At 39.6% G+C, this 288,358-nt stretch overlaps 10 protein-coding genes and 3 long non-coding RNA genes across 24 annotated transcripts; 5 read left to right on the forward strand and 8 right to left on the reverse strand.

Moving 5' to 3' along the window:
- Positions 1 to 2,658: 2,658 nt before the first annotated feature.
- On the reverse strand, positions 2,659 to 48,380 carry mettl22 (methyltransferase 22, Kin17 lysine). 3 transcript variants are annotated; one of them, XM_044330796.1, is made up of 12 exons: positions 47,923 to 48,376; positions 42,876 to 43,017; positions 41,658 to 41,808; positions 37,637 to 37,776; positions 32,596 to 32,636; positions 29,666 to 29,810; positions 28,961 to 29,032; positions 28,098 to 28,151; positions 19,362 to 19,442; positions 18,549 to 18,651; positions 7,810 to 7,978; positions 2,659 to 3,437 (listed from the first exon to the last, which is right to left on the reverse strand). In XM_044330796.1, exons 2-12 carry the CDS (start codon positions 42,979 to 42,981, stop codon positions 3,381 to 3,383), a joined length of 1,119 nt encoding a protein of 372 aa, XP_044186731.1. In that variant the 5' UTR covers positions 42,982 to 43,017; positions 47,923 to 48,376; the 3' UTR covers positions 2,659 to 3,380. The 3 variants fall into 3 exon arrangements, with proteins under 3 accessions (XP_044186731.1, XP_044186730.1, XP_044186732.1); XM_044330795.1 differs by having other exon boundaries at positions 2,659 to 3,440; positions 47,923 to 48,375; XM_044330797.1 differs by lacking the exons at positions 2,659 to 3,437; positions 7,810 to 7,978 and adding an exon at positions 14,438 to 16,678 and having other exon boundaries at positions 47,923 to 48,380.
- A 5-nt stretch (positions 48,381 to 48,385) lies between these two features.
- Positions 48,386 to 51,960, forward strand: LOC122966572 (putative nuclease HARBI1). 3 transcript variants are annotated; one of them, XM_044330798.1, is made up of 4 exons: positions 48,386 to 50,137; positions 51,208 to 51,327; positions 51,428 to 51,543; positions 51,750 to 51,960. In XM_044330798.1, exons 1-4 carry the CDS (start codon positions 49,996 to 49,998, stop codon positions 51,804 to 51,806), a joined length of 435 nt encoding a protein of 144 aa, XP_044186733.1. In that variant the 5' UTR covers positions 48,386 to 49,995; the 3' UTR covers positions 51,807 to 51,960. The 3 variants fall into 3 exon arrangements, 2 of the variants coding, with proteins under 2 accessions (XP_044186733.1, XP_044186734.1); XM_044330799.1 differs by having other exon boundaries at positions 48,386 to 50,090; XR_006398413.1 differs by lacking the exon at positions 48,386 to 50,137 and adding an exon at positions 50,564 to 51,079.
- An 8,123-nt stretch (positions 51,961 to 60,083) lies between these two features.
- Positions 60,084 to 65,699, reverse strand: LOC122967544. Of its 2 annotated transcripts, XR_006398632.1 has the most exons (5): positions 65,462 to 65,699; positions 62,147 to 64,233; positions 61,802 to 61,851; positions 61,484 to 61,600; positions 60,084 to 61,181 (listed from the first exon to the last, which is right to left on the reverse strand). XR_006398632.1 is itself a non-coding variant. In XM_044332240.1 (2 exons), the coding sequence occupies exons 1-2, from the start codon at positions 65,266 to 65,268 to the stop codon at positions 63,721 to 63,723; spliced, it is 675 nt and encodes a 224-aa protein (XP_044188175.1). In that variant the 5' UTR covers positions 65,269 to 65,437; the 3' UTR covers positions 62,633 to 63,720. The 2 variants fall into 2 exon arrangements, 1 of the variants encoding a protein (XP_044188175.1); XM_044332240.1 differs by lacking the exons at positions 60,084 to 61,181; positions 61,484 to 61,600; positions 61,802 to 61,851; positions 65,462 to 65,699 and adding an exon at positions 65,107 to 65,437 and having other exon boundaries at positions 62,633 to 64,233.
- A 131-nt stretch (positions 65,700 to 65,830) lies between these two features.
- Positions 65,831 to 81,060, forward strand: rcn3 (reticulocalbin 3, EF-hand calcium binding domain). 3 transcript variants are annotated; one of them, XM_044332239.1, is made up of 8 exons: positions 65,831 to 65,916; positions 66,863 to 67,086; positions 67,516 to 67,709; positions 68,199 to 68,371; positions 68,851 to 68,911; positions 69,007 to 69,098; positions 70,224 to 70,331; positions 80,120 to 81,060. In XM_044332239.1, the coding sequence occupies exons 2-8, from the start codon at positions 66,869 to 66,871 to the stop codon at positions 80,225 to 80,227; spliced, it is 954 nt and encodes a 317-aa protein (XP_044188174.1). In that variant the 5' UTR covers positions 65,831 to 65,916; positions 66,863 to 66,868; the 3' UTR covers positions 80,228 to 81,060. The 3 variants fall into 3 exon arrangements, with proteins under 3 accessions (XP_044188174.1, XP_044188172.1, XP_044188173.1); XM_044332237.1 differs by lacking the exon at positions 80,120 to 81,060 and adding an exon at positions 71,958 to 72,676; XM_044332238.1 differs by lacking the exon at positions 80,120 to 81,060 and adding an exon at positions 71,958 to 72,676 and having other exon boundaries at positions 65,850 to 65,916; positions 66,860 to 67,086.
- A 2,433-nt stretch (positions 81,061 to 83,493) lies between these two features.
- Positions 83,494 to 100,960, reverse strand: LOC122967193 (nitric oxide synthase interacting protein). Its single transcript, XM_044331717.1, has 10 exons — positions 100,827 to 100,960; positions 100,518 to 100,629; positions 98,745 to 98,850; positions 96,912 to 96,993; positions 96,435 to 96,570; positions 95,632 to 95,792; positions 93,477 to 93,593; positions 86,978 to 87,048; positions 86,766 to 86,874; positions 83,494 to 84,131 (listed from the first exon to the last, which is right to left on the reverse strand). Exons 2-10 carry the CDS (start codon positions 100,585 to 100,587, stop codon positions 84,060 to 84,062), a joined length of 924 nt encoding a protein of 307 aa, XP_044187652.1. The 5' UTR covers positions 100,588 to 100,629; positions 100,827 to 100,960; the 3' UTR covers positions 83,494 to 84,059.
- On the forward strand, positions 84,138 to 103,092 carry LOC122967194. Its single transcript, XR_006398553.1, has 3 exons — positions 84,138 to 85,293; positions 91,414 to 91,417; positions 103,081 to 103,092. It is a non-coding gene; the product is annotated as an uncharacterized LOC122967194 (long non-coding RNA).
- A 14,042-nt stretch (positions 103,093 to 117,134) lies between these two features.
- On the forward strand, positions 117,135 to 144,210 carry bcl2l12 (BCL2 like 12). 4 transcript variants are annotated; one of them, XM_044332151.1, is made up of 9 exons: positions 117,135 to 117,354; positions 120,997 to 121,084; positions 125,805 to 125,985; positions 129,614 to 129,818; positions 134,677 to 134,896; positions 137,984 to 138,088; positions 139,085 to 139,161; positions 139,373 to 139,636; positions 142,523 to 144,210. In XM_044332151.1, the coding sequence occupies exons 1-9, from the start codon at positions 117,346 to 117,348 to the stop codon at positions 142,562 to 142,564; spliced, it is 1,191 nt and encodes a 396-aa protein (XP_044188086.1). In that variant the 5' UTR covers positions 117,135 to 117,345; the 3' UTR covers positions 142,565 to 144,210. The 4 variants fall into 4 exon arrangements, with proteins under 4 accessions (XP_044188086.1, XP_044188087.1, XP_044188085.1 ...); XM_044332152.1 differs by lacking the exon at positions 120,997 to 121,084 and having other exon boundaries at positions 117,137 to 117,354; XM_044332150.1 differs by lacking the exon at positions 117,135 to 117,354 and having other exon boundaries at positions 120,305 to 121,084.
- LOC122967477 lies at positions 118,385 to 120,365 on the reverse strand. Its single transcript, XR_006398609.1, has 3 exons — positions 120,280 to 120,365; positions 120,038 to 120,187; positions 118,385 to 119,881 (listed from the first exon to the last, which is right to left on the reverse strand). It is a non-coding gene; the product is annotated as an uncharacterized LOC122967477 (long non-coding RNA).
- An 8,304-nt stretch (positions 144,211 to 152,514) lies between the features above and the next one.
- On the forward strand, positions 152,515 to 170,976 carry LOC122966684. Its single transcript, XR_006398438.1, has 2 exons — positions 152,515 to 154,884; positions 170,902 to 170,976. It is a non-coding gene; the product is annotated as an uncharacterized LOC122966684 (long non-coding RNA).
- Positions 157,066 to 183,540, reverse strand: LOC122966683 (tetraspanin-9-like). The gene is made up of 9 exons (XM_044330949.1): positions 183,225 to 183,540; positions 180,138 to 180,207; positions 179,618 to 179,809; positions 179,282 to 179,356; positions 178,679 to 178,774; positions 177,767 to 177,880; positions 177,006 to 177,089; positions 175,358 to 176,293; positions 157,066 to 158,439 (listed from the first exon to the last, which is right to left on the reverse strand). Exons 2-8 carry the CDS (start codon positions 180,204 to 180,206, stop codon positions 176,231 to 176,233), a joined length of 693 nt encoding a protein of 230 aa, XP_044186884.1. The 5' UTR covers position 180,207; positions 183,225 to 183,540; the 3' UTR covers positions 157,066 to 158,439; positions 175,358 to 176,230.
- tspan4b (tetraspanin 4b) lies at positions 157,307 to 167,260 on the reverse strand. Its single transcript, XM_044330948.1, has 8 exons — positions 166,944 to 167,260; positions 163,521 to 163,590; positions 163,001 to 163,192; positions 162,665 to 162,739; positions 162,062 to 162,157; positions 161,150 to 161,263; positions 160,389 to 160,472; positions 157,307 to 159,676 (listed from the first exon to the last, which is right to left on the reverse strand). Exons 2-8 carry the CDS (start codon positions 163,587 to 163,589, stop codon positions 159,608 to 159,610), a joined length of 699 nt encoding a protein of 232 aa, XP_044186883.1. The 5' UTR covers position 163,590; positions 166,944 to 167,260; the 3' UTR covers positions 157,307 to 159,607.
- Positions 183,541 to 192,616: 9,076 nt separating the features above from the next.
- si:ch211-195b15.7 (synembryn-A) lies at positions 192,617 to 221,479 on the reverse strand. Its single transcript, XM_044330084.1, has 14 exons — positions 221,337 to 221,479; positions 220,668 to 220,770; positions 219,301 to 219,348; positions 217,043 to 217,060; positions 216,598 to 216,687; positions 215,697 to 216,235; positions 214,606 to 214,741; positions 212,233 to 212,421; positions 207,292 to 207,386; positions 206,926 to 207,076; positions 205,255 to 205,350; positions 194,849 to 194,993; positions 194,126 to 194,408; positions 192,617 to 194,032 (listed from the first exon to the last, which is right to left on the reverse strand). The coding sequence occupies exons 2-14, from the start codon at positions 220,755 to 220,757 to the stop codon at positions 193,873 to 193,875; spliced, it is 2,040 nt and encodes a 679-aa protein (XP_044186019.1). The 5' UTR covers positions 220,758 to 220,770; positions 221,337 to 221,479; the 3' UTR covers positions 192,617 to 193,872.
- Positions 221,480 to 225,212: 3,733 nt separating this feature from the next.
- On the reverse strand, positions 225,213 to 231,349 carry LOC122967422 (fructose-bisphosphate aldolase A-like). 2 transcript variants are annotated; one of them, XM_044332075.1, is made up of 8 exons: positions 231,220 to 231,349; positions 230,170 to 230,286; positions 228,877 to 229,143; positions 228,207 to 228,367; positions 227,764 to 227,847; positions 226,988 to 227,162; positions 226,691 to 226,890; positions 225,213 to 225,802 (listed from the first exon to the last, which is right to left on the reverse strand). In XM_044332075.1, exons 2-8 carry the CDS (start codon positions 230,279 to 230,281, stop codon positions 225,707 to 225,709), a joined length of 1,095 nt encoding a protein of 364 aa, XP_044188010.1. In that variant the 5' UTR covers positions 230,282 to 230,286; positions 231,220 to 231,349; the 3' UTR covers positions 225,213 to 225,706. The 2 variants fall into 2 exon arrangements, with proteins under 2 accessions (XP_044188010.1, XP_044188009.1); XM_044332074.1 differs by lacking the exon at positions 231,220 to 231,349 and adding an exon at positions 230,819 to 230,905.
- Between the last annotated feature and the right edge of the window lie 57,009 nt (positions 231,350 to 288,358).

The raw sequence follows: 288,358 nt of genomic DNA on the forward strand, positions 1-288,358 counted from the left end.
CAAACACTGAACAGAATATTATAGGAAACAAGCACGTCATAGATTTTTAATACAGAAGTATTCCACTGAAAAACATTAATATATAAATATTAATTGATTTACTCATTTTAATGCACTCATTTTAAATTGTACACTGTAAGTTGTATAATGAAGGAAATTTTGAATTAAAATGGTCAGAAGATGGAAACAGCCCTGTGCCACCATATGATTTGATAAATGTTGCTTTCAGACAGTGGACCTAGTAAAATGGTTATACAGTAAAGATGTAAGTTCAAAGCACATATTGCATCAGTGCCTTCAAATCTGTGTAGCTGTTAGCTAAATGAATGAGGTTATTTGTGCCCTATTTACACAGAAAATTGAAAAGTTACATTTCTGGTGTTAATTTTGTAAATAAACTCTGACAGTGTTAACATGATGATTTTTAACTCTGAAATTTAATTACCAACTCCTATAACCTGGCGGTGACCAGGGGTTAAAGTGGGATTTGGCACGTGGGGAAACCCTAAGATCCAGTGTAGCAGTGCAGCTGAGAAAAATGACTTGCCTCAAAATAACTCCCAAATTGATTAGTACTGTAAGTTCTGAATGACTTGTTTTCTTTGTGGACAGGCTGTGTGATCAGCTGACCACCTTCTAAGCACCACCCTTTCTTGCTGTGGCTCTGGGCTGTGCTGCTGCTGCTACTCTGGATTGTGCCGCATTGGATTTAACCAGATAACTTCAACAACACATCATGTACATATCCACTGTTTGATTGAAGAAAAATGAATGACTTATGCAAGCTTTAAATTTTATCATTATCACACATGAATGTTAATAATGTACTTTCCAGTTGGGAAATTCTCATCCCAGTTTGAGGGCACTTTCTGCTCCTCATACTAGCAGGAGGACCAGTGTGGCAGAGCTTAATTCATCCCCCCACCTGCACTGACAGTAAGCGCAGACAGGGCAGGGGAGGAGGGCCCTTGCAGGGGATTCCTGACAGTCATCGCCAACACTGCCAGTTAGGGCGATAGGTGTGCCCCGGCTATCTCCCTGGCCAGTGCTGCTTGAGATGTCAAGCAACCCCTTAGCAGGGGGTTTCAGCTACCATACCGTACCGGTATGAACAGCCAAGTTGCACATAAAAGAGTTTGTGTGATTTATGATATTTGTTGAGCTCTATTTAAAACGTTGTATTTAAAATTACCTACCACTTCAGAAAAAAGCAACTTTGTTTGGGCTCGCTCACCACAAATGTGAGTTTATGGACATCTGCATACCTGCACCTACTACAAGGAAGTGATGAGAACAGAAAAAGGATGAGTCTTTAATGTGGGGGCGGGGCCATGGGGTGACATCACTTTCTGATTTGTTGAGAGTATCTCGTTGGCATCAGCTGGAAGGAACATCAGGTTGCCGCACACGAAATATGATTTCACTTGGCATTATTATGTATGAAAATGCCAGATTTATTTATTTATTAATCGAAAGTGCCGGGAATGCCGGCTCATTTTAACCCCTGATGGTGACACCAGGAGTGTTAATTGGTAATCTCCACCCCTCACCATGGAACAAAGCAGCACAGCCAGACAGACACGCTTCTCTTTGGATGTCCATTTTGTTTTGCCTTAGTTTTGTAAGTAAAAAAGGCATTTTTTGAGTATTAATATATTATGATGCAGATATTCATCTTTACTGTATGTTGCATGGTGTGATTTCACATCATTACCTGCTGTATCTGTTAGCTAAACAGTCAATTTCTGATTTCAGTGTCATGTAAAACTAAGTATTTTGAACTCTAGATTTGGTATTTTAACAGCACAGCATCAGTGGCATGAAAACCACACAGACTTTTTCTGTGTTCATTATTCTAGGTTTCTTCAAAACTACAGTATAGGCATAAGTGTTTTGTTTCCCCCTCGCAACTCCTGTGGTAATTTGTTGTGAGAAAAATGTGATATTTGCTCATGTAGACTATTTTCACATTGTATTAATTTTAATTGCCTATAAATTTAACATTTATAGGCAATTATAAATGTTAACATTTGAAGTTAACAGATTGGCTACATGATTTTTATGTTAATATGAAACATGGCAACTTGTACTGCACATACTTGAAAATGTACTATACTTAACATAAATATAGAATTTGAATATCTGTGTGCCATGACAAATATTGCAACATGTTTTGTAAATATTAATGTGGCACATCCATCCATCCATCCACCCAATTTCCCCCACTTATGCAGGACCGGGTCATAGTGGCAGCAGACTGAGTAGGGAAACCCAGACATTCTTCTCCCCATCAAAGTCCCCCAGCTCCTGCTAGGGGATTCTGAGGCATTCCCAGGCCATAAAGAGATATGTAGTCCCTCTAGCGTGTTCTGGGTCTGCCCTAGGGTCTCCTACCAGTTGGACGTGACTGGAACACCTCCAAAGGGAGGCGTCCAGAAGGCATCCTAACCAGATATCCAAACCAAACCATATAATGGGAATATGGTGTTTGTTTTTTTTTGTTTTTTTAAAGGGTTGTAGAGCAAAGAACAATTTTCTTTCTTTTAGCATAGTTTAGTGTATGTTCATTGTTTATTGTATTAGATATGATTTTGAGACAACTACATATAACATTTACACTTTACAGTGTTAATATGGAGGCAACACCAGTATACTGTATTCCCCTTAAAAATATTATGCTTTATTACATTCAGAAAGAGTACAATGTTGGTTTAAATGCTTTATTTCCACAAGATGTCTAGCCATAGGTCTTTTCATATCACCGTTGCGTATTGCACTGCTGTGTTTACAAATACAAGTTTTTAAGGCTCTGTTCGTCTTTCCCACATAAGCCAATCCGCAGGGGCACTTCAGCATATAACTACATTTTTGCAGAACAAGTGATCTTGCCATTAATCTTAATTGTTCTCCATTAATAGGATGGTTAAAATGAGTGGTATTTGTTGTGAAACTGCATTGCCGACAAGCATTACATTGTACTGCAACACACATAAAACACAGTTTTGTATGTATATGCTAAGTTCCAGTTTGCTTCTTAGCATATGCACAATTGACAAACTTGTTGCGTGGACAGTGCTGGCGGACATGGGCAGATGATGAAATTTATGTTACCGACCCACGCAGTCGCTATGAATTGGCCTTAGTAGGGATAGATATACACCCCCAGCAGATGCAGACATATCGGTGTAAACCATCTAGAGGCAAGGAAAGTAATTGCTTCTGCATTATTAACACTTACAATCAGGCAATGAGTTTTATACTTGGAAGAGCAGTGTGCCTGGATGTGTCTTCTGTTCCAGGACTGATTTGTTTCTTTGGGGAGGATAACTGTCCAAGATGGTGGATACTAGATGAAGAGTCCAGGCCAAGATGAAAACATCTCAGAACTCAGACTGGGCTTGGTCAGATGAGAGTAGAGTAGTAGACACCTTCCACAGCTCCTTGAGAAATGACGTACAGTATATTAATAAAAAACCTTACTGATACCCTAGTGGGCAAATTAATCCTCTGACAATTCCTAATAATTAACATAGACAAGTGCAGTCAGAATAATATTGAACTCATAATATTGAGAAAATGTTAAACATCACCAACAGCACCAAGTAACATCCCAACTACTGGCGGCAGGTTTTTATGTTTCCTTTGTATACTCGGGACCTCTAAATATATTAAACTTCTGAGTTTTTTGAGGATTAGGTGCACCTTTCAGGCCACAAGATTGCATTGCTCACTTACCAGAATGCGTAGACATTTAAATCAATATACAAAACAATTATTAACACTTATTATTAACAGGCACTAAACATAGTCTAACTATCAACCAAACTGTGGCAGTGAGTCTCATTAAACTCTACTGGCAATCAGGAATGAATATGGATGAATCTGGTGAGCCCCGAAGCTTTGAAGCTGTCTCCTCTGTACTCTTCAACGTACGGGCAGCAGTTCAGTATGTACGGGAAGTGTTGCATACATACAGCTTTGGTAAGCCCAGAAGGGAGAACATGTCAGTCAGTCACCACCCAGACAACTTAAAGGAAAATTTCAATCTGATGTATTTCCCATAAATGTGGCCAATTATAGCTCTATGTGTCATGCTAATTTTGCTCTTGCCAGCTCTGTTATAGAGATTTGGGGGATTACAAAAAGACGTCTATTGCACAAAACGACAAACATCGGGGCAAGCTTATTTCCAAATAAACATGATTTTTACGTTTATTACAAATTAATAGTTTGTTTCTGAGTCTGAATGAAACTAAACACAGAAACTAGCCGCCCTTAGCAGCCATTGTGGCTAAATGCATAGGGATCTATATCCAGGGCAGTTTGCTGGCTAACTGAACCACCCACATATTCATTTGTGCACAAAGGTTTATTACATGACTGACTTTCACCATGTTGGACTGTAAGGTAATTAAAAAAAACTAAGTGCAATAACCGATTATCCTGTGGATTATTACGAGGACTATCGTGAGTCATTTCACTTTGGCCAAACATATTTAGCTGAACCAGTGTACACGGAAAGGATAATCAACTGAAATAGAAAAAAGCAAAGAATGGAGGCAGAAAGGCAACAGGACTGTCAGAAAAGACAACATACAGTAATGTATGCTGGTGTTCCTGCAGTCACTGCTCTCCTCCCCTGCCGAGTGAAGAGGAAAACTTTGAAAATGAACTATTTTATTTCATTTACTAGGTTACTCAGCAGCTTGCCCCTATGTTCATTATTTGTATGATAGACGTCTTTTTTGTGGGCATCCCTGAATCTCTATAACGGATCTGGAGAGAGCAATATTAGCATGACACATGAGCAACAATGGCCACATCTGTGGGATTTACATCAGGTTGAAATAAACTGTAATTTTCCTTTAAAGCAAGAAACACTTTGTCACACAGTATTCAAGTGGATTTGTGCCACTTTTAATGTTTCTATTTTGATCACTGTCATTTAGTTTGGTAACAATTTTGGCAACATTTTAGACACTTGCTTTGCAGACATTCAGCAGAAATTCCACTCACTTTTTTCAGAGATTCAGATCTGTTCTTTCAACATGCATTCTGGGATAGTTGGGGAACACAAAGATTGTCAACCAATCACATGGCCTCTAGTAGAATGTATACCAATCAGCTAATAGTGATCCATCTAAACGCTTTTACCTTGGTCACAGTGGACATTAATCAATACAACGTGGGTAGGGAATGATGCTTTGAAATTGCTGCCAGGAGCCAAAGCTGCTGCTGCTGTAGTCTGGTTTGAGACTCTTTTAAGTGAGTTGAACTTTTATGTATTTGTTGTATACATCATTGAAAATTTAAAAAGATGTGTGCATGACTTTTCCAACCAAAAATCGTAGCTAGTTAACTGTTCATCTGTAACAGATTAATTATTAATCTGCTGTGCTATAACGATGGCTAGATTTAAAAATGCTACTGTCAGTGGCATCATTCTGTGTACATAACAGGCCCATACAGTGCGATGGCAAGACGCTATTCAGCAAGTATTAAGCTAAGCTACTGTATGGGATAGGGATATGGGATGATTAATACATAAAATGTTAGGAAATAAGCTCATGTTTGTATAAAGGGAAAATAGCCACTAATAACCACTCGTCCACCCTCTAATAATTCTAAAAGGAATGTCACTGTTGTCTGGAGGTATAATAATCTCATAAATGTAAATATAGGCACTAAATGGCATGAAGAACACAGAGAAGGCTTGGATCAGCCGCTACTCTGCTCTCTACTCAAGATCATCAGTCATCTTGATGCTGCCTGTGGAAGTGTGCCATGCTTGAAACACGTTGCAATCCAGAGTAGCAAGACACAACCATAAACGCTAGCAGACCGTAAGTCTCTCTCTCCCTCCTGTGTGAGTCCAACTTCAGCTCATCCCTCCATGTGCGGTGATTGCCAATGCTATTTCAACAACTTGTGACACCCGCATTAAAAGCCTGCCTTAATGCTGAACATTCTATTTGCAGCCTACCAAGAACTCCAATGGACCACCAAGCCTCATGCCGCCAGCATGACCGACCCCTGCCTCAGCTTCAGGAGGCTGCCTACAGACCACACAGTCACCCTGCTGTCACCCTGAGCTGCACAGTGCCTTAGGAACTATCCAAGTTCTTGTACCAGAATTAATTTTCACCTCTTCAGCTAGTAGCATCCCTAAACTGCCATAGATATTTTAATCATTACATATTTGATTAGTTTAAAGTATCGCATATACTCTCATAATCTAAGTTGGTTCATTCACTGATCACTCTCTTGCTCTCCAACCTTTGATTATTAATAAACAGTCTTTGAGTGTCTTGACTAAACAAACCAACATAAATAAATAAATATAAATATTTCTATTTGACTATTCATCACCATTTATTTTATCTCTGTGTTCATTATGTGTAAATATTGTAAATAAATTATCATATAACTGAGAGAAGTTGTCTTGACTCTTTGTGTGTACATCTTTTAATATTGGTGTTCCTTAAGTTCCCTAGAGCTAGAACTAGAGGAGTTTGGAAATATTTTCACATATTTCCAACCCACGTTCACTGTGAATATTATGTCCACTCGACATTTTGTCGCAGACAAACCATGGAATACTATACTTTATTCAAAGAAGGCCACAAAGAAACTCTTGTGTGGGACAGGCTTTGGCAAGAGCTCACTCACTCACAACCTCTACCGCTGCCATGCAGTAGAGTGAACACAATATTAACAAATAGTAATACACTCAATTACAGTAACACACTAAATCTCAGCGACAGGCTGTCAGGATAAATAAGTTTTGCTTTTCTCATGTAACCAAAGCAGGTAACACACAAAGTTCTTGCACTCCAAAAAATCTTGTGGGCAGGTGCTTTGGATCATAAACTGTGACTGTGAAAGGACTATAGAGTAATAATAAACATGTTTTTTATTACAGGATATTTATCCATCCCATCAAAATATGGGTATGGGAACATTCTTTTTGAAAAATATATATTTATGCACCTTTTTATTATCTGTAAACAGACTATGTATTTTTTCCAAATGGTACTAGGTTTGCTTACACCTTAATTTCAATGGATGCTGGGAGGGGCTATTGACAGCTTCTGATTGGTAATTTTTCCCAGGCTATGTTTTAAATTTATATATGGCACCAGCGCCCTTTTATCTGTATGAACAGTTCCTGATGAAGGTCTGTGGACCAAAACATTGTTAATAAAGTGAGTACAAGTGATATTTTAAAAGCATGTGGTTTTTAGTTCCTCAATACTGATGACTATTCCAGAGCAGAAGTGAGGTCTGCCTATCTCTCCCTCTCCTTCCCCTTAGCATGCCGTACAGTACATACATACATACATACAATATATAGCCCTGTGTATTTTTTGCAGAAGCATATAACCATGCTAAACCATGATCGTAGGGTAGTATCTGTACTACATGGTATTTTGAAAGCATACATAATGATGAAGTTTCCCCCTGAAAAAAGAATAATGTTAAATAAAGTTTCCATGGTTTTTAATAGTTTTAGAAACATGATTGTAAGGCTGCATGTTGTGGTGCTGAAATAAACCATGTTATGATCCATGCACTGTAATGCAAAACTCACCCTCAGCATAGATAGGGAACAAACGAGATTGTGAAAATGGGGGGAGAGAGAGAGAGAGAGAGAGAGAGAAAGAGAGAGTGAGAGAGCAAGAGAGCTGGATTCAGGTTTTAGAATTAAATGAGGTTAGGCTTCAAAATTAGAATACAAGTTAAGGTTAATATAAAGTTAACCAATAAATATTGTCTCCATTAGAATATAATGATGAATGTTTCCCTTACCAGTTGCTCTATGCGTTCATATGGAAGAAACTGTGGGAAGTTAGAAGGGAGCTGCTCTACTTTGAAGCTGCACTGTCCATCCACCACGTCCCGGAGTTGGGCCAGACAATGGCTGAAATGGTCATAAGCCTTGCAGGAAACATCCAGGTGCCGCAGGGTGAAATTCATCCTTGTAAGATATTCAGAGACAGCAGGAAACCTGATTACTGCTTCATCATTGGTTTACTTTTCATTGTATGTCTTCAAGCACAGAAGGTGAGGAACCCTATCGTTTTTGTTTTTGTTTGTGTTTGAGTTTTGAGATATGTTTCTGTCTGTAAAAATGGTTGTGCTGACATTGTAGAAGTTGAAAATAGGAATATGGCTGCATAAACTTGATCTCCAGACAGCCAGTTAAAGCTAACTCCCCACAATTCATAAATAATCTAACAGAAACATGTTTAAAAAACAGTTAAAACCATTAAGTACAACTTAGCAAATTTTAGACATATTAGAAACTGTCTCTCTTTGGACGCAGCCAAGATCTTTATGCATGCTATGATTCGTTCCCATATATCACCTAAAAAAAAGAATCATTGTGCTTTTTGTTACTTCTAATTGAGCCCAATATACCTACATAGGGAGCAGGTCCTCTTCCACGAAGCCCGCCATATTGCACTGCCATATTTCTACAGTAACCCAGAACAGACAAACCAAACACTGGCTCTAGAGAGGGCTTTTCGCATTCTTCACCATAGGTTCTCCTTCATACATGGAAGGGGAGGGTGAAGGGGAGGTGTATTCAGTTGGTTGCAATCTGTAACCTCACCAATAGATGCCACTTAATCCTACACACGGCACCTTTAAAGCTAATTTTCATCTGCAGTCCCTTACAAATAAAACATATAACAGTATACCAACAAATAGTACAAAGCAAAAAACACACAGGACACATACAAAATACAAAGCTACATGTTGGGGGCAGGCTGGAGAAACAGCCATATAACATCTTGAGTCCTTATACAAACAAACTCTAAAAACTCCTCACAACCAAGCTCTCACTACCACCAGACGTCACACGTCTCACGTTTACAAATCCCATGGAGCACTAGCCCAGACACTGGACTGCAACTCACCACCAAGGTCAAGGAGATCACCGGATTGCAACTCACCACCAAGGTCAAGGAAAAAACTTGCCGAAAGAAAATTGTCTTGGAATGACAGCAACTGACTTGACCATAACTATGCAACAGAAGTGGTTCAGAAATGCAATTCTACATCAGGATCAAGAAAATATTCAAGGAGAAAGGGATTAACTGGGACTCTGGACCAAGACTGTACAAGATTGCACAAGACAAGGATACGACCTGAGGAAGTGGATATAAATTGTGGACATACCCAGTAGTACCATGGACACAGACACAATAACGGAGTGGCTTGAACAGGACATGGCCTGTTGAACAAGTGCCCTGGTATGTGGTAGTGTCTGAATCTATTTTAGTTGTCCCCTCACTTTTTCATTTTAGAGCAGATAGTTCGGTGGAAACATGGAATATTTAGATTAACCTTGTATATATATAAGATATTTAGTTTTTTGCCATTTTTACACATATCCATTTTTCTTTGAAATGCACTATAGCAGGTACTAACAGATCTTTAATGGTCTTTCAGACAATGTTTTTACTTTGAATGAAGCTATACTACTTTACACAAAAGACCTCATTGGGAGTATACAATAATCTCTATAGGGCCAAGTGAGGAGTTCTTATGAAGAAGAAGCAATATCTGGCTGGATGAAACTAACTTAAAAAAATCTGGAGCCCTTGGCAGACACATCAACTCATACTGAGATATTTATATGTTGGCTCTTCTTTGGAATTGCTGTTATTACCACCATGGAATCACTAAACAACACACCTGCTCAGGCCACGGCTGTTGAAAACACCTCAATGCCAAAACAGGTTTGGCCACTAAAAAGGAAAAGACTCTTTAGCCAAGAGGTTCTACAGAGACCTGAACTTTCTGATACAGAATACAGTCTAATATTACTTTCTGAAGTTAAGCTGAGTTGCCTGGATAAACACAACAAATTAGACATGCTGGAAATGATGAGAGAGGAAATCAGCTGTTTGAGGAAAACTGTCAGCACAAAGGAAGTTAAAATAATGGAGCTCACAAACACTTACAACAAACTCAATCAATCAATCAATCAATCAATCAATTTTTATTTATATAGCGCCTATCTTGAATCTTGAATCTTCCACAGATTTTTGTGGATAGGTGAAGAGTTCTACTGCCAATTCTCCACTCCAGACACAGTGTTGGATCTGTCAAGAGTGTGTTTGGTTATTAGTAATAATGAATAATTATCAGAGATAATTATGAATTATAAAATCAAGACATTATTAATATTAATTAATAATATGGGGCACCACCTGGAAACCGGGACCAATAACCAAACAATAAGGTAGTCTCGTAAACAATTAATTTACTTAGGAGAGCTAATCTGGGATATCAGCACCACCAACAGTGACGTTTCAAATCCAAGCTCTGACTATAATCAGCCACTTATCACAATAAATATGAAAAATAATGACAAAAAGGCTTCTCTTTAAAGTTATAACAGTATTTATTAACCAATTAACAAACACTATACTACCAACTACCACTATACTACTAACCAAACAACACACATAAAACAGCAGCTCTGTATGGTTAAAACATGTAAGAAAAAGCGTGTGTATGTGTGTGTATGAGTGACAAGATAGTCGACATGATCTGGCCAGCTGACGTCACTCGAGCTTACAATGGCAGATCTGGCAAGGTGACGTTGCATGAGATTCAAGATGCCGTGACTTTGGGAGGAAGTCACGTCACACATGAACCAACTGGTGGAGGTTGCCGCAGTGTTCCGATTAAACAATAGCAAGATGGTGCCGACCAGTGGTTGGTGGCATCTCTGCACTCACCCAATTTGCTTTATCAAACACGCGTTTCTAATGGCAGATAACGAAGGGCAGGGTGGTGCCGTGTCCCACGCTATCTGACCGTCAGATGTGTAGAAAACGTGCGTGATTATGTAGATGTGTGTGTGTGTTTGTGTTTGTAACAAGAGAGGGAAGGAGAAGGAAGAAAAGCCAACTCTCAGTCCTACAATTGAGTGGGGAGAGTAGCTGTTGCTTTATCCACAGAGAGCACGCATATGGATGGTAGTCTGTATGCATGTTGTCTGGTTGCAATTTACTTTTCGCTCCTGGTGGCCCAAACACAGCAGTCTCGAGTGGAACAACACAAACAGTCTAGTGTGGTGAACACAAACTAAACAGGCAGCAACTTCAAATACTTCTCAGTGTAGCAGAAAAAGGGACTCGGCGATCGGTTAAATCATGCAACAAAAATACAAGCACTAAGCTTATAAAACACACAAAATCTAATACAATCTCTGCCCAGACAACCTCTTAAAAATTCCTGAAGTTCTCTCTCCATCTTTCTCTCATAGGCCAAGGCAACCTCTACTTCTACTCTGTTTATTACAGCCTTTATAACGTCGCCTATACGGCCAACTTCTGACAAAACTACGATTTGTGTAGCCTAGTTTATTTGCTCCAAACCAGTTGATGAAAATGCTCCTAATTCACATTTTCTTTTTTTTGTGACATTTCAAAAGTTCACTTAAAATTTGTTTGACATTAGATGGAAACATGGCTAATGAGAATGTTGTAAATGAGATTAAGAAAGAAATTAGTGACTGTATAAAAGATAACAAAAATTGCTTAATAGGTCCAACTATCATATAGGACACGGTTAAAGCAATAATGAAAGGGAGACTAATTTCAAGATGGATGAAGTGGACAAAATCACAAAAAAACAAAGAGAGAACATCTTAAATGACGAATTGGAAAAGAAATTGAGACTCACAAAACAAACATTTTATGAATCGGGCCCAAAAGCAACAAACTAGACATTCCAGAGTAAATTCATAAAATCTTCAAAGATTACTATGAAACCTTATACTCACAGCCTAAGATTATCAATGAAACTCAACAAAGCTGTGGCACCACCATCATAGAAAGAGGTTGTGACATCAGGATAACATCTAATGCACACTACACATTATAGAGTGTATAGAGTGCTAGAGAGGCTGGGTTTTAGGTGCATACAGTCACCCAACCACAATAATAAAGGTCAATGGCCATCTGACATGCAGTTTTAAGCTGTTTAGGGGCACTTGCCAGGGCTGCTGCCCGAGCTCCTCCTTTTTTACAATATTCATAGAGCCTTTGGCTAGCTATCAGACAGAACAAAGAGCTGAAAGGAATCAATATAGCAAAAGAGGAACATATAATAGGATTTTTTGCAGATGATACTATAACCTATCTCCAAAATCCAAACTAAACACTTTGTGTCAACTGTGTTGACAATTCTGGATGACTACTGTCCTATCTGGGTTATAAATTGCACATCACAAAAACTCAGGTACTCTGTGTTAACTACATACAGAGGAAGGCAGAAATATAAATTGAAGTGGGAAGCAAAATCAACTAGAAATGCATTTCCTGCGGAAAATGCGTGTGAATGCTGAAAGCTGAGAGAAATTAAAAAGCTGAAAATATTAAAGACTTGTTCAGGATCCCCACCTGTACAAATAGAATTTGATTACCATGGCATATTGCATTTAAGAGATTTGGCAGTTCATAATTAGTATGGTGGTGTTTTATTAATGACCACAAGGTGGGGCTATTGGTGCCATGATTCAGTATGTCATGCAGATTCTCATGAAAAACTTAAGTAGCCAGTTTGATTTCATTAAAGACAACAGAATTGCAGAAATATCATGTTATAAAGTTACTTTAGCGCCCTCTTCGGGTAGAATTTTATGAAATGTTACACACTTCTGTAATGTCCCCTTGTGTACAACATTCCAAACTTTGGTCGCAATCCAATCAAGTATTGAGGAGTTATTGCCCATTAAGTGCATTAGGCCACACCTTCAAAAGTTTGCTGACTAATTACAGATAAATCATAAGTGATATCCAAAAACAAATGAATAGGTTTTGTTTAGGGTCCTCTAAATGTGGTATGTACCAAGTCTGGTTAAGATTGGATGAAATATGTGCCAACAGAAGCAAAACATGTTTATCAAAAAATCCAAAATGGCGGAAATTTCTTTTAGGAGCAAATGGGTGTGGCCTATAGCAGTCTAATCACCATCATCCAAGGAACATCAATCCATGTTTTTGATAGACTTACTGTTCATGAGTTATTAGCCAAAACTGACCACACGGTGGTGCTATTGGTACCATATTTTAACATGTGGAGCATTTCCACATAGGACACCTGTACGCAAAATATCGACAGTATAGCACTTTCAGTTTTTTAGATATTAGCTTTCAAACATTCCTTTCCATTATAAATTTTAATATTTTAAAAAATTATATAAAATCACTGGAATATGATAGAAAGATAAAAAGTGATAGCATAAATGTCCTTAAAGAGCTGAACATTTTGATATTTGAATGGTTTCTGTTGCAAAGTAGGGAGGAGTTTGAAAGCTTGCAAAAAATGTACGGAAGAATAGTAAGAAGAAGAACAATAAAGATTAACTAATAAACTAATAACTAATAAAAAAACTAACAACAAAACTAGTAAAATATGTGGGAGTGCTAATCACTCAGGTATTGAACAAAATGTATAAAAAAACTACAACAATAAATAATACGATACAAAAAGATATAACAAAATGGACTTTAGGTCAAGAACTGAGAAGGTGAAAAGGATGTACTGCTAAGGTTGCTATATCTCTTCCTACTACCAGTGAGAATCCCAGAATCTCAGTTTACAGCATGGGATAAAAAGATGGTTCATCTGAGCGGGAGCAAGGCCAAGGGTAAAATTTAAGACACTCCAAATTGACAAGGGAAACAGAGGCTTAGCACTGCCAAATCTCAGAGAATAATATTATGCTGCCCAAATGAGATGCATTCTCTATCTTACTCATACTCCTACTGCTTCTATGTGTCCTTCCTCTACCACTCGGCCAGTCCTTACACACGTTTTGGCTGTTAACACATAGTGACTTGATTCCAAAGGAGTTACAGCACTAAAGAAGCAAAAAGTAGAGTTATTTTATGAAAACAAGAAGAAAACATAAAGGATCCTTGCTGGTAATGTAATCCACACATGCTGCTCTCTATGCACCCTGGACTCTAGAGGGCGTGGACCTATACAGTCGCCTCTCTGTCCGCTCTGCTAAATTTCTGCACTTCTGTGAACTTTTTATGAATAATACTGGACATTATTGAACAATGATAACATATGAGTACAAGTCATTCATCAAGACAGGGAAGTGCTCAGCTCACCCTCCTGCCACTCTGCTACCTGGCCAGTCATGGTTTTCAAATGTAAACACCGGAGTAAACACTGAGGAAAAGGTGGAGAGGATTAGCACCAGCCGTGATCCCGACCACATGGACAAGCAAGATCATCTTCATCCATCTCAACATCAAAAGGTAAACAGGGATACCTATATATATGGATCTTCTGGGGATCCTAACCACCTGGATGGCGGCCTTTTCTCCTGGCTGTGGTCGAGAGGACATTCTGGGTGCACAATGCCAGTGCTGAGGGGCTTAAGAGGAGCTTCTATCCTCGGACCACTGGGATCCTGGATGGGATTGCTGCCTAGGACTGTCCTTCGAGGCCATTTAAGCCTAGTTATGTCAAGTTCAAAGCAGTTTTTCATCAGCAAAAAGACCTGGGCTGGTGTTTCATGGAGTGCTTTTTGGACTACTGTTGGTACTCACTGCTGTATTGCCTGTACGCATCTGTCTGGCCAGAGCAATCAACACTGATAGAAAACAGTTGAGCCACCGCACACTCCTAGCGATTGGGCTCAGGACAAAAGCTGGCTCATGGCCAGTTGAAGCTCCTACAGTGAGTTTCCACACAATTTGCTAGGATATTTTGCAATATCTGCTAGAGCGAATCACCGATCCGATGGACCAGTCATCAGCCATCCCGTTTTGGAGAATAGAGGGTCTGTCTTCATGCTGCTCCTGCTCTCTGGAGATGTTCAGCTAAATCCTGGACCAATGACCCCTGGAGCGCTGCAGAACTTTGGTGCTGATTTGCGCCCAAGCCTAGTGGGAGCCTAGTGGGAGCCTTGCCTCTGGGACTCCTCCAGTGCTGGTGTAGGGTTAAGTCCCTGCATGTTTCGAAGGCAGACAGCACAATCTTCAAACAGACCAGCTCTTTCTTCAGCCCCCCAGGAACGCTGGCCAATAATATATAAGTGAAGGTCCCAAACCATCTAAAACAGGGGTTCTCAACCTTTTGTAACTTAAGGCCTACTTCTGATTGTGAAAAAAATTCTGAGGACCACCTTCCCAAATAAATGAAAAAAAAGAAAAAAACATAATCCGAAAGAAATTGGGCTGTAAATATGTGTTATGCCACCTGTCAGCTATAATGAACAAAATAAATATTCTGTTTACCCTCAGCGAGACACTTGGAATGCAACTCTGACATGCAGAGTTGCATTCCGGGTTGCTTTCAGTTTGTTCCTTGCCTTTGATTTTGTGACAGTTACAATGGAAAATCCTCACATAAATAGGTGGTGGTGAAAGGCAACAGAAATTTGATTGCCCATTTTGACTGAGAGGGATATTGACTGGCAGCCACTATCCAGAATGAAGCAAGGTCAACTTGTGTGAGCGCAAGCTTCAGGCTGCGGTCTGCTGATAGTTCCATCAGTTCATTCTCCAACACAGTGGATAGAGACATGTCTTCTGAAGCAGGATCCCCAGAGAAAGCTAGCTATCTAACAGCTAAAGCTAGCTTAAAATTTAAGTGGTCATTAAAATTATGCACTTTAATTTGGTGTTTTTATTTAGATATAAAAATAACTAGCTTTGTAAACTTTAGAAATTATTGGAAAAAATAATTTTAACCATTTGGCAGTACCACTGCCTCTGTTGCCCACTAGATGGTGCTCTGAGGCCCACCTGTGGGCCGTGGCCCACTGGTTGAGAATGACTGATCTAAACAACCTCTTACAAACAGAAAGGATCAGATAAGAACCCCCCATCTCCTGCATGGTCACCAAACCAGACCACTGACCCAAACCACCTTTGATCCTTCAAGCCACAAGAGCCAACAAGATGGGAAGACCAATTCACACCCCAATGTGAACTGATTGTACCATTTGGATAAAAGACCCCCACCATTGGTTATCATAACTCATCTCTAAGAGCCAGTCACACACAGAGATAAACTAGCACCAACTTTAATCCCACGCTGGATTTTGACTGTCAAGACATGAATGACCAACCCAAGAACTGATCACTTGTCAAATCAGCATAATGCACAAGACATGCTGCACAATATGCCGTGCTCCAGTGACATACAGACACTCACAGACCTTTACCAGAACACACACACTCAAATGGCATGGACCCCTGCCGTTTGCAGTCAGATCAAGAAGAACAGAGGACTGTAAAACCCATGGAACTACAAATGTAGTTTTAGATTTTGTCTAAGGACAATTAATATTCTATGTTAGTATGTGTGTGTATATCACAATATGTGTTGTTATGTACTTTAGTTAGACTTTTATTACACTGCCTTTAAGCCAAGAAATGTACCAAAAACATAATTCCATCATCCTTGATAACACTATCATGTTTAGTACCGTTCTGCTTGTTTCACTTTCAGAACACTAAAGATACTATCAAAAAAGGCAAAATTAGGAATCATGCAATTGTTAAATTGTAAATACTTTGATTAAACAAATAACCACATTCAGGAATTGTACCCACCTGTTGGTGGACAAGAGGGGACTGACTGCTCTCTCAGAACTCTGCAACCCCTGGGATTGGCCAGGATGCACCTTCTGGGTGGCAGACTGAAACTTTAAAACCATGTCTTACCTGAGACTCTAAGCTGCTTTAGGCTGCTCTTTGCTGGTTCTTCTTGCTTTTGTATTTGTCTTCTTGTTTTCTGCCATGCCAGTGAAAAGCTTGTATTTTGCTAGTTTGAAGATATTTTTCAGAACTATAGGAGGTGAAACCTCAAAAGTCTAGAGTCATGAGTTGAGGATCAAGCCTAGGACAGCATGAACCAGAAGTTCTCTTCCAATGGGGACTTTTTGAACTCCAGACCAGCCGACTTACTCATCATTACAAGATCCCAATTTCAGCTTCTCACCCCAGCACATTGGACTCCAGGGAGAGAGCAAGTATTCGTACAAAACCTTCATCAACTTGCTTAAACCCTGTTGCTTTCATAATTTCGAACTTCAATTGGCAATTCAGAACTAAGCTGTAGGTAACAGTCATCTCATCCGTTTGTCAGGTCTCTCATACCAACTACACAATAGGTAACTTTGCATTATGCAGTTGAATCATTCACTAGCCGTAGCCTTGTGTACGAGTTTCCCTTTCCCTCTTGTGTTTTGTTTGTAAAATGTTGTAGTGTTTAGTACTTGTGCCTGTAGTATTAGTAATAAATGTGTATGTAATTACATTGGACTTGTTTGTGTTTTCTTGTGCTTGCATCTCAGTCACTTAACCTTAAAAGACCTATACCCTTGCAAAATCATGATTAAGATTAATAACAATCAAAATTCTAATGGACCTCTCTTGTGTGGCCAAGAATGAGGACTATTTCACTATTAGACCTGATGGAAGAGGAGTAGGGGTGCTTTGTTATGTGAGAGACAAATCAAATGTGAACATGTGGTTTACAATGTATTAGATCATAACCTAACCCTATGTGTGGTCCTAAATTAGATTTAGGACCACAGCAACTATGCTGTCCTCCTCGAGTCCAACTCCAGTTCTGATTTTCAGGACTTGTGACTCGACTTGGACTTGAGCACTGATGACGCAGACTCGGACTTGGACTCAAGTATTGACTGCATTTGGACAAGGATGTTGGAGATGAGGACTTGGACTTGTTGACTGATAAAGTTGTTTTTGTTTGTTTGTTTTTGTTAGTTTTTTTTGTAATAGGCCCTAATTTTACATAAGATATTAGCTATATAAATCAGAGATGCACCAATCAATTATCCGCTGATCTAAAACGGCCGGTTTTCAGCTGATCGGCCATTGGTGACTGACAGATCTGTCTCATATATATTTTTGCCAGTCAAATAAGGTTTACATCATGCATAGAGCAGCAGCTGTGGCACAGACATTGTAGCCACACACACACAAAATATGCATGTCGCACACACAGCCACAGCCCTACACACAACATGCATGTCATGCACACAGCGCACAGACAGCCACAGCAACACACACACAATATGCATGTTGTGAGCACAGCGCACAGAGTGCGGGGGGGGGGGGGGGGGGGGGCTCACTCAGCCATCCTTTTGTTAATGGCTGAGTGAGCATTTCATATGAGTAACCTGGAAAAAAAACGCAGATGGAGTTGTCCTTTCACTAAGTGACAGAAGCCCTCTGGCAGCCATAGAAATTCTGACAGGAGCAAAGGAAATGAAATGATGTATATATATAGCAACAAAGAAGTCTGTGTAGGGAAGAGGTCAGGGTAGATGGATGGGTCAACAAAACATTAGACTTTAACACGGAAGATCACTGTTCATTTCCAACTGCAAGCCCACACTTAAAAAAACACTACTACGATTGTCCCCTAACCTTAACCACATGGTTATTATCATGACCATGATGATCTTTCCCTGAATCTACCCAGACATTAACCATAGTGCTGTCACATCACATTGGTCTTCTGCTTACCTTTTCTCTATGGAGATGAAGATTGTGCAGTTGTGAGGAAAGTTACTGCAGAGTCTGTACAGGGTTCGGAAAAGGCCATCTGTCAGATCATCATCGTAGCAAACTGGTGACACAAAAAAAATCTAATTATTCATTCTGCTTTTTTTGTCAATCTCTGGATGTGCATCATGTCATTCTATGTAAAAGGCTTAAAGAGCTGCAATATGCATTTATTTTAATAGGATAAATGCAATCTCTTTCTCCATGTAGAATGTGTGGTTCATAACAATGCAATGATTGTTCAATAATTTAAGTTGTTTTGTCAATAATCTGACTGGTTTTCGTATTGGAGATGCCACTCCTCATGAATATGGAATGTTTGGGAAAATCTGTTGGGAAGAGTGGGTGGTTTGTTCACTCATTCAATAAATAAATGGGATTTAATGCTTTGTTTTAAAATTAATGTGATTTTATTAAATTTTTAAGGACAAAAGGGATATCCCAATCAGTAAGTAGGTATTCAGTGGGTTTACTCGAAATTTCAAGTCAATTTATAAATAGATTGTAACAAAAGAAAGTATTTTAATTAATTTATTAATGGATCCCTCTTGGGGTGTGGCATCACCATAATAAAAAAATCAGAGGTTTCTATGTTTAGCTTGATGACAGAACTGAAAAAAAAAGTCAGAGCATACACTCCTGGTCACAAAACAATCAGTAATATCATAAAAACAAATCATGGTTCATTGCATCTTTTTTGAGAATCCAAGCCAATTTAACTTCTGAATCCTTCATTTCACATTGTCATGGTTCTGTTTCAGCTCAATAACTTACCATCAGCAGCAATGATGAAGCTAGTGTTGTTATACATATCCACTACTTCCTCCTCTGTCCAGTTAAATTCCACATCAGCATCTACAAAGAGTAGACAAATGGACAAACATTTTTTGTGGTCAAAAGTTGGCTGTTCTTGTTGAAGCAGCTCATACCCAAGCTGAAGGAGGCCTTGGAAGAAAGTCTTCCGAATTTTCTTTTTCAGTTCATGTACATTACAATCTTTTGTTTTTAACCAGAAATGAAAAATTTGTAATTTGAAGTTACCTTTTATAAACCGAAACAATGAAAAATATGTTATTTGATTATAATTTCAAATCCAAAGACAAAAAGCAAAAAGTAAGCCTTTTTTTATTCCTTAGTTAAAAATGGCAGATGTTAATGTAATGATTAGAAGCACTTCTTCTTCTGCCATTCGTGGCAACTTGTGTATCAACATCACCATTCTCAATTGGCAGCAAAACATGGACCAATATGTCATTTTTAGAAATAATAGTCTCATTAGGGAGTAGGACATGGCCACAGAAAAATTATGTTGCATCTTTTAGGAAAAAATTTACTCAAAACTTTGCTCCATTTGTTAACATAATATACTGCAGTGTTGCAGGTCTTTTATTACAGCACAGATAAATAGGGGTCAAGTGATGTACATTCTGCTTGACCTGAACCATATGGATGATAACTGTTGTAGTCTTTATGAACAAACATGAACAAACATTCCTGTACATATTTACAAGGTATTTTACAGTGAAATATTGACTTGAATTTAGAATTTGGTTGTGTGCGAAAGTTGGGGTGGCTGTGTCCAGGAGGTAGTTCTTTTTAATTGGAAGATCAGTGGTTCGATTCCTAGCTCCTCCAGTCCACATGTCAGAATGTCCTTGGGCAAGGTATTGAACCCCAAATTGCTCCCGATGGCTGCACCAGCACCCTGCATGGTAGCTTGCCACCACTGGTGTGAGTGTGCGTGAATGTGGCTTGTAGTGAGTCTAAAAGCACTTTGCATGGTCGGAGGACTAGAAAGGCCCTATATAAGTGCAAATCATTAACAATTTACCGTAAAGCTGGTTAACCGTTCAAGTAGCTTGCTGGCTTTTTTTTAGCTGGCTTGTTACTTTGTAACATAAGTTGTAAATTTATAATCTGTGTAATTAATTTTAATAAGCTATGAGTTACAGAAAGCCTTTACTAACTACTTCTAACTTGGTTTTCAACTACTGCTGCTTCACATCAGTGTGATATTGCTTTGCTAGGTATGAAAACCCTTTAACAGGTAAAAAGTCCAAGGACAGACATGGAATAACTGGTACAGGTCTGAATGTTTGACCTCTACAGGGAGGGGATCTGGTGGCTCTGTTATGCTGTGGGGGTCATTTTGCTGGCATGGTTTGGGTCCACTTAGAGGGAAGGGTCAGTGCAAATCAATACAAAGTTGTTCTGAGTCATCACCTTTATCCTATGATGAAACATTTCTGGATGACAATGACAATGCCCTAATTCATAGCCTTGGCATTGATTCTACAAGTCTCTGGAATTCTTCTGGAGGGATCAACACCATTCTTCAAAAAGATATTCCCTCATTTGGTGTTTTGATGATGGTGGTGGAGAGCACTGTCTAACACGTCAGTCCAATACCACTACATTGCTATTCTTGCTACACTGTCAGTCAGTGTCCCCTGACATCCCACATCACATACTACATAGACCTGAGGCCAAACCCCCTTTAGTCATTGCCCTCCAGTGCTCTTTTGCATTTCTTAAATATGCTGGGAGGGAGGGAGCTAACAGAATTTGAGTGTGTAGTTAACCTTTAATGAAGCTACTGCTCCTGTGCCTTGTGCAAGTCAAAGCCCCCTCCTTTAAATTTGACGTATATGTACAAAATTTGGCAGGAAGATGTACCATCTGCAGACTATAAAAACTAGCCTCGTGGAGCCATACCCTACCCTTCCTACAGAGAGTCAACCATTTTGAGTCTACTTTGCAATTTTTTTGCAAAGTGAAGCCATTGACAGGTGTTGTATTTTAACAAATTCCTCCTATAGATTTAACCCCAGCAACTTCAAATTTGTTAGGTTACATCTAAACACCTTTGTGATGCTAAATTGTGAAGCTTTAGCATCACTGATTGACTGCATGGCAGGGTCTCGCAATAAATAAACAAATAAAAATCAAATAGTTATAAGATGTCTTTTGTGTACAATGAATCATAAAGGTGCATTAGGTCAAACACACAATCTGTCACTTCATCAGTGCTTCATTTTCTCATGAAAATTAAAAGTAGTAGTTAGGACCAATATGTCTGGTTTGAGAAATAGAGTAGATGTGGATCTTAAAAGTAATGCTAGCCTATAGTATGGGCTAAGACAAGTTCAGTATCACACTTTGCCAACTTATTCTAATGAGTACACGAAAGTTAAACATGCTGATTGTGGCTGTTTACAGTTTGGAACATTAACATGATCACCTCATTAATGCAGTGAGTGTTCTTCATTCTTCAGCAATTTGAGAACACACACACACACACGTTCTTCATCAGTTAACTGAACTGTTAGACAACAGAGCTTCAATTTGACATATCACCTTGTGCCTAACACTAAATAGGCTGTGCACAAGACCGGAGCTTCCTTTTACAGAGAGCCATTGTGCAGTCTCATATTTAATGGAGCACTGTTTCGAACAGCTGCCTGGAAACAACCCCCTCTGAATCTTCAACACGTCTGGCCATGCGACTCAGACATATTGTAAATGGTTTCATTTTGACAGTCAGGCATGATATCTCGTTGGCTACAACATCATCTGATCAAATTCATCTTTATTCCTATTATTTGAAAGCCCCTCAGAAGCCTCATAGCTGGTCTCTGTGCCCATTTCATTGATTGAGCAACAGTGATAGTAACTGTTCATGTCCTCTTGCCATAAAATCCAACTTCAATGTGCATAAGACCTTACCAGTACCAGAGTGAGAGCCATTTTGCACACATATTTGTCTATTTTGTGAGCATCAGCGAGGACCAGACTTTAATTTACTAATGGGATCAATGTGTGCTTTGATATTTAACAGTAGGCCTTTTGGAACAGCTGTCTGCAGTAAACATCTGCAACAAACCTGGTTATGAGACTCAAGCACAATATAATTTGATTGATCATGATGGACAGTCACCTTGATCTTATAAATACACTGTATGCAGAATTATTAGGCAAGTGAGTATTCTGACCTTATCATGACTTCGATGCACATTTTCCAACTCCAAACCATATAAACTTGAATGCTTATTGGATTTAATCATTTTCAGGTGTGTATTTGTGTAATGAGGGAGGGTGTGGCCTAAAGCAATTAACACCTTACAGTTGCATGCAAAAATTTGGGCACCCCTTGAAAATACCCTAACCTTAACCCTAACCCATTTTGGTAATTTTTTAATTGAAAAGATGTAAATATAGCCCCTCCAGGATATGGAACATAAAACACATATTTTCAGCAAAAATTGATGATTAGATACTTTTTATGTCATAAATTGAACAAAAATAAAACAAATAAAAACATCATTGTGGCATGAGCAAAGGTTTGGGCACCCAAAGTCACAGATTCTTTTTACAAGGTTTCAAACCTTAATCAGCTCATTAGGCCTGAGGTTTGTCAACAACTGTCATTAGGAAATGTCAGCTGGTGCCAGTTTCAGACTCTTCAAACCTTGTGTAAACACTAAGCAACTATGGATTCCTATAAGCAGCTATGTAAGACTCTGAAAATGAAAGTTATAGATGCCCACAATGCAGGGGAAGGCTACCAGAAGATAGAAAAATGTTGTCAGCTTGTAGTTTCCTCAGTGTAAAATGTAATTAAGAGATGGCAGTTTAGGGGAACTGTGGAGGTCAAGATGAGATCTGGAATACCAAGAAAACTCTCAGAGAGAACTGCTCATATGCTGGTCAGAAAGGCTAATTAAAACCCCCATTTGACTGCAAAAACCTGCAAGAAGATTTAGCAGACACAGGAGTGGTGGTGCACCATTCCACTGTGCAGCGATGCTTGCACAAACAAGACCTTTATGGAAGAGTCAGTGGAAGAAAACCTTACCTGTGTCCTCATCATAAAATCAAATGTCAGAAGTATGCAACGGCACATCTACAGAAACCTGATGTATTTTGGAAACAAGTGCTGTGGACTGATGAAGTCAAAATAGAACTCTTTGGCCACAATCAGCAAAGGTATGTTTGGAGAAAAAAAGGAGAAGCATTTCATGAAAAGAACACCTTGCCAACTTTAAGCATGGGGGTAGATCTATCATGCTTTGGGGTTCTGTTGTAGCCAGTAGCATAGGAAATATTGCATGGTTGAAGGGAAGAAAATACAGGGTTTACCATACATTCATTTATTTGTGGTGGCCGGCCACAATATCAACATTGACCGCCACATAGATTTTCTTTTTTTTTTTTTACTATTTAAAATGGGTAAAATCTTATATCATGGTAGACCTGAATACAGCGCATTAATTCACTCCAACAGACCCGTCTGTGAATAGCCGGCAGGGGCAGAAGGACTGTTATTGGCTTTTCCCTGCAGAAAAGACGGCTGGCCAAATTCTTGAGTAGAATCAAACTGGTGTTCATGAATGGTTAGTATCATGAACATCTGCATAATTTTCCGCCAGAAAAAAAATTAGGAGGTGTTAACATATGTAAAGGTGTTATCAATACTTAGGACAAGAGATGCTACAATTATAAACTAAAGTGCCTGCTCCGTGAGTCTGCAGCAGTAGCAGAGTTGCAGCACTGAGTAGCACAGTGAGACATTCTACCACAGACCTCCCTCCTGCTCTCTGCTGTAGTTGTTAACAAGCAGCAGCTCATGTCTCCCCGGGTCTCAGTGCCGGTCCCTCAGTCCCACTCTCTACCTGCTCAGCCTGCTCTCTGCATGGTAGGCGGGTTGCTCCAGTTCTAGTTGAAAGCAGCAGTTGTACTCTGGCTCATCCTTGCATCTGTGTGCAGCCACACACACATACACACACTTTCTCTCTCTCTGTTGACCACACGCTCCCTATGCACTGAGCTATTCCTTAAAGTAGCTATGCTACTTATATAATACACTTTAATTTAGAAAACATATTAAAATACTTTTTTTTTTTTTAAATTCCCGATGCTTAGGCCCGGTGGGGGGTACACTGCGAGGTGGAAATCCTGCGAGAAGTTATCTCTAATAAGTTAGTCTATGTTCTGTGTTTTGACAACACTGTAAAAATACAGCTTGGTTGTCAAGGTTAGTTATACAAAGCTGTGCGGTATTTGCAGTTGAGAACACCCCCTTCCACACCCCCAATAATATTGCAGAACTAGAAGCCTTTTACAAGGAAGAATGGGAGAAAATCTCAAATACAAGAATTGAAAGAATTTTAGCTGGCTCCAAATACCATTTACAAGCTGTGATATCTGCCAGAGGGGGTGTTCTTAAGTACTGACTATGTAGGGTGCCTAAACATTTACACATGCCACAATGATTTTTTATTTATTTATTTTTTGTTCAGTTTATGACATAATTAATGTTTGCTAAAAATATTGTGTTTTATGTTCCATATCCTAGAGAGGCTGTATTTACATATTTTCAATTTAAAAAAATCACCAAAATATGCAACCATTCTCACATCACATCAATGTGTAGCAGCATTTGTCCCCAGTGCAAAACATATTAGTCCCACAATAATGGCTATAAAATTGTGAGATGCCTAATTTTTAAAAATCTTTTCTATTAGCCTGTGTCCACATCACGTGACTGTTAAGTTTCTGCCTGTGAAAAAAAACAAAAACAGATTTACAGATTTTGATTTATTGAACAAGACAGTGTGCAGTATTAAGCGTAAATGATGCCCTGCACCGGAGTTAGCTTGAAGCTAATTTGCATCTGTAGTCCATTATAATCAAAACATACAACAGCACAACAACAAACAGTACAAAGCAAAAAACAAAACAAAACACAAAGAACACACCATACAAAATACAAAGCTACACACAACAGCACATCACATACACCCACAATGTCAATTAAGAATTAATAATGTATACTAGGCTCAGTGGTCATACAGCTGATTCGTCTTTAGTTGATTTTTTAATTTTTTATATTTTTTTTAATTTGGCCTTGAATGCATTGATAGAACTACAGTTCTTCATATAATCAGGTAGGGCATTCCACTGAGTGGTGGCTTTCACACAGAAAGCTGACTGCCCAAATGCAGTACGACGAAATGGTATGGTACAATCTTGTATAGAGGATATTCTGGAGGATCTAATAGAACTTACTGAGTGAGTGTACACAAAGTCACATAGTGGAGGGGGGGCCAAACCATTTAAAATTTTATAAACTAGACACAAATTTGAGAATAATCTAAAATTGTCAAAGCTCAGTAAATTGTATTTCTCCAGTACCCTACAGTGATGGAAATGCATTGGCTTTTTGTCCAGAGTTTTTAGAGTTTGTTTGTATAAGGACTCAAGGGGTTTTGTGGCTGTTTCTCCAGCCTGCCCCCTACATGTGATGCAATAAGACATATGAGAAAGAATCATAGCATGCATAAATATCTTGGCTGCGTCCAAAGAGAGACAGTTTCTAATATGTCTAAAATTTGCTAAATTGTGCTTTATGGTTTTAACCGTTTTTTCAACATGTTTCTTAAAGTTCAAATTTGGATCCAGTGTCACACCAAGATATTTAAAATCAGTAACTATGTCAATTTTTTCACCTTTGATGAGAATATCAGCGTTGAAAAAATTGACATTGTGACAGCTGATATTCCTTTTATTCTCAGTGGAAAATGCAATATTTAAGCAATATTCACTTGAGGGTGTGCTTTACCAACATTGTTGGCACGACAGTAATGTGGTCAGGAACGAGGCGCTTGCACTGAATTCCATAAGCATCACTGAAGTGCCAACAATAAGGTAAAGCACACCCTCGAATGTAATATTGCGTTTATACAACATTTACCAACAAAATAAAAGATACAAACAAAAAAAAAACAAAAACTTTTTGCTTGTGTTATCTCTGTTTCCATAGAACTACATGGGGTATGACTAATACGTGGAAAACAATCACTCAGGTCAGTAGAATCCTATGTAATAAAACCTAGTTAACTACTCCAGCAGGTAGGTCAACCCTTAGTAACAACCTAGCAACAGAGACGATTCAATCAAGTTCGATTCCATCAAGTCTATTAGCTTAGCTAATCAAGCTAATGCTTTCTGGAGATTGCAGCATTTCCCAAACTGAATAAATACCATGTATATAAACACAAAAGTGCTTTGCTAGCTCAATCTCTTTGTGACTAAGATATCCGCTGAAATTTTTTTTTTCCATTGACATATTTAGCTACTATGTCCGCAAACTTCACGGACATTTTTAACCTAACTTAGTAGCGTCGTGTCACTAGCACAGCTGATGGAGGATGCCTGAGTGGAAGCTGAGATATACTCTCAACTGAAGGGAAAATGGCTAAGTTTTGCTGTGTATGGGGGTGCCAGGTAACAATGAAGAGTGAAGAAGGGTTTGGGTTTTGTGTCAGAATCACTCAGAATCTTGTGAACTTAATGGAACACTGATGAGGGAACAGTAGTTTCTAACCTCAAGATTTGTACATTATTAGTGGCAGCAGAAGTAGCTGAGCATAAGGATATATGTCTACACAGTGCTTCAGGAGGAGAGAATCTGTAAATTTTAGAAAGGGAGGGTGAGGAGACACACAGCCTGCAGACTGTATGGCAGTGAATGAGAGCTTGACAATGCTCTCAATATCAATTTAGGTTTAGATCTCAAAAACTATAACTCCGATGGGTTATATGTTTGAAGTTGTTTCATAGGTTGTTGACATAGCCTCCTGAGGGGGCGAAAGTTGGCTGTGATGCAGCTTCTGGAAGCTAACCAATCAGGACAGAGTGGGAGTTTTGAGTTTTGAACTGTGTGAACTCATGCTAAGATATTCCATATAAATATAGACCTGGAAATGTGCAGACTACGGCCCCTTTAAGGAGTATAAATAAAAATAAAATACATAAATATTAAAGCAAAATCAATAGTATTAGTAAATAAAGAGGTCTTCAGCTTACAATAAAGGTCAGTATAGTCTGGCTTTATTAATTTGTAAAGTCTTAAGGATCTTAGGAGGATGTCAGCTTTTACGGTTCTGTTGTCTGCTTTTGCGGTTGTGTTTTGTTATTTGTTGTTGTGTTTTGTTATTTGCTGTTGTGTTTTGTTATTTGTTGTTGTGTTTTGTTATTTGTTGTTGTGTTTTGTTATTTGTTGTTATGTTTTTTGATTTGTTGTTGTGATTTGCACTTCAGGGCCACTGTAGTTTTATTATCAATTCACTTTGGTCATGTCCAAGTTTGAATCAATTCTGGACTAAGGTACTTAAAATTTTTTCATAGAGGTGTCATAGTCATGTCATGTGTCAAGGTCATAGAGCCCAGAACAAAATTTGGCAGTGTTTGGTGTGGCACTCAGTGATTGGAATCTCTCTCAAGCCCAGACTGAAGCTCTGTCCTTCTCATCACTTTTAGGAGGACGTTTCATTCTATGTAATTGTGTCTGTAAACACAACACACATAATATACCGTTCTTGTACTTTATTTTCATTGGAATGTCAAGATATTTATATGATAGCTCTCAGACAACATGTTAGTTTTTGTGTGTCTTTTTGTATGTTGGCCAGTACTCCAGATAGTGACTGCAAAAAATAAGTATGTTACCTGTACAAAGGTCATGCTGGAGCCAATCCAATTTTCTCACTCTCACCTCACCACCTGATGGTCAGAAAACATAGTATTTAGCCAAACTTTTATATGCTTTTCTTGGGTTTTCATTTTACTCTACAGTTTAAGTCAAAATGTAACTTTTTTCCAGCTCATTAACAAATTTGACAAGAAAAAAAATCTAAAAACAAAATGCAGAAATAGGGTACAAGTTACAACAAAATCAAAGTCTGCAAAAGCCATTCAGTATCTCATGGGGCCTCAAATCATAGGGTCAGTTGTTGGGAGTTTTGGTGCAACAGACAAATACAAATGAGAGAAAGAAAGAAGGAAAGAAAGACCTCCAGGCTGACTAAGGAATAGAACAGCAAAAGGGCCTGCGGTGTCAGGAGGAACTGGAAATAATTGAGGGGAAATGAGGGGAAAAAGAAAAAGTAATCTCACAGTGGGTACGTTTACATGCACACTAATATTCCACTATTATTCCGAATATGACAATATTCTGAATTTGATACAAGTCATGCACACAGCATATTCTGTTTGGATATTCCAAATTAGGCCTTATCTGAATGTAACATTTTCCGATTAAGACGTGGGATATGCCGGTATTATTCTAGTTTTAGGAGCATTCTTTGGACATGTATACAGTGCATTTAGAATATGGGTCTCAATTAGGTTTTTTACTGTAGTTTACAACACACAGCTCTCTTGCCTGTTTACCCCTGCACTGGCAAAATGACATATACTGAAGCTGGAAGGCAGACAGAGGAGAGGAATGAGAGAAGAGTGAGCCTTTTTTTCGGAATAAGGGCAAAAAATGGAATATTTTGTGCATGTAAAGGTAGTCAGTGATATCTCACCTGAAGGCTCCATCAAGTGTGTATTTAATGTAACATTTCTCCTGCACATGCTTAGAAGGTCCTCCCCCACATCTGCAACACAAAATTAGATAATTCAGCCATGAAAACAAACAGTAAAATGTCTACTGTTTGCTAAACTTCAAAATAGTTTTGCTCTATCATACCTATCCAAATCCCCCCAAAAGGACATTAAAGCACATTTTTAAGGTACAGTACCTTGAATTTAGAAAAGGGCTACAATTCAGCTTTACAATGTGTGTGTTGTCACTGCTTGAATATCTGAATTAAACTGAGGATTCTGTGAATACAACTGAGACGACTTGAGAATGGAAGTTCATTCTTGACCTTAGTTTAAGTAGGTGTGACAAAATATTCTCAACACCTTTTCTGAGCTTTCAAACTAATTTTACAGTCTTCATTAGTGGTCACCTGATAAAATCTAAGCCAGCTCCATTCCCTGATGAAGACCATGAGATGCAGTTTAAGGTGCAGAAGAAAACAAGTAAATTGACCTTTGCCTTCAGATTACTTGCACATAGTGTTACCAAGATCTAGAATGGCCTTGAATGCTTCAAGTTGATTCAGTTGTATTCACAGAATAGTTCGTTTTTTTTAAATTTCAGACTAATATATTCAAAGAGAAATAATACATACAGTAGCTGATCAGTATACAATTTGATTAGGATCTACTTGATGACATTATACCTGTGCAGTACACTGTTTTGGCTATGGTTGCCATGATGATGCTGGCTAGGCCAGTTCCCGCTCCCAGCTCTAGGACTGTTGCTCCTTTGAACATGAATGGCTTAGAAAGGATGAAGTCAGCCAAGAGGAATGCCCCTCGCCATACCTGAGGTAAGCAAAAAAGAAATTATACTTTTAATGCCTTCTTGACATCAACCATCCCCAACACAAACAATTCATGGCACAGTTCAGAAGTTTTTCCATTGACATAATGTAATTTCCATTCATCATATTATATTTATATTTAACATTTTGAAAAATATATTTATTAAAATGAATTTAAATTAAAATAAAACTCTTACTTCAACTAAATTAGAATGATAAAACAAAATATTTATTTTTTTACTTTTATCTATTGGTCAGGGTTGGACACATATACAATGCATGATATGCATACACATTAGGACTAAGAATCTTGAGGTTATCACATTTTTTGAGAACTGTGCAGCTCAGCTTGTCATGTAAAAAATAAGGCAAGACTTGATAACACACAGTGATTACATAGAAATGTGACCATGATGGATGAGGACGTACCCAGAGTGGTTAACCCAAGGGCGGACAGTCCTGATCATGAAGGACCCCCAGAAGGGCACGATCCCATCCAACTACTGGCCAATAACCTGCCTCTGTACAACATGGAAGCTCCTGTCAGGCATCATAGTGGCTAAGATGAATAACACATGGCCCAATACATGAGCAGGGCCCAGAAAGGAACTGGTAGTAATACCAGGGGTGCTAAGCACCAGCTAATGGTCAATAAAGCAGTCACCCAAGACTGCAAGGCCAGGCAGACCACCCTGCGCATCGCCTGGATTGACCACAAGAAGGCCTATGACTCAATGCCACACACATGGATACTGGAATGCTTGGAAATGTACAACATCAACAGGACACTAAGAGCCTTCATCAAGAGCTCAATGGGCCTGTGGGAAACAACTCTGGAGGCCAACTCAAAGCCAATTGCACAAGTTACCATCAAGTGCGGCATATGCCAAGGTGATGCACTATCTCCGCTGCTGTTCTGCATAGGCCTGAAACCCCCCCCAGCCAGATCATATCAAAGAGTGGCTACGGATACTGGTTCCGAAGTGGAACAACCATCAGTCACCTCCTCTACATGGATGACATCAAGCTTTATGCCAGGAATGAGCGAGACATCAACTCACTGATCCACCTCACCAGGATCTACAGCAACGACATCGGAATGTCATTCAGACTAGATAAGTGTGGTCGGATGGTATCGAAGAGAGGGAAGATGATCAGAATGGAGGGGGTTGAACTACCAGAAGGCAGCATTGCAGATGTTCAGGACAGCTACAAATACCTTGGGATCCCGCAGGCAAATGTGAACCTTGAAGAGGCCGCAAATAAGTCAGCCACAGCCAAATACCTACACAGAGTAAGGCAGGTCCTGAAAAGTGGGCTGAATGGGAAGAAGATACGGGCCATCAATGTGTATGCCCTGCCAGTCATCAGATACCCCGCTGGTATGATAAGCTGGCCAAAGGAGGAGATAGAGGCCACTGATATCAAGACAAGAAAGCTCCTCACAATGCATGGAGCGTTTCACCCCAAGTCCAGCACCCTGAGACTGTACACTAAACGGAACGAGGGAGGCAGAGGACTGGTGAGCATTAGAGCCACTGTCCAGGACGAAACCACCAACATCCAGAAATACATCAGGAAGATGGCCCCCAAAGGTGAGCTGCTAAGTGAATACCTCAGGCAGCAGAAACCCAATGATGCAGAGGAGGAGTAACCATCAGGGAGGGACAAGCCCCTACATGGCATGTACCACCGACAGATAGAAAAAGTGGATGATATCAAGAAATCCTACCAGTGGCTGGAAAAGGCTGAAGGACAGCACAGAAGCACTAATCATGGCAGCACAAGAACAGGCACTCAGTACAAGATCAATAGAGGTGGGGATCTACCACACCAGACAGGACCCCAGGTGCAGGCTGTGCAAAGATGCTCCTGAGACAGTTCAGCACATAATAGCAGGGTGTAAGATGAAGGCAGGAACAGCGTATATGGAACGCCATAACCAAGTGGCTGGCATAGTGTACAGGTTCATCTGCACTGAGTATGGGTTGGAGGTCCCAAGGTCATAAATGGAAGACACCTCCTAAGGTGGTTGAGAATGACCAAGCCAAGATCCTGTGGGACTTCCAAATCCAGACTGACAAACTGGTGATGGCTAACCAACCGGACATTGTGTTGATTGACAAACAACAGAAGAAGGCAGTAGTGATAGATGTAGCAATCCCAAGCGACAGCAACATCAAGAAGAAGGAACACCAGAAGATCAAAAAATACCAAGGGCTGAAAGAAAGAGAGAGAAAAGAAAGGAGCTAGAAAAGATGTGGGGAGTAAAGGCAACAGTGGTGCCAGTGGTAATCGGAGCACTGGGGGCTGTGACCCACAAACTGGGGGAGTGGCTCCAGCAGATTCCGAGTACAACATCTGAGGTCTCTGTCCAGAAGAGCGCAGTTCTAGGAACAGCTAAGATAGTGCGCAGAACCCTCAAACTCCCAGGCCTCTCCCGAGCTTGAGGAAGACACACCTCTACCCCCCATGGGAGGGGAGTGACAGGGAGATTTTTTTATACATACATATATATATATATATATACACATATAAATAAGCGCAACAAAGTAAAATACCAAAGTCATGACTGTGCCTGTGGCCTATTAAAGGTTACTACCATGTATTAGAACATTTTTATAGAACACACTTTAATATTTGACCAAAGGTCATACACTCACTTCACAAAGCTGGGTTTTATGTGGAAAAACCACTACATTCCATGTGATTGAGGAATCAGACAATGGATGGCTAATGGTGAGTGACAGAGAAAAAGGAGGAGTTGAGTGAGAAATTTTACTGACCTGTTTGCCGACATCCTCCAGGGGTGTTGCCATAGTGTGCTCTGTAAAAAAGATTGTATATATAAAGTAAATGCACAGGCTGTGTGTGTACAGTATAGTGCACTATACTTACTCACAGCCATTAATGCCAGCAGCCAGTAATGTTTATAGCAAAGTCACTTTATACATTCAATATCCCATAAGAAATAAATCAAAATGTCAATAAAAATCAATAACATTCCTGACATCAAAATATTGAGTGAAGCTTAGAAAGAATGAAGAACACAGACATCAGTCATTATCAGTCATGCATCCTGACCACTGTCCTCCTTCCTCTGCTGATGAGGATCTACTGCCTGCAGGTACTGCCAGTAGGGAGAGGCTGGTTTGGGATGGGGGGAATTTAGCTGCTGTCTCAGCCAGCAGCTAAATTTACAAGAATGTGCCAACTTCTTTAAAAGAAACTGATGATAGTTTTGGCCAGACATTGCTGGGTTTATTATCGATCATATTTGCAATATTTTTCTTCAGTAATGTGCTGTTTGGATTACATCATCTTTACAACTCTAAACAAATAATTTATTTGTACATGTAAATGTATAGAAATATATTATGCATAGATGTGCCTTATCTGGAGAAAAACATCTCATCTCAGTTTTTATTAAGGAATTCAAACACCACAGTAGAACCATTGAAACTTGCGACTGTCATGCTTTATTTATTTTTCTTTTATTAATTCCCCTTGCTCTTTTAAAGTGAAAGAAACTCCTTAACAATTACATAAGCAATCCAATATAATATTATATATATATATATACTGAGGTATTCACTTAGCAGCTCATCTTTGGGGGCCATCTTCCTGATGTATTCCTGGATCTTGGTTGTTTCATCTTGGACAGTGTCTCTGACACTCACCAGTCCTCGGTGTACATGTTGATGGCCTGTATCTTGTTCTTCCCATTCAGCTGACTTTTCAGGACCTGCCTTACTCTGTGTAGGTATGTGGCTGTGGCTGACTTCCTTGCGGCCTCCTCAAGGTTCCCATCTGCCTGTGGGTGGGATCCCAAGGTATTTGTAGCTGTCCTTCTGGTAGTTCTGATCCTCGTCCCTCTCTTTGATACCATCTGACCACACTTATCTAGTCCGAATGACATTCCGATGTCGTTGCTGTAGATCCTGGTGATGTGGATCAGTGAGTTGATGTCTCGCTCATTCCTGGCATACAGCTTGATGTCATCCACGTAGAGGAGGTGACTGATGGTTGTTCCACTTCGAAACCTGTATCCATAGCCACTCTGAGATGATCTGGCTGAGGGGGTTCAGGCCTATGCAGAACAGCAGCAGGGATAGTGCAACACCTTGGAATGTGCCACACTTGATGGTAACTTGATGGTAACACTTGCTTCCCTGGTATTACTACCAATTTGTTTCTGGGCCTTGCTCATGTATTGGGCCATGTGCCTATCTTAGCCGCTATGATGCCTGACAGGTGCTTCCATGTTGTACAGAGCCAGGTTATTGGCTGGAGTCAGACCGAAGACCAGAGGACTGTAAAATCCATGGATTAGTTTTAGATTTTGTCTAAGGACAATTATTGCTGTATGTTGATATGTGTGTATATCATATGTGTGTTGTTATGTACTTTGGTTAGACTTTTATTCCACTGCCTTTAAGCCAAGACATATACCACTAACATAATCCCATCATCCATGATAACAATATCATGTTTAGTATCATTCTGCTTGTTTCACTGTCAGAATGCTAAAGCTACTATCTGAATTGCAAAATTAGGAATCACGCAATTGTTAAATTTTAAATACTGTGATTAATAAAGCAATTCTATTCAGGAACTATACCCACCTTTCTGTGGACAGGGGGGACTGACTTTGCTCCCCCAGAACTCTGCAACCCTGGGATTGACCAGGAGGCATCTACTGGGTGGGCAGACTGAAACTTTAAAACAGTGTCTTATCTGAAACTCTGTGCTGTTTTTGGGCTGTCTGCTGTTTCACTGTTTTGCTGTTTTAAGCTGCTGTTTTTAGGCGGCTCTTTTGGGCTGCTTGATACTGGTTGCTGGTTCTTCATCATGAGTTGAGGATCAAGCCTAGGAGAGCATGAGAGCATAAGCCAGGAGCTCTCTTCCAGTGGAACCTTTTCAAGTCCGGACCGGCTGACTCACTCATCACTACCAGATTCAGACTTCAGCTCCTCACCCCAGCACAACGGGCTCCATTCTCCACAAGAAGCCACCCCAGGGAGCAAGCAAGTATTCATACAAAACCTCCATCAACTTGCTTAAACCCTGGTGCTTTCATGATTTGTAATTTCAATTGGCAATTCTGAACTAAGCTGTGGTACCGTTGATTTGACTTGCTGCTTCTCAGGTAACAGTCATTTCATCTGTTTATCAGGTTTCTCATACCAACTACCTAATAGATAACTGCATCATGCATTTCAATCATTCACTTGCCATAGCCTTGGGTACCAGTTTCCCTTTCCCTCTTGTATCTTGTCTGTAAAATGTTGTAGTGCTAGTAGCTGTAGTATTAGTAATAAATGTGTATGTATCTAAAGTGAACTTGTTTGTGTTTTCTTGTGCTTGCATCTCAGTCACTTAACCTATACCCTTGCAAAATCATATTTACGATTACTAACAATCATAATTCTAATATACCTCTCTTGTGTGTCCAACAAGGAGGACTATTTCCATATTAATATACATACTCTAATATGAGTTATGTCACTGGACAATAATTTCGTTGTTAGAGTTGTGCACAATAATAATTCAAAATTCCCCCCATAAAATCATAAAGATATTTGAGTGCACAAATTCCTACACTGCCATTGTAATGGTTGCTAGTTCTTGTTCTGGGAGATTGCTGTGGTCTTTCTGTAGCTCTGAGAGTTGACTAACTTCTCTCCATGTCACCTTGATCTTGGCCTCCAGCCTCCTTCTCCATGGGGGCGTAATTGTCTTTGTGGCTTATGGTGTTCATCTTGTAGCCAAGCATCTCTAGGATCACTGTTGCTGTGGTGTATATAAGCTGAATGGTCTCAGTTATGGTCTTAGTAGGGATAGTACGTAGTGCTGCATTCACATCCTCTAGCAGACTTTCAGAGGGTAATTGATTATGGGGGTGCCGGGTGTCCAGCTTAGTCATGATTTTTCAATATCAGGTCAGTCGCCCTGTGTCATAAGGGCTTGTTATTTATATATGTGTGTGTGTGGTGTGTGTGTGTAATGTGTAATATATATATATATATATATATATATATATATATATACATACATATATATATATATACATATATATATATATATATATATATATATATATATATATATATATATATATATATATATATATATATATATATATATATATATGTATATGTATATATGTATATATATATGTATATGTATATATATATATGTATATATATATATATATATATATTTAATTTGGAGAACTTGTTAATTTTCAAAAAGCTAATGAGAATAGTGAGCCAAAGTCATGAAGTTTACAGTTTGCACCTACAGTGCATTGAGACTCTCAATGCCACCATCACAATTAACACCTACAGAATGCTGCCAAATTAAAAGAAAAACCGGTACAGGTCTGAATGCTTGACCCCTACAGTGAGGGGATGTGATGCCTCTGTTATGCTGTTGAGCGCATTTTGCACCTTTATCCTACTATGAAACATTTCTATCCTGATGGGTGTGGTCTCTTCCAGGATAAAAATGCCCCCATCCATAGGGCACATGGGGTCAATGAATGGTTTGTTGAGTATGAAAATGATGTGAATCATATGCTATGGCCATCGTGATCACCAGATCTCAACCCAAATGAACACCCATGGGAGATTTTGGACCGATGTGTTAGATAGCGCTCCCCACCACCATCAAAACACCAAATGAGGGAATACCTTTTGGATGAGTTCCAGAGACTTGAATAACAAAGTGCACCGAAGCTGTTCTGGTGGCACGTGGTGAACCAACACCTTACTAAGATGCTTGATGTTGGTTTTTCCGTTAATTTGTCACCCATCTGTACATGTACTGTATTTGGTTACAAATTTGTGACAGTTTCCTGTACCTTCAGTGTTTCCCCTACCATTGCCTTGGAGGGGTGGCTTGCCCCACCAACGGGACCCACCACCCTTCCTGAAAGAAACAAAACAAAAACTAATGTGACTTATTTTAGCAGGATAGTGGGATCCCGGTAGGCTCATGCATGACAGAATGCACGGAAACCTGATTAATATTTTTTTTACCTAATTTATGTACACTTGTTTCATTTCAGCTCAGTGTAGAGAAATACACCGATATGAACAAATGCCTTACTGCCTGACTATGACAACACTGTCTACACCACGTATCCATGATACGCCACCCCGCAACAACACCAGGGTTTTACATACCATTACAACACTTAAGCGCAGTTCCTCAGTGTTTTTTCACAGTACCTAAGCCAAATGAACAGAAAAAAACTATATTATAATATTATTATATTAAACCTGTCAAGTTCATGCAAACTTAGCTACTGGCTGAGACAATACATGCAGGCAGTGAATCCACCTCAGCAGGACAGGATGAGTGACTGATAGTGACTGATTTCTATGTTTTTCATTCTTTCTAAGCTTCACTGGTTTTGATGTCAGGAATATTATTTATATTTCATTGACATGTTAGATCTGTTTCCACTGAAATATTATTAAGTTTCTATAGCCCTAGTAAACATTACTGTTGCTTCTCTAGAAACAATATTTAGTTTTATTTAAAATATAAAATTACTTCTAATCCTGTTCTGAATTTATTATTTTTACAAAATAATTTAAAAAAAAACATTTTTTTGGTAGGCCTAATGAACAAGAAGAAAGAAAGGTGCTGGCCAAACACCTGGGGTTTTTGGCCAGTGCCCCTCCCTAAATAAAATTCCTAAAGAAACAGTTGAAATGTTTGTCAGTCAAAGAGAGATTTACTTTTGTATAGTATTCATGATAATCAAGATAAGGATGAAAAGAAAAAAAGAAAACATTACAAAATATAGGTTCTTACCAATTCTTATGATGTCTTTGAAGCACTTATCAACTTCATCATCTGTATTCTCTTCTTGTTCCAGTGCAGGGTTGGACTGTTTGAGAATGATGGGACAGACCAAATCTCGACTGATATTCGCCGTAGGGGTTTTCCTCGGTCTGGGGAATCATAAGAATGGTTTTAAATGCTTGGATGACTATGGATGACAGCATATACCATATATAAAACCAAAGCTGTGATTAACAATTTTACTTGGCATAACTGCCATGCAAATGTACCAAACTTTAACATGAACAGTATGCCACACCTTTACATGTCTGTGGTTGCTTAAAGGAACAACACAGTTCTCGAGTTAGTCTTCAGTAACACATGCCATTTTATGGTACATCCATAGATATCGTAGGAATAACTTTGAGTCACTTGGTTATTGTGTGTGAGGTGTGTGTGTTAATATCACCCATGGGCCGAAGAAAACATGGCTGCATAACTGATCATATTAGTAAATAATAACCACAGTCAACATGTTTCATTTCACATTTCAAAAGAGTGGTAACTGGGACACAACTTAACACAGGCTCAACAGATAAAGAACAATATCACACTGAAACTTCACTGTACAACACAACCACAACATAAATAAATGGCAATAAATGACAATAATCATAAATTAGATTACATATATTAACAATTCAGCACAATATTCCACTAGTAAGAAAGTGCTCCCTTTCTTTCAGTGGCAAAAGAACTTTTCCGCTTTCAATGACCCCTCAGAAATGGGAATGAAAAGCTTTCCCTGAACAACGTTTCAGACACTGGGCTCACTATCCATAAACTGGCCTTCAGTGAACATCAAAGGACTTACTCAAAGTCCCTTAAAATTGCTCCGTTACAGTTCTACTCCAACCTAATTAATAACAATCCTGGCAACCCTAAGCATCTTTTTTCCACCATAAATCATCTCCTGAAGCCCCAATCATCCTCCCCAATTGAGGCTTCAGAAGAGCAATGGAAGGCTTCATTGACTTTTTCAGAGCCAAGGTCAACAACATGCACTTCTCTGATCTCTCTGGTCCAGCTCTTCTTCTCTGCCACTGACCCTCTGTCCTGGAGCTCACCATCTCTACTCCATTTCACTGGTGTCAGGCAGGAAATCCTCAGGAAGTTGAACCCTATACTTGTGCCCTGGACTCCATTCCCACAGCTCTGCTCAAATCATACATCCCCATTCTCAGCCCCTGATCACCCAAACTGTCAACCTCTGCCTTCAAACCGGTAGTGTTCCATCTGTCCTCAAGTCGTAGTCATCCTCCTCAAGAAGCCCACCCTTGACCCATAAGTTCTTGCCAGCTACAGGCCTATCTCCAACCTTCCTTTCCTGTCCAAGGTGTTGGAGAAGGTGGTTGCTTCTCAGCTTCAGGACCACCTTAAACACAACAAGCTATTTGAAAAATTTCAGTCAGGTTTTTGTTCAGCAACAGCACTTAGACAGCTTTGCTCAGGGTTATGAATGACCTACTGATGGCAGGTGATGCAGGGTCCCCTTCTCTCCTTGACCTGAGTGCTGCATTTGACAGTGTGGATCACACTCTCTTCTTAGCCTCCACACTACCATTGCGCTGTCAGACTGTGCACTTAAGTGGTTTAAGTCCTTTACGGTAGGACTGCATATGTCTCACTTGGAGGATGCACATCTAGATCGCTCCCTGTCACTGTGGTGTTCCACGAGGATCAGGTCTCAGCCACATCCTGTTTAACTGCCCCAAGCCCTTCTGCAGCCATGTCATGCCTCAGCACCTGTCTTCAGAAGATAAAGGACTGGATGAGCAAAAATTTCCTCTGGTTAACCAGCAGCAAAACTGAAGCTCTCTTTATTGGCACTCCACATCAGGTTCAGTTATGCCCCATACCTCATCTCACCTTTGACGGCCAGGAAATCCCCCTTTCTTCCTCGGTAACTAATCTGGGTATTAGGTTTGATCCTCACCTGACTTTTGATGACCATATAAGACATCTATGCAAAACCTCTTTCTACCATGTCAAAAACATCTCTAAACTCCGTCCCTCTCTTTCCCTGTCAGATGCAGAGAAACTTGTCCATGCCTTTATCTCCTCAAGAATGGACTACTGCAATGTGCTTTTCATAGAAAAGTGCATTTGCATCCAGAAGCTCCGGTACACTCAGAACAGCACTGCCAGGACAAGAGTGCAAAAACACAAACACCAATTCTATTTTCATTGCACTGACTCCCTGTCTCCTTCAGGGTTGACTACAAAGTCCTGCTACTCACATACAAATCCATCCACGGACATGCAGCTCCCTACCTACAGGAACTAATCACACAACAAACCTCAATCTGTGCATAGTCTTTACTCATTTCTGTTGAGGTATTTCACAAGGGCAGATGGATACATGACCAAACACTGAGGGCATCATCATCAAACAGCAGTTGAGACTGATGCTGGCTTTCAACAACTTTCTAAATTTTTCTACATTGTCAATGCAATGGACACCTACTGCAGGAGGCTCTGTGGTAATGACCACATCGCCAGCAGCTGTTGTTGCTAAGGATCCAGGTCTTTGCTTCTTCAGGGAAAAGCTGGCAGAAATCAGGTCAGAAATTCAGTGGACTGGAAATGACGCACTGCTTCCTGGTGTCCAGCAGACTGTCCACAAGGCCCACAAACAAACTCTTTGAGAGTCTCGGACTGTTGATTTTTTATGTCATTGGTGCCTGCCTGAACAACTACTGCAGAGGCAGAGTTCTGTTGCTGAAGCAGCTGCAGAGCGATGGGTGTAATGTCCTTTATGTAGGCACCTGGAAAGCAGAAAGTCCAGCCACCATGCACCACTATGTGCTGAACCATGGAAGTGCTGACAACAAGCACCGAGAGTGGGCCCTGCACCTGAGTGTGCATGTCTGACCACCTGGGGCTGGACCCAGGCGGCAGAAAGTGAGGCGCAGTCTGCGGCAGCGGAGGAGCCATCAACCTGCTTGAGGTGCCTGAGTGTGCACGCCTGACCATCCCAGGGACTGGACCAGGGTAGCAGCAGGCGAGGCGCGGTCCGGCGGCAATGGAGGAGCCACCAACCAGCTTGGGAGCAGAGGCCCGGTCAGGAGATGGATGGTCATCCTGCTGGAGCCTCACTGGAGAACAAAGTCCAACCCCACCATGCAGGGCTTGAAATTTATTACTCAGCTGCAGAGTGTCAGATGTGCACGGCTGGAGGGAGCTGCTGGTCAGCTGCTCCTGACCAGGATCCACAGCTCTGAGTTGCAGGGTGTGAAGCAGGCTTGGGACTTGGGTCTAGCTGCAAGAACGCGCCAGATGTCATCAGTCAGGGCCTGGGCATCTGTTAAAATGATCAGCTGTGCATGACAGCAGCAGAGCATTCGGTGGACAGACTAGCACATCAGGAGGAGCTCATCATGGAGAGATATTTGGCCTGTGCAGCAACAGCGGACAAAAAGTCCAGGATAGCTCATCCTTGCTCTGAAGATCCTGTTTCAGCCTTCTGATGTTGTCTTTTAGCAGTGCGTATGCCAGCTGGTGAAGTCCACACACAGCCATAATAATGCTTCAGAGGCCAGCTAGCAATTACAACCAGGCTAAAAACAAACCATGCTAACGTTTCTTCATTGTTCATCAGTTGGGGACGTTTTTAGCGGAAGCTGAATTTTCTGTAGAGGTCTCCTCCACTCCAAGACAAACAAATCCAGTGATAAAACCCAGTAAAAACACTGAATAACAGTTACACTTTAAAAGTCAGTGTTTCTCTGATGCTGTTCAGGGAGTGGCTGCAAACTGAGTGGCTGCAAGCTGAGCTGCCGCTCACGTTTGCTCAGCTTGTTTCACTGATGACTTAAAATCAAGCTGTCTGATGACTAAAATTATGACTAACTTCATCCAGTTAAAAGATATAGCTAAAAACAACCAAGATCTTAAAAGTGCATCATTAAAACTGGATAAAAAAGTGGCACAAATCCTCGCAGTACAGCCACCAATGTTTAACATTGACTGGTTAAGAGGTTTTCCATACCGATGTGTAATGTTAAGGTCTCCATCTTCATCCCGAACTGGTTCCACATTTCCTTCCACACATTCCTCTTCATCTTTTCTTTGGCCTTTCTCTGGGTCATTGTTGTCATGCCTTTCATCATCTGACAAGATCTTGAATTTCGAGATAAAGACTGAATGGATGAATACAGGAAAGTTAGAAAGTGAGAGAAAATCTATACAAAAAAACATGGAGTGGAAAAGTTACATAAAACATTTGATTTATTCCAGGGCGCCACATACTAATTTTATCATTCCTCATCCATAACATCTTCAATAGGGTGGTTCTCTTTGTCCTTGTTTATGTCAAACTCATCCTTTTGATTTTTGTTGATGCTAATGCTGAAATAATCTATTTCACTGGAATCGTATTGTGAGGATATTAAAATATTATATTATTGTTTTATAAAAAGTTCCTGTCTGAGTGAATTGCTTCTGAGCAATTTTAATCACCATCTGAGAATATTTGTTGCTGAAGTTACTGTTTTACCTGAATGAATATTAATATATTAAAAAGTTAAATGCAGTTGATTGCCAAGAGCATTAGTCAACATCAGTTTTTATATGTGAATTTGCATACATTTACCTTTTTGTGATATATATCGATATTAAAAAATATAGTAATTAATATATATTAATAACAATACCAGAAATCCTGAACAATGTGGATCAGAATCTCAAAAGAAATACGTGGAGTTCCATTGGTGAAATTAAATCATTAAACAGCAGTCTCCATATTCTCATTTAAAGCCACTTGCTCATGTGCACGCTTGATTGGTTTATGGCAGTCCCAGACGGGCTCAAGTCAAATATTGAGAATTCACAACTAGCTATGACCTATATCACCCCAAAATACCAGATGTAGCTACTGAATTTGGCACATTTTATTTTTCACAAGCTTCTTAATCAAAATACTGAAGGTCCTAGTTGAAACTATTAAAATTATTGATATGATACAAATAAAGGTTTAACTGGGAGTATGCAACTCTTGAAATTGATGTATCCATGTGATTGTTTTAATAGAGAAAATGTATCACTCAGTTAAAGTTGTTTCTTCCCTTACAAAACGTCCTCAACCGAATACAGGCTTGCAGAGAGAACACAAACCAGACAACAGGTGCATATTACTGTTCAAGGTCTAAAACTAAAACTACAAATGTAATCGCACATACAAGCACACTGCCATGAGACATATACACACCGGGCTGTCCAACTTGGTTGAGGCGTATCATTAAGTGGTGTGCATTGGGCAGGAGCAAGTGAACATCTGACAACACACTATTATGATGAAAAGTGATCTGGTCCATGGCAGTGGAGCACCCCTGTCATCTGCCTCCCAAAACCTGGGGAGATTGGGCGCACACAGTTTGAGTACAAACAGGTTACCAGTTACAACACAGACTTTCAATTCCAGCAGCTTAAGTTATACAGTCCCTCCAGAAATTCACGATCTTGTAATTGCAATAATTAATGCAAGTTCAACCAATCACTTCAAAATTTGTGCCTTGCAATTTCGCAAAATTCCTGTGATTTCTCCACATTACAGGTGCTACTAGGAAGATTTTGACATCGATATGTCATTGAAAATTTGATGTCCATACCTTGCAATGAGAATGAAAGATAACTGCAACAAATCCAGTGTACAATTTGGAATTAGCGAGGTAACTTCCGGTTTAATCCTGGGTTTTCAGGGTTACAACAGTGGTTCATCTCTTACCAGGGTACATCACCATGGTAACTTAAGCTGCACACCTAACCTGCTCAGGAGCAGGTTACGTTCGTAATACGTGTATAAAAGCATCGGCTACTGACCAATCAATTCTCTTGGAAAATGGTATCAACATTTGTAGAAGATCCCATGGATCTTGGTGCACGGATTGTGAGAGGGTCTCTAAGTAGGCCTGGAGTGTTAAGAGACTGGGATAACCCTTTGGCTTTCCCTGATGATTTTTTATATGAGATATATAGATTCTTGTCGGAGAGAATGACTTATCTGTGTGAGCTTCTTGAGCCGTACGTTGCCAGTGCATCACAATGGAGTCATGCGCTTACAGTCAAGCAGAAAATATGCATTGCCTTGTATTACTTTGTTACAGGTACTTTCATGTATGCTGTTGGTGATACAGCGAACTTGAGTAAAAACATAGTTAGCTTCCATTAAGGGTCAACCCTCATTACTGCAGAGGGCCAGCTCCTCCGCAGGAGTGTACTCCTGTGTAGGAGGGCTCCCTCCTGTCTTCTTTGTTAGGGCATGAGCACAAAAGTGCCAGGTGCCCAACAGTCTATTGTTTTCAAAGGAACCTCTTGTTTTTGTTGAGATTATTGTTAGGGCCCGAGCACCAAGTGGTATGAAGGCCCTATTGTATCTGAAGGTATTATTAGTTTGAATGCTGAAAGCATGCATGGTGTGAGAGTTATTATCTTCGCTCTTTATTTATTTATTTCACCTTTTTTGGCGTCTCATTGCCTCTGTACAATTTTTCGTATTAACTTCAATATTTACATGTACATACTAACATGTTTCAGTGATTTTATATAATTTTTTAGATAAAATGCTTAACATATTAAAACATGATACCAATAGCGTCACCGCTATTGGTACCGGTTTATAACTCATAAACCGTGAAGCCTATCAAAACAATATTTGCATCGTGTGTTCCTTGGATGATGCCGATTAGACTGATATAGGCCACGCCCATTTCTGCCTGTAAAATTTTCCACCATTTTGTATTTTTTGGTAAACACATTTTTTGCTTCTGCTGGTACATATTTCATCAAATAAACTTTTGAGTTTGTTTTTGGGTATCACTTACAGTTTGTCTGTAATTGGTTGTCAGACTTACTCTCTCTACTATTATTATTATTCTAGTATGCCATTGCATATTTGAGGGGCTTAGGATGCTTGAAAACTCACAAAAATTGGCACACACGTCAGAACTGGCAAAAATCGCAAAGTTCTGTAGTGATTGGGCTCCAGCATTGCCAGTGGGCTTCACAGCACCCCTAAACGCAGGGCCATTTTGGAACAAAGTTTCTTTGATGTGCATGAAATTCGGTGGGTTCATTGCGCTCATCATTCTCAATATTATACATATTTTTTACATTTTTTTGCCCCAAAGGATGTCAGCCATTTTGGATTTCCTGCGTCAATTTTCATTTTACAAACACATTTGAAGCCTTTAAGATGTGCGAAAACTCATGAAACTTTGTACCTATGTTCGAATTAGTTAGTATTGCAATTAGTATCATTGGGCTTGGGCGTGGCACATCGGCTCTCTAGCACCTCCTAATTATTTTTAGCATTTTTGAGGTGCTGGGGTGCTCGAAAACTCACAAAACTTTGCACATGCATCAAAAGTGGCGTAACTTGATATCTGATATGGGTGTTGGGCATGGGTGTGGCAAAATGGCTCAAGGGCACGCCCTAGAAAATTTCAAAGTCAAATCTCCCACCTTTAAATTTAACGTATATGTACGAAATTTAGTAAGCAGATGCAACATCTCCAGACTTTAACAAAGGATGCTTGGAGCCATACCCTAAGTCCAACAGGAAGTCGGCCATTTTGAATCTACTTTGCATTTTTTTTGCAAAGTGAAGTTATTGACAGGTGTTGTATTTTAACGAACTCCTCCTAGAGATTTAACCCGAGCAACTTCAAATTTAGTAGGTTACATCTAAACATGTTTGTGATGCTAAATTCTGAAGCTTTTTAGTTTTCATGGAAGGCCATTAATGTGGTGTGCCGGACAATTTTGCCCAAAGCAAAGTTATTGTAACTTGGGTTTACATTGTCCAATCTGCCCCAAATTTCTCATGTTTGATAAGAGCCCAGGCCTGAACACATCTACATGTCAATATTGAGTCATTGTCATAGTGCCACCTACTGACAACAGGAAGTCAGCCTTACATGACAAACATCATCTGACTTACATGAAAAGGACAAGGAAGCTATCTCCTACATGCAATGTCCAATATTCATGAAAATGTATATCCATGTCACGCGCCCTCTGGTAAATATATTGCTGTATCGTGTTGCTCTGCAATAACAGCGGTTTGACTGCGGCAGACTTCGTCTGCGGCACACCCAGACATGCACAAAGGAGCGAGGGCCCAATCATCACTGCCTGCAGCTTTAATTATTGCTATTATTATTATTATTATTATTATTATTATTATTATTATTATTGTTATTGTTATTCCCCCATGCCATTGCATTTTTGAGGGGCTTAGGATGCTTGAAAACTCAAAAATTGGTACACACATCAGAACTTGCGAAAATTGCAAAGTTCTGTAGTAACTGGGCCAGTGGGCTCCATAGCGCCCCCTTAACACAAGATCATTTTGGGACAAAGTTTCTTTGATGTGCATGAAATTCAATGGGTTAATTGTGCTAATCATTCTCAACATAACTTTTCAAATTTTTTCACCCAACAGGAAGTCAGCCATTTTGGATTTCATGCATCAATTTTCATTTTGCAAACATGTTTGAGGTCTTTAGGATGCCTGAAAACTAACAACATTTGGCAAATATGTTTGTACTGACAAATGCTTCAATTAGTATGAAAATTGGGTTTTGGGTGCGGCATTTTGGCTGTTTAGCGCCCCTTAATTACTTTTAGCATTTTTAAGCTGCTAGGAGTGCTCCAAAACTCACGAAACTTTGCACATGCATCAGACATGGCGTAACTTAATATTGGGTATGTCTTGGGTTTGGGTGTGGCAGAATGGCTCAAGGGCACCCCTGAGAAAATTTCGAAGTCAAAGCTCGCATCTTTAATTTTGACGTAGATTTATGAAATTTGGTAGGAAGATGTAGCATCTCCAGACTTAAAAAAGCCTCATGGAGCCACACCATAAGTCCAACAGGAAGTCAGCCATTTTGAATCCACTTTGCATTTTTTCCCAAAGTGCAACCATTTACGGCATTGTACTTAAACAAACTCCTTCTAGAGATTTGACCTGAGCAACTTCAACTTTGGTAGGCTACATCAAAAGGCTTTTTCAATGCTAAATTGTGAAGCTTTGAATTTCATGGCACGATGAAAAGTTATCAAAATCTTTAGTTTTCATTGTTGCCGTTGCAACGCGGCAAACTTCAATGTTTCGCCATGAAACAGAAAGTTGTTGTGACTTGAATGTACATCATCCAACCTACACCAAATTTCTCATACTTCATAGGAGTTCCAGCCGGAACACAGTTACATGTCAATATAGACTCATAGTTGTAACGCCACCTACTGTCAACAGGAAGTCAGCCTTGTATGACAAACATCATCCAATTTACATAGAATTAACATGTTGTGGTCTACATGTGATATCCAGCAACATGACATATAATTAGTTGGTGTTCTCTAGCACCATATAGTGGACGCCGGAAGTGATATTTATCTACATGGTGCAATGTCTGATACTCATAAAAATGCATATGCATGTCAGTCGACCTCCACTAAATATGTTGCTGCATTGACGACCCTCTTGTATAGCACCGCCTACTGGCAACAGGAAATTAAGCCTTATGTAGCAAACATCATCCGATTCACGTGAAATGTACAAGTGATATTTAACTCATTGGTGCAATGTTCAATAAGAGCCCAGTACTGAACTGAGTATGAATGCCCACAACAAAAGACCTTCGAATGCGGCCCGCCCAGACATGCGCAAAGGCCTGATAAGCGTTGCTTACAGCTTTAATTTATATCTTTTTCCCGTTGGCTGCATTACAGGGGGCACTAAAGCCTTGTGCTACTTATAAGATATGAAAGTAAGGCTTCTTACTACTATGTTTTCATATTTATTCTTTGGCCTTGGACTTGCTCCAAAGTCTGTTTGACACCACCAAAATTGCAGCTGAAAGAATTAGGCTAAAACTGTCATATACACCATAAGAACAGATCTAAGTAACACATTAATCTGAAGGCATACGCAACTGTAATTACAGTCTGATCTACTCGTGCCCTAACGATGACGCAGTGGTATTATAAGCCTATATACGCATTAACACAGTCAGCGATTTTTTGCCAGCTGTCCTTCCTGCATTTGGCATCTGCAACTGTGTTGCTTTTAGCCTGGATTATGTGTTTTACTTCTTTGCATTTGTCTAATATTATAGTTTGCTCTTCATCTTCAAAATATGTCGCTCTAGTGCCAGTAGACTCGCCCATGTTTGTGATTCGTCATAAGCAGAAAACACCGCCAATTTTATGTGAACAAACTCGTGGCTAGAATGGGAAAACCTTGGTTGACTTACCTAGTTGATAACCATCGTCGTATGACCGCTTGGCGTGATCACCGGCTTAGTGAAGCCAGATAATGAAAATATATCATGGGTAATGTTATGTTGAACTTGCTTCGTAGTACAAGTCCTGGGTCGGATTCACAGGAGTTCTGCTGAGGGCATTTAAGGCACAAATTAAGCCTTTTCAAACAACACTTACTTCAATAAAAAAACCCTTCTCATTTATAGTTAACTAGGCTCTTCAACCCCTCCTCTCATCATCAAAATAAACCCCATGCCGGCTAACCGGAAAAAAACGGCAAAACAGGAAGTGACCGGGTTTATGGGAAATGTGGTTTTATCATGAGAATTAGGTCCCATCCCATGGCCCACACTCACGGAGTGCATCCCAAGTCTCTTAAATTGCATCCACGTTTCCCTCACTTGCGTCTTTTCTTTGTGTCCTAACTAAAATGATAGTTTCCGCGTCCGCGAGTGTTTTTACCCCCTTAAACTTTATTAACAACATATCATTATACAATACATAGGCTATAAAACACAAAGACGTACAAAAGACATCAACAATTTATGTCCCAGGGGTACGGGCAAATGTCCATGGAAGTCCAACAAGGCCCCTCATTCAGAAGTTCAAATCATAGCACCAGCTTTTCAGTCAAAGATGCTTCAACCGTCTGTGAGTCCGCTAGGGTCCGCGTGACGTAAATTTCATCATCAGAGGGTGTGCGCGTTGCTCTGTGCGGACTTCCGCGTACATGCAATTTGTTGTGTCCGCGCGAACCTGTCCGCACCAGTCCCATGGATGTTCTGTGAGAAATTCCAACTCCACTGTACTGTGAAGAACTATAATAGAATGATAAAAGCCATACCAGTCTCTCTGAGGTCAATGGTTAGAGAAGACATTCTGTACACAAAGACCTCTCCAGGGCGGAGGCAGCTTTGCATTGAAGGAATAGACTTTTGTGACATTAAATGCACTAATAGAGTTATTAGATATTTGCTATTGAATGAATGATATTCCAACCCAGTTAGAAGGAAATATATTTTTAAGGAATTTGGAGCTGAAGAGGTTAAGGAAATAAGAAATAAATACATCTCATTTCCACTCTCTCCTAAAGTAAAAGAGGTTAATTTCAAAATCTTAAATGAAATTTACCCAATGAATGATTTCCTAAGAATGAGGTTTAACTTAGATATGAATAACTGTGTATTTTGTGAAAGGGAAATTGCAAATTTAGAACATTTGTTTTTCTGTGATTCAGTGCAGTCTTTCTGGAGTGATATGCAGAGCTGCCTACAGTCCAAGGAGATAGAGTTGTCACCCCTGACAATGAAGACAATCAAGTTCGGTGTATTTATTGACAACAGGAACCTTGACTTTGTTCTCAATATTCTATTATTATTGGGAAAGTTTTTTTTAATATATAAATGTAGATATTTCAAAACTAAACCTAATTTAAACCATTGGAAGAATGAGTTAAAACTCTTGAGTAAGTCTCTAAAACTTGTTAATGACAAGAAAGCCCTTAAACTTTTTTCATTATTAGAAAGATTTAAGTTGATTTGAAATAGCCCTGCTTTTTGTGTACTGGATTTTTTTACTTTTTAGTTTTTTAGGTTTTTTAAAATTTTTTTCATCTATATCTTTATTTCAGAACTTTGTTCTGTTATTGTTGGTTTCCTATTATTTTGCTCAACCTGAGACAGAAGGACTCTATTGAATATGACATGAAAAAGTGCCTGTTTGATTCAAAATGTCAAAAAAAAGAAAAAAAAAAGAATAAAGATAAAAAATAAAAACAGTCCCATGGATGTATGACCTGTCCGTGCGGTCACAACTCTGTTCCTGTAAACGGCGATCAACTGCGCACGTGTGGAACGCGTCCTCCAAGCAGACCCCAGAAGGTATTATAAACAGAACCGTCCTTAGTGTCCCCAGCTGTCCGTGTGCGAGTCCGCTCGCGAGTAGGGTGGATGCATGGAGAGACGCCAGGGAACCAAGCGAGGAGCGAGGAAACGAGGAAATATGTTTTAGAGAAATGAGACGTCCTTTCTGTGAAGCTTCATGTGAAGCGACGTCCGTTTCTGATGACGGCGGCAGCTGATCACAGCACATATGTGGACTCTGCTGAGCTTGGTTTATGCTCGACGCACTGTCTCCGACGAGAGGACGCGCGCGCAAGGTGCACAATTTTCACTGCCAGAGCAGCTGTTTCCTCTCTGCAGCCTGGTAACTGTTTGACAAACACCTGCACATGAATAAAAACCTGCATTCTGTTTTTATACTGTGTACTATATATTGCTCTTTTTTACTTGTCACTTTATTTTAAACTTAGGACTTTTGTCCATGTTGGGATCTTGTGGGAATGATGACTTTTTTTTTTTCCAATCATCTGATTGGTCAGTGGTCGGAGTGTTGACAGGTTGTGATCCGATCTTCTGAAGTTAACCTGCTATGGAGCAGGTTAGCTATTCAGCACAAGTTACCATGGTGATGAACCACGGTAAGAAGTGAACCAGCGTCGTAGGACTGAAAACCCAGAGTTAAACCTGGGTTACCTCGCTAACCCCAAATCCTACTTCATAGTACAGGCCTCTGATGTTCAAATCACGGAGAGGAAACATTGCTGACCTTGCAAATGCCTGAATATGATTTTATATCACTCATAATTTCATAGACTAGACTATCCATCTGATTAATTCAGTTTATGGTTTATGGAGTTCAATGAAACTGTGGGATCAGAAATATTCTTAACCATATTTTGATGTATTTTCTTCAAAATAAAAACTCCCCACCTAGGTTTCGACACCAGAGGCTTGTACTATGAAGCATGATTTGAGATTAGTGAGGTAACTTCAGGTTTAACCCTGGGTTTTCAGTCCTACAACAGTGGTTCACTTCTTACTGGGGTACATCACCATGCCAACTTATGCTGAACAGCTAACCTGCAGGTTATGTTCAAGATAATAGATCAGCGGCTATAAAAGCACTGCCTACAGACTAATCAGTTCTCTTGGAAAATGGCATCACCATTTGTAGGTGTGGGGATCGGTGGCGGACTGTGAGAGGATCACTTCGAAGGGCAAGAGTGTTCAGGGACCAGCAAGACCCACTGGCTCTCCCTGACAATCTCCTGTATGAGAGATACAGATTCTCATTGGAGGGAATGAGGTATCTGTGTCAGCTGCTTCAACCATATATTGCAAGCACGACACGTCGGAGTCGTGCGCTTACAGTACCACAAACTGTATGCATTGCACTGCAGGTCTTTGCAACCGATATTTTTTTGCATACTGTAGGTGATGCAGAGAACCTCAGCAAAAATACAGTCTGCAATGCTATTCATAAGGTGGAGCTACTGGACGTCGTCGTCATGTTCCCTGGCCACTTGCCCACACAATCCATAAAAGAGATAGCAGGTAAGTTAGAAATTAACCTATTTGACAACTTGATCTATAAATAACATAGACCCCATGACATATACTCTTGTATATTAAATGCAGCCTACTCCTTTCATAGGGTTCCCCAGAGTGATTGGTGCCTTAGACTGCACCCATATACCCATCTCTGCATGTCAGGCTGAGAATGAAGTGGATTATGTAAATCGCAAATCATTCTACAGCCCTAATGTTCAGGTAAATCTTGCAATGGTAATGTGCAATGGCCATTTTAAAAGTGCATATTAATAGCAATATCTTGTCTCAAATTAGAATTTAAGTTCTACGTTTTTATTTTATATCAATATATATTTATATATATTTATATCAGTATTATATTTTGTTATGTTCTTTAAACTGCACTTTGTGATACTGATCCTGGCAATATTCCTTTTTATCTTCAGGGCTGTTCAGTGGAGTGTCGCTGGGTGACAGGGAGTACGCCTGCCAGCCCTTTTTGATGACCCCCTATCCTGACCCTGTTGCAGGCCCACAAAGTCGTTTCAACGTGGCCCTTACCAAGACCAGGGTCAGGATTGAGATGATATTTAGCATACTCAATCTGTCAACCCAACTGGTCAAAGCAGATGGCCGCCCCCCGAGAGCCAGGTTCTGCTTGAGGTTTCTTCCCGTTAAAGGGAAGTTTTTCCTTACCACTGTCACCAAGAGCTTGCTCATGGGGGAATTGTTGGGTCTCTGTAACTGAAAAAGTATGGTCTTTTGTTGTGATTTGGCGCTATATAAATAAAACTGAATTGAATTGAATCGAAAATTGAATACTGAAGGTCCACTTTAACTGCTTATGTGGGCTCAGGGTGGCCCCAGACTGGGCTTTTAGGATTATCTCGACCTGTGTAATGCTACAGAACATAGCTACCATACAGAGTGAGAGGGCCCCTCCTGTCAGCCTACAATCCCCTGATGTGGTAGACCCCATCACCCTTGACTACCCTACTGGCAGGGCTGTGAGAGAGGCCATCACACAGCAATTCTTTACATAAACAGACAAGCAAGCCTCCTTTTCTTTTCATTTAGTCTTTATTCACTCTTATTTAATGAGGCTATCTTTTGCTCTCCCGTTCCTGAAAAAAAAGGGGGAATACATTTTAGTTAGATTGCTTCCTACATACTGGAAGTATACTTTACTGAATTACCTTCTTTTCTTTTCATCTCAATTTCTCAAACTTGAGTTTCACTTTTTTTTATCATGTATCTTTTGTACTCAATATAATGCTTTTTGTACTCAATATCCAGCTCTAGAGTCCTCTTATAGAGAGACCTCACATTGTCTGCTCCAACCTGAAACAAATAAACACATACAGTTGCTTTAACAGTTATACATTGTCCCTTTGCAAGGCTCACTTGAAGAAGGTGCAAATGTCTCATTTGACTACACTGTATAAATTAAGGTTAATTCATTATTCATTATCAATTTATGGGTAAATTGAAAACTGAATAAAAGACTAAAAAGTGTACCGTCAACACTCTCTCTGAGCAGACAGACACTGTCTCGTCATCTAGGGCATGGAAAATAAGACATGTAAATGTAAATGTTAATCTATGATCAGCAACCACAGATGACATTCCAGTGTGTATGACAGGTTGCTTTCACTGTTACCTCTGTATGAGACAGTGTGTAAGTGGGTGGTGGCAGCGACACCAATCAACTGCAGAGAAAGTAAACACAAGTTACTTACTCCCACAATAATTAGTATATTATAATTGTGTTTTATGAGCAACCCAGTAGTCTAACATTGACTAATTGACACATACCCTGTACAAATGTGGCCCGTTGGGAGCAGCTGCCACTTCCACCAGGGTCTGAAGAAACACCTCCCTCCACTCCTTCCATTAATGGGCGACCCTCATTATTAGAAAGGGCCAGCCCCTCAGCAGGAGTGTACTCCTGTGTGGGAGGGCCCCCTCCTGTCTTCCTTATCTCATTCTTTTTCCTGTTGGCTGTGTAGGAATTTGTGCACTCAAATATCTTATGATTTTATGGGGGAATTATGAATTATCATTGTGCACAACTCCAACATGAAATTATTCGTCCAGTGACATAACTCATATTAGATTAGGTATAATAATGGGAAATAGTCCTCCTTGTTGGATACACAAAAGAGCAACACAAAATTTAATTACAGTCATATCTACTCGTGCCTTAATGATGGGGCAGTGATATTATAAGCCTATTAACTTATCCATTCACACAGTCAGCAATTTTTTGCCAACTTTGCTTTCTGCATTTGGCAGCTGCAACTGTATTGCTTTTGGCTTGGATGATGTGTCTATATTCCTGGTATTTTTTCAATATTATAGTTTGCTCTTCATTAGTAAAGTATGCCGCTCTGCTGCTGGTAGACTTGTCCATGTTTATGATTGGTCATATGCTTTTATGTGAACGCTCTCAGGGCTAGATTGTGAAAACCTGAGTTGACTTAACGAATTGATAACCACCGTCATGTGATCGTTTAGTGTGATTGCGTTTGTCAGGGTAAGTGAAGCCAGATAACGAAAAGATATCCTGGGTATGTTGAACTTGCTTTGTAGTATAGGCCTCAGGTGTTAAATCTAAATGAAAACTTACAGTACATTGTGCTACGCCACTGAGCAACGCAGCTTTGAGAACTACCAATATACCCAAACACAGGCTATTTTGAAACAAAAACAACTGTATATTATCTTTGGGTTTTAAAATACCTCTGCTAGATTAACTTGTTAACATTTTTCGTAGATCCATTAACCATCAATAAGCTGAATTAATCAGATGGATAGCCTAGTCCACGGAATAATGAGTGATATAATAATATAATAATAATCAGGCGTTTGCAACGTCAACAACATTTCCTCTCCATGATTGGAACATCTGCTGTCGCCATGAGAAACACCCGACCTTTACAAACAAAGGTAACAAGTTAACAGGAAAACCAGTTGATTTGTAACACCAGCAATTAAACTGCAGTGATGTTGTGATGTATCAGATCAGTCCTATCAGCTGCAGTGTCCAGTCAATTATTGACATCCAAAAACGGGGCGTGTCGGCCGGTAAAAGACTTCTGTGAACTGCTCTCATGTATCCTCGCTCCTCAGAGCAGAAATAAGAGTCCCAGTCCCAATGTCCTCCCTAAATCCTAAACTCTGAACCCTCACTGATTTAACTGATGTCACCTAGTAAGTGCTTGAGTACGAGAGACTGCGAGGGCTTGAAATGGTTTATCAATCAATCAATCAATTTTTATTTATATAGCGCCATGTCACAACAAAAGTCATCTCAAGGCACTTTTCACATAGAGGTCAAGACCGTACTCTTTAATTTACAGAGACCCAACAATTCCCCCATGAGCAAGCACTTGGCGACAGCGGTAAGGAAAAACTTCCCTTTAACGGGTAGAAACCTCAAGCAGACCCCGGCTCTTGGTGGGCGGCCATCTGCTTTGACTGGTTGGGTTGAGAGAGAGAAAGAGAGAGGGAAAGGGGGAGGGGGGACAGAAGAACAACAATCATAACAACAACAATAAATATAAGTATCAATAGCCAGGGAAGGATGCCATCAGGACTGTGAAGGACCGCGAAGGCTCGGCCCAGAACCCAGGGTTCCTGTGAGATGAGAAAGCACAAAAAACTCCAGGGAAGAAGCAAAATTATTGACATGCATTGATGTTACATGAATGCATACAGATGGAGAGGAGGAGGAGAGAGGAGCTCAGTGCATCATGGGAAGTCCCCCAGCAGTTTAGGCCTATAGCAGCATAACTAAGGGCTGATCCAAGGCGAGCCTGGTCGGTCCTAACTATAAGCTTTATCAAAAAGGAAAGTTTTAAGCCTACTCTTAAACATAGAGAGGGTGTCTGCACCCCGGACCGAATCTGGTAGATGGTTCCATAGAAGAGGAGCCTGATAGCTGAAGGCTCTGCCTCCCATTCTACTTTTAAAGACTGTAGGGACCACCAGTGGGCCTGCATTCTGGGAGTGCAGTGTTCTAGTGGGATAATACGGTATTATGAGCTCTTCAAGATATGATGGTGCCTGACCATTAAGGGATTTGTAAGTTAGGAGAAGGATTTTAAATTCTATTCTAGATTTTACAGGACCAATGTAGCGAAGCTAAAATGGGAGAAATGTGGTCTCTTTTTCTAGTTTTAGTCAGAACACGTGCAGCTGCATTCTGGACCAGCTGGAGAGTCTTTAGAGACTTGTTAGGGCAGCCTGATAATAAGGAATTGCAATAATCCAACAAATGTGTGAACTAGTTTTTCTGCATCTTTTAGGGACAGGATGTGCCTGATTTTTGCGATATTACGCAAGTGAAAAAAGGCAGTCCTTGAGATTTGATTTATTAAAGGACATATCCTGATCAAAGATAACTCCCAGATTCCTTACGGTGGTGCTGGAGGCCAGGGTAATGCCATCCAGGGTAGCTATATCATTAGATAATGTGTTTCTAAGGTGTTTAGGGCCAAGCACAATAACTTCAGTTTTATCTGAATTTAGTAGAAGAAAATTGCAGGTCATCCAGGTCTTTATGTCGTTAAGGCATGCTTGGAGTTTGTTTAACTGATTGGGTTCATCTGGCTTCATTGATAAATATAATTGGGTGTCATCTGCATAACAATGAAAATTTATGGAGTGTTTCCTAATAATATTATCTAAAGGAAGCATATACAGGGTGAATAGAATTGGTCCAAGAACAGAACCTTGTGGAACTCCGTGTCTAACCCTTGCCTTCATGGAGGATTCATCATTAACATGTACAAACTGAAATCTGTCTGATAAATAGGACTTAAACCAGCTTAATGCAGTTCCTTTAATGCCAATTAAATGTTCCAGTCTCTGCTAGAGGATTTGATGGTCAATTGTGTCGAATGCGGCACTAAGATCTAACAGGACAAGTATAGAGACAAATCCTTTGTCTGATGCAGTTAGGAGGTCATTTGTGACTTTCACCAGTGCTGTCTCTGCGCTACGATGCGCTCTAAATCCTGACTGAAAATCCTCAAATAAACTATTGTTATATAGAAAGTCACATAACTGATTAGAGACTGCTTTCTCAAGGATCTTAGATAGAAATAGAAGGTTAGATATAGGTCTATAATTGGCTAAAACACCTGAATCAAGAGTAGGCTTCTTAAGAAGAGGTTTAATTACAGCTACTTTAAAAGACTGTGGTACATAGCCTGTTACTAAAGACAGATTGATCATATCTAGCAAAGAAGTGCTCACTAAGGGTAAGGCTTCCTTAAGCAGCCTAGTTGGGATGGGATCTAAGAGACAGGTTGATGGTTTAAATAAGAATGGGACAGCACTTTGCGACATATCACATTACCTGACACCAAAACATGTGTAGGAGAATTTCTTAAGAATTGAAGTTCTCTGAAGAATTAAAACACAGAGTGATGAATCTTTCTCTCTTTACTCTTACATGCCAGCATGGAGAGGGGCTCACAGCCGTTATCCCAAACAACCAAAAGTCTTGGCTTAAATACAGTATGTCTTAGTAAGAATTGGACAGAGAGAGGGTAATAAAGTAATAAAGTAACAATGTCGTAAAATAATAAAGCACGTAGCCTAACCAATGAACACTGCTAAACTCTTAATGACCTAACAAATTTGACACAGTCAATTCCACTACTAGGTGTCTCTAACAAGATTCATTGCACAGACGTCCTTCAGCTGTCTACAAAAGTTAAGGCACATACTTTGACACAATAAATCCCTTACGCATGTTACATATGATTGAGGGTTTGGGACTTATTATTCAATGCTTTATCACCATATCAATATGATTGATTGGAATTTGTCTTAGTTCACTTAAACAAAGATAGAAAAAGACAAAAATAGTAAAACCACTCACTCATAAAGCACATAATACATTACACACAGTATAAAACATATAACTAATATCCAACCAATAAAATAATAATATGCACGACAGTCAAGTAAGGGACCGACTGCCTGATTTGAACATCTTCAAGGCTCTTGCCTTACAGAGTGACTGAAAAATAATCAATTTACTCGTTTTTGTCAAAACAGCATCAACAAAAAACAAAAGAAATGGTTGTCAGGGATCATAAAATACAGTGGTAGGCTGTGACAAAACAATGCTGTGGCTCAGGAGGTAGAGCGTGTCGTCTACTAATCGGAAGATCGGCGGTTCGATTCCCAGCTCCTCCAGTCCACATGCCGATGTGTCCTTGGGCAAGACACTTAACCCCAAATTGCTCCTGATGGCTGTGCCATCAGTGTGTGAATGGTTAGCTTCCTCTGATGGGCAGGTTGGGACCTTGCATGGTAGCCCCTGTACCCATTCAGCGTATGAATGTGTGTGAACGGGTGAATGTGATTCGTAGTGTAAAAAGCACTTTGAGTGGTCGGAAGACTAGAGAGGCGCTATACAAGTACAGTCCATTTACCATACTATTTATTGATTATTTGCATCTGTATTTTTTTGATAATCCTGATAGTGAATTAATTATTCAATATCCAGAATATAATCAGTGGAAAATATGTATTTGGCTAAATGTTTCAGAGAAAATGGAAATTATGTAACTCATATCAAACCGGATGCTCAGGAATTTTCAGCTTCACATGTGACGGAATGGAAATGATGATAAATGATGTAAAATATAACTGGTGGATAAAATTAAAGTCAAGAAGAGTCTGTCTGTCAGCAAGAAACAGTTTAATGGAGGAAATAACATCATGAAAAGGAAAATCCCTCTAATAAATGAAGAAAGTTGTTTATGGTTCTTTTGTTGATCAGACTGACAACATATTTTTAACTATATGATGAATCAGAAAACAAGTAAAGCATAAAACTTGGGAGTGATGCACTTAAATTTAATCTGTAATTTGTCTCCACTTCGGTATGAAACCGCAGTGATGTATCACATCAGCTGCAGCGTCCGATCAATAACTGATATCCAATAAGGGGGCGTAACAGCAAGAAGGCTGCTCTCGTGTTTCCTCGCTCCTCACTCCTCAGAGATCCCTCCTCGCTCCTTGCAGCAGAAATAAGAGACTTGGGACCATGGATGTATTATAAGAGCTGGATACCAGACTTAAAATGGTGCCCATTCAGTCCTATAGAAATTGCTCGCCTGGCGCATACGCCAAAAAAAGTTTCTAGCTTCCAGGTTTGCTTCCACTTAATATGCACAGTAGTGTTTCCCCCTCTGGCCCCGCCCGCGAGTTCCCGCTCAGCCCATAGACTTTACATTGTGATAACGTCACAGATTTTTAAATCACTTTTCTCGGCTTGAGGAAAGTTTTACAAATATAAAACCTCCATGAATCAAAAGTTCATAATAGAAAGAGACATAATTGATAATAATTGTCCTGTCTGTTTTACAATTGTGGTCTATGGGGAGAATCCCTTTTGGGCCGCAGGGGGATTTTATGTTGCAATACCACGAGTGGCCACTGGGAAAAATTGGCTGTAAGGCTGAGCAGCGGCGCCCTACCCAGCTCTTATTATACATCCATGCTAGGGGGACGCCCAAGATGGCACTGGAGTAAGATGCTCTGGTATGCAGCAGACTATCACTTAGTGCAAAACTTGGATTTAATTACCCCCTGGATGTAAAAACGACTGAAAAAAGCTGCCTGATGAAGAAGTGATTTCAGTGACAACTCTTTAATGGTCCAATCACTAACGACAGAGAACAATGTGTTTAGTGACTGTGTAAATGAAATGGATGCCTATAAGAGAAGATGGAATTTGAAGATATCTGGTGTACCAGAACAAGAAGGCGAAAATGTCAAGATGACCATGATTGATCTACTGTCGAGAATCTCACCAGGGATTCCCTCCAAAACTCTGTGGATGTGGCACATCGAATTGGGCCCAAGAGGGATAAGAGCAGCAGAAGTGATACCAATACACAACCTCGACGCGTTATTGTACAGTTTCTATCACACACACACACACTGTGATTGTGTTTGGGCAGATGCTAAACACTCAGAAGTTCTAAAGCAAAAAAAAAAAAATCAAGATTACAGAGGACTTAACACAACAGGTAAGAGATGCAAGAGTTAAGCCACATAAAGAAGGGAAGCTGGCTGGCTACAGTGGTCCATTCATTATCATCCTTGGAAGGAGGATCACTGCACAAGATGTCACCACAGCACCAGGTGGTTCTGCAGCTGCCTTACCGTTTGCTAAAGTTTCTAGTTGATATACTAAATTCTCTCCACTGATGTTTCTTGATGATCTCTAACATTGTAAAAGAATTAAATGATATTTTGAATATATCATCTTCTAATGATGAAGATAAAATAAAACTGCATTCTTTACAAGAGGAGTTGAATATGCTTTATATTGAAAAAGCAAAAGGGGCATTTATCAGATCAAGGTCTAAATGGTTGGAATTTGGGGAAAAAAATTCATCGTACTTTTATAGTTTGGAAAAAAGACATGGGGAAACTAAAGATTTCTTCATTATATATCAATAACACTCTTAACACTGATGAGACAACAATTGCAGCTTTTATTTCTAATTTTTACCAAAAATTATATAGGGCAGAACAGGGTAAATAGCGCCAGTGGGTAAAATGAGCCACCCCCTTTATCTAGGTAACCATAAGCAAAAGTAATCGTGTGACCACAAATTAAGAAAGAATAGTTCACATTACTCAATCCATCTTGGACTCGAGCACATGGAGAGAGGTCAGCAAAACAGAGCAAAAAAAAAAGATTTTTGTCATGCCAAGTAAATTCATCATGTCACTAAAGTTATCAGTCTTCTATCTTAATTAAAAAAGATAAGTTTTGGACATTATTTTGGACATTTTGCTGAAGTGCTACCGTGGGAGGATTGGGAGGAGAGGAGAAAGTTGTGGCCCCAGATTGAAGAAGCCAGGAGGGCTGGAAAACTGGCCTTTTTTCGTGGCCCTCATGGATACATTGGAGGGCGAAGAATTGGAGTTGGCAGATTAAATAATAGGTTGATGGATGTGAGTGGAAAAATCATTAATAGGACGATCAAGCCCTGTATAAGTTACGGTTCATCCATTAACAAGTGGGCTGAGTAAACAATTGCTACGCTTCAAGTTCATTTTTGTTCTAGTTTAATGATAATGTTAAAGTGTCGTTTGGTTCATTAAATGCTAAGGGTATGGAAGACATCGTAAAGAGAAAAGCACTTTTTTTATTTTGTAAAGGGCAAAAATCTCATCGTTTGCTTTTACAAGGGACTCATTCTTCTGATGTGGATACAACCTTTTTGACTAATCAATGGGGAAACCGGAGTCACAGCTCTAACAACGATGATGAGTTAAACAAAACACTAATGGAAAGTATAACCAATGTGATTTCAGATCTTAAATTGAAGCTGTGAGGCAGTCAGCCACACCCAGCAGTGAGTGTAATGCAGGTGGGCTTCAATGTGAAATTGAAAAAAAGAGAATAAGTGTGTGTGGAATGTAGGTGTATGTAAGTGATAGAGAGGTGGTGTGTCAGTCTTTCACCCCAGCCCCGACCGAGTGTGTTGTGAGACTTGCTGAGCTCCAGCAGGCCGCAGTGTTTGCTCAGTTTGGTGATGAATGTCAGATAACTGAACAACAGCCAGTCTGCTCCTTTCTCATACTGCTCCTCCTAGATCTTACAGAGTTTTCATGTTACAAAGATGCTCCTTTTTCCTCATATTTCAAACAAAAATAGCAATCATTTTCATTTATCCTACATAACAACAAAAATAGATAATGTTTAACTCTTGACTCACATCTTTGTAGTTGTCAGGGTTGATTGCTCTCTCCAGCAGCAAATCGTCCACACGATGGGCAAACTTCTTCTCCAGAAATAGATCAGAGACCTGAGTCCCAAGATGCCGCAGGCTGGCCTGGGAGAGGGGGCAGATGGGAAAATTATAAACAAAGCCACCAGAGCCTCTGTGATCACCTGGGGGAGAGGAGCAAGGACAGAGATAGAGAGGGCGACAGGTGGAGGAGAGTGGAGGCAGTGCAGGTTATAATCTGCATTTGTGGATCCACCTGAATTGTGTTGTGCTGCAGTTACAGTGCAACCAAATTTTTAAATTTTGGAATCAAAAAGTGATTTGATTTGATCAAACACAGCTCATGTTGCTGTGATAACAGGCATAATTACAAAGTTTTTGGAAAATTAAATGTCAGATTCTACAACCTTGACATGGATGGAGTTGAGGCAGTCAAACAGCACCAATACGAGGGAGTCCAGCATCTCGAGTGAAGACACCTCAAACAATGTTATTTTGGCTTTCTTCAGACTCAGGTGGAGCAGCTGAGGAATAAACAGACAATAATGTCAAACAGTAAATAATAGCAGAGATCATTCTGAGCAATTTCTTAATTGCTACAAACTCATGCTAATAGAAAATCCTATGTGGCATTATTGAAGCTTGAGTATTGTGGATGTGTACTTTAAGGACTGTGTTCACTAGGAAGTGCATGTTGGTTCGGCTGCTGACGGGAGCTTTCTTACCCCCTCTCTTTGGGGTGAGGTCTCAGGTACGCTGAGCTGATATTTTTTCTCTACAAATAAACACACACACACACACACACACACACACACACACACACACACACACACACACACAGAGTATGATACACAATATTTAAATTTGTAGTAATGTAATGTTTAAATTAATTGCTGTTAAAGGAAATTGCAAAATGAACAATGTAATGAACATTTTTAAGAATAATGAGTGTTCTACAAGTTTTGTAGAGCATAGTTCATCTTGTCAGATGCTGAGGAAACACAATTGCATTCAACTGAGGATATTCTGAAAATACATGAAAATAGATATTTTTAAAAAAGGTTACGAACTGTTGGATAACTTTAATCTTGCTTGTGTTCCTGTTGAGATGTGAGAGTTGAGATGTCATGCAACTAGGATGGGGACTGACAGGGGAGAGGCCACAGCAGCCATATGGCCATATTTTTCCGCTATGCATGAGGCCATCGGTGCGAGGCCATCTATCGATTCTCCCATTGTCATGGACTCAGCGGAAACTTTGGCAAGTGTGGATGCTGTGGCCTCTGGCAGTGGCTCAACATCCACTGAGGCTGCCCAGAGCCAGGAGACGGTGGAGGATGAGGAGGCTGCTGAATCTGGCTCAAACAGCCATTAAGGATGTTGAGCCATCCACCTCTGCCAGTGTCCCTCCCTGCAAAAAAAGACAGTGCTCCCAGGTCCTGCAGTTTTTAGAGGAGGAGGCAGCAAAGGAGGTAGAGTGCTTGAACCGAAATCACCAGACTGTGCAAGAAAATACAAAGAGGTTCTTAGACTTTTTTGAAGAGCTAGTGAGAAAAAAAGCTTGATGACTTACAATGGTTTATGTTCACCTTTCTTCTTGTGATTAAAATCAAGCATGTTGCAAACAAATCAAGCATGCAGCCTTTTATGGAATTCAAGTCCAGACAAAAAAAAAAAAACATGTTTAATACCTAAATTCACATCAGGGGTGATCATGGTCATATTGAAACTGAACATCAACACAATGACAACTTCAGATTTTTCAGTCTAATCTCAAATAGTTCTGCCCATAAAAAAACCTATACCCTGCCTACAATAATGCAACATGACTCAAATCAACACTGAACATAAAACTGCTTATCACATGAGACGATGTGATAGCCTATTTTAACATCCCATACAATTTGTAATAAAGCCCTTTGAGATTGTAACAGTAAAACCCTTTGAGATTGTAACAGTAAGTAAGGGCTCTAAATAAACTTGAGCATGGTTCAATGGGAAATTACATTAATGAAAAAAAAAGATCAGAGTTATGCATGTGGTCAATGCTAAGAAGTTCTTTTCTGTCAAAAAGATGAAACATAACATCCAAAGGAAAATAACTGGCTATAAATTAACAAAATCTTATAAATAATCATGTTCATTCAACTCCACAGGATTATGGTCAGGAGCTGAGAGTTAGTTTACCAGTCTATCATGTCCACTTTGTTTGCCCCTCACTGGACGGGGTGGAGGCACATCAATCTCCTAAACCTCTTCAGTGGGATCGAGGATGTCTCCTGCAGTGAGACAGATGTTGTGGAGGACACAGCAAGCAGTGATGACCACAGGAGCGAAAGCTTGGTCCACCTCCAGAGCCTTAAATAGCAGGCACTTCCATTGCACCTTCAACATGCCAAAAGCCCGCTCTGTTATGTTGCTTTGCCATTGTGTTGATTGAAGCGGCTCTGTACCCTCCCCTGCACTGGCTCCCTATACGGGGGGATAATGGCAATAGGCTGGTCAGTGCAAGGGTAGCCACCATCCCCCACAATGAAATACCCTGGAGGAGGGTACACAGCCTTGTTGTATAGTCCACTGTTCTTCAGGACACGGGTGTCATGCACAGACTCAGGATATCCCACAAAGGTACCGGCCCTTCCTATCATACTGCCTGCAATTGAATGGATGGGAAGAGCTTATCGTTGATGTAATCCCGGCCACTTGGTCTGGAAGGGGTCTTCACATGTATGTGGCACCCGTCAATGGCACCCACACACTTCAGAAAGACAGGGCTGTTGGCTAAGTGCTGGAAACACTGCCCAGTCTCTTCCAGCTCTGAAGCAGCAGGCTGTACAATCACCTCATGCTGGAGAGCAGCAATCTTCCCAACCCCCTTGTGGACCAGCCTGCAGACAGTGACTCTAGGAACTTGAAAGGCCCAGGACACCACACTGTATGATAAACCGTATGCGAGCCAGTACACAGTTATCAATACAGTTATGTGGTGTCCCCAGGCCTGTCTCCTCTCAGGTGGTAGATACCGTATCAAGGCCTCCAAGGAGTCACGACTGAGACGGTAATCATTCAGGAGGTCTTGTTCTCTGTCAAAGTATATTTTGAGCACGGCAACACTGCTGTTGAGGCATTTGTAAATGGCTGCCGGTGAGTTTTCAGTCTACAGAAAGAAAAAAACATTTAAATGTACATGGGTTATACCCTCGAGCCAGCAAACTTTGCATAATAAAATTTAAAATACTGAGACCTTCGTAAAAGTATGTGTCCATATGTGCATTACCTTCCTACCTGTAGTTGGTTATCTGTAATACAAACCAAATAAGCTCCCTCTTTTACAACTAGGCTACATTAAAAGAAGCAGTCATAAATACCTCATGCTGGAGCAGGGTGGCATGACGCAATTTTGCCTTCCACAGTGGGAACGTCAGCATATCTCTCTCTCTCTCTCTATTGTCGCCACAAATATCAGTTGTTGATATGACGGAAAAGGGAGGTATACCTGTATTTTATATATTGTCAGGTCCTTGATTCATTAATTGCTTATGGGCTGGATATTGACTGTAGGTGTTTTGCGTTTAGAGGAGTGAGAAATACATATGATTAATCATGTCAGAGAGGAAAAACAAAAAAAATCCCAAAACAAACAAACAAAAAACATATTTATTTATTTATACTTTGTATAGATAGATATAGATAGAAAGACATGAGTGTTTGTATATATCACCCAATCACATATATTATATATTTTATTCTTTGTTTATTTGTATAATACTTTTCATACAACTATTTGTCTGTATTTGAATGTATGACATCCGTACATTCTTGTCACATTATGCCACTTTGTGATTTGAATTAAAAGTAAATATATGTTTTGATGAACACTGTTATGCTCTTTTGACAGTGATCATAAAATACAGAGGTAGGCTGTAACAAAACAATGGACAGATGATGCAGCTGTGCTATACGTCATATTTAATTAACGTCGCTTTAAAATGACGGCACCGAAGCAAGGATGTCTCATTTTATTAAATACCTGTTGCCTCGACTCGTCTCTCGTGTTTCTTCCTCGGCCCTTCCGCTCGCATCTCAGGTGGGAGGGACTAAGACGCGAGACGAGGAGGGAGCGAGGAAAGGAATAGAGGATGTACAAACAGAAATGAGGAGAGGGGACAGTCAGAATCCACCACCTTATCATCTATTAAGTCTAATAAATTATGAATTAATGGAAAATAGACGACGCTGAATAAAATTCCACGGAGTTAACTTATTGACACTTTTCCCCACTCTGACTCAGGCTCTTTTAAAGATAAATGTTCTCAGTCCGCATACACACGCATGAATATCTCCACGTCTATTGCATTCAAATTGGGACGCTGCCTTTTATTTACCTGTTACCATGGTGAATCGTAGTATCGGGGCTCCATTAATGATGGCTTTTGAACTGACTCTGATCAGCTGTTCTGACTGAAACCCAAAAGTTTCCCATGTGAGAGTTCATCAGCTCAGAGTTCAGACTTAGAGCTTGTTAAACCTGCTTTCTTGAATAGACCTCATGGATGTATTAGGAAAGCTCTTATAATACATCAATGATAGACCCCCGACTTTCGGTAATAAGTGAAGCGCGATTGCATGACAACGTGGCGGTTATCAGCCAATAAGAATGTATCAGAAAGACTTTTACGACTAAGTCCTACATGTTATTGGTTAGAGTCGCCTTTAGGGCGATAGCGATTGGTTAGCTGAACAACAGAGCCCGCCTCCATGACAGTGTTATTTAAAGGTACAGAGTGCCAACGCGGCCGCAAACTACATAGAGAGGTGTTGCGAGAAGCTGCTGAAAGTGGTGAGTTCTTTTTTTTTTGCATTTGAAGAACTCTGGGTTACAGAATTTCTTGAAGCCTTTGTGGCTTCGCTTTTACACAGTGCACAGAGATCGGTTGATGCACTTACAACATCCTGGAGCAACATGAGAAATTCTGAAAGTGTATGTAATGATGGGGTTCATGTTGTTGGGCGAGGGGAAAATGAGACACGACATGCTTTTCTTATGCCTGTAGCAGCCTACTATTTGTGTCATTTTATGAATTGCTATCAATTTAAATTCAAATGAGAGAAATTCTCCGTGGATTTTAGCTCAGCTTTAGCTCCATGAAGACACACCCTTTTCAGTAATAATGGGCTTTATGTTGACTTGTTTCTGTAGATAAAAAAAATGTATTCTGCACACCACAGTCACCGTCAGTGGAATGATGTCTGACTGTAAGTCCAGGTACTCATCAGGGATGTGTTCTTACTGCTGTACTACTCTGCTATTATATGAATTATCTATTAAAGAGAACCGTTAGTTGGTCTTCTACAGCCAACTAACAGTGCTGAACAAAGGCTCTCCAGGACTGGTGCAAAACATTTGAAGAAATTAATTTTTCAAGAAATTAACTTGCATCAAGAACAGTTCATCTCCTCAGCAGACTCTGAAGCTTTAGACTCTTCCAAGAATTTCATTCTGTAAAATAAACAGAGCAGTATTTTAGTTTGTGTTTAATATGTTTATGTCTTAATGTTTTTTCTCACTTGTTTTTGTGTTATATGTTCTCATTCTGGTTTTATGTTTTGGTGAGCAAAAGAAAATTTTCTTTTCTATTCTATTTTACCAAACAGTTTATATTTTATGTCTCTCTGTGTTTCTGTGCCATCACACCATGCTCCCCTTTCTTCTCTCCATTTTTGTCTTTGCCCCACCCCAACCCCTCCTCTCTGATTTTTTTTGTCTCCACCCTGCCCCTCAACAGTCAATTATGATGCTGCTGAAGTCACTAGCATCCCTCTGTGTTCTGGCTGCTGTTGCCTTTGCTGTCCCTGCTCAGGAGAAGCGCATCCATCACCACGCTGATCTGAGTGACCATGCCCACGATGATGCTCACGGCTTCCAGTATGACCATGAAGCCTTCCTGGGCAAGGAGGAGGCCAAAACCTTTGACCAGCTGACCCCTGAGGAGAGCAAAGACAGATTGGCGTAGGTTCTACTGACCTTCAGCATACTTTTTTTGAGATAGCTGCCTGTAAAACCTCTGGAGTAATGGAAAAATCAGAAGTCCTCAGCACAGCAGTATAATTCAGTTGGGTCTTGATCAAAAGCAGGGAAATGCCAAAGAATCAAAATGCTGCACAGCCAAAAAAACTCAGCAATAGACCAGTCTATAACCTCTTTATTTATGTAAACATTTGGCTGGCTTGTCAGTTACAAGAACAAATCACAGTTGTGATATGAATGACTCAAATCATACTCCATATCTTCCACATACTAAATAACAAAATAATCAATGATGCCTGGTGTGGTCAGGGATACAACAGCAAGTGAAGCACTGCTTTTCAGTCTGGGGTTCTGGCGTTCTTAACCGTATCCATAACCCTGACCCCCCCACCCCCACCCCTCCACCCACAGGAAGATTGTGGATCGCATTGACACCAACAAGGATGGATACATCAGCCATGCAGAGCTACATTATTGGATCAAACACCGGCAGAGGAGGTACATCGAGGAGAATGTGAACAAACACTGGAAGGATTATGACAAGAACCAAGATGGAAAGATAGGCTGGGAGGAGTACAAAAACACCACCTACGGCTTCTATCTTGGTAATTCTGTGTGTGTAAAAGATGTACCACCATTCTAACATGTTTAACTCTTTATTCTCTTTTTTTACTCCTTTGCCTCCTCTTTAGTTCTTTATTTCCTCCCTCCTCCCTTCCTCCTTTCCTTTTCTATCTCCTGCTTTTCTTTGCGACTTGAGCACTGATTTTAGTGCTGAGAATGAGTTGTGAGAGTGAGTTATTTGGTCACACCTACTTATGGCAATAGAATGTCACCTCAAGTTCTATTTAGTAGTGGTTCTCTGGAGCTTTCATATCACATGATCTTCATCAGCAGATGGAGTTTGCTTAGTTGTCATAGAATTTCACTGAGAGCACTTGAATGACTTCTCCAAAAAATAGAGGCTTTTAGGAACTTTTTCAAACCATAGATGCAGATAGATGACTAAACTGCCCCAGAAGTGCCTCAGAAGACACTATTGATATGCAACACCAGAATGCCCGTATTGCTCAAAGTTGAAGTTTTCATTTCAGATGAGGAGTTTGATGATGTTGAAGACAAGGCCACCTATAAGTCCATGCTCATGCGGGACGAAAGGCGCTTTAAGACAGCTGACCGAGACGGCGACGGTATTGCCACACGTGAAGAATTCACCGCCTTCCTTCACCCAGAAGAGTTTGATTACATGAAAGATGTGGTAGTGCTGGTAGGATGTGCTCTCTAACCAAGATGGGCTTTGATAAGTATTTTCAATGATGATTAAGCTTTGTGAATGGCAATGTCAGTCAATTGGTTGGTTGGTTGGTTGGTTCCCCACTTTGGTCCCAACCGAAATATCTCAGCAACTATTGGATGAATTGGCACCAAATTTGTATACACATTCATGGCCCCTAGAGCATGATCCTTTGGCTTTTCATTTAGGGCCATCATTAGGGCAAAAATTTCATTTGACTTGGTTTATGACAAAATACCTGCAAAACTGACATTTCCATTATCCTCAGATGTAGTTTGGGTTCAAGAGTTAACATATTAATATTGTAAAATAATATGATGAACATGGTAAACATTATACCTGCTAAAGATCAGCATGTCAGCATTGTCAGAGCCGATAGAAGCATTCTAATTAAATACTCCTACAGCTGCAGGAGGGGACCACTATGAGGACTAAATCATTTTCTCATTTAGGAAACTGTGGAGGACATTGATAAGAACGGTGATGGCAAAGTCAACCTAGATGAATACATTGGTAGGTGATTCCTTTTTTCTCTCTGACCAACTCCTCCCACCCCCAACATCGTGGCAATCTCTCCTACATCTGTATGTACTCCTGCTGCTCCGTAGGTGACATGTACACACCAGAGAATGGAGAGAGTGAGCCTGACTGGGTCCAGACAGAGAAGAAACATTTCTCAGATTTCAGAGATGCCAACAAGGTAAAAGCTAAGTGCTTAATCATTTGTGGTTACTTTCTCAACTCAGTATCATGAGATTATTTCAGTCCCAGGTTAGAGACAGCTTGCACATGTAATTAGTGATTATTTACCTGGTGGGGTTCCAGGCACAGAAGGTCTCTTTTTACAGACACAAATGCAATGAACTGAGAACTTTTCACACCAGTTATTTAGTACTGAACTTCCATGAATTTTGGGGACAGATTAAAGAATAGGTTCACACTTTTTCCAGTCTGTCTTAAAACAACACTCATTTGCCCATATGTACATTTAAACAGTATTTTCTTGCTGTTCACACTGACAGTTAAAAGATCTCTTCCTAAGATACTTCTTCACAGTCTTTGCTCCATGCAAAATGAAATTCCAAAGTTTAAAGCTAACATGAGGTGTCAGCAGTCAAATAGGTATCAGTCATATTAGAACAGAATTCCCTCTTTGTTTCCACAGAGTTTCCATACTGAGCTATGGTGAAGGGATAGCAACATAAAGATGTAATCTTGTACTAAAAAGAACTTCGGAAGATGTGTGTCAATGCTCACTTGATTTTATTAAAGAATGGTCAAGATATCCTAGCTTATAGTCCCAAGTCCGGGTCAAGCTCCAAAAACACTGGATCCTTCCTATGATGCATCTGGATAGCTTCTTTAATTAGAATCTTCTACCTTGTAGATTCCCACATACATCAAACTTCACACCCACAGTATGAAATGCAGGCTTTCTGTTATAAATGTGCACTCTCCAAGCCCAAGCTAGGATATCCCTGATGACATCACCATGACATAATCAGGGTTTTTCGATCAGGGCTCCTCCAAAGAGAGGAAGACATCACACAATGGTTTTCAGAGGCTTTGTGTTACTAAACACCATCCATTGAACATTGACAGGCTTTAATTGGATTCTGGTAGATTATTACATTTATGTGAATGTGTTCATTGTATTATGTCATTCATGTGTCGGTGGAGATCAATTTCATTTGGTTCTTGGTTAGCTCACAGCATCACCATTCTACTGCTTTCAAAAATTGTTTTTTCAGATGTGTGAGTGACACCAGTGTGAATGTTTTTACAGTCAGTCACTTCCTCTGTAATGCAATTGTGTGTTATGCAGGATGGCTACCTGGATGCTGGTGAGGTAGCTCACTGGATTTTGCCAGGAGAGGTTGACCATGCTGACAATGAAGCCAAACACTTGATCCATGAGACCGACACTGACAAGGTAGACCTGCCACTACTCTTTGCCATATTGACCATTTTTCCAAAGATACTAGAAGTGTTTAGGTGGATTTTACTGTACTTTGGAAAGACATTTAAAGCATTGTGAAAACTACATAAATATTTTGCCACGATATAAATATATATATATATGTATATATATATATATATATATATATATATATATATATATATATATATATAGATATAGATATAGATATAGATATAGATATATAGATATATTGATTTATTTATTGTGTGTGAAAATGAAACCCAGATGACATGGATGATGAAATGTTGAATATTGAGGTGTCTTTAAATGCATCAGCAGGAGACTTTTCAATAGTCACTCATCACAATACCATGCCCTGATTATGTAATTGATAAATGTAGTGGATCACTGTGCCTGCAAGATGAGTTTCATAGTGTGAAAAATGTGTATAGAGGAGATTGGCTTCCTGGAAGGTAGTGAAGTAAACTTAAATAAGGCTGGTTATATTCTATATTTTTCCTTTTGTCAACAAATTCCATGAAAAGAGGAAAACTGACATGAATTGATCCTTATCGGAGATGCCCGCATAGTCCATGCGACCAAGACCTACCTTGTAGTGTTTGTTGTTGTGCGTGCACGATTAAATAGGACCCAGTATCTTATTCCTCTGCACCATAGAGCATTGTTGTCCCAAAACAATTTTTTAAAAAGATAATAAAAAACACATCAATGAGTCACACCGCTGTATTTCATTACCATAAACACAAACATATTTACATTTTCAGCAGGAGCCAGTGGGCTTGGGGCTGAGAGCCAGGGAGAGGGTACAGAAGTCAGAAAATAGTGCTTGACTTTGACATTGTTGGCTTTGGTCTTTTCATGGGATTTGTTGACAATGGTACAATAATAAATAACACAAACCCTATCCTTCAAAGTACGCTATGACTTATCCTTTTAATAGTCAGCAGTAATGTAAGTCTACAATGAGTTGCCAGTTTATTAGGTGCACCTAGTCAGACTGCATTACAGTCCAATGCAACAGCTTAGCAGTGCCTCTAAAAAGCTTTTATTCATTTTTATTCAGAGAGGTGCTGCAGTTACAGACGGTAGTCATTTGTAATGGCAACTCAGTGTAGCTGAAAATCATGACTTACTCTACTTTTACCGGAAAGACAGACAGCTTTATTAATCCCAAAGCGAAATTGCTGCGTTACAGAAGCCAAGTCATATTAATCACAGACCAAATGATCAATGAGTGAAAAAACATAAATAATAAAAAAAACAGTAATTAAGGACACTATACATATTGCTGCACAACAATGTACTTAATGTAAATAATAGAAGTAGAGTGACATTTAGTGAGTTAGGTCAGAATTGTTCTTAAGGCTAAAGGCAGACTGATAGGCCATCTCTTGTCTGTGCTGTCAGGTGACAGCACAGACAGGTGATGGCAATTAGAAACTAAAATGTATTATTAATTAATCAACATGGTGGGGTAATTGTGGATTAATTATTTAACAAGCTTCTTTCTCTGTCCTGCTTTCTCTTACTCCTGTTTTTCATTACCTCCTTGTATGCTCTCCTTCTCCTTCTCTCAATCAAACCAATGTTGGATGGAATCTGGTGACCAAACAACAGGATGAGAAAATAACCAAGAAGGAAATTCTGGCCAACTGGAACATGTTTGTGGGCAGCCAGGCAACCAATTATGGGGAAGATTTAACAAAGAGACATGATGAACTTTGATTCCAAGAGGAACTCATTTGGGTTTATATTTCACTATGTTTGATTACAGTTACAGTGGGTTTCGGGTGGGGGTGAAGTGTGTAGATTGGGTTGGGGTGGAACTTTCTGTGGTTTATACTGTACTCAAGGGTATAATCATGTATTAAATTCAGCATACAGTCACATACTGTGTATGTGAATACAGATTATACTGACCCTACACACACAGTTCTGTCTTTTTGATTTTGTAATGGCGATGCATATCTTCATAGATAGCATATCGCTGTCCGTGTATTTCCAAAATATGAAAATTAGAAACTAAAATCTGTGGATATTGTCCAACATGCACAGGTACATTCTATGGGCCTAGATGTTAGAAAGTGTTCTCAGCACATTGGGATAAATTGTTCATGTATAAATAATATTAGCAAACATTGAGTATACAGAGTTTTAATCAGAGACAGATATGGTGGCGTGTGACAGAGGCCATGTGAACAATTGTGAAATTCACCCAGAGGCCAACAGTTATGAAATGCTCAATTGGAAGAAGGGAAAGAGCTGAGTTGGAGACAAAAGGGCTGTTTACTGACTGTTTTGTGTTTGGCTATTAAATAAAGTCTTATTGGTTTTTCTACAAGTGTACTTTTTATTTTGCACTAACCACTAGGCTATTCAAACTTCAGTCCCTTTAGTCACAGTCACTGTAATATACTAAATGGTTATAATTATGGGTAAGAACGTAGCTCTCAACAGGTATAGGAGGTGTTTTGCTGGGGTATGGCAGATTTCTGTTAAAATTTCCTGACATCAATAAGACATTGCTTTCAGAAAGTAGTAGGGCTGGGCAGTAATTCATTACTAACATTTGCACTTGTAATTTAAATCTAACAAAATTGCTTATTATTAAAGCTTTTGTCTTACACATATGGAAAGTTTGGTCTTATGCAATGCAGTCTTTATTGCTTTGAACATCAGTGTGATTATTTTATATGTAATTTTGTCCATAAAATGATATTGATATTGGAAAATATCCTTCTTGTGATTAACATTAGCACCCAGACCTTAGTAAGGTAGTAGTATCCTGACACGAACAGAAAAGGTGGGGCTACTTGAATTGCCAGCAAGTTGTCTGTGATGAAGTTGTGTGTGATTCCTCAACCGAAGCACAGGAAATTTTCAGTTCAACCTTATGAACCACCTGCATCCAGTCAAAAAAAGGGAAAAAAAAATCACATTTACCAAAAACAGATTAATTTAGTTCACCATGGTAGATCATCATGGTTAATTTGGCCATGGTGATCAGGGAACTTCTGTCTAGTCCTGATCTAACAGGCTGCAAATGGGGCAGACAAAAAGAGGGGATGCCAATTCTGCCCTCTAAAGGACTGTAAAACATCTGTAAAGATTATGTTTGCATATTGTTATGCTCAGCAGAGAAATCCTTGGTGCTCGAACTTCCTAAAATTAGATTTACTCATTTATTACTTGATGAGTATGATTTAAAATTCAATTAACAGGCTTCATCATAGGGGTGTGCCAAGGTCGGGTCATTTTGGCCCTAACTGCAAGGGCACTGAACAAAATATAAAGATGTCAGGAATTTATGGGGCAATTAAGCTAAGCCATAAATTTAAAAAAAAAAAGTAACACAAGTTTATTTTCAGGAATACTAAATGAAACCTGCAGGTTTCATTTAGTATGACCCTTACTATTATTTGAAAGTTATGGGACTTGCAAATCCCCAGTATGTATCAAGCTCCAAAATCACTGTATCCTACACTTCCCATGATGCAACTTGAAGCTCCACTTCTCCAGGTACCAGTGCAAGCTTTCTGTCAGCAATTTGTCTCCATGTCCAAAGGTTTTTCTCCAAAGGTACAAAGGTTAGTGTTTCTTTCGATTAGTTAAACATGTCAAAATTAAAGAGGAAATTCTCATGTTGCAAGTCTTAGCTTGCATGTTGCAAATTTGGTAAGACCCTGCTTCGTATTGCTCAAAGAGGGAAACTCTGGGTATATCATATTGAAAGTTATGGTCAGATAAGCCCCACCTGAATATTACAACAGATTTGTGTGAAAAATGTAATTTTACTCACATCAGTAATCCATAAACTAGGTTTAATAGCTAACTTTCCATTGTAACAAACATATCCACATCAGAGGAGCGCAGAAACAAAATGAAGAGGTACAGGTGAACCTCAGGCTGGTGAGAAACTAACAAGTATTGTCTCATAAAAAAAAGTCTAGTACACAAGTTTGTGTGGGAGAGTGTTTTCTACAACCATTCTACTCCAAAATCTTGTTTCTGTGTCTGACATGAAGGAAAGACCTGCTCACAATGGTGTGTGATCGGGAAGGGCAGTAAAGTGATCACTGCATGTATGCTAATAGACAGAGGGGATACTACTACTAGCTTTAATGCACCACAGAGATGATGGGAGATGCTGCTGAACTGAACAAGCTGGCAGAATTACTATTTTAACACTGCAGAAACTGGTTGTTGACAGGGTGATGGGAAAGTTAATCAAGATATCTCTCATTAAGGTTATTGTAATTCCACTTTTTCAAATGAGTTTTACTTAAAAAAAACAAAACAAAAACAAAGGCCTTATACTTTGAATGAGGTAGGCTATTTTAATTAAGATAGCTGTTGGATTTGGTAGGATTGTGTTTGGTTATTAGTGATAATCAGTAATTATCAGATATAATTATGAATTATGAAATCAATAAATTATTCATATTAATTAATAATCTGAGGCACCACCCGGAAACTGGGACCAATAACCAAACAATAAAATAGTCTCATAAACAATTCATTCACAGAAGAGCTAATATCTGGAATATCAGCACCACCAAGTGAACAGGGAAGGTTCAAATCCAAGCTCTGACTCTCTCAGTCAGCCACTTATCACAATAATCATGCACAATAATGACAAAAAGACTTCTCTTCAAAGCTATAACAGTATTTATTCATCTTCACAAAATTAACAAAGTCAACAAATGTTCCAATGAACAAAACACAATACTACCAAGTAATACTCATCAAACAACACAACACACATAAAAACAGCAACTGTGTACAGTCAAACATGCAAGCAAAAGTGTATGTGTGTGTGTGTGTGTGTGTATGTAATGTATGTGTGTGTGTGTGTGTGTGTGTGTGTGTGAGACAAGATAGTCGACCTGATTTGGCCAGTTGACATCACGTGACCTTATGACAGCGGACGTGATCTGGCGAGATGACGTTGCACGAGATTCAAGATGGCGTGATTTTTGGAGGAAGTCACGTCACGCAAGAACCAACCAACGGATGTCGCAGCAAGTGGGCGCCAACCGGTGGTCGGTGCCATCTCTGCACACACGTGTCTGATCATGGATAATGAGGGGCAGAGTGGTGCTGTGTCCCACACTATCTGACTGTCAGATGTGCAGAAAACGTGTGTAATTATGTAGGTGTGTGTGTGTGTGTGTGTTAGCAAAATGAGAGGGGAGGAGGAGGAGGAAAAGCTGACTCTCTGTCCTGCAACTGTGAGAGAGTGTGCAAACAGAAAGTATTCTGTGCGCACATTTTCTTGTTGTAAACTGACAAAGCAACCTACTTTTCACTCACAGTGGCACAAACACAGCAGTCCGGAGTGGGACAACACAAAACAGTCTAGCATGGTGAACACAAACTAAACAGGTAGCAACTTCAAATGCTCCTCAGAGTGTAGCAGAAAAAGGTCTCGGCAGTCCATTAAACACAACGAAAATACAAGCACTAAGCTTATATAAAACACAGATCTAATACAATCTCTGCCCAGACAACCTCTTACTTTTGTCGCTCTTGGAAGCAAACCGGTGTGTTTCAGTCCATCAGTAAAATCCAGCATGGGTCCTCCGATGCATGGTACTGGCGGTGCCGTCCTTATTTCCTCGAGGCTGATGACAGCTGGTTTCTTGGTGGGGCAGCGAAGAAACTCAGGGTGGTCGACTCAGTTGGTAGACAGTGGGGCATAGAAGTTATCCTTTCTTCCTTCTGCAGGCACAGTGAGAGCACTGGGTGGCAAACAGCAGTCTCTCGCGGATCCGGTAGTAGTGTTCAGGTGAGCACAGGTCGAAGTCTTGTCTAGCGAAGCCCCCCCCCAAAAAAGGGGGGTATGAGCACCCGTGCGCAATTTACGTCAGTTGGTAATCTGGCTGGCGGAGAAAGCGGAACCTTTTTCTAGCACAGTTACACTGGAAAAGATTAATAGATTAATAAAGAAAAATGCATTATCGTCTTTGTCACTATAATCATAGCAACCAAATATAATATTTCTATAGTAAAAAGTAAAATTTGAGAAAATGTTGTCCACTATAAAATTATTGACATCTTTCAACAGTTCATATGTAAATTCACAAGACCAAAATAAATGGGAGCAAGTTTCAGGATATAATTCACAAAATTAACAGTTTACATCTATGTCACTCTTTAACTTTGTAAAAAATGTTTCACTGGATAAAATCTGTGGATCAACTTAAATGAAACTTCTTTTACCTTATTTATTAGAACAAACTTCTGTGGTAAGGACCAAACTTTGTTCCAGTCAATATTACTAACAAAATTACACCAATAAAATGTTGCAGTAGGAACAGAAACCATGTTGTCCTGAAACAAGGCCCTTATTCTGGAGTTCATACCTCTATTAAAAGAAAAACAAACTATCTACTGGAGATTGAATTGGGTCGGGGGGCCACATTGACAAGGGCATGAAATTCTAAATAACATGTATATACCAGATGGAATAGTGTCAAAAACGATACAGAATTCTTTTGGGGTTATTGGTATATTGTACCTGGCAAGAAATTCTGAGTAGTTGTACAGAGGTCCTTCTTTATTAAACAACCAACTCACTAATATAATACTGTTGTGAAACCATGTATCATAGAATAATGACTTGTTCTTACATGTAATATTACAGTTGTTCCAAATATAACATCTCTGTGGAGAGAAATTGTGCTTGTAAATCAGCGCCCATGCCAAAAGAACCTGTTGATGAAAATTGGAAAGTTTAAGTTGGATTTTTGGAAGACTATAGTTACAAAGCAGAATGAATGTTAGGCCACCTAAATGTGAAAAGACGTGATGAGAGATGAAATTCCAAATAGAAGTAGGGTTTTTCATATACTGTTTGAGGACTTTTTGAGTCTTTTTAATAATTGGAGTAAAGTTTGGATTTCCTATCTTTAGTTATTTGGACCCCAAGATATGTAACAGAGTTTCTCACAGGAATATTAGAAATTGAAGTCACTGTACATTTATTCACTGGTAACAATTCACATTGATTAAGATTAGGGGAAAGTCCAGATGCCTTGGAGAAGGACTGGATAGTGCTGACAGCCACTGATACTTGGGAAGCATCCTTAAGAAACAAGGCAGTATCATCAGCCAGTTGACCAATAATTATTTTCCTGTTGGCAATACCAATGCCTTTTAATACCATGATGCCTTTTAAAGAGCTGTCTTTAATCTGTAAATTAAGAAGTTGTGCAGCTAGAAGGAACAAGTATACTGATAAAGGACACCCTTGCCGGACCCCGAGTTTTAAGGGAAATCTTGGGGATGTGCCACTGTTTAGTTTAATAGAGCTGTTTCCATTAGTATATAAAGTTTGGACTGATTTGTTCAGAGCAATCATCATAAAATCACGTTCCAAATGATAAAAAGCTTTATAAAAGTCTAAAAAAAGAATAAAACTGTCATCTTGAACAAAATCTGAATAATCTAATATATCTAAAATTAATCTTACATTGTTAGAAATATACCTATTTTGCATAAAAACCAATTGGCTTTGGTCAATGACGGCATCTAATACAGAATTCAATCTATTAGCCAGTATTAAAGCAAAGATTTTGTGATCATTATGAGAAGATTGGGACGCCAATTATCTAGTATGAAGGTATCTTTTTTGGGTTTAGGAGTCAGAGTGATAAGACCCTGAAATAGTGTAGGGGGGAGTGAAACTCTCAGAGACGAGAGCTTGAGGCTTCCTGCTGAGTTCACAATTAGGTGCGAATTTAGCAAAGCATCATGGGAAATGGAGTCTGTGAGCAGCATTTTGGGACAGCTCCTTTGTTTCAGGGAACAAAGGAAAAAAGCGGCCTCGTGGCCAGGCTTCAGAGTTTACATATAGGCCATCCTTTGTCTGACCCCAAGGTTAAGGCCCAACATAGATAAGTTACAGCAGTACAAGAAATGGTCTTAAAGAGGCATGATAATGAACTACAGTGGAAAACGCTTATAGTGATCACGTCCATCCGGGTCAAATTCATCACAATAAGTGGATGATTATTATCATCATATTCTTTTTCTTAATTTCTCATGCGGATTACCATCTAATTGACATTTGTATGAATATAAAGAAATGAAATGGGCAGCTCGCTATTTACTGAATTTTATTGACTGTTTCAAAATATAGTGCAGCTGTTTCAAACGCTTGCTGTTTCACTGATGCATCTTGTTGGCTCGTTTTTGGCAGTTTGTCATAAGCTTCAAGGAGACTACATTTTTCATTGAGAGAAAATGGGTGCATCCCAAGTCTCTTAAATTGCATCCATGTTTCCCTCACTTGTGTCTTTTCCTTGCGTCTTAGTTCCTCCCACTGAGCATGGAGAGATGCAAGAAAACCAAGCGAGGAGAGAGGAAATAGGAAATTTGTTTTTACGTTTTCACGTGAAGCGACATCCGTTTCTGATGAAGGCGACAGCTGATCAAAGCTGGATCGGCTGTCAGTTGGCTTTAACAGCTGTAGAAATGATTAGTTATTAGTTGTTAGTTATTACTGCCAGCAGCTGTTTCCTCTCTGCAGTTGTTACCTGTTTAACACACACCTAAATAAAAACCTGCATTCAGTATTTACACTGTGTACTGTGTCCTGCTCAGGGACACAGGAATCATTTCTACTCGCAGAATGTGTTTATACTATTTATTGATTATTTGCATCTGTATTTTTTGATATTCTGATTCAGTGGATTCATTATTTAATAACCCAGAATATGATCAGGGTGTCTTTTGAACACTGAAAATATGTATTTAGCTAAATGTTTCAGGAAAAATGGAAATTATGAAACTCATATCAAACCCGACACTCAGGAATTTTCAGCCTCACTTGACTGAATGGAAATGGTGATAAATGATGTAAAATATAAATGTGTTTAACTATTATTATGGATAAAATTAAAGTCAGGGGGAGTCTGTCTGCCAGCAAGAAATAGTTTGATGGGGGACATAACAGATCATGAAAAGAAAAATCTTTTTAATAAATGAAGAAAATTGTTTATGGTTCTTTTGTCCGAAAATCAACAGATTTTTTTAACTAGATGATGAATAAGAAAACAAATAAAACATAAAGCTTGGGAGTGATACACTTAATTTAATCTGTAATCTGTCTCCACTTTGGAATGAAAAAGCAGTGATGTTGTAATGTATCAGATCAGTCTGACCAGCTGCAGCGTCCAATCAATGACTAATATCCAATAAGGGGGTGTGTTGGCCGGTGTGAAGGCTGCTCTCATGTTTCCTCGCTCCTCGCATGGATGGCTCTGGGACACTTGTCAAAATGGCACAACAAGCAGTTACAAGTAATCATCCACATCCCCACCCTGCACCTCCACACAACCCTGCGGAGGTGCGCCGCAATGCCTGATAATGGTGCTGCAGCTGCTAAATAAACATACATGTACTATGGGAGTGATGCGAAATTAGAATTACTCTAGTTTAATATTTTAATGTTTTTCACTCGTATGTTTTCATGTATGAAAAGACCCAAAACGAACACCGTATATTGTTGTATATGTGATTTGTTCATTGTGTGAAGTGATGATTTGGCTCCAAAAATCACATTTTTGATACAGGCTATTTGACAAAAGAAACAGGCCTTTGTAAAAACCACTCAAAACAGGGCAACTTCATAGTCAACTGCTGAGTGTGTTGCTCAGTTTGCACAGAATTCCCAGGCCTCTCAGGGCTGTTGACAACTTTTGATGACATATGTACAAACAGTATTTCTGTATTCACTTATATATTTTCATCTTTCCCTGTTCTCTGCTCATCAGGATGGCCAGCTGACACTTATTGAGATACTTAACAAGATGGACTACATCAAGACCAGCACCATCACCGACTATGGAGCCATGAGGGTTGATGATCACGATGAATTGTGAAAAATTTGCTACAGCACAGAAAATAGGAATAATGGTCTTCATTATGTTTAGCAAAGAAGTCTAGCTTCAAATGAATCAAATAAATTCAAGCAGTTCAAATTCAAAACCTGATGAGGATTGGCCTTCAAAGTTACATGTTCAGAGATGCACTAACTGGAGTTTGTCTGACGCTGCATGTAATTATGAACTACATATATTAAAAACAGCCAGCCATTAGTTCCCACTGGTGCAGAGACTCGAAACTTGCTAGAAGTGATCCATAACAGCAGATATCACTCACATGATGTAGGGGAGACCGGGGATGGTTGTAACATGGGTTAGTTGTAACTCTTTCACAATTTCTCCAATCAGGAACAAGTTACAAATCACCTGAGTCACTCTGCACATGTTCAATTTAGTAGTTGTTACAAATGTTAGGAAGTAGCACCCTGTGGCAGACACAGCCCATTTTAGAAAGAAAAAACTAATTTTGAGGTAAGAAAGTAATTTTTTTTTTACTTCATTTATTAGTCTGGGTTAGTTGTAACAACATGTGAAAAAATGTTGCAACCTACCCCAAGCAAAACATTTATTTATATTTATATGTTTACCTTGAATTGCCTAGGTCCTGAAAGAGAAAGACTGACAGGGGGGTGCCTCTCAACATTTAGAGGAGAGCATCAAATGATGTAAAAGAGCGGGGAAAGCTAAGATTGGGTTTGGTGTATAACCTGTAGTCTGTGGGCCCATGAAGCCTGCGCTCCAGGAGTGCTATACATTTGTCACCACTGTGACTCAGACGGTGACTAACATACTTGACACACACAGACACACTCACACAGAAACACACTAATGTTCAATTGATGAAGCTGGTGCACATTTGCACATTTGTTTTCAGTTTTATTATGTTCAAATGTCAGTGTGAAACACGCGCACACATACACACGCACACGCACACACATCCCAATTATGTTAAAAAGTCATTCAAGTGTTGAATAAAAAGTTTTCAATATCTTAGGTTTTTGTCATAATCCTTATTTCATAATGTTACATTTCACCCCAGGGTATGTTACAACTAACCCAGACTATGGGGTCAGTTCTAACATTTCTCTCCTTGTGTTTGAGACTAAACCGTGCATTTTCTGTTTGTGTTACAGAGATACAAGCTACACCATTTAATAGCTGACACATGTCACTAGTTTGCATCACATTTTGAATGCAGTTGTTTAAAAGAGCTCCATGCTACAGACAGAAATGTCAAAAGTATTACAACCATCCCCGGTCTCCCCTACTTTAACTGTTGTCAAAATAAGGTTCTATTAATCCATATGTCCAAATGTTTATCATTTGCAGGACCCTATCCCAGTTTATGTTGGGTGAGGGGTAGGGTTACAATGCTGGACAGGTTGCCAGTCTGTCACAGGGATAAAATACATAGACAGACAATTAATCACACCTACAGTCAATTTAAAATCACCAGTTAACCTAACCTGCATGTCAGGCCCCAGCTGGCTGGCTGGTTAGATCCCAGAATCTTCTTGCCATAAGATGACAGTGCCACATTATGTGCTGCCAATATGTTATATTGTTTTGTCAAACACAGCCAAAGGTGTGGAATAATTTAAAAGTCAATTACACGTGCACGCATGCATGCACGCACACACACACACACACACACACACACACACACACACACACACACAAAGAGTATAACTAATATTAAATAAAATGGAAGCCAGTGCCTCACTAGTATGGTTCTTTAAAGCTTGATCCTGACTATCACATAAACAACAGCTAATCAGCTTAAACTAACATTAAAATGGAAATGGGTCACATTTATCTTGTGATCAGAACGTAAAATTTGGACAGGCTTTATAATCACTCGCTGCTAATCTTTAAAATCTGTCCGGAATTCGAATTTCCATACGTTTGAATAATCTTACTGACAGCACTGGCATCAAATCAAAAATGTGGATTCAAACTGACAAAACACCATATGAAAAACGCTAAATGTTTTTCCAACATAAAATATCAGAACAAATTTTACAAATAATGATTGGCCTATACATGTAGATTCATGAAAAACTAAATGACATAACACTGACTGGGTTCCTTTGTCAAATCCTTTGGTATTTGCTCAAAAAATAAGGCTGGCAATTTTCTATAATTTTGTTATAGTCAACCACTGACTGTGTAAATATGGATGACACGTCTCCACTTCTTGCTGCTATGCAAAATATCCCCTTTTGGGGGGCTGCCATCTTGCTTGTGTGACGTCATTTGGAGTCAGTCTGCACATTAGAGTTGTGCGGTGGGACGACAGGAAACGCCCCCTCAGCCGTCCCGCCACCTGATGGAGGTTTGAGAGCAGCTGTCAATCATGACATCACACCCCATTTTTATATCATCAAATAACTAATGAAAAATAAACTGATCAGAAATTGAGCACGTTGATAATCATCAGGGTATAGGACTACCTAAAATGAAACCATCTTTGGGAAAAATTTATTTGATTTTATAGTTTGGCTTATGTCCCATCTGCTAACTTGGAGGGGGTGGGACTTATGACCTATACTACAGCCAGCCACCAGGGGGCGATTGAGATGTTTTGGCTTCACTTTTGGGGAGCTGTCATGACGTCCATCTTTTATACAACATTGTCAACAAATGTCATGTATGGAGCCAAACCAACAATGAACTGATCTACTACCAAGTATTGTGTGTGTATCCATAGGTTGACATATCTTATTCCAGTGCTGTAGACCTCCGTCTTTCTCAAAAAACGATTTAAAAACATGTCAATGAGGCACACCGCTGCACTGGGTGACATGTTCCTTCGTCCCTGAGGACAGTGGTTACCATAACTTGTTTAGAAACAGCTCCAAAGAGTAAAAATAATGATAAGATAGTAAACCCCGGGATAGAGGTTCCTAGTACGGCAGAAGCACTGCCCATGTGAGGAAGGCATTTACAGCTTTGAGCTTGTTGTGCTACATATCAACTTCCTGACTTTGTACTACATTATACATTTCAAGACTCAGTACAAAGTCAAGAGGTAGTGTTAAAGTAGCACAACAAGCTAACAAAGCTCTGTAATAAGAGACATGCTCCCGTTTACAAGGCACCTCTCTCCTGAGGGTTATCTAATTGCTATTTGGAGTTGTTTCTAAACACATTACAGTAACTACTGTCTTCAGGGATGAAGGAACATGTCCAGTGCAGCGGCGTGGCTTTCTGATGCGTTTTTATTTTTAATAAAAAAAGACGAGATTTTATTTTTGGAGATCTAACCACCTTTAATGTTTTATACTTAATACTTCACACATTTTCCAAACATAGCATTCTATTATGTAGAGCTTTAAAATAAATGCAGTCGTGTTGCAAATTCTGTCAGGTACAGCAGGTTTGCATCCTGACAGAGGGACAGGCTTTGAGATTGCTTTTCAATGACTTTTCTTTCAGTATCCATCCAGTGTCCATCAGGCTCTGCTCTGCTGAGTGAAAGAAATAATTATCTTTTATATAGACACAGTCAGTAAAGGTGTAATCAACCTTTTGAAGACAATGGAGAAACAACAATGCCATGTCATTCAGGAGGGAACTGTAGTTCACATGGCTGACAAAACATCCGTTACGGACTGTGGTAAAAAAAAAAAAAGAAAAAAAAAAAGCAATTGCCAGTTACCCACAGCAAGAAGAAAAATATACCAGCAAACAACAAAGAAAGAGCATCAAAATAGGTAAAAGTTTACAACAGGCTGGGTGAAGGAATCTGTTATACTCCATAGAACTATAATAAGTATGAACATGGAATCATTGTGACAACACAGTAATACTCAGATCCTCCATTGTCTCACACTTGCATCACTGGACGAGCCTCTTTGGCACGGAGGTCTACCCCGGAGGCAGCGAAGCCGGTTCCACCCTGTCAGAACACAGCACCACTTTAATACTATGTGACAAGTACAAATACAGTTTGGAGAATTTCATATTTGGGAAACATTAGTAAACCCTGTAATAGCAGGACAGCTTTTTTGTGAACCCAACGGCACATGCAGATAGCAGTCAAGTGCACCCTGCCCAGTGTGTTTTTTTTTTAATTTCTTAAATTATTTTTTAAGTTTAATATCAGTGAGATTTGACTGTTTTATATGCAAAAACAATGCTGATGAAGCTTTGGTGAAAGTTAAAGAAGATCTCGTCCCTTACATTCTGCCTACATCCCATCATGGGTGAATGTTCTATTTCTCTCTCACTTCCACTTTCCAATGCTGTCAAAACCAAGCCCCCAGAAACAGTGCCAGGCTTTGAAGCCAATTTGACATAGAAGCCAAAACATGTTATTGTAACTTCCGCACCTGTTACGTGATACACACTGCCTAGGGATGTCAACAGTTAACCGTTAATCAGTTAACCACCGAGAATATTTTTGACTGGTTATGCATGTTGGTCATTAGGTTAATTTGCATACACACCCTACTAACAGCTAGACAATAACGTATTCACAACATCAGATCTTTTTTTTTTTTGAATGGATAAAGTACCGGTGTAAAACCAACTACTACACAGAGTGTTGCTTTAGGGGTTGTTTGTAGCATTAATGTTGCTAGGCTAGCAAGTGTCTTAAGTCTGTTTATAGTGAGTATGTTACAGTCAGTAAGCCCTAAAAGTGTTTTCATTAGTCCGGTTAGTCTGGACAGCTCTTACAAATGAAAGCTATATCACAACTTTTCTTAAAAATTAACCAGTTAGTTTAATGGATGTTGGTTTAAACTTACAACGTGAAAGAGACGTGTGTAAATCAGTGGATACATTTTTTTGAGTAACACAGCCCCCACGAAATGACTTGTTTCAGTATCAGAATTTGATCCATTCAGTCCAGTAACATTTAGAAATTCTAGAGGAGCTACATGATTGAATTAGTTTAACCACATTCAAGTTAGCAGAGGGCTAAACTGGAAGTTAGCCGGCTCAGCTGGTGTAAGTATCTGGCACACCTGCTCTATGGGCCACACAATCCCAGAAGATCCAGGTAATTTTATACCGGCAAGTCGAATAGGAATGAATGGAGCCTTGCCTCCAATGCGGTCCTCAAGCCAATCGGTCAACAGATGGCATTCTTAAAATATCGCTGCAATTCTGCCATTTTCTCCCCATCACCACCATGACCTCAATGACCTCCATGATATCCAGGAAGACTCATCCAAAGGTTTTCGTCAACCATCTGCTGGCTCTACTCCACCACCCCGAGCATCTAGGATCCTGTCCTATCTACTATCTTCATATGGGCTTGCACTTTATGAAGATTCTTCAAATCAATGTTATAGTTATATACTTCCAATTGATGTCTTCTTATTGAGCTAACATTTTGAGAACTCCAAGTCTTCCTCAGGCAAAAAAATACCAGTGGGTTGAATTGTATCCCAGTGAGGTTTAGTAGATGTGCACACAACTACATAACTAAGTTTATTTTAAATATCTCAGTTTTGTATTGAGTTTAACTGGCACAATATCTGTCACGTTACTCATCACAGCCACACGTCTACCTGTATTGTAAATAAAAATGTGGAGCTCCAGGCGATATTTTGGACAGATCTGTTAAGCTGCATTAGAAACTGTACAGAATAGTGAATCATATACATCAAGTTTGATGAGCACATATGCACAGGGATTTCTCTGGTGATTTTGCAACAGTCGGGTGCTGATCACATAAAATGTAACCAGCGGATCTGGCGTGTGTAATTGTGCCTTGACAATGCTTAGCATCATTTCCATAGACAGTGCAGATGAATATATATCTACTGCCCTCAGATGGCTTTAAAGAGAGTCACCAGGGTAAAGGAAAGGCTCAGTGTAGGATGCTAGTTGTTGTGGATGTAAGAATCACTCATTAATTCAGTCTCGCAGGCATTAATGCCATAACCAGAAAAAACTGTATGTGGAAAGACAAGCAAAACATGAATAAAGGGGTTTATGTGACTTCAGACAGGTTTATATGGGTATGCCTTCACCAAATAAAGTGTGACTACATTTTAAAGAACATTTCCACCTGCTCTGAGCAAGCAAATGGCGTAAGACACACTCATTCTTGGTACCAAGATTGTAGTGCGCTACTGGATTAGCATCACCACACCCTCTACTGTGCCTCACCCAGTAAATACCAGTTTACTGGTGTGAAAACTGCTCTTCGTGCCCTGAACTGACACAAAAGTAGATCCAGAATGTGCTTTCAGACAGTGAGTGGTCACCACTGCGTCTGCAACATTGACATTCTGTGTTTGAGTGGACGGCAGCAGTGGGCGACTCGCCCACCTCCACCAACCTCAGCAGCATTGTTTGCCATTGTGTCTCCAATGGAAACAATGGAGGCAACGGCAACAACTGTTCACTGTCTGAAAGCACCATAACAGTCATGTCTGTCTCCTCACCTGGGAGATTATTAAATCCAATGTAAAACGATATTTGTAAATTATCAAATGATTCAAAGGCACAGAGGAGAAGAATCTCAATTCTCATGGGGACAAGTTTCCCCTCCCTCTACACAGAAGTACATATTTACCCTCTGCAGTGGTATGATGTCTTTGTTGGAAAGTTTGTCTCCAGTAATAGGATCAATCATGTCCTTCTTGATCAATTTCTCCACACATTCCTGTGTCACCACGGTACCCCTGAACACAGGATAGAGTGTATCAGTTATCCCCTCAGAGTGCTAACAGAGATCAACAACTGGATGTAAGACTGGATATGACACACTGGCATTTTGGTACTCACGAGCTTCGGAGAACAGCGCAGGGGACACTGTTGCCAAGGACATCTCTGGTTACTGCACATACATACCTGTCCTAGAGAGAGGAGACAGGATTACACCATACCATCAATATGTACAAGAAATGCATCTTTTTACAACTCAGAAGAAGATGTGAGCTTTGATGATGTCATTACTAGCTGGTGATATTCTGTATCTTTTTTATTGTCAAAAGTCCCATTAAAGGACTAACTTAAGACTTTTTCAAGCACATTCTCTTGTTCCAGCTTCTCAAATGATTTGCTGCGCTGATTTACATCACCATGGTACTGAATATATTGTTGGTAAGACTTGTCTGATTGTTGGTCAGACAAAACAAGACATATTTTCTAACATTTTTTTAGTAAATAAATTTGCAGGATAAATCGGTTAAATTGGTCGACCCAAAAAGTAATCAAGCGATTATTTAATACTGAAAAGAATGACTAGTCATCATCTAACCCTAACCAACAATAAATGTATCCAACTAACAAATATTGTCTGTGCATCCAAAGCCTGGTATATCTTAAATTCTTAAAATGAGCTGAAGAAAATGCATTTGGAAGCCCTATCCACATGAATGCAGAATATTCAATAGGGATTTCAATAATTAATCAATTATTATTAATTGCCATTAATAATTAAATTGATTAAAAATATATTAACCAATAATGCAGAAGACAAGGGACGTGCAATGTAACTGTCAGAAAATGTAGTGTAGATGTAGAAGAAGTTACAGGTGTGTTTGCTGACTGCCACTTAGGGCTGCACAAATTGTAAAATGAATGGTGTCCAAAAAAGACAGAAAGTGGCAGCGTGCCTCACTCTGCTAACTGTGGCTGTTGTGTTGATGAACACTGCAGCATTAAGTTGTGAAAATTCCATGGAGTTTGTGTCTGGCGGCTGTCTTGGTTTTCTTGAACAGAAGCAGCGAGCAGCTGGAAGCTGAGTGTCAGACAGCGGAGAGCAACGCTGTAGCTGTGGTGCTATTGTTCAGGACAAGTAGAACACTAATCACACATGCTTCCAACAAATCAAAACTTAAGTGTGTAACTGTGTAAATGACACTCCCCTGCTCTGAGTGTAAATGCATTTTAGCAGTGGCAGTAAATGCTGAAAAACTTCCTTGATTGTTCCAGCTGTGCAGCTGATTCCAGCAGCTATATTAACGTTAGCTATAGTGAACAACACACATCACTCCATTGCGTAGATAATGTATGCAGGGTTTATGCCAGTGTATAGCAAGCCCAGTAGTCCTAAGCATTGGAGACTTAAAAAAAGAAAGAGAGAGTTAGAGAGAGAGAGAGATTTGTGTGTCCATCTCTCATGTAACTTCACTGTCGCACACAAAGGTGGGAAATTTGTATGTCCGTGTCTCAGACTTTGTGAAAAAAAAAAATCCTGCACAAACTTTAATTACATATACACAAAATATTTCTACAGCTGCAAAAACTTTTTGCACATGTGCAAATTATATCTACATCGAAGGAAATGGTCCTGGCCACATGGATCTTCTGGGGTTCCTAACTGCCCGGATGGCAGCCTTTTCCCCCTGCTGAGGTCGAGAGGAGGATGCTGAGGGGCTTAAGAGGAGCCTCTACTCTCTGGCCACCGGGATCCCAGATGGTATTGCAACATAGGACTGTCATCCAAGGCTATTTATCGTACCACAGAGCATGCCTGTCAAAAACTGTGTCAAGTTCAAAGCAGTGTTTCATCAGCAAAAACACCCGGGCTATTTCATGGAGTGCTTTTTGGACTACTGTTGGTACTCACTGCTGTATTGCCTGCGTGTCTGTCTGGACAGAGCAATCAACATTGATGGAAAACAGCTGGGACACCGAATGATTGAGCTTGGAACAAATGCTGGCTCATGGCCAGTTGACGCTCCTACAGTGAGTTTTCATCATTACTTACTGAGATATTTTGCAATCTAGTCCTCTGTCCTGCGGCATGGATGAGCCCAGGTACCAGAGCGAATCACCAATTCAGTGGACCGGTCATCTGCCACCCCATTTCGGAGAACAGCAAGTCACTTCTTCATGTTAATCCTGCTCTCTGGAGACGTTCAGCTAAGTCTTGGACCAGTGACCCCTGGAGTGCTGCAGTGCTGCAGAACTTCGATGCTGATTTGTGCCAAAGTGTGTCTGGGACTCCTCTGGTGCCAGTGATGAAAGAGCATCAACTTTCTGAGCCAGGTTTCTCCCTTAACAGACTAAACTTTGTTAACACGAGGCATTATGTCTCAATGAACAACTTTTTGCTACCGGGCTGTGGAAACCATGATAGGTCCAGTGTCTCTCTCACAAAACTGGCTGCTGACACCATTGTGTGTCAAAACCCTGCACATGAGGAGGCTGAGGTTATTCAAAACCTTCCAAACTGTCAATCATGAAAAGTCATAGGGGAGCCAAAGCTGAAACTAAGGGTGCTATTCAGTGGAACATGGTTGAAACAAACAACTCCTACGAGTGTGTTCACAGTGCCCAGATACCAATGTTTCAGAAGAGACAGACCTGATGGAAGAGGAGGAGGGGTGCTTTTTTATGTGAGAGACAACATTTAATGTGAACATGTTGTTTACAATGCGGGTAACATGTTAGAATATGTTGGAATAAAAAATAATCTTGTCCCAACAAATCTTTAAACATCATAGGTGTCTATAGGCCCCTTCTGCAGATGACACTTTCTATGATCAACTCTCAGAAGTCTTGAAAGAGTGCAATTTCAACAAAGAATTATTACTTATGGGTGATTTTAATGTGAACTAGAGGGATAAATCTAAGAGGAAAAAACTAAAAATGATCACAAAGAAATTCCAACTAGAACAACTAGTAAAAGGCCCAACTAGGATTGCAAACTATTCCAGTACACAAAATTGATCTGATATTTAATAACAGACCAGGAAGAATAACTAAAGGTTATGATTTAATCACTGGCTTAACAGATCATAACCTAACCCTATGTGTGAGAAAATGGACTAAAAGTAGTTAAGACCACGGCAATTAAGACAATGATCCTTCACTGCATACCCAGAGCTAAGCAAGAAGAATTTATCAATGAAATTAACAGCTTGAACTGGGATCATGTACTGTCCTTTAATGCTGGACTATGGCTATGATACTTTAACTCACAGAATCAACTCTGTGATGGAAGGATTTAATTGTGAGGATACAGACAAAATCTAAAAATAAAAACAATTTACCGTGGTTTAATGAAAATTTGTGGAAACTAATGAAATCTAGAGATGTTGCACTAAGGAAGGCAATTAAAACTAGAAGAGACACTGACATGCTGATTTATAAAGGTTTAAGGAACAAAAGAGCTAAGAGAAGCTAAATCTTGTTTTTATCTGAATATTTTGAATGAGGCAAAAGGCCACAGTAAATTGATCTGGAATAACATTCATAATCTCACAAGGCGGGAGCCAAATTTTTTTTAAACTCAAAGTACAGGGAAAGTTAATTGAAAATCATCTTACTGTTGCTTCCGTCTTTAATCATTTTTTTCTTGAGTCTGTGTATGAGTTAGGAAAAAAAATTACGAGAAGCAAACAGGACATTGTTCCTTTACATGCTACAGGCCAGGTTTTCGAGCTGGACTAATGAGTTACAAGTAAACAAAATCATCAACTCCTTAAAAAGCTCCAAAAGTAGAGATGCTTTCCAATTTGACACTATGTTTGTCAAATCACATCAAGATATTTTAACTCCCCCTATTGCTCATTTAATTAACTTGTCTCCTTTCCTGATGACTGGAAATATGCCATTGTCATGCCTATTTTTAAATCTGGAGACCGCCTTGAAGCCATTAACTACAGACCAATAAGTATACTGCCAATACTCTCAAAGGTTGCTGAGAAAGTTGTCATTAAACAGCTGACAGCATTTCTTAATACAAGCAATTTTGGTCTACATTGTATGCAATTTGGCTTTAGAACAAATCATTCCACCGAAACTGCTACCTTGCACTTCATGGAGCAAATTAAATCAAGACTTGACAAAGGCAGAGTAGTTGGTGCTGTATTTTTAGATCTGCGTAAAGCGTTCAACACAGTCAATCATGATGTTTTAATATCGAAACTCTAAATTTATCTTCTCATCTAGAGCACTGGCATGGATGTCTTCATATTTATCCAATAGGATACAATGTGTTAAAGTTGGTGACACACTGTCCAGTAACATGAAGTGCACAGTGGGTGTTCCACAAGGGTCAGTGTTAGGTCCCCTATTTTTAGCCTATATATTAATGATCTCCCTCAACAGTGTCATGATGCAGAACTACAAATGTATGCAGATGACACCGTTGTGTACACACGTCAAAACAGCCGAGTTAGCTGCTGCTAAGCTAACATTTGCATCGGAAAGGATCACACATTGGCTTGATCAATCATGTCTGAGTCTAAATGTAAACAAGACAAAAGGTATGTTTTTCTCTAAAACTATAATACAACCTCCTACCGCTGATATTTTTATCAAAGGTGAAAAAAAATTGACATAGTTACTGATCTTGGTGTGACACTGGATCCAAATTTGAACTTTAAGAAACAGTTAAAACCATAAAGTACAACTTAGCAAATTTTTGACATATTAGAAACTATCTGTCTCTCTTTGGACGCAGCCAAGATATTTATGCATGCTATGATTCTTTCCCATATGTCATATCACATGTTGGGGGCAGGCTGAAGAAACAGCCATAAAACCTCTCGAGTCCTTATACAAACAAACTCAAAAAACTCTTTGAGAATTTCAGATTATTCTCAAATTTATGCCTAGTTTATAAAATTTTAAATGGTTTGGACACTCCTCTACTATGTGACTTTGAGTATACTCGCTCAGTAAGTTCTATTAGATCCTCCAGAATATACAAGATTGTACCATACCATTTCGTCGCACTGCATTTGGGCAGTCAGCTCTCTCTGTGAAAGCCACAACTCAGTGGAATGCCCTATCTGATGATATGAAGAACTGCAATTCAATCAATACATTCAAGGCCAAATTAAAAAATCTACAAAAGACCGATCACCTCTGTGACCACTGAGTCTAAACTTCATCTATGGTCTTCTCATTAGCACAGGTAGTCTTGCTTTTAATTTGACAAGTTTACATTATTAATTTCTAATTGACATTGTGGGTGTATGTGATGTGTTGCTATGCGTGGCTTTGTATTTTGTATGGTGTGTTCTGTGTGTTTTTTCTTTGTACTGTTTGTTGTTGTGCTGTTGTATGTTTTGATTGTGGGGGACTGCAGATGTAAATTAGCTTTGAGCTAACTCCGGTGCAGTGCATCTTTTATTTTAAAAACTGTACACTGTCCCAATAAATAGATACAATACAATATCTGCACAAAATATTTCTACAGCTGCAAAACTTTCACACATTCACAAACCATTTCACAAGCTCAAAATATTTATGACCATTATTTGATTCCATATATACACGGTAACACGTTTTGCTCAGCATCCCCTGCACCTGCTGGGCCTAAGACTTTTAGGTGGGCACCCTGGTATGTGTATCATTTTATATAAAACCAGTCAGACTGAAGTCCGCTGTGGGAAGAGGTAAACTGCTGTATATTTATTCGACAATGTTACAGGTTATTTACTGTTGAAGGATGCAGCACTTTTGATTAAGGAAAAATATGTCACATGTATTTTAATTGTTAAATGTTTAGTCTCATCTAATTGATGTCCTCTAATGAGTTAGTTGTGCAGCTGTTGCCGTTTAATATTTTGGATTTTGTCTGAACAATTATTGAATAGACAGCGACAGATGGGAGCTATGCAATGTTAAATGAAGTCATTATTTTGTGTTATTAATTTGTAATTCAAGTAACTTGGTGTTTACTTCATCTGTTCTTTAAATTCATAATGTACTCTGATTTTGTGTCAAACATAGCAGACAGGTCAGTGGGTAAAATTGTTTTATTATAGAAAAACATTTGCTGTATTTTAGAAATTGTTAACAATTAATCAACTATTGATTGTTGACGTCGCTGACTATTGAAAAAGGAAATTACTTAAAATTTGCATCCCCATTTGAGAACTATTACATTTCACTCACTTATGTTTTACTGTTCGTGTTTAAAATTGAATTGCCAAAAACTGTCAAATCTTTCCTTGTCTTTTTGGTGGCTTCTGTATTACAGCATCATCTGATAAGGTGAGATATGGTGAGTTTTGAGAGATGTGGTCAAACACTGCATTTGGTTTGAGCGCAAGTATAAAACACATTGAAATTCACAAATTCTACCTGCAAGGCAAACAGTAAGCCCTGCGTACTGCACTGATACACTAAATCAAGTCTGTATTTTATGTTTATGTGTGACAAGAGAAACTGAAAGATAAGAAAATAACAGCACCTGTGTTGTGTGATTGACTGCTCTGACAAACAAAAAAAAATATTCTCACAGAGAAAGCTGAGCTTGTGTGCATGAGATAAGATTTCAGCTGACCATTTGGACCACAAAATGCTGACGTAAACTGACCTGGCGGGTGAGTAGGGCCACTCTGTCCAGGCTCGGATCCAGCGGGGTGAAGCATACTGTGATAAGCTCATTCATCTTAATGGGACGTCCTGACATGGGACATAACACAGCCTTACTCTGTCAGACATTGGGAAAGGAGAGAAAAGGAGAGTGATTTAAAAAGTGATGTCTGCACATAACTGAGTATGGCGGTGGAAAGCTACGATTGCTCAGTGACAGCCAAAGACAGGATTTGATCTTTGGATCCAGGGTCAGCTTGCCTTCTGCTTTTAAAATAGTGTCAACATTAAGCTGACAGATATACAAAGCAAACAGACAAAGAATATCGTGACATCGCAAAGCAAACAGGTGAATATGGCAACAACTCCCACTACACACAGAGGTTGCACAAAGAGACAAGACTAAACTCCTAAAGCCCTACTAAAGGCTTCGAGGATCATCATGACCAGCTGGATCTATCCTCAATGTGTGGCACAGCAGAACAACCTCTCCTCAGTTACTGCTAAAAATTGGAAATAAAATGAAAGTGATGTTGAGATGGAAGAGATCTCATGAGTGTGATCATTAGTGGTTTCCTTGAGCACTTATTAGCTTTTTGGCCACCCCTTACTTACTTGTTTGTATAAACATTTAGAAGCAGGTCCAGCTTTCTGCTGTTAACACAGACTCTGGGGATGCAGTATTTTTTTATGGTAATCTATTTAGCAATAACAGAAATATCCTGGTTTGAATCAAAGTTTCAGACAGAAGGACACACAAACTTTCTGAGAGATGACATCACCATAGGTGTGCGCAAAAAAAAATCGATTCACACAAGAATTGCGATTCTATCTCTGCCAATTCATTTCAATTCAGAAATTCCAAGAATCGATTCACATTTTTCAGCCTTGCCACGACACTGTTTTCCATTTTTTCCTGACATGAATTAGCTCGCTAAATCCCATAGATGATGCAATGACGCCGCCCCGGACCCAAATCCGGGGGCAAGAAGGAAGTGAAGTGTGTCATGGAGAGGCCGCGAGCAATGGAGTACCTGACAGTGATCATTTGGACATATTTGGGATTTTCTTATCTCGAAGGGAAGGAGGAGCTTGACAAGACTAATGCCATTATCAGGCTCTGCAACGCACTTCCACAGGTTTGTGCCACTGTGGGCTTATTTATTTGTAACCGCTGTGAAATAATCAGAAAATAACGTTTTATTGATCTGATTCACCAGCTTCCTCACTAACGTTAGCAGCGCTCCCTCTCTTCATTCACTCTCTAGCTCGCTCGACCACAGCTTCTCTCTCTCTCTCGTCTTCTTGAAATGAGCAAAGCCTAATTTTACTTTTAGAGAAATGTCCTCCCCTCTTCCTAGTAATGTTTTTGTCGTATGGCAGGGTTGTACAGCGTTACAGGTTGCGTTTCTCCAAAAGATGATTCTGGTTCAACTTTCTCGCTGCGGCCCCTGCAGCCCTCCACCCCCACAGCTTAACGCACAACACACAGCAGGTCTGCTGCCAGCTGGTTATCTGAGGACAGGAATGAGAAATTAATTTTCTGTCAATGAAAAACGAAGTCTCCTTGAAGCTTATGACAAACTGTCAAAAATGAGCCAACAAGATGCAGCAGCGAAACAAGCGTTTAAACAACCTCTGTATTTTGAAACAGTCAATAAAATTGAGTAAATAGCGAAGCTGCCCGTTTCATTAGTTTATATTCATGTAGTAAATATACAAATATCAATTAGATGGTAATCTACATGAGAAATTAAGAAAAAGAAACAAAATTGTGGACTAAAGGAACATAAGTCTTACTCAGGTTGACATTGAGTAGCAAATGTTTACATTTGATTCAGCATGATCTTTATTTGAGACCTATAAAAGTGTCTACAACAGGCAAATGGAAAGAGTAACTCAAAACATCAATCTAGAATCAAATCTATAAATGTATTGAATTGAGAACTGATTTTAAATCGCAAATTGAATCAATTTTAAATCGCAAATCGTTTTGAATCGCGAATCGACTGTGAATCGAATCGTGCACCCCTACATCACCAGCGGTATTTCTTCAATGAGTTCACTGAGTTCAATTCCCTTTTATAAACATCGAAGCATACAACAATATGTGTCAAACAGCTGCCCAACCTGACACGGCAGGAGAAGCCACTCACTGGTTTTTTGAGCAGGGTGGGCTTGGCCTCTGGTGTCAGAGAGGGAATCCAGAAACTGGGCAGGCTCTGGCTGGAAGGGGCAGCAGAACTTGCTCCAGCAACACTGGAGGATTCTGCTGAGCTGCTGTCTGTTGTGCCCTTTTCACTTCCTCTGTTCTGCCCTGAAGAGAAAAAAAGTTGTTCTTTACTATTTCTACTGTCCTCATCATTGCAAATGAATTTAATGTCATAAACCAGAAGCATAAGAAATTTAAAGGAATGAATGAATTGAGACTAGATGAAGACATGGTTGTGTTCCCCATTACAACTGAGCATTAGGGGCTTTGCTCAGGGGCACTTCATCAGTGGCAAAACCATCAACCCATTTAATTTCATCTGAGTGATAAACAGACTCTCTCCACTACATGGTGCTGCCATTTTGGCCAGATCTCTCTTGTAAAACAGATAGTGTACCCTAAAGACTTCTTGGTTAAATAAATATTTGTTTTAATTTACTCCTAAAACAGAACTTTTTGAAAAGGTTTCCAGAGTAAACAAATCTGAAATTACCAGCAGTATGTTTTAATGTAGCAGAGACAAATGGAGCTTTTGAAAAGCAAGTGATTTGATCACCGTCAGCAGTTACTGTTATCAGGTAGCATTTATAACCTGCGATCAAATTTTATACCTCTTGTTAGACATTGTTGTTGATGTCATGTAAACTGCTTATTCAAAATTAGCCAGCTTAGTGTGGACACTGTTTTCAGTATATTTCAGCATGCCCTCTGTCTCAGTGAACTGAGAGTAATGCCACAGACACATACCAGATGTGAATGGGTTGATGGGTTTGGAGACAATGCTGTTCTCCCTGGTTTTAAACTTCTCCACCCGCTCTCTTTCCTCTGACTTGGACTCAAGCTGGCTGTTGCTCTTCTGTGCTTGCTTCTGCTTCTCATACGCCTAAAGAATTAGAGGAGGAAAACACAGCTGGATACTCTGAACTTAAAATAAGAATAGAAAATTTCCTTTCATTTTTTACATTTAACAGAAAGAACTACCAAATATTAAAGAGAGTTTATCTGAATCAAAGAACATGAAGATTTTTTGTGATACAAAAACAGATCATATTTTTTATGTTCTATCAAAGCACACACATTAACATGTGTTTCAGGAACATGAACATAGCCATAACCATTAACACATCATTAATAGAAGATTCACTGGTGGAAGTCAGCTGATGAATGTCAGTAAACTGATAAACCAATAAGAAAAAAAAACAGAACCAGAGGAGCAGGGCTTACCTTCATTTTTTTAGCAATTTCTGTCTTCTGGTGCAGAATGTATTCAAGAATGGCCTGTCTTTCATACAAGTATCCATCTGGACTGAGGACAGCAAAAGAAACAAGAAAACATAATGCTTATATATAATAATAATAATAATAATAATAATAATAATAATAATAATAATAATAATCTTTATTTGTACAGCACTTTTCTTAAAACAATGTTTACAAAGTGCTTTACATACCAATAAACCACAATTAAAATGATCACAATTGAAAAAATAATAGAGCTGAATAATAGAACAAAGAGAAAATAAAAATTAAAGATGCAAGCAGCGATGAAAATTGCAAATTGACTTCTTGTTGGTTTTGGGGTATGGTTCCAAGGGGCTTTTTTAATCTATGTAAATTTTGGAGGACGGGCTTGAAATTTGAAATTTTCTAGGAGGCACTATTGAAGCATTTTGCCACAGCCATGCCCAAGACCCATAAAATATAAAAATTTTCTGACACGTGCAAAGTTTCGTAAGGTTTAAAGCACATTTAGCCCCTAAAAAATGCATTTCTTTTGGAAGAAAAATAATAATAGTTTGGTGCTCAGGCCCTAATAATAATTGTGTCATACTACTCAAATTGATTTTAAGTGGACACAGGGACAACACATATCCTGCACCTGATATGGAGGCACTGACTGCTTTTCTAATTTTCTGAATTTTGCCAGTGAAGAAGGATAAGACAAAATCTATAATAAAACAAGTGAAATAAAAGTGACAGAGAGGGACAGAAAAACAGATTTACTATTAAAAACTTTCCTGTAAAAAGAAGTTTTGAGAAGTGATTTAAAAGAAGGCACTAAGTTCCTCATTTAGGGAGTTCCTTTTGTAACAAAGGTGGGCTGTGGGAACAGTTGGGAGGGTCCTACCTGAGGAGTGCAGGCAGTGGCTTGGCTCATAGGGCGCGGGGAAATCTATAATATAGGTAGGAGCAAGGCCATGTAGGGTTTTAAAAGTTTAAAATCAATTCTATACCTAACAGGCAGCGAGTGCAGTGTTGCAAGGATGGGAGTGATATGGTCTTGTCTCTTAGAATCTGTTAAAAGTCTGGCAGCTGAGTTTTGAACAACCTGGTGACGGGAGATGGCCTTTTGGCTGAGCCCCAAATACAGAGAATTACAATAATCCAGTTGTGACAAGATGAATGCATGGATGACTTTTTCAATGTCTGCTTGGAGATAAAAAAAAAATTTACCTTTTGCAATGTTCCCAATTTGGGAAAAAAGCATGATTGTACTGCCTTAGTGATTTGTATGTCAAAACAAAGCTGAGTCAAAGATCACATCCAAACTGAGGGCAGAATGCTTTATGTTGGAGGACAGGTTCCCAAGATTCTTTTTCAAGTAATCGGTCAGGTTAGTGGGACCGAATAAAAGGACTTCATTTGGTCTCATTGAGCTGGAATAAGTTTTGGTATATCTAGCATTTGATATCAGAGAGACAAGTCATAACATGAGAAAATTTGTCTGTGTCACTACTAGTAAGCAAAACATACAGTAAGTAATCAATAAAATCTTGAAATCAATTCTAAATCTAACTGGTAACCAGTTCAGATGTGCTAAGATTGGGGTAATATGGTCTCTACGTTTGGTGCCAGTTAAAATCCTAGCTGCGGTATCTTGAACAAGCTGGAGACGTGAGAGTGATTGTTGACTGAGGCAGGCATACAAAGAGTTGCAATAGTCAAGGCGAGATGAAATAAAAGCATGAATTACGTTCTCTAAAGCAGCATGAGGTAAAATTGACCTATGTGGTAACGTGTTGCATGTGTGTGTGTGTGTGTGTTGGGGAAACATACGTCAGCACAGGATCCTGGCAGGGCTGCAGGGACAGGCAGCAGCAGTCAAAGTCTTTGATTGCATCTTTACCCAGTCGAATACTCTGTGTCCCGTAGCCAGATGCCGCTGAGTAGGAAAGCAACACAGGACATGCTTACATGGTTTACTGGAAGATTATACTGTCTGTATACTACTGTCCAAAATTTGGTCTAAATATGACATTTATTTATATATGAGGTCAAAGACTCTGCCTGCAATATAATTACAATGGAAGTTCCATCTGCAATAAAACATGTTATATTAGTGGAATCTGAGATGTTAAATACATTTGGGAATGTGATTGGCCTCAAACCACGTGACAATATACCCAGCCCATCTACAGTATGTTTATATACCCCATTGGCTGACAAATGTGTGTATATACAGTACTGTACAACAGTTTTAGGCACTAAAAGTAAATGGAGGATATTTGGTGTGAGCATGCTTTGCCTTTAAAACAGCACCAGTTTTCCTCGGTACACCTGCCCGCAGTTTTTCCAGGTACTTGGCAGGTCAGTTGTTCCTGCATCTTGGAGAAGTTGCCACAGTGTTTCCATGGATTTAAGCGTCTCAGCTGCTTCCATCTCTTCATGTAATCCCAGGCTGACTCCATGATATTGAGACCAGGGCTCTGTGAGGGCCATACCATCCATTGCAGGGCTCCTTGTTCTTGTCGCTGAAGACAGTTCTTTATGACACTGTATGTTTAGGCTTGTTGTCATGCTGCAGAATAAATTTGGGACCAATCAGATGCCTCCCTTATGGTTCTGCATAATGGATATAAACATCTTAAGTGCCTAAAACGTTTGCACAGTACTGTATATGATATTTTTTAAAATTTTTATTTTTTAGCCGTTGTAAATTAGTTTATGTTTCACACCCATCTTATATAAATGTTCTTTGCAATGTGTCATATGCTGACACTGATGAAGGCCCACGAGCCAAAATGCACTGGCCTCATAATAGTTGTTCTTTACTCTACAAATGTTGCTGGAGTTTTGACCTCTTCATATTATACACATTTCTTATCTCTTTTCAATCATTTAGTTAATTGTGTAAATTGAATCTAAAATAAAAACTATAAATGTAAAAAGGATGACAAACTGATATAAGTGGGGTCATTGGGACAACTATCACACTGAAACTGTGATTTGTGTTTCTGTACAGAAAAACTCTGAACCATTTTGTTTCTGATGATTTTGATAAAACAAGTCAAGCATCAAAGCAGGAACAGGACGTCCTCACTTTCTGCTTGTGTTCAATGAACAGCGATGACAAGACTTCTGACCCAAGTCATCATCTCCACAAATGTAAACCGACTAAAAAAACTTTAATAAGGCAAAAAAATATACACTCAGCAGCAACTTTATTAAGTACACTTGCTCAACTGTTCGTTAATGCAAATATCTAGTCAGCCAATCATGTGTCAGCAACTCGATGCATTTGATAGACCGACCCCCATTAACTGGTAACTAACCGGTTAATTGTAAAGAAAAATTGTGATGAACCTTTTGTTTGTGGGAACTGTGCAGCAGTCATTGGTCAGAGCTAGCCAGTCCGCCCTGGTTAGCCTGTGTACTGGTGGTCTCTGGTTGGCCACACCTGTCCTCTAACGTCATTAATTCGAGAGAACCACTTCAGTAATTCGTCTGCACACTTATGACACTGGTCTCACCACCGCCAGGTGTTTAACTAACGTGTCAAGTTTCAAGCTACCTTGTGAAGAACAACGGCTAGTTTAAGATGGTTCTCACCTGTATCTTTCTTTTTCTCATGGTATGTGTAGACTGCTCCGGCCGTGCAGTTCTTGCCATGGCGAGTCATTGTACTTCACACAGCTTTAATGAGTTAATCCAGCTAGAAAGGCTGGAAGGAAAAATAATGGCGTTAATGCAGCTGTTAGCTGTAATCATCGATGCTAACACAGAAGCTACTAAACATAAACATACATGCGCAGATCTAACGTGTTCATTAAAGGTTGCATTTGAAAGAGAGAGGAACGAATGGTGGCGGAAGATAATGGAGACATTGCCAGAGGTGCGTGAAAGGTTCTACTGTTTTACCTTTTAATCTTAGAATATATCCATGGGTCATACCCGGGAAAATGCGTTTAACAAGTACTAAATCAGAAACACTTCTTCTTCGTCGTCGGCATGCTTTGTCTGCTTCCGCTTCCGGGTCTTCGTTCCTCTTCTTCTTCTAGGTTTTTAGCGAAAGTTGGCAACCAGCGTATTAGGTGCATTACCGCCACCTTCTGCTTCGATGTGGACCACAGATGAAATTCTACCCATTAATCCCGTTGGTCTGATCAACTCAAAGAAAATCTACTGCTCGACCCACTTGGCAGGTTCATATATGATTTTGGTCAAAGTCCGAGTCATGTCTCAAGTCTTAGAGATGTGACTTGCAAGCTTAAAACAAAAAGTCATTTGTTGTCTTTCTTGGTCTGATTACAATCACAACACAATCCTCAACCTGGCAGTGCTCACATGAACCAGTGGGACGGTTTACTGTCATCTATCTATGCTATTTAAGGTGGAATGACCATGTCTCATTCTGTTGCAAATGACCTCTTTGTTCCTCGGTCTACCTATTTTTCTCACCATTGAATTGACTTTGTATAAGGTATAAACTGTCCCCTTAGTTCAGTGTTCCACTGCGTTGCCACTCCTCTACTGCTTTACTCTCAACTATTGCCTTGATGTCTAATTTCTCATACACACACACACACACACACACACACACACACACACACACACACACACACACACACACACACACACACATATATACATACATATTACATTATTATAAAGTAATGAAACAGGCAGCTTCGCTATTTACTGAATTTTATTGACTTTCAAAATACACTACAGCTGTTTCAAACGCTTGTTGTTTTGCTGATGCATCTCATTGGCTCGTTTTTGGCAGTTTGTCACAAACTTCAAGGAGACTACGTTTTTCATTGAGAGACAATAACTATTTCCTTTTCTTTGTCCCGTCATGATTTCAATGTGCACACAGCAGCTGGCGGCAGACGGGTTGTGCACAGTGCGTTTAGGCTGCGGGGTTGGGGGCCGCAGCGAGAAAGTTAACCGCAACCTGTCACTCTGTACAACCCTGCCATGGGGGAGGACAGAGACATTAAATAGGAAGAGGGGAGGACATTTCTCTTCGTTTGAAAAACGTCAAAAGTAAAGTTAGGCTTTTCTGACGGCTTCTCGACTCATTTAAAAAAAAAAGACGAGAGAGAAAAGAGAAAGAGAAGAGAGAGAGAGAGAGAGAGAGAGAGAGAGAGAGAGAGAGAGAGAGAGAGAGGTCGAGCGAGCTAGAGAATGGATGAGGAGAGCGAGCAGTGGTAGGGAGACCAGGGACAGTCGTAACACTTTTTGCAATTTTCCCAATAAATCAAAAACCATTGGAATTGGAACAGTCCATTTGCTATATTATAAACTGCAATGTGTCAACCACTGAAACAGTGTATTTAAGTGGTTTTATGAAATATGTACAGGTTGATTTAAACACAGTCACTCCACTGTTACAACTGTCCCAGTGTACACGGACAGTTGTAACACATGCCAGGGACGATTGTAACATGTCAAAAATATACATAATTAATCAATCAAATACTCAAAATGATTATTTATTTAACATTCATATTATTGTGACTATTCATTTCTTTTAAAAAAAATAATGAATACCTTTTTACACACTACATGACAAAAAAGAGGGGAAGCCATCAAATTATAATGCAAGAAAATTATTTAACAGGTAGAACACACATCCTCAAAAAAGTTTAAACATGAAATCAAAATGGATTAGTTTGAGGACAATATTCAGTACAGGGTCACATGGAAAATGCTGTATGATTTGGCCACTGTCCTGACCGATTTGCCTTGTTTTATGCCATCTGAAGCCCTCTCCAGCAAAGGAAGTGGGACTCCCCTGTCTGTCTTCCTCTTTCTGATATTTAGCATGCTGTAAGCAATCACATGTGTTTCCACTGACTATTAGCATGCAACTGATTATCATTAACTTAGCATGTAATTTTATGACATTTTACATTTAATTTGCTACCTGTCTATCTATCTATCTATCTATCTATCTATCTATCTATCTATCTATCTACCTATCTATCTATCTATCTATCTATCTATCTATCTATCTATCTAGTTTATGTAGGCCTTTAGGTTTTTAAAATATAAATGAAACTTGGTTCAGGGATGGTTGTAAGAAAGCGTTACAACCATCCCAGTATCACCAGCCATGTTTTAACCTCATGTGAACTAGCTTGACTGATACTTTGACACATGTTAGCCATTTCTATTTTTGGCTTACAAAACAGTGATTCTAATAATACTTGTTTGGATTCCTAGACATTTGATCTCAGGATAGTATACAAAAAAATACGTCTGATAGAAAAGTTAAATTTGTACCTCAAAAAAACACTTTTGCTGGTAACTTTCTCTGGGGGTTTCCAATGTGGCTCCTTTTTTGTAAGCAAGAGGACAATCTAACTGAGCATGTACAGAGTGAAATTAATCACTGTAGCCTGTTTCTGATTGAAGGAATTTAAGGTGTAAAAACCATCCAATGTTACAACTGTCCCTGGTCTCCCCATAATGAGAAAGCCGGTAAATGAGAGGAAGAAAACGTTATTTTCTGATTGGTTCATGGCGGTTACAAATAATCATCCACACCCTCACCCTGCACCTACACACAAACCTGTGGAGATACGCCACAATGCCTGATAATGGTGCCACAGTTTACATTTTTTTCCCCATGTTTTCATGTATGAAAAGACCCAAAATGAACACTGTAAGCGGACTACTTAATTACTATAAGGGAATTATTTAAACAGCATTTGTATGGGAATGATTCTGTCCCGAGCTTTTTGATTCATGTAAGTGGTTGATCACTGTATATATATATATATAAATAATTGTACATACTGGGGGTAGTGATCTCTAACATGAGCTGAAAATGCTGTTAACAGATTGATGTTCTCTCTCTCTGTCTTCTTGAGCTCCATGGCTCAACCTCCAGAATAACTACTGTTGGACTCAGCATGACATTAATAAGCCTCATGTCCTCTGCATATCTTTTGCCAACCCACCCAAAGCTTGCTCTTTGTCCTCTGCCTTGTTCCCAGCATTCCTGTAATACCACTTTAGTGGGGTGTTATCCTTCATGTCCTTTGCGGTTAGCCCAGTAGCTGGTCATTAACTGCTTCCTTCTAATATCTAGTGGTATCTCTACTGCTAGGACTTGCAGGGCTGAGATGGGGGTTGACTTTACTGCTCCACAATTCTGTCTTGCCTTGAGACAGTCCTGATTAATAGTGTGACTATAAATTATACTAAAACCATATTTTCCAGTCTATTAATCTCACAATCTCCCTGGTTTCTTCAGGCACTGATAAAAGAACCAACTTTTAAATGTTCAGAAAACACTGGTTATTGTTCAGTTGTAACTACACAGAGTCAATAATATCTGTAATACAGTGTTAAAATACAAACACTTAAAAATCAGTTAAATTAACTCTCTGGTGTGGACCCATATAGACGCTTAGAAATTGAAATGAACTCTGATAGTGTTAATTTGTGTTTGCTGATTTTGCTGTGTAGCATGGTCTGAACCAGCAGTGGTGTTAGCACTGCCTAAGTTTCCCTCACGTCTTGTTTATTTCTCAGTCTCTGAACAGCAGCATTTCCTGCCTATGTGACTGTGGATTTCCTGTTAGCAGATCCCCACACCCATTGAAAATAAAGCCCCATCTAACAGATGTGCAGACTGAAATGTTGCTTGTTTAAGAGAAATAACATTCACTGGCAGGGACACATTTCTACTGTTGTAAGGAAAAAAGACATCATTCACAGCTTGAGGGATGGAGGTGGCAGTTGTTTGCATACTTTTTATATCAGTAAGATTTCAAGGCATCTTACAAAAAAAAACCAACTTTTCTTATGATTCTTCAGTATCCTAGCAGACATTAGCTGAGAAACATTTACAGAAAATTAATATATTTCTGTAGCAGGATTTTCTTTCAGGATGTCAACAATGAATATTAACAGACAGAAAAAAATGAATCATGATAAACATAATCAGGGAAGAATCACATCTTCTACATATAAACACTGTAGAACTGTAAACACCCTGTTGACCCTGCAGTGATCATCTTTGTTCATAGCAGCAGGTCCACTCCACACCATATAAGGTCAGATATATTCAGGTTGTTGGGTTGCTATGGTGACACAGTTAATACAATCTAGACTTAATGACGTGATGAGAGTGGTAAAGGATGCTATAGCAGATAATAAGTGGAACTAGACCTCCTTCATAAACAACTATCCCCCATAGACAGCCCGCCCAGCAGTTATCTGCATCTCTCTGTTATCTCCCCTTTATCTGTAGTCTTTGAACATGAGCTTGACACTATCACTCCATCAGCACCCTGCCCTCTTGCTCACAATTATTTCTCATCCTGACGCCTACTGTTATCCTTTCTGTCTTCAGCTTTATTGGCATCAATTCATAAAGAATATGTGAGGTCTTTCTTTATTTCTTTCTTACAACCCTTTCTCAAATTAACTAATTATCAATTATTTACTCAAATTAAATAATTAATACTATTCAGCATTAGAATTTTATATTGAAGTAACAGAAAAATAGGAACAACTGATCCACCACGTAAAAAAACACATCACAGTTCTAGCATTTTATGCTCCCCCAATTTGTATAATCCCATCCCAATAATACAACACCACTACAGTTTCAAATATGGCCAGAGTTGAAACAACATCTCTCAGACACAGTCTCAACTACAAATTGTGTATGATAAGCTTCATAAAAGTAGGATTTTCTACAGGGCTGTTGCACTGGATTTCATGAGAATATATCTGATCAATGACAGTATCCTTGGGCTGTAGTCTACCAAAGAAAATGTTGGTCAACTAAAATCGTACACAATCTTCAACTAATTGATTAGTTGGTTTGGGGTTGGGATTAAAGATTGTTGAATGTTACATGAGAGTGAACAGCCACACATTTCTCCGTTCTCTATTTCCCAGTTTAGCATCTTTTGCTGTGGAAGCTTTGGAGCTAACCCCCTTCACTTTTCCAGCACTTGGGGAAATAACAGACGTGACTTTTCTTGGTCTTGAGAAGCTCACAATTTACTGCTAACCTTTCCCTCTGCTCCACTCACATTCACCGTCACTTTTCTGTTGCTTGCGCTCTCACTCAACCACTCACTCACCTGCTACGCACAAATATTACATACTGCCCTATTCCTTAACGGAGCTATGTTGCCAAGAGTTTCCCTGGCAGTGAGGTCGACTCACGTTTCGGAACAGCACTTCATGGAGGCTCCCAAACGCTATCCATTTCCTAATGAACGGATATTTGGCTTTATTTTTGGCATTAAAAAGTATTTTTTTTGCCCAGCAGGGGTTCTTGTTGTTATATATATATATAGGAGACACACTGATTCAGTAAATGCTCAGTAAACGTTGAGTACAATTAGACTTAGCAGTCTCCATTAGATTAGGCGAGTTCAAAGTTGTGAAAACAAACCCCTTGCAGGGGTGAACCTACAGAGAATTATCAGTGACTTTACACTTCACGCAGCTTTATAGTGAGTTTCAGCTCATTGTTTAGCTGTCCGGCTGCAACTTTACTGTTTTGGTTCATTCTCAACACTGTCATAGCATCATTTTATGCTGCAGCAGGCAGCTGTTTTCACAGACTAACAAATTACCTGTGAAAACGGGGGTGTATTCAAAACATCCCCGTTGTTTTCACAACTTTGCCCAACCTAATGGAGACTGCTAGGTCTAACTGTACTCAATGTTTACTGAATCAGTGTTTCTCCTATAATTATAATAAGGAGAACCCCCACCAAGCCAAAAAAAATTTTTTTAATGCCAAAAATAACGCCAAATATCCAGTCATTCTGAAATGAATAGCGTTTGGCAGCCTCTGTGCAGCACTGCTCTGAAACGTGAGTCAACCTCTGTGTTGTTGCCTGGGAAACACATGGTAGCGTAGTTCCATTAAGGAATACAACATTGCGTAATATGTTTGCGTAGCGAGTGGAAAGAGTGAGTGGCAGAAAAATGGTGGTGAATGCGAGTGGAGCAGAGGAAAATGTTAGCAGTAAATTGTCAGTCTGGCAGTAAATGTACAGTACAGACTTCATCATAACAGTTAATAAATGCTGCAGCCTCTCAAGACCAAGAAAAGTCACGTCTCTTGTTTCCCCAACTGCTGGAAAAGTGAAGGGGGTTAGCTCCAAAGTTAGCAATAATGGGTTAGCCTAACCTGAAGATGCTAAACAGAGAAATAGAGAACAGAGAAATATGTGGCTGCTGAGTTCACTTTGTCCTATAACATCCAACAATTTTTAATCCCTTCACCCCTGCAACTAATCGATTAGTTGAAAATTATGTACAATTTCAGTCAACCAAAATTTTATTTGGTTGACTACAGCCCTAAACATCTATTAAAGCAATGACTTAAGCTCTACATTTATGTATCATGCTGAAGTCATGGATGGCAGGAGTACACAGGACTCTGACACCACAGACCGGAGTTTGCAGTCCAGCATGTGGTTAAGTTTAGGCAACAAAAGAACACTTTGGTTAAGGTTAGTGAAAGAACATGTTTTGTTTAAATGTTAATAAATATGTTGTGCTTCAAGTCTCTGAAGACTTTTTTCTGTATTAAACCAAGACCAAGAGCTACCAGTGCCCAAATATAACCATAAAAAGTTTATCAATGCTGCAGTTTCTATCAGGATATTGTGAAACATTGTCAGTGAATATTTTACTGATACATTCAGTATCAACATTTTTGCTACTTGCCGAATACATTAATCATTACGTTGAGAGAAAAGATAAGACAATAATCTTCAACACTAGTGGCCCTTGTTGAAGTCAACATAGACAATATGATTATTTAAACATTTAACTATGACCAGTTTCCCAGACCTTCCCCTTCCCAAATCCCTCCAGACATGTTTAAAGACATATAAAATAATCTGCTTGTAATAATTTGAGTCCCATATGATTACTTATCATTATTACAAAAAATATTAAATTACCTTGTTAAAAATTCTCCTCCTAATCCCTAAGTGAAAAATCCAGGATCTATCAATATGCAGATATTCATTTCAACTTCTGAACAACTGCTGGACAATGAAAAGTTAATTCTCAGTGAATGTGCACGTGTAAGTTTTTGGACAACAATGGCACATAAGAATAAGATAATGTTAGAAGGATACATTTCTGGTTGGTTTGGTCTTTCCATGGGAAATGTTGGGAGTTAGAATCAACAAGTCTAGAATACCATACTTATTCTTAAGATCAGAAATTTAGTTCCCTGAATACAAACCATTCTCAGCAGTCAAAAAGGCAAATGTCAGAGCAAGTCTGGAATAGAAAGGCAGACATAGTAATTGCCAAAATACTTTTAAATCTTTGAACACTGTGGTTTGCTGTGACAAAATATGTTTAGAAACTGGAATGAACTTCTTTTGAAAAGGACCACTACATGATAAAAAAACATCATTGATACCATCAGTTGTAAATAAGACAGATAAATACTGTACATTGTCTGCTACAAGTACCTAGTTATAATAATCAAGATCTTGAACATTTCAAATGAATTACTTATTTGTTACTTATATTTTCTATTTTCTTCTTTGCTGTGTAATTCCAGTGTAATTCCTAGTGCAATTCCAGCTGCAGAGAAGGAGGACAAAATCCATATTTAGTGCAAAAAAGCATTCCAAACTTCAGCCAAAGCCAATATGAGGCTTCAGCAATATGGGTTAGTCTAATAAAGTCGGTATCTTCCAATGTTGCACTGTTTTTAGTACAAACATTCCCTCTTTGCAGACTTTCCCTCAACTGCAGTTTAGCAAGGTAACAGTGTCCGTAAAAACACAAATAGCAAATTGTGTACTAAAAAGACATGTCTAACTCAGACTGCTGAGGCCTCATATTAACTGCAGCAACATTTTAAAATGCATTTATACACAGAAAAGGGATTGCTGAATTTGTCCCCCATCACTTACATAGGAGGAACAATCACAGTGATAAATCTTTCAATGTACAAATTTACATGCTAATATTGTTTTAAAATCTGAAAAAATGTGTCCCTATCCTTTAATGTGGAGTTGGCAGGGAGTTTGTGTGTTTGTCATGCTGAGTGTCTGAAGCAAGATCTGTCATTGTGCGGTTAACAGGTACCCAAGCACAGAATACTACAGCTTTAGTTGAGGAAGAATCTGTACATTATGACATGTTCTCATTATCAGGTGTGAGTGGCTTGATCAATAATCAGTAACACATAAACATACAGAGCATACTGACAGAGCAACAAAGTGTTGGATCAATGAGATTTGACAATAATAACATGGCTTAAGCAAAGTTTGTTTTATTTTAGAAATCAACAAACACAACAGATATTTAGTATGGACATGTTCCTGACCTCTAGAACTCTATTTAGAGCCATCAAACATCTGCATCTCTTTATCTCTCTTTTTCTCATTAAGCCCCTTCCCCTGCTCGTGGTCTCTGGGTGTTTGTTGTTAGTTTCCTGTCACAGAGGAAGTGCCTCACCCTGCTGCCTGGCTCCCTATTGGCCCCTGCTCTGTTGAACAGTGCTTTTTGGGGGGTGACCGAGTGACGGGGAGGGGGAGCACAGGAGGATAGATAGAGGGAGTGGGACATGGATAGGGAGACAAGGGCAGAAGACGTGGCTGAAGGAAGAAGGCAGGAAGATGAGTGCAAAGAAATATAGATGAATGAGAACTGGAGAAAGCAGATACTTCACTGCCAGAGAGGAAATGACTGCGTTGCAGGAGGTAAGCATGCACAGAACAACACAGACAGAGAACTTAAGTAACTTTACATTCTAGGAAACTAATGTGTTGGACCTGCATGTGTTTCATGTTTTACATTTTTTTCATCTTGTGTTTAATGTAGACTGCTCAGTCAAGTAATATGTTAGGTTTAGTTATGTTAACTAGCCATTTTGCCAAAACCTAAATAATTTAAAAGTAATGAATTGCAAGAATTTTCTAGAATTTAGTGTGATTAGTTTTGAGTGTAGTGCATTAATCTGTCTTATTCTGCTTTATTTCAAGGCACTGAGAATGTTTTTTTCACTAGTTTTAACACAATAAGATATTTTTAGCCTTCAAGACCCAATGATTGTGGAGTTTTTTTTTGCAGTGTAAACTTGGTGTGCTGCCAGTCTTCCTTCGTGCCTTTCTTGGTCTGGTCACTCCCAATCCTTGTACCAGTGTCTTGATACCACAGAGACGCTGGACAGGTTTGGGGGGGCTGTGCCAAGGACTGTGGTGTTATGTGCTTGATCATCTCCTGTTGATTTTGTGTAGAGTGTAAGTGGAAGAAAGCAATGTTAGCAAGAATGGAAGTTGTTAAATCCCCACCTGAACATGTAATTAAGCAAATACTGACATTAACCTACCATACAAATAAAGGAGGAGAAAACTCCAGTCACTGTCCCTCTTTCATGGTTGATGTATCTCTTACTATCACACTATAATGGTAAAGTCTGAAACTGCATACATAATTTAACTATTGCAATTGATGCAGAAAGCATATTTGGGATGTCATCAACAAATTCTGTTAGGGCAGAATATGTAGTCCTTTCCAAAAAATTATCTCACATCCTAAAATGTTTCAATAGTGATAAAAACAAGTATAAGTAACATGAAATGTCAGAGAAAAAAAAATCAGGTGTAAGAATGTCCTAATATTTTTGAAAAGACATTACGTATCCCTCCTATCTATGGTGTGTTAAGGTTTCCCTCCTTTTTAAGTGTTTTCTACAAACTGAAAATAGTCTAGTTGTCTAGAATATAGTCTGTTTGATTGCCTATGCTCAAAGAATAAATTCATTATATCATTTCACCTGAAGATAGAGTGCCTTAGTTTTTTTCCATGGTTGTCTGCACCACTTAAGAACAAACACTCAGAAAGACTTCCTGGATTTTGTTTTTTTTTTTTTTACTGAAAATAGTCTATTCATGTTGGACCTCATCATTCATATTGACACCTTTATAGGATAAGTGATATTAAGTGATATATAAGTGTTTTTTAATATCAACAAATCCCATGAAAACCCCAAATCTAACAAGTACTGTTTGTGTATAAGCATGTGTTTAGAATGAATTTGAGAACTGGAATTCACAGGGTTACCTGAATATACAGGGTCACAATATCAAATTCAATAAAAGCTGTAGGTAAGTTAAAGCTACCTTTGCACAGGTCATGTCAGGGTTAGGGTTGGACCATATATCTCCAAAGTTACAAAACATATATTTGGAAATAAAAGACACTATAGTTTAGTCTGGTTTTCCTGGATTGAGTCCAATACTGATACTGTCTGTAAAATGGTCAAGTAGTAGTTGTTATTTCTAAGAAAGACAAATTCTTTCTTGGTGTGCAATGTCTTTTTGTCTTTTTCAAGTGTGTTATTGACTCTGTTTTACTTCCTGTATCTCTTTGTTTGAGTAAATAAAAACAGACTGGCAAAGCATGGCTGGTGCAGCAAGCTCAGCTTTAGGATATAAAGACTCCTGATTACCCCTTCCATAAAGAGTCTGACTGGCTCCCTTCAGGACTCTCTTTATTCCTGTACCTATTGGTAGGCTGTAATGTCATACATAGACATAAACGTGCACTTTGTTTTACCTTGTACCGAACTCTATAGTTTGTTGATGTTTGCTGTTATATTGTGATCCACAAACCATGTTTCCTTCATGATAATAATAAAGCTGAACTCTCAATGCATAAAATTCTGTGGGTTCAAGACAGAAAGCTCTGTGTATGCAGAAAGATGAACATGTGTACTCTTTGAGTCACAATTATAAAGCCGTGCGTATGCATGGCTCTGTTTTATATATCTCAGTCAATAGGAAACTGTGTGCACAGGAAGGATTTCTATTGTACAGCCAAAAATTAATGTAAACATGCCCTTTGATTATAAAAAAAGATTCATAATCCACTTTATTTTTCATCTCAGTGGATTATTCTTCTAGAACTTAAACAATTTACAGGCATAAGCTAATTGATCTTAATCAGCCCCAAATCATTCCCTCCAGATGGATCAGCATTACCACAAATTTTTGACATCAAAACAATATTGAGGGTAAAATCCTACTGTCAGTCTAGAAAAATGAAGTCCATTGAATACCTCTGGGTCAATAAGAGGAGCCTGTAATCAGCATTCATATTCTGTTATTTTTAGTGTTCTTATGCATATTACATAACATTACTTTTGCACTACCCGCACTCCCACTTCTACCTCAAGTTTTTTTGCACTATAACTTGCATATTACTTTTATTTTGCACATATGTAAAAACTTGAGTGTATATAATGTATATGTAACTGTACATTCCTTGTACATATAATGTACTTTTTCATTTCTTCTTTAGTGCTATTTTTATGTACTTTTTTTCTATTTTATTGCCAAATTGTTCTTTATTCTATTCTAATTTAACATATTTCAATATTTGTAAATACATTGTCTGTGTATATAGAGTGGAGGGGGCTACAACTGAAATTCACTGTGCAATCCTGCATTGTACAATGACAATCAAAATGAACGTTGAACTTTGACCGCCTGATAGCCATTGCCACAGTTGATCAGACCTACAGAAAAGTCATATAAGTCTAGAGGGACATCAAGTGCAACATGCTACGTACTACACCAGCCCTCTGGCAAATCCCATAGTAGCAATGAGTAAATGACCCTCCCCGAAGCAACAAATATTTTTCCTTGAGCCTCTGTGAGTGACTGCTGGAAAATGCATGACCCTCCCTCCACCGTAAATAACCACATTTTGTTATATTCACACCAAAGGTAGGTAGTACTGAAGAAAATAAAAACCAAAGGCTCACCTTTTCCAACCATTATGTTTAATAGTGAACTGTAACTCTTAAACACTGGTTTTCTGACCCCCCTCCCCTCGGCGGGAAAAAAGCAAACTACCAGCCCAACATACTATGTCCTCTCCTAAAGTACCACAAAAGTTACCTACAAAGATAAGAGAATAATTTAGTCTAGCCAATGTAACAAAAAAACAGCATGGAGAGAGTGATCCGTACAGAGTTATCATCAAAACAAACAGCTAATTTCTTAGCCAAAATGCAAATCCTCCTTATAAATAATCACATCATCACACAATCTGCGTGTGCACTTCAGCATAATTGCGATTCAACAAAATTTAATAAGCCTACACATCACACACCACAGCGCACGCACAGCCAAGATTAGCCATATGACCATTTTCCCAAATACACCGTAACATACACAACAGTTGTTGCAGTAGTGGCCAGCATACCGTACCGTTTGATGATTGAATTAGTTAAAGTTAACTTACTTGAAAACGAAATCCTGGAGTTGAAAAAAGCCTTGGTTTTCTGCACCAAATTAGCTCTGGTGTAGGTTGTCTTTGACGATTAACTCCAATTTTTCATTAAAAGTTAATCTTGAAGGCATGATTAACTCTCACTAGCCATGGTTACTCCCGACTTGTTTATCTGTTTTTCCCTCTAGCATGTAATTGGGTCTGCTCCATTTCAATGTGCTGGTGCACTGCACAGCTAACCTGCTCTGGAGCAGAGGCCTGTACCACGAAGCAGGATTTGGGGTTAGCAAGGTAACTTCAGGTTTAACTCTGGGTTTTCAGTGCTATGACGCTGGTTCACTTCTTACTGGGTTCATCACCTTGGTAACTTATGCTGAACAGCTAACCTGGGGCCTGTTTCAGAAAGCAGGTTCAGCAAACTCTGAGTCTAACCCTGAACTCTGAGTTGATGAACCTCAAAATGGGAAACTCAGACTTTTCGGTTTCAGAACAGCTGATCAGAGTAAGTTCAGTCAACTCTGAGTATGTTCACTTTGAGTTAAGCTTGTGTGTGATGAATAAAAAAAGCCATCATCAGTGGTTCTCTGATACAACAAGTCACTATGGCAACAGGTTAATAGAAGGCAGAGCCTCCATTTTAATCCAGTTGATGTAGAGATATGAATGTATGTGTACGCGGACGTTGCACATCTCTTTTAAAAAAAAGAGCCTATGTCAAGGCGGGAAAAGTGTCAATAAGTTAATACAATAAAGTTTTATTCAGTGTTGTCCATTAATTCATCATTTACCAGCCTTACATTTCCTTAATGATGATAAAGTGGAATCTCACTGTGTATCAGGCTGCGGGTACATTAAATTTTAAATATATTTGTTCAGCTTTAATCTGACAGGGACAAAACACAGGTGGCAGCAACTGAAGATGAAAAATATAGTTAAATATTTAAAACATATATAGATCAAAGACAGAGACATGATTGTAAGCTCTCAGTATGATCCAGTAATAATGTGTTTGGTGATTTGTACTTGAAAAGGCGTTGAGGTTAAAATACAGCATATTTTAAATTTTTAGACATCTATTTGTATCTCAGCTCAACAGCATTCAGTGACTTTATTTCTGCTACTTCACTAAATGAAGCACATTTAAACACTCACTGAAATGCTGTTGAAACACGTTAAGGTTATGCTCCCTATTTAAAAATCTCACTTTCAAACTACATTCTACAGCTGCACCACAATCCTACTCACTAAGCATATTAACATATAATCTCCATTATTATAGGAACAATGTTCTATCAGTGCGACCAATCACATCATGAGTGATAGAGATAATTATTGATTGATCCCACGTGTCTAAAGCTTCATACATATATTTCAAATTTAAACTGAGATTACACATTATGTGCAATAAAGATTTCAGCACAGGAGCTGCTCTAACAAACTAACAGCTGTCTTGTGCACAGAGTCATGGTGTTATAACAGAAGGACATGCAGAGGTTTTATTCTGAGCTGAGGCTGAATTCATGCTGTGTAATATCTGAATGTGAGAGAAAAAAAAACGCTGTTAAAAGAAGTAACTGATGCACATAAAAGGGGTAGCTTTAGAAAGTCCTGAGTAACTAAACTAATATCCAACCAGGATTTAGATTCTGACAGATAGTAAACCTCCACTAATGAATGCACTTTGATACGGACTGATTGAATGAGGAAATGAAACAGCGTGCAAGGCTCTGTAAGAGGCAGGAGACAGAGTTACTGTGATAACTGACCCCATGTTTAAGTTAGCGCTCTTTCTGAAACTGCCTCAGCAGGTTAACTTCAGAGGATCGGATCACAACCTGTCAACACTCTGACCCTTGACCAATCAGATCAGTGGAAAAAAAAAATAAGAGTCATAATTTCTACAAGATCCCGACATGGGAAGTCCTGAGTTTACAATAAAGTAACAAGTAAAAAAGAAAGAGCAATATATATTTCTATAGGTCAGTGGAAACATTTTATTGTTAAAGGCTTTCTATTTCCACTCTGGTTTTACAACAGAGCTTCTAACATATGGAGGGATCGTTTATGACACTAATCACATAATGATGACTTTAGCTGCATTTTAATAATATAAAATTTACTTTATCCCCATAGTGACAGCTGACAGTTTGGATGATTTTACACTCTGATCCCATCACTGCAGCTCAGAATAACATGAGAAAACTGTGTGATGATAACTGGAAATGAAAACAAAATAGTCTTTTATCAGAAAAATAATCCACACACTGTTAATTGGCTCCCATGATTATAAATGCAACATTTGGGTCAGATAGACCTCATCAGTCATTAACTACTTTTCCACTCTTTGCTTTAGTAGCAGAAACAGTCTGACATTACTTTTAAGTTTCTTTTTTTATGTGACATATTCAGAATGGTTTCTTCATCATCCAACTAAATAGCAAAAAATACTCTCTCTGTACTTGTCATATTTAATCATTCCTACATGTATTTTAAGCCGTAGCCTACTGTTAATATGTGGAAATTATTGCTAGTGTTTCTACATCTTCTCATTCTGTTGTATGATTACAGGCTCATTTACATTTCAAGTGTTTTCTGCAGGTACTTGGTATCGATGTTTCATCTCATCTCATAGTAGTACTGGTTATTTGGATGGCCAATGGCATTCAGTGAAGCCAGATAACGAAAAGATATCCCGGGTATGTTGAACTTGCTTCGTAGTACAGGCCTCAGATAACCAGTACTACGAAGCTGGCTGTCAACTAGCTCTGTCAACTTGGGGTTTTCCTATCCAGCTACGAGCACATTCACATGAAAGAGGCAGGGCTGTTAGTAATGAGTGACATCATCAGAACCATGAATCAAGTACTTGAGATAGGATCAGGATCAAATCTAACAAGATGTAACTATTTCTGTGACTGAGGCCATGTTGGTCTATCTGCTGACTTGCAGTATCTACACAACACACCCACTTTACTACATGACACACCCACTTGGTTAGGTTAAGGCATGAGGAGGGGGTTGGTTAGGGTTAGGGATTGGGGGGATGTCATGTAGCACGCTGTTACAGTGACAAAATCAGGGGCGTGTGTCATGTAGTAAAGTAGGCGTGTCACATAGTAAAGTGGGTGTGTCATGTAGGTCTGCAAGACCGCAGATAGACCCTTCTCTTGAACACGGCTGTAAAGTGTCTGACTTGCTGCTGCCATTTGATCTTGTTCACTTTCCAGGCAAGGTGCAGTTCATCCCCAACAAGCCTAATGGTGTGGACCCATTCACAACACAAGGACCTTGTCATAAATAGCGACAACAAAGCCCACCCATTTAGAGGGAAGATACGGTTATGATTGGTCAATTTTACTGTCACTTGAAATTACTCAGCCCTCTGTAAAATTATAGCTTGACCACCAATCACAGAGCTGAAAGCAGCATTTTCTTTGCAACTGTGAAGGGGCAAAATTCTGATGTCTGACTGACAAAAGGGGCCTCTTTTATTTAACCCTTCCAACATAAACTGAATAGATCTGAAGGGTTAATTTCCTCAGAAACTGAGTCCCATCACCATACAGCGGTAAAACATGTATTTTTTGAAAAGAAAAAACCCATTTAAAATAAATACAAAATACAACCATTTGAAGTTGTAAATCCTTCTCCTAAGCCAAAATAAAAAAACATAAGTCCCTCCCCAGTGCTTAAAAATTAATCCCCTGCTTTGCAATCTGGCAAAGAGTGGAGTGCAGGACCGGGGTTTAAATACTGCAGGCTTCTGATGAGTGGATGAGCAGCAGGTATGCTGTGAGCTAGATGAGCAGCAGGTGTGCAGGTGAGCTGGATCACCACGCCCCCAGGCTGAGACACACACAAACAGAGACAGAGACCAACAGGGGGCAAACAAGAAACACGAGGGAGGGGAAAATTGTGGGAGACAATAGGAATGAGGGAGAGATCCTGCCTAGCCATAATACCCCCCTCTGATGGGAGCCTCCAGGTGACCCACCAGATTTCTCAGGGTGAGCACGGGGAAAGTCCCTGACCATCCAACCATTCAGATTGAAGGACCAGGGCACCCATGACCTCTCCTCTGGGCCATATCCCTCCCAGTTGATGAAATGTTGAAATCCCCTGACATGACGGTGTACATCCAGAGGCTCTGACTGTGAAAGCAGGATGGCCATCAATGACTTGGGTAAGAGGTGGGGGGTTGGAAGGAGGGCATAGAGGGCTGGAAGAAACTGGTTTAATCTGGGAAACATGGAATGTGGGATGTATTCTCATTGTGCTGGGTAGTATTAACTGCTGAGGGATTCACAGTGCTGTTGGAGTATTAATACTTTATCATTGAATTACCTCGTTACTGGGGGCACAACCTCCTTTTTGGTTAGGATTTGTTAGTGCCAGGAGGGAGCACTAACCCTTGTTCAATTTAATCAATTTAATCAGTCTCATAATCATAAGTTCTTGTACCAAACAGTGACCTCTGTTCACTGCAGCTCAAAGAAACAACCAAACACTTTTAGGATAAATGAAGACATTTATTCATAGCTAAACGTCTTGAGGATACATTATAAAGCATAAGATAATATACAGAAAATAACAAATAAAAAGAAAGTTAAATAAATAAATAAATAAGGTCTAGGAATGATAAAATAATAAAGAATTCAGCAAGAGTGGCTTGAAGTGCGTGACTCAAGGCTTAACGTGTTGCACCGATGAATGCTAAGGGGAAAGCTAATTCAACTTCTCGAAATAAATTCATTTAATTTTAACATTGATCGATCACGAAGCCATGCTATGCCTTACTGTTGGGGGGATGTGTCGTGGTGGTGTCATCTTGGCAGGTCCAGCGTTGTTGGTGCAGTATCTCCAGTGGTGTTGCTGTGAAAGAGCCCGGGTCAGCTGTTGGCTGTGGCGCATCTCAGTAGATGCAGAGGCGTTAAATGCCGGAAACGAATCAGGCAGTGTCAGGTTGCTTGATTATGATTATGATTATGATTATGATTATGATTATGATTCTTCTTCCTCCTCTTCCTCTTCCTCTTCTTCTTCAAGAGTTTAAGTTGGGGATTCAGCTTTGCTTGGCTTGTAGTAACCTATGGTAGTAACTAACCTATGGTAGTAACTTAAATTGAGTGTCGAATAAAGTTTAGTCTGACTACGCTCAAATCTTCAGCGGTGTCTACTTCAAAATAAAATACTGTTTGTTATAATACGTGTTTACTTCAAAATTAAATTACTATACGTGGAAATACGAGACTTAATGTTACTAATGAAGCAAAACAAATTAACTTGTTGCAATAAAAGATTAAATGCAGATATATTTGGTTGAAAAACAAATAAAAGACGTCAAAATGAATTTTCTCAAGTTCATGGAGGCCAGCTCAAAGAGGAATCTCTTTGAGGCTATTTTTAGGATAAGACGGGAGGAGTTTGGATGTGTTCTAAGGCTTTTCGCGCCGACTTATTGATGAATATTCAATTTCTTTGTTCTAGGGGCGTTAGGTGTGGCTGGTGTCAGCCTGCGCCTCCTGAAGTAAAGGAATTTGGGGAAATCTAATTCTGAGTTTTTACATGCAAAAACTCACACTTCAAGTCTCTGTTGCCTTTTATTTCACGTTAAAGCTGTAAACACATTCTTTTCATAATGTCCAAGCATTCATTATAGTTCTGATTAATAACGGTCCTGTCAGCTTGTATCATATTTGTAAAACCATTCAAGAAACAGTTAAGCAGTTTACATGATTCAGGATAAGTCAGTTCTTCTAATAACAAACATTAACCTTCATATTAACACTTCATGATGTTTAAGCATACAACCTGCATTGTTCAACTTTCTCAAACTACTTACACATCTCAAATCATCTACTAAAATAAAATGTAATACAATAGTGAAAGGAAATAAAGTTAGGCAACACTTATGTGATTAGATTACTTTCAGAGAAATATTTAAATATAAATTGAACATAACTTTTACTTCATAATATAAAAGCATTCAATGTGACTATTTGACAATAAAAGAGCTAACAATAAAAGAAAACTTTAAACTCAAATCCTTCAAAGATATAATGATATCTTTACAGTCCTATTACTACTACAGAACTTCATTCTTTCAACACAACTACTTGTCTCATTTAACTATTAAAATATGATTGTCTTTGAGGTTAATAGATCATAAGTTAAACACTTGGGTGATTTTAAAATACAAATACACGGTTATCAAACATTCATTAACTCTTCACATAAGGGAATTTAACTCTTGTCAATAGAGGGTAGTTACTAGTATTGTTACTTGTAGTATAAATGGTTAATAAAATCTAAGTCTTACATCTCGTTAGTAGATAGTCATACACCTATGAAAGTTATAGCATTCTTCTTGTATTTACATGACAAATAACATGATATAGGTTGCATAATGATTAGACAAGGCTTCACAAAGTCCTCAGGAATGTGGGTTAGTTTTATGGCTTTGGTGATAAGAGTCTGTGCTCCATCTAAGGTGGGAGTTTTTTTCTCTGGTCCAAGTGGCCTTTAGGGTCAATTCGTGCTTTTTAGTTTGTGTCATAATTCAACTTATCGAAATGGCTTCTTGAAAGGTCTTTCTGAGTCTGTTGAGCATCACTGATCAACCCCACTTAGAGGGTTACAAAGGTCAGTTCTGCAGGCCGAGGGTCTGCCCTTACCAACTTAGGAATCCAGGGAGTCCGTCTCTTGTTTTCCTTAAGAATCAAAGATTAGTTAAAAGAATTAAAGAGCAAGTGGTTGTCCTCCTACAGTGCTCTCCACAACAAACAGTCCAATAAAGTGAGGTGAGAGTTTCTTGGAATCTGTCTTAAGTGTGAGTGTCTTCTTAGAGGAAAGCCAAACTTTCTGACCTGGTTGATAAGTTGGTGCAGGAGTCCGGTGATGGTCGGCAATATGCTTGTTTGCGTTGGCTGATCGAAGCAGAGCAGGGCAAGTCTCTTTCCACAGCTTACGGCAACGGTGGAGGTGCATCTGGACAGAAGGGATGGCAATGTCTCCTTCTTGGGAAGGAAACAGAGGAGACAAATAACCCAGAGAGGACTCAAAAGGAGACAGACCTGTAGCTCCACTAATGAGGGAATTGTGGGCATACTCAATCCAGGCTAAATGGGAGCTCCAGGAGGTGGGGTTAGTGGCAGTGACACATCATAGAGTGGCTTCCAGGTCCCGGTTTGCTCTCTCCGCTTGACCATTAGTCTGTGGATGAAAACCAGAGGATAAATGGAAAGTGTCTCCCAGGGTTAGGCAAAATGCTTTCCAGACATGAGAAATGAACTGTGGATCTCTGTCTGAGACTGTTGTCCAATGGGATACCATGGAGAACACATGATTAACCAGCAGGTCAGCAGTTTCTTTGCCTGTGGGAAGCTTGGGAAGGGCCGTGAAGAGGACTGCCTTGGAAAAACGATCAACAGTCGTAAGAATCAGAGTGTTACCTTGTGAGGGAGGCAACCCAGTTACAAAGTCGAGAGCTTTGTGGGACCAGGGATGACCAGGAATTGGGAGTGGATGTAGTAGATCAGCGGGAGGGTGATGAGAGACTTTACCTTGAGCACAGATGGAGCAAGCAGTGACATACTCACAGGAGTGAGCTCCCATGATGGGCCACCAAAAGTGTCTTTTAAAGGGGACTCTGGGTGCGGTCAATACCAGGATGGCAGGTGAACTGGGAAGTGTGTGCCTATTGCAGAACCTGAGAGTGGACAGAATCAGGAACAAAGAGTTGGTTAGGAGGTCCGTTAGTTCTCTGGTTAGGAGGGCTTCTCTCACCACTGATTCAATCTCCCAAGTCACTGCTGTCACAACACAGGTCGGAGGCAGGATGGTGTCTGGAGTGGATGGAATTTCCTCAGATGTGTGCTGCCAGAAAAGAGCATCTGGCTTGATGTTACTGGATGGTAAGTAAGAGTGTCAGTTTCTGGTTCAGGATTTGTTGGGCGTGCCTAAAACTGCTGCACCATGATGTAGAGGGGTGACTAGCATGACCCCCCCCCCCCCCCAACAATTTAAAATAACGATGATTTGTTATGGATTGCTTGTTAACTACTTATTTAAGATACATTTTTACTGAAGTAAGTCCACACTTACCTACAAAATAGCTGCCGAATTAAACAGTGGCTCCTCGAATTACTCCAGTGGCTCCTAGAAATATCCATGTTGCTTGTCTTACACCTACAAACAATGCCTATTTTAAATTGTATATATTTTTAAGGGAGTTCAGCATGAGCATTGTTAAGTTCAGAGGCTCAGACTGTTCAGTTGGGGGTGTGGTTTCAGTGCCTTCAGCGGACATGCCCCTAGTATTTCAGAACTCAGAATATTGCTTGTTTTTTCATAATTTCGAAACTTAATTTTATATACTTGGCGACTTTTTTTAATCAGTCAAATTCGGCTGAGTGGTTAATAACACATTTTTATGTGGTGTGAAAAACATGTGGGACACAGACGTTAAGGAGATTTTTGACACATATCTTGTGTCCTTGCGGCTAGTTTTCAAGCAGTAAATAATTTGGTTTGTTAATTATGAATTTGCCATATTCATAAAAGCTTGTTTTGTAAAATGTATCTGCCTTAATATAAAGGCTATATATTCTTTTAATATTTAGGCCTATGCATATGAAAAAGGATGATACTTAAAATATGGATTTCTTCTCTTAACACTCCTGGTAGATTTTTTTACTGTATGCGGTGAAATGTTATATCTTATGTTCCCAATCACAGAGAGAAATCAGATAAACTGGTTAAAATACCAACACAGAGCTACAGAGGCTCCTCCCTTCCCGTGCTGTTACGAGTTACACACACACACACACACACAGGCGGAAATGAAGACAGCACAAATCTCAGCCCGACAACACTGCACATACAAACAGAGGTAGGAAACGAAGAAATGTTTCATTGGAGTTTTCCTCCGTCTGTCGTTCTTATACATCTCGTAAAAGTTACTGAGATGTTTTAGTGAACTTAATATTACGTGACTCCGTGAAGGTGGAAAAGTTTTGTCCCAACGTTACATGAGTCATTCTGGAGGACTGTAGCCTTCGTTTACATTTTTAATACAAGTAAATTCATTATTTACTGTACAACGTTCTGGTGAAAAGGAAATCGGTTGCAGGTGGTGGTGAAAAATCTTGCAGTCATGTTAGCGTTTCCTGGTGGCTGTGGAGGCTGAGTTTCAGCGGAGCTTTCCTCCCGCCCTGTCCGGTGTTCCCAGGGGTTCAGGGGGTTCCCAACCTCTTTTTTCTTCTTTTTAAATGTTCTTTACACCTCAGTGGCTCAGACATGATCTCTGCCTGTTAACGCCCTGAGCCAGGACATTAATACAAAAAGAGAGAGCGGGCAGGCATAAAAATTAAACAGAAACCAAAACTTTGTTTAGTCTGTATTTGGTACTTGATGGTTGCTTAATTAAACATACAGCCAGACCTTCTGCAACATTAAACACACACACACACACACACACACACACACACACACACACACACATATATACATACATATATATATAAACCAAATAAATACAGAATAAAATCAATAAACCTTAATTTTCTAATCTGTAGCTAAAACTGTGTTGCAGTGGAGCACATCTTAGGTCTACATGATCCTAGCAAATCAAACCATAGCTTAATAATACACTTGGTGGTTAATATCAAATAAATCAAATCAATTCCTCAGATGGACCAATAACTCTTCAGATTACTCACGACTCAACACAAAACTCAAAAATTCATAAGAAAGAGAGAGACTCAAAAATACACTGGAAGCTGGTAGAGTTCAATGTGAATAGGTTTACTGTGCATATAAAAAGATACAGAGCAAACCGAGTCTTTTTTGTCCTGGGACAAAAGAAACAACCTAATGCAAAATCATGAAACCTCATATTATATACTTTTCACAACTCCTCCTTTTGTGGGGCTTAGTTTCTAGTCTCCACCTCATTTCTAATTAAATTCAGCCACCTGGTCATTATTTCTGAGATTCATACGTGACCTTTACGCTTTGGTGATAATACAAGTGTGATTTATCTTAGCAATAACATCTTCCACCTTTTCTCACACTAAAAATGGACCTAACAGCCTTTAATCATTTCACACAGAAAACCAAATTGCTATATCACATATTAGCCTTATTGCTAAGTCCCTTGGGAACTGTCTCTTACTGGCATAATGCTATCTTTGCACTCTCACTGGCATATTCGTCATGGGAAGGCAGTTTTCCACCACAGTACGCTGTTCAGTGGGCATAGGACATCCGGTAGGGGCTGATAGCTGAGCTGCTGCTAACATTTGCTCAGCTTGTTTCTCTGATAACTTAAATCCAGATGTTCAGCAGGTTTTTACCGTGAACAGAATTATGTACAGAGGTCTCCTCCTCTCCAGAACAGACCCGGTGATGAAAATAGGTGAAAAACTGAATAAAACAGTTTCACTTAAAAATCAGTGTTTCTCTGATGCTGGTCCGCTGGCACTGGACATCCGGTAGGGGCTGTTAGCTAAGCTGCTGCTAACGTTTGCTCAGCTTATTTCTCTGATAACTGAAGATCCAGATGTTAAGCAGGTTTCTACTGGGAGCAGAATTATCTGCAGAGGTCTCCTCCTCTCCAAAAACAAACATATATGGGGATTAAAACCATAAAAATACTGAATAAATCTATTTCACGAAAAAAATCAATATTTCTCCAACAATGTTCGGCAAGCACTGGACTTCTGGGAGGGGCTGCTAGCCGGGCTGCTGCTAATATTTGCTCAGTTTGTTTCTCTGATAACCTAAAATCCAGATGTCCAATGACTAAAATCCTTCATCTGGTTAAAATATATAGTTAAAAAATGACCAAGATCTAAAAAGTTAATCATAAAATGTGGCTTAAAATTGAATAAAAGTCAGTTTATAACAGTTTCTGTTGAACGCCGACAACGCCGACATATTACCTTGTATGCGTATACTCTTTGATAGACGCCAGTGTGGCAAACAGCCACAACGCCAACAAATTATCTTGCAGGTGTATGATCTTTGGTAGACGCAATTGTAGTGGATAAACACAATGATGACGCATGCATCTTGTGCACGTATACTCTTTGGTAGAGGGGTATGAGACCATTGACAGGTGACCAAATGAAATGGACTGTTGCCTTGGTTAAAATTAAAATTTCTTTGGGTTTGAAAATTGTTGGAAACATTTGGGATATTGTAAGTACACAACTCGCAACAAAATATATGACATAGGTCTAGTTCTTTTTAGACATTTTAATTCAGAATAGTTACATAGTATAGCTTTAACCAGATTCACCTCAAATTTGGTCAGAAAAGCCTTAAGACACTGATGATGCTATATTGTGAAGCTTGTGAGTTTTCACTGAACACCGTTGCTATGGTGACAATATAATACTCCTAGCAGGTTAATCAGATCCCCCTAAAATTTGGTCAGTTAAGTTGTAAGACCTTGATGGTGCTAAATAGTCAGTCTTTTCAGTTTTTATCAAACGCTGTTGCCCTGGCAACGCATTATTTGCCATGAAACTGGAAGCTGTTTTTGAGGTACTAGCTGTGTTTGAAAACTTATGAAAGTTGGCGGGCACATCAGAATCTGTGAGCATTGCAAGAATATATAGCGATTGCATTCATGTGTATTTAGCAGCCTCCATTGCAAAGCTTTTGAGTTGTTGGGAAAGTCTTGGCCATGGCGAAGTGGAAAATTTGCATGTTTCGCCATAAAAAAGAAAGTTGTTGTAACTTGACTTTACATTGTCCAATCTGCCCCACATTTCACATAAGAGTCCAGGCCTGAAAACATCTATATGCTCATATTGAGTAATAGTCATAGCACCACCTGACAACAGGAAGTCAGTCTTATGTGACAAACATCATCCAATTTACATGAAATTTACATGGTGTGGTCTACACATGATATACAGTAATATGAAGTATAATGAGAGTGAATGAGAGAGTGTTTTCTAGTGGCACATAGTGGATACAGGAAGTGATAGTTATATCCTACATGCAATGTCAAATATTTATGAAAATGTATAACCATGTCAGCTGCCCTCTGGTAAATGCTTTGCTGCATTATTTCACTTATGTAGTATTGCTTATGGGCAACAGGAAGTGAGGCCTAAATGACACATAGTTTATCAAATCTACACAATTTCCAATATGTCATGTTCAGCACCATGTACTGCACACAGGAAATAATATTTTGCCCATTCACACAGTGTCCAATAATCTTAAAAATTCAGAGCCATGTCAACCGACCTCCAGTAATGATACAATGGCTGCCACTTCCTCTGATATGCATGAGGTGTGAGGGTCGAAGGCCCGCTCATCACTGTTTGTAGCTAAGTTATGTTATGTTATGTTTTAATTATCATTATTATTATTATTGTTATTATTATTATTATTATTATTATTATTATCATTGTTATTATTATGGTTATAATTATTATTTAATTATCTTTGTTTGGCTTGTTGTCCTTGTGTATCTTTCTGAATATTGTGTGCAAGAACATTGAGGTCCAACATCCTCATTATACTTCATGTCTTTTGAGGATGGCTCAAGCTCAAATAACACAGGATAAGAAAATACATTTTTGTAAACTGCCTTTCTGTCTCACCTCATGTTAGTGATGTCAGAGTCTATGGGCCGTTGTTCCTCTGTCTCCTCCATCTCTTCCATCTCTCTGGTGGAGATCAAAGTTGAGACTCGTCTAGTCCTCCAAGCTTTCCTCCATCGAACCCTTTCCATCCCTCTGACAGAGAGGCCTGGCAGAGTAGGAGGTGGTTACAGGGATCACAGCGAGTACAGGTAATGTAACTCACTGCTCTGAAACTGTTGTATTCTGTTTGTGTTTGTTCTTTTTTGTGTCACTATTTTCAACAACACACTCATCTCCACTTTCCTCAGAATGGGTCCTGATTCGTTTAAGTAATCTCTTGGTCCACTTGTTCCACATTTTCATTTTTTTAACCTCTAACTTTTTGTATGCCACACAGACAGCAGAGTATTGCTCAATATTCTTACTGATGTTAAATTGCAATAGTGAATAAAAGGAGAAAGGGGACAGCTTTGTCTACTTCCTCTGTGCAGAGGAGCAAAAGTCAAACATGTTTTTGTGTAAAGCAGGCACAGAACAAAAATAGAGAATGTTCAGCCATATAATGTGACAGCCAAATCCAAATCACTTGGCTGCAAATGTCATGCAACTCCACTGAATCAAAATCTTTCTCAGCATAACGTGAGATCCAATTTCATGATTTGTAATCTTTGACTGGAGCTCTTTGATTATGTGAATATACACATTTCCATCTGTGTGATATTTTCACACCCAGTGCAGTAGGGCTGGGTGATATAACGATAACAATAATTATCTTTGTAATTTTCCTCAATAGAAATATAACAAATGTTCATTAAATGTTTGATATAATTAAACCATCCTAAAAACTAAGTTAGACCAGGAGGGGGGGGGGGGGCACTGGCACTCAGTGCGCTTCTTCCCCTCTCCCGGTCTCCCTGAACCGCATAGAAGGTGGCATTAATGCACCTTAAATGCTAGTTGCCACCTGCCATTCAACAAAAAGAAGAAGAATGTATGTGAATAATAAAATAAGGGTGAGGCAAGCAGGTAGCTCCTGGTCTGCAAAGTGAAGCCAGTGCAGAAGTGCCTTTAACCTGCATTCTTTCTAATGGCCAGCAGGGGGCGACTCCACTGGTTGCAAAACGAAGTCAGATTGTATGGAAGTCTATGTGAATATGACCCCATTTCTCACTTGATTTATTACCTCAGTAAACAGTTTCTTAACTTGAGGCATCAAAATGGCAGTCCACAAACCAATGGGTGACTTCCCGGTGACTACGTCCATATTCTTTCAAAGTCTAGGGGGGCAAGAGGAGTATGCGCAGTGTTGTTAACATTATGTCTCCAGCAGTGGAGAGCAGCCTCTCTGCTGCACTGTTACCTCCGGGGAAAGCCATCGCTTTACAAGATACTGAATGGATGTAGGGTTTTTGATGTGAAACAGACTGAGCACTGAGTTATTTCTGGGAATTGTTGGGTCTCTCTCTCTGTAAATTAAAGAGTATGGTCTAGACCTGCTCCATGTGAAAAGTGCCCTGAGATGACTTTTGTTGTGTTTTGGCGCCATATAAATAAAATTTAATTGAATTGAAAAAAAACATTTCTTCACCTCAAAGTTGGTATTGGTTGTTTAATGCTGCATTGTGTTTTGGTCAGCTGGTCTCGTTTGTTACTGCTGATCTAACCTTAGTCTTGGAGTGATGGCATAGAAAGTCTTCACAATATACTTCACATTCGTCTCGTAAAGGTAATTCTTTTGGTCATTAAAGCAAAACATGCTTGCAACCGCTACCTTTTTTGAAGATGGATTATAAGATATCCCTAGCATGTGCGCTCTGTAGAAGGTCCGGGTGCTGCACTGCCCTTGCAGTTGAGTTCTGTCAACATCAAATGCAAATTTTCAACAAAGGTGGCAGCCAGCAATATGAAGGCGGCGCTTTTTGAGTTAGATAGGCAGGGAAAACCCTGACTATCCTTTAAAATACTTAAACTTTGCAGTCTGAGCCATCTTACATGTGTGGCGTATCACACTGCAGCACTTAATTTTTCTATTAATATATTGTTGAGGAAAAAGGAATAAAAAAAGATTTTGCTTAATTTTTTCTCATACATATTTTGATGTTGAAAAAAAGATTTCATTACTGTTTTGAATGTTCTACCTCAGATTTGTGATATGTTCCGCTGTTTGGCAAGTGTTTGTCATGTTCTGACCACAAAGAATAGTTTAAAACCACAATTAACTGTCTGGTTTCTTCAACATTCACTCAGGAGCAAAAATCAGCCTTTAAACTTGAAAGAAATAATGATTTGACATATATTGTGATAATTATCAATATCGACTGAAATTAATTTTGAACTGAAATTGAAATTTTTTATTGTGATAACATTTTTGGCCATGTCACCCAGCCCTACAGTGCAGTATGTACAATGCAATGATCAAAGTCACACACAGATGGAGTGTCATTTAAATGAGTCAGTGCAAAGGGAGGTATTTGGGTGAAATTTTCACCCAATTGCACATTGCCCTACAATAGTAACCTTGTTTCAGGTGCAATGTCACTTCTTATCATCCTATTTTTGTGGCAGTGCAACAACCATCACAAGCAGCACTCAGACAGTTTGGTAATTTCCTGATCTTTCAATTTGCTTTGCCTCTATGTGCTATTTGGTGCACAGCACAGAGTGCTCCAACTGACTCCCATTCAAAAAAGCATACACTTCTCTCTAGATGTGCTAAGTCAATCATTTTTTTAAACAGTCATCATGATCTCAATGTCTAAATTAAAAATATAAGTGTGTTGGTGGTCATTTAGGAATGTTTGAGGAAAGATTTGAAGACTAATAGTAGCTTTTACGTTGATTGACAGCTGTGATTGACAGTTGGCTCATCTGCTGCTCTCCCCGGCTCCAGGACTTGCACTGAGTGGAACTACTGTCACAGTATTTCACTAAGTTTAATTTTACTTGATTATGATACCTGCCTTGTTAGCACATTTTAACTAAAGTAGCTAACATTAACATTAGATGGTGCCAACCATAAGCTGCAACTCTGGCTTCAAACTGGCTCCAATGAAAACCAATGGGCAATGTCACACCTAGCTACATCCATCTTTATATAAAGTCTACGATTTCAGTTGGCATCAAAAAATAAAGTTTAATGTGGTTAAAGCAGGAATCTGCTGTTCACAGCTGCATTGCATTGCAAATGCTGTTGTATAGCATCAATTGATGTGAACATAAACAACATGAGATAGAGTAGAGAAAGTGTCAGATTGATTTGATCAAATGTCATCATTAAACTAATTAACTGTAAAACACACACACACACACACACTATGCTATACTTGACTATAATTAATAGCTCGAAGATTCTGTCACCAGTCAGGCTAAATACTTCATGGACCGTGGTTAAGTCAGTGGTCCTTGCAGAACAGGCAATTAGAATTGAGTTAAGTTTTTCACTGTGAATGTAAAAAGCCATCATGAAAGGAGTGCCAAATACACAATTCACCATGTCAACAGGTAAATAAAGGGCAGATCCTCCTATTTCACTGCAGTTGAGCTGGAAATGTCAATGCATACATATATGGACTATGAACATAAACATACATACCTTTTAAAGACAAAATGGGATTAAGTTAATCACATTTGTATTTTGTGACGCATATTAATGATTATTTCTTTGACTGTGCTTATACAGTAAGAAAAGTAATAGTAAATCAGAACTTGAGATCCATCAAGATGCATCAAGGATAATTTTGTCGCACCCTGAATTGTAATTGTGTTGAATCATGAGATCCCTATCCTATACCAGACCTGTTGTTCACCATACTGTACTTTGATGCTTTCTTATGCTAGCTCCAAGCTACAGCCAAATACAAAGGATGGTTGGGATCCTCAGGCTGAAGATGTCAGTTCAGCAGATGAGAAGAAGACTGGATTCAAGGACTTCATAAAGCAGCTACCCCGTCGTAACACCACACGCAGTCCTGCCAAAGACCCGAAAGGCTTGTTAGACAGGGACAGCAAGCCAAAACTGTCACACCTCAGAGACCAAACAGAAGTAAGGAAGTGTTGTTTTTATTAGACACTATGCCCCAATAAATAGAGGCATTTCAGTGACATAGGAGCTGATGCTACGAATATGTCTCTTGAAAAAAATGACATTTTGTCCTGTGCTAGATTGTTGGCAGCATTCCAGATAGCTTTGGAGGGCAATTATGGCTGGCTAGTGCAAGCATTATCCCAGGTAGTTAGCATGTTTGTCTGTGCCAATGTTTGGTCTGTGGCACCAAAATGTCAACCTTTTTGGTTACGATTTTGGCTTCCAACGATCATGAAAACAAGATAATCGAGATAAAATGATTATTGTTTATTATTGTCATTTCGCAATGATGCTCTCATTTTGTCTTGTGTTATAAATCCAGCACACCCCTTTCTTTTACAGCAGTGCGCTTTCACTCTTCCCTAAACGCCTCCTACATGCGTTGAGCGTCTCTATCCACAGAACCGACTGTCTAACCTGCCTTCGCCAGGCTAACTGACAGCTGAAATTTGCTGAACCAAAATAGTTTGTGTGTTGGCTCCACGGGAAGAAATCAACAGTGTTTGTACTTATCAATTCATTGGTTTTATTTCCCCGCCCACTGTAGCCAGTGAATCTGCCTGTAGTGAAACCGGGAGTAACCTTAGCTGGGAGGCTACCTGGCTGTGCTTCCCTCCAATCATGCTGCGGCTAACGCTCCATTAGCCTTTAAGGTAGCCCCGGCTCTCTGTTTGGATAGGTTAAAGTTGGAAGAAGCAGTGGGTCTGTCGGGCAGCTGAGTGAAGTGGAGTCTGCAGAGGAAGCCCTGGGATCGTCAAGGTGAAACAATCCACGGAAGAGCTGCTGTATTCGGCTGCACAGATAGGAAACACCTTGGCTGACAGGATGTACCATTCTGTTTGAAAAAACTTTTTCTTCGTCTTCTTTTTGGTTTATAACAGTGTTTGGCAACCAGCGTATTAGGTTCATTACCGCCACCCTCTGCTTCAGACTGTGGACCAAAGATTAAATCCTACACACTACTACCTGTCTGTCTAATAAACTAAAAGAAAACTACTGCTCCACCCACTTGGCAGGTTTCAGTGCCGCCGCTCCGCATACACAGAGTACGCAGAGCGCGTGGGGCCTCAAGTACCAGGCGGTGGCCCCCAAAATTAAGGTTGATAAAAATGTCATGATAATTATCACATTATTACATTTTAACACAAATTGAAAAAATATGTAAATTAGTTATGAACAGGCCCGCTGTTGGTTTTTTCATAGTATGTACCCTATCACTCAATTCAGGCAAATTAGATGTTTTTATCAAATATACAAAAAGTGCCCCCCCCACCCCTTCCTCGAAATGGTACTACCTTCAAAGCCCTCATCTGTTCGCTTCGGAGTTTGCTTCGGTTCGCTTGTAGCCTACTACCTGCCTCTCGCCTGAAGTTTGCCATATTAGCCTGCTTTATCAAGCTGTTTTTGAATGAGGCCATAAGCAGAGTGACCATGGGGGCAGAGGGGGCGGCTGCCCCACGGCCCTCGCTCATGGATGTATAAAGAGAACTGGATACAGCGTCGGAGGCGGGGCCCCGTTCATTCCTATGAAAGTTGCTCAGTGGTGCATGAAACCAAAAAAGTTTGACTTCCGCATATAAAATTACCCGGATCTTCCGGGATCATTGGGCCCATAGAGCAAGCGCACTAGTGGCTTTTGCCGGCCGAGCCGGCTACTTCCAGTTTAGCCCTCCAGCTAACTTGAATGGGGATAAAACAATTCAATTGTGCGGCTCATTTGGGCTTTCGAAATATGATCGGTCCGAATGAACCAAATTCTGACAGTGAGACGAGTCATTTTGCGGGGGTTGCGATGCTCAAAAAAATTTATCTGCTGATTTACGGACGTCTCTTTCACAATGTAAGTCTATGGAAAAAAGCCTTTTTGGGCCCAATAGTGTCACGTGATGTTGTAATTACATGGTTTGGCCGCTATGTCAAATTGGCCTCACAGCCCGGCGCTGTTCCAGGAGAAGTTAACTCTCTCAGCTTCTTCTATTCATTCACTATGGTAGTTCTTATCACTATGGGTGTAATCCCCCCTCATACCACAATGTGGGATGCAATGGCAGAGTGGCGCTGTCCGTATTTCTGCTCGTTAACTCTGTGGGAAGTGAAGACCGCAGAAGCAGCAATTCAAAGTTTATGACTAACCGCTGAAAACTTTATCCATAATATGAGATATTCGTGTCTTTTTATGTTTATGGTGAATGAAACTTGCCAGACAAAGTTTCAGCCTTGTGGATGAGGCCAAACTATCCAACCTCACTTTGCTGTGTGTTGAGCGGGACATAAACACTAATAAGGACTAAGTGGTGGGCAGGTTTGCCACCATGAAGGAGAGGAGGATGAAGTTTTAAAAGGGACCGTGAAATGTACAGAGTTTGTTAAAATGCTCTGATTATTTTGTTCCATGGAGGATGGAGAAATACACAAATGGACTAGCGTTACACTAAACTACAGCAGTCTAAGCAGGGACAACCACTGGTGAGTGAAGCATCCAAAATTAGTCTTTATTAACTTAAAAGTTGGTTATGAAGACGTCAGTCATAATGTTAGATTAATGTGTTATTGTTAACACATGCTTACCACATCTCAGCTTCTGTCTCTGTCACTGCCTGTGGTGTTGTAGACTGTCCACTTTGTATTTGAATAGGCCTTGTAGTGTTGTAGACCACTGTGTCTATTTTATGTTCATGTTATTCCCGTGTTAGAAAGACATGGTACGGAGACAGAGCACCTGGCTTGTCTCTATCTATTGGTGGTGCTGAACTGTTCGTCAGTCAGTGTATGTAGAGCATCACATGCTATCCTCAGTGCTGAAACATTTGAACACGGCTTGTTTTCTTTTTTGTTCTTCATAACAAGCTTGTCTCAAAGTCGCTTCACTGTATGTTTCCTGAGACATAGGCTTGCATAGCTCAATAACAATTTGTGATCATGAATAGGATATATCAGCTATTTTACAGTTGTGATTTTTAAAATGACTGTTTATAATTTATTTGTAAGAGACAACATGAATCTCTGAAAAAAAGCTGAAAAACGGAAAACTGGGCCCCCATGACCAATTATGCTTAGGGCCTCCAAATGGTTAGCAGCGGCCCTGGCAGGTTCATTAAAGTTTTAATGCTGAGCTCCTGAACTCTGGTCTTCCTGAGTTCTTCCTTCATATATTGTCTTTCTTTATCATACTTAGTACAAACTATGATTGCATGTGTAATAGTCTCCTCAGCCAGGTCGAAAAAAATGTGTGCATATATCGGTATCGGCATCGGCACTCGGCCACAATAAGTTGGAAATATTGGCATATCGGATATCAGCAAAAAATCCAATATCATGCATCCCTAGTACAGTACATTGTTTGAGTTAAACATTCTTGCTTAGCTGTACTATGCTTCACTGTGTTGCTAGGCTATTCCCAGTTGTTCCATGACGGAAGAGATGCTTTGTGGCGTTCTGCTTTGTAGCCGGTGAATCCATGGGTGAGTCAGGCTGAGAGGGCTTTGGTTCTGAAGCTGAAAGATGCAGGTGTTGCTGGGGAGACAGCGCTCCAGTCGTGCAGAGGGCCCATGTCACTCCTTTGTGCAGAGTTAGTGGCAAGCTAACTCCGTTTTGCGGCTCCTGTACTTGTTAAACTAGCCAGCCGACTTGTGTGGTAGCTGCTAGCACAAGGAAACTTAGTTTCTGAGTCTTAGGCAGGCTCTCGCGTCTTTAACCATAAAGAAGACTGTGTGTGTCTGCTGTGAGCAGGCCACACAAGAGAGCTGAGAGCTGCTGCAGCAGCTGCTGGAGGTGTGAAAGAGCAAGCAGCTGCTCCTGCAGCTGAAGGAGAGAGAGAGCAAGGAGCAAGGAGAAAAGAGAAAGATAAGAGGGGAATCTCTAGTTTTGATAACCTGGATACATGGGTGGAGCATCACTCTGGGTGCGAACCCCCAGGGCTCAGGTTTCTTGGAGTCTTGAAACGTGGTAAACTGTGGTCCACATGTAGTCCCAACACTGTGCTGGTTCCATGATTTGAAGCCTACCATGATGTTCCTTTTTTCGAAGGTAGTTCTGACAGCCTGGAGGTTGTTTTGGATCATTATCTCCGTGTGGGATGAACCCATGATCAGCTAGGTGTAGACCAGAGCGTCGTGTATGGCTCTGCAGGATGCTGTGGTAGCCCTTTTGGTCCAGGGTGCCAGCCACTCTGTGCTAGTCACCAACTCTTGATCCAGCAAAATAGCCCAGGCCATCACACTTCCTCCTCCATATGTTTATACAGACAGAGGGTTTGTAAGTCATCAACAAAAGTTGAGACACATGCAGGAATTGTCAACTTTCAAGGCTTCATTTACCTCACTGCTGCAGAAAAGACTTGATCCCAGAAAAAGGCCTTCTTTATAACTTTATTTTTTAGTTTTTGGTAACCTAAATTTATTAGTTCAAATGTATTTATTTTTGATAATAATAATAATAATAATAATAATGCTAACAACTATTATTATTATTATTATTATTATTATTATTTAAACCTTTATTTAATATTGTAATCTCACTGAGATCAAGATCTTTTTGAGAGAGGGCTGAGTGCAACAGAGAGAAAGAAAACAAAGCATAGCCAGACAAACATAAGTACATTACTGCATCAGAAATAAACACAGATTCACTTCATAGACTCAAGGTTAAAAGAGTATGCTATGAATATGACATTAAAGAGTCAGTCCCTCCAGTTAACTGGGAAGAGATTAGTTTGCCACTTGGCAAATGTGCTTGTAATGCAGTAGTCAAAGCGGATCACACCTACATCAAATATCACCACACCTTGAGTGTTGACCAGAGGAACCTGTTCCCACAGGATGATGTCAAATCCCCCTCTTCAACATCAGAAGATGATGACAATGAGAAGAAGCAGCAGAAGAAACTGAACCAAAAGAGGATTAGAAGAAAGATCTCCAAGTTCTTCAGGTTAAAGTTGGAGAAAGACAAGGAGAAAGAGGAACATGGGTCTCATCCTCAGAGGCCTTGCACATTGTCATTCACCACAGAAGAGCCTAAACCAACCATCGTCTCTCCCAGTAAGCTCCTCCATTACACTATCAAACTACACAAACCAGCTTTGCAAATCCAGAGTATTTTAAATAAAATTTTAAGTCTGTCATAAAACAATAGTCAGGCACCCAAATACCATTCCATAATCATTCCTCCTGTTCATACTGACCATTAAAAGATCCATTCCTAATGGTCTTTCAATTTAAGTGATGAGGGACAAAAATGCAAAATGTATTTAAAAGATTATCTGACACTAATATGAAGCTTCAGCCATCTAAATTAGTCAAATCAGTAGATATCTTCTAAGTTACAGTATTTTTAGTACCAAATTCATTCTTACTATCCTTCCGCTTTAGCTCAGAAGTGAAACTACCCCTCTTTGATCATTCCTCACTCCTGGATCCTTGCTTAACCTGCAAGTCAATCCGGTCTGCTATCTTGAAGGCTGCTCCAAATTGCTTATTTCTGCTCTGAGGAGCGAGGAGGGATCTCTGAGCAAGGGTACATTATTTATGTATTTATTTATTGGGACCATGTACAGTGTTAAACATAAATGTTACCATTTGGTGTACTGTACCAGAGTTATCTTATAGCTAATTTTCATCTGTAGTCCCTTTGGCAGGTTACAGTTAAAACATATACACAGGACAATAACAGTCCAGTACAAGCAAAAAAACACATGGGACACATAATACAAAATACAAAGCTACACACAATAGCACATCACATACACCCACAATGTCACTAGAAATGACTAATGTGTGCTTGTCAAATTAAAAGCAAGATTATTTGCATTCATGAGAAGATCATTGTCAATGGCACATTTCCAGTCATCAGAAAAGAAGTTGTATTTAAAAGATAAGTTAATTAAATGAGCAATGGGGGGAGTTAAAATATCTGTGTGATTTAACAAACATGGTGTCAAACTGGAAAGCATCTCTACTTTTGAATCTTTTTAAGGAGGTGATGATTTTGTTTATTTGTAACTCATTAGTCTCTACCAGCTTGAAAACCTGGCCTGTAGTGTCTATAGGAACAATATCCAGTTTCCTTTTTGTAATTTTTTTTCCAAGCTCATATACAGACTCAAAGAAAAGACAGAAGCAACAGCAAGATGATCTTCAATTAACTTTCCCTGTACTTTGAGTTTAAAATTTCCTAAAAATTTTGGGTCCCTCCTTATGAGATTATCAATGTTTTTTCAGATCAATTTGCTGTTGCCTTTTGCCTCATTCATTAAATTGAGATAAAAACGAGATTTAGCTTCTCTTAGCTCTTGGATAACTTTGCTCCTTAAATCTTTATGAATCAGCATGTCAGTGTCTCTTGTAGTTGTAATTGCCTTCCTTAGTGCAGCATCTCTAGATTTAATTATTTTCCATAAATTTTCATTAAACCACGGTAAATTGTTTTTATTTTTAGATTTTATCTGTATCCTCACATTAAATCTTTCCCTCACAGAGTTGATTCATCAGAGGACAGTACATCATCCTAGTTCAAGCTGGTAATTTCACTGGCAAATTCCTCTTGCTTAGCTCTGGGTATGCATTGAAGGATCATTGTCTTAGTTGCTGTGGTCCTAAATCTATTTTTAGTCAGTTTTCTTGCACATAGGGTTAGGTTATGATCTGATAAGCCAGTGATTTAATTATAACTTTTAATTCTTTCTGGTTAATTAGTAAATATCAGATCAATTTGTGTACTGGAATAGTTTGCAATCCTAGTTGGGCCTTTAACTAGTTGTTGGGATGGGTAGGAATATGTATGGTTATTAGTAAAAATTATCTATGATAATTATGAATTTTGAAATCAAGAGATTATTAATATCAATCAATAATTCGGGCACTAACTGTTGATATCAGGGGAGTCTCACACGGGAAGGCACCAATATGTTGGATCTGTGAGGAGCACGGTTGGTTATTAGCAATAATGAATCATTATCAGAGATTATTACTAATTATAAAACTTAATAGAATTATTAATATGAATTAACCCAGAAACCGGGACCAATAATCAAACAAGGTAGTCTCATAAAAGAGTTCACCTAGAATGTTAATATTTTAGGGATATCAACATTCACAGAAGAACAAAGAAGGGTTGAATTCGAGCTCTGACTCCCTCAATCAGCCACTTTTCACAATATGTTAAACACAATTATTACAAAAGGACTTCTCTCTAGCATACCATAGCAGTGTTAATTAAACTTGGGAGAGAGAGAGAGAGAGAGATGGTGATGTGATCTGGCGTCTGGGACGCGGAACGTGACTATCGGAGGAAGTCATGTCACGTGAGAACCAAATGGCAGAAGTATGACAGTGTCTTTGTTAGATAATAGCAAGATGGTGCCGCCTGGTGGTCAGTGTCTTGCACTCACCCAATTCCATGTAAAACACGTGTCTGATGGCGGATAGCAAGGGACGAGTCCCACGTTATCTGACCATCAGATGTCCAAAAAGATGTTGGTGAGTGTGTGTGTGAGTCGCAAGAGAGTGAAGAAAGAGGAGGGAAAGCGATCGTGAGGGGGAGAGAAGCGGATCCTTTGTCCACAGAGAGCGCGCATACAGACGGCAGTCTGTAAAGCACGTTGTCTGGTTTCTGATCGACAAAAGCAACTTACTCTCTCCCTCACAGTGGCACAAACACAGGATATGTTAGACCATGAACAACAACCCACATTAGCTTTCCTGTTTAAGTCTCCTCCCTCTAACTTACAAACATGAACACATGTTTTGTCCTGCACCTTAGCTTGTTGAACAAGCCACCAAACAAGCATTCACCGGGGAAAGGTGCACTGCTAACCTCTGTCAGCTGTTGTCAATCAAACAGTCTGAGACAAAAAAGAGCATTTCTGATGTTTCCTCAAAGACCTTTTGTCCCCATATACAAACTATTAACTATACTTTTAAAACGTTGACATTATTTTTGACTGTGTAGGGTGATTAAATGTGATTTCAGTTGGAATTTGACGCTAAAATGTTACTGATTGCACCTGGTTGTAACCTATTTTCTTGTGTGTATGTAAACATACTTATTACAAAGTAGTAATAGTAGAATGTTTAAAATAGAATGACAGTTTTAATCTGAGATACTTGTGTGTGTTGTGGTTGATATAGACCACCCTCCTGAGTTCTATAATGAAGTAGCAGAGAAGCTGGAAAAGATTGCCCAAAGGTCCCACAGTATAAAGAAAGTGACTCCCACCACCCAGTCTTCCCCAGGTAATCACCCGTGCACACACACACACACACACACACACACACACACACACACACACACATATACATGGACGCACGCTCATATGCACACACATACACACATGCACACACACACACAGAATCCAATTGAAGAGGTGGCTGTGTTATACCACACTGGAACTTGCATAATATAATTTAGGGAACTCATGTAAGCAACAGTTAGTCACTCAGTTTAAATGTTATTCTGAAGCTCTCCTCCCATGCAAGGCCTGGAGTGTTATTGTGATGGACACACATTTGGGAGATGAAGAAAGCTTCAACCAATACAACAACAACAACAACAACAACAACTGCAGAGCTGCGGATTAAGATTCCCAAAGCATGGGCACTGGCTAATGTCAGACTAAGAATGTAGATGGGTGTTTGGTGTTTAGGCAATCATGGTTGGTGTGCCACCTCAGCCTTAGTATTTGTGTTTTATAAGACTATAGCACAAAGGTCATTAGATTGTCTCCATCAAACTGTGTTTTATGTTTTTTTTATGAGATACTGTGGCTGTGTGTAGCATCAGTATTAAATCACCTAGTGGTAACTATAACTACAGGAGGACACTGTTGAGCTTTTTAACACAGCTATTTTCAGTCTGAAACACCTGAGCAATGACTGACAACCCCCTCAATGGACCATCCTCACAAACTAATTGACCTTTGTCAAATGCACACACCCACGTTGCCACAGCCACTCTACCTCAATGGTTAATGTTTATCAATAGAGTTAAATGTTTACAATGTTTACATTCTTGCCTTGTTTGTGCACTGTCTTGTCTAGTCTTTTTGTACTGTTCTGCCCTCATTTTGTTTTGTCTTAGTATCTTATATTGACTGCCTGCTTAGCATGGCTTAAATAAGCCATGCCAAATGTAGCTCCACTGGCCACAGGGAAATATGTCTTGAGTCTTGAGTAGACAAAAACTCTATGATGTGTTTTTTTGACTGTAAAGTTGGTGGTTCCTTCTTTTAGGAGTGTGTGATAAAGAGGCAGTGGTGCAGCAGCTTGTTAAGGTACTCTCCTTGGAGGGAGATTCTATCAACACTAAGGTAGGTATACTTTGTATTGAGAGGAGACTTTGAATATAGGGGGATTTTTGACCTACAATTCTGCATCATCATCAGTTAACTGTCAACTTGACCTACTCTATGATACTTTATACAAAAAGATATTCATAGAACAAAATATTGGTGAATCTGACTTGAGTCCAAGTCATGTAACTGGAGTCCACACCTCTGCTAATTACACATCTTTTGACAGATCCAGTCGGACCCCTTTCTGCGCTCCAGCTTGATTCGTCTTTCCTATGCATCATTTGCCAATCTTCTAGACACTTTCAGTAGTAGTCAGGTATCTGAGGCCCCAGCCCTGCTGCCAACAGCTAGTCCAACACTGCAACGCATGGCTGTCACCATGGAGGTATCACGGCGGATAGTGACAGCCACAGGAGCCCAGCGCATGCAAGGTTATGCAGAGTGCTACATGGAGACCTTTGCCCCCTGGGTAAAGAGCCATGGAGGATGGGTGAGTAATTTAATGAAAATATTTGTAACTTCCATTATGTCCAAATTACCAAATTTTATGTATATATTAGGGCTGTCAAATATTATGATTAAAATATTTAATCGTGATTAATCGTTTGACTGTCCATAGTTAATCACAAATTAATCACAAATTAATTGCACATTTTTTTTTATCTGTTCATAACTTACCGTAAAGGGACATTTTTCAAGTGTTAATACTCTTATCAACTGCAACCAACAAATGGTCGCAGCTTGCAGCATCAGTGTCAGGGACTGTTGGGCCCCTGGCAATTTTGTACTTGGGCCCTAATAATAATAATAATAATTACTGCGTATGTCGTGTCGGGCGCAGTCGAAGCGCTTCAGTCACGGGCGTGTAGATGTCTCCAGACCAGGGCTGTTTTCAGATAGTGAAAGAAGAGGGTTAACATCACTTCCTTTGTTTGCTGTTTTGCCTGCTGCTGGGGCTGATTCATTGAAATATCTTAGGGGGCGCTATAGAGCCAGTTTGCATCACTGACTGAATATTGGTATGAAGATGTGTCCAGGCTGGGAGTCTTATCAAACTTGCAAAGTTTGGTGTAGACTTGAGCATTTACATTAAAGTAATAGCAATTTCATCTGTCATGGTGAAACATCAAAACTCAATGCCACACCATGGCCACACGCTTCAACGCTAGCTAAATCTTTTGATAACTTTGATCATACACTAGTGTAGATGACACACACTGATTTTGAAGTCGTTACGATGAATTCTGTAGGAGGAGTTCGTTAAAATACAGGTATGCGAAATGGCAAAAAAAAACACGAAAAATTAACACTTTTTTCAAGATGGCCGACTTCTTGTAGGACTTACAATATGGTTCCAAGAGGCTTTTTTGTGTGTCTTGACATGATACATAAGCTTTGTGAATTTCATTTTTCTACGTTAATCTGGAAGGCGCGGCTATAATTTTGAAATTTTCAAGGGGGAACAGTAAAGGATAGAAAACATATGTAAATTCAAGATTTGTAGGTCAAAGTCTCATGACTCATTTAAAGTTCAAATGAAGTTTGTATCTAAAACTATGTGGAAGCAGTAAATGTTCAAAAAGGTGTGGGTTCGCTCACACTCTCCATTCAAATATATGAATATTTTTCTGTGTCCAGCTGCAGTTACTTATTGTCTCTACACACCTGACAGTACACATTTCAATCAAACTTTGACCAGGTCATGTGGATCAAAAGTCTTTACTTTCTAAAAATAGACTTGATGAAAATTAGGAAGTTAATTTCTTTTACACAAAAACTCAGCAAAAGTTTTCAATTTATTTATTGAAATTAAAGTGAATGGGCCCAAAACTTGCATAATTTTGATGACACAGGGGTGAGCAAGACAGACATGTCTCATCCTGCTGAAAACTGTCATCCTCATACCGTTGAGATTTGATGTTTCGCCATGACAGAGGAAATTGCTATAACGTTATTGTACATGCTCCAGTCTGCACCACACTTTACATGTTTGTAAAGTCAGACCTGTCAGCTTAGGTGTGGAGACATCTACATGCCCGTGACAGAAGCCCTTGGACTGTACCGCACCCCGGCGTGCGCAAGGGTGCAAAGGCCCGTTCAACGCTGCTTGCAGCTTTAATATTATCCTAAATCTCCTACTTTTTTCTGAGATTTGCTCATATAACGGATCTAAGTCAGTCACCAAACCCTCTTAACTGCCCAAAAGTTTCATAAATAGTTTGTTTCCACTTGATGAATGACACCCGTTCATGAGGAAGAGTTTGTGAATTTTGATCATTTAATCATTGCTCAAGACTTGTATATACTGCTAAGTTGTTGGTAAAGTTTCATTCACCCAAGAGTCAAAAGAAAAACTTCACATCACGGTGCTTAAGGTCTTGCTCTCTGAAGTCAACAGACAAAAAAATAACACATTTAGAAGGGTCAGTAGTCATACTAGCGGACCTGAAATAATTAGAAAATATGAATCCAGTTGCCACTGACATGTCATCAGAGCAGCACTGTAATGTGACAGAAGTAAAGGGGAAATGGTTTGACATGAATTTAGATGTTAAAACACATGTGACAGCACAGAGACGGACGAGAGAATTTCACACAGTATGTGTTGGGTATAATTGAGGATGGTACTCTGGACAGTGACAGTGGACTGCATAAAGACCCTAAGGCAGCTGTCAGAGGGAGAGAGGAACAAGTTGCTATGCAAAAATATGCCAGTAAAACCATAAAATCTAAAAAACAAACATTGTCAAGACTCTCAGTAAATTTGCAAGCCATGATAATAAGATGAACAGAACCAGAACCATTATGCATCAAGTTTGTTTTAGTTATATATTTTATTTTAGTTGATAGTTGGTATCATATTTAAACTTCAAATCCATTCAGGTTAATGCATTATAATTCCTAAGTAAGCAAGCAAGTGTTTTTTTCTGGAGAAAGGTAAATGATTTGTTCATGACTTATATGACAGATCTGGATCTAAGAGCATTTTTAAATATGAGAAAACAGTGAATGCCACAAGTCACTTATATGTCCATGAGGTTCTTGCATGAGGCCTATTGACTCAACTATATGATGGGCATTCACTACACAACCTGACACAGTTTCTCCCTGTGTTAACCTGTTTATCAGGTGTTGAGGCATCCTGGACCCAATTCATTAGTATAAGATGCGTGATCAACTTAGGGCCCTGCAGCCAGGGTTTATGTGCATATTACCTAACATGCTACAGTCCACCTGGTCATTTGACCCTCGCAGACATGGGCAGACGACGAAATTTACATGTGGGGACCACCTAAGTATGTGGACATGAAAAGTGTATTTTGAGCTTTATTTTCCTGAGTTTGTACATATCATTAACCTTTTATTTCATCTTTAGGAGAATGTGGTAGATTTGGAGGAGGATGTGGAGTATGATTGAGGACAGTTTTGATTCCAACTAACCACTGATCAACACTGAACATTGGATTGGATTGACATCAAAGTGAAGAGAGACAGTTGGACCTTACTCTACTTTCCTACAACAAGCTTTCCATGAACAAGCTTTCCTGCAGTCTCATATGGACTGTGAGAAGAGCAGATTCCAGAAGCCTTTTTGATTTATGTTGATCTGAGCTGTCAGATCTAACAATGATCTGCTGAAAGTAATTTCGCCAGAGGTTATTGTTCTACATGATCAGAAAAAGAAGCTATTTGTTGTTATTGATTAATGTTGATTATTTTATGAAAAGACCTGTCAATCAATTTGAGAGCAACAGCAGGTTGTACTGTGTTTTGAGTTTTGGTAGTGGGCAGTTTACATTTGTCAGTTCTCTCTGCACTCCAGTCCTCATTTTTTCTATCTCCATTTCGTGGGGCAAGATGAGCGTGTTAGCCAGGTGCCCAGAATTAACAGAGCCATCAGTTATCTAGGATCAACAGTGTGAGGTGCAGAAGCCAAAGCTTTTGGAAGGTGTAGACATGTACTCCCTAAAAAGTATACATTGAAAGAGCTTCAGCTGCGGATTTCAGTTGTTTGTCTCTGATAGAACAGATACACTTCTATTTTAATCAATAAAGCTGTCTTATGGTACATAACTACAGTAATTGTGTGTTGGGCTCTGAGTGCTTCCAAAACGTGGGTGGCCCACCCCCAACATTATGCCTGAATGCCTCCTTTTTAGACACACAAATTGAACACTTATTGCTGCTCCTGCTCTGCTGATGTGCTGCTCACAATACATTTCCTGTGTAGACGCAGTGTTACATGGTTACATACAGAGTCAATAGCTGCATCTTTTCACCTGCAGCACACAGCTTCACTGAGGGTATAATACAAAGATGTTTGGTAATACATCCTGGATCAGTCAGTAGCAGATGCTAGTGTAGTGACAAGAATATTATCTCTCACTAGCTTCCTACCCAGAAACACTGCCATGTTTATTTTTTATTGTTTTTTAATTGTACAATCTGTTATCCGATGCAAATGGAAGAGTCACTCCACCACCAAAACTCAAACCATTTGATTAAAACATTCTATCACTGTCAAATTCATTGGCAGGTCTTGGTACACAAATGAAGAGTAAATATCAACTGAATCTAAGCTGTTGATGTTTTCTGTTTTTTTCCCCCATGGTTTACATTCATGTTTGAAAATAACTGAAATCTAACGTGTATTTTGTCTGGTCAAGATTCCTGATTATGTTTTTTATGTCGTGTAACATGTATTTATTTTTTTTTTTATATGAACTGTCTGTCTGGGGACATTCTTAAAGAAGCAATTATCAGATACAGTAAGTAAAAAGAATGGGTACAAGGTGTGTTTTCTTTGTGTAAGGGGAATGTGATGTGATAAGCATTTGGACTACCTTTGTTTGCATAATGAATATTTTTTGGTGCAGATCTCTAAATCAGGAGTTAATGGAGTAATATTTTGCTATTTAAATATTTTATTTTTTATTGAAATGTTATTTAAAATTACAACTTGACATATCAGAGAAAGAGAAGAAAGTATCAATTTATCAATGCGATATCTATTTACAGCACATAAACAATCAGCCATAAGAATGAATGGGGCTTAGAGGGAAGTGAGAGTAACAAAAGCGATAAACAGAAAGCAACAACAACACTTTGGTTGGGGTCAAGTCAACTTATCAAAGACTTGCCCAATCTCAAGAATTCTATGTTTTTAATGATTTTAGGGAACTGACACTTTAATAGAAACAGGATTTTTTTCTGGTGAATTTTCAAAGAAATATGTAATTGCTCTGTTAACCTGCACTTTTAACATCTGCATCCAGTTTCTCAAAACACTTGACAGGCCAGATTTCTGTTTCAAGTTGTCTGTTGATAAATCATGTAGTAAAACCTCTATAGTGGTTTTACATAACCAAAACTGAAACCACTCCTGAACGCAGGGTGTTGCAAAATCATTTATATAGTTATGACAATACATGCACTTTTGCTGTGTATTTACAAGTTTATTAATTACAAAGGCATTTTACATAGTATTGTCATGAAATTTGCACTGTGAGTTGTTATTAATGGTTTCATTAAGTATATCTCAAAGAAGAGCACTAACCTACTCTGCATATAGACATGAATAGTGGATAATGAGAGGGGATGTACTGTACACAATATAAAAGAACAAAAGAAAGAAGATTTATTTCACTGATATAAATATTGTCATGAAAATAATTTGTGTTTTTTGGATCTGTGATTTTTTTTCAGGATCTCTAAATCTTAAGTTAAAGTTTTTTTTAATAAAAGCATTTTCAGAAATTACCTTTGTCTGATATAGTAGTTTGTGACAGACAAGTATTCTTTCTAGTTGATGTGAAGAGCTGCCATAAGAGCTCTGTCTCACACCTAGATTTAGTATGAAACATTCACTTGAATTGATTCAGCTTAGTCAGACATGAACTGCTCCAATAAGGGAACATTTAATATCCAACTTTTTAGTTGATTAGAGATAAAAAGTTAAAATTGTTAAAGGTAAAAATGAAGCATATTCATTTTTCAACTGCATAGTCGATTTTTTTCACCTCAAAGGTTTTCAGAAACTAATTTTGGGAGATGGTTTAGGAATATGAAGGAGTTTCTCTAGTTTAAAATTCTCCTCCACTCAAAAATGTGTTTTAAGACGTGTACATTAAAGCATGTATGTGACATCACAACTAGTTTCAAGCCAATATGCAACTTACACAAGTGTGATGTGGAAAGTTGAAGCCTCCAGTGTACATACACCGAGAAAAGACTTTTCAGTGAAATAAGAGACATCTTGTGTCCAGCAGTTCAACTTCTGAAATGAATATAATTTGTATATTAATAGATTCTGGAATTTTTAATGAGGGAGAAGGAGTAGAGGCCAGGGATTTTTCTAAGGATGTTAATGTGGTAATTATACTTTTCTTCATTTTCATTTTCATTTCATTTATTTATTTATAAGGACAACACACATTAATCAACATTTCTGTAAATGTGCCAGTGTTAGCCAGCTGGCTAATTTTCAACTGCAAAATACATACCTCCTTCAACTGATGACTACTGATGAAATTGATTCAGTGTGTTGGTCAGATTAATAACTGGATGAATTCTAGCTTAGTTTAGTGCAAACATAAAAATCATATTATAAATTGAAAAAAATCATTCTGTAAATGTACCATCTAAATTATAAACATGAATCCGAAACTGTAAGCAAGAATTTTTTTTCCATAAATGAAACTTGAAACTAGAAACTTAAAACCAAAGCTGCAATCATAATTATTTTTCCTTTAATTATTGTATAAAATAGCTGATGTTGCTTGGATTGCTTTGCTGTATTTACATATCTTTTCCTCCTTTGCTCTCAGTCCTCAGTTTTGTTCTCTGCTGTTGAGCCTGTTTTGACGTGGGGATAGGCTTAGTGCCAATATGCCACCTAGCAAGTGAATGACAACTTGTGTAAGGCAATGTGTCATGACATCAAGTGTCAATACTTAACAGTCACTACCACAGCTTGAGGCTGAAGCCAACGTGGAAGTACAGTACCTTAAAGTGCAATACCACTGACGGCCTCTAATAAGTGTGCTATGGTCATTTAGGAAATTACTGCTCCTTTAAATAAGATTTGAGGATTTATAGTACCTTTTGATGTCTTCTGTGTGGGCATTGGTTTACAGCTGTGATTTAGAAAGATGAGAACTCCCGCAACATTTGTTGCAACGGATGCGTTTTGGCTTGTGGCCTTCATGACCCTGATGAAGGCCACAAGCCGAAACGCATCGGTCAACTAATATAGTTGTTCCTCATACTACAATTGTTGTGGGAGTTCTAATATTTTCTAGACTTATTTCCCTTCTCCTTGCACCTTGGAAGTAGGTGAAGTTGTGCCAGAGACCCTCACTCTGTATCTACAGCTGTAATTGACAGTTGGCTCACTTGCTGGTCTCCCCAGCTCCAAGACTTGCACTGAGTCGGTCTATGGTCACAATATTTTACTAACTTTAAAGTTATTTGACTTACCTATGATACCCTGTTAGCACAATTTAGCTAAAGTAAATAACATTGGCCCAAGTGTGCACCGCTCGGTGTTTCCAGTAAGTTAGCGTACCTGGCACTCTGCACTTTATTTGAAATACCTAGGCTATCTTCACAGCCAAGGTATTTCATGTCCTTGAGGCTGGAAATGTAGGGGTCCATGACCCACGATTCCTTTGATAAGTACTTGTCAACATTGGCAAAACGGCACTTCATTTCCTCCTGAAGTAAGTTCATGTGCCAGGTAAACTGCGTAATGAGAGACACACAGTGCCACCAGACTGGTGTCGAAATGGTTGTGGATTCTTGGAGGGCAGATTGTTAGATGAGAAGTAAGAGTCCACAGCCATAAAAATGTTTTGGCCTGTTGTTGTTGTGGATAGATGTTCTTACTCTCTTTTCTGATGCTGATGAATTATCAGCACTTTAATGTTTCTCTGACATGTTGTTGTCATTTGTAAAATAGCTCTGTTCTGACTGCAGGAAAAACAAGGATGAGCTAGCTAGCTGACTTGAGGAAACTGATTGAGAGCACAGGTCACAGAGGTTGAGAGGTCAAAGAAGTGTGGCCTACTATGTAGCCCACTATTTTTGAATGAGGACCGAAACATTTCTCTTTTTGAACAGTTTTGTATACATACTTTTGTATAAATTATCCAGTAAGTGTGTTATTATGATTTTATTTAACATGTGCAAATCTAATTTTGACAACTTCAGAGCAGACAAAGCCTCATGCACCCCCTGTAATCTTTGGCACCCTCTTGAGGAGGGTGTGGACCCCTGGTTGGGAATTAACGGTCTAGATGCAGAGAAGGCCTTTGAGCGGGTTGAGTTACCTGGGCAAAAACACAATTAAAGCTGCAAGCAGCGATGAATGGGTCCTTGCACCTCACAAACATTGGAGGGAGCGGCAATTGTGGTATCACTAATGTAGATCAATCAATCAAACTAATTAATTTTATTTATATAGTGCCAAATCACAACAAAAGTTATCTCAGGGCACTTACATGAAATTTAAGTGTGATCGATCTATTTAGATGACTCTTACTTTTCAGGATTATCAGAAACTGTTTGAATGGGTAAAATATTATTTCTGGTGTGCAGTACATGGTGCTGAATATGACTTATTAGAAAATGTATATCTATCTGTAACTATCACTTCCTGGCGCTAGAGAACACCCACTAACTATATGTCATTTTGCTATATATTATGTGAAGACCACATATGTAGATAGATAGATAGATAGATAGATAGATAGATATTACTTTATTGATCCCGAAGGGAAATTCAAATTGTCAAGAGCTCATCAAAATATAAAAATAAAAAACTATCCAGTCAATTCAGTAGAAACTGAACAGTCTTATTGCTGTGGGGACAAAGGATCTCCTGAATCGCTCCATTCTGCAGCACAATGAGAGGAGCCGACTGCTGCAGCTACTCCTCTGTCGCCCCAGGAGGCTGTGGAGAGGGTGTCTGCTATTGTCCATTATAGCCTTCAGTTTGTTCAATGTGCCTCTCTCCACCACAGATCTTAGCGGGTCCAATCTCCTGCCCAGCACTGAGCCCGCTTTTTGACCAGCTTGTCTAATCGCTTGGTGTTTTTGTCTGTAAGGCTGCCTCCCCAGCACACTGCAGCAAAAAAGAGTGCACTGGCCACCACCGTGTGGTAGAACATGGTCATCATTTCCACACAAACATCAAAGGACCTGTGTCCACAGGAAGAACAGGTGGCTCTGTCCCTTCCTGTAGAGGGCGTTGGTGTTAGAGGACCAGTCCAGCTTGTCATCCACAAGGACCCCTTGATATTTGTAGGTGTGCACCACTTCAGTGTCCACCCCACAGATTTTCACTGGCTCCAGAGCAGGCTTAGACCTGCGGAAATCCACAATCATTTCCGTTTTTGAGGTGTTCAGTTGAAGGCGTTTTTTTCGACTCCAGTCACTGAAGGCTGTTATTAGATCCCTGTATTCGGATTCCTGTCCATTCCTGATACGCGCCACAATAGCAGTGTCATCCGAGTATTTCTGGATGTGGCAGGACTCAAGAGTTATATTTGAAGTCTGAGGTATACAATGTGAACAGGAATGGAGCCAGTACAGTCTCCTGTGGAGCCCCCATGCTGCTCATTACTGTCCCAGAAACACAGTTCCCCAACCGGACAAACTGTGAACTTTCTGTCAGGTAATCAGGGATCCAGGAAACAAAGGAGGGATCCACTCCCATCTCTCTGAGCTTGTCTTTGAGTATGATGGGTTGGATGGAGTTGAATGCACTTGAAAAATCAAAGAACATGATTCTTACATAAGTGCCTGATTCCTCCAGATGAGAGAGGGCATGGTGGAGCATGTAAAGGACAGCATCATCCACTCAAGTGTGTTCTTTGTATGCAAACTGTAGGGGATCAGGTTTGTCTTTGACCTCAAGCCTCAGTAGGCGTAGAAACAGATGCTCCAGGGTTTTCATGATGTGTGCTGTAAGGGCCACCGGTCTGTAGTCCTTTAGTCCAGCCAGACATTTTATTTTTGGTACTGGTACAATACAAGATGTCTTCCACAGAGCCCGGACCCACCTCAACTGTAGACTCAGGTTGAAGATCTTCTGGAGAGGTTGACACAGTTGGGCAGCACAGTGTTTAAGCAGCCTTGGACACACACCATCTGGGCCAGCGGTCTTCCCAGAGCAAAGTCTCCTGAGCTCCAACTTCACCCCCATCTCAGTGACAGACAAGAGTGGAGGCACAGGTGTGACAACAGGAGTATCTGCAGCAGTGGAGATGGACACATGTGTAGGTGGAGGAGAAGGAGGCACTGTGGTGGAGAAACACACATGTGGAGGAGAAGAAGGAGCTGCAGTTGAGATGCATCCATGTGGAGGAGAAGGAGCAGCAGTGGAAGTGGGTGTGGCCACAGTGTCAATTTCATTGGCTCTGTCCACATCACCCACTATTGGCTGTCTTTTCTTTTTGTTGTAGCCAGAGATGGTGTTGATTGCTGGATGTTGCTGCGTTGTAAATTTCTTTCAATCTTCTTTTTGTATTCCACCTTTGCCATCTTCAATCTCCTCTTCAACTCATGTTGCACCTGTTTGAGCTGTTCTTTGTCACCGTCTCTAAAAGCTTCCTTTTTCTGGTTGAGGATTGCTTTTATGTCACTTGTGATCCAGGGTTTGTTATTGGGGAAACATCGTACAGTCTTTGTAGGTATGACTGTATCTTTACAGAGGTTGATATACTCAGTAAAACAATCAATCTGACTGTCAATGTCCATACTGTTCCTGTCTGTTTCCAGCAGCACATTCCAATCTGTGCATTCAAAGCAGTCCCTTAAAGCCTCACTAGCCTCAGGTGTCCATTTCCTGACTGTGAGACAGATGTCACCACATTTACATAAATATAACAGCATTAAAATGAACAGATCAGTCCATATTAAATTTTGTTTTATTTTATTAAGATACATAACAGTTTGGATTTTTATTATAGCTCCATTACAGACCGAATAACATCATTAACTGCTGTTACTACGACTACTACTGTAATTTTTTGTGAGAAAAAGTGTTAGTGGAGCAATATGATCGGACCGCGCTATTTCAGCCATAACTCTAATGTAACCTATCTCACCTCGTAAATGGTCACATAGTTTAGTAATTAATGTTACTCAACAGCGTTTACACTGCAGTGTGTCTCAAGAATAAAATATGAGATACTACTTTTGCTGAAAATATCTTTGGAAAAGAGGATATGATGAGCCTTGCTAACCTGATGTGTCATTCATAAAAAAGTAGAATATCGAGTTATAACCGACCAGTCTGATGTGTGTAGAGGTGTGTGTCGTTACAATGTATCAGCCTGGTGTCTTTTTCAGCCTATTAAATGAAGGTAAACACAGTGAACCAATGTGCGTCATGGCACTAGGCTCTGGGGCAGCACCTCAGAGGCTTCAGATTTATCAACATATCAGTCCTGCTGCCTTAATGAACTGAGAAGGGTTTCACACAATATAAAGGGTCTGTGGACAACAGACACTGTCAGAATCACCAATATCCATTTACAGATCAGTACGGGGGGGACAGAATAACAACAATCATAACAACAATGACAATGACACAGCAGCAGCCAGGGAAGGATGCCAACAGGACTGTGAAGGACCGCGAAGGCTCGGCTCAGAATAAGATAATCAGATTGAAAGATTGTAATTTTTAAAAATGCCTGTGTTTTATTTGTCAGTGAAAGTTTTTTCAATGCGAATACTTGTTTCAGTGCCAATACATGTTTCTTTTTTCAGTGCAGATTTGATTTCAATGCCAAATTTTATTTTCAGTGCCAAAATGTAAATGTCACTGTTCTGGCCCCAAAATATTTCTCCCATTTAGCTTCTCTGCACTGGCATCCTGTAAAATCTAGCACAAAATTTCAAATCCTTCTCCTCACCTACAAAGCCTTTAATGGTCAGGCACCATCATATCTTAAAGAGCTCATAGAACCCCCACTAGACCCCACTAGAGCACTATGCTCCCAGAATCCAAGCTTCTGGGAGAAGTTTCGGTCCTTTGTGTGGGTTCACTGTGGGGAAGTGCAGTTTTGCACTTTTGGGCCCCATTGAAGGTTTTCTGCGAGCAACCAACTGTGGGCTTGCCCACAGAAAGCCCATATGGGCCCCCCTATGGGATAGTCTGTGTGGGGCCCAAAGCAGTTTTGCCCTTTGGGGCCACCATGAGGGTTTCCCGTGGGATACCTACTGTGGGCTTGCCCACAGAATGCCGACACAGGCCCCCCTGTGGGATAGTCCCTGCGGGGCCCAAGGCAGATAACCAAAAGGACTGGAATGTAAAATTTAAATCTGTATATGTGGTATGAAACATATTGGTTTTTGTCACTTTATTTGAAGATAATTGATTGGCTGTAGTTCCTGTCACTGTTTGTTAAAAGTTTTGATCTGCTGAAGGCCTTTTGATTGTTTTTCTCACCCTCATCCCAGCAAACATGCCCCTTTAGAACCCATGTGAAATGCAGGGCACATGTGGGCCCCACACTATGGGGTTCAGGTGGTGCCCTAGTGGGACAGCCTACACCCAGCCCAAAGTGTTGGCTGAGTGCTGCTGGCCCACTGTGGGTCTGCTGAAGGCCTTTGGATTGTTTTTCTCAACCTAATGGTGGAACATGATTATCTAATCACCACCAGCTGTGCTACTGGGTGTGGCCTATATAACAGTGCCTGTGTCATACTATGATTGCTGATCTTGAAGAGGGCCGGAATGTCATCCATATAAAAGGGAAATGCATATGGAGCCAGGGTGTGCACTTTTTTCCTGCTCTTCAGTCTGCTTCCAATGATCAGTGCCTCACTACAAACCTTGGTGTGTGTTACTTTTCCATTATATACGAAAGCTTCAGAAACAACCATTTGGACCTTGTGTTCAGATTTTTTGTTTGTTCTTATTCTCTTTGTATTTAACATTGTGGTTCCCTATGAACAGAAGGACCAGAAGATAAATGGCAGAGATCCACTGATGCCCCTGAGGAGATTGATTTATTATGTACTTATTGTGTTCTAATGTGGTTCTATGTGGTCATTGCTCTGTTTTATAAAAATAACGTTGTTTTAGCATGTCATTCAGTATTTAATCCACATGCTCAATTTTGTACTCAATTTTCAATATATTTTCTTAATTTTTTCTTTTTTCTTAATTTTTTACTCTAACCTGACTCTGAATAAATGTAAATGTGGGGCACGCACAGCCCACCTGGGCCCACTGGGGCACATTGCAGGCCCACAGTGGGCCCTATAGTGTAGGGCCCACATGTGCCTTGCATTTCACGTCGGTAATGGGACCCACAGTGGCCAATTGAATTGATCTGAATTGAAAAAAACAACAAAACCCTCTTTCACCTGTTTGGAAAAAACAATGAAAGAACATGTGTACAGTGTTCACCAAATATCTATTCTTTATTCACTGTTACTGTCTCGCTCACAGGACTCATCAGATAGTAGAAGACATGCCTGGAGTGATAATATTGAAAAAGAAATAATAAAGGTTTAAACTTTTACAATGTAAAAAAAAGTGTTTAATTATTATTATACCTATATTACTCCTTGTAACATACACAATTTCAAACCTAACATTCCAGATCAGTGCATTAAATGTAACGAAGATATAGGGACATTATACCACTGTTCAAGAGAATGTCCTACTATCAAAGATTTTTGGAGGAAAGTGATGTTACATGTTTCCCACATTGTTAATTATGATCTTCCTCTGTGCCCCAAATTATTATGTTTACTATATCTCCCACTGTATGTAACTCAATAGTTGAGACTTAAGTGTGACTAAACTGGAGTTTTTTAATTTTGCTTTTTTTTTGTTTTTTGTTTTTGTTGTCTTTTTGATTATTCTGTTTTGTATGTTTGATATATATGTTTAAAGCAGAATAAATATGATGTTAAAACAAGAAAGGATCCATGCCGCTGCTGTGCATGCATCCTTCCTAAACAGAGTATAGGCTTACATCAACCATGCTTTCCAAGTACCACACAATAAGCCATCCTATATGCCGAGAACAAAACCACATGTAAGCGAAAACTTTTTAAAACAAGTTTAAACATGTGAGGTCTTGTTTACAAACCAATATTCACCCTGCATCTGCAAAGCTCAACATGAACCGATCTGTTACCCTCAATTATGTCTAAATCAATTTCAGTCCCATTTCTATAAAACCTAACCTGACTGTCAATCAAAGACAGGCTCAGAGATGCTGCGGGGCAGTGCTGGCAAAAAACAATAAAATAAAAAACATTATAAAAAATAAAAATAAATTAAAAGCAAGATTGTAGAGGCAGAAGCACCATAGCTACATGTTTTCAGAGGATTATGTTCAGTTTTGTTTCCTCCTGCTCAGCCCAACTTGATGGCAGAGGATCGCACTCCAACCTCTCCAAAATCCTGATGATTTTAGGTAGGCTATCCATGCGATACCTTTATTAATTATTTAAATATTTCTGCACACATATTTGTACTTTAACAGCAAATCTCCAAAGTCCATTTTGTATTCCTTTATTTAAAGATACTGTATGAGGATTGTTGTTTTTCTGTTGGATAAATTTGAACTGATATTTTGCATTTGGAGTCCCTAATTGTTTGCTGGACTTTAAAGCATAAATGAGGACTTTCAAATATGCAGAGTAGGGCTGCAGAGTTTGTGTATCCATTAGCCAAAACAACAAAAGCAGCAGCATCGGTATGCGAGCAGCTGCAGCACACATGACATCGAATGTCTGTTTATTCTGCCATTGTCAGCGTATTGATAATGTATGTTAATATTTGGGGTATTGTGACTTTGTATTTTGGGCTTCAGGTACTTCATGGAAGTGAACTCTATTCTTTCTCTTTTGTGGCGCAGTCAGACCAAAATTCACTTCTCATTCATGTCTACGTGGAACCAATCCGGTCTCACATCAAAATGCGTAATAGCTATATTGGTCCACAGTGCAAAACGTATTAGTTTCACAATAACAGCTCTAAAACTGTGAGACGCCTATGTTTTCTTGGCCTAATTTTTCCTATTGGCCTGCATCCATATCATGTGACTGTCAAGTTTCTGTCTGCTATTCCTTTTATTCTCAGTGGAAAATGCAATATTTTCACTTTCAGCATTTTATTTTCATAATCTTTGTTCAGTGAATGTATATAATGTTTAGTTTGTCAGTTATTATGAAGATTTTTGCAGACTTTCTATCATCACTATGGTGGTTGCTATGGATACTGCTACCGCTGCTGTTATATTATCTGTTTTGTTTTATGTAACTGTTGATGATCTTATATGATGATATGATGTTCTTTCATAAAAAATGTAGATTTTAAGCACCCCAGGGATGAATTGAATTTGAAATCCTGAATTTGAAACAATCACAGCCTGTGATTGGCTGACCGCATGACCTGCCACCTGGAAGTATTTTCCTCCCTGTCACCATGTTAAGGTTTTCTTTCAATGATATCTTTAACATTTTTCAACACAAAAACACAAAAGTGCCCTTGATAACTCAAAAATACAATAGCTTAATGTTGGCCAGAAATATTGCTGTTCCTGGCACCAGATTAATTTCCCCCGTGGTTAACGGAGACTTTTCAAAGTATGTGACTATAGAAATTGCTCTGAGATCAGTTTTAATGGCAGAAAAGTTAACTGTTAATGAAGTGCAATTTTCAACATACTGATAAGCATTCAGGAGGCAGTTTAATATATGCATGATGTGGCTGAAAAGTTTGGTAGATTATTTCTTTGTTGTTCTTGGCAATACATCTTATACCACTGGAAAGCCTGTTTATTTCCCTTTTAAATGGTGCCACATTTGTAAGGAACGTGTATTTGTGGGATGAGCAGCAGAGCTGAGTATGTGGGTTGCGCCCATGAAAAATTTGCCAAATCTCCTCTGCCAATGCCAAACAGCTTATTCTGCCATTGACTCTTGTTTGGTGTTTGGTGGATTGGATGATTGAAGTTTGAAGAAACAAGACATATTGGCAATTTAACAGTTTATTCATTTAACAAACAGGAGCCTTAGTAACGTGTGGAAGAACCATACACAGCCACAACAGCCTGGCACCTCCTCCTCATGCTGGTCACCAGCCTGGTCACACACTGCTGAGGGATGGCATCCCATTCATCAACCAGCATTTGTCGCAAGTCAGCCAACGTGGTTGTGTTGGTCACTCTGGCATGAACAGCACACCCAAGACCCTCCCACAAGTGTTCAATGGGGTTGAGGTCAGGACAGCTGGCAGGCCATTCCATCCTCTTCACTCCCAAATCCTGGAGGTAGTCTCTGATAAACCCCGCTCTGTTGGGGCAAGCGTTGTCATCTTGGAGGATAGAGTTTGGTCCCAGACTGTGGAGATATGGGATTGCCACTGGTTGCAGAATCTCATCTCGATATCTCTCTGCATTGAGATTGCCTCCAATGATGACAAACCTTGTTTTTCCATTGAGGGAGATGCCACCCCACACCATCACACTGCCCCCGCCAAAAGATGTTACTCAATCGGTAAAGCAATTAGCATAGCGTTCCCTGCATCTCCTCCACACTTTGACCCTAAGATCCAACTGCTGTGGCAGAATCTGGACCCATCGCTGAACATAAGGTTCGTCCACATGTTCAGGTTCCAGTGCACGTGTTGCCGACACCAGCGCAAACAGGCCTGACGATGAAGGGCAGTCATGGCAGGCCTCCTGGCAGTTCTATGGGACCGGAGATTGGCTGCATGCAGTCTGTTCCGGATTGTCTGGGCAGAGAGCTGTCGGCCATATCGTCATGCAAACCTTGACTGCAAATCTGTAGAAGACAGCCTACGGTACCTAAGTGCTGACAGGGTGAGGAAACGGTCTTCTTGGGGTGTCGTCTTCTTGGGATGCCCACTTCGCGGCCTGTCTCTGACATCCCCCGTCATATGGAACTTGGCCTTCACTTTGGAGATAGTACTAGGGCTCAATCCAAATAGTGGCGCAACTTGGTTTTGCGGAACACCAGCTGGAAGTTGCCCTATCACACGGGTCCTATCTAGGGCATGTCGATTCTTGGAACAAACACCTACTGACCACTGTAGCAGGGCCCATGCTCACAGGTGCCTGATTGGCACCTGATTGGCAGCACCTGAGGGTACCAGAAGCTCAAAACAGGAGTCAATAGCAACAGCAAAATAAGCTGTTTGGCATTGGCAGAGGAGATTTGGCAAATTTTTCATAGGCGCCACCCACATACTCAGCTCTGCTGCTCATCCCACAAATGCATGTTCCTTAAAAATGTGGCACCATTTAAAAGGGAAATAAACAGGCTTTCCCATGGTATAAGATTTATTGCCAAGAAGCATTTTTACAACAAAGAAGTAATCTACCAAACACAAGTTTCCTTACTTTTTGTGCTAAGTTTATCTGAAATAAACCAACATCTTCACTTTTTTTTTAACATAGATCATCTAGATGCAGTGTAATTCATAGTTCAGCTATACTAGATATTTGATAGAATTAGTAGATATATCTTTTTATGTCCTTTTGTGTTTTTGTGTTGAGAAATGTTGAAGATATCATTACAAGAAAACCTTAACATGGTGACAGTGGGGAAAATACTTCCAGGCGGCAGGTACACCGGTCAGCCAATCAATTCAATCTGATTGAACTTTGATCAATGAAATTGTACTTTGAGGTGGGGGATTGACCTCTCATTAAGGAAATATTTTTTGTATTCTTGTTTTATTAGTAGTGAGTGTAAGGACAGTGACAGAGGATTATGGATAAATAAATCCCCCAAACTATCTTTGTGCGCACACACACATGCACGCACATCGAATCTTTTGATGTCCTAGGGAGCATCAAAAATGAAAGACTGCATGATTTTTCTTGCAAATCTGTGAGGATTGTCTACATTTTTTATACATTCTCCCAAATGTACTGCATTGTTGGATGAATATTGCAAGAGAAGACTGCCACGAGTCTCTCAAGTGATGTGGAACTTCAACTCCAGGTTGGTATGTATGGTCGATGACAAAAGAGTTGCGCTGTTGGAGCTGTTCCAGCACATCCTTAACCACACTGAAAATTTTGACCGTGAAACAGTACATTGTGCATCGAGACACTTATCACAAATGACAAGCTTTGACTTCTGTTTTTTTTCTCTTTGCTTTCATTGGCATTTTTCACTTTGCTGATGTGCTCTTTGGAATTCTTCAAAATAAGAGCTTAGAAGTTCAGTTCTGTCTGGCCAGATTTGCAGATTTTTGCCAGAGCCTCAAAGATGAGTGGGGTGATATGGAGGCCATTGGACAGCCAAGTGTAGCCAGAGAAAGACCAGACCCTTGTACGCACTACAGAGAGCTACACACTGCTGTAATCAACAGCATCCTCACACAAATTAAGAATCGATTTGAAGACTGCTGTTTGCTGTCACAGGCCTGGATGAGAACTACAGAACACAGTTCGACCTTGCCAGACTCAGCACTGGCATCTATTTCCATAGAGAAGGAGCTGCATTATTTACAAATAATGTGTGAGTGCTACATTTTACTCTATTTAAGAGAGACCTATTGCTTCGCATAAACATGTAGTACAAATAACTATGGCAGGGGTTGGCATCAGGGTGGCATCAGAGTTACATTAGAGGAAAACATTAGGAGAAAAAGCCTGAGTTTGATCATTCATTTAGTATGTGAATCTATATAAAATAGCATATATTGTGCCAGAGATGGACCATCTCCGGAGTCAGGCCAAAGTGTGCCTGACCAGCGTCCAAGCAGGTTGCATTTATGTGTCGCTGACCATGGCCAAGCTTCTGACTGAATCTCTGTGGTTTGAAGTTTAGTCTCTCTTCTGCATCCTTGTTTTTACTCTCAGATATCTGCTTTATTTAAACGTTTCCTTGCTTTCAGCCGTATCGGAATGGCACTAAGTTACTGCAGATGAAAACATTTACTGCTGTTGCTGCTTCATACGTGTTCCACTGAAAAAATAATGGAAGGCTTTTATTGTGAAAAATTTATAGGAATTTATATGTGTTCATCCACCGTTTTACAGCTGCGACTTTGACCACTAGTCACAGCCATGATGTATACAGCCCGCTGCTTTTTGACTCAAGATAAGTGCGTCAATAGTTAAAGACACACCTTCAAGCGGGTAGCCTTGTGTTCCAGTACATGTGCATGGAAAAGGCCTATAGATCAGCCTGACAGCCGGCCTGAGTGAATACTAATTCAGGATTCTATGACTGTAGGGCTGGTAGCTTAGCTAACTGCTTTCTAGAGGGCTTTCTTCCCGTTAGCTACTGTAGCTAATGGGAAGAAAACCCTGTAGAAATCAAAAGACAAGTTTTATCAGGTAGTATACTCAATGCAACTAAATGTAGTGTACGCAAATATAAGTAATGTGTCATCAGATTGGCCTGTGCAGTATTCCACATTTATCACATAGCAATAAGACAATAGAAAGAGGTTGGCCACTTAACAAATAATTACGAGATGCAGCTACCGATAGATACAGGGGAAAACAAAAGCGCTATCATCTTCCTCTTTTGGTTGCACAATGGTTGAACACACTTCATTTGTGCCACAAATCAAGCCCTCATTCATTCATGAATAGTGTCATTATTCTATAGCCATTACACTGTGCAAACAACGTTTACTTCATAATCATAAGTTAAAGCAAAAAGTTATCCATTTCTACTTTAAGGTTGTATTTGATTGGTATTGCTGGAGGTTTCCAAAAGAGGGCGCAATTGGGCAGTAGATAGAGATGCTGCGTTTCAGTGTTGATGCCCCATGTTGACAGTGTCTGATGCCACTTATTAAGTATATTATTAGTATGTTAGTATAGTATAGTATATTATTATTATTATTATTATTTCAGTATATTGTTTTTGTGTTGTGCCAAGTGGTTGCTGAGTGACATAAAGGAAGATCTAATGGTGATGCTGCAGTAGCCGCTATAGTGCACAGTGGTGTGCATGTGCATTTGTGTTGTTGAAAGTGAAGATCACCTGTCTTGTTGGTGTTGAAGCAGTAGTGCATATAGTGCATGATATTTGTGTGTATTTTGTATTCGGCTGCGTTGGCTGTATCAGCACCAACATGAGGAATTTGTGAGTTGGTGTGTATGTGTGTGTGTGTGTGTGTGTGTGTGTGTGTGTGTGTGTGTGTGTGTGTGTGTGTGTGTAGGTAGGTAGGTGGGTGGGGGAGGTTAGTGCAGTTCGTTACTGAAGGCCCCGACTGAAACCCCATGGTACACTGGTCAAACTATGGCAAGAGACTTTTGAGGAATCTTAAGAGGAATTTCTAATCCAATGCATCAAGACATTTGAAAGACATCCATTTAAGGTCTGAACCCAAAGTAAGCACTACGGCACCACAGTCTGGTTTGGAGAGTATATTGAGATCCCAGAGCAGTTTGCGGTGTGCCATCACATTTTGGGTCAGTCAACAGCTGGTCTGCAGTCAGTCCAAGTACTTCTCAGCACGCAGAATTTGACAGTACATCAGCATGGAGAACACCAGGGCCAAGATCTGACAAGAGAAGAGAAGGTATGCAAGTCAAATAAATGTGTAACCTGCTAGGAAATAAAAACTCAATAACAGTCAGAATAACTTTTTTATTTGTTTATTTATTATTTGATTATGTTTGAAGCACCAATTTTCCCACAGAATCTTTTTCCTGAATTCTGATTTCTCAAATTGAATGAAATGCAATCTTTTAAAACATCAAAGCGTTTTGTCTGCAATAGCTGACAGAAAAAAATATGTTATCAAGCGCAACATTAACAACGTAACATACTATAATTAATGTGAAGCACTTCTCATCAAGCAGGTTTTTTGTACACAGGCTACACTCAGGACACACTAAACAACTCTGATCAAGACTGGCCAAAAAAGAATGTGGAAATACAGCTTAGCTCCTGGGTCCCCACTGACATTTGACACTGATGTTTTTGTATTACAGTAAAATGGTTAGAGATATCAAAATTATGTTAAATAGTAGTAAGATGCTATCTCTCCTATATAATCATTGAATTCAGAAGTGTGCTGCTAACACTCCGGATGTGTGCTGAATTTTAGGGAAGTGCAAGTGTAAGTGTGTAAAGCTTAATAACAATGTATTTTTGTCAATATCTGCTGGGCTTGAGGTGTTATGAACCTAACAGATGGAGAAAACATGACTAAGGTCAGAGATGCATCATATAGATAAAAGAAATGATAAATAAAGGTTGGAGATAACTACCTGCACAACACCAATACACACACCAAACACCAGAACATGGGTGATGTTATCTAGTAGCCACTGCCTGGCCTTCTGGTAACAGGGCTGGAGAAGACAAACAAAGACAGAGTGTGGGGTAGGGGAGGCGCTCAGGAGGAATAGAATGAGTACACCAGGGAAAGTAGAAGAGTAGTAGTAAGGATGAAATGTAGAAAGAAGTGAAGGGAAGAATGATTACAGTTATCTTAGACATCAATAAAGCCTACATCAATAAAGCCTTGGGACCCTACAATATCATCAAGCTGTAACTGGCAAGACATTTGACACAGACATTTGCGTTATACTCTCACAGATTTCCATAATGGACAAATAAACAGATACACTGAGGTAGACCATCTCAGACGCCATTTAAAATGGAATCCAGTTTATTACAACTGTGGCTATTTATATATTTATTCTGACCATCATTAAAAAAATTTACTCAAATGAATTGCTGAGATCAGGGAACACAGATATGAATAGAATGAGTACTGCAATCTTGGCACCAAGATGGCAGTATGACAGTAGACTGGCATTGACCAAGATACCACAAACCTTTGTGGCTAAATATTTTGGACTCCATTGCTGGAATCCATCATTTGTAAAGGTATTCAGGCACACTCACGCATCTGGAGCAAATTTTGATTTCATTTGGGGGATCAGTCAAAAACGAAAACAATTGCCAGTTGAAATTTTACCCCTCTACATTCCAAAAGCCCCCTAATGCTGAGCAGTAAACCAACCTCACTCCAACCATCGACACATTGGTCTGTCCCAACAGAGCAGCAAGATGAGGGCAGCGTTCCATTCAACACATCATACCAGTCTGTTTTGTTCGTTACTCCACAGCATTTGAACTGTGAGAAGAGAGAATAAGATACAAAAAGTAGAGTAATACCACTCAGCTACATAACTCATGTATACACAGTTGACTAGACAGTATTGAGAGGCAGACTCAGGGACAGAGGGTACACAGTGATTTCAGTACTGTCACTAACACTAAGCAGCCAAACAAATCAGCAGGTGGATGTTAGATGTTGTAACTGTTGTAACTGGAGCTGTGATAAAGGCAAGCAAATAAAGAACTTACAGTATAAAGAAAAAGGCAATGGAAATGGACTGCTCTTATATAGCATCTTTCTAGTCTTCCATCCACTCAAAGCACTTTTATACTACAAGCCATATTCACCCATTCACACACACACATTCATATGCTGATGGCAGGGGCTGCCATGCAAGGTGCCAACCTGCTCGACAGGAGGATCTAATCATTCACACACTGATGGCACAGCCATTGGGAGCAATTTGGGGTTCAGCATCTTGCCCAAGAACACTTTGACATGTGGACTGGAAGAGCCAGGAATCGAACCACTGATCTTCTGATTAGTGGACGACCCACTCTACCTCCTGAGCCACAGCTGCCCCGGAATGATCTGTGCAGCATCACACAGGACACTCAGATGTCTGTAGACGTTGAATTGAGAGCTGAAGAGCTTAAGGTAGATGCCTGTTCCTATTTTAGCCATTTTCAGCACTACATCTGAAGCACACAGACCCTTTGAGATTGTGACAACTTGACATAATTTGTATTTCCTTTATTGGCATGCAACCTATCCTTTATTCATGGAATATAAGAAGCCATGATTTGCCCTTACCATTTTCTGGACATTGTCCCAGGATTTTTTCAGTCCAGGCTCGGAATTGTAAATATTCATTCCGTCCTTTAATTCACCTTGTGCTTTGGAATCCAGCTGACCAAAGGAAAGAAAGACATACAGTTGATCATTCAAATGATCAATCCATCCATTATCTGGAGCCCAACAATTATGACTTTATCATCAATTAAAACCAGTTATTTTTCTGATGAATAATTTCCCAAAGCCTAATGTTTTGAAGATTGTTTGTTTTGCTTAAAATACCTAAAGACATTCAATTCACAGTGATATTAATTAGTCAAAAGCAAAAAGAAATAATAATGAATCATTTTTTAGAACCTGGAACAACAGAATGTGATTTTACTTGATAAATGTCTTCAATAGTTAATGAATTCTCAAAACCGTGGTTCACTATTTTTTATTTTTTATTAGTCAATTAACTCTTCGGCACTTATAATTTAAAGATGAGCTCCTGCCAACATGCTTCAACTTTGACGCAATGCAGTGGAGTGTCATCTGACAAAGCCTAAGACCTGTACTATCTCATTCCTGTGTGCACTGCACACTTCTTCAACTTTTGAACATTGTAGATGGTGAGCTCACCTCGTCATGGAAGATGTGTATAACCAACACTAGAGTCACCTCTGTCAGGACCAGGAGCAAAAGGATCACAAAGAACTGCAGAATAGAGAGCAGTTGGAGACTGACATCATAGTGTATACAAGAGCAAGCTATGTAAGCATTAAGATTAGAATATCTGCAATGTGAGCATGAACCGTGAGTTCAGTTTGTGTCTGAGCATTTTTGTTGTATCTCTCTCTTTCCTCTCATTTCCTGCCATCTCCCTACTGTTGGCTATCAAATAAGGGCATAAAAATGCCCAGAAAACATTACAAAAAAAGGAATATCTGCAACTTTGTTGTTATGTGGCTCTCTCACCATGACCAATAGGCAGCGCTGCTCCTTAAGGGCTCCAAGACAACCCAGGAACCCTGTCACCATGGTAATGCCACCAGCAACTAGCAGTAGATTGGCAGCTGAGAGGGATGGGAAGGACAGAGGAAGAGACGAAAACTCTGCTTGCGTGAAGGACAGCCACACTCCAACACCAAACAAACCGCATCCTCCTAGCTTTTAGGAAATGTAATGTCAAATCAGTGTCGAAACGTAGCATTCATCACAATGCAATGTCCTGAAAGTTGTGTTTCTGGTAGAGAGTGGGAAATCACAAATGAATGATGTAACAGTGAGATTAAGTCGACATGTCTGTAGAACTCAATGTTAAATCATTTTCGAGGCATGCACTAAGCATATTAAAACTTATCTCTCCACAACTCTTTAAATTGAGAAATGCTAAACTGGTAGAGGCTACAGAGAAATCTCAAATTAACTGTTTTGGAAATGCATCCACATAAACAAATATAACACCAACTTGGAACAGATTTGTGCAAATACTGACCCAGAAGATGAGGTTAAAGACAAACATCAAATATTTGACACAGGACAAACACCTCCGAGATGCTGACATCCTGCAAAAGAAAGAGAGAAACAGCAGTAGAAGTATGTTTTATTCCTCATGTTACCAGTAACAATATATTATTGGCTAGAAAGTGCAAAATATCCAATGCTCTGTTACTATGGTGACTGAATGTACAGTATCTTTTATGACTTTGTTGTAGTGTGTTTTGGGTTTCCTTGGTGAGAGGGGTGCAGTGTGAGGAGGGGGATGGAAAATTTGTAAAGCAGGATGAAAAAACATTTGGATTGTGTCAGAAGTAGGTTGTATATGTGTACAATCATAAAATGCAATACTAGAGTTTGACAGATTCTCTCAGTTGGTACAACATACAACACCTTCTGTTCTTTTGCTTCCACAGACCTACAAAAAAAAAACCTACAGGCTACTGCCAGGATGAACATACACAATTCATTTGTCCACAGTCAACTTGAGAATGTCTTTTTGCTGACTGTGGATTTTGTCCCCAAGTTCTTACATTGGAAATGTTAGGAAACAGTCACTTAACACCTGGTATGGACAAGAGGAATAACTACAGTGAATAAATCTTTTAATGTCAATGTTCATGTGACTATTTTTTACAAGAGATGTGGAAATTTTTTAAACTCATCCTTTAAATCTAGCTGTTTTCTTATGTTTTCAATTATTTCATAGTTTTGATGATGTTACTTAAAACATCCAGACATACATTTTTTTTCTTTTTACACCTTCTGAGTGTGCATGAGTGTTCATGTTTGTGTTCTGATGTTCTGATTTCCTCACACTGCCTGCTGACCCCACACAGGAAGTCAAACTGCTGACAGGAAGGAAGCTCCCTCCCCTCCTCACTAGACCTAATTATACTGCTGAAGGCATTTCCCATGACCACAGCAATCCTGTGACTCACAGGAGAGCTCAGGACACAGGTCTTTTACCAACAAACCAACATTCTGAGGGAATCATAATTATCAATTCATGAGTTTGGACATTATATTTATTTGTGTTATGATTTCCAAAGCTCCAGCTGATCAAGTGTGTAAACTGCAAAAAATCTTTTGAATCGTAATATGTTTAATATTTGTGAGTTAGTCAGTGAATTATAAGTGTGTTAGTCAGAGATAGACTGGCTGGCTGGCTGGCATCAGGATACAAATTCAGCAATAATGTTATTTGTGTGGCTTAAGACTTCAAGTATGTATTGTAAACACAAATATCTCATCCAAAGGCAGATTTAACTACCAGTGATACTATATGCATATAAACTATACTATACTATACATATACTATACATTCTGCATTATGAATGTTGTACTGACTGTTTAAAAGTAAAAGGGTGTAAAAGCTTTGTTTTTGCTCTTTTTGTGTCAGTGCATGCAGTCTTGGCGTTATTCCCATCCAAGAATTTGGCCACACAAATAACACTGTGTTATCTGGTGACTTTCAGGACAATGTGTCGTGGTGGTTGTGGTGACGGCAGCTGTTGAAAACACTTTCCGTATTACGTTATGTAAATTAAATGGTGTTGCCACTGAGAAGCATTCACATTTCCTCACTTATTTTTCTGAAATTAATCTTTTTAAATTGCTTATTTGAGATGGAACACTGAGTCTCATTGCAGTATACACATTGATGTTCACAAGTTGAACAGACAGTAGGCTGGTCAAAGCAGTGAATAATAATGAATAGCCTGCTGAATACTGGCTATGTGACTACACATTTTACACAATATTTAGCCACACACTCTACTTTTAGTGTGTGCACAGTGTCAAAGCAGGTCAATTGGTTGAATATGGGCCACTTTCTGATTGAAGATAACAGTATAAAATCACAAGATAGACTGTACTGACAATTTATAGGCTACGTTTTGTTTTCCACATTATAAGAAACGTTACGTGGTGAATGCTTCTTGATGAGCACAGTTTAATGTACGTAAATGGTTGGTGTAGATAATAAACACATTGATTGATTGATTAAAGTAAAATTTATAAGGCTTTTAGGAGCCAGCTGCCGTCACTATGAGCCACCACAACTCATTAAGCTGAAAGTTGCCAGTTAACACAGTCACTGGTCTTATCTGCTGACTTTCTGGGCATCCATCAGTCTCACCCATCATGGTATTTCATTGATGCTTCACACATGACACAAATCAAATGGCATTTATGTTTTTGTGAATGAATTTGTCACCTCCAGCCCATGTCAACCATGTCTCCTAGACATTACATTCATGAATAACGAAACTGTTTTCCCAGTTACATTGCATTGATAAACATTATCTCTGCCTGGATTATGTTCACAGGTAACATTTTTTCGAATAAATGAAGCTTAATTTATATATGGCTCTGAGGTCATAGGGAGGAGATTGGGGTGGATAGTGAATGTACAAGATGCAGGACTCTGACAGCAGAGACATCCTGAGTCCTGTGTGTGTTCAGGTGTAGGCAACAAAAGTAGTGAAAGATGCTAGTGTGGCTTAAATTTTCATAAACATGTTTCATGCTTCAAGACACTGGACTTCATTCTGTATTAAACCAAGACCACAAACTTTCTTGGGAAAAAAAAGAGAGAGAAAGTTGAAAGAAAGTCGAGAGAAAACATGATTCAGCAGCATTGTGTTTCTAACAAAACATATGTTGCAATGAAGTTGTATATGAACGTAATTACTAGGAGAGAGGGTTGCCAAATGTATACTTTGCGTTGTTTTTGTCAGCCAGTATGGAAATACAGTAGAGTGGTATAACATTGCAACAACCAGGTGGCCACATTGGACCTCCTTTACTGGATTTCTTACATTATAGTATCACTGAATTGAACTTATTATCACATTTTTGCATTATGTATTTTGCCTCTATTTCTAATTCAAAAATACCCCATCATATATGCACCAAAAGTTTTTTCCTCAGCCCCTTGCCTCTTGGCCTTTCCACCAAGTTGAGAAAAACATTAATTTTAGAGAACATTTTTAACATTTCAGTATTTTTATGCACTGATGTACAGCCCAATGACATTGTTTTTTCAAGTTTACTTACTTTTGGTGGAATGTTGTTGTAAGCCCTTTTGGGTTTTTGTTTTCTTTTAAAAAATCTCACCAGCACAATCATTTTTCCTGCTTTAATGCCTTTATTTTTCGTATCTTATTACATGTGCAAAACAATAAAATAAAACTAAACTTTGACAGGCCAGTGTGTCTGAAGAGATCTCCAGAGGAAGACCATAGTTACATCTTAACACATGTTAATGAAATACCAACATATTCAACTACTATTTGGATTAAATACTTATTCATTTAAACATGCTGAGTTTTGAACATGGTATATAATTGAAGTGGAACTTTGATGATGAGATTTAGCATCGGAATATAGTTCCAACTGAAATTTAAACAGATTTTACCTGAAATTGAGTTTCAGTTCTTTTAAATCTTGTCTTTGTTATGCTCCTCTTCGTAGTTCCCAACTCCTTCACCTTCTGGTTTTGATCTTTTCTTCGTTTTTCCTTTTTAGATCTCCTGTGGATCAGTTCCTGAACCAGCCAGGCTTTTCAACAAGATTTCCTTTCTTCTCTTCTGCTGTAGTGCTCCTCACTAATAGACTGTGTTCACCCCTTTCCCCAATTAACTTGTCTTCTTTCCTGATTCTAAACTTTATATTGACTTTATGTAGTTTTCCATATGGTAGATTGTGTTCTCCTCTCTCCTCAACTCTTTCCAGATGTGTGTGTTTTTGCTGTCTCTCTCTGAGCTCCTCCCCATTTTTTCCAGTTACATGTCCCTCCCCCAGCCCTCAGCCTCTAAACCTCAGCATGTCTCACTTATTCCACTTTTTCTCTTTGTTCCAGAAATTTGAGGTCACTCTCAGTGATATTCTCCTACATACCTGTACATGCACATGTTCACACAGTTTCACATTTCCTTTACTGACCAAATGATGGATAAAAAGATGGGTATTTTTCAAATCTTTTTTCATGAGGCCAGTGTGTCTTAAAAATAAACATGCAACACAACTATCCCACAAATACTAAAAAGTGTCAATTTTGTATAATGTCACCACCACTACTTCACATAATATCTGCCATTTCCAAAGCATACTGTTGCCAGTGCTCTTTATTCCTCTCACTACATTATGAACATCAATTTGCAGAGACCTAAAACTTCAAAGTGAACATAGTCATTGTCAAAGTTATATTATCATTGCCTAGCAATGCACAAGTGTAGAATGATTTTAAAAACATCCAAGAATAAATAAAGAAAAATAAAAGCAGATATCTGGCTCTATTTTCATGTATGGTTATATATGTTGGGACTTAGTAGGAGCAGTTTTGGTTTTTAGCAATAATTAATAAGTATCTTTGATTATTTAAAAAAGTTATTAATATAAATTAATAACAGATAACAGGTAACAGATAACCAAAACAGCGAAAAGAGTCTCAAAAGGGGTCTTCACTTTAAAAATGACAAGATATTAGAAAATGTTAATGTCTTGTCATTTTTAAAGGTGAGCAGTGAAGGTTTGAATTCAAGCACTGACCCTGTCACCAAGCTGTTATCACAGTCTGTATGCAAACAATCAGGAAACTTCTCTTTAAATGCATGACAAAGTTTATTAACATTAGCAGTATCAATTATAAATTAGTATGCTTCAATTAACAAACATCTTTCATACAACTATAACTATCAAACACAAGCAATCACAATATGGCAGTTCTACACAGCCAGACAATATATAGCAGCAATACATGTGTGTGTGTGTGTGTGTAGGGGGGGTTGTGAGAGAGGAAGTAGGAGGAACAAGATGTTGGATGTGAACTGCATGAGGTTACATCACACGAGTTCCGGTCAAGATGGCAGACATGATTACGATATTTGACCAGTGACTGTGATTTAATGGTGACCACCAGTCAACCAACACGTGCCTCTGACCACTACGATGGTGTCAGTCTCTAATGACAATGGTAATTGTCTCTGTTGCTTAGCAACACGTGTCTGACTACAGAGTAGTGTATGTGTGTCAAAACGTACATGTACATGCAAGTGGGTTAGTAAAGAGGAGAGGGTGAAAACACGTGGGTGTTCGCCGGCCATGGTCTGATTTCAACAAATAAAATGCAACCCATGATCTCACATACGATGGCAAGCTGACACAGAGCAGTCCAACCAGTTGGATAAGCACAAATCAGTTTAGTGTGATAAACAAAACCAAACAAGCAACAAACAGCAATAATACTTTCTCAGTATTCTCAGCTGCAAAACTGGACTCACAGTCTGTTAATGTCACAACAAACAACAGCAATAAAGGTGAAAATAACACACACCTTAACAACCTATCTCTGCCCAGACTAATGCCTCTTACTTGTGTTGTTTAAGGACATGAGTAGGGTGTGTTAGGGTGTGTTTAACATTGTGGTTCCTTATGAACAGAAGGACCAGAAGATAAATGGCAGAGATCCACTGATGCCCCTGTGGAGATTGATTTATTATGTACTTATTGTGTTCTAATGTGGTTCTATGTGGTCATTGCTCTGTTTTATAAAAATAACGTTGTTTTAGCATGTCATTCAGTATTTAATCCACATGCTCAATTTTGTACTAAATTTTCAATATATTTTCTTCATTTTTTCTTTTTTCTTAATTTTTTACTCTAACCTGACTCTAAATAAATGTAAATGTGGGGCACGCACAGCCCACCTGTGCCCACTGGGGAACGTTGCAGGCCCACAGTGGGCCCCATAGTGTGGGGCCCACATGTGCCCTGCATTTCACGTCGGTAATGGGACCCATAGTGGGCTGCCCCTGTGTGGCTCATTTTATTCCTGCAGTGGCCCCACATGGGTCCCAAAGGGGCATGTTTGCTGGGGTTATGCTGCTATAGGCCTAGACTGCCACAGGCCCTATACAAAATTGAATTGAATTGAATTGAATTGATCTGAATTGAAAAAAAAAACAACAAAACCCTCTTTCACCTGTTTGGAAAAAACAATGAAAGAGCATGTGTACAGTGTTCACCAAATATCTATTCTTTATTCACTGTTACTTTCTCGCTCACAGGACTCATCAGATAGTAGAAGACATGCCTGGAGTGATAATATTGAAGAAGAAATAATAAAGGCAGTGGAAACAAAGTTGCTTACAGTCACAAGTTTTAACAATCAATACCAGGTTTAAACTTTTACAATGTAAAAAAAGTGTTTAATTATTATTATACCTATATTACTCCTTGTAACATACACAATTTCAAACCTAACATTCCAGATCAGTGCATTAAATGTAACGAAGATATAGGGACATTATACCACTGTTCAAGAGAATGTCCTACTATCAAAGATTTTTGGAAGAAAATGATGTTACATGTTTCCCACATTGTTAATTATGATCTTCCTCTGTGCCCCAAATTATTATGTTTACTATATTTCCGACTGTATGTAACTCAATAGTTGAGACTTAAGTGTGACTAAACTGTAGACCATTAGGAGTTTTTTAATTTTCCTTTTTTTGTGTTTTTTGTTTTTGTTGTCTTTTTGATTATTCTGTTTTGTATGTTTGATATATATGTTTAAAGCAGAATAAATATGATGTTAAAACAAGAAAGGATCCATGCCGCTGCTGTGCATGCATCCTTCCTAAACAGAGTATAGGCTTACATCAACCATGCTTTCCAAGTACCACACAATAAGCCATCATATATGCCAAGAACAAAACCACATGTAAGTGGTTCAAACAAACAAAATGGCTGCCATTCCTTTTATTCTCAGTGGAAAATGCAATATTTTAACTTTCAGCATTTTATTTTCATAATCTTTGTTCAGTGAATGTATATGATGTTTAGTTTGTCAGTTATTATGAAGATTTTTGCAGACTTTCTATCGTCACTATGGTGGTTGCTATGGATACTGCTACCGCTGCTGTTATATTATCTGTTTTGTTTTATGTAACTGTTGATGATCTTATATGATGATATGATGTTCTTTCATAAAAAAAATGTAGATTTTAAGCACCCCAGGGATGAATTGAATTTGAAATCCTGAATTTGAAACAATTACAGCCTGTGATTGGCTGACCGCATGATCTGCCACCTGGAAGTATTTTCCTCACTGTCACCATGTTAAGGTTTTCTTTCAATAATATCTTTAACATTTTTCAACACAAAAACACAAAAGTGCCCTTGATAACTCAAAAATACAATAGCTTAATGTTGGCCAGAAATATTGCTGTTCCTGGCACCAGATTAATTTCCCCCGTGGTTAACGGAGACTTTTCAAAGTATGTGACTATAGAAATTGCTCTGAGATCAGTTTTAATGGCAGAAAAGTTAGCTGTTAATGAAGTGCAATTTTCAACATACTGATAAGCATTCAGGTGGCTGAACAAATATTTTGCATCCATAATAAACAAACTCATTAAACACAGTTTGAAGCACTGCATAACTCCTGCCGACAATGAACACCAACCCAAAACCCCATTTCTAGAATACTAGCTAAAATAAAGTTAGCACAAAAAGTAAGGAAATTTTAGTTTGGTATATTACTTCTTTGTTGTTCTTGGCAATACATCTTATACCACTGGAAAGCCTGTTTATTTCCCTTTTAAATGGTGCCACATTTGTAAGGAACGTGTATTTGTGGGATGAGCAGCAGAGCTGAGTATGTGGGTTGCGCCCATGAAAAATTTGCCAAATCTCCTCTGCCAATGCCAAACAGCTTATTCTGCCATTGACTCTTGTTTGGTGTTTGGTGGATTGGATGATTGAAGTTTGAAGAAACAAGACATATTGGCAATTTAACAGTTTATTCATTTAACAAACAGGAGCCTTAGTAACGTGTGGAAGAACCATACACAGCCACAACAGCCTGGCACCTCCTCCTCATGCTGGTCACCAGCCTGGTCACACACTGCTGAGGGATGGCATCCCATTCATCAACCAGCATTTGTCGCAAGTCAGCCAACGTGGTTGTGTTGGTCACTCTGGCATGAACAGCACACCCAAGACCCTCCCACAAGTGTTCAATGGGGTTGAGGTCAGGACAGCTGGCAGGCCATTCCATCCTCTTCACTCCCAAATCCTGGAGGTAGTCTCTGATAAACCCCGCTCTGTTGGGGCAAGCGTTGTCATCTTGGAGGATAGAGTTTGGTCCCAGACTGTGGAGATATGGGATTGCCACTGGTTGCAGAATCTCATCTCGATATCTCTCTGCATTGAGATTGCCTCCAATGATGACAAACCTTGTTTTTCCATTGAGGGAGATGCCACCCCACACCATCACACTGCCTCCGCCAAAAGATGTTACTCAATCGGTAAAGCAATTAGCATAGCGTTCCCTGCATCTTCTCCACACTTTGACCCTAAGATCCAACTGCTGTGGCAGAATCTGGACTCATCGCTGAACATAAGGTTCGTCCACATGTTCAGGTTCCAGTGCACATGTTGCAGACACCAGCGCAAACAGGCCTGATGATGAAGGGCAGTCATGGCAGGCCTCCTGGCAGCCCTATGGGACCGGAGATTGGCTGCATGCAGTCTGTTCCGGATTGTCTGGGCAGAGAGCCGTCGGCCATATCGTCATGCAAACCTTGACTGCAAATCTGTAGAAGACAGCCTATGGTACCTAAGTGCTGACAGGGTGAGGAAACGGTCTTCTTGGGGTGTCGTCTTCTTGGGATGCCCACTTCGCGGCCTATCTCTGACATCCCCCGTCATATGGAACTTGGCCTTCACTTTGGAGATAGTACTAGGGCTCAATCCAAATAGTGGCGCAACTTGGTTTTGCGGAACACCAGCTGGAAGTTCATCCAGTACTATCCAGGGCATGCCGATTCTTGGAACAGACACCTACTGACCACTGTAGCAGGGCCCATGCTCACAGGTGCCTGATTGGCAGCACCTGAGGGTACCAGAAGCTCAAAACAGGAGTCAATAGCAACAGCAAAATAAGCTGTTTGGCATTGGCAGAGGAGATTTGGCAAATTTTTCATAGGCGCAACCCACATACTCAGCTCTGCTGCTCATCCCACAAATGCATGTTCCTTAAAAATGTGGCACCATTTAAAAGGGAAATAAACAGGCTTTCCCATGGTATAAGATTTATTGCCAAGAAGCATTTTTACAACAAAGAAGTAATCTACCAAACACAAGTTTCCTTACTTTTTGTGCTAAGTTTATCTGAAATAAACCAACATCTTCACTTTTTTTAAGATATAATTAGATATTTGATATAATTAGTAGATATATCTTTTTATGTCCTTTTTTTGGATTTGGGTTGCGGCAAACCAACAGCTATTTGAAATGGAATGAAGCCCACCGACAGCAGACAACCCAAAACAGTAGTGGAATGCGTCAAGTCTGTCCACAACACAATGCTCTTCCATAGCCCTCTGCTATCAGAAACTGACAAAAAACTTTATTTCTCAGAATGGAAGGAGAAATAATTAAAAGTGATGGCCTTAACCTATCATATTGTTGGGTTATCAAGGGCACTTTTGTGTTTTTGTGTTGAGAAATGTTGAAGATGTCATTACAAGAAAACCTTAACATGGTGACAGTGGGGAAAATACTTCCAGGCGGCGGGTACACTGGTCAGCCAATCAGTTCAATCTGATTGAACTTTGATCAATGAAATTGCACTTTGAGGTGGGGGATTGACCTCTCATTAAGGAAATATTGTTTGTATTCTTGTTTTATTAGTAGTGAGTGTAAGGACAGTGACAGAGGATTATGGATAAATCAATCCCCCAAACTATCTTTGTGCGCACACACACATGCACGCACATCGAATCTTTTGATGTCCTAGGGAGCATCAAAATTGAAAGACTGCATGATTTTTCTTGCAAATCTGTGAGGATTGTCTACATTTTTTATACATTCTCCCAAATGTACTGCATTGTTGGATGAATATTGCAAGAGAAGACTGCCACGAGTCTCTCAAGTGATGTGGAACTTCAACTCCAGGTTGGTATGTATGGTCGATGACAAAAGAGTTGCGCTGTTTGAGCTGTTCCAGCACATCCTTAACCACACTGAAAATTTTGACCGTGAAACAGTACATTGTGCATCGAGACACTTATCACAAATGACAAGCTTTGACTTCTGTTTTTTTTCTCTTTGCTTTCATTGGCATTTTTCACTTTGCTGATGTGCTCTTTGGAATTAGAGCACATAATAAGAGCTTAGAAGTTCAGTTCTGTCTGGCCAGAATTGCAGATTTTTGCCAGAGCCTCAAAGATGAGTGGGGAGATATGGAGGCCATTGGACAGCCAAGTGTAGCCAGAGAAAGACCAGACCCTTGTACGCACTACAGAGAGCTACACACCGCTGTAATCAACAGCATCCTCACACAAATTAAGAATCGATTTGAAGACTGCTGTTTGCTGTCACAGGCCTGGATGAGAACTACATAACACAGTTCGACCTTGCCAGATTCAGAGCTGAGCTCAAGTGATGTATAACATGACAAACTTTCAGGGGAACAGCCTAAGTGATCTACTGACTTTTCTGAGGGACACAGGGCTTGCAGTCAGTATGTCACAACTTTATTCCCTCACATGCTTGATCCTAACAATACCAGTGTCCACAGCCTCAGTTGAATGATCTTTCTCAGCTCTCAAATGCATCAAAACGTATGTAAGGATTACAAACGGACAAACATGACTCTCAGCACTGGCATCTATTTCCATAGAGAAGGAGCTGCATTATTTACAAATAATGTGTGAGTGCTACGTTTTACCCTATTTAAGAGAGACCTATTGTAGTGTTGTGGTTTATCTATCTATCTATCTATATATAAATATATCTATATATATATATATCTATATCTATATCTATATCTACACACATATACACACACACACATATACATACATACATATATATGTATATAGATTATATTGTATTGACGCTGTTGTGAAGACAACCAGATTGTTTTGGAAATAAGAGAGAGGAAAGAAGCATGTTCACTGAAGAGGTAATTGAAATTGTCACAAGTTCATGATATGGGAACAGGCTCCTGTAATGATGTGCACTGCATAGTAATAACATAGTTAGAGTAACATTATTGCTTCGCATAAACATGTAGTACAAATAACTATGGCAGGGGTTGGCGTCAGGGTGGCAGTTACATTAGAGGAAAACATTAGGAGAAAAAGCCTGAGTTTGATCATTCATTTAGTCTGTAGTGGAGACATGAAAGCAGATAGAAATTAGAATATGTGAATCTATATAAAATAGCATATATTGTGCCAGAGATGGACCATCTCCGGAGTCAGGCCAAAGTGTGCCTGACCAGCCTCCAAGCAGGTTGCATTTATGTGTCGCTGACCATGGCCAAGCTTCTGACTGAATCTCTGTGGTTTGAAGTTTAGTCTCTCTTCTGCATCCTTGTTTTTACTCTCAGATATCTGCTTTATTTAAACGTTTCCTTGCTTTCAGCCGTATCGGAATGGCACTAAGTTACTGCAGATGAAAACATTTACTGCTGTTGCTGCTTCATACGTGTTCCACTGAAAAAATAATGGAAGGCTTTTATTGTGAAAAATTTATAGGAATTTATATGTGTTCATCCACCGTTTTACAGCTGCGACTTTGACCACTAGTCACAGCCATGATGTATACAGCCCGCTGCTTTTTGACTCAAGATAAGTGCGTCATTAGTTAAAGACACACCTTCAAGCGGGTAGCCCTGTGTTCCAGTACATGTGCATGGAAAAGGCCTATAGATCAGCCTGACAGCTGGCCTGAGTGAATACTGATCCAGGATTCTATGACTGTAGGGCTGGTAGCTTAGCTAACTGCTTTCTAGAGGGCTTTCTTCCCGTTAGCTACAGTAGCTAAAGCAGGGCTTATAAGGAACCAATCTAAATGCCAACAGTGTCATTATTCTATAGCCATTACACTGTGCAATCAACGTTTACTTCATAATGATAAGTTAAAGCAGAAAGTTATCCATTTCTACTTTAAGGTTGTATTTGATTGGTATTGCTGGAGGTTTCCAAAAGAGGGCGCAATTGGGCAGTAGATAGAGATGCTGTGTTTCAGTGTTGATGCCCCATGTTGACAGTGTCTGATGCCACTTATTAAGTATATTATTAGTATGTTAGTATAGTATAGTATATTATTATTATTATTATTTCAGTATATTGTTTTTGTGTTGTGCCAAGTGGTTGCTGAGTGACATAAAGGAAGATCTAATGGTGATGCTGCAGTAGCCGCTATAGTGCACAGTGGTATGCATGTGCATTTGTGTTGTTGAAAGTGAAGATCACCTGTCTTGTTGGTGTTGAAGCAGTAGTGCATATACTGCATGATATTTGTGTGTATTTTGTATTCAGCTGTGTTGGCTGTATCGGCACCAACATGAGGAATTTGTGAGTTGGTGTGTGTGTGTGTGTGTGTGTGTGTGTGTGTGTGTGTGTGTGTAGGTAGGTGGGTGGGGGATGTTAGTGCAGTTCGTTACTGAGGGCCCTGACTGAAACCCCATGGTACACTGGTCAAACTATGGCAAGAGACTTTTGAGGAATCTTAAGAGGAATTTCTAATCCAATGCATCAAGACATTTGAAAGACATCCATTTAAGGTCTGAACCCAAAGTAAGCACTACAGTACCACAGTCTGGTTTGGAGAGTATATTGAGATCCCAGAGCAGTTTGCGGTGAGCCATCACATTTTGGGTCAGTCAACAGCTGGTCTGCAGTCAGTTCAAGTACTTCTCAGCACACAGGTTTGACAGCACATCAGCATGGAGAACACCAGGGCCAAGATCTGACAAGAGAAGAGAAGGTATGCAAGTCAAATAAATGTGTAACCTGCCAGGAAATAAAAACTCAATAACAGTCAGAATAACTTTTTTATTTGTTTATTTATTATTTAATTATGTTTGAAGCACCAATTTTCCCACAGAATCTTTTTCCTGAATTCTGATTTCTCAAATTGAATGAAATGCAATCTTTTAAAACATCAAAGCATTTTGTCTGCAATAGCTGACAGAAAAAAATATGTTATCAAGCGCAACATTAACAACGTAACATACTATAATTAATGTGAAGCACTTCTCATCAAGCAGGTTTTTTGTACACAGGCTACACTCAGGACACACTAAACAACTCTGATCAAGACTGGCCAAAAAAGAATGTGGAAATACAGCTTAGCTCCTGGGTCCCCACTGACATTTGACACTGATGTTTTTGTATTACAGTAAAATGGTTAGAGATATCAAAATTATGTTGAATAGTAGTAAGATGCTATCTTTCCTATATAATCATTGAATTCAGAAGTGTGCTGCTAACACTCTGGATGTATGCAGAATTTTAGGGAAATGCAAGTGTAAGTGTGTAAAGCTTAATAACAATGTATTTTTGTCAATATCTGCTGGGCTTGAGGTGTTATGAACCTAACAGATGGAGAAAACATGACTAAGGTCAGAGATGCATCATATAGATAAAAGAGATGATAAATAAAGGTTGGAGATAACTACCTGCACAACACCAATACACACACCAAGCACCAGAACATGGGCGATGTTATCTAGCAGCCACTGCCTGGCCTTCAGGTAACAGGGCTGCAGAAGACAAACAAAGACAGAGTGTGGGGTAGGGGAGGTGCTCAGGAGGAATAGAATGAGTACACCAGGGAGAGTAGAAGAGTAGTAGTAAGGATGAAATGTAGAAAGAAGTGGAGGGAAGAATGATTACAGTTATCTTAGACATCAATAAAGCCTACATCAATAAAGCCTTGGGACCCTACAATATCATCAAGCTGTAAATGGCAAGACATTTGACACAGACATTTGCATGATACTCTCACAGATTTCCATAATGGACAAATAAACAGATACACTGAGGTAGACCATCTCAGAAGCCATTTAAAATGGAATCCAGTTTATTACAACTGTGGCTATTTATATATTTATTCTGACCATCATTAAAAAAATTTACTCAAATGAATTGCTGAGATCAGGGAACACAGATATGAATAGAATGAGTACTGCAATCTTGGCACCAAGATGGCAGTATGACAGTAGACTGGCATTGACCAAGATACCACAAACCTTTGTGGCTAAATATTTTGGACTCCATTGCTGGAATCCATCATTTGTAACAGTATTCAGGCACACTCACGCATCTGGAGCAAATTTTGATTTCATTTGGGGGATCAGTCAAAAACAAAAACAATTGCCAGTTGAAATTTTACCCCTCTACATTCCAAAAGCCCCCTAATGCTGAGCAGTAAACCAACCTCACTCCAACCATCAACACATTGGTCTGTCCCAACAGAGCAGCAAGATGAGGGCAGCGTTCCATTCAACACATCATACCAGTCTGTTTTGTTCGTTGCTCCACAGCATTTGAACTGTGAGAAGAGAGAATAAGATACAAAAAGTAGAGTAATACCACTCAGCTACATAACTCATGTATACACAGTTGACTAGACAGTATTGAGAGGCAGACTCAGGGACAGAGGGTACACAGTGATTTCAGTACTGTCACTAACACTAAGCAGCCAAACAAACCAGCAGGTGGATGTTAGATGTTGTAACTGTTGTAACTGGAGCTGTGATAAAGGCAAGCAAATAAAGAACTTACAGTATAAAGAAAAAGGCAATGGAAATGGACTGCTCTTATATAGCATCTTTCTAGTCTTCCATCCACTCAAAGCACTTTTATACTACAAGCCATATTCACCCATTCACACACACACATTCATATGCTGATGGCAGGGGCTGCCATGCAAGGTGCCAACCTGCTCGACAGGAGGATCTAATCATTCACACACTGATGGCACAGCCATTGGGAGCAATTTGGGGTTCAGCATCTTGCCCAAGAACACTTTGACATGTGGACTGGAAGAGCCAGGAATCGAACCACTGATCTTCTGATTAGTGGACGACCCACTCTACCTCCTGAGCCACAGCTGCCCCAGAATGATCTGTGCAGCATCACGCAGGACACTCAGATGTCTGTAGACGTTGAAACGAGAGCTGAAGGGCTTAAGGTAGATGCCTGTTCCTATTTTAGCCATTTTCAGCACTACATTTGAAGCACACGGACCCTTTGAGATTGTGACAACTTGACATAATTTGTATTTCCTTTATTGGCATGCAACCTATCCTTTATTCATGGAATATAAGAAGCCATGATTTGCCCTTACCTTTTTCTGGACATTGTCCCAGGATTTTTTCAGTCCAGGCTCGGAATTATAATTATTCATTCCTTCCTTTAATTCACCTTGTGCTTTGGAATCCAGCTGACCAAAGGAAAGAAAGACATACAGTTGATCATTCAAATGTTCAATCCATCCATTATCTGGAGCCCAACAATTATGACTTTATCATCAATTAAAATCAGTTATTTTTCTGATGAATAATTTCCCAAAGCCTAATGTTTTGAAAATTGTTTGTTTTGCTTAAAATACCTAAAGACATTCAATTCACAGTGATATTAATTAGTCAAAAGCAAAAAGAAATAATAATGAATCATTTTTTAGAACCTGGAACAACAGAATGTGATTTTACTTGATAAACGTCTTCAATAGTTAATGAATTCTCAAAACCGTGGTTCACTATTTTTTATTTTTTATTAGTCAATTAACTCTTCGGCACTTAACATTTAAAGATGAGCTCCTGCCAACATGCTTCAACTTTGACGCAATGCAGTGGAGTGTCATCTGACAAAGCCTAAGACCTGTACTATCTCATTCCTGTGTGCACTGCACACTTCTTCAACTTTTGAACATTGTAGATGGTGAGCTCACCTCGTCATGGAAGATGTGTATAACCAACACTAGAGTCACCTCTGTCAGGATCAGGATAAAAAGGATCACAAACAACTGCAGAATAGAGAGCAGTTGGAGACTGACATCAAAGTGTATACAAGAGCAAGCTATGTAAGCATTAAGATTAGAATATCTGCAATGTGAGCATGAACCGTGAGTTCAGTTTGTGTCTGAGCATTTTTGTTGTATCTCTCTCTTTCCCCTCATTTCCTGCCATCTCCCTACTGTTGGCTATCAAATAAGGGCATTAAAATGCCCAGAAAACATTACAAAAAAAGGAATATCTGCAACTTTGTTGTTATGTGGCTCTCTCACCATGACCAATAGGCAGCGCTGCTCCTTAAGGGCTCCAAGACAACCCAGGAACCCTGTCACCATGGTAATGCCACCAGCAACTAGCAGCAGATTGGCAGCTGAGAGGGATGGGAAGGACAGAGGAAGAGACGAAAACTCTGCTTGCGTGAAGGACAGCCACACTCCAACACCAAACAAACCGCATCCTCCTAGCTTTTAGAAAATGTAATGTCAAATCAGTGTCGAAACGTAGCATTCATCACAATGCAATGTCCTGAAAGTTGTGTTTCTGGTAGAGAGTGGGAAATCACAAATGAATGATGTAACAGTGAGATTAAGTCGACATGTCTGTAGAACTCAATGTTAAATCATTTTCGAGGCATGCACTAAGCATATTAAAACTTATCTCTCCACAACTCTTTAAATTGAGAAATGCTAAACTGGTAGAGGCTACAGAGAAATCTCAAATTAACTGTTTTGGAAATGCATCCACATAAACAAATATAACACCAACTTGGAACAGATTTGTGCAAATACTGACCCAGAAGATGAGGTTAAAGACAAACATCGAATATTTGACACAGCACAAACACCTCTGACATGCTGACATCCTGCAAAAGAAAGAGAGAAACAGAGGAGCAGTAGAAGTATGTTTTATGCTTCATGTTACCAGTAACAATATATTATTGGCTAGAAAGTGCAAAATATCCAGTGTGTTTTTATGCTCTTATGCGTGTTACTATGGTGACTGAATGTAAAGTATCTTTTATGACTTTGTTGTAGTGTGTTTTGGGTTTCCTTGGTGAGAGGGCTGCAGTGTGAGGAGGGAGATGGAAAATTTGTAAAGCAGGGTGAAAAAACATTTGGATTGTGTCAGAAGTAGGTTGTATATGTGTACAATCATAAAATGCAATACTAGAGTTTGACAGATTCTCTCAGTTGGTACAACATACAACACCTTCTGTTCTTTTGCTTCCACAGACCTACAAAAAAACCCCCAACCTACAGGCTACTGCAAGGATGAACATACACAATTCATTTGTCCACAGTCAACTTGAGAATGTCTTTTTGCTGACTGTGGATTTTGTCTCCAAGTTCTTACATTGGAAACGTTAGGAAACAGTCACTTAACACCTGGTATGGACAAGAGGAATAACTACAGCGATTGAATCTTTTAATGTCAATGTTCATGTGACTATTTTTTACAAATTTTTTAAACTCATCCTTTAAATCTAGCTGTTTTCTTATGTTTTCAATTATTTCATAGTTTTGATGATGTTATTTAAAACATCCAGACATACATTTTTTTTTCTTTTTACACCTTCTGAGTGTGCATGAGTGTTCATGTTTGTGTGTACGTGAACATGTTCTGATTTGTCTCTAAATGAGTTTTCCTCACACCGCCTGCTGACCCCACACAGGAAGTAAAACTGATGACAGGAAGGAAGCTCCCTCCCCTCCTCAGTAGACCTAATTATACTGCTGAAGGCATTTCCCATCACCACAGCAATACTGTGACTCACAGGAGAGCTCAGGGCACAGGTCTTTTACCAACAAACAAACATTCTGAGGGAATCATAATTATCAATTCATGAGTTTGGACATTATATTTATTTGTGTTATGATTTCCAAAGCTCTAGCTGATCAAGTGTGTAAACTGCAAAAAATCTTTTGAATCGTAATATGTTTAATATTTGTGAGTTAGTCAGTGAATTATAAGTGTGTTAGTCAGAGATAGACTGGCTGGCTGGCTGGCATCAGGATACAAATTCAGCAATAATGTTATTTGTGTGGCTTAAGACTTCAAGTATGTATTGTAAACACAAATATCTCATCCAAAGGCAGATTTAACTACCAGTGATACTATATGCATATAAACTATACTATACTATACATATACTATACATTCTGCATTATGAATGTTGTACTGACTGTTTAAAAGTAAAAGGGTGTAAAAGCTTTGTTTTTGTTCTTTTTGTGTCAGTGCATGCAGTCTTGGTGTTATTCCCATCCAGGAATTTGGCCACACAAATAACACCGTGTTATCTGGTGACTTTCAGGACAATGTGTCGTGGTGGTTGTGGTGACGGCAGCTGTTGAAAACACTTTCCGTATTATGTTATGTAAATTAAATTATATGGGCCACTTTCTGATTGAAGATAACAGTATAAAATCACAAGATAGACTGTACTGACAATTTATAGGCTACGTTTTGTTTTCCACATTATAAGAAACGTTACATGGTGAATGCTTCTTGATGAGCACAGTTTAATGTACGTAAATGGTTGGTGTAGATGATAAACACATTGATTGATTGATTAAAGTAAAATTGATAAGGCTTTTAGGAGCCAGCTGCCGTCACTATGAGCCACCACAACGCATTTAGCTGAAAGTTGCCAGTTAACACAGTCACTGGTCTTATCTGCTGACTTTCTGGGCACCCATCAGTCTCACCCATCATGGTATTTCATTGATGCTTCACACATGACATAAATCAAATGGCATTTATGTTTTTATGAATGAATTTGTCACCTCCAGCCCATGTCAACCATGTCTCCTAGACATTACGTTCATGAATAACGAAACTGTTTTCCCAGTTACATTGCATTGACAAACATTATCTCTGCCTGGATTATGTTCACAGGTAACATTTTTTCGAATAAATGAAGCTTAATTTATATATGGCTCTGAGGTCATAGGGAGGAGATTGGGGTGGATAGTGAACATACAAGATGCAGGACTCTGACAGCAGAGACCTGGGTTCACATCCTGAGCCCTGTGTGTGTTCAGGTGTAGGCAACAAAAGTAGTGAAAGATGCTAGTGTGGCTTAAATTTTCAGCAGCATTGTGTTTCTAACAAAACATATGTTGCAATGAAGTTGTATATGAACGTAATTACTAGGAGACAGGGTTGCCAAATGTATACTTTGCGTTGTTTTTGTCAGCCAGTATGGAGATACAGTAGAGTGGTATAACATTGCAACAACCAGTTGGCCACATTGGACCTCCTTTACTGGATTTCTTACATTATAGTATCACTGAATTGAACTTATTATCACATTTTTGCATTATGTATTTTGCCTCTATTTCTAATTCAAAAATACCCCATCATATATGCACCAAAACTTTTTTCCTCAGCCCCTTGCCTCTTGGCCTTTCCACCAAGTTGAGAAAAACATTAATTTTAGAGAACATTTTTAACATTTCAGTATTTTTATGCACTGATGTACAGCCCAATGACATTGTTTTTTCAAGTTTACTTACTTTTGGTGGAATGTTGTTGTAAGCCCTTTTGGGTTTTTTTTTTTTTTTTTTAAATCTCACCAGCACAATCATTTTTCCTGCTTTAATGCCCTTATTTTTTGTATCTTATTACATGTGCAAAACAATAAAATAAAACTAAACTTTGACAGGCCAGTGTGTCTGAAGAGATCTCCAGAGGAATAGGACCATAGTTACATCTTAACACATGTTAATGAAATACCAACATATTCAACGACTATTTGGATTAAATACTTATTCATTTAAACATGCTGAGTTTTGAACATAGTATATAATTGAAGTGGAACTTTGATGATGAGATTTAGCATCGGAATATAGTTCCAACTGAAATTTAAACAGATTTTACCTGAAATTGAGTTTCAGTTCTTTTAAATCTTGTCTTTGTTATGCTCCTCTTCGTAGTTCCCAACTCCTTCACCTTCTGGTTTTGATCTTTTCTTCGTTTTTCCTTTTTAGATCTCCTGTGGATGAGTCCCTGAACCAGCCAGGCTTTTCAACAAGATTTCCTTTCTTCTCTTCTGCTGTAGTGCTCCTCACTAATAGACTGTGTTCACCCCTTTCCCCAATTAACTTGTCTTCTTTCCTGATTCTAAACTTTATATTGACTTTATGTAGTTTTCCGTATGGTAGATTGTATTCTCCTCTCTCCTCAACTCTTTCCAGATGTGTTTGTTTTTGCTGTCTCTCTCTGAGCTCCTCCCCATTTTTTCCAGTTACATATCTATCCATCAAGATGGGTATTTTTCAAATCTTTTTTCATGAGGCCAGTGTGTCTTAAAAATAAACATGCAACACAACTATCCCACAAATACTAAAAAGTGTCAATTTTGTATAATGTCACCACCACTACTTCACATAATATCTGCCATTTCCAAAGCATACTGTTGCCAGTGCTCTTTATTCCTCTCACTACATTATGAACATCAATTTGCAGAGACCTAAAACTTCAAAGTGAACATAGTCATTGTCAAAGTTATAATATCATTGCCTAGCAATGCACAAGTGTAGAATGATTTTAAAAACATCCAAGAATAAATAAAGAAAAATAAAAGCAGATATCTGGCTCTATTTTCATGTATGGTTATATATGTTGGGACTTAGTAGGAGCAGTTTTGGTTTTTAGCAATAATTAATAAGTATCTTTGATTATTTAAAAAAGTTTTTAATATAAATTAATAATAGATAACAGGTAATGTGGTGTAATTTCATTAAAAGTCATTGGTGTGCTTAAAGACAATATTAAGCTATGCAGATTGATTTTATAAGTTTATAAGCAATAAGGGCTAGTGTGATACAATTTGTATTGGTGTAGTTATAATCTCATGAACCATATTTAATCACAATGTACGTATAGAGGCACGGTAGAAGAATCATAATCATACACTGGAGAAATGTGAGTGTGTTTGTATTACATGTCACTTTGCTTGGGTCTGCCAAAGTCTTCACCTTTTAAAAAAAATACTGTTTGGAGGAGATCAAGAAATAAGGGTGTAAAATGACTAGAATAACTTATATAAAAAAATAAAAGGCCAGACGACAACTTGGCAATAATGGTGTAAAATGATTCCCAATACTTATATAAAAATTGGATATAATCAGGTAGAACTGAATATGCCAGTACATATCCTCAAACAGCTCAAAACCTGTTTTGAAGAGTTTTGACCAACAACGAGTGACGGAGATAAAAGATACATCAAAAATTCAAAAATTAGGGAGGGTGGATGATAAGGTGTGACCTAAGCCGACCCAAGGGCATAAAAACAATGCCCCAAAGAAAAAACCTTCAGAACGATTTGGTTCGTTGTAAAAGTGCTGATTGCTCCCCTTTTTTGCTGGCATTAAAGAACACTTTGCTGCTTGGACCTCTGACTCCCTTTTTATTTTCAAAAGAGAGTTTTTTTTTTGCTCTGGTACCTTTTTCTGCAACAATTTGATACTACAGTAACAGATAACCAAAACAGCGAAAAGAGTCTCAAAAGGGGTCTTCACTTTAAAAATGACAAGATATTAGAAAATGTTAATGTCTTGTCATTTTTAAAGGTGAGCAGTGAAGGTTTGAATTCAAGCACTGACCCTGTCACCAAGCTGTTATCACAGTCTGTATGCAAACAATCAGGAAACTTCTCTTTAAATGCATGACAAAGTTTATTAACATTAGCAGTATCAATTATAAATCAGTATGCTTCAATTAACAAACATCTTTCATACAACTATAACTATCAAACACAAGCAATCACAATATGGCAGTTCTACACAGCCAGACAATATATAGCAGCAATACATGAATGAACTGCATGAGGTTACATCACACGAGTTCCGGTCAAGATGGCAGACATGATTACGATATTTGACCAGTGACTGTGATTTAATGGTGACCACCAGTCAACCAACACGTGCCTCTGACCACTACAATGGTGTCAGTCTCTAATGACAATGGTGATTGTCTCTGTTGCTTAGCAACACGTGTCTGACTACAGAGTAGTGTATGTGTGTCAAAACGTACATGTACATGCAAGTGGGTTAGTAAAGAGGAGAGGGTGAAAACACGTGGGTGTTTGCCGGCCATGGTCTGATTTCAACAAATAAAATGCAACCCATGATCTCACATACGATGGCAAGCTGACACAGAGCAGTCCAACCAGTTGGATAAGCACAAATCAGTTTAGCGTGATAAACAAAACCAAACAAGCAGCAAACAGCAATAATATTTTCACAGTATTCTCAGCCGCAAAACTGGACTCACAGTCTGTTAATGTCACAACAAACAACAGCAATAAAGCTGAAAATAACACACACCTTAACAACCTATCTCTGCCCAGACTAATGCCTCTTACTTGTGTTGTTTAAGGACATGAGTAGGGTGTGTTTCAGTTCATCTTTTGGGTCTGGCTCAGTTCCTCAGCTCGGATGCTGACGAGATGTTGTCTTCACGCTCTGTCGGTGGGTTTCATGTCAGCTGATCCTCAGCAGTGGTGCAGAGAAAACAGCGGAGTTGACTCAGTGGACGATGAGTGGTGCACAGAGGTTATCCTTCATCATTCTTTTGCAGGAAAGAGTGAGAGCGCTGGATTGCACAGCAGGCGGTCTTCTTTATGGGGCCAGAACAGTGATATTAATATTTTGGCATTGAAAATAAAATTTGGCATTCAAAACAAAACCTGAGCTGAAAAAGAAAACATTGGCATTGAAACACTTCTATTGGCAAACTGAAACAGGTATTGGCACTGTAAAAAGTTCCACTGAAAAATAAAACATGGACATTAAAAAAATACAATCTTACAATTTTATCATCTTATTTTATTTTGATATTTTTTTCATGATGATGTGTTTTTCAATGTCAATCTTCAGAGTTTTTCTTCATGTCTCTCTTTTTTCAGTGACAGAAAGTTGAAAGTGAAAAACAGAAAGTTGAAATGGAAAACCGGTGACGCTGAAAAAATATTGACAGTGTAAAAAAAATCTGTCACTGTTTTGGTGTAGAGAGGAGGGCCCTTGCTGGGCCTGCATTACCCAATGTGCCTTGCAGTGCGACGAAGATTTGATATCAGATTTGATTTCAGAATTGCCACAGCAGCTTCCAAGTGAAGGGGGGCGCTCAGAAAGAAGCTAACTGCCTTTATAGAGTGCCCACAGACAATGTGCTACTAGTGATCACCGAATAATCAAGAGAGCAAAACAGTACAGGCCTGCTTAGAATAGACAGGAATACATTTCCATTCTGCTACAATTAGATAATGTGTTTCTAAGGTGTTTAGGGCCAAGCACCATAACTTCAGTTTTGTCTGAGTTTAGTAGCAGGTCATCCAAGTCTTTATGTCCTTAAGGCATGCTTGGAATTTAGTTAACTGATTTGTTTTATCTGGCTTCACTGATAAATATAATTGGGTATCATCTGCATAACAAATTTATGGAGTGTTTCTGAATAATATTACCTAAAGGAAGTATATATATGGTGAATAGTATTAGTCCAAGCAAAGAATCTATAACTTTTGCGTGCATGGAGTTAACATACACAAACTGAAATAGAGCTGATGAATAGGACTTAAACCAGCTTAATGCAGTTCCTTGAATACCAATTAAATGTTCCAGTCTCTGTAATAGAATGTGATGGTCAATGGTGTCAAATGCAGCACTAAGATCTAACAGGAAAAGTACAGAAGGAAGTTCTTCCAATTAGGGGGTTTTCTGTAACATTCACTAATGCTGTCTCTGTGCTATGATGTGCTCTGAATCCTGAAAATCCTCAAATAAACTCTTGTTATGTAGAAAGTCACACAACTGATTGGCAACTGCTTTTTCAAAGATCTTAGAGAGAAAGGGAAGGTTAGATATGGGTCTGTAGTTGGCTAAAATGCCTGAATCAAGAGTAGGCTTTTTAAAAAGAGATTTAATTAGGGGAGAGTTGGACAGTTGTAACACTTTTTGCAATTTTCCCAATAAATCAAAAACCATTTACACTGGAATACTCCATTTGATATATTATAAACTTCAAATGTGTCAGCTACTGAAACAATGTATTTAAGTGATTTTATGAAATATGTACAGCTTGCAAAATTGATTTAAATACAGTCAGTCCACTGTTACAACTGTCCCTGTACACTGGGACAGTTGTAACACATGCCAGGGATGGTTGTAACATGTCTAAAATATACATATTTAACCAATCAAATACTCAAAATAAAAAAGTTATTAATATAAAAGTGAAAAATTAGTTGAACATTTAATAAATCTACATGTAGCCTAGGCCTTCTCTAGCTTAATATGTAGCCTACCTCCTTTGGGCTCAACCCATAACACAAATCAGCTACCTAGGTCAGGTAGTTTCTCAGATGGATTTCCTGTTCTGTGGAGAAAACCTTCTTGGGGGTCCAGTACTCTGGGAAGTTTGGATCCCTCTTCTTGTGAAAACGGCACAGGGTAACATGGCAAATGCCATATGATTTGGCCACTGCCCTGACTGTAACAAGGCGTTACAACCGTCCCAGTATCACCAGTTATGTTTTCACCTCATCTGAATGATCTTGACTGCTGGTTTGACACATGTTAGCCATTTCTACTCACATTCTACTCTACTTACAAAACAGTATTTATAATAGTACATGTTTGGATTCCCAGACATTTGATCTCAGGACAGTATCTAAAAAATAAATCTGACAGAAAAGTTAAATTTTTACCTCAAAAACACATATTTGCTGGTAACTTTTTCTATGAGTTTCATATGTGGCTCATTTTTTGTAAGTAAGAAGACAATCTAACTGAGCATGTGTAGAGTGAGTGTAATCACTGTAGCTTGTTTCTGATTGGGGATATTCAAGGTGTTACAACCGTCTCGTGTTACAGCTGTTCCTGGTCTCTCCTACAGCGACTTTAAAGGACTATAGCCTGGTACTTAAGACAGATTGATCATATCTAGAAAAGACATGCTAACTAAGGGTAAGTCTTCCTTAGGCAGCCTAGCTGACATGTGGTCTAGGAGACAGGTTGATGGTTTAGATGAAGAAATTGTTGAAGTTAGTTCAGGAAGGTTGATTGGAGAAAAACAGTCTAAATATATATCAGGTTTTACAGCTGTTTCTAAGGTTCCTGTGTTTGGGGATAAATTGGTGTGTTGAGAGCAGAAGGTGATGAATTTTGTCTAATTGTTAGAATTTTATCATTAAAGAAGCTCATGAAGTCGTTACTACTGAGAGCTATAGGAATACATGGATCAAGAGAGTTATGACTTCTTTGTCAGCTTTGGCCAAAGTGCTGAAAAGGAACCTAGGGCTGTTTTTATTCTTCTCTATTAATAAAGAGTAAGAGTCGCCTCTGGCATTACAGAGAGCCTTCCTATATGTTTTAAGACCATCTTGCCAGACTAAACGAGATTCTTCAAGTTTGGTGGTACACCATATCTGTTCAAATTTTCACTGTTTGCTTTAATATGCGTATTTGGGAGTTATACCATGGAGCTAGCCTCTTTTGTTTTATTATCTTCTGTTTTAAAGGTGCGATGGAGTTGAGTGTCATTCACAATAAGCCTGCAGCACTATCAACAAGATGATCAATTTGAGAAGGACTAAAAGTTAGCATAACTTGTATTGAGACATGGCATTGAATTCAATACTGATGGAATTGCTTCCTTAGATTTAGCTACAGCACTATCAGATACACATCTAGTGAGGACATTTTTGTCTAATGGCATGTAGTCCTGAGAATTCAGATAAAAATTCAGACTACGGGCCATGAGGGCGGTACACTATAACAAAGTAAAGTTTTCCAGGTTGGGTGAGAGATATTAAGAACAAGGCTTTCGAATGAGTTATAATTAAATTTAGGTCTTGGGTTGATAATTAGGCTTGAGTTGAAGATCTCTGCAACTCCACCTCCTGTCTTGAGGAACGTGAGTATGTGAGTATGTGGATTCATTTAGGCTAACATATTCTTTATTAAACATCCACTGTTACATAATTTAATTATATATGCACATGTCACATTTAATTTTTGCTCTTGTCATCTTCATATATTTCATACACTTAATGTCTTTGTCCATAGCAGTGCTCATAATTCCTTTGTACAGTCAATATTTCATTGCAAGTTTTATATCCAATTTCAAAACTATTACTATTCCATTCTGTAAATAGATTTTAAAATGTCAATTTAATTTTAATATTACTTCGTTATTTCATTATTACTAGTATTACATTACTTTTGTCTATTTATATTCTTCTGTGTTGCATTTTTTGGGAGCAAACACCAAGACACATTCTCTGTACGCTTGCATTGGCTACCTTTCATCTGACTACAACTAAACATTGGCTAAACAGATTCTGAATGAATGGGCTATGTCATGCTGACATAAAATCACAAAACCATAAATCATAAAGAAACAGAAAATCTTTGTGTAAATAGTAGCTGATGCATTCTGTCAAAAGCCTACTGGATATGCTCACATGCCTGGTCATTTTTGCAGCCTGGTTTCTTCCCTAAATGATAATTAAATCAAATAATGAAATTAATAATAATAAAAGTGATCATAACGCCTTATACGCTGATACTGTTTCATATTTGATAACATTTTGTAGACAAGTGGCCATTGTATAGGCAGAGTGGGATAATTAAGTTCATAATAATAAAAAATAATAAAAGTAAAGTTCATGCACAAATCATTCAGTGATACTGCCTGCTTTAGTTTATTCAGACACAATTATCAGTTACACACAAATCGTACATAAATATGACCGTGGATCCTCGTGCTGCAGGATAACAGATAAATGTAGTATGTTGCTTATGAAAAAAGATGTAAGAAGTATGTATCTTAATTGCACATATTGTGTTCTTCTAGATGTTTATAAAAGTGTAGCCCCACAACTGAAGTTCCTCAGCCAATAAAGTAATGGCAGGTACTTCAGTTGTTTGTAATTTGTTTGCTCTGTGAGGTCACCTGAGCCAGACGGTCAAAGGAGCTTCCACGCATGCAGTATCCTGACATAACCAGCAATGATTTGGGTCATATGCATATTGCATGGCATTATTATTGTCATTACACATAAGGCTGACTTCTTGTTGCCAATAGGTAGTGCTACACAAGTGGGTCATTAATGCAGCAAAGTGGAGGTCACCCGACATTCATATGCATTTTCATGAATATCGGACGTTGCACAGTTAAATATCACTTCCTATGTCCACTAGAGAACACCCACTAATTATACATCATGTCGCCGTTTATCATGTATAGACCACACCATGTAAATTTCATGTAAACTGGATGATGTTTGTCACATAAGGCTGACTCTTATCGAAGTACATCTCTTATAAAAGTACAGCACCTGTACCTTCCTGTTGTCAGTATGTGGCGCTATGACTATGAGTCAATATTGACATGTAGATGTGTGCAGACCTGGGCTCTTATCAAGCATGTGAAATTTGGGGCACATTGGACAAAGTTCAGTGGCATCGCAACTTCCTGTCTCTTGGTGAAACATGCAAATTGACTGGCAAGCCATGTCAAGGGCGTTCCATGAAAACCCAAGATTTTGATAATTTTGCATTGCAAAGGTCTTTAATTTGAAGTTTAATTTGAAGTTACTCTGGTTAATTCTCTAGGAGGAGTTTATTCATTTACAGGGCCTGCAAATGGCAAAACCCGTGCAAAAATTGCACAGTGAATTCAAAATGGCTGACTTCCTGTTGGGCTAATGGTATGGCTCCAAGAGGCCTTTTTTAAGTTTGGAGATTAACATCTGCCTACCAAATTTTGTATGTCTAGGTCTACCTCGAGGGCTCCTCTGCTGAAATTTTTAGGGGGCACTATTGAGTCCCCTTGCAACACCCAACCAAGACTGTTAGGGAACATGTGAAATTTGGGAAATCTCTGATGTTGTGGAGTTGAGTTGTAATAGTTTCTTTTTTCATGTCAAAACATTGAAATTTGCTGTTTTGCCAGGGCAATGGCATTCAACTAAAACTCACAAGTTTCACAATATAACATCATGAAGGTCTTAAGGCTTCTCTAGCCAAAAATTGATGTGGATCTGGTCAACCCGCTAGGCAGAGGTCGTAAAAGTACAGCACTTGTAACTTCCTGTTGCCAGTAGATGGTTCTACGCCAGTGACTCATTATTGACATGTAAATGTGTTCAAGATGTGACTCTTATCAAGCAAGAGATATTTGGGGCAGATTGGATGATGTACATTCGAGTTACATCAACGTCCTCTTTCATGGTGAAACATAAAAATTTGCACATTGCTGTGGCAAAGGCATTCCATGAAATGTCACAACTTTAATAACTTTCATTGTAAAGGTCTTTAGATGACACTGACCAAATTTGAAGTTGTTCTGGTTCTAGGCTCTATGGCTCTATGAGTTTGTTTAAGTGCAACATCTCCAAATGGCAAAAACTGCACAAAAATTGCACAGTAAATTCAAAATGGTTGACTTCCTGTTGGGCTTAGGGTATGGCTCCAAGAGGCTTTTTTGTACATCTGCACATGATACATGTGCCTGCCAAATTTTGTACACATCGATGAAACCTAATCAAATTTTGCAAGGGCGCTATCAAGCCATTTTGCCACAGTCATGCCCAAGACCAATAAAACATATCACATCATTTTTACCACTTCTGATGCATGTGCAAAGTTTCTTGAGTTTTTGAGCACCTTTAACCCCTCAAAAATGAGATTTGTTTACAAGAAAAATAATAATTAAAGCTGCAAGCAGCGATGAATGGGCCCTCACACCTTTATGTATGTCAGGGTGCGCCACAGTTGAAGGTCTTTTATTGCAGGCATGTAAATGTCTTCAGGCCTGGACACTTATCAAATGTTTCATGGAGGAGTTAAATATCTCTTCCTGTTTTCATTATATGGCGCTAAAGAACACCCACTAATTATATGTCATGTAGCTATGTATTATGTGTAGACCACACCATGTAAATCTCCCGTTTGCCTAGAACAATGTTTAGTGAACTGGCCATCTTTTCTGCCCTTTCTGCTATATCTGACTGAATATTTGGCACTAGTATGAGAGATGGTTGTGGACTGAAAGGGCAGGCCAAGTTATGCCAATAAGTTTTTGACTATGGTCTCAACAGTTGTCTATTAGTGAGGGATTGATTATCTGATATACCCTAGTGTGAACCAGTGTAAGCAGCTCTTTTGTCCCACATTTACTGCCTAAATTATGGCAATATGTTGCAATTCTGCGTGTGCATGTCACAATTTATGGCATGTAAAATAGGATTTAAGAAGTTGCAATGCTGAATTTGAGTTTGATTTTTATTTGTGTTTGCATGTGAAAGAAGAATCTACACATATTTTTCTGACTCCAAATTCATTGATACATTAAAACTTAACAATGTAACTTTTAAATATGCAAAATGTACATTCTTTCTCACACAAAGAAAACAACAGCAATAAAAATAATTTTCCTCACCTACCGTAACTTCTGTTTTTGCCCATTACAGCCTATTTTTCTATAGTGTTTGGATACAAGCACTTTCAAGGTATACTGGCTGAAAGAAGTCATATATGTGTTCCCAAGCAGCCAGGTGTAAGAGCAGAGGGAAAGAGGGAAAAGTAAAGACACATTCTATAGCAGTGGGTGGCAGTACTGAGTCACTTCATAGGTAATAGCACAATGGAAAGTTGCAACAGCAGACTCAGAGATGCAGTTTTCTCTAACATCTGCGATGCATTTGTTACTTTGTTTTGTGTCAGTGTTGTGTGGGAACTACATTTTTCTATCATCATAGATTGTTCCTATGATTCAATATCTTAACGCAAATGTTCGGAGGCTGACTGCTAATGATAGAATTGGTTTTATCTCGTGGAGACATAGGTAACACTATGTTACACGAACCACATCTTAGTGTAGCATAACTGAGTGTATTTTTGTCATAATGACCACTAATAATAATTGCATTTGTGATATGTGGTTTTCTGTAATTATCACTTGTGGTGGCTGAGGCCACTGTTGCCGCTGCTTAGCCAAAGTAGTCTCACTTTAACACATTCTACAAATAAAAATTCCTTTGCAAAGGTGCTAAGGGGTTTTGTTACAAAAATACCATAAATAACATAAATTCCGCTCACTGACAAAATAGTGTTTAAATATTTTGTCTTGACTGGCTCAGCCTCTCCCACCTTCCCACTCACACTCCTTCACATACCTCTCTCTTTGACATTACTCTTAACAAGTTAAATTAATTAAAATAATTGTTTTTTTACTCTTTTACAGTAAGCTGCAGTCGTTGGCTGATTTCTCAAAGGTCAATGTAAAGTGTATTCAAAGCTCAAACTTATTTGAACTTTGGTGTGACAGACAGTACAGGATGAGCATTCATGATAACAATAATAATAATGTCCATTTAAAACAATGTAACTGTGTCTCACTGTTGCTGTGTGAATATAGCAGGGAAAATTAAATGCACTACAATAAAGTAGTAAAAGAAGACTACTTTTCACCATATGACAAACAGGGAACAGTTATTGTACTGCTCCCTGTTTACATCATTCTATTCCATCTGTTTGTCTTTCCTCCCCTCTGGCATCAGATCCATATCCTCCTCCTCATCTTCCTCTTCCTCCTCCTCCAGTGTGCAGCCCCTCATTTGGCTCCAGAGTGGAGCCAGTCTCCCCTCTGCTGTCACACCCATTGGCTGAATGATCTGGTCTCTAGGTACAAGACAGGGAGGAAGAGTAGCAGTTTATTTGATTCTCCAGAGTATTTCTCACTAATTATGGGCAATACCATATTGACACACTTACTGTGATAGTCTGTTTATCATGCTGATTAGGCGGAAGGCCTCCACCTCCTTTTCTTCTTCTGTCATGCCCTCCATTGGATCAGGCTGCTCTGCTTCCACCCGGCCAGTCACCAGGTTAATCCTAGCTTTGGCCTCCCGGTATTCCTCTGTGTCTGAGTCTGAGTCACTTGAGTACTGGCAGGCATACTGGCTGTTGTCTGGTTTCCTTCTGCCATTCAGCAGTCCCCGAGCTGCCAGCAGCCCAGCGGCGTTGCCATAACCGGTATATTTGACAAAGCGGCTAACTGTGAAGGAACACAAGATGCAAACTTTTCTGTTTGGTACAGTGATTCCATTATAATGCATTGATTTTACTCAGACATTTCACAGTTATAAATGCTAGTATGATCATGGGCCCCTCATAGAGTCCTTAAATATGCACTCACCTATCTGTTGTCATGGCGATGATATGACAATAGATCAGTGACAGTAGCAGTCTACTTGTTTATTTTATTAGATTTCATATTACAAAATCAAAGCAGTAGTCTGTCAGACATATCTTTTAAAACTGCAGTACTAGTCATAGTTGTCACAGTCTCCATGCCTTCCTTTGTTCATCTTTGTGTATTCATGTTTACAATGAATCCCCTCCAACACTAAGCACTTTAATCTGTCATCTATCATCTCTGCAGCACTCCATCACTTAGACCTTTTTGCTTCAGTCTGCGATGAACTGTGACAATACCATTCTCTTTGCAGAGCACGAACAGCAGCTCAGCAGCACAGTGCTTCACATCTGTGTCAACATGGGTCATCAGGCGGACCAGCTGGCCTCTCAGTGTGGTGTCCTGTTCGGGTCGGATGGCAACGTCCCTCAGCGGAGGTAAGATCTGGACCAGAAGTTGGGGTCAGATGAAAGGTAGTAGTCAGTGCTGTGTTAAGGGACTAGTAATTAGGCCATTATGACTGCATAGGGATCTACATCCGAGACAACTTGCCAGCCGACCTAACCACCTGCATATTCATCTGCTCATACTGGTTTGTTTACATGTGTGAGGCTGACTTTTACTGTGGTTACACTCTTCAAAGGAAACTCACTGTGGACTGTTATGAGGACGATAACGAGTCATTGCACTTACTATTTATTTGATCTGGAGTACACAGACAAGGAGTACAAGGAAAAACTAATGATGAAGGCAGAGGCAGAGAGGCAACAAGACCATCATGAAAACCCTCTACCTCAGGAAATTGGTGGCATTCCTTCAGTCACCGCTCTCCTATGCTGACTGAGGAGGAGCACATTTGCTGCAGAATGGGATCTGTTGATGGTAGCCATGGGAAATCAAGATGTGAGAGCTATCTTAGCTGTGTTATTGCAACAAATACAGTGCTTATCAAATGTTCATCCTGGTGACTGTGTCTCACCTATCCAAAATCAACTGGAAGAAAAGACAGAGGCCAGCTGGACCAAAGGCTCAGCTCTCCGCATGGTGAGAAAAAGCCATTTTATGTGGGGCTTTGCAATATTTATGACCCACCAGCAATAAACACTAGCATCTGGTGATACATTTTCCTTGACCCACTATGATCTGAAATTACAGTAGTAGCTGAGAGAAAAAGTCACAGTTGTGTTGGATAAGGAGCACCAGTTTAAAAAAAATGCAAATAATGTGACATCTTAGAGTTCATTGATATTATGAGTTCATGATTATAATACATTACAAAACAGTTTGGGTCAATTTACAGAGCAATTATAACTGGAGCCTCTCTTTATAGTCCAGCAGGAGTCAATAAAATCTGCAGTGTGCATCTTGTCATTTTATTCTTGCAGATCAGAAACTTTTCCAAACCATCTTATTTTCTCTAACACGAACACATGCAAAATAGGACAGTGGTCCACAGCCTCACACAAATGCAAACTGTTGTACAAGTTGCCCCAGATGTATATGCCAATGCAGTTAGCCATAATGGCCATTTCAGACTTTACTTTAGCTCAGAGTCAAAGACAAGCATTACAGTATATGTAAACATCCTGTTTTTTTTTTGGAAAGCTGTGGGAGGCTTGCGTAGCTTGCCCCATATGTTGTATGTTGTCTTGCGTGATTTCTCATTTCCCTGGAATCTCTACAATGGAGGTGGTGAGTGCAAAGTTAGCATGGTAAATGTGCCAGGTTGAAATATACCAGAATTTTTCATTCATTTCCATTAGCTTTTATATATACTGATTGCACCTCCTGCTTTTCATGCATTAAACAGTATGTACAGCAGAACATTCTGTCCCCCTCTTTGACTGAACTGAACTGTTGTACAAGCTCACTTGTACTTCCACAGTTTGACAGGAACTGACCTTAGCCCACAAACTCCAAACTGAAATCCTGTGTCATTACTGGGTTTGGAGAAAGAGAACTATTTTGTACAAGCTTCACCCTCTACTAGGCTTCTCTGTTGGTTTACCATATTGAGGCTCCTCCTCAGCACCCAAAGACAGAACTTTGCACTCACCACCTAATCAGGTAGAAGTATGCATGCCCTATAAAACAGTGGTACATCCACCACTTGGCTCTCTTTTTTCACTTTGCCATCTTGAGTAAGCACAGCCCACAGCAAAACCTAAGTGACCCTCAGGTGTTGCTGAGATGTTCTCTACAAGCTAGTCCTGTTGTAATTTCTTGTTACCTATATTAAGCCTGCTCACTCCCTCCACATTGCCCAGTGCTTGGGAGGGAGGCAGCGGTGGCTAACTAGCTGTTATACCACTACTATGAGGAAGATGCAAGGATCATCTGTGAGGGAGTTGCAATCCTACTGCCCCCTCAACAAATTACCACTACTTGATAACCTTTCCAGTTTGTTCCAGTTAGATGACACTTGGTTGATATACACTGCTGGCTTTGTTGCATCCAAAGCAGTGTCCTCATGTCGCCAGTGCCCAGATGTCAGAGCACACTTCTGCTGACTAATAGGCTATTTCTGCTCACTGTTAGGGTAGAGTTTATTTGCCTCCATCCGTGTGTGTTGTCCAAGTATTCGCAGGATGGTAACTGAGGGCAGCCCTGCTCTATCTCATCACTGGGGCAGCTGTGGCTCAGGAGGTAGAGTGGGTTGTCCACTAATTGGAAGATCAATCAATCAGTCATTCAATCCCTGGCTCCTCCAGTCCACAAGTGTTCTTGAGCAAGATGCTGAACCCCAAATTGCTCCCGAAGACTGCGCCATTGGTGTGTGAGTGTGTGTGTGAATGAGATATTAGCAAATCCTCCTGATGAGCTGGTTGGCATCTTGCATGGCAGCCTCTGTCATCAGTGTGTGAATGGGTTAATGTTTGCATGTTGTGTAAAGCACTTTGAATGGTCACTATATAAATGCAGCCCATTTACCATTTATTCAACAAGGTAATGAATATGGGCATGGATACAATTCAGCCTCTCCTTGGCTGGGCAGGACCATGAAGAGGGCATATGGTCTATTCTGCTGCTCCAGGGACTCCAGGTAGGTGGTGCTCAGTGGTGTGGTCACTTTACTTCTTTTCTCCCAGTCAAAAGGTTTGAGTTGGTTGTATGCATAGATTTGGACTCAGCTGGGAGTGCATCACATCCCTAATGGCCTTCACATCCAGTGTTTACTAATTGTGAAGCCTGTACAAAATAGAAATCATAGTTACGTGGATGTAACTTCAGTTCTGTGAGAGTGTGCGTAACCCTGTAACTGCATGCCCAACTGGCCCTTGTTGTCAGTTGCTGAGCGGATGTGCCAATACTGAAAATAACCAATACTAAACAAATACTGAAGCCTGCTAGTCTAGCCTTTAGGTGTCCTAAAGTGGTGGTATTGCTCAATTTGAACTGGACAAGCTTTTGTATTTCTACTAATAATAACAATAATAATTTTATTTATAGAGCATGTTTTAAGCAATAAGCACAGAGTTCTTTCCAAAGGTGAGGAAATTCAAAACAAGCAACATTAAGGAAATTTGCAAGAGGAAAATAATGAAACATATGCATAAACATACAAACATACAGATTAAAGGAAAAACTAACATAAGGTGTCTTAGTAAGGTGTTGGGCCACCACGTACTGCCAGAACAGCTTCAACGTGTTTCGGCTTCAAAATTGAAAGCTTTGAAGAAATAGTGTCTACTTTAAGAGTTTGAATAATGCACTAATGTCTTTTTCTAAATCTGGTGGAAGTTTATACTGCCTGCCAGTTGGTGTAAGTGGGGCATCAATGATCAATAAAACTGACACTATAGGTGTCAATATTATTTTTTGCAGAATTTTTATAATTAAGAAAACTACAAGAGGAGAAATTGTGCTAATATTTCTTGGCACTAATACTAGGTCTAAATCAGTCATCTAAAACTGCTAAAAATTACAATATTTAAAGTCCTACAAAATCAGTATATAATGATAACAGGTGAAAAGGCTCTATGAAAAGTTAACTATATGTGTGATGTATTAGGTTGGGTGTTCTAGGCCACTTCCCCCGGGTGCCGCTGGAGGGTGACAGTGTTATTTTGGTTGTATTCGCTCGCTTGCTCTGGTCTGATTAAACAGTACAATGCAGCATGTTGAATTATTGTCTCACTTAGTTTTTCTCAGTGTGATCAGGCCGAAAACTTACGGTCTGTTGCGCAGCTTGATTGCCACAGATAAACCGGGAGAGAAAACTTGTGATTAGACTGTGGAAGTACTACAAGCCTATTTCTTCCCGAAGCCCATTGTGATTGCTGGAAGATATTGCTTCCACAAAAATAATCAAGCAGAGGGGGAGACAATAGTACAGTATATGGCGGACCTGAAAAAACTGTCAGAGCACTGTGAGTTTGGGGCTTACTTACAGGATGCACTGAGGGACAGGTTTGAACAGCAAGTCCAACCAGAAGAGACTACTAACAGAAGCTGCCCTCACCTACCAGAAAGTGGCGGAAATTGCCATCTCTATGGAGACGGTGGCAAGGAGTCCCAGCAGCTCCTTGAAGGTGAATGCTATTTCCCTCTTATCAACTCCGGGGAGGAAATGCACCCGGTGTGGTAGGACAAATCATAGTGAAAGTGACTGCTTCCACAAAGATTAGATCTGCCACCGCTGTGGTAAGAAAGGCCACATTTCACGCAACATGCAAAGAGAAGCAGGGAAATAAAGCAGGAAATACAGTGAGGGAGAAAAAAAGGAAAGAAATGGAAGAAAAATTCAAGGAGACAGGTTAATGAGCTGGACACTAGTGCTAAGCCAAGTGACACTGAAATGACTGACACTGAATTAGCCCTGTACATGGTAGATGTAGCTAACGATGGGACACGGAGAGAAAATGTCATATAGCAGGACAATCCAGTTTCTTTAGTAATCTGGGTTAGGCCAAAAGAAGAGGGGCAAACAAAAGAGATGGAACTAGACACTAGTGCAGCAGTCTCCCTTATTTCAGAGAAGCTGTAGAAGGCAAGGTTCACCCACATTCATCTGCGCCACACCCACATCCTGCTGAAAACATATAGCGATCTCCGCAGTAGGTGTCATGAAGGTTAGGGTCCAGATAAACAAACAAAGAGCATGCCCCCACCCCCCATATGTGGTGAAAGGCAATGCACTCCCCTGTGTGGTTGTGAGTCTGAGAAAAGTGAGACTGAACTGGAGAGCAATAAACATTGTCAGATTCATACATCACATGCAGGGAGACACTTTGGAAACAGTGATTAACAGGCATGCAGATGTGTTCAAAGATGAAATGGGAACGCTGAAGGGCTTTGAGGTAGCACTGACATTCAAGCCAGGACAAGCCCTGTGAGGCTTGTGTGGTCCCCTATGCGCTCAGGCCCAAGGTGGAGGCAGAGCTGGAGTGCCTACAACAACTAGGGGTAATTTCCCCAGTTCAGTTCGGTGAATGGGCCACCCCCATTGTGCTAATCGCAAAGAAAAAGGGGGGTGTACATATTTGCACGAATTTTAAAGTAACCATCAACCCCGCCCTCTGTACTGAACATTATCCCATCCCTCAAATAGAAGACCTGTTTGTGTTTCTAGTGGGGTCCAGCAAATTTGATATATCACATGCTTACCTGCAGGTGCCAGTCCGGGAGAGCTCCCACAAATACCTCACCATCACAACACACAAGGGAATGTTCTGTTACAACCGGCTGCCTTTTGTCAATGTCAGTGCCCTCTATCTTCCAGCAAGTCATGGACCAAGTTCTCAAGGGGCTCCCCAATGTACACTGTTTTCTGGGTGACATCTGTGGTGGAAAATTGTCTTTCTATGATCTAACGGATATGCCAGTGAGAGTGCAAAGATAGCCTTATGCCAATAAGAGACAGTTCCCATGGGCGTTAGCAATAAGGCTAATATGTGATATGGCAATTTGGTTTTCTGTGTGAAATGATCAAAGGCCGTCAGGTCCATTTTTAGTGTGAGAAAAGGTGGAAGATGTTGAGACAGTAATTGCTAAGATAAGTCACACTTGTATTACCACCAAAGCATCAAGGTGATTTATGAATCTCAGAAATAATGACCAGATGGCTGAATTTAATTAGAAATGAGGTGGAGACTAGAAACTAAGCCCCACAAAAGGAGGAGTTGTGAAAAGTATATAATATGGGGTTTTATGATTTTGCATTAGGTTTTTTCTTTTGCCCCTGGACAAAAAGGCCTCGGTTTACTCTGTATCTTTTCATATGCACAGTAAACCTATTCACATTGAACTTTACCAGCCTCCAGTGTATTTTTGAGTCTCTCTTTCTTTTTGAGTTTTGGGTTGAGTCGTGAGTAATTTGAAGAGTTATTGGCACATCTGAGGATTCTCCACATCTGGCGAGCCATGCCAGGAGGGTGTCAGAGGCTCATGACGCTCGCATAGGCATCTGTTGACCAGAACCAACAGGCCCACTAAGAGTAGTAAGCAGAACCTTTTACCAAATCTGCTAAATTGTTGTTTCTGGCTTCAGATTCTGGCTTCAGATTGTGTCTGCAATATATACACTCTTAACTGAGCTCAAGCAGGTCAGTATGTAGTGGGAGAGACAGCAGACAGTTTAGAGGGAATGTTAGATATCCGAGGGGAGTTAACAGGACAGATAAAAATACAAGTGACCAACAGAGAGGAACATTTATTAAGTGAACACCAGGCATCGCCTGCATCACCACTGAATGAACCAACAGTCTCTAGACAACAAACACCACAAACAATGTATGCAAATGCTGAGATTGCACCAGGAGCATCACAATGTATTTCAGCACCCTATGCAACACTGTTGGAGGAAGCCAGAAGAGTGGGAAGACTGACAGCTGAAAAGGGTAGTGTGACTTGAGGGAGCAAGTGGAGAGAGAAAAAGAAAAAGGAGCACATGGCAAAGGATTAACACATGCACTTGACCCTGCATACACACCTACACTTGGAGCAACGGGGATGAATGAAAAAGGGAGAAATAAGGAAAGCAAAGATCTTATGGCGTTTGATAACAGTGAAACAAGCAGCAGTGATGACACTGATGACATTGATGACACAGAAGCAAGCATAGAATTTGATGAAAGATTGGTTTCAGGTATGATGAGGATAAAAACCAAGAAAAAAGCCAGAAAAAGATGACAAGAAAATAAAGAAAGAAATAGAAGGGAACTGGCTGAAACACAAAGGATGTTGGATGAAACAGAGGCATGACTAAAAGAGTCTGCGAGGCAAGCTGAAAGAGCGTTGCAGGACTCAATGTTTGAAGAGGAGTTGGAGGAGTCAAGAAAGAAAATGACTGAAACAAAAGGGATAATGTTAAGAACAAAACAAAAGAAAGAATTACTCCAAAAAGAAGTTGACAAAGTGGAAAAAGAAAAGCAGGAAGCACACAAGCAACTGCAAGAGTTGCAGAGGTGCAAAGAAATGATGCCGGAGGGTCATGGCATTTATAAAGGGAGAACAAGAAGTCAGAGTACAAGTGAGCGAAGAAGATGTCCGAGTCTATGTGAAATGGAAGGAGATCAAGAAGTGGAGGAGTTGACAAGACAAAAAGTCTTGAGAAAATCTGCATGAGCACCAAAAAGATGATAGGGTGACCAGAGCACCACAGATGCCCCTGATAGCAAGACATGGTATAGAACAATATATGCCATGGACTTTCATGGACATGGTAGGATTGGCAAACAGGTTGCCAGAACTCACTGAAGGAACTAATAAATGGATTTTAGCATTGGAAGAAAGCACAGTGGGGTACAAGCAAGCCCTTGGAGATATTAAAGCTCTGTTAATGCATGTGGTGGGAAAGCATGTTGCAGAGGACATTTTCAGAGCAGCAGGAATACAGGTAGTGTCTGATGGGAATGCAGCTGATCATTTGCCATTCGGACACTGGCAGAGCGATGTTTGGAGGGAACTCAGAAAACAATTTCCAGAAAAGATGGATGCATCAAAACTAGAAGGAGAAAAGCTGGAGAGCAATGAGTGCCCAGCCAAGTTCCTACGCAGCTTCCAGCGCAAATGGAGAGAAGAAACAGGAAGTGTCTGGGATGCTAATACAACAACAAAAAATTTCTTCAAAATTATGGTAAAAAAGGCCATGCCTCTGGAGGTGCAAAAGCGTCTGGACTCTGTGGTGGGATTCATGAAAATGAATTGGGGGCTGTTCTCAGAGTACATAGTACACTATATAGAGTAGTACAGAAAAGAGAATAAGCAGCAAGAAGAACAAAGCAAATAAGTGTCCCTGAAATTAGCCAGCTGCAATTAGGAGAATTGACTGACAAGAAAAAGAACAAAAACAAAATCCAAGCTCCTGTAATTGCAGCAGCAACACTTCCACAAGTGGATGAACCAACATACAACCAAATGATGCCTTTGCAGGCAGTTGCACCACAAATAACAGCACCTAATTATGGTGGTCAACCGCAAACTTACAGTCCACAGCTTGCTAATCCAGCAACACAAATGCTACCTATAAATGTGTATCTCAATCATCCAGGTGCAGCTAATCCTGCACCCCAAGGGGGTTATTACAGACAACAGCAGCAACCACAGGGGCGTGGAGAAGAAGCACGAAGAGGAGGCCAAGGTCCCATGAGGGGAGGAGGAGGCAGAGCGCGGAATGCCCAACACAGTGGACCACCCTGGACACTGCCTGAGCACCAGAGATGCTTTGGATGTGATCAGCTGGGACAAAGACGCAGGGATTGTCCAGTCAATCCCTGGGTTGGACCTGCTGTTGATTTTCAACAATAGGGGTGCCCAAAAGAGCCAAATAATGAGTCTCCTGCCTGCGTGTGGACCATTAGACTATTAAGTACACAACTATTCTATGTACACAACTCCTGTCTTTAAGTTTAGTTCAAAACACATTATTGCATTATTATTAAATATCCACGAATTAGCCAGCAGATGTCCTACTCTGCCATGTATTTATACTCAAGTTAGCATGTAAATGTAGATGTAAAGGGGTGGCTGTGGCTCAGGCGGTAGAGCAGGTTGTCCACTAATCGGAAGAACGGTGGTTCGATTCCCAGCTCCTCCAGTCCACATGTTGCTGTGCCATCAGTGTGAATGATTAGATGTCCTCTGATGGGCATGGTAGCCCCTGTACCCATTCAGCGTGTGAGTGTGATTTTTAGTGTAAAATCGCTTTCAGTGGTCGGAAGACTAGAAAGGTGCTATACAAGTACAGTCCATTTACCATTTAAATATTAGCCACATGTCAGTATCAAAATAGCAGCTGTACTGAACAGATTCTGCTGATGACTGGCACTTCAAAGCAAGAAAGATCTGTAATGGAGAAACTGTCTAGATTTAAACCAAGTATAAACACTAGGTCTAGTATGTGTCCACAGTTGTTGGTCAGACCATGCACATGTTGAACAAAATTTTAGGCCTCAGTATTCAGCATGAAAAATGTTTGCAGGTAGGACATGAGTGCCCTGTGGACTGGGACAAATGCCATCTCTCTTAAAAAAGGATGCACAATCCTGGAAAAGATTAAAATGATCAATTAAAACTAAGTTGTGTGAGGAGCATTCTGACTGTAGCTATGTGTAGAGAGTGAGCAGCCTGCTAAAACCTACATGGGTAATAACATTTCTGGCGTGAGGTTGTTTACTTTAAAGAGATGGGATCTGTTGAACTATGTCCAAAACCTTGGCAGATGGATAGAAGATGGAGGTCTGAACCGGAGAGGGGATTACAGCTGCACACAGCTGGGTTGTGAAGAAGGGGTGTGTTGTTAGGTGCAACAGTCAACAGGAGAGACTGACTGCTGAAACATAGTTGTGGAGAGTGGAGGTGGTGACAGGGGGCCATCAGACTCCAGAAACAAAGTTGGGATGTTTACCCTTACGTGCAGCAGTCCATGGCTCCTTCTGGCTAGGAGTGGAGCTAAGTGGGGCCTATGGCTTAACTCCCAGTGGTCTGCAGCCTGGGCAGCAGGGACATCCAGATACGGGACAGTCCAGTTCTCTGGCAGTTTTGGTGGGGACAGTGCGGCCTATGATGATCAAAGAGTCAAGGATCCGTTCTTCATCTTTTATCTAGTGCAGGATGGATATTCTTCCTTCCATCTCTAAGATTTTCTAGGTCAGGCGGATTTGCATCCAGATGGTGAGGTGAGGCACAAACCTGCGGAAGCGCTGCAATGCCTGATAATGGTGCCACAGCTGCTAAGTACATATCATATGTGTATCATGGGAGTAAGGTGTAAAAAAAAATTACTGTAGTTTTAATTTTTTTCCCATATGTTTTCATGTATGAAAAGACCCAAATGAACACTGTAAGCGTACTACTTGATTACAATAAGCAAATGATTTAAACAGTATTTGTATAGGAATGATTCTGTCCCAAGCTTTTTGATCCATATTGGCGGTTGATCACTGTAACCGTGATCACGATAAGCGGTTTCCGCTGTATTTTAAAACATATAGATAAAACAACCAGGATCTAAAAGTATAGCATAAAAATTTGGCTTAAAACTGGATAAAAGTCATATTTTGACAGAGCTTCTGATGGCCAAACAAAATCACTGATGCATCAATGTTATAACCACACCTATTTGTCAAGCAGCATAAAAATCACTGTGAAGTGCACACTGTTGCAGATAGAAGGGGATTCTTTCTGATATTGATCTGAGTTGCAACACTGACTATAAAAATATTTGGCGCACTTTTGCCAAATAAAATTTGAAAAAATACATTACCTTCTGCCGTAAATAGTGACGAGTCTCTCTGTGTACCCGAGAACTCTCAGTCAGCAAATTCAGTACAGGGATTAGTTTCTCCTTTAGCTTCTGAGCCTGTAAAACATCACATTAAACCCCAGTTTCAGCATCAGTGCTTCCTTAAGACTGATATTTAGAAAGAATTTGTGTTACCACTTCAGTGTTTGGTTTGACATTACCTTCTTATTTTGTCAGGAGGATTTGATTTTGTCGCTAATGACAATGATGATCCAAATCCCCTGATATCATTCCAGGTCCACAATTGTTGGATGTTGTTGCATAAACAACATTCAATATGTACTTATGTGTCTTACAATGGCTCTAGGGGATATTTTTAGTGCTGATTTGAGATAATTATTGTGTGCAATTACATGAAGGAACAACCTGTGGCATGCATCAATTTCGGCAATACTTTTATCCAGGTATTTTGACATTTTAAAGTATGCAAGCTTTGTTCTAGGGTATTGTTGTAACCTTATTTGCTGTATCTTTTGCCTCGATGCTTCACCTGTTAAATGTCGCTCTGCACTCTGATTTGGGAGGCTAATCTAATTAAGCCAGTTATTGAACTGAACTGCCTGCTTGTATTTCACCTTTTTCCACACCACTGACATTTATTCTAAGACAACATTTGGTGTGGCCAGGAAAATTCTAATTTGAAAAGAGAGTACTATATGATTTGAGTCTATCCTAAAATTAATTAGTTAATTTAGATTGTAGGTACTGCTTTCAAGATCAGTTTTATTTAAATCAAATGGTCATGAGGTAGGCAGAAGTTATTATGGTCTATACTTTCATCTATCCTTAAATTGCTGGAAATTGGATTGAAATTATTTATGTAATTTTGTTGTGTTTTGCTGCACGGAGCCAGTCTATGCTCTCCTTTAGCTGAGTTTCCCAAGGCAATGCCATGATAGCAAGCCAGCCACTCTGCCTCAGGGTCTGGCCAAAATATAAATTGTTAAGTTAAATCATCTCTGTTCTTGTGAACTAAATGCATGTCTTACGCTCTTTTTGAATTTATGAGTTATGGCAGGTAATCTGTAGTTGAAACTGATTTTCCACTGTATTAGGGTCACAAAAAATAAATAAGATTTGGAACCTCAATTCTGGTAGTCTTCAAATCACAATCACATAGACACATAGCAGATACCGTTTTGTTGGTCGGTGGGAAATTCTATTCTATTCTATTTTAATTTTCATGTCATAAAAATGTGTTATCAAAGTGTGTGTAAAAATGTGAAAATGTGTATTTTTCATATCATACTGGGACAAATGACAGGACCTTTTATTCACATCACTACAAACTTTATCTTTAATAAGCTTTTTTAAAAATGCTTGAATGCCTACTCTGTCAGTCTTAGTTTGGGGGTTTAAAAATGGTGTGATTATTTTAATTAAGAGTGGTAAAAGTTATTTTGGTGATGGTGTTGATCATAATTTTGCTTTCCTATCTGTCAACAACAGCACAGGTTCACGAAGTGCACATTTCACAAGACACATTTCATACATCAGACAAAAAGTGGGATATTACTGGCATTTCACATACGTTGATACAATACAACAATACAATAATACAATGTGGCCTACTGTATAATACAGATTACATCAACCAGATGATAAGGCCAAGTAGTCACAACACACACTTGCCCTGTTCAGACGTCTGTCCATGAACAGCAGCAATGTGTGGACACAGTCCATGTTGACTCCCTCCCACTTGTGAGATGCCTTGTCCACACAAACAGATAGCAGGACATCCAGACATGTCAGCGGCAGTGCTGACAGGATGTTCACTGTATGTCTATGGAAAGAAGTCATACATAAACGTTACCATGTTCTGTAGTTAAGGTGTCAACTTTGGCTCCCTCATCTATTTTGTAGGCTCATTTAGTTACACCTAACTAACACTAACTAACTAGTCACCTCCTACTTCAGAATAACATAGATTACATCATCCAAAAATAAGATTTATGAATTTGTCAAATAAATGTAGATGTTTATAGCTGCACAACTGACCCTTGGAGTTCCTCCAATGCACCCTCTCCATCACATGACAGCAGCAGGCAGTGGCGCAGCACAGCTGCTAAGTGGCGGTACAGAGCAGCATCCTCCTAAAAGAGACAAACCATGGATGTATTAAGGGAGCTGGATATGGCTCCACCACTCAGCCTTTCTGCCAATATTTCCCAGTGCTGTGAAAAATTCCCCTGAAGCCTAAAAAGCATTTTCACCATAGACCACCATTATATCGTGTATATACACAAACACAAACAAGGTCATTCATGACTCTTTTCTATCATGAATTTTTAAACCATCGTTGGATCTGGTCGGAGTGCATTTGGTTATTAGTAATAATTCATAATTATCAGAGATAATTATGAATAATTATCTCTGATAATTATAATTCAATAATAATAATTCATAATTATCTCTGTGTCCCATGTTATCTGACCGTCAGATGTGTAAGAAGATGTGTGTGCATGTGTATGTGTGTGTGCGTGTATGTGGGTTAGTACGAGAGAGGGAGATTCTTCCAGTCTGCGTGCACAGGGTTACCTCCTTTAGTAAACTGGCTCATGGAAGGACAGAGCTTCCCCCCAGCGCAGTTCCAATGGACAGGCAGGGATTTCTGGGTGCACCCAGTACTTAAAGGGGCAGTGACGTCACGGCTGTGTAGCTGTGACTTCCTCTGGTGTTGGAGAGTCTCCGCCAATGAGAGAAAAAAATCCCAATGAAATGTGACATCATCCAATGAAAAATCTGAATCAATGAAAAAATTGGGTGAGCAGGAGTGCGAGGGCAGGGCCAGTGGGAAAAGACTACTGTACATATTCAGTGGGCTGCACAACGTAGAAGCAAACCCGAAGAGAATGGCTGGAGTCAGTTAGGGTGTCTGGGTATCTGGATGTTTCCTGCACGCCTTCCTGTCGTGGTATTCCACACACATCCAAATGGGAGGAGAGCCCAGGGCAGATCAAGAACACACTGGAGAGATTACATATTCTATCTGTTTACACCTGGCATTAACATGTGTCTTCGGTGATCCGATCACAAGTGGACAGCTATAAGTACGGTGTAGGTGTGCACGCATCCAAGACGCATTGAGGACACATTGAGATCCGATCACTCAGACCACATTCGAAGGTCGTCTGGGCCGCATGTGGCTGCAGTATAAACGCAATGCTCCTGGCCCACACTGAAGGACCGCCTACTCAACTAACCTCTTCTATTTTCCTGCAGACTAGGCACGGGAAGTGCATTGCAAAGCTGTGTTCGACTTGTTTGATAATGCTCGTCTGTCTAAAAAAGTATTTCAGAAGCTAAACATAGCTGAATAGTTTCCTCTGTTCTGTCAAGATGATAACTACAGTTTTTAGTTTTGCTGCACTGCCTTACATAATGGAGCTTAGATTTATCTGGAGGACAGCTGCTTTACTCCAAACAGTTTCACTGTATGAATCTGGACTGTGTGTATGTAACAGCTGACCTTTTGTGTAGAAGAACACAGAACATTAATTAACATTAGATCCTGACCAATCCTGTCGGCATGTCGGAGATTTAAATAATTTAGGCTGCTGTGCCTCATACCTAAATGTGCACGGCGTCTCTCTATGAGGAGACACAGCTGCGGGGAGATCGCTGCATATAACTCAATATTTGTTATATATATCTATATATATATCTATATATATAGATATATATGTGTGTGTTCAGACGCAGTGCTATAGCAAATCAATAGGACAGGCATTTGATTTTCATGAGGGGGCACACAATGCATTGTATATTTGTTTATCCTGTTATCAAACAAGCTGAACACAGCTTTGGACAGAGGGCACACAGACCCCCAGTCCTCCCACCGGTTAAAAACAAATGAATTTGGTCTTTCCAAACAGAAATGATGTACGTGTTTATTTGCATATAGAGCGGGGAAGTGAGATCCAATCACAAGTGGTCACTCAAGACGCATGTGGAGATGCATGTTAATACTAGGTGTGAACAGACATAGAGCTGTCCACTTGTGATCGGATCACCCAAGACGCATGTTAACGCATGTTCAAAGGAGACTAGAAATCTGATCTGGACATGCTGACGTGCTGTGGTAAGTGTATTGTGTCATTTCCGGTTTTACTACTACTTTTGCATTGCTGTGCTTATTGTTTCTGCCACAGACCTTAGAACTTTGTCGTGCCAGTGGTATCATCTTTCCCTCAATGCCTTCGGGCAGCAACTCCAAAGTACCCCTCTTCTGGCAGTTGACATGTTGGAGTGCTTGCCATGCCACAGCTATGCAGGTTGGTCAGGCTTGGGAGAGCGTCATACAGTGATTGGATGAGAAACTTGATGTGTAATGGTTCGGCTCTCCAGAGCTCTGTCCAGGTCATCTTTCGAGGTTCTGCCTGCTCCCACCTGGTCCAGGCGCCTTGTTTGTACATGCTGACCATTTTGCTAAGGTGTTCTTCCTCCACCTCAGCTGGTATCTCATCCTGAACCAGTTGACGCTTCTGCTTTCCATGGGCTTCGTCATAGCGTGGTTTAGAAAAACTGCCTAGAACTGCCTGCCCCACTGCCACAGTGCCCACCAAGATCTTGTGCCACAGCCATGCCCGGCTCTGTCGACAGCTTCCTGTGCCTGCCACTTCCTTCTGGTCTTTACAAGGACTCCTGCTGAAGCCACTTTAACATCAGAGGAGTCTCGGTACAATATAACCTCCCTGGCTCAAGTGATAGGCCTCTGATGGGGAGCTGCAGCTTGGTGGAATGCCCGTACAGGGCAATGCTGCTTATGGACCGAGGGAGCCTCAACCACCTACTGACTGATGGTCTTCTCTAGTGCCTCCACTGTTGTCATTGGCACCTCGCAGACTAGAAGGGGCCAGAGTAGTCTTGGTGGGACTCCATGTTGGTACATACAGGCTTTGAATTTTCCTGGAAGCACCGATTTGTCAATCGCAGTGAGTCAGGTTGTCAAGTTGCTCCTGGTTTGTTGAAGTGCCGCAGTGTCTTTCAGGGAACTGTTGAAGGTCTTGCACAGGCTCTTGGCCGATTTTTCTGTCACTGTTGGAATCTAGGTCCCTTTGAGTGTATAGCAGAACTGGTTGACCACTCTTCCCTTCTTCTTGTTAGCAGCAGGCCACTTCACCCAACGCTGTTCCGACTTCCTGCTTTGTGAGGGCACTGTGGGGTGACTCCAGGTCTGGCTCCTCTTCTGTCTGACCAGGTTCTGTAGCCAACACAACTGAATGTGTAGTGCTGGCCACTGCTCCTGCACATTGCTTCACTTGTTCCCCCCTTAGGCAGGCCATCTTGGTTTTTGCACACCTTGCCACAGATACAGACTGTCAATTGTCCATTTGCTTGGGTCATTGCCAATAGGTCTGTCTGATTGGGATGCTCATCCTCCCCCCCTCGGGCATCCCTGGGGGTATGTTTCAGAAGGGTTCTTCATAGCTTGCTTGGGTGCTCCATCACAGGAGCTGCAGTTTGGGGTGCTAGCCCTTGCTGCCCCGTTTGCCGTCTTTCCGTGCTGTCTGCTGTCTCTCCAGCCATCACCATTCTGTTCATGGATGTCATCCAGTCTTTCCTGGAGGTCACTGGCTGAGCCAGATGCGATAGTTCTAGAATATACCTTCTAGTGCTACTTGGACATGTCATCAGTGATGAACTCGGGGTCATAGGGTGTTTTGGGTCTTTAATCATCAGTCACCCTCACCCAAGCACCCCAGGGTCATCAGTCCCCGACCTGTGTCCAAGTGGTGCACTACTCCACAGATCCACCTCCGGATCCACAGCCACTGCAAGGCCTTTTCGGTAGCCTCCAGAATGTTCTTTGTAGCTCTATGTAATTCGCCTATAGTAGTAGTCCACTTACAGGGTTCATTTTGGGTCTCATACATGACAACATATAGAAAAACATTTTAAACTATGGTAAATCTATTTTTTGTACTTTACTCCTATGATAAGCAGCTGTGGCAACATTATTGCCCACCTGAGTCTGCTGTTCCATGTACACTGAAATCATGACGGAGACAGAAAGTAATTTTCTCTCAATGACAAATGTAGTCTCCATGAAGCTTATGACAATAAAGGAGGGAAAGAAATCTAAGGAAAAGATCACAGCTCTCTTTGCCTGTTCTGCCGCTGGGGAAAAGAAGGAACTTGGCAGAACCCTGGCAGAAGTGAGAACCTGCTGCTTCAAAAATGCACACACTGCATTTGAAACAGCTGCACTGTATTTTGGAACAGTCAATAAAATTCAGGAAAAAGTGAAGCTGTCCGTTTCATTACTTTATGTAGGCTAATAAATATATAAATGCCAATTAGATGGTATTTTGCATGAGAAATGAAGAAAAAGAAATCGGTTATAATAATCATCCGCTTATAGTGATATTTGACCCAGACAGATGTGATCGCTATGAGCAGTTTCCACTGTTCTTATATCCTTCTCCAATTTCTTCATCTTCAACTACAACTTCTTATTTTTAATTTTCATTGATGCTTGTAAATGGACATGTTGCGACAGAGAAAATGTGTCAAAGAGTAGATGATAATGTTGGTAATGGTAAGTTGGTTCTCTTAAGTTAATATTGAAAATGGCATGGATAATCCTCACTAGCCATGACGTTTCTGGTGAAGGATGCTCTTTATCCTAGTTTTAGATTGTCTCTCAGAAATCACCAAAATAGACAGATTTCAGTGGTCATCATATCGGACTCACTATCATCACAATTTAATAAATTGTCAAATCTAACAATAGTGTGTGTTCAATTAGTTTCTTTGATCCATCTAAGGACATTGCACGGAAGAGGTGAAACTCTTTACTAAAATGCTATACAAAAGAGTTGAATGACTGTTTGGCTCCTTATGGGCAGCTGATATGAATGACATGAATGCAAATATGAATGAATGAATTAGTTTAACTAAAATAGTTTGATGGATTTGTGTGTTTTGGGGGGTTACCTCATCTGGTTCCTGCCTGTGGAGCCTGTGAGTGATGTTAAAGAGTGTCTTGAGGATCTCGATGACCTCTTGGTACATCTTCTTTGAGATGGGAGGAGCTGTGCTATCATTGAGCACCTCATACCCCTCACCCCACCTCACAGCCAGGCACTGTTCTAGGGCTTTGGTCAGTACTGCCACTCCTCGCTCCTGAGAGGGGCAAATAAACCACTGAGTGCTATGTAAAAAATGTACACAAACTGATCTATGAAAAAAGTTAAATTTAACTGGGAAAAAAGTTGCATACAACATTGTAAAGACCTACTTATGTATGTTTCATTATTTATTGAGGCTTCACTATATGCACTGAATTTCTTTGGAGATAACTTTTGTGACTTCTCTTGTTTTTCAAGACCAGAACTGTTCACTGTTTGGTAGAATGTATAATTTTTCGAGATTAGATTATGAAACTTTTCTTGTGAAACTAGTCTAATCTATGGTGTAATTATCCAAATGTTGATCACAGAATGATGATGATTTGAGTTATTGCATGACTACATAATAATGATATTGTAGGCTTTGTCTTACTGTGATCAAGAAATAAATAGTAATTCTTTAAGGCTTCTTGTAATCATTGGGTTCTTTAAGATTGTAATGTGGTAATAATCTATGATCTGTGGAGGCTAGGAAGTGTCACAGAGAAAAAAAAAGTAATTTGTGAGCATGGTTTATTCATTTGTGTGTACAAAATACTAATTTTTGCTCTGATCATATTGTATATTTTGCCACCTCTACTCTTGTAGAGTGTAGTAAACAACATGCATTCAGTCAACCTTCTCAGAAGAAGATGACAAGGAAGACATTTATCTGGGTTGCCAACTCTTAGGATTTGGTGTGAGGCACCGGCCTTTAGGTTGTCCCTCGCTCTCACACTGCCCAAACAAACCTCACACCAAAGAAGTGGAAGCCACAAAGCCACCCCTAGAAATATATATTTGTACCACTTTCTGATAAGGAGCCATCTATAAACGGTTTATAAGCTGTAATTAATAGCTTTACCAATGGTTAATAAATCACTTACTAATGCCACTTTACATTTTTTTCAACTTTTGGGTTACCAGGTTGTAGAAACTCCTCGTCCAGCATGAAACATAGCTTACCTTTTAGCTAGCTATTTAATTCATCAGGGACACCCCTCCAAGTGGACTGTTCAACCACATACCCTCTGGAAAAGAGCTGCTGGGTATTTGGACCAAAATCCATTTATAAACAGCAACATTAACAGGTTCATTAGTCATGCATAGAGTTCTCCTTTAATGTCATAGTCAACCATGCTGCAGTTATCATGCTGGAGGGGTTTTTACCTAACCTGGCAACCCAAAAGTTGTTCTTAAATGCCTTATTACAGATGAAATGATAACTAAAAAGCGTTAATAAATGATTCATTAAGTCAATTTTAGTTTTATTTTGTATAGCCCAATATCACAAATCACAAATCTGCTTCAGGGGGCTTTACAGTCCGTAAAGCAATACAACATCTACTGTCCTTAGACCCCCGATTCGAATAAGGAAAAACTGCTTAAAAAAACCTTTGGAAGGGAAAAATATGGAGGAAACCTCAGGAAGAGCAATAGAGGAGGGATCCCTCTCTAAGATGGACAGACATACAATAGATGTGCAATAGATGTTGCGAGTAAAGAATAGAACACAATCATTGATAAAACAGTTCATAAATTGTGCCTTTTCAGAAACGGAACCATAATATTAAATCGAGAGCAGCAACTAGTGATTTTTGAGCAAAAATTGTTAAATTGTAAGTAAGTAATTTGTTCACATGAATGATTAAATTGTGTAAACAAACTATTATTTTGAGAGCACAAATTATGGACCTTAATTATTAAGTTGAAGGTGAATATAATATTTTGTGCACACAAATTATTAATTTGAGAGCACCTCTGTAATCAGCAAAGAGGCATCATAACTGTTGACAACCACAAGCAGAACTGACGCGAATGGAGGACTGAGGCTGCTGCTGATTTGCTAAGGTGCAGCTCTCACTATGCCTCCTGTGTAGACACTGTTGTAGGCCCTATAGTCCTGTAACAAGATCATAGGGATATTACAGGAACTTTTCATTTGGTTGCAGCTGAAATAGACTATGATAATCATCTTTTGTTGTCAAACGTGAGTGATGACAAACCTGCCAGAGATTGCTATGTATCTGGTGATCATAGATGACTATCATATCAAAACCTGACACATTTTCTATCTATTGATCACAACAAAGTTAGGGAGATCACATAATCACAAAAAGAAAAATGTTTGTTTCACAGGATCACAAAATGCTCATTATGACAACACAAGAAAATATGATAGATATGGAAAGCATTTTACCTGCTGTAGCTGCAGCCTGAGCTCAGGCCTCAGAGCTGTCAGTAAGAAGAGTAGTCTCAACTTGTAAAACTGGCCACTGGACAGCTCCCCGCTCCTGATCCCTTGTTTCAGACTCTCCCACAGACCTTGCAGAAGTCTTCCAAGGAATCAGGAATGAAAAAAAGTGAGTCCACACTTTGGTCAGCAGTTGTAGAGCATCATTCATATATCATTTTTTTGTGTTATTATGAAAGGAATACTTAAGGTGACCATTACAAAAACATTGTGAGTAAACTATTGGGTAAACAGTCATTCTTTACTCATCCTAGTATCAGTCAAAATACAGTGGTGAGATCCATGTATCACACTGCCACTGTTTAAGAAGTGTCCAGGAACTGGTTCTTCACAATTCTAATAAGGGCTTTTAAGTGTATTGTCTATATGTTGTTGTTCATATGCGATGCCTAAATGCTAGCATGTAGCAATGTCACTTGGCATCATGTATACTGTACGCTGTCTCACTGACTGCTGGAGTATTTATTAGTTTACAACATTTCGTCTGCTCAACCTTCATCAGGTATAATTGCCATTATTACCCCTGGCCATGCACTGTTGCTCTAAAAAACAAAAACAAAACACAGTCCACTTGCAATTGCACAATGCTGTTAAAGAGTGACCTTTCTTTCCCTCACAAATAATCTTTGCCTGAGTAAAGACACAGCCCTGCAGAGAGGACATTAACCAAACAGTAGCCAGAGATTTTATTCCAACTATTACAGAGTCACCAATAAATAGCTACTGCTAATATAATCTGCAATGTGTCACTTTACTGATCAAAGGCAGTGTAGGCTGAAAATGGTGAAGTTACCCAAAAGTTTTGTACACAAATAATAAAAAGAGATAAAAGAGACACTTCTTAACATCTGAGCTCTAGGTATTTAACCCACCTAGAACTGGATCCAACATGGTGCCAGCTATCTGAACTCAACGCTTGTGGCAATTGCAGACATGGAGCTGCAAAAACTGCCAGGCTTTGTGTTATGTAACAACTCCAGTGTCAACTTTTACTCTCATGATTTTACATTTTATGGCTAAATCCACCCATTTGTCACCTTAGTGTGCTGGCCGTCTCCTGTGCCCTGGGGCTGTTGTAGATGACATTACACAAGACCTTAATGGCCTCATTTCTACACACATCCCCATCCTCCTCAATCTCTTCCTCATGAATGTTCTCTTCCTGGATGTCCCTCTTCCCATGGGCAGGCATCACATGACCATCATCTGTCCACTTACACCATTGATGAACTAAGTCATTATTCTTGGCATCACAGGCTACCACAGGACAAGAAGGGGAAACCACAGAGCTAACAGCTAATAGTGTGGCATCAGCATCTGCAGCCTCCTCACAGCCACTTGCTGCTCTGTGAATCTGGCTGTGTGACTGATCTTCAGCTCTTTCCTCCTGTTGTGGGCATGCCTGAAGTAAGCTGATGCCTCCCAGGTGTGCCAAGGTTAGAAGGGCGCTATCAGTGACCATGGGCCCTAGGGCCCGCCGGTCACGGGACAGGATACGCAGCGTCTGCAGGCAAACCCGTAACACTGCTGGCTGTAGCTGACTACTGATGAAGCACAGCAGGGCTGTGGCCAGGCGCTGTAGGAACATTTAGTCAAGAGGGAAAAGTCACAGTCATGAAGGCTGAGAGGGAATAATTTTGAAGAAAAGGAACAAAATGAAAGAGTAAGAAGTTAAAAAATGTAGGGATATACAGTATGCATATGCGGTACATGGATTAGTGATTTTAGTGACTCGTCAACAAGAAAACATGAACACACACAGGGACATAGATGGATGCATGCAATTTTTTAATGCTACAAAATGCATATCATGTGCATGTGCTGCTGTGCTCATCTACCATATCTACTGCAAACACCAGTGACTAGTAACTATAAGTGGTGAACTTTCTAATGCAGGTGCACACACAATACAGTCATTATATACAATCATTGGCCTACCTCTCGGAGAAGAAGATCGAGTTCAACTTCATCTGAGTCACAGTCAGAATCAGAGTCAGGAGCATCATCTCTCACTTTGTTCTTCCTGAACTAATCAACCAAGAGGAAGAGTTAGCACTAGTAACTGCAAATGATTTTAGCTGCAAAGATTCTATAGTGTAGCATGTGGATATCTATCTGCAAGGTGAAGGTTAACAGGATGGTGTGCTGAGTCATGAAGTATCCAAGCTGCTTTAGGAGATATGGCTGGGCATGATTACACAATCAGTTTTGAGACACACACACATACATGCACACACTGGACTGTTGGACTACGCGCTCTAAACACTAAGAGATTATTATAATACAGAGGGAACTCTTAGTCAGCTCATCTCTCTCTCTCTCTCTCTCTCTCTCTCTCTCTCTCTCTCTCTCTCTCTCTCTCTCTCTCTCATAAATTATTTACCTCTTCTAGTTCTTGTTCCTGCAGTCATTTTTATCCATGAACAATGACAGAAATGCATGTGTAAAAAATGAATTTGAGATCCAAGCATTTGAGAAAAATGAAGTTCTGGATGGAGGAGGGGTGTTAGAAGAGCCAGAGCAGAGGAGCTAGAAGCAGGTTATAGTTATAATTATTATTATTAAAATTATAGTTATGTAGATTTCTATGTCTCTTTAATTTGTTGATTTGAAAAGCAATTGTTCACTAACCTGTAAGGTAAACTATAGATATTTTCACATTCTGTGCCAGGACTGACTGAGTGCCAACTTGTTAGACAAAAAAAGATAGTTAGGTGGTATGTATCCTTTGTCTCTCAGAAAAATGATGCATTGTTCTTCTGATTGTATTATTTGATTACATTATTTCATAACCTGACAGTGCTCTCTTTGTGTGTTTATTGAGTGATCAAGCAATTCTCTACTACACTGCTCAGACATAAGATGATTACTGGGCTTCATTAAATATTCCAAAAATAGCATTATAATTAATTGATATTAGCTGATGCAGAGAAAATGTTTGGCCACATTGATTGGGAATTATTGTTTGAAGTTCTTAACCATTTCCACCTTATAGATATAGATCGTAGATTGGGTAAAGCTTTTATATACCACAACCCAAGCAGCAGCAGCAGTTACAGGTGCCCTCTCTGGGTTTTTCCCTTTGCTTCCTTACATTGTTACCTTTACCTTGTTATTCACTCTTGCAATGGAACCACCAACAGATGCAATGAGGTCCAAACTAAACTTCAAGGATGCAAAAAAATCTGCACAGGGCATATTAAATTTTACTGCATAGAGACAATGTCTTGTTATAATCTTCACTGAACCTTCATGAATTTGGTGTAGGTGTTTTACTGAAATGTGTTTATGCAGTGCTTGTCTATGTAGGACAGGATACAATGAACATATTGCATAATGGATTGGCTATCCAAAGTCATGCTTTTATATGAGTTCTGTATACCTGAGTAAAAAGTGCGATGAGTCTGGACACAGTTTTTGTTTTTTGTTTTTTTGTTTTATCTGCATAATTTCATAATGGTTACATACTGATTTGTGACGATGATGTCTTACAAATCTGCTCACATGATGATCCATATTTTCAATAAAGTGAAAGTTGATTCAGTTATATTGATATGGGAGTGTATTAGGGACACAAATTTTAAGCATTTTCCTCATTCAATAGTCGGGCACGTTAACAATTAGGTAAACACCAAGTTACTTGAATTATAAATTAAATAAAACGTTTAAAATTCTATTCTATTCACTGGCCAACAAAATCCAAAGTATTAAACACAACTTCCAGCTTCATTAAAGGATATAAATTAGATCAGACTAGATGTGTTGGACATATTTAACAAAACTAACAAAATCGGACCCATTTTTCCTTAATCAAAAGAGCTGCAGCCTTTAACAGTAAGTAACCTGTAACATCGTTGAATAAACATTAAACAGGTTACCCTTATCTCCCCACAACAGACTTCAGTCTGACAAGTTTTATATAAAATGATATGACACATATTTAAACTACATGATGGGAGTGACTTGTGCATTGCTAGTCCAGCTGCTGGACACAGCTGCTCATCAGCTGGAACAAATTTCCCAGGGACGCATAAATACTGTCGCTCCAACTTTATCAATCCAGGAAATCTTTAATATTTGCTACTTAGTTACAGCTGTTTTTCAATTTGTGCAGCCATTACAGGCAGTCAGCAAACACACTGTATCCTCATTTAATTAAACAGTAAGAGGCTCCACCTAGTGGTGCAATTAGGTACTACATTAAAACCCCTCATCATCTGCATTGTTGGTTATTTTTAATTGATAACAATGTTAATGGAAATTACTCAATAACCTATTAATCACTGACATCCCTAGTGTATATAAAAGGAAAGAATAGGAATCTTGTAGGGGAGCAGGTATGTCCTGCCATAGAGATAGCCTCAGACTGAACAGGTGGTTCTAATCAAAGCTGGAGCACAGTAAGAGCATCAGGATCAGTGGATGCAGGCTGGGACTCAGAAAGGATGGACCTTGAAAAAGCTCAGAGGACAGGAGTAAGGTTGGGCAGGGGTGAAGGTTGTAGTACAAAATAGCAAGAGAAGAATACAGGAAGGCAATAATGGAAAATTACAAAAGAAGTGATGGAACTGATGAGGAGAAAGTGATGGAGAGAAAGGCATACAGTACTGGCTGAAACTAAAATATTCTTTGTGTACAGACCTTTTTTCTCTCCTGCACCTCAGTGTTGAAAAAGAAGCACTCTGCATACTACGGAGAAACAGAAGGGTTAAGGAAACTGGAGGACAAATGAATGAATGTACTTTACGCATTTTACCATTTCCTTTGGTGTGGGACTATTACACAAAAACCATGCAGATATACCATTTTCTCACTTTTCTACTGGTGACACACTACATTTTCAAAACCTTAAACTTTGCATGCAGTACGGACTTGGAACACACACAGTGACCAAGAAGGTAAAAGGAGGGATGTGCAGAGAGCCCAGTATTTGTATTTGTATCTAAATTTGTTGAGGCAGCAAAATTATTTGTATTTGTATTTGAATAAAAGTGGAAAGAGGCTTAAAAATCCTGTTTTGTTTTTATTGCACTTTTAATTTTAGAAAATTAAAGTGTTACAAGTGTTCATGAATAAACTACCTTACGAAGGAGGTCCCCACACCAAGTCTTGAACTTGAGTCTCCCAGATCATAGACGACTGCGCTGACTGCTGAGCTAAAACTTTACTCATCGCCTCATTGCAGACAGACCTCTACTTATTTATACACCCAAAACACAGACAGCACACCACGTAACATGTAGGGAGGAACATCAAAGGTGATTCTTGCTTTTCACTTTTCATTTATTGTCTATTTTTTACAACCTAACTTTGAGGAAAGGAGAAAGGGAACAACGAGTTATGGAGAGTTCCTTGAGAACACTTCACGTGTGTCAGTAGCTCAGCTTTATCTCTAGGGAACACCCCCAACTCCAGGAGTGATGTCCAAATTAGGAAATGTGCATCATTTAGCAGGTGGATGCGACTCCCTTCGTTGAAACCTGCTGATAGACGTAACAGTGGCGCAGAGAGAGACTGAGATAATGATGTTTTTTTTTTCTTCCCGAAAACAAATAATATTAAAAATATTTGTATGAAACAAATATTCGTATAAAAATCCTCACTATTTGTGCTTTGCCGAATATTTGTATTTGGGCACACCCCTAAGGGATAGTGGAGTGGCAGTGCCACTTGAATTGGACAAGTTTTAGATAAGGACACAGTAAAATAGCTCTATTAGTTGCAAACTATGTATCTCACCGGCACAACCTAAGAGAAAAGCCATGAGTCTCCTTCATTTTACTTAGTTCTTTGTTCTATTTTGCAATAGTGTAATACTGCATGTTCTAATGAACGTTGTTGTCTTGTGATTATGTTGTGTTGAAATGTAATAGTTCAATAATATGCTATTGAGCTTTGGCAATTCATCCAATAAAGTGTATTTGAATATTGCAGATTGTTTCCATGGTTACAAAAAATAATTTTTCCAGTTACAGACTGATACAATAGTCACAGCAACAATCAATGACCTGGGTGGTGTAGCCGTCCAGTAGGACCTGGACAGTGTCCTGGTCTCCTTGGATGATGCTCTCAATGATCCTCTCCATATCTGGCACCATGCCTGAAGCCAACCTAGTGACCAAACATTCTAGTAATTATACTACTACCTAGTTCCATTTTATAAAAAGTCAAATAATTGTAATGATCTATATCAAATTAACCATCATTTGAAAAATTCTCTTTACACAAAATAGCTTGCGTTGACTATGAAAATGTAATATCACTTGAAATAATGAAATAACAGATGTTACCAATTAATGTACATAAATTGACAGATTTTACACAATTTTATAGTGAAAACAAAAAATGGCAAGAAGGCATAATGAGATAAGCATTATTCAAAGTGTCCATAGAAACAAATACATACACACAGTACAATACAGTATAACTTTGGATAAAAACTTGCAATGCAATTGAAAAGATTTTAAAAATGTCTAATTAGGTGTTAGAGAATGACATTATCATCAAATAAATTTGTTTTCAAGTTGTTGCTTAATTGACACTAATAGTTTTCAAGAGGTTTTTACAACATCCACATGAACCAATGTTGGAACTGACAGGTAGTGAAATCAAAGCTTTTACTGTAGTACTGCACAGCGTTACAGCAGTATTGCAATGAGCATGAATTCTGCACTCACCTGTTGGCGATGTAAAAAGAAGACACACACACCGCCTCTGACAGCTTCTCCCTTGTCTCTCCGATGAAACAATGGTTGTGTAAGCTACTTCTCTTCTTACTCCACACCTTCCATCCCTCCTTTACTCTCTAAGCCCTGGATTTACTCTGGCCACCTACATTACAACCTGCTCTCTTCGGTGAAGAGTGGAGAATTTCCCCACATGCTTTCAGTAGGAGGCAAGGGAACATCCCAAACTGGTCACCAGGCTCAGATCTCTACCAGATTTCAGATGAAATCAATCCAAATTCAATGGGCTGACTGCCATGGCATTTACTGAGCAGGTCCATGTTGCCACCCTAAGGCTAAAACATTTTTTGTAAAATGATATACAAACCTGTTGCAGAGTTTCCACAAATTTTTTGTAAATATTAATGGTCCACAGAGGATGAATATTAATTTTTCTGGTGATCCCCAGACTGTATTGTTATTATTATCAGGGCCCAAGCACTGAAGTGCGAAGGCCCTCTTGTTCCTGAAGGGATTATTATTATTAAGGCCAAAGCACCTAGTGGTGCGAAAGCCTTATTGTATCTGAAGGGACTATTATTATTATTATTGTTATTAGGGCCCGAGCGCTGACGTGCGAAGGCCCTCTTGTTCCTGAAGGAATTATTATTATTATTATTATTATTAGGGTCCAAGGACCGAAGTGCAAAGGCCCTCTTGTTCTACATGTCATACATCATCAGATTCACATGAAATTTACAAGGTGTGGTCTACACTTCATATACAACATACAGCAACATATTAATATATATACATTAATATATATAATAAGTGGGTGTTTTCTACTGCCACATGGTGCACACAGGAAGTGATATTTAACTTGTTTGTGCAATGTCTGATAAGAATCTGGTCCTGAACACATCTGCATGCCTGCAATAAAAGTCCTTCGACTGCAGCACATTCTGACATGCGTGAAGGTGCAAAGGCCCAATCATCGCTGCTTGCAGCTTTAATTATCATTGGGGCCCAGGAACCGAATGGTGCATAGGCCCTCTTGTAACTGAAGGAATGATTATTATTATTAATTTATGATTATTGCTGATAGAGGAAGCATATTAGAACATGCTCCTTTGTGTCATTCTGGAAACACTCCTATGAGTTGTTCTGGAGTGTGTGAGTGTGGTCGTTTCATTATGAGGATGTGTTGGGTCACCAAAGGTGCGAAGTTGCCTTGGCCAATTCATGCTTTCTGCATCCACGTGGCCTCAGGGGCCCACATTAGACCGTGTGACTTAATTTCATCCATTCATGTCCACGAGGGTCTGTGCAAACCCCTCTGCGGACTGTACGTATAGCAAGTGCACCAACTGCCAACTGTGCTAAAAAAGCAAACAGGAATGCTTGTCTTGTCTCCTGTATGTATGTACTATATTTTTTTTATTTTGGCTTGTTCTTGTTGTTCAACAACATACAGGAACTCCTCAGCTGCATTCAGACTGATAACAGCCCTGTGCAAACAATACAAGGGGATGATCAGAAAAACACTGTACAGTGGTTTGTAATATTCACAGACTGGATCTTACAACTCTGGAAAGTTATCATGCTGCAGCCCTGTGTTTGTGTCTGCAGACCCCAAGTATGAATGGAACCACGTGTGCATCCGCGGTCTGCATGCAAGTACATAGCTGTCAGACGCAGAATATGGAAAGCATGAGACATGTAAACATGTTTACCGTCTTTTCTGCAAGGGTGCAGAGTGGTGAGGGGATAAAAATGTGCTCTGAGACAAGACTAAAAACCAGGTTTATGCTGTGTGCAGACATGTGGAAGGAACTGAGGCGCGCATCGGCCTCACAATACAGTTATATTCCCCATCCAGACGTCTCTCTGCACGTAAGGGATGGACTGACCATCTCCCCTTGCATTGCCTTTGTAGTATTAATAGCCATAAGAAGATAAATTCTTCCTCAGCAACGACGAGCTCCAGGGCACTGCATGTAGCCATGTTGGATAATGACTTTCTTCCAGTAACACTCGTTGACTTATTGCTTATTCACAGAATTTTTTTTTTGTATGCCCCTGTTGTTTCGGAGAATACTGCAATGAACAACGCATTGAGCATAAATGCCTCTGTGCATGCTTGTATCCACACACCATCTGTGGAGGCCCACACCACAGTGTCTCACATGAGTATAAACAAAGCTTAAGACCTAAAATGGAGATGGATTGAAATCCTGACCCTTTAACTAATTTCAAAATGTTTTTCTGAATCAATGGTTTGATTTTTGCAAATTATGCATGAAATGTCCAGGTCTGCTGCTTTACAGCAGTTCAGTGAGATTTTCTCTTTACATGAACTGCTAAACACTGCTAATGTTAGGTTTTATTCAGATTAAATTCTCAACTGAGTAACTAACCCTAACCTTCACATTATTAAGCCTATACATTAACACAACAAAAATTTAAAAAACAGGTGTCATCAAAAGTAAATATGTTGAATAGCCTATTATTATTACGATAATTATTGTTTATGTTAATAATAATAATAATAATAATAATAATAATAATAATAATAATAATAATAATAATAATAATCATACTCATACTCATAATCTTTAAATCATAAAATTTTTCTTTCAGGCTACATCGTCACTTCTATATTGCTGTGGATCATGGGTAGGCCAATACTTCTGAGCGAAATCTGGTGAAGTCTACACCCCAAGCAGACTCTCTGGAAGTCTGCAGAAAGTCTGCTTGAGGCCTCTTGTGGACTTGATGAATTGTGGATTTGAACAGCCCTCTGCACCCGTAGACTTCCCCGGGATGCACTCTTAAGTCTGCAAGTATGCAAGTGCCATGGAGTCCAAACAACTGTATTCAGCCATAGACATTATAATGAGAGCCATCTTTTTGCTCTAAATACTGGTTGTTTTTTGTTTAAGAAAAGCTGAATTAAGTATACAATTGGGCCAAGAAAACTAAATCTAACAAAAAAGGCTACTCTCGCCTCAGCAAAAAAGGGTGTTTTAAAGAATGGATAATCATGGCTTGTTAATCTGTTATAGTTGCAGTAATATTAAATTATATAGTATACTCCAGCACTGTAAGTATGTTAAAAATGTAACCAGATGTTTAGGATTTGCATCATATGAATTCGACACAAAATTATTGGAAGACAAAAATAGCATAGAATATTAAATCTTTTTAGACTCAGTGACATAAAGAGTTCCAGAGACAAGCCAAAACCATGATCCTCCCAACTGCTGTGCTGCACAATCAGATTCACGTGAAGATAAAAAAAAGTTAATAACAGCTTATACTGACTTGATTTATCTTAGCAGTAGTTAAAAATGAAAGAATGCCTTGCAGATTGCAGTAGTCTGTCAAGAGCAGAATCACCACTGCAGGACTCGTGCTCTGATGGCAGGTTTGACTGATGACAGGGTGCACAGCACACATCAAATAAACCAGCACATCTAACAACCAATGTGACAGCAATAAATCATGATGAACCACCTCAAATAATGGAATTGTAACATCTAGTGGTGAAAGCTAGACATAGACCTTAAAATGAAAAAGGATAGAGTTGAATTTAATTTGTGTGGAGGTTCTTTTTTGGACTGTCTTTATTTATTTAATGACTGACTATTCTGCCCCTGCATTAATTTATTGATGGGTGACTCTTCATTGTTTGACTGGTCACACCAGAATGTCATCCACTGTATCAGCTGATGTGAGGCCCCCAAAGCACACAGCTGTATTTTGAATCCCTGCAAGTTACAGTTTAGCTGAAGCTATTCTGAAGTGCAGCTATGACTGCTCATTAGTATGGAACACAATCAGAATAAATGAGAAATCAATAAATGCACACAAAAACAACACAGCAAATTATTAGTTGTGGGATATTTTAATTTAAAGATCTTTCCAGTGCATACACTCTAATACTGTACATGCATTATGACGTCCTCTTCAAAGTCTCCCTCTTGCTGTTGGTTCAGTTTAGAAATGAAGGCACGTGTAGTTAAGAATCATTATGACAATTTCAGAAACCAGAGATGGAATACAAACTGAGGAAGACTGTAGTGGAACTCTTAACTCTTTCTTTCTGTGGGATTTAAATGTACAAACACAAAATGAAGTGACACAACACAAACTGTTAGGCGGTACAGTAACACTGACTTTACAAGTCAAAAGTTAAACTTGACAGGAGGATAAAACTGGAGTGTCACCTTTTTCAAATCATAGCCAGGAACGCTTTTAGGCTCTCAACACTAATGAAAATGTAGAACTGTTGGTTAATATGGGAGAAGCTCTATCAAAGTGAGGGAGTGACTGGGTGGAATGAGGATGAAGTGTGCTGAGGAGGAGCAGCCTGGCTGACTTCAGTAAGCGTGATTGGCCACAAACAGAGACTCCTGACCTGCTGCCCCCTTATCTCCAGAGGACACGTACTTCCCAAGAGCTGCCTGGCTGTTATTCTGTGGAGAAACACCAAGCAAAGAGGCAATAAAAGAAAAACTGGGTTAGTGTGGTTTTTTATTACATTCGTAAAATTCATTACAATTTTCATGACTGGAAAATTGTATGCAGAATGAGCTGTGGGTCCTCATGAGCTCCTTAGTTCCTCATGGGCCTCATGCAAGAAGCACTTATACAAACAGGTTTGTTGTTAGGTGGCAAGTAAGAGTTTGTGACATTTCGCCAATTTTCTCGTACTTCAAATTTCATCTGAGGTACCAATGAAATTCATGAGTGGTCCTGACCTGTTGTACAAGTCATGAACAGACTGTGACATCACAACTAGTTTGGACAACTTTGCAGTGTGATGTCGAAACTTGAAGTCAGCGCACAACAATATTTACATTTTCATATATTCTGGATATATCAATAAAGGAAGGAGGAGATTTCTTTTTAAGAATTTCTAACTAGGTAAATCTTTTTTGTGAAACAATCAGAAACAAATTATCCAAAGCAGAATATTTTTATATATCTTAAAACACATCTGGGAACCATTAATAAAATTATTTACCACTTATCAACCCCTTATTTAGTATGCTGCATGTTAGAAAGTATACAATTACACGTGAATGCACTAATAATAATAATAACCCAATAATACTACATGAAGGAAACTCTGAAAGGCATTAATAATAATGAGTACTTTTACTTTTGATAACTTTTGATAATGCTTCTGTACCTTTAGGACTTTTTTTTTTTTTACTGAAATACTGCTTTTGTTTCTCATGTAAAAGATCTCAATACTTCACATACAAATTGTGCTGTATCAAGCTGAGAATAAGGAATGGTTTATGTAGTCGTAGTATACAAGGTTTGTCCTACTGTATCTGGATAAACAAACTTCTCACCAGGGCTCTTTTGATGTACTCTTCCTGGCAGGCCTTGCCGTTCTCCTTCTTGCCTCCCCAAGCCTTGAGTGCAGAGGCCTGCAGGGCCCGGCCGTAGGAGAAAGTGAGGGCCCAGGGTCGGTGCAGAGGACACTGGTTGATGGCATTCAGGTTGATGGTGGCCTCCTCCTCACTCTGGCCACCCGACAAGAAGGTCACACCTGAGTGAGGTGAACACAAAGGAATAGTGGGTCAGGTGGGAATAGTTATTTGTCATAAACATATGTAGACACGGTATATCTATCTGTGCAGGCTCACCCGGCACAGCGGGGGGCACAGCGCGACGCAGGGCAGTGACAGTTGCCATGGCGATCTCCTGAGGGCTGTACTTTTTGGGGCAGGAGTGTCCAGCAGTCACCATGTTGGGCTTGAGCAGCGTGCCTTCCAGATAAACATGGTGATCAGACAGAGCCTTGTAGACAGCTGCCAACACCTGCAGCAGCAGGGAGAACAAGGAATCAGATTCAGTTATGAAATATTAGAAAAAGGCACTCTGATTTCCATTCACTCGGCAATGAAGTAAATTAGGATGATATTGATAACTGTGCTTTCCAGAATAGGGGTATTAACAAAAAATAAATTCTATGTAATTAAGGATTAAACCTCATTAAAATGACATTTGGTTTCATTGAGACCTGATAGATAATCTTGTCAAGTCTTAAAGTCTGTAATACTGTAGAGGTGGCAGGCATGGGTGTGGCAGAATGGTTCAACAGCACCACCTACGATATTTCAACGAAGCAGCCCCCACCGCACGTTAAACCTACATGTATGAAAATCGGTACACACATGTATCATGCCAGGGCACACAAAAAAAGTCTCTCTTCAGCTCTGGAGGTTGCTGCATGGTGGTGAATGATGCTGTGTGAACATTACCTACCTTAACTACATTTTTTTTGAGAGCATGATTCAGGGAGATTACTACATTTTCCTGCATTCATCAGAGTTAGATTGCAATACAATACCTATCATATCAGAGATGGAGCACAATGGCAGGGATAATATCCCGTCCATGTGTTCCCAGCATCACTCACCTTCTCAGTCACATACTGGCAACGCTGCAGGTCATGGTCACCGTCTGGGAGAATCTCAGGCTCCACGATGGGCACAATGCCATGCTAAGGGGGGACAGCGGGGGAGGGCATTTAGAGGTGGATTGTAAAGAGCACAGCAACCAGCATCATGGCAACAGACAATAGCATATCCTCTCTTGTGTACTAATTGGTACACAGTAATAAGAGAAGCTGATGGGCCAACAGTGTGCTGAGTTGTGTAACAGCTGTTTGAAAGCTGTTTGTGTTACATCACTGCACTGCAGAAATAGTGTTTAGGTGAGCTCAGCTCAATGAGTTCTTCACAGCTGTAAAGCTGGGAATGTAAATGTGTATGTGTGTGTGTGTGTATGTGTGTGTGTGTGTGTGTGTGTGTGTGTGTGTGTGTGTGTGTGTGTGTGTGTGTGTGTGTGTGTGGGGCTAACCATCTGGCAGATGCTGGCGTAGCGGGCCAGCACATTGGCGTTCTCCATGATGGCCAGGTTGGATGGGGTGGTGGAGGTGATCTTTAACACACAGCGCCACTTGGCGAAGTCAGCACCGTCCTTCTTGTACTGAGCACAGCGCTCATAGAGCCCATCAAGACCTGACAGAGACACAGCAGAGAAGGCAGTTTGAGTGATGAAAGAAGGGGTGAACGAGGAATGAATCAAGAAGCAAGAGAAGGAAGCTGAGAGCAAACACTTTCTGCTCAAGGAGCACTACCAGTGAGACTTCTCTTACTTGAATGAATTTTCGATGCCTAGCATCTGCTCAAACTGTTCGTGGTAGAGCTGCATTGTGGGTAATGTAAGCAGAAGGTTTTGACAAGGAAGAAGAATATGTAAAATAAAAAAAGACTATCTCTGGTTCTCCTGCATCCAATTTGATCCATTTAAAAAAATAAATTATAAAGTGTGCATTTTTCATTGTCATGATGTCTCATTTTAAACTTGTAGCATCCCTCCACTTCGCATCCTGATGACAGTAAATCCCATCAGTTGACAATACCATTGTCAATAATTGCTTAGGGCACAAATGTTCCAGAACAACACATGTATCTTGTCATGCCCTCATTGTGAAACTGCAATTGTATAACAAAGAGCACCTCTCTACCTTGAGTGGTGGTTTCTCCATTGGTGCCGGCGAGGGGAACCACACCTTTGTCCACCTTGATGCCCACCACCATTCCCTTTTCTTTGACGAGCTGGGGGAAGAGCTTGCCGTTGTCTGTCTTTTGGTAGAGTGTCTCGTGGAAGAAGATGACGCCACCAATGCAAGGTTTGACCCGGTCGTCAGCAGTGAAGAGAAGCTGGCGGTAAAGCCTCCTGTTCTCCTCTGTGTTCTCAGCGTTAATGCTCTGGAAGCGCTTGGCCACACTGCCTTGAAGTGCCAGGTAAAAACAGGTTGGGTGGGTGGAGTTAGAGACTCAACAATTTTTTAAAGAAAATCTGCATTATAAACTGGAGTTTGAAAGTCATTAGAATTTACCTGACAGAGGGAGTCTAATTAAAAATCAACTAACACTATGTGATGTGTAGGATCCTGTGTTTTTGGAGCTTGAGGGATACTATGGCCTTAAAATCAGGATATCTCCACCTCTGCTGTTTTGAGTTTGAAAATCCTTTTTAGTTTGTCTCTCATGAGTCCCCAAACTTTGTAGAAAGCTTCTGACCCTTTATAGGTAAATCATACCTACCCCTCAGATTTATCTGGTGATAACTTGGGGAGTCCCGAGGCCAGGTCAGGAGTTTCTGCTATTTTGTCCACAACATATAATGTGCAATTGCAAAGAATGTGTGTTTGTTGTCTCTAACTTTTCAGCCCACAACTGGAGATATGACCAGGTAACAGAGGGGAGTAAACATGCAGTTTGTAAATGTTACCTACATTACAGTAGGTACAAATTAGAAGACAACTACAGTGTAAGTGATTTTACACCAGGAGTAAATTACATTAACTCAGCAGTTAAGGTTAAATAATGTAGTAGTATCCAAATTTTATTGTAATATTGTAACTGTTTCTAATCTGATCACTGTGTTGCTGAACTGGACTGTGGTCAGTCATTGTGGTTGATAAGGCAGGGCAATATATCAGTATAATATCATTATCGTGATATAAAACTAGATCATCTTAGATCATCATCATCTTAGATTTTGGATATCGTAATATCATGATGTTACAATGTTACGTTGTGGATATAATGACTAAGTGCTTTTACCCACTTAGTCATTATATCCACATTACTGATGATTATTTATCAAAAATTTCATTGTGTTAATATTTTTTGAAAGCATCAATAGCCATCCCTACAATACTGTCACAATATCGATAAGTTATTCATCAAAAATACTGCCATTCATTACTGCCTCCTTCTTCTCTGCAAGTCACACAGTGAGTCTGTGGTACCTGTGGATTCATCGGCTGCCAGGATGCCTTTCCCAGCAGCTACGATCCTCTGAGCGATTTCACTGAGCTCCTTCTTCTGCTCAGAAGTCAGGAAGGGATACGCGTGAGTCATGTTGACTGTAAAAGAGACAAGAAGAGAAAGAAAGGTAGAGACCAATACTGGGTCATTTCTAAAGGACACAGAAGTAGATTGTGCAGTCTTACAAAATCAAACCACAAGATGTTTAGAAACCACAGATTATTGATGATGAAAATAGTCGTTAGTTGCAGCCCTAATGCATCACAGGAGCAATTATTCTGTAGAACGAGTTTTTTCTTTTGATACTTTACATTTTGCTCATCAAACTTCTATACGTTTATTTAAGTGGGATTTTGAGGGCTTTTACTTGTAATCGAGGACTTTGTTGTATTGATGTTTTCACTCAAGTGAAGGATCTAAGGACTGCGTTTCAGGATCCCTGAAACTCACTTAAATCTATTTAAACCTGAGACGCTCTCCTACTGGTGAAAACTGCGTCATGACGAATAACTGTGACTTTAACTGTCATAACCTTCTCATAGGAGCACTCCTGCCGAAATCCGACAAACAGCCGTTACTAAATATTACCAGTTTTGGCAGCGATATGTTTTGTTTCCTGCTTGTACTTACATTTACACCGCATTAATATCCTACTGTAGTAATACAATAATTTAGCAGCCTCTCGCGACGGCACTTCCGCGTCCTTGCCAAGCCTTCTGAATGACTTAATTCTACTGGGTGTTGCCAAATACTGGGCCTCCAAAAACACTTCGGGAAAACAAGATCATTTTTATGATGCCACTCTATTCCGTTGTGAATTGATATGTGGCTTTAAGAAAACATCATTCTTAGAAATAGGCCTACTAAAATAATAACAACAATGTACAAAGCGCTTGGAAAATGCATTAATAAAGACGTAACGAGCTAGACTAATAAACTCTATGAAGTAAATATGGAAAAAGTGTCATGCTCTCATCTACTGATCTAAACCCTTGAATGCATTAGTATTGAAAGTAGAAATTAAAACTCACCAGGATGTTGCTGTATACGTGCAGTGACAGGGGTAACAGACAAATGCAGGAAGTTGCAGCTGTAACATGAGGGACATGAAGGATGAAGGACAGAGTACAGCAGAGTAGAGGGGGCACCCCCAGGCAGAGACTGTCCAATCAGAACGCAGCTTTCAACAAGCTCCAGCCAATAAGAGGATGTTGTGGAGGCTGAAACGATAGGAATGTCTAAACCCTCATTATTGTCTTACAGGCAACTATTCATGCGTTGATCAAAAAACCTGCCATAGTTCTATTGATATTTTGTCAAAAATATTCCAGAGATCTTTATCAAATGTAACCTATTCTAATTTCAAATTCACTCATTTTAAGTCTTTGGGGATTCAAATATGAATATTTATTGCTTTTTAGGAAGATATACAGTTTGAAGAGGGGCTTTGCTTTATTTGGAGGCATCTCAAAATATCTCACACTCAGATGTGGTCATCTGTCTTTGTCTATGAAAGCAGTTAAGAATAAGAGTTGAAAGCAGATGAACTTTCAGTTGAAGGTGAAACCCTGAAGATAGTTTAAGTGTCCAATCAGTGTTAGCTGAAAAACAAAAACTCTTTTAGTTTCAAGTTGATAAATAACTGATAAACATAGTTTCTAATAAAAACCAAGAGAGAAAGCTCTCAGCTGTTACGGCTTTTTGAGGCGAAAGTGTCCAACATGGACAGACTGATCTAGTCAGCTGTACAGGTGTATACAATTTTTATCATATTGTGATAGAAGATGCATTGATTTTACATACCAATGTGAAAGGCTTCACAATGAACAAACTGCTTGCTTTGTTTTATGTTTTTTCCTCTTTTAGTATGTGTTGGCATGTTGTGACTACTGTAGTTTCCCCTTTGGTGATATCTATCTATCTATCTATCTATCTATCTATCTATCTATCTATCTATCTATCTATCTAATCTGTGTTCATCATCTCTTTGCCTGTAAGACAGAGCTGAGGGCGTAGGCCTTGAGCCATACAGCTCTAGGCCTACGTGAGGATCCTCACATGCGCGATGCGTGGGTAATACGTGCCGAGAGCATCATTACACCAAAGAAACCCCGCTGCTGCACGTCAGCCATCAGCCCTTGCCATCCATCTGCCTGTAGATGAGGCTAACTCTCCATCTCCCTCACACATTTCTTCAAACATGAATAACATTATTCACTCCTTACCATACCGATGAGGCATGTGTTCAGCTTCCTCCTTATAATCTGACAAAATCTCCTAGCATTGATCATATGCGTTATCATTACTGTCTGAAAAAGGAATTAGTTACAGTCTGTGACCCTCAGTGACTCAGACAGTGTTATGTAACACAACCTCAGAGGGACCAGTGCTTTTTTCCGTGAGGGTATGGAGATCAGGGTGAGAGCTCAGTATATCAAATCAATGATACAGTGTATTCTAAGGGGCTCTTTTATTGAAGAGGTAGAGGTGGTATTATTTTCCTGGATTTCACTGCAGGAAATATTAAATGATTGGTTCACAAATTTTCAAGTCTGTCTTAAAATAACAGTCAGTTGCCATATGAACACAGTCCATTAACATTCCCCTCAAATGTGCTTTCAATGTAAGTGATGGGGGCCAAAATCCACAGTGTGTCCATACAGTCATTTTGTGGAAAAATGCATTTAAAAGTTGATCTGAAGCTTACATGAGGCTTCAGCAGTCTGAGTTAGTCATATCAAGTGGATATCTGCAATGTCGATGGGTCAGCACTGAGTTCAGTTTTGACCCTTGCCCGTTTCTGCTCTTGCTTGCCTGCTCCCTACCTGCTTTGTTTGCCTCACTGACTACCTGTTGCTTGACCTTGCCTTTGCCCTGAGAACTTTTATCTGCTGTGTCTTTGGCCCAATCCCAAACCAGCTATCCACTATCCACGCTATCCACTCCCTCTCTGTTTGTGCATTCACATGGAGGTTCACCATATTGAGGGTCATCCCAATTAAATTAGCGCAGAGTGTGATTGGACTGTGAAACCCTTAAAATTCTGCACTGGTGCAGGCTTACGGTCATCCTAATAGGAAGTGCACATGCAACAGGAGAATGGAGGAAACAACATACAAATGTAAGAGTTCCATCTTTCTACTTTCTCAAGTATTTAGGCCAAGCACATGCACCTTTGTTTTCACCACAATAATTTTACAGTCTCAAACAAAATCTCAGAATGTGGGGTGTGAAAAGATAAAACAAAAATGAGGAGAATATCACTTTGTCTCTAAGGACGCTTGACTTGTAGCAAACCCACAAATGCCTGTATGCATACATAGCCTACAGAAAAATAAATTGAAATATGTCAAATTTACCTCATATCTCATTGTCATGGTTTTAGATGTTATGTGTTCACAGGGACAGTGGAAAAGACAAGGCAGAATAAGGCTGTGAATGGAAAATGAACACGTATTTACCAAAAAGAGAAATGCTGCCAAACAGGCATGGGAGTAAGTAGTTGCCTTAGCCTAATTAATTAATGAAGTTGATCTGTCACCGTGTAAGCCTTGTTTTTCAAAAATATAAATATATGTACATGAAGCAGCATAACAGTGGTGCAAGTACGGCTTCTATCCATTGCCATGGTGACAGCTGCTTCCTTGTTCCGGCAGAGTGGCAAGGGCATCCCATAATTTGGTTATCCATTTATACTCTCCACCTTCATTAGAAGTGTCCTCCACAGCTGCAAGTGTAACTTCATTTGGAATGACACTTGGTGGTGGAGTGGAAGTGGGTAGGGCCTAGTTTGGGATCGGGCCTTTGAGTTGTGCATTTGATTCTAATTTTCTGTGTTCAGAGTTGTTACACACAGGACGATGCAGCTGGCCTGCTCTAAAAGGCCCAAGACCCCGACTGCCACAGACTCTTATCCTGCTCTATGCACACTCCACGTTATATTAATGTAAAATCTCATTATTTGCACATTTGTGAATCCAGCACATCTAACATGATGCGTTAAATCAATGCAAATTTTGTATTATTTTACACATTGCATATACTGTTTATACCATAAATTTGCACATTCCTGGTCAATATTTTGTATATTCCATTCACTTTATTTTAAATTCTGTACAGCTCTTCTCACTTTAGAATATATTCAATGTAAATGTATAGCCCTGTATAGTATTGCTATTTAATTTATATTATTTATGATTACTTGACTTTTGTGACACTTGTATTTTCTATTTTCTTTTCTATATTTTGATCATCATGCAACTCAACACTAAGGCAAATTATGGTATGTTATTGGTATAGTATGTCAATTAAAACCTACGTGTCTGATTCTCATATAAGCATAAATCTTATAAACCCAGTATAATATTCCCATAATACCCCTGTTAACAGTTTGAATTTATGTGGGAAGGTGTACTTACATACAATGACCCAAACATACTTTACATAATTATATGTAACTTTAATCAATAACTACAATAACTAATGATATTTCTCTATTATCAGATTTACTAACCTGGGGCCAGATGCATTAATGATATGTAAGCACAAATACCATGCATACACCATTTCCGGTACATAAACTGGTATTTATAAACACAGAATGTGCGATGAGAATGTGCGCACCTATTTTACACCAGGCATACACATGTTTTTCTAAAGCAATCTGAGGGTGTGATGAGGTGGACATTAAATATAAGGTGAGATATGGAATCTTTTAGTAAAACATTATTTGTTTAGGTTCATAACCAGCTGCACTGATTGTGTGATTCATTTTTTTATTTGTATTTTCTTTGGCGTTTACACAGGTATTTTTAAGATGCCAATCAAAGGCACATCTGTGAAGTTAACATTGATTAATTGCTTTTGTTTAATTTTATCATTCTTTTAATTTACATAGGAATCAACATTTTATTTTGCTCTTATTGTTCTTTTTATTTTATCCTTTGTTGTGGCACATCTTGTAAAGTCAGTTTAGATATGAGCATTGCAAACTAATCGCTGATCACAATTTTTTGAGATATCACTGCTGACGATGGTTTACAGGTTCTTGTGATGAATTAAGGATATAGACCATATAAAGAGCTGCACAGCCGCGAGTGATGGTCGCACATAAAGACAGCTGTTCTGCTGTTGGAGAATCTTGTCGGTGCAACAAAATCGGTGAAACTGCACTTTTTCTTTTCCATTGCGGTTAATTGCAGGAGTGGAAATGAGGCTCGTGCACATGCGCCCAGTACCCTAATGACTGACATTTATAAAACAGAACCATGAGTACACATAGCTTTATTAATGTGGTTTTGAGCATACACACAGTTTTTGTCATGAATCTACACAGAGTTTTATGCATCTGGCCCCAGGTCTTTAAGATTTGATTTACTGTACAGATATATTCTGTTGCAAGCACTCAACAATATGTTGATATTTTTCTCATATCAGTATAATATTATAGGATTTGTCAACCTGTCTGTCTACCATCCATCTTTAAGCAAAGGGTGAGAGTAGGCGCAATATTTATAAACCACATCAAGTTCACCGCACCTAACTCTGTGGTGGGAATTAAGAAACCTTCAAGTAAAAATGGCTATTTGTAATAGAAAATTTATTCAAATAACACTACAAGAATCCCAATACTTTCAAAGGCCTCGAAGGAAGAATATTTTTTGTACAACTCCGTGAAGTATCTTCCTCTGTGGTTTTTTGAATCAAAGAGACAAAATTGATGTCATAAGATTCTTTAGAACCGCCTCGTCAACACTTGTCACAAACATTATTGATATTCTACTTTGATTGCTGGGCACACAACTTTGCACACAACTAACTTTGTTAACTTTACCATATTTGCTTTGCATATCCAGATTCAGATTCAGATTCAACTGTGTGACATAGTGGGTGAGCCCACACCATTTGCCCCCATTACTTTGTATTTGTCTCCATACTTGTGATTTGTTTCTTTAGCCAGTTTAACATCTATATTTGTAGCATTACTCTCACATGCTATCCCAGGCATTGTTTGTGTTTAGTGTTGTTTTGTTATATTTACATCTGCATTTATGGTAGTGATGTTACACTTAAAACAGACTACTCAACACATTATCTTTCTAAGCAAAAATATTGCGGACAAGATATTTTGATGCCTTGCTTCACCACTCCAAAAATCACGTGACCACCCCAAATGTGTCCTTGTGATGTCACACTTGTATCAGAGAGGTGTAGCACTGGTCTTGGATACAGGGTGTGCTTCTCAATCTGCCATGATATCTAAAAACAGAGCCGTAGACTGTTTAAAAGTGATCCATTTTAATAATTTAGACTTTCTTAAACAAAATAACAGCAAAGAAAGCAGTAAGACCACTTATATTCTGACTGTTTCATCTCAGTCTCAGATTCTATTCAACCATAGAAGTGCTATTCCAGTAGTTGCCCAGGAGATGTCGCCATTTTGACTGTATCAGTGAACCATTTTCAATGCGACTGCATCATATTGATTCAGTGCTATAGAAATCTTTGTTTCCGCAATCACTAATTTATAGTTTAATCAAGTATTTAAGTTTACTTATTTTTTATTCATTTAAGTATTCATTTACTTATTGTTTCTTAAATTATACCTTTGCTTGCGTTGTAACTTTCCTTACCCACCATGCCTTCTGGAGACAAAAGGGGGAATAGTCGAATAGTCTTTTTTGCTTAGGAAGGTTCCTAACTGAGTGGCAGCCATGATAAGAGCGGATCAAATTCTCTAATTGCTAAGGAAAGATGCGTCAGTGCTTCCTGTCTAATCTCCTTTAGCACAGGGTACACTTGACCATCCTTTACAAAAGGAAAGGAGATAAGTCCGTCCCACAATTCCTTGCGGCAGCAAGTGACGCACCATTCACAAACGATTAAACCCACATTACACATCCACAGTGGTCTGTGTATCCTCTGTCCAAAGCTGTGTTCAGCTTGTTTGATAACAGAATAAACAAATATACAATGCATTATACGTTTTTCCTGTGAATTAAAAAACAGATTCACATGCTTTTCCCGTTTTCGTCTTCAAATTGGCAATGGGAATAGAAATTAAACCAAAACCAGAGAACAACTTGTTTTTTGCTTTTAGTGCTATATGTATATTATCTGCCCCTACTGCATATCTACAAAAACATTGTTATTGACCATGCTTGCTATAGCATAGATAGATCAATAGATAGATAATCAATGAAGTTACTGTTTCTGTGCCTTGTGTGTCAATGCGCACAGCATCTGTCTTCATGGGGAAATGCACTTATTGTTTCCGCTGTGAGTTGTAGACCCCCCATCGCTGCAGATATTTAATAATCCTTCAACTGTAGCCCAACCAAGAAACATTGTCAATAAACATTCATTAATATTAGATCCTATCCGGTCCTGTCAGCATGTCTGGAGATTTGTAGGGCTATAGTCAACCAAATAAAAAAAAGTGAACTCAGCAGTCACACATTTTTCCGTTCTCTATTTCTCTGTTTAGCATCTTCAGGTTAGGTTAACCCATTGTCGCTAACTTTGGAGCTAACCCCCTTCACTTTTCCAGCAGTTGGGGAAACAACAGATATGATTTTCTTGGTCTTTAGAAACTGCAGAATTACAGCATTAGAGTGTAGTCTGTACTGTACATTTACTGCCAGCCTGACAATTTACTGCTAACATTTTCCTCTGTTCCGCTCACATTCACTGCCATTTTTCTGCCGCTCGCTCTTTCCCACTCGCTACGCAAACATATTACGCAATGTTGTATTCCTTAACGGAGCTACGTTACCAAGAGTTACCCAGGCAACAACACAGAGGTTGACTCACGTTTCGGAACAGCGCTGCACAGAGACTCCCAAATACTATTGATTTCCGAATGAAGGGATATTTGGCGTTATTTTTGGCACCAAAAAATATTTTTTTGGCCTGGCGGGGGTTCTCATTACAATTATAGGAGAAACACTGATTCAGTAAACATTGAGTACAGTTAGACCTAGCAGTCTCCATTAGGTTGGGTGAGTTCAAAGTTGTGAAAACAACGGGGATGTTTTGAATACACCCCCGTTTACACAGGTAATTTGTTAGTCTGTCCCTCCTGCCACAGCAAATGGATTAATCCTGGAAGGCTATTGATGTAGCACATTTTTCCTTATGAAAGTAACACAGTAATTATTCAACCAATGAAAATTTGGTTGGACAAGAGCATATCGATCAACTAATCAACCAGGAGACTACAGCCCTAGAGGTTTGAATAATCAATGAAGTTACGCTGCTTCCCACTTTTTCTTTCCCTTTACAGTGTTTCCCTGTTGAGCTGCAGTGGAAGGGTCATAACAAAATGAGGGAATTTGGCATTAAAACAACTGTAACGTTGCTTGAGTTTATTAAATACCTGCAGGCATCACCCATATTAAGAGAGACGCTGTGCACATTTACGCACCAGGCACCGCAGTGTAACTTTATTATCTAAATCACAAGACATGCTGTCTCTTCACATCAAACGAGCTGAACAGAGCTTTGGATGGAGGGGAAACGGATCCACAGCCTGTATCAACCATAACAATTTTAAAGCACAATCAAGTCAACATTTCAAGGTGTTTATTGAGTTGTGTGGTGGTTCTTGCACTGTTGTATGCACAGGCTAATAACAGATCATAGTCAGCTTATTAACCATAACACAGAAGTCTGTCTTTCAAGAGAAAGGGATATGAGATGTTTTTAGTCAGATGATGTTTTTAATTCATCATGTTAGAAACTTAAGAATGATATGTACAGGAGTAACATGTGCTGCCTATCTTTCATACATTTAACTTTTATTTTCATACAGTAATTGGGATTCAGGAGGGTGAGCGTGAGCATTCTCAATGTGATAATGTCACTTGAGTTTTGTGACTGGTAGCCTATATTCCTTTTTTAAATTCAATTCTGACTTTGGTAATGAAGTGATATTTTTCACTGAGTTGTCCACGTTTATATAACATGCATGAAACAACACAGTTAGAACAACCGGGGCGTAGTATCTAAGATGCGCTTTTTGTAGTCCATCTTCAGAACATTACAGTTTCACCACAGCAGACCCACGTTTAAAACATCTGCCATCACATAATTACGTAGCCCAGTGTAAGTGAAGTCAGATTTTCTCAGCACTGCAGTTGTCTTTTCTTAAGTCCTTATTAATTCTTTCCTTGACCTTGTGACGTTTTCCATCGAGGTCAAGGAAAAGTGGTTAGGAAAAGATGATAGGAGGGACTTTTTGACCGGTGCCACTGAGCACATTCCAAGTCTCTTAAATTGCATCCACGTTTCCGTCACTTACGTCCTTTCCTTGCATCTTAGTCCCTCCCACCATGGATGCATGGAGAGATGCCTTCCTTTGAAGCATCTCATGAGGCGACATCAGTTTCTGATGATGGCGGCAGCTGATCACAGCTGGATCAGCTGTCAGTCGGCTCTAACAGCTATAGTGACTTTTGATGGAGTTTGTGTCTGCACACATTTGCACTGTGATAATACTAATAAAGGTGCACAGTTATTACTGTCAGAGCAGCTGTTTTCTCTCTGCAGCCTGTTACCTGTTCAACAAACACCTGCACATGAATTAAAAACCTGCATTCTGTATTTATACTGTGCACTGTGTCCTGCTCAGTATTTATAACGTGCACTGTCCCTGTGTCCTGCTCTGAGGCACATGAACCATTTCTACTGGCAGGGTGCATTCATATTATTCATTAATTATTTGAGTCTGTATCTATTGACATTCTGATTGTGAATTCATAGTTTAATAAAAATTGTGAAATTATGTAACTCATACCCGATGCTCAGGAATTTTCAGCCTCACATGTGACTGAATGGATATGACCACAAATTATGTAAAATAAGTGTTTAAACTGTGTTTCTTGCCGACAGACTCTCCCTGACTTTAATTTTATCCATAATAAAAGTTAACATGGGAAATAACAGTTCATGAAAAGAAAAATCTTTCTAATAAATGAAGAAAGTTGTTTATGGTTCTTTTGTTGATCAGACCAACAATTAACACAGATTTTTAACTAGATGGTGAATCAGAAAACACATACAATTATGAAAATTTGGGAGTGATGCACTTGAGTTTAATCTGTAATTTGTCTCCACTTCGGTATGAAACTGCAGTGATGTGATGTATCAGAGCAGTCCGATCAGCTGCAGCGTCCAATCAATAACTGCTTTCCAATAAGGGGGGGGGTGTCGTCTGGTAAAAGACTTCCATGAAGCCTGCTCTCATGTTTCCTTGTTCATAGCTCCTCAGACATCCCTCCTTGCTCCTCAGAGCAGAAATCAGAGACTTGGGATGGCCTTCAAAATGGTGGTCCAGAACAACTTCTGGCTCAAGCGGGGAGCGACGAGCGAGAAAATATCAAATATGAGGCCTGGGATGTACCCAATCAACTACTTCCTGGTTTTAAGCTCTCACTGACATCACCAGTAATGTCATGGGTTGGACCAAGTATGGGGGGATTTATTGTAGTAGAGTTGAATGTTTGGGTTTAGTCTTTATGTGATTTGTTCTTAATTAGGATTATGGTGAGGATTATAGTATGGATGATATGTGTGTAATCAATGTTAACTGATACTAGTAACAATATTGTTTACCTGTTAGAGGTGTGGGAGACTGAATCACCCCTGTGAGAAATATGGTTCTGCCTAGATAGATTGGAGGGCCTATTTAAGTGGAAAGTTGTTGGTTTAGAGGAGAGCAGAGAGAAACAAGAGGATGTCCGTGTAGCACATGATCATGCCTACGTTTGTCATTTTCCTGAATTAAACCACTTAAGATGAGTTTCATTTGTTCATTTTCATTTCTTTTTTTTTTTGAGACACTTGCTGTTTGTCACACTGGTTGGAATAAATCACATTTTTTAAATCACTGAACAAGTGTCTGAGTCTGCCCCCTATCACCTCTCTTGATACTCTGGCTAGGCTCCCCCACACTGTGGCACAATGATAAGAGGTCTTAAAATATGACAAGTTTTTTGAGATGTGATGCTGCTCTCTGGTGAAGTCTTTCTCTCTTTTTTGGGAGGTCAATGCAGCCCACCATCTCCACTAGGGAGCAGCATGACACTGTTTGAAATAGCATCAACCTAAATCAACTATTTAGATTTAGTGACGTCACACTACTCTATTACTATTACTACTACTTTACGTTGCGTCTCTTTTGGTCAATACATTCATCCATAATGCCACACTAGCAAACTGGTAGAGAGCAGAAGCTACTAGTATGCCACTACAGGTCCTGAATCTAAGGACCACTATCTATTTGCCTACCAAGGACTGCACTGCACTCCATGAGGACAGTGAGATAAAGAGGAGTCAGAGGTGGAAAACCCAACAGAGGAAAGTCAGACAAAGAATCTCTTTTAGCAGACATTTGGCCTTTTCAACAGTGTTTTCAATGCTCTTGTACTAACATAAAGAGCGCAAGATGGTGATGTGGGACCACACAAAGGAAATTTGAAAGCATTTAAGTATTAAACAATATTATGTGATTAAAAAAAACTGCTTGTAAATCTTTGTAATTTGAGGAAAAATAACGTTTTGTAACCATAAGAATTTTGTAGAGGCTCCCATGTGTCCTTTTTTCTAGTAAGTGTGGATTTGTTGTAGTAGTAAAGATTTCAGTGGTTATATAATAGACAGTTTGGCTGGCTAAATTGATGGCTCATTAGAGTTCTGAGTCCTGATTGCCTGAGGCATACACAGACCTGCTAGAGGTTAGTTGGACCGCAGATCACACAGGCAGCATTTAGACCTCAGCAGTGTTCAATCCATCTCCAGTCCACTGGATATATTTTGTTCCTTTTATATTTAAATGTTACAATTGTGTGTTATCAGTTGTATAGAGATTAAGGACAAGCTTGGATGCTAACTTTCCTCCTAATTCAAGTGTGTTCATTCTTGTTTATTAGCATGCTGCTATGTTGTTACTAAATTGGAGATTTATGCTACATTATGCTAACAGTGCTGCCATCTAATGTTATGCTTGGTTTTGCCAGTAGATGACAACATAACACCGCAAATAGTTCAGTAACTGAGTCAGATGGTATGGAGTGGATATAGCTTAATTGAATTGATATGGTGCAGGAAAAGTGTGCAATATTTAGAGTTAATGTACTCAAAATATATCTCACCAGTTGAAATGTATCTCATCAGTTGAAATTTGCTGCTGGATAAGCAGCAAATTTCAACTTAAAATAATTACATTAAAATAGTTGTATCTTATGTTGGATGTGATTAAATTCTTTTATAGCAAAAATATCACAGTGACATTGAAGTGATGCACTTGTGTGCTTGTTCTGTCCGACCAATAATCCAAAACATATTCAGTTTATAATGATATAAAACAAGCCGCAAATTGTCACATATGCATTCATCAATCTTCTCGTACTTAGAATTTTCAAAAGATCCAGAACTGTACTATGAGTCATGACGAAATCATCTCTGCTTTTCTTCAAAGAGGAGAAACACTTGTTTGATTTACAGTTATAATGCCCTAATCTGAATTAATTTGGAATTTAAATATGACACTGAAATTAACAAAAATTAAATATATAACTAAAATAATCTTAATGCAAATTAATTTTCTGTTTACCATATTATCATGATAGGTACCGATTTATGGATTTTTTTTTTTTTTTTTTTTTTTTGCAGGTCTCTGTCCAGTATCGTCCTGTTGCTGCAGACAGTATAACATCACCTGTAGACTATTATATTCCCTTCTTTAATATCTCTGTGACTGTCACATTACCGCCTCCCATCATGGAGCACTTTGCTTTAGAAATATGTTTTTTAGCATCCAACTTCATATAAAAACATTCCCTCTTTATTTCTGTCACAGCGCAGAGCTGCTCTGATTACATGTAGTTGGCAGCTGGATTCATATTTTCTAATTGTTTTGGGTCTCCTACTACTGATATTCCATGTGGAGGAATTTTCATATATGTGTCATGTATGAAATGCTCATTAGACAAGCAGACAGTGAGGGACAGACAGCTGTCCTCTTCCTGGTCTAGCCAACCTGGCTTTATGATTGTTGCCATAGAGACAGCGCTAAAGTAAACAATTTTACTGCGATGTTGTGACCAGGGACAAGGTCGCCTGGGCACTGCATGTATGAGAGTGGTTCAGCTCTTTTCCTTCAGACCTGATGTGGCATTTCACTGTGTCAACACCAGCATATTGATACGTAACTGTTGTCTCCTTGATCAATCAAGTTTGTGTTTGTCAATAAATATCTTTGCTTAAGACACCAATGTCTCCTGAGGGGTATGCCATAAAGCTGGATGAGGGAAAAGCCTTGCTAATTTAAGTGAGAGTTCTGTTCCATTACTGTTGCTTATATCATTCCCTGCTCAGTAACCAAGGCAACTTACAGAGCTCAACAGGTTCTGGAAGCGAAAATCTCATTCATATTCTGAATAGAGGATTTTGATTATTAGCCATAATGTCGTAAGCATCCATGGTAGACTTACTACAAGCTATGAGATTGTGAAACAATGGTATATGCTCCTGTAGAACCCAAAAATCTGTATATCAATCTTGTTTTAAGAAAGACGTTTTATTCACATCATGGAGAAATACTACACTACCCACAATCCTAAAGTGTAACAATGATGTCTCTGATTGGTGGCGCTCGCTGTTACCATGGAAATGTTTAAAACCTGTGAACGTCATGCTGGCTAGTGAGTTACTGCAACCACTGAACTGTATGATTGTTTTTTATTACGTTACATTACCACAGAGCAACCATGATGTCCCTTTCTGACATGCAGCGTTTTTTTTAGAGATGAGAACAAGAGTGTCCAAAGGGGTAAAAATCACTACAAGTCAAGCCATGTCAAGCCAGTGTAGTGTTTGTGGGGGCTAGCTTGTGGGTTGTGTCAGGGCCAGTGACTTTTGTAGGCTAGCTAGTTTGGTAGCTAACATGAGTCTACTTGAAACTATGAGTCATACTAATCATGTTGCAGTGAATATAAAAAAATACAATTATATAACAAGGCAAGTTACATGTCTAGCTACCAAGTTAATGCTGATAAAGACTTATTCGAAGTTAGAGAACTGTAACTAAGTTTAGTGAGCATTAGATGAAATAAGCTGTAAATGGTGAAAAAGATGAAATGGTGTAAGAAGACAGATACATTAGCTAATTTAGGTGTTTAAAAAAGTGAGTGACGAATAATAAAAAGTATAAATAATATGAAAACTATTATAGTATACTATTATAATGGTATAATTATTTATTATTGTAAAAGTGATGAAAGACCAAAGGATTGTCTTATCATTTTAATATACAGATGTGAAGTGAGATCATTACATTTTCTCTGACTCTGTGTGTGTGCCTTTGGACAGACATGTTCTTTTGTTATTGTTTAGAGACCCACTGGCCTTTTCCATCCTGTTTCATGCCCAAGAAAGTAATATTCTGGGTCTTGGAGTAAACAGGACATGTTTAGGGGCCACATGGTTTGTGGCTCTTCCCTTTCTGTGTCTTTAGGTGATGTGGCTCTTATCTAACAGACATGTGCATGTAAATGCATATCTCATGGCTGTAATCCATAAGTTTGTATGATTTGACCAGTCACAGATCATGTATATGTTCCTTCTCCAACTATAAAAGAACAGGGTTGCTTTTTGTTCGCTGAGACGAACTGATGCAAATCTTTGTGTTCTGTCTACTTATTGTACAATAAAAATTTTTAATCTTCAACCCAGCAGTGTTTTGTGTATAATTTCGTATGTGTGTTAAGTGTTTTCAGACAATTTCCACAGCATTATAATAAACAATAAGAGAAGTAATTAGGAAGAACAGTGTGCCCCTTCCCAATATTCATGTTCACACTACATACACAAATAAGATCACTTTGGTTATGTTGTCTTTTCAATCAAGAGTCAACTTTAGGTATGTAAAATTTATTGATTATGTATCGATCATTGGATTCTTTTGTAAGTCCAATCACATCAAATGTGTGTTTTGATTGTATTAAGCGGGCTGTGAGTGGGATTTTTTAAAAATTATTGCTCTTCCTCTTTACAGGTTTCCACTGGTGACTCTGGAGTCATCCACTCTACCCCCTGCAAGTGTCCCTGTGGAGAGTAAAATTGCAGCCACTCGGCCGCTTCAATGATCTGGACCATCCACAACTTCAGCTCCACAGATGTTGAGTGCCAGTGGAAAAAGCCCAATGTGCCATCAGCACGGGAGTACAAGGCTCTGACTCATGCAATAACCCCCGATGACCGAAAGTGGCTGCTCAGTCAATTCCAGGGCCAGTTTACTGGGATTTCCTAGCTGCTCACTCCTGAGCCTGAAATCCAGTAGGAACCTCTGCTTTACCTCTCCACTGACTGCATCATAGCCACCCACAAATACTAGGTCAGTGTTGGCATCCTTGCAGCTGTGAAGATGTCAATGGAGCAGATAATGGCCATATAGACAACAGTAACAGTGGGGCGGAAGGACAGTGACCTCTGGAATGCTCTGAGGAAAGGTCAGCAGACAGCAAGCGACTTTGGAAGTGTGCTGATGGTGAAGCGTGTCACCCCTTCTCTCATTTTCAAGCTCTGTGGGAATCAGGACCTGCATGGAGCACTGGCTGTACAGATGAGCAGGAAGGGATCAAGGCATTTGAAGAAGCCATGGGCATGAAGGTCAGTGGGTCTGGTTTGTCCATTATTTTGATTTGATTTATTGAACAGGACAGTGTGCAGTATTAAGCATAACTGATGCACTGCACCGGAGTTAGCTTGAAGCTATGCTTGTGGCTGGCTGACTCTGGTATCCTGGGTGCCTTCCCCAGTGATCTGGTTGGACAGACAGGCATCATTGAGGTTAAGCGCGAGTTCCAGTGAAGGGACCATATTGTTGAGGAAGCAGTGCAGGAGAAGTTCTTCTATCTTCATCAGGAGGAAGGTGGCGCCTACCACCTGAAGGAGGATCACTACTACTGGCACAGATCAGTTCATCTTTGTATATCCTTAAGGATTTCTACAGTGTTCAATTTGTTATTTTTACTACAGCTGTTCTAATGATTCTATTTGATATTTTATTTATGTATTTTTTTATTTATCTTTTGGAAGGCAATGGACCAGTGTTCTCGCCACGCCACCTGTCAGTACCTGGTAATAGGGAAGCTAATGATCCAAAACATTAAGGAAATCGAAACAATCATTTCATTAAGGTATAAAAAGTAATGCAATTTGTTACTGTCTTACTCTTTATTTTACAGTCTGCTGAAAGCCAGTCACATAACACCACCTACCTCAATCATCCAATCAGAGACCACAGGGACTAGTCTGGCCGATGAGCACCTTGAACTAACACAAATAATATGCATCAGCAGTCAGAAAACAGCATTAAAAAGATTAGAAAGATACAAAATGGACACAATAGCTATAATGCCAGTATACCTAAAACAACATCCATATAGCCTCAAAACTCTCTAAAGTTCAAAAGATGGGAAAGAACAAGTGAATTAAGGACAAACATATTGATATATCTTGAATCTTACAGTATCATCAAACATATTAAATCCATTCTATAAAAAGTCAAATGACAGTAAATAAGGGACAAAAATGTAATGCAATTGAAATAAAAAGACTCAAGTGTTCCTGTTGCACTATGGTGGGCTCTGCAAAATGAAAATTACTACATCCAAATTAACCGCTACTTCTTTGATCGAGGGATGCTTAAATTCACCAAAGTACAGCACACCACATCAGCGTGGCTTCACAAGATGTAAGGAATGAAACGCAAGATTTTATATTCTTTCAAACAGCTATTTTCCCTTTCAACATAGATTCTGGTCTGTGCAATGTCTTTAGTAAGTTTAATCTCCTCTTTGTCAACCTACCATGATGCAGAAATGGTGGGATGTCCACGCTGACTCCTTCTGGCACAATGTCTCAGATAAGAAATCCTTTATCAGTAAGTATAAGATAACCTGACTTGAAGACCTCTAGGATTCCACTCTTAGCCACAATGTCCTTGTCAGAGACCAATCCAGGATACAGTTTGCTGCTGTATGTTATCACAGCATTTGGTGCCACGCCTGCCAAGATTTTAAATGTATGCATGCGTCTGTATGATCAGTAGGTGTGCTTCTGAAGGTCCATGGAGGCTGCAGTAGCAAATTCAATGTGTGTGCAATCTATAACCATCCTGTAGTATGATAAATCTGGAATGAAGAGGGTAAGCTTGACAGGTTTTCCCCCCAACTTAGAACAGTGGTCATGATGTCTTTGAACCACAACACGTGGAGAATGTTGATGAATGTAAGTACTACATTTGTCACACAAGTGGTGCTACACTGGAAGAGCTGAGCAAGATGCAAATTGGTATAGTTATGATGGAGTTTCTTGAGAGTCATGAAGATCTGGTAATCAAGTGACAGAGATTCTACCCTCCAGCCAGCATAATAAACAATAGACTCTTTAAATCTCCTTGTATAGCCAACAAAGATTTTGATGATGCTTCTGTCTGGGAGGCCAGTTTCCATTCTAAGGACCTTTTCATCTATGGTTGGTGCAGAGTACCAGAAACGTTGACGTTTCGGTGTTCGCACACAATCAACAGGCACGCTCTCCTCCATGGGCGGACTGCCCTCCACGGGCGGACTCTTCTCCAAGGGTGAACTCTCCTCTATGGGTGGATTGCCCTCCACAGGCAGACTCTTCCCATGCCCGGAGAACCATATTGGACCCCTCTGAAGTCCCTCTATAAAATGGCAGCTGCACATTCTAGAACTGTCAATGGGCCTCCTGTCTGCACATCTGAAAGAATAAAATAATAATTATTCATACTTTGTTATATACACAGGGTAGGCATGATAAAGTAAACATATATAAAAACAACACAACAATACAATTATATAGTATAGCAAATTACATGTCTAGCTACTGTTGGGCCTTGGCTACAAGTTTGGCTATCAGCCATAATTAATGATTATCAAAGATAATTATTAATTATTAAAATCAATAAAAACTGTTAATACGAATTAATAATAACAGGGCACCACCCTGGAGTCAAAATGTACTAATCTATCAATTTGGAACTTTGATTAATAATTAACAGACTTCATGTGTGTAGGCGCTTTCCTTTACTGTTACACTGAGTATTGATCAATGTGAATGGAATCTGAGAATCTGAGAAGTGATTTTTGTGAGGAAAATATATAGAAATATGTATACTTCAGCATTTAGTGGCCAGTGGCTTTGATTTATAGTAAAAGAGAGTAAATATTTATAAAAAGCCATGTGAGACAAAGTGGAAAGCGACTCTGACACCACCCAAATGCTGTTAATCACTTAAGAAAGTAACTCGCCATCATTTTTAGATTTTTACTCAAAAGAGTAAAAACAGATGCTAAGATTCAGGAAAAAGAAATAGCCCTGTTCTACTAAAATCTCCTGCAACATAAGAGCTTTTAAAATGTGTGGTGTACATTTTGTCTTACGAGGAACATTTGAACTGTTTTCATTGACGTCATTGTTTTCAAGACTGTTGAGAAATCAAGGAGAAAGGGATGGTTGCTTCCAAAAAGGAAAAAAAGAGAAAGAAAACCTGTTCCCAGGCAGATGAAATGATGCAGTGATCAACCTGGTTCATTGCAGAGAAATTGGAAATGTTTTTAATGGTGAAATAAAATATTTTTTGTTTTAATATACTGTTTATTTATTTGGGACCATGTACAGTGTTAAACATAAATATTACCATTTGATGTATTGTGCCAACTTATCTTATAGCTAATTTTCATCTGCAGTCCCTTTGGCAGGTCACAATTAAAACATATGACAACACAACAATAACAAACAGTACAAAGCAAAAAACACACAGGACAGAATTAAAAGCAAGATTATTTGTGTTCAAGAGATGACCATGAGATAAAATGTAGGGTCAGTGGTTACAGAGCTGAGTAACTTTTACCAGACTTTTTAATTTGGTTTTAAACATAGCTCTTTATATTGTCAAGTAGGGCATTCCACTGAGTTGTGGATTTTAAAGAGAATGATGACTGCCCAAATGCAGTGCGATGAAATGGTATGGTACAATCTCTTATAGAGGATATTCTGGAAGATCTAATGAACTTAATGAGCAAGTATACACAAAGCCACATAGTGGAGGAGGGGCCAAACCATTTAAAATTTTTTAAACTAGGCACAAATTTGAAAATAATCTAAAATTCTCAAAGCTCTGTAAATTGTATTTCTCCAGTACCCAACAGTGATGGAAATGCATTGGCTTTATGTCTAGAGTTTTTGTTTTTGTTTGTGTAAGGACTCAAGAGGTTTTATGACTGTTTCTCCAGCCTGTAATGCAATAAGACATATGGGAAAGAATAATAGCATGCATAAATATCTTGGCTGCGTCCAAAGAGAGACGGTTTCTAATATGTCTAAAATTTGATAAGTTGTAATTTATGCTTTTAACCATTTTTTAAACATGTTTCTTAAAGTCCAAATTTGGATTAAGTGTCAGAACAAGATATTTAAAATCAGCGACTATGTCAATCCTTTTGTAGTGGTAATCCTATGAAACAAACTTGCCTTGATGCCCCAGGTATGACGTGTACAGTTAGACATGATCAGAATTGCGGTCCAAACAAAGAATAAGGGGATCCAACGGGATTTATAAAACTAAACAATATATATCTTTAGACCAAAGTATATTCTGTCAAAATAGCCCCAGTAGCTTGTTATAACTAGAAAAACAAATTAAAAAAGGTTCTATCAGCCTTCAAAATAAGCTGATAAGCTGACAATTATAAACTGACAATTAAGTTTATTTGCAGTGCTGGAGACGAGGCTCAGTGAATTGGAAGAGCAGCTCCGCACCATGGAAAACACTAATGTAGTTAGCCAGCCCCCAGTAGCCGGTGCGGGCCGACCTAGCGTAGCTCCCACTCCCCCAGTAGTTCCTGTGCAGCCGGGAAGCCCACAGTTCACCACCAACCAGTTTGCATTTCAGGTTCTCCCCACTAAGTGACACAACGCAGAGAAACAAACTGATTATTGGCAGCTACCCACCCAAAACCACCTAGAAACTGTGTCCGTCCCCCAACCACTTAAATCAATTAAATCTAAAATAAATAAAAGAGGAGTCATACATAAAAATCTAAAACAAATTAACACCACGACTGCAACTGTACAACAAAATAGGAGAATTAAATGTGGACTCCTAAACATTAGATCACCATCATCTAAGCTGTATTAGTAAATGATCTAATCTCAGATCATCATATTGATTTATTTTATCTTACTGAAACCTGGCTGTGTCATGAAGAATATGTCAGCCTTAATGAATCCACTCCCCCCAGTCATATTAATACTGGCCGAGGAGGTGTAGTCGCAGCCATCATCAACTCAAGCCTTATCATCAACCCTAGACCTAAATTTAATTATAACTCATTTGAAAGCCTTGTTCTTAATATCTCTCACCCAACCTAGAAAACTTTACAGCCAATTCTATTTGTTATAGTGTACCCTCCTCCTGGCCCGTACTCTGAATTCTTATCTGAATTCTCAGAGTTGTTTTTATCAAACTTAGTCCTTAGTACAGATAAAGTAATTATAGTGGGTGATTTCAATAGTTATGTGGATGTCGATAATGGTAGTCTTAGCACTGCGTTTATCTCATTATTAGACTCAATAGGCTTCTCTCAGTCTGTAAATAAACCCACTCACTGTCTTAATCACACCCTCAATCTTGTGCTGACTTACGGCATTGAAATTGAACATTTGATAGTTTGTCCACAAAATCCTATTTTATCAGACCATTACTTGATAACTTTTGAATTCCTATTACTGGATTACACGCCATTAAACAAAAATGTCTTCACTAGATGTCTATCCGACAGTGCTGTAGCTAAATTTAAGGAAGCAATTCCATCAGTATTGAACTCAGTGCTATGTCTCAATACTACAGAGGACTCCTATGCTAATTTTAGTCCCTCCCAAATTGATCATCTTGTTGATAGTGCCGCAGGCTCACTGCAAATTACACTTTACTCCATCGTCCAGTTAAAAAGGAAAATAATAAAACATAAGAGGTTAGCTCCATGGTTTAACTCCAAACCTGCAAATTAAAGCAAACATCACGAAAATTGGAAAGGATTTGGTGTTCCACCAAACTAGAAGAATCTCGCTTAGCCTGGCAAGATAGTCTTAAAACATATAGGAAAGCCCTCTGTAATGCCAAAGCTACCTATTACTCAGCATTAATAGAGGAGAATAAAGACAGCCCTAGGTTTATTTTCAATACTTTGGCCAAGCTGACAAAGAGTCATAACTCTATTGATCCATGTATTCCAATGGCTCTCAGTAGTAATGACTTCATTGGCCCCTCTTCCACTATGTGTACTTTGTGTATACTTGCTCAGTAAGTTCTATTAGATCCTCCAGAATATCCTCTATACAAGATTGTACCATACTATTTCATCGCACTGCATTGGGGCAGATATGAAGAGCTGCAGTTCCATCAGTACATACAAAACCAAATTAAAAAATCTGCTAAAAACTACTCAGCTCTGTAACCACTGACTCTAAATTTCATCTCACGGTCTTCTCATGAGTGTAAATAATCTTGCTTTTAATTTGACAAGCTTACATTATTAATTTCTAGCTGACATTGTGGGTGTATGTGATGTGCTATTGTGTGTAATTTTGTATTTCGTATTATGTGTCCTGTGTGTTTTTTGCTTTGTACTGTTTGCTATTGTGCTGTTATATGTTTTAATTGTGACCTGCCTCAGGGACTGCAGATGAAAATGAGCTCTAAGCTAACTCTGGTACAATATATCAAATGGTAACATTTATGTTTAACATTGTACATGGTCCCAATAAATACATAAATACAAACACAAATAACAACTTAATGAAAAGAGCAATGGGGGTATTTCAAATATCTTTGTGTGATTTAACAAACATGGTTTCAAATTGGAAAGCATCTCTACTTTTTGAGCTTTTCAAGGGGCTGATGATTTTGTTTACTTGTAACTCATTAGTCTTTAAGAGCTCGAAAACCTGGCTTGTAGCATCTATAGGAAGAATATCCAGTTTCCTTTGTGTAAATTTTTTCCTAGCTCATATATAGACTAAAGAAAAAAAATATCAACAACAGAAGCAACAACAGGTTTAAAATCTCCTAAAATTTTTGGGTCCCTCCTTATGAGATTATCAATGTTTTTCCGGATCAATTTACTGTTGCCTTTTGCCTCATTCAATATATTGAGATAAAAACGAGATTTAGCTTCTCTTAGCTCTTGGAAAACTTTGTTCCTTAAACCTTTATAAATGACCTTGTCAGTGTCTCTTCTAGTTTTAATTGCCTTCCTTAGTGCAGAATCTCTAGATTTCATTAGTTTCCACAAATTTTCATTAAACCACAGTAAATTGTTTTTATTTTTTTTTTAAATCTTTCCCTCACAGAGTTAATTCTGTGAGTAAAAGTATCACAGCTATAGTCCAGATCATCAGAGGATAGTACGGCTGGCGCGGCTGTGGCTCAGGTGGTAGAGTAGGTCATCCACTAATTGGGAGATCAGTGGTTCGATTTCTGGCTCCTCCAGTCCACATGCCGATGTAAGATGTAAGATAGATGCAAGATACTTAACCCCAAATTGCTCCTGATGGCTGTGCCATCAATGTATGAATGTGTGTGAATGGTTAGTTTCCTCTGATGGGCAGGTTGGGACCTTGCATGGTACCCCCTGTACCCATTCAGCGTATGAATGGGTGAATGTGATTTGTAGTGTAAAAGTGCTTTGAGTGATCGGAAGACTAGAAAGGCGCTATACAAGTACAGTCCATTTACATCATCCCAGTTCAAGCTGTTCATTTCACTGACAGATTCTTCTTGCTTAGGTCTGGGTATGTACTTAAGGATCATTGTCTTAGTTGCTGTGGTCCTAAATCTATTTTTAGTCCGTTTTCTTGCACACTGGATTAGGTTATGATCTGATCAGCCAGTGATTAAATTATAACTTTTAGTTATTCTTTCTGGTTTCTTAGAAAATATCAGATCAATTTGTGTACTGGAGCATTTTGCAATCCCAGTTGGGCCTTTTACTGGTTTCTTCTAGGTGGAATTTCTCTTTGATCAGTTTTAGTTTTTTCCTCTTAGATTTATCCTCCCAGTTCACATCAAAATCACCCATAAGTAATAATTCTATGTTGAGATTGCACTCTTTCAAGACTTCTGCGAGTTGATCATAGAAAGTGACATCTGCAGAGGGGGGCCTATAGACACCTAGCAGTGAGAAGCAACAGTAGTCCAAAAAGCACTCCATGAAACACAGCCAGAGTTTTTTTGCTGATGAAAAACTTGCTTTGCGCTTGATGCACTTTTTGACAAGAATGCAGTGCCAGTCTCTCAGGATGCTGGTCACTTTAGCCAGTAAGCGTGTTTGGGCCAGATCCTCTATGGGTGGCAGTGTGACCTCATCTCCTTGGTTTTTTCAACATTCAGTACAAGGTTGTTGTTCCTGCACCAGTTTGCAAAGAGCTGCACCTCCTCTCTGTAAGTGTTCTCCTCATTGTTCTGGACCAGCCACTGTTGTGTCATCTGCATACTTGATGATGTGATGCGTACTCCACTTTCCACAACAGTCATGAGTCATCAGGGTGAACAATAAGGGGCTCAGGACACATCCCTGCCGAGATCCAGTGCTCAGTGAGATGGTGGATGAAGCGTTGTTGCCTACTTGCACGAATTGAGTCCTGTCTGAGAGAAAGTCCAAGATCCAGTTGCACAGTGGAGTTTTTAGCCCAACTGGTAAAGAAAAATGGTAAAGATTTGTTCACTTAGACATTGAACTCTGACTGTTCCCTGGCTTTTGTGGACAAGACTCAGTTGATTTCAGTCATCTCATTAGAAATCAAAAGGCACAAGCAAAGATAGAGACAACTTGCTGGCCAAGATGCTTACAGCTGACAAACACTAATATTTTTTAAAGAAAGTTTTCACAGTCAATTCCAGAGTAACTAACTCCTGTCTTTTTCATATCCTTTGTCTATTATTTGCTACCTTTTCTCTTTCTCTGGTTTTCCTTTCTTCTCGTTTCTCATCTCTTTCCCTACCTCTCTACATCTCTCTCTACACTCCTTTCTATTTTCACTTACTCTGCCTCTCTCATGTCATGGTGTTTTATGGTGTGTCATTGCTGATCGGGCGTCTCAGACTCTCTCAATCCTCTGGACAAACTGTTCCAGCTGTCCTTCATACACACACACACACACACACACACACACACACACACACACACACACACACACACACGTGCACACCTTGGAGAACATTACGCTGACTACATTGATTTCCTTCTTCAACCTTAAACCAAATCTTCACCCTCAAAATGTAATGTTTTACGTTATAGGGACTTGCTTTTTGTCCCCAAAAGGGAGGCAAATCCCCACAACATGAGGAACATGCACACACACATACACATATCACATACAGATCATGGTCACTTTTGGGGACATTACATAGACTTACATTCATGCCTAACCCTAACTCTTACCCTAACCTTAACCTTCACCACTAAAAATCATATTCAATCATATATCTCACGCACACACACACACACACACTGTCCTTGCTTTCTCCAAACTTTTTCTTCCCTTCCTCCTTTCTCTTTCTCCCCTCTTCTTTTCCTACCTGTCCTCTTCCCTCTCCTCACCTCTCCTATTTCTTTTCGATGTGTTTTGACATTCATATTATTCCAGCTCAGTGCTCCTCATCCAGGCTGAGCTGGGATGTGAGGCATTTAAGGTTAGCAGCAAGTGAAAACACCACATGTACTTCAAAAGCAGTCAAAGCATCTCTTGGAGTATGTGGGTCTGTGGTTTGTTTGATCAGCAAGCAGGCTGTTCATGGCAATCAATAATTGAACACTAAGCACAGAGCCTGAACAGCAAACAGCTTGGCTTGACATTGAATTAGAGGAGGCATTTTGTTCTTAACTCATTAGGAAATGTAGAAGTTGAGTTGTTATCATGCCAATAATGTGAAAATAGACACTGCTGGCCATATGATCTGTGCAGAAGGTCAGTGGGAGATTATACAGCGGTGCCGGAGCTGCCTTTTGCTCTGGAAAGACAGAGAAAAACACAGTTTTAAAACTAGATTTGACTACCCTATGGATAATTTTATCCTTGAACTGTAAAGCAAAATAAATCAAATATATTATTCTCTTATCTCAAACAAGTATTTCAAGTGACACCACAGTGTGAAACCATACTGTGGGGTTTTCTAACTTGACTTTTCTTGATTTACATTAATGACACTCAATAAATACACACTGTGCACACTCTATTATTAGCCAACAAAATGAAAAAATACAAATAAGATTGATTGGTTCAGTGCTTGTGATTGTAGAGACTAAAATTCTTGCCATCACAGCTCATTTGCACTGCACCACACTTCTGCTGCCAATCTGATGACCCTGATGACACTGGCTCTTACCTGACATCCGGTTCCTCTAACTCCTCTTAGTGCCTACATACAAACCAGGATTGGATGTTAAAAAGCATAAAGGCTGGCTGGAGCAAGGTTAGATCAGATAGCTGCTGTCGCAGATCCAAGACAAAGAAGAAAAGTCTTTCAGTCTCTGAGGGCTGCAGATAAAAGGAATAAAGAATGGAGATGGAGACCAGGGAGGAAATAGCCTTAAGCCTGGACACGCACACATGCAAGCATAAGCATATTACACAGAGTCACAAGTGTGCAGCCATGCAGGCGAGGGACATACACACGCAAATAGAAGAGATTGATAGTAGTAAGATCAGGCAATAAGGAGGCTTTATGGGGCATGGAGTAGAGTGAGATGCCATGCCAACACACATATAAAGGCACACACACACACACACACACACACACACACACACACACACACAGGCATGCTAGAGGTCAATTCCCTGTGTGCTGACCCTTGAAGGGCAGCATCCATATCTCTCTTTCACAGTGTCTCTTTACTTCTTTTCTGCAGGAAGTTACATACTGTGAGACTGCCGTCAGTCACACAGATAAGGTTACATGTACCCTGACGTGTCAAACATGGCTTTGGGCTGCAGCTATTTCACCTGAATGACAAGTATTAATTCCATCGCTAGAAGATGGCATCTTCTGTGAAGCTCTGTGAAGCACAGCAGAGAGGAGGAGGAGGAGGGTACCATGATCTATTTTTGTTTTCCCAATTAAAACACTTCTCAGCAACAACTTTGCCTCATTAACCACCAATTGATCCAAACTGCAGTTCCCCAGATGGCCACTAGATGTTAACTGCCAGGATTTCTTTTTTTTTTTTTTTTTTTTTACAGTTTTCAATTTTACAATGACAAAATATATTGAAAAGACATACAAAACCATACAAAGAAAAATAAGCAAGCAATAAAACAAAACATAGTGATTCCCAAACAATTTAAAAGATTACATAAATAAACCACCTTTCGAAATGTTATCATTACAATGGCAACATTTTGGAGCAAGGTAAAATAACACAAATAAGTGAATCATGTTAAAAACCTCTTCCATGTAGTGAAACAGATCAGAGTTCCTATGGAATAGGGATACTATGGCATTGTGCCAAAAGGCCCCCATATTCTCTCAAATCTATTCTGTTTGTGCAGACCATAAACTGTATTTAGAGACGTAACGAGGTGTGGCATCACCCTTTAGTTTCATTGGAGCCGGTTTGAAGCTTATAGTCAGCATCATATTTTTGGAGCCTTCCAAATAAGGAGTGTTGCCTCTCATGCTCTGGAAACACGACCCGCTACCTTGGACTGAAGCTAATGCTAGCTTACTTGGAGCACCGAGCACTGCACACTTGTGCTAATGTTAGCTACTTTAGCTAAATTGTGCTCACAGGGCAGGTACCATAATTAAGTAACATTAAAGTTTGTGTAAAGTAAATTCATAGATTTGTTTGTAAATACATTATACATGTTTGAAAATAATTGCTGAAAAGATGTGAAAAGACTGAGAACTATGTAGTGCTGAATTGTGGAGATATAGCGTTAAACTGTTTTTCACCATTTCTGTGTTCCTGATTTGTTGGGCGTGGCTAAAACGGCTATACCGTTACGTAGTGGCATGACCAGCATGACCCCCCTCCCCCACTATATAAGAAGGACAGCACCTTCGCATCAGTGGTTATCCTGCTCAATTGCAAGTTATTATTACTATTTCTACTACGACAACGTACAGTTTGCTGGCTAGCTATTCCTGCACCCCAAAAATATATCTTCCCTGGATGCCACAATTTAAATAACATCTCGGTGTTGTTATTTAAATTTCAAAAAAATGAGGAGATGAAGAAAAGGTGGATTGACTTTGTGAAGAGCCAAGTTGATGGAGAGCTGAGGATCACCAACAACATCCACCTCTGCAGTGACCATTTTACACTGGATAGTTTTAACTTCCATCAGAGACAGCTGGGCTTCACTGATAAACCGCTGTAACTGGTGAATGGGGCTGAGCCAACGGTCTCCCTCCCTGGGCTTCATCCTCCCATCCCGCTGTCATCAGGTGCCATGGCGGTTTTAACTTTGCTACGGATGGGAGTGGGTGGTCAAAAAATAAACTGCGGGTCGGGGGATTTAGCCAGCACTGCAGGCCGACTCTCACAGAGCGGGGCTGAGTGCTCAGTCAGCGCTCCTCCTGGTGCTCCCTGATACGGCTACCTGCTGCCGCTCCTCCACACAAACACACACCACACACACTAATATTATTTACAGTGTGCATTGTCTCACTGATGTATTTTGCTCATGTAAATTGAGACATAAAGAGAGTCTTATTTGGCCCTACATTTTGGCATTATATCTGACCACTGTGATTTTATTTGTGATTGTATATATAGGTATACATACTATTATTTTTGTTGTTGTAACTATTGTCATTATTAGTTATTTATAACTAACGTGGTTATTACTATTATTACTATTAACATATGTATATAGTGAGATTGATTCAACTTGCCCAGAGTGGGTTCAAAATTTGAGTTGTCATGTAATTTTATGCACATATGCAGCATACATGTTTCAGTCATGTCTAAACTAAAGCTTCTCCTCACTTTTTATATTATCCCCCTAAGTGGAATGGGTTAGGAGAATTTGGAAAGCTTGCAGTCCATGCTTTGGTATCCAGTTTTACCAAGGTGTCATTGGCCAGGATATACAAACATTAGTTTATATGCATCAGTATGTTTGACTCCTTGGACAAGTACTTTCAGCTGTTATCCGTTTTCACAAAGCAGTCCCTTCCAACCACAAGAGAGATGGCATGCCAGTGTGACGACATGCAGATAGTCACAAGAGAAGCTGGTTGTCAGACGGACCACTTTGTGGGGAAAAGGACTGTGGACACACAACTGTCCAAAAGAACACTGAGCAACAGAAAGACTACAGGTATGTTGAGATGTCATGTTCTTAGTTTTTCTTTGAGAATGTCTATGATGTTAGACAGATTCCAGGTATACACAATATAGTTTGAAATTTATTAGATATAACTAGCATATAACATTACAATATTATATATATATATATATATATATATATATATATATGTGTGTGTGTGTGTGTGTGTGTGTGTGTGTGTGTGTGTACATATATATATATATATATATATATATATATATATATATATATATATATATATATATATGTGCCATTGATAAAAAAAGCACTGTACAAACAATGGGTAGAAGAGGAGACCAGGAGCACAAGATCCCTCAGTTATTGACCTGTAGTTATAGGTTATTGTATGTGTTGAAATATATTTGTGGTTAAAGATTTGTTGTTTTTTGATTTGTTGTTGTGGCTTGTCTAAACATGCAGAATTGGGAAACATAAGAGCAGGAAGTATATAATTTTCACCAGCAGAAGCTTCCAACTGTAATGTATCAGTTGGATCTCCACATTTCAAATAGGTGAGAGCCCTAGAATTAGCTGCCAGCAGGTAATGTTTCAAAATCATTAGACCAAGTACACCCTCCATAATAGATTTGTATATATAGGTGAACCTTGGATGTCCAACAGTATGTGATTTATATCCCCAATCACTAACTAAACTCCTTAAGTGTGCCTTAAGGACATAAAGACCTGGATGACCTGCAATTTTCTGCTACTAAACTCAGACAAAACTGAAGTTATTGTGCTTGGCCCTAAACACCTTAGAAACACATTATCTAATGATATAACTACCCTAGATGGCATTACCCAGGCCTCTAGCACCACTGTAAGGAATCTGGGAGTTATTTTTGACCAGGATATGTCCTTTAACTCCCACATAAAACAAATTTCAAGGACTGCCTTTTTTCACTAACGTAATATTGCAAAAATCAGGCACATCCTTTCTCAAAAAGATGCAGAAAAAATAGTCCACACATTTGTTACTTCCAGGCTAGATTACTGCAATTCCTTATTATCAGGCTGCCCTACCAAGTCTCTAAAGACTCTCCAGCTGGTCCAGAATGCTGCTGCACGTGTACTGACAAAAACTAGAAAAAGAGATCATATTTCTCCCATCTGAGCTTCACTGCATTGGCTTCCAGTAAAATCCAGAATTGATATTAAATCCTTCTCCTCACCCACAAAGCTCTTAATGGTCAGGCACCATCATACCTTAAAGAGCTCATAGTACCCTATTACCCCACCAGAACACTGCACTCCCAGAATGCAGGCTTACTTGTGGTTCCCACAGTCTCCAAAAGTAGAATGGGAGGCAGAGCCTTCAGCTATCAGGCTCCTCCCCTGTGGAACCATCTTCCAGATTCGGTCCGTCGGGCAGACACATTCTCTATGTTTAAGAGTAGGCTTAAAACTTTCCTTTTTGATAAAGCACATAGTTAGGACCGACCAAGCTTGCCTTGGATCAGCCCTTAGTTATGTTGCTAGAAGCCAAGTCTACCGGGGACTTCCCATGATGCACTGAGCTCCTCTCTCCTCCTCTCCATCTGTATGTATTCATGTACTATAACTGCATGTTACTAACTTGACTTCTTCCCCGGAGTTCTTTGTGCTCTCTCATCCAAAGGAAACCCCAAGGGATAGGGCTCTGGCCCTTGGCCGCGGGGATGTCCTTCTCCAGCTGTTGCTGTTGTTTGTTGTTGCTAGTCATGTAAATATTACAAACCTAAGCAAAACTTACATAAAACAACAGCTGTATATGCTTAAACACACATGCAGGTAAATGCATGTGTATGTTAGTGATCTGCAGAGAGCCCAGTATTTGTATTTGTACCTATATTTATTGAGGCAGTAAAAATTATTTGTATTTGTATTTGAATAAAAGTGGAAAGAGGCTGAAAAATCCTGTTTTTGTTTTTCTTATGAAAATTAAAGTGTTACAAAAAGTGTTCAACAAACTACCTCATGAAGGAGTTCCCCACACCGGGTCTCAAACTAGAGTCTCCCAGATCATAGACAACTGTGCTGACTACTGGGCAAATTTTTGCTCATCGCCTCATTGCAGACAGACCTCTACCTATTTATACGCCTGTTGGGTCTCACTAGCTGACCACATGTTTCAAGACTCTAAGAAACCTGAGTCCTTGGTTGTTCGCACCTAAGAGTGAAATCCCCACCCACTGAGCCAGGTTTAAAAAACTAGAGATCCCCCTTTTCTCACTCTCTTTCTCCTCACGGCTGCTGCTTGAGCAGCTCTCTGCTCTCTTGTGTGGCCTGCTCACAGCAGACACACACAGAACTCTTTTTCTTTTAACTAAAGTTATCTAGTGCCAGCAGCTACCACACAAGTCTGCTGGCTGATTTAACAAGCACAGGAGCCACAAAGCAGAGTTAGCTTGCCGCTAACTCTGTAAGGACTGCACAAAGGAGTGACCTGGGCCCTCTGACCTGCACGACTGGAACACTGTCTACCCAGCAAGGTCTGCATCCTTCAGCCTTGGAGCCAAACTCATCTCAGCCTGACTCATCCACGGATTCACCAGCTAAGCAGCAGCACACCACAAAGCATCTCTCTTTCTCCATGGACTTGGTAACAACTGGGCATAGCCTAGCAACATATAGTGAAGCATAGCATGGCTAAGCAAGAATGTTTAACTCAACCAATGAACTGTACATGTATTGATTTGGCTAAGGTTATTCATTGAACTATTGTTGTGATGTCCTTGTTGTTCATGGACAAATTATTGCATAGCCATACTGCTAAGTTAATGTTAGCATGCTTAGCACGTGTTACATCCAGTAACTAGGCCTCACATGCAACTAACCTCTTCCTAACCTGGCACCTTTAACCTACACCAATTGGCCTTGAACAGAGAACATCACAGTTAAGAAGTTTAAAACCTAGCTTTGCAAACTTTGGTTCAGGCAGTACATGTGGTTCAAGACACCACATGGTCTGGCCTTTTGTCTCTCTGGTACTCCTTGTCAGCCATATTGTCTGCATGCCATGTGCTCAGTCACCAAGTGACTTCAGCCATCTTTCCATTGTTCCCCCCCCCCCCCCCCCCCCCCCCCCCCCCCCCCCACACACACACACACACATACACACTCACACACATACACTTGTATAAAGGTACACTTAGCTAGATTAATATTGTGTGTTTTGATCTTTTACCCTTTTGTTAAATAAATGCTTTTGGATACACGTCTGTTTTAAGGTTGCACAAGAATGAGTTTTGCCAACCTCTGCACTGCAAAGACCTCCAAAATCCTTCAACCTTAACTAGTTATTGATATGGTGATTTTGTTTACAGTTATTAAGTTAATTATTAATCAAAGTTCCAAATTGATAGATTAGTACACTTTGAGACTGAACTGACTGATCTTTTTCCCTGACTCCAGGGTGGTGCCGTGTTATTATTCATTCTTATTAATAACTATATTGATCTTAATAATTAATAATTATCTTTGACAATCATTAATTATTGCTGATAGCCAAACTTATAGCACAACACACCCATAACACAGAGACAGCACACCGTGTAACGTGGAGAAGGGGAACAACAGGTTATGGAGAGTCTCTTGGGAGCACTGTGTCTCATGTTATCTGCCCACCAGATGTGGAAAAAGGTGTGCAAGTGTTTATGTGCATATAAACAGGATTAGTAGAAAGAGAGAGGAAAAAAAGAAAGACATGCTGGCTCATGGCAGAGTCTTCTCCCGTGGGGAGAGAGCAGTAGTTGCTTTGACACACAGAGAGCGCATCTATGGACAGTAGTCTGTAAAGCACACTGTCTGGACTGTTGACCAATAAAGCAACCTGCTTTCTCACTTGCGGTGGCACAGTACACAGCAGTCCCAAGTGGGACAACACAAATCAGCTTAGTGTGGTAATCACAACTAAACCAGCAGCAAGCATCAATGCTTAGCAGAACAAAAGGACTCAGCAGTCCGTCAATTCACAACACAGTGGGGTCCGGCACAGGTACTCCGATGAATGATTCTGGTGGCACCGCCTTGTTTCCTCAAGGGTTAGGGGCAGCTGGTTTCTTGATGGACAGCAAGGAACATAAGAGAGTCGACTCAGTCAGAAGGCAGTGGGGCATAAAAGTTCATCTTCATGAAAAAATCCTTTTCTTCCTTCTGCAGGCAACAGGAGAGTGCTGGATTGCAACAGTGGTCTCTTCTATTAATTGTAATTGTGCACAGTTGTGCACAGAAAGGCAATGAGTGTATCTGTGCAGCCAGTACTTACAGCTGAGGTGACGTCATGGCTGCATCACCGGGACTCCCTGTGGCATTGGAATGTCTCTGCCAATGAGACGAGAGTTTGGGGCTCTCCCAGATTTTGCACCAAAGTGCTGTTGGGCCTCATACTCCATGTGCATGAGACAAAGGCAGGCCTGCATGCAGTCACAAAGCCTGATAACAAGGAAGTAAATGGACTGTACTTGTGTTGGGCCTCAAACCATGAGGTCACACCCGAGACAAAGGAATAGCGCCAAAAATGCTGCTTAGACAATGGGAGTCCATTGCAAACTCCATTTCCAAGGATGCTTTGCGATTTTCACACCTCAGCAGGGAGCAGTCAACATACAGTCTCATTGGCGGAGACGCTCCTGCACAGCGGAGCGTCCTGATGACGCAGCCATGACATCACCGCCCTTTAAAAACTGAACGTGCCCTGAAGCACACACTTTTCCCATGTCACTGAGCAAGGGGTAATTCCTGTTCCTCTGTGAGTCGGCTGACTAAAGGGGGTACCCCACACATGTGTTTTCCCCTCATCAAAGACTCCCCTCGCCGGACGAGACGAGACGCCGCCGAGAGCCAGCTGCCGTGTTTTTCGCCGAGCGTGCGAGAACGGCCACCGTCTGCATCCGAGCCCAGGACAAAGCCGGACATAAAGACGGATTACACACACACCCTGCTCGCTTTCTGAAGCGACCAAGTAAGAGGCATAAGTCTGGGCAGAGGCAGTGTTAATTGTGTGTTCTTATCAGCATCAGTTGCTGTTGCTTAGCATTTAGCTCTTAGCTTTTGCTATTGTTTGTTGTGTTGTTGACGGACCGCCGAGTCCATTTTTCCTGCTTTACTCTTAGGAGTATTTTAAGTTTGCTGCCTGTTTAGTTGTGTTCACCACGCTAGACGGTTTTGTGTTTGTCTCGCTTGGGACTACTGCTGTGTTTGTGCCATCGTGAGAGAGAAAGTAAGTTGCTTTGTCGATCAGAAACCAGACAACGTGCCTTACAGACTGCCATCCGTACACATGCTGTCTGTGGACAAAGGAACCGCTTCTCTTCCTCTCACGATCGCTTTCTTTCCTTCTTCCTTTTCTCTTCTGACTAACACATACACATACACGCACCGGCATCTTTTGCACATCTGATGGTCAGATAACGTCGGACAAAGCTTTGCTTTGTCTTTCCTTATCCGCCATCAGACACATGTGTTTTTCAGAGAAGTGGGTGAGTGTGAGACGCCATCTGCCAGGCGGCGCTGTCTTGCTTCTGTCTAACCAAGACACCGCCACATTTCTGCCATCCGGTTCTCACGCAACGTGACTTCCTCCCATAGTCACGTCCGCGTCGCAGACCGGCGACGTCATCACGTCAGGCCCCGTCGCCATCTTGTCGCACACACACACGCTCACACACACACGCACGCACACACACACACATGCATTCTCCTGCATGTGTCCAACCCTGTACATAGCTGTTTGTGTTTTGTTTGGTAGGATTAGATCTTAGGATAGTTGTTTATTGAATGAAGCATTTGTTAACTTTGTTAATTTTGCTAAGTTTAATAAACACTGTTATATCTTTAAAGAGAAGTTCTTCTGTCATTATTGTGTGTAATATTGTGAAAAGTGGCTGATTGAAGGAGTCAGAGCTCGAATTCAACCCTTCTTTGTTCATCCTTGAATGTTGATATCTCTCGGATGTTAACATTCTAGGTGAACTCCCATTTATGAGACTACCTTGTTTGGTTATTGGTCCCGGTTTCCGGGTGGTGCCCCGTATTTGTTAATTCATATTAATAATTCTATTAATTGTCATAATTAGTTAATTATCCTTGATAATTGATAATTATTGCAAATAATCAACTGTGTTCCTCATAGATCCAACAGTTGGTGCCCGAATTATTGATTAAGGTTAACAATATCTTATTTTCATAATTATCTATGATAATTATGAATTATTGCTAATAACCAAAGGCACTACTGCCCATCCCAACACTTGTATAGCGCCTTTCTAGTCTTTCAACCACTCAAAGTGCTTTTACACTACGTGTCACAGTCACCCATTCACACGCTGAATGGGTACAGGGGCTACCTTGCAAGGTCCCAACCTGCCCATCAGGGGGAAACTAACCATTCACACACATTTATACAATGATGGCACAGCCATCAGGAGCAATTTGGGGTTCAGTATCTTGCCCAAGGACACTTTGACATGCAGACTGGAGGAGCCGGGAATCGAACTGGCGATCTTTCGGTTAGTGAATAACCTGCTCTACCTCCTGAGGCACAGCCACCCCCAAGATACACTGAATTGGGTGAGTGCAGAGACGCTGATCCCAATCTTGTTATTGTCCTAACCAAAACACCATGGTCACTTCTGCCATTTGGTTCTCACGTGACGTGAAATTAAATTAAATTTACAAAAGCAACTTGAAAACAGTGAATAAAAACATAACAGCAGCTCCTGGTCTTCATAATAAAAGCTCTGTCGAGTCTCATCACTAAGGCTGTCACGTTATGTCAGTGGTTTGATTGTTTGTAGTGATACTCAGGTTTTATTGTGGCTGGCTATGTTGTATGTATGTAAATAACTTATGTCTAATTGATGACTAGCACCAATCACAAACTTGTAATCTGAAACAGAGTGGAGACATTATCTAGACTTCCCCATAATTTCTTTACTTCAGTAGATGAAGGCTGCAAGGCACCAACCACACCTAAAGTCCCTAGAACAACGGAATTGAATATTCATCAATAATTTGGCATGAAAACCTTTAGAACACAACCAAACTCCTCCCATTTTATCCTAACTTATAAATACAGCCTCAAAGAGATTCCTCTTTGAGCTGGCCTCCAAGAATTTAAGAAAATTCCTAAGACGTCTCTTCTATTTGTCTTTCAACCAAATATATCCATATTTAATCTTTTATTGCAAAAAATTAATTGGTTTTGTATTCGTATTTCCATGTACAGTAATTTAATTTTGAAGTAAACACATACAGTATTTTATTTTGAAGTGGACGCTGCTGAAGATTTGATTGTAGTCAGACTAAACTTTATCCGGCCCTCAACTCAACTACAAGCCAACCGAAGAAAATGAATCCTCAAATTAAACTCTTGAAGAAGAACAACGCTTGAAATTGGACCTCTACCTGCTTTCTGAGAGCAATACTGTAAAGTAAAAGATAAGCCAGTGTTCACTAGCTTATCACTTTCAAACGGCTTGACTTCCTCAACAATGCACCTATGAAGACGTACCCACAGCCCACAGCCTGATCCGGGCTCTTTCACTGCAACACCGCTGGTGATATTGCACCAAACAATGCTGGACCTGCCAAGATGACGCCTCTACCACGATGAAACACCTCAACAGTAAGGCATAACATGGCTTTGTGATCAAGGGTTGATGTCGAATAACATTAAAATTAAAATAATTTATTCAGAGAAGTTAAATTAGCTTTCCCTTAGCATTCCCTGGTGCAATACATTAAGCCTCAAGTCACACACTTCAAGCCACTCTTGCTGAATAATTTTCTTTATTAACTTTATTGCCATTTATAGACTTTATTTATTTATTTTACTTTCTTTTCATGTATTATTTTCTGTATATTATCTTGTGCTTTATCATGTATCCTCAAGACTTTAAACTATTAATAAATGTCTTCATTTATCCTAAAAGAGTTAAGTTGTTTCTTTGAGCTGCAGGTAACAGAGGTCACTGAGACAAGAACTTACGATTGTGAGAGTTGATTCATTGATTAAATTGAACAAGGGTAAATGCTCCGTCCTGGCACTAACAAATCCTAACCAAAAAGGAGGTGGTGCCCCCAATAATGAGGTAATTCAATAATAAAGTATTAATACTCCTACAATATCATTAGTTTATATCCAACATGTTTTAATAGCCTTCTCTGGATAATTGGAACAGGGGTGGCAACCCGCATTAATGAGCCACCACTCTCTATATGATATTACTAGATTTTTAATGCATCAGTATGTTGGGGTTCAGTTAGGAGCAGGTTTGGTTATTAGCAATATTTAATAATAATGATTATACAACATGTAGTTCTGACCAAGCAATCTGATTGGTCAACTAGACATTTAGAATGTGCTCAAATCAGCATGACAGCACACCTAGCCTTGCTCAAATGAAAAAAGCCTCATCACTAAAAATATTACTCCGCCGTTCATTAGAACTACAGACTATGATGTTGCGCTAACATTTCTGGGTGGTGAAATGACTGGTGGTTAATTTGAATTGCGGAGATATGTGAACTTGGCAAACTTGTTTTTTTCTGTTGTCATTTTCAGCTGTAACTGTAATGTTTGAAGATACACTAAAAGATACACAAAAGTCACCACCTAAAAAAAAGGTCACACACTAATATTTCGTTGGACCGCCTTTAGCTTTGATTACGGCACTCATTTGCTGTTTTGATAAGCTTCTGCAGTGTCGCAAGATTTATTTCTGTCCAGTGTTGCATTAATTTTTCACCAAGATCTTGTATTGATAATGGGAGAGTCAGACCACTGCGCAAAGCCTTCTCCAGCACATCCCAAAGATTCTCAATGTGATGGCCAATCCATGTATGAAAATGATGTCTCATGCTCCCTGAATGACTCTTTCACAATTTGAGCCTGATGAATCCTGGCATTGTCATCATGGAGTATGCCCGTGCCATCAAGGAAGAAAAAATCCATTGATGGAATAATCTGGTCATTCAATATATTCAGGTAGTCAGCTGACTCTTTTTTTGGGCACATAATGTCACTGAACCTAGTCCTGACCAACTGCAGCAACCCCAGATCATAGCACTGCCCCCACAGGCTTGTAAAATAGGCACTATGCATGATGGGTGCATCACTTCATTTGCCTCTCTTCTTACCCTGATGCACCCATCACTCTGGAACAGAGTAAATCTGGACTCATCAGACCACATGACCTTCTTCAATTGCTCCAGAGTCCAATCTTTATGCTCCCTAGCAAATTGAAGCCTTTTTTTCCTCACTGATTAGTGGTTTTCTTAGGGCTACACAGCTGTTCAGTCCCAATCCCTTGAGTTCCCCATAGCCCTGAGTTCTACTGTTGTTTTTCTGCTATTTGATTTCACCAAACGTTTAAGTGATCACTGTTCACGATCAGTTAGGATTTTTTTCCGACCACATTTCTTCCTCGATGATGGTTCCCCACTAGCCTTCCAGTTTTTAAAAATGTGTTGGACAGTTCTTAACCCAATTTTAGTAGTTTCTGCAGTCTCCTTAGATGTTTTCTCTGCTTGATGCATGCCAATGATTTGACCCTTCTCAAACAGACTAACATCTTTTCCACGACCACGGGATGTGTCTTTTGACATGGTTGTTTAAGAAATGAGAAGCTTCTCATTGCATCAGTTGGGGTTAAATAACTTGTTGCCAGCTGAAAGATCATTGGCCATGCAGTAATTAACCAATAGGAGGCTTTTACCTATTTGTTTAGTTAAATCCAGGTGGCAACTTTTTTTTTGGCCAGGCAGTGTATATAGTTAAACACGGTGATCTGACCTATCTGACGTTTCTGCTGGCTTTATTTTATTTACTGTGTTGCTTTGCTAGTGTCTTTTGTTTGTCTTGTTTTGTGGAGGGATCTGTGGTGAAAACCAGGAGTGGAGTTTTGAGTTGTTTTTCTTTTATGTTTGTGAAACTGGATTGAACTGAGGGGAGTGTGTGGGGAAAACACAAAACAGACTCTTCGCCGAGTGGATTGAACTCTGAGACTGTGGGATGAGTTAACCACGCACAGTTACACAGAAACCCTTCTTCACTCTTCATTGTTACCTGGCACCCCCATACACAGCAAAACTTTGCCATTTTCCCTTCAGTTGAGCGTATATCTTAGCTTCCACTCCGGCAATCCATCAGCTGTGCTGGTCCTATGGCGCTACTAGCTTAAAAATGTCTGTGAAGTTTGCGGACATAGTGGCTAAATCTGCCAATGGAAAAATTATTTTTTTCAGTGGATATCTTAGTCAAAACGAGATTGAGCTAGCAAAGCAGTTTTGTGTTTATATGTGAGGTATTTATTCAAATCTCCAGAAAGTATTAGCTGAAGTTGGCTGGCTGAGTCATCAGGGACTAGAAATTGTCTCTGTTGCTAGGTCGTTACTAAGGGTCAGCCTACTTGCTGGAGTAGTTAACTAGGTTTTATTACATAGGATTCTACTGACATGAGTGATTGTTTTCCAGGTATTATTTATACCCAATGTATTTCCATGGAAACGGAGGTAACACAAGCAAAAAGTTTTTTATTTTGAGAGTGAACTGCCTCACAATATGCATAAATTTTGTTTCTATCTTTTATTTTGTTGGTAAATGTTGTATAATCGCAATATTACACTTGAGGGTGTGCTTTACCTTATTGTTGGCACTTCAGTGATGCGGTCAGGAATGAGGTGCTTGCGCCAAACTCCGTAAGCATCACTGAATAGCGGTAAAGCACACCCTCGAGTGTAATATTGCTTAAATATGAATTAATAACGGAGCACCACCCTGAGGTCAGGGACCAATAACCAAACAGTGAATATTGGGGTGTTCATCATCAGTGGTGTTCATCCAAGAATGTCAACATCTGGGAGATATTAACATTACAGGATGAACAGTGCAGGTCTGAATTTGAGAACTGACCCTTTCACCAAGCTGTTATCACAGTATGTATACCAACAATCACAGGAAACTGGTCTTTATATGCACAACAAAGTTTATTAACTTTAGTAATATCAATTATAAATCAATAACACTTCAATTAACTAACATCTATCATACAACTACAGTAAAGCAAGCAATCATAAACAACAGGGGTTATAAACAGCAAAACAAACATACAGCACAGGTGGAGATGTGTGGATGTGAATGCATATGCAGGGAGGTGTGAGAGGGGAAGGAGTAGGAACAAGATGGCGGCCGTGAACTACATGGGGTTAAATCACGCGAGAGCTCCAGACAAGAGAGCGGATGTGAACTACATGGGGTTATGTCACGCGAGAGTTCTGGTCAGCGGGATAGACTACGAGATTTGAACAGAGGCTGAGATTAAATGGCAACCGCCAGTCAACACGTGCCTCTGTTTCTTTGTTATCAGGCTTCAGTCAGGCTTTATGACTACGTGCAGGCCTGCTTTTGTTTCATACACGGCTTTTCAGACCCAATAAGTATATAAGCAGTATGTTACTGTTGTAGCTGCTGGAGCAGGAGCTAGTTTGAACTATTTTATATACAGGTCGGTAGATTAGTCCAGCGGTTCCCAAACTAGGGGTCGACCCCCTCCAAAGGGTCATCAGATAAATCTGAGGGGTCATGAGATGATTTATGGAAGAGGAAAGAAGAAAAAACGTTCTGACAGTTCTGACATACAAATATCTATTAATTAAAAAAAAAACTTTTCTAATCTTTGATATATTGAAAAATATTGGTCCATATGTGGTCCTCAAATAAATTATTGAATGAAACCATGTGAGAAGTTAAGAGGGGAAATGCGTCTTGTGTGGAACTGCTAACAACTCTGAGACATCTGAGACATGACAAGGAGCCACAACTAGACACTGCTTCTGCATAAGGTGCCACATGTCAAAAACATTAGGAGCAACTGGTTGGATCGATGTGTTGTGTTTTATGAGCTCATCATATGTTTTCATGTAAAATCTTAATCTGAAAAGTAACTATAGATGTCAGATATATAAGTAATATAGTAGAACTATATAGTAATAAGTATGACTATAGTACTTGAGTAAATGTAGAGATTTAGTTTCCAGGGGTCACACCCTTACAATGACATATTTACTCATATTTGCAATTTCAGCTTCTTTGCACTAAATTATGATTTTTTTTTGAATCCATCCTAAAGCTTTATAGTTTTAATAAGTGATTAATTGTCAGTCATTTATCAAGGAAAACTGCCAAACATTTGCTGGTCCACTTTCTCCAGCACAAGGATTTGCTGCTTCTTTTCTCTGAGTTACCTTCAGGCTTTGGTCCTTTTATAAACTAAAAATATAATTGGGTAATCATTAGAAAAAAAATCAACAGACTAATCAATCATAAATATTCTACTGTAGTGGATTATATCAGTGAATGGTCACATGCTGCCTGTACTTCAGTCTGGGAATATATTTGTACATCTGTCATGACATCACTGGTCGTCATCTTACTGTTTACTATAATAGACTATTGATGTTTAATCTTCTGCTTGATTCTGTTCTTCATCTGTACTCATGTTTGTCTTGTGCTTTTCTGTTCTCCACAATGAGAAGTCAGTGCTGCCTGCACACTGTGTGCTTGTGTAACAGCTCATAGCTCCACATTTTTTTGCTTGTACAACTGGAAATGTGATGGCGCAGCCTCGCCTCCGCTCCGCCACGACAACATTAAATTAATAGCAGATTGTCACGGAGACTTCGCACATCCCTTTCCACCACCCGACAGTAATAACGGCAGCGTCCCTGCTCTGCTCCTCGCAGTCAGTGACCGCGAGGCGGAGACTGCGCACTGCTGCGGCCAGAGATGCTCTATGTTTGAGAAGAAGGCTCACTCAGTGAGACAAGTCATTCTGTAACACACACTATAAAACTAATGCACAATAGCAGCTAATATACTCAGAGGAATGTTACAATGATGCCATATAGCTCACTGTTGATATATGAATATATATAAATAAAGATAAAGCAACAAAACAAACTACATTTGAAAATACAGTTCTAAAACTAAATCATTAATTCATAATTTAAAGAGTAAATAAGGAAAAATAATTCACTGGTCAGTAAAATTATATTGTATTATTGGTTTCACTTTGAGTTTATTGATTTGTCTCATTTAAATTCAAGTTGAATTAATTGATTTAAAAAACATTATGTTTTTAATCAATGTCTTAACTTATTATAATGAAATTAGAGATCTATAATTATTCTGATGGCACTCTCCCGACTCTATAGTTTTCTAGATAAATCTCTACATTTACCCAAGTGTTGTCAAACAGAATTTTTTCCAACTAGCGACAAACAGACAAACGGACACCTTCTGTCGACTTTGAACATCCATACTCATGCAAAGCTAGTTGTTAACCTGTCTTAGTCTGGACAAACATGTTGGTGGAAACTGATGAACAGAACAACTGAATGACATCACAACAGCAGTCTCTAAGGTCTCAGTGTGCTTCAAACAAACTAAGATGTATCACATCATCTGATGACATGTAAAGGCAAGGGTTTAAAGCTGTTCTGAAGGGTGAAATGCCTGCAGTCATACAGAGTAATGAGGAGTGACAAATCATATGAATGGTGATAACGGTGCACAATTGAAATTAAACAAGTCATCAATTAATTGATTAGTGGATCAACAGAAAATTAATGGACAACTATTTTGAGAACTGATCAGATAGATAGATAGATAGATAGATAGATAGATAGATAGATAGAAAACTTTAATAATCCCCGAAGGGAAATTGCATTGTCATAGCAGCCATGACAGATGACAAAAATACATGAAAACACCAGTAAGACATTAAAACACAATAAAAACACAACAGATACAGACACAGAGGCTATGGTGATTAAAAAAATACCTGTGTAATTACTTTTTCAAGCAAAATTACCAAAAAATTATTTGCAAATGCATTCATGGTGATGCACATGTTTGTCTTAGCTCAGTATCCCTGGGAATTATGTCCACATTGGAGGGCGTCCCACCTCCCACCTTCCCACCTCCCACTTTCCCACCATTTATGTCCAAAGCCAATGTTCAGTACTAATGCAAGAAGCAGTGCGCCCTTTATGTAGCAAAGCTACATTGATAATGGGGTTATAGCTCACCTGACTTTCATGCAGAAGACTGGAGTTTGTTCTGTCACAGAGCACAATGTTTCCCTAACCTTAACTATACAGTAGCTGCCATGTGCAGATACTGAAAGTGAGAATTTTCAAAATGTTGGGGCTGTACACATGAAAAGTGATGAGGGGCAGTTGTGTGAAGAAAAAAGAGCTACAGAGCACAATTCTGTAGGTCTGTACACACCTACACACACCTGACCAATCACTGCATAAAGTGGCTGTGATTGTTGGATTTTCTGTTACAGAAAGTTCAAAAACTGTCTGACCCAGACACCCCGTTTCCATTCCTTCTTGACTTTTATCTGAACGCCCCAATAAAAGCTCGAACTGATGCAGAATTCAGTTTCTGAATCTTACAACTTTCTTCTATCACCTAGTGTTTTGTGGATTTTAAGAGACAGGAAATCACTTCAGCTACCAATGATGTGTATAAAAATGAAATATAATCCTTCCTGTAGAGCTGACGCAGGAGCTGTACCGCCTGAACTTGTATCACAATGCGCTGCATGGCAGCATTCAATACATATGAATAAGAAGAAAGCGACGCCCTTCGCCGTCAGAGTGAGACCTCTTCACTTCTCCTTCTCCTGTGACGCTGTGAGCAGTCGAGCCGCTGCCGGTTCGCTCCACTCATTCCGCCGGCAGGCTGCGTGCTACATACCGTGTTTAACAGGAGAGACAACGACACAGAGAGGGCACAGAGGCGAGCAAACCACAGGAGCGGATCATAGCCTTAACCCTACGCCTGAACATCACGGACTGTGGATTTAAGGAGAGGAAAGAGGATAAATTGAAGGCGACGCTGCTGCGACAGGGAGCCGCTCCACACTGCTGTCCAGTTAATAAGGTAAACCAGCTGACTGGTCTTTTTTACGCACAGTAACCAGATAACGAGCTCACATTTTACGCACGGGTGAGATGAAATGGTAAATAAAAAGGAGGGTGAAGTGTGACCTCCAGTCGGTGGTCATCATAGAAACAGAACTGCACCTTCTCTGTCCGCCTGAAACTTCCATCAGTCTGATGCTTCTCTCCAGGGTGACGGCTCGAGCTTTCCATTCACATCATTAACCGAGACTCTGCGAGCTGTGGGCTCTCATTTTTAACTGCATCTGTGGAGGTAATATTTTCATGATGCTGAGGAGCAATGATGTCTGTATTATGAAGATAAATGTACATAGTGTGATCTTGCAGTTTGATATCGCTTCTTCTTGTGTGTGTGTGTGTGTGTGTGTGTGTGCGTGTGCGTGTGCGTGTGTGAGAGAGAGATTGGAATGAGGCTGTTTGGAAACACATAGAGCAGTTTGTGGGTTCAAATCCCTCCAGTGTGGCTTTCCATGTCGCCTCCTGTCTCTGTGCATGCTCCCACTGCATGACATTCCTCTCCCTCTCTCTCTCTCTGGCCCTGTTCACACCTGGCATTAATATGTTTCTTGGATGATCTGATCACAAGTGTACACAAGTACATCAGTTCACACCTGGCATTAAAATGCGTTTCCACATGCGTCTCGGGTGACAACTTGTGATCGGGTTTACCTTCCCTGCTCTATATGCAATTAAACATGTACATCATTTCCATTTGCAAAGATCAAATGTGTTGTTGTTTTTAACCGGCAGGAGGCAGCAATGCACTTCCCATGCCTAGACAGCTGGAAATTTAAAATATTGCTGGAGAATCCATTTTGCCTGTTATTGTGGTTTCTTCTTGCTGTTTTGCACTTTAATACAATGCTGTTGGAGTACGTTCCCTGTGCTAACGCAGGGGACATCAATTGAGTAAGTGGTCCTTCAATGTGGCCCAAGACAAATTGTGTACTCACTGCTAAAAGAATGTGGCCATATGTGGCCCAGACCAACTCCTAATGTTGTCTGAGTGATGGCATCTTAATGCATCTTGGGTGCATTCACACCTGTACTTAGAGCTGTCCACTTGTGATCGGATCACCCAACACGTATGTTAATGCCAGGTGTGAACAGGGCCCCTGATGCACACACACAGACAGACACACACACACACACACACACACACGCACACACACACACACACACACACACATACACACACACACACACACACACACACACACACACACACACTATCTCCCTTTTCCCCTCTCTCAGTTCAGTTCAGTTCAGTGAGCTTTACTGGCTTTTTAAAGAACAAATGTATTGTTCTTCTTTCTTGTATGTTGTATGAAATACTGTTTTGCTGCTATCTTGGCCAGGGCTCCCTTGAAGAAGACATTTTATAATCTCAACGAGATTTACCTAGTTAAATAAAGGTTTAATAAAAAAAAATCTTCCAGGGACAATATCCACATTTCCCCTCTCCTCTATTTCTTTCTCTTTTGTGTATGTGTGTGCGCGTGCACATGTGTGTGTTCCTGCGGGCAGCAGAAGCATCTCATTCCCAACAGATGTTCTGAGTGAAGCTGTGAAATGCATCTGTGGTGAGAGAGAAAGAGCCCTTAAGGACAGATGTAATTGTCACGATCGGTATTTAATTCTGCCTCTTTCTCTCCCCTCTCTCTCTCATATATTTCACACACTCTGTCTCCTTGTCTCTGCTGTTGACATTCTTTGGCTGTGACAAGCAGGTGTAGCAGCCAGATAGCTAGCCAAGTGTGGGTGTGAGAGTGTGAGCATTGGTGCATGTGATTGGGTGGGTACTTGCTATGTGCACTCTTTGATCTTCTTGCTCAATATGTGTATAGTATGTCTGCTTGCTCATTGTGTGTATGACCAATGGGGAGCTTCAGTGCCTCACCTGTAACTGACACCATTATATGTAAAATGTATTTGTATTGCTGTTAAATAATTCAGAGTCTCAGCAGTCGTCAACTCTTTGCCCAACAGCCTCCACTCACTCTGGTGCTCCTGCAGGTTCTGGTTGTGCTCTGTGAGTGTGTGTGTGTAAGAGTAGATTTATCACCTTTCTAACCATTTCATCAGATGAAGCCTGTTTTCCCTTTGAGGGAACTCCGGCCTTCAGGCTCTGTTTGAAAGTGCTGAAGTGATAAAGATTCATTGCTGATGTGAATCTAACTCTGGAACGGCACACATCTATTTAATCTGATAGACGACTGACAGCGTAAAACTGGAGAGATTATAATCTAAATTTTTGTAAAGACACTGCATAAATTGAGACACTATGGTATTATGTACGCTATTGCTTATACATGTCAAGACTTTGTCTTTTTAAAACATTTATAATGCATTTCAGCTTTTTTTGCAGCTTTTACAGAACAATAATGCAAAGCACTACATAACATGATGTAAACAGAAAAATCAAATGTGTTAAAATAAGACGATGAAAATAATACACTGTATAATTGAAATATATAATTTAAAAAGAAAAGGTAATCTTAATAATGAAGATTTGTATTTGTGGCGGTTCCCAGATTAAAATAGAAGGCTACATTCCAATGAATTGTTCCTTTCTGAATTGGTCCAGTCTGCCACAACTTTAAGAAGAAGAAGAAGTTGACAGGGAACTGAGTTGGGTATCAGTTCATCCACTCAACATGCAATGACAGAGGACTGATCACCAACAAAACCAAATGTCTTTCAGTTCATTACAACCAGGTCTTTTCCGTTTATAAATAACATAAATGTACAGCATTTTCTGTTTTTCACTGTTTTTCTTTGTGTACTTGATTGTGTTCACCACAACAGGAAAAACAAATAAATGGCCATGACTGATAATTATGTTGTCTAGATGCAACAAAGCTGTGTGTTATTTTAACAAAACATTATATCCCACTTCTTGAATTATTTCCCACAAACATATACTGTATGAAGATAAAACATCCCTCTTTACCATGAAGCAAAAAATTGGGCTGCTTTATATTGGACTGTTCAAGGCTCTGATTAGGCGATCTTCAGTTTTGTGCCTCACACTTTGCGCTGCAGGTGGCAGGCTTGCAGCTTTTCAGAATGGACTGCGACACTAGAGTTAAATGATGTTGTCCAGATCGTCCTATCATCACCCTGTGAGATCACCGATGCCCGATGTAATTGGGGTGGGGGGTGGGGGGTGCTAAGCAAAAATTGGGAGAGACTCAGCAGCCAAGGTTTCTCCATTATCTGTTTAGGAGCAGTTGAGATTGTCACTAAAATGAGAGGAGCAGGTCTACCTTAAAGATCAGTCCACCTTAAATGAGCTTGGGTGGCCTGATGGAGCTTTGAAATAATTGAACCTTTAATATGACTTTATGGAACATTTACAACATTTACAAAATAGTAATATCTCCTCTATTCAAGCAATGGCTCCATTTTAAAAGTCTGTGTGTCCGTGCTCGGCACAACACTATGACAGCATTGTAATCTATTTAACATTAATATCTCATCCCCTGTGCACCAGTTTTTCCAAGCATCGGCTAGGAAAAACCAGTCATCGATCAGCCTTTCAATAGCCGATATACAATCTGATCACCAGTTGGCACAAGCCTATGCAACACAGAACTCTCTGGCAAAATGAAGGGTAGAGGTATCTGTTTTTACAAGAATGATGGCTGGTGTAACAACATGACAGTGATTCTGCAGTACTTCTCCTGATCTGTAATCCTTCTTTATCAACTGCAAACCTTTCTACTCCCCCCGTTAGTTTTTATATCCCTCATACTGGTCGGTGTTTACATTCCACCATAGGCCAGTGTGCAGGAGGCACAGCGTAAACTCACTGACCAGATACTGTGTGTGGAGTGGACAAACCCAGACTCCTTGGTTATTGTCCTCAAAGGTAATTTAAATATTGTGAGTATTGTGAGTATTTGATGGACTGATGGACATTCTATGCACTCAATGCATTGCCCCTGTGGACTACTTGTTGGCACCTGCATCCTATCAGACTCGACTTGGCTTTACGGCACTTACTCCCGTTGTTCTCTCCTGACTAGATCCTTGCTTGTGTTGTATTAACTCTCAGATGTACATTGCTTTGGATAAAAACCTCTGCTAAATGAAATTGTATTTGTAATTACAAACTGCTGCATAGTGTTTTGGCTTCTCATAAGTCCTTTAAATGCATTAACCTGCAACTCCAACTTGACTTCCTGGATCATATTTCATTGTCTCACTGGTACCTCAAACAACACGCCCCCACCAACACAGACTGTTGCACCATAGTGCCGGATTTGGTCTGAATGCATCCTAACAAGCTGTTCAAGAACCTTCGCAAAGCAGCCATAAAAGACTGTGTCTCTCCCTCCACCCCGAAGCATTGTGCTGACCGGCAGACATCTTTAACACCTTGCTGAAGACGCCACGTGCCAGCTTGCTTCAAATCCTCCAACATTATCCCCACCCCTCCAATAAAAAGGACCACAGGACTTAGTCACTACAGACCCATCGCCCTGACCTCCATGAAGTCCTTTGAGTGCTTAGTGCTGTACCACCTCAAATCCATCACAGACTCACTTCTGGACCCCATGCAATTCGCTTACAGAGCCAACAGGACCAGCTCTCCCAGCTGAATGTACCAGACTCAACCTGCAGGACCAGCCCTCCTGGCTGAATGTACCGAACTCCACCTGCAAGACTAGCTCTCCCAGCTGAATGTTTCCACCTGCAGAAGGATCACAGACTTCCTGTCTGACAGGAAGCAGCATGTGAAGCTGAGGAAGCACATCTCCGACTCCTTGACCATCAGCACCGGTTCCCCTCAAGGCCGCGTTCTTTCTCCACTTCTCTTCTCCCCTGTACAACAACAGCTGCCCCTCCAGTCATCAGTCCGTCAAGCTCCTGAAGTTTGCAGATGATAACACCCTCATTGGGCTCATCTCTAGTGGGGATGAAACTGCCAACTTGGAACTTGGAACTCAGCAGTGGAGATGGTTGTGGATTTCAGAGGGAGCGCAGCCCCCCCGCCTCCATCACCCTGTGTGTCTCCCCACTGCAGAAGGACTCAACACTGTGGAGTCCTTCTGCTTCCTGGGAACCATCATCACCCAGGACCTCAAGTGGGAGCAAAACATCAGCAGCCTCACCAAGAAGGCTCAGCAGATGATGTACTTCCTACAGTTCAACCTGCCAATGTCAATGATGATGCACTTCTACACATCCATCATTAAGTCCTGCATCCATCCTCACCTCCTCCATCACCATCTGGTACACTGCTGCAACTGCTAAGGACAAGGGCAGACTGCAAGCCAATCATCCACTGTGCTGAGAAGGTGATTGGCTGCAACCTTCCATCCCTCCAGGACCTGCACGCCTCCTGGATACTGAGGTGTCCTGGACAGTCCTTGCGTCATGGACAGGCCTCAGCTTCTTGCCTCTGGCAGGAGGCTTATATAGTAATGAATTTTTATACACTCCAACCAAAGTCCCCAACTTGTGCTCATCTCTGAGATCTTCTGGTTTCTCCCAGGTAAGCAAAGACGCCTCCTTTGGGATAGGCTGACATTAGTTTTAAATTTATTTAGATAAAAAATTATGATGAAATTTGGTAAAGATAAACTTGTAATGTTTATTGAATAACAGGAAGATAATGGCTCAGATTTAGTGACTGAGGTCAACATGCTGCTGTACCTGTGATAGATGTATGATTTCAGAATAGAATAAGGTTGAGAGATTTATTATTAGGGGCTTAATTGGCTAAATTATTAGGGCCAGGGCTCTGAAGCTGCCTTATAAAACCGGGCAAGTGCCCTCAACTGTCAAAAGAGTGGGCCTCCTCCAGAGATGACCTGTTAGAAGGCCATCTTGGAGTTCTTTCAAACCTCCAACACCTTTTTGCACCAATACACTTTGTTGTGACCCAGGCTGTTAGGAATTCACGGGCTTAATAGGTAGTGGTTCAACAACAGCTGGTGATTATAGAAGCCAGGCTGAATCTGGTTCCCTAAGCATGGTTCTGGTTCCTGCGTGTAGATTTTGGGAACTACGTTTTGATACCTAGGTCAGAGGTAGAGGACAGCTGCCTGTCAGTGCCTTATCCACACAGGCAGGGAGTATCAGTTATCTGTAGGCAGAAACCATTTCAATATGACTGGGGGGAGTGGATTCATGTAGGCTCACATATTCTTCATGACACAGTCAGGTTTCAGTCAGACAAAATAGATCAATGTGATAATCTGAGATTAGATCGTTTACTAATACGAACAACCTGTACGACCCATATCAGTCTGGCTATAAGTGGGGGCACTCTACTGAGAATGCACTCCTATCAGTTATGGAATCACTGCACTCAGCTAGAGCTGCTGGTCAGTCCTCAGCCCTTTTGCTGCTAGATCTGTCAGCTGCCTTTGATACAGTTAACCACCAAATCCTCCTCTCTGCACTCACTGAGCTTGGTATCTCAGGATCCACCCTCCACTGGTTCATGTCCTACCTCTCAGGCAGATATTTTAGAGTATCTCGGAGGGGAGAAGTGTCCAAACCGCATAGCTTATCCACAGGGGTTCTTCAAGAGTCAGTGCTTGGTCCCCTTCTTTTCTCATTATACACCACCTCACTTGGCATGATCATGAGCTCCCATGGTTTCTCATACCATTGCTATGCTGATGATACTCAGCTCTTCCTGTCGTTCCTGTCAGAAGACCACACAGTCTTGACTCAGATCTCATAATGCCTTGCCAATATATCGGCATGGATGAAAGAACGCCACCTTCAACTCAACCTTTGTAAGACTGAGCTCCTTGTCATCCCAGCCAGTCTCTGTATACAACAAAACATCCAGCTTAAATCAACCCAACTCATGCCCACAAAGTCTGCCCATAACTTGGGTGTTATGATCAATGACCAACTAACCTCTAAGGTTCACATGGTCTCACTCGGTTGTGTCTGTTAGCCCTGTACAACATTGGGAAGATCAGACCCTACCTGTCTGAGCATGCAGCACAACTCCTGGTACAGGCTCTTGTAATACGTATTGACTACTGCAACTCCTTATTGGCAGGCCTCCCTGCATGTACGTTCAAACCCCTGCAGATGATCCAGAACGTGGCGGCACTGCTGGTCTTCAACCAGCCCAAAACAGTACATGTCACCCTGCTGTTGATATCCCGCCACTGGCTCCCAGTTGCTGCCCACATCAAATTCAAAACCCTGACACTCACTTACAAAACAGCAAATAAAACGGCTCCTGCCCACCCAAACTCCCTCATTCCAGTCTACACTCCATCTCGCTCACTACGCTCTACCAATAAAAGGTGCCTGGTACCTCTACCACGATAGGGCCCTAAGTCACTAGCTAGATTCTTCTGTAGTTCCCTGTGGTGGAATGCGTTACCAAACTCTGTTTGATCTGCAGAATCCCTCTCAATCTTTAAGAAAAGACTAAAGACCAAGCTCTTTCATGAACACCTCTGCACTTGATGGAGTGAAGGTAGGGAAAAAACAAAAATACAAAAAAAAAATTCTTCTATGCACTCTATGCATTGCCTCTGTGCACTGCCTCTTGGCATCTGCATCCTATTGGACTCAAACTTAGCTTTATGGCACTTACTTTTGTTCTCTCCTGACTAGATCCCTGCTTGTGTTGTATCAGCTCTCAGATTTACGTTGCTTTGGATAAAAGTATCGGCTAAATGAAATAAAAATTGTAAATTGTAAAATTGTAACAATTTCAAAGTCAAAGCCCCCACCTTGAAATTTGACGTAGATGAATGAAATTTGGAAGGCCAGTGTAACATCTCCAGACTTACAAGACAGCCTCTTGGAGCCATACCCTATGTCCAACAGGAAGTCAGCCATTTTGAATTCACTGTGCAATTTTTGTGCAGTTTCTGCCATTTATAGGTGTTGTACTTTAACAAACTCCTCCTAGAGAATTAACCAGAGCAACTTCAAATTTTGAAGCTTGTAAGTTTTCATACAACGCTGTTGCTGTGGTGATATGGCAAATTTCGATGTTTCACCATGAAACAGGAAATTGTTGTAACTCTAATGTACAGTGTCCAGTCTTCCCCAAATTTCTAAATATCTTAACCAGATCCATCTCAGATTTGGTCAGAAAATACTTACAATCTTGATGATGCTCCGTTTTGAAGCTTGTGAGTTTTCTTGAGTGCTGTTGCTGTGGCAAAGCAGCAAATTTTGATGTTTTGCCATGAAAAAACAAACTGTTGTAACACGACTCCACATGGTCAGATCTTTCCCAGATTTCACATATTTGATAAGAGTCCTGGTCTGAAGACATGCACAGGCCAATATTGAATCATAGTGCCACCTACTGGCAACAGGAAGTTAAAAGCCCTTTACTTTTACAAACTACTCCTAGCAGGTTAACCAGATCCACCTAAAATTTGGACAGCTAAGTTGTAAGACCTTGATGATGCTAAAAAGTGAAGCTTTTTATCAAACACTGTTGCCATGGAGATGTATTATTCACCATGAAACAGGAAGCTGTTTTTGAAGTTCTAAAACTTGGCACACACATCAGAACCCATGAATATTGCAAGAATACACAGGGATTAGGTTAATGTGTGTTTAGCGGGCTCCATAACACCCCTAAAGCATGGCAGGCCATGGTCGCAGTAAAGTTGCTCTGATATTCATGAAATTTGGTGCACACATCATTTTGACATATTTCACACTGGTTTTCACTAGCTCTGCCCAACCAAAAGTCGGTCATTTTTAATTTTGTGTGTTTTTCCTGTATTTTTCAAACCTTTTCAAACTCCTCTAGAGGGTTTATCAGATTCATTTGAAATTTGGTTGGTATAAATCTCAGACTAATGTGACACTAAATTGCAAAGGAATAGTCAATAACTCAAACAATGATGTCATAGGTCATGTGACAACACACGATTTTAGGCACTTTACAGGTATGGAACTTTTCAAAACTCTTCCTAAAGGGTTCAACAGGTCCACCTCAAATTTGGTCAGTGAAATCTCAAGACCTTTCTAATGCCAAATTGCGAAGCTTTTGAGTTTTCATGGAATGCCGTTGCCATGGCAATGCAGAAAATTTGCATGTTTCATAATGAAAGAGGAAGCTATTATAACTTGACTTAACATTATCCAATCCGCCCCAAATTTCACATGCTGTATGAGTCCAGCCTTAAGACATCTACACGCCCATATTGACTCAGTCATAGGGCCACCTTCTGACAACAGGAAGTTGGCCTTACATGAGAAATGTCATCCAATTTACATGAAAATTACATGGTGTGGTCCACACATGATATACAGCAACATGACATATAATTAGTGGGTGCTCTCTAGTGCCACAAAGTGGACACAGGAAGTGATAGTAATCTCCAATAATAAATGTCCAATATTCATGAAAATGTATATCCATGTCAGGTGCCCTCAGATAAATGTATTGCTGTATTGTTTTGCTCTGCAATAACAGCAGTTCAACTGTGGCGTAGTTCGACTGTAGTGCACCCCTACGTGTGTGAAGAAGCAAGGGCTCAAACATCGCTGCTTCCCTGAGATCGTTGCTTGCTGATTTTTTTCTCATCAGCTAATGTCTGTCTTAACAAAGCCTTAAGTTGACAAGTCAAAACTAATGTTATCAGCTTCTAGCTAGGCCTGTACAAATCGCCTGCTGGTGAATTAAACTGCCATTTAACTCAAATTGTGGCCTTAAGTGAAATGAACGATAGCATATCTATGTATCAGTATTTCACGCAGCTACTCACATTGACAGTTGGTGGCAATAATGGAATAGTTTTCAGTTTTAGAACAGTTTTCAGAGCATTACAAAATCTTCTGCATATGTTTAATACTACTATTGCCTTAACATGTATTTTTGTGTACAATAACTTCACTGGTGAAACTTTAAATTCATTTTGGGTTGGAGCAAATCAGATTCTGCTTCAGGGCCCAACAGTTGTGCCATGTGGGCAGAAAGCAGTTCTGTGGAGGGAAGGTAAGGGTGGGACCTTCGAGATACACAGTTTGAGCCATCATGACCAAACACTTCAAATAAAAACCAATCCATTTCATTTTCCATTTGAAAGGTGTCAGATGTCAGATGGGTAAACTGGGCATGACTGAAGTGACTTCTTTCTAGAGGACAGGCAGAATGAGGAGACAGCTGCAGGATATTTTACCAGCTGACATAAAAATCAGTGCAGTGGTTGTAGAGATGCCACTCCTAAATCTACACTCTTCAGGGATCTGTTTGTTTCTCTGTTTGTCTCTTTGTCTCACACACTCATTTTTCTCTTCCTCACACTGACCTTGCTTTGGATGTTGATGTCTCTTTATCTTCCATTTATCTATTTGTCGCTGTAAACGCACAGGAATAGAATATGTATGTATGTGAAAGAAAGAGAGACAGAGGGAGACACACACACAATGCTAGATGAGAAGGAATGAGCCAATAAATTGAGTAAATGATTCCAAACATACACAAGTACAGAAAGGTGCTACTAGTCTCTGTGAAATGCTGCAGTCAGTGTATGCAAGTATGTGAGCATCATTATTCATTCACATAAAAATGATTTTTTTAATGAATAATATTTTATTTAGTTATTTATTCAATGTATTTACATTAAGTAATGATGTCCCTATATAATAGATTTCATTGATAGTCGCAGAGTCTGCCACTCCCGTGCTGGATTTACATGGCCTTCATATGCAGAAGGGATTTATGGGAAACAATGCAGCATGAACTGTAGCACTACTTTTATTGTACACTTTTACACACACTTCTACAGTCAGCTAAACTCCCTTTATACAGTGCTGGAAAGGTTTTCCGATGTTCAATGAGGATATCTTCTGATCTTGGCTCATAATAATCAGATTCAGACTTCAGTATCGAAGCAGCTGCCAACTTCAGGTGTAAATCTGAATACAGATATTCCTGTGAAATAAACACATACATGTAGTAGCTTTGAGTTACACCATTACTGCTCATGCAAATTGGACACTTCCTGTTGCTGCTTCTGCTTCACAGTAAAAGCAAAAAAGTGAATCAGAGGGTGTCTTTTATTGTGAAGCAGCAACAACAAATGCACTGTATTTGAGGTAACCAACTCCTGTTACTGTGTCCAACTGAAAACTACTCACCCTGTGTGCAGCATAGCATTCAGATTATAGCATGATGGGAACTATCATTATTGATACTATCACTATTGACTTTACTAAAACTGCTTGAGGTGATGTGACATCAGTTTGGTTGCACTGTCAACAGATACACCTGTTGTTCTTTGGCTGTTGTATTTTTGACAGAGTAACTGCTCAATGCATTTTCTCTGCCTGTAGTGGTCAATACATCTGTAAATTCCAACAGAACTCTGGGACCTGTATTATTTAAACACACCTGCTGTTACCTGTCACCAAATCAACCAGGCTAGAAATTGAAGGACATATAACTTTAAGAAAGCATTCCACAAATGTAGCAGTGATTAGTGATGCAGTGATGCAGTCCACAGCAATACAGTTTAACATTCCATAGTGCATTAAACTGACCTGGATATGTATGGCTACATATCTTAGCGACTTCATCAAGGCAATAAAATCAGTGGCTGCAAAATAGGTCAAATCCAATGTTCATCCTAAATAGTGTGTTCTGAAAGATTGATAATGACGACAGTTTATGGTTTGTTGACTGACTCTCCAATAACACTACTGATGGTGTCATACTTTAAAACCCCAGAATGTAGTCACAGTACAGTAAATGTAAAATACTAGTGTGTGTGTGTGTGTGTGTGTGTGCGTGTGTGTGTGTGTGTGTGTGTGAGGATGTTTATGTCGTATCAGTGGGGCACAAAATCAATGCATTCCTTTCACTGTTGCACATAAAAGCATTCAAAAAGACCAGCAGTGGGGGGAAAAAAGTTAATGGCTGTGTGTGTGTTTCTGTGTGAGTTTGTTTCAATTCATTGCAGCCTCACAGGAATCAATGCACAGACACACACCTCAATCCATCTGAAGAACACACTGTCTAGCCACTACAGGTTATCGATACATTATTTTCTGGTTTACTGTAATCATTTTAAGGAAACTGTGTGTGTGTAGCCTGTTAGAATATAAATATAATGTATTAGATTTTTCTCTCAGAGGTTGACATGCCCAAAGCAGAAATTCTGTTGGACAGCTGTGCAAATACACTTCCATATATATATAATGTTACAATGACAGGTGTTCATGTTAAAAGTGGCAGACGTGTCAAATAATAAGGTAAACATATGTCGAAGTAATCCCTGTGAGCAAAAACCACCAACTTCAGACTGCTTTAATCGCTTGGTGTCCCATGTTGTTTTCTACTTTCAAACTGAGCCGACATTGACTTGTGACAGATTTCTTTATATGGTCATCTGTTCCATGCACAGTGCACGAGTTCACTACTCTGCTCTGCTAACATTATGGCATTTTTCCATTGTTTTGGGGTAGTCACACTGAGTCATGACTCCATTACACAGCACTGCATAGTAAAATAAGTAGTTTACCTGTTGGAGGTGTGCTGGTTGTCTGCCGCTCTTCATCAAACATCATCATCACTGTGGCTTTTTCTGCTTGTACTATTCCTTTCTGCATTACTTCTAACTGATCTGCTGAACAAATAGCTCTAAATATGTCCATATGTTGTTGTTTTGACCAGTTTTTCAGACACCAATTTATCCCCAAACACAGGAACCTTAGAAACAGTCGTAAAACCTGATATAAATTTAGGCTGATTTTCTTCAATTGACCTGCCTGAACTAACTTCAACAAGTTCTTTATCTAAACCATCAACCTGTCTTAGACCCCATCCCAACTAGGCTGCTTAAGGAAGTCTTACCCTTTGTTAGCACATCTTTACTAGTTATCATCAATCTGTCTTTAGCAACTTGCTATGTACCACAGCCCTTTAAAGTAGCTGTAATTAAACCTCTTCTTAAGAAGCCTACTCTTGATTCAGGCATTTTAGCCAACTATAGACCTATATTTAATCTTCCCTTTCTCCCTAAGATCCTTGAGAAAGCAGTCTCCAATCAGTTGTGTGACTTTCTACAGAATGATAGTTTATTTGAGGATTTTCAGTCAGGATTTAGAGCACATCATAGCACAGAGACAGCACAAATGATCTCCTAACTTCATCAGACAAAGGACTTCTTTCTGTACTTGTCTTGTTAGATCGGTATGACCATCACATCCTATTACAGAGACTGGAACATTTAATTGGCATTAAAGGAAGTGCATTAAGCAGTTTTAAATCCTATTTATCAGATTGATTTCAGTTAATACATGTTAAGGATGAATCCTCCATGCATGCAAAAGTTAGACACGGAGTTCCACAAGGTTCTGTGCTTGGACCAATATTAGTCACCTTTTATATGCTTCCTTTAGACAAGATTATTCTGAAACACTGTAAATTTTCATTGCTATGCAGATGATACCCAATTATATTTATCAGTTAAGCCAGATGAAACCAACCAATCAGTTAACGAAACTCCAAGCATGCCTTAAGGACATAACGACCTGGATGACCTGCAATTTTTTGCTACTAAATTCAGACAAAACTGAAGTTATTGTGCTTGGCCCTAAACACCTTAGAAACACATTATCTAATCATATAACTACTCTAGATGGCATTACCCTGGCCTCCAGCTCCACCGTGAGCAATCTGGGAGTTATCTTTGATCAGGATATGTCCTTTAACTCCCACATAAAACAAATTCCAAGGACTGCCTTTTTTCACTTATATAATATTGCAAAAATCAGGCACATCCTGTCTCAAAAAGATGCAGAAAAACTAGTTCACACATTTTTTACTTCTAGGCTGGATTATTGCAATTCCTTATTATCAGGCTGTCCTAACAAGTCTCTAAAGACTCTCTAGCTGGTCCATAATGCAGCTGCATGTGCACTGACAAAAACTAGAAAAGGACATCACATTTCTCCCATTTTTGCTTTGCTGCATTGGCTTCCCATAAAATCTATAATATAATTTAAAATCCTAAATAGAATTTAAAAAGCCCTTAATGGTCAGGCACCATCATCTTTTAAATGGTATATGGTAAATGGACTGTACTTGTATAGCACCTTTCTAGTCTTCTGACCACTCAAAGCGCTTTTACACTACATGTCAAATTCACACACACATTCATATGCTGAATGGGCACAGGGGCTACCATGCAAGTTCCCAACCTGCCCATCAGGGGGAACTAACCAGTCACACACATTCATACACTGATGGCACAGCAATTTAGGGTTCAGTATCTTGCCTAAGGACATGCAGACTGGAGGAGCCAGGAATCAAACCGCCAATCTTCCTATTGGTGGATGACCCGCTCTACCTCCTGAGCCACAGCCGCCCCTTAAAAAGCTCATAGTACCCTATTATCCCACTAGAACACTGTACTCCCAGAATGCAGGCTTACTTGTGGTTCCTACAGTCTTTAAAAGTAGAATGGGAGGCAGAGCCTTCAGCTATCAGGCCCCTCTCAGACACCCTCTCTATGTTTAAGAGAGAGCTTAAAACTCTCCTTTTTGATAAAACTTATAGTTAGAGCCGGGCTTGCCGTGGATGAGCCCTTAGTTATGCTGCTATAGGCCTAGACTGCCGGGTACCATTAATGCATGATACTAACTTGGCTTCTTCCCCAGAGTTTTTGTGCTTTCTCGTCTCACAGGAAACTCCAGAATCTGAACTCTGGGCCTTGGCCGTGGGGATGGTTGCATGGTCCTGTGGGTGTCTTGCTTTGACACCTCCAGCTATTATTGCTATTATTATTTCTAGTCATATCTCTACTATTATTATCATTGTTATTG

This window comes from Thunnus albacares, chromosome 17 (assembly GCF_914725855.1).
Source record: "Thunnus albacares chromosome 17, fThuAlb1.1, whole genome shotgun sequence".
Lineage (NCBI taxonomy): Eukaryota > Metazoa > Chordata > Actinopteri > Scombriformes > Scombridae > Thunnus > Thunnus albacares.

Coding starts and splice junctions, on each gene's coding strand:
- mettl22 (XM_044330795.1), bottom strand. CDS start 42,981: ATGGACCAGATCACTTTTCATCATAATAGTGTGTTGTCAGATGTTCAC. Junction 29,811..32,595: donor TGGAGGATGTCGGCAAACAG/GTCAGTAAAATT, acceptor TGCTTACCTCAG/GTATGGCGAGGGGCATTCCT. Junction 18,652..19,361: donor CTTCATCATTGCTGCTGATG/GTAAGTTATTGA, acceptor TTGTGTCACCAG/TTTGCTACGATGATGATCTG.
- LOC122967544 (XM_044332240.1), bottom strand. CDS start 65,268: ATGATAAGGTGGTGGATTCTGACTGTCCCCTCTCCTCATTTCTGTTTG. Junction 64,234..65,106: donor GAGACGAGTCGAGGCAACAG/GTATTTAATAAA, acceptor TTCTTTCTGTAG/ACTGAAAACTCACCGGCAGC.
- si:ch211-195b15.7 (XM_044330084.1), bottom strand. CDS start 220,757: ATGGTGCCAGATATGGAGAGGATCATTGAGAGCATCATCCAAGGAGAC. Junction 207,387..212,232: donor ACAGGCAGGAACCAGATGAG/GTAACCCCCCAA, acceptor TGTCTCTTTTAG/GAGGATGCTGCTCTGTACCG. Junction 194,033..194,125: donor ATGATAAACAGACTATCACA/GTAAGTGTGTCA, acceptor TCTTGTACCTAG/AGACCAGATCATTCAGCCAA.
- LOC122967193 (XM_044331717.1), bottom strand. CDS start 100,587: ATGACTCGCCATGGCAAGAACTGCACGGCCGGAGCAGTCTACACATAC. Junction 98,851..100,517: donor TGAGAAAAAGAAAGATACAG/GTGAGAACCATC, acceptor TTTCCTACTCAG/CGGCATCTGGCTACGGGACA. Junction 84,132..86,765: donor ACATCATACCACTGCAGAGG/GTAAATATGTAC, acceptor GTGTTCTGACAG/GGTGGAACCGGCTTCGCTGC.
- bcl2l12 (XM_044332150.1), top strand. CDS start 120,784: ATGATGGGCCACCAAAAGTGTCTTTTAAAGGGGACTCTGGGTGCGGTC. Junction 134,897..137,983: donor ACCAACCATCGTCTCTCCCA/GTAAGCTCCTCC, acceptor TGGTTGATATAG/ACCACCCTCCTGAGTTCTAT. Junction 138,089..139,084: donor CACCACCCAGTCTTCCCCAG/GTAATCACCCGT, acceptor TCCTTCTTTTAG/GAGTGTGTGATAAAGAGGCA.
- LOC122966683 (XM_044330949.1), bottom strand. CDS start 180,206: ATGTCAGCATGTCAGAGGTGTTTGTGCTGTGTCAAATATTCGATGTTT. Junction 177,881..178,678: donor GGGACAATGTCCAGAAAAAG/GTAAGGGCAAAT, acceptor CTCTTCTCACAG/TTCAAATGCTGTGGAGCAAC. Junction 177,090..177,766: donor GTGTTGATGGTTGGAGTGAG/GTTGGTTTACTG, acceptor TGTCTTCTGCAG/CCCTGTTACCTGAAGGCCAG.
- tspan4b (XM_044330948.1), bottom strand. CDS start 163,589: ATGTCAGCATCTCGGAGGTGTTTGTCCTGTGTCAAATATTTGATGTTT. Junction 163,193..163,520: donor TCTTTAACCTCATCTTCTGG/GTCAGTATTTGC, acceptor ATTTCCTAAAAG/CTAGGAGGATGCGGTTTGTT. Junction 162,158..162,664: donor TACACATCTTCCATGACGAG/GTGAGCTCACCA, acceptor TCCTTTGGTCAG/CTGGATTCCAAAGCACAAGG.
- LOC122967422 (XM_044332074.1), bottom strand. Junction 227,848..228,206: donor ACGCCAGCATCTGCCAGATG/GTTAGCCCCACA, acceptor GTCCCCCCTTAG/CATGGCATTGTGCCCATCGT. Junction 226,891..226,987: donor TGTGCCCCCCGCTGTGCCGG/GTGAGCCTGCAC, acceptor CACCTCACTCAG/GTGTGACCTTCTTGTCGGGT.
- LOC122966572 (XM_044330798.1), top strand. CDS start 49,996: ATGACGGCGGCAGCTGATCACAGCACATATGTGGACTCTGCTGAGCTT. Junction 50,138..51,207: donor TGTTTCCTCTCTGCAGCCTG/GTAACTGTTTGA, acceptor TGCATACTGTAG/GTGATGCAGAGAACCTCAGC. Junction 51,328..51,427: donor ATCCATAAAAGAGATAGCAG/GTAAGTTAGAAA, acceptor CTCCTTTCATAG/GGTTCCCCAGAGTGATTGGT.
- rcn3 (XM_044332239.1), top strand. CDS start 66,869: ATGATGCTGCTGAAGTCACTAGCATCCCTCTGTGTTCTGGCTGCTGTT. Junction 68,372..68,850: donor TGAAAGATGTGGTAGTGCTG/GTAGGATGTGCT, acceptor TTTCTCATTTAG/GAAACTGTGGAGGACATTGA. Junction 68,912..69,006: donor CAACCTAGATGAATACATTG/GTAGGTGATTCC, acceptor GCTGCTCCGTAG/GTGACATGTACACACCAGAG.